This window comes from Pogona vitticeps, chromosome 3 (assembly GCF_051106095.1).
Source record: "Pogona vitticeps strain Pit_001003342236 chromosome 3, PviZW2.1, whole genome shotgun sequence".
Classification (NCBI taxonomy): domain Eukaryota; kingdom Metazoa; phylum Chordata; class Lepidosauria; order Squamata; family Agamidae; genus Pogona; species Pogona vitticeps.
In genome coordinates, this window is record NC_135785.1 from 229576591 (window position 1) to 229820383 (window position 243793).

The 243793-nt window shown below is 39.0% G+C and overlaps 2 protein-coding genes across 18 annotated transcripts; one reads left to right on the forward strand and one right to left on the reverse strand.

The window, feature by feature from the left end:
• The first annotated feature begins 54430 nt into the window (after positions 1-54430).
• Positions 54431-215403, forward strand: ABI3BP (ABI family member 3 binding protein). 15 transcript variants are annotated; one of them, XM_020785011.3, is made up of 49 exons: positions 54431-55004; positions 87677-87856; positions 102315-102383; positions 106127-106259; positions 108293-108474; positions 110432-110493; positions 115041-115092; positions 117786-117857; positions 119525-119617; positions 121048-121125; positions 122186-122260; positions 122910-122984; positions 125520-125591; positions 125866-125937; positions 136214-136291; positions 136746-136820; positions 137260-137334; positions 138264-138338; positions 138829-138900; positions 140180-140254; positions 143409-143486; positions 145590-145664; positions 147237-147305; positions 149423-149464; positions 149966-150037; positions 151236-151283; positions 151928-151996; positions 153767-153814; positions 155169-155243; positions 159359-159433; positions 160235-160309; positions 161948-162022; positions 162984-163055; positions 163481-163555; positions 165726-165797; positions 166348-166404; positions 167509-167574; positions 168662-168736; positions 173894-174001; positions 177495-177605; positions 183237-183368; positions 187911-187976; positions 189426-189638; positions 195580-195688; positions 205860-205939; positions 207509-207538; positions 210354-210515; positions 211440-211562; positions 213371-215403. In XM_020785011.3, exons 1-49 carry the CDS (start codon positions 54914-54916, stop codon positions 213484-213486), a joined length of 4224 nt encoding a protein of 1407 aa, XP_020640670.3. In that variant the 5' UTR covers positions 54431-54913; the 3' UTR covers positions 213487-215403. The 15 variants fall into 15 exon arrangements, with proteins under 15 accessions (XP_020640670.3, XP_072849965.2, XP_072849971.2 ...); XM_072993864.2 differs by having other exon boundaries at positions 143412-143486; XM_072993870.2 differs by lacking the exon at positions 162984-163055.
• Positions 215404-217939: 2536 nt separating this feature from the next.
• TFG (trafficking from ER to golgi regulator) lies at positions 217940-242755 on the reverse strand. Of its 3 annotated transcripts, XM_078389930.1 has the most exons (10): positions 242610-242710; positions 239476-239597; positions 239166-239281; positions 237881-238092; positions 230377-230460; positions 229786-229932; positions 227141-227302; positions 223020-223157; positions 221366-221458; positions 217940-218747 (listed from the first exon to the last, which is right to left on the reverse strand). In XM_078389930.1, exons 4-10 carry the CDS (start codon positions 238062-238064, stop codon positions 218368-218370), a joined length of 1188 nt encoding a protein of 395 aa, XP_078246056.1. In that variant the 5' UTR covers positions 238065-238092; positions 239166-239281; positions 239476-239597; positions 242610-242710; the 3' UTR covers positions 217940-218367. The 3 variants fall into 3 exon arrangements, with proteins under 3 accessions (XP_078246056.1, XP_020640639.1, XP_020640635.1); XM_020784980.3 differs by lacking the exon at positions 239476-239597 and having other exon boundaries at positions 217940-218744; positions 242610-242755; XM_020784976.3 differs by lacking the exon at positions 239476-239597 and having other exon boundaries at positions 242610-242755.
• Positions 242756-243793: the final 1038 nt, after the last annotated feature.

Genomic DNA, 243793 nt, shown 5'->3' on the forward strand with positions numbered 1-243793 from the left:
GGCACCGTACTAAGCATATGAGAAGTTCACTTGGATAATGCTTACTTTCTATCTTTGCTGAAAAAAACTTTAAGGTGAATTACATCACCTTAGTACATCATGAGTCTAGGATGGGAACTCATGGTTCTCCAGACGTTACTGAACTACAGCTTCCATGGAAGTACAGCAACATCTGCCGTCACATGTGCGACTATAACACAAGGCATTTGTGTATGTGCATGTAAATAATAAATCAGTTTACCAATCCATAGGAGCAGGCTCCCTCATTTTGCCCCCAACTCTATAGTCAGCCCTCTGCAGTTGGAAAACAGTTATTAGAAAAGACCGCACTGGACTAAATAGACCAACAATCTAATTTAGTACAATGGCTTTGTGAGTTCATTTGAGGTGGAACCTGAACTGGAAACCATTATGATTATGATCTTGTTCCCTGAACACAAAGACTGTGTGGATTGAACACTGTGGTTTTAGAGAACCATGAATACATTTAAAAAGAAGGGAGCCAAAATATACCCAGGCAACCATCTCCATAGTGTTGCCACTGATTCACAGGGATGTGAAGAATGCTTGCAAACATGGTATTGATTTTGGCTGTCTTGACCAGACAAGGAATTTCACAGTGGCTTAAGATTCCTGACCTCCTGTTGAGACTGAGACAAAGAGCTTTGTGTAACGAAAGCAAAACAAAACTAAATGTACTGTGGCACCTCAAAGACCCAAAGGCTTCAATGCTCAGCCTGAGGAAGGTTCCCGCAGGAGTCAGAAGCCAACCTGCTTTTGAGATATTAGTCGTCTCAAAATCCACTCATTTATGCATTTTGTACAAAGACTACAGGGCTTTTTTTCTTTTTTGTTAAATTTATTTCCATGTGAGTGTTTGTGGATTTCATCATGGTTTTGTTATTCATGACGAAACAGATTATCATGGTTATCGCTTTGAAAACAGCTACAAAGGGCTTTTGTTTCCTTTTTTTAATGCCCCAAATATTTTGGACAAAGTGCTTTACCTTTATAGAACAAAACATGAACACAGAGTCAGCATAGAAGGACTGGCTGATTAAGAGAAGGAAGGGAACAGCCCAGTTCAAGGCTTTAAACTTGTCCACAGTGTCAAGAACCAAAGTGCTTTTGCAGAAATTGCAACTGCAAAATAAAATAAAATAAATGACATTGCACTTGCAGAGATCATTACAGAGCACTAGAAACTTTGGCTTGGTTGGTGAGAAAAAGAATGATATGATTCCTCATTCTTGCCTGCAAGAATTCTCATCCCTTCTGAAAGCCTGAGAGGGACACCTGAACAAGTTAATGATAGCTGGTGGGTGAACTGCTTGAAGTTTGGATGGGATATCTCACACAATTGGGTCTCTAATTGAATAGCTATATGGTGTCTCTTCTTGTTTTGATCAATATCACAACTTAGCAGAGATGAGGAAATACATAACTAATATCAGCCGCTCAGAGTGGTACCGAGTTACCAGATGAGCGGGATACAAATCAAATAAATAAATAAATAAAATAAATAAATATCAACTTCATCTCATTATTTTCTATGAAAGAAGTTGAAACCACATAAATAGGGGGAAAATGCTGAAGGGCTGTTATAAACAGAAGGGTGGGGTGAGGTACTTAGAGCACGGAGAATAAGAAAAGAGGTTTGGTTGAGAGGATTGGGGTGTGTATGTGTGTGTGTGTTGTTGGTGTGTGTGTGTGTGTTTTATTTTTAAACATTTCTCTCCCCCACATGGGGAAGGGCACTTTATAAGGGAAGTAAACACCATATATTGAGGATAGTTTATATCTAGAGAATCTTCCTGTCACCAGCTTTTATAATGAGAGTGCCATAAGGGATAGGCATCATTGCAGATAGCAAAGCATTAAACAGCCTGTGATTGGGTTCTTTTCCTGAAGAGGGCGGACCAAGGGAATCGGCGGGAATAATAGCCGGAGTCGATGTAACAGTCAAAAACGGATTGGTTTTATTAACTTTAACATCAGATAACTCTGGACCGAATGGGTCCGGCAACTCTTCGTCTGTTAACAAGTTATACTTCTTGGGTTTAGTCCCAGGCGCCACATCTTTATGTTTCATTGTTTCCTCACCCCAAAACGAACGGTTGCGTTCGGGTTCGCGACCGACGCAGTCAGAACTGAGCAGGTAGTCCTGCAACAGGGATGGACCACGGTCGACCCCTCCAATCTGGGTAGGTAAGGGCTGACACCACCAGGGGTTGCCTTGTCCATCGTAGGGCGAAAAGCCATACCCCCTCCCGGTTTCCATCCCTCTTTGGACTCACGGACTCCCGCCTGACTCAACTCTTTAGGCAGAGGCAGCAAGCCGTCTTCTTTCATCAGGTTGGGAAAGTTCTTAACCAGAGTCGCGATTCTTTCCCTCTCTGCTCCTGTCTCTCTCGTTTGGGTGCCCTTTTCCTCCTTTTCTCTCTCTGTTCCCCTTTCTTCCTTCCCCTCCTTTATAACCTCATCCCCTCTCCACTCGCTTGACTCCTCCCCCCAGTCTCTCGTCCTCTCCGCTAGGAACACCTCTATGGCTTTATTGACGCCCCCTTCTTCCTCATCTAGTTTTATCAATTCTCCCACAGCGCATCCTCCGCCTCCTTCTTCTGTTGACCCTTGTGAGGACGGCTCACTTTCCTTCCTTCGCTCACACGCCCCCCCTGAGGAGTGGGCCGTCCTCTCTTCGGTTTGCTGTAGCATCTCTCCCTGTCGGGAAAAGTAATCCGCATTAGCATGGGCACTTCCCTTACGATATTTCACTGTGAAGGTAAATGGTTGTAAACTTAGGTACCACCTGGTCAACCTGGGATTCACGTCCTTCATCCTGTTTAACCATTGTAATGGGGCATGGTCTGTGATGAGCGTAAAGGGTGCTCCTAACAAGTAATACCTTAAAGCCTGTATAGCCCATTTAACCGCAAAAGCCTCCTTTTCAATAGTTGAATACTTCTGCTCTCTAGGGGTAAGTTTCTTACTTAAATACATTACTGGAAATTCTACCTCGTCCTTCTCTTGTGATAACACTGCTCCCACTCCTCGGTCTGAAGCATCAGTCTGAACTATGAAAGGCCTGGAAAAATCTGGAGCATATCTACTGGGTAATTCAGCTAGAATCTGTTTCAATTCCTCAAAAGCTTCGGTCTCCTTTTCTCCCCAATGAACTATTTTTGCCTTCTTCTTTCTGGTCAAATCGCTTAGAGGAGCCGCAATATGGGCAAAGTTGGGAACGAACTGCCTGTAATAACCTGCTAGCCCTAAAAATCTCTGTACTTCCTTTTTTGTCCTGGGCACGGGCCAAGCAGTCACTTGGTCGATTTTGTCTGACACCGGTTGTATTCTACCTTGTTTTACTTGAAACCCCAAGAATTTCACCCCTCTACGCGCCACTTTGCACTTGGTCGGATTAACTTTCAGATGAGCCTCCTGCAACACCTGTAGCACCTTCTCCAGATGCTCTAAATGCTCCTCCCAGCTTTTACTATATATGAGTATGTCATCAATATAAGCTCCGGCAAAATCTTTTACGGGGGCTAACACTTTATCCATCAGTCGTTGAAACGTCGCCGCTGCCCCATGCAACCCGAAGGGCATACGCGAGAATTGGTAAAGGCCCTTAGGTGTTACAAATGCTGTCTTTTCTTTATCTTCTGGCCTCAAGGGTATCTGCCAATATCCCTTGGTCAGGTCTAATGAGGTGAGGTACTCCGCCCCTCCCAACCGTTCTAGTAAGTCATCAATTCTTGGCATCGGGTAAGCATCGAATTTGGACACTTCATTTAACCTGCGATAATCGATGCACAGCCTGACACTCCCATCTGGTTTTGGTACCACTACCGGATAACTCCTCCAAGGGCTATAAGATGGTTCAATTACGCCCAGCTGCAGCATCTCTTCTATCTCTTTATTAATAGTTTCCCTCAGGTGTCTAGGCCAGCTCCTACTTCCTGATCTGACTATGACCTGTGGTTGCGTGTTGATTGCATGTTCGACTAACGTGGTGTTACCCGGTTTTCCTGAGAAAACTTCCTTGTATCGGTGTTCTATCTCTCTCATCTGCCTCTCTTGCTCCGCAGTTAACTCTTCTCCCAAATCTAATTCTACTCCTTGACGCAAAAAATCCTTCGTTTCCGGGCCAAATTCTTCGTCCTTTACTTCCCCCCATAACGCTTCTCTCTCCTTCCACTCCTTTAACAAATTTACATGAAAGATGCCTTTCTTTTTAACTTTGTCAGGCATCCAGATCTCATAATCCACTTCTCCTATCTTTCTCAACACCTTATAAGGCCCTTGCCAAGTGGCGAATAGCTTTGATGAAGCTGCTGGCATCAATAACAAAACCTTTTGTCCCGGTTCGAATTGTCTTGCTTTAACTTTGGCGTCATATCTCCGTTTCTGCCCTTCTTGGGCCTTTCCCAAATTTTCCCTCGCCAAGGAGGCTACTAACTTCAAATGTTCTCTCATCTCTATGACATGTTTAACGTTCGTTTGTACCTCATCTCTCCCACTCTCCCATTTCTCTTTGACCAAATCTAGTATACCTCTGGGGTTCCAACCATACATCATCTCGAAAGGCGTAAATCCCGTGGATGCCTGTGGAACTTCCCTCACTGCGAACATTAATGGCGCTACTAGCAGGTGCCACCTTTTCGGTTTCTCCATCACTAACTTCCTCAGCATCCCTTTAAGTGTTTTATTAAATCTCTCCACTAATCCATTAGTCTGAGGATGATAGACTGCTGTATGGAGGGGTTTTACTCCCAATAATCCCCACATTTCCTTCAAGGTTTGTCCCATGAAGTTGGTGCCTTGATCTGTCAAGATCTCCTTTGGAAAGCCCAGCCGGGTAAAGACTTGTAACAATTCCCGAGCTAACACCTTAGATGTTGTGGACCGCAAGGGCACCGCTTCTGGATACCTGGTAGCATAGTCTATAATAACCAGAATGTGTGTGTGGCCCCCCGCCGACTTGAGAAGGGGCCCTACAATGTCCACCCCTATTCTCTGGAAGGGCTGATCCACTAGGGGCATGGGTACTAAGGGAGCTCCTGGTCTGGGTTTGGCTTGAGTTTTCTGGCACTCTGGGCATGTCTGGCAATAACTTTCTATTTCTTTCCCCATTCCTGGCCACCAAAACCGTTGTTCAATCCTGGGTTTCATCTTATCATATGCTAGATGCCCCGCCATAGGAATATCATGGGCCAAATGTAAAATCGCCATACGCCATTTCTGTGGAACCACCAACCTCCTTTCCCCTTTTTCTGTCACATTATACAATAGCCCATTGTCCAAAATCATCCCCTCTTTTCCCCCAGCTACTTCGCCCACCTCACGCGCGGCTCGCAGGTGTTCTTGTAGCGTGGCGTCATCTTGTTGCAACATACGCATGTGGTCGCGTGTTGTCCCCTGCAAGAAATCATCTCCCACTTCAATTTTAACACAGTCTCCTTGCATCACTTCTTTACATTCGGCTAATGTTCTATCACCCACCCAGTCTCTTCCCAACAACATTTCTCTCGAAAGTCCTGGAACAATCCCCACTTTCATTTTCCGTTTCTCCTCTCCAACTTTAACTTCGGCCCACGTCGTCTTATAGGTCTTAGAGTCTCCGTGTATGCACTTCACTGTAAACCCTTCTTCCACCCCTTCTAATTTTATGTCCCGTACCAAGGTTCTGCCGCATCCTGTATCAATTAGCGCCTGTTTCTTCTCCCCATTCACCCATGCAACCACCTCCCAACCTACTTGTTTCCCAGATTTCTCTTGGGTATTATTCGATCCGCCTACCCAAGAGCAGTCTGTCCCAGGGCAATCCCGACGCACGTGGCCCGGGGTCCCGCAGCCGTAACACACAAGCCCCCCAAACACGCGGTCGTCCACTGTAACTGGGCGCACTGGCTTCGGCCCCATAGGTTCGAAGGGGCGCCCGCGAGGACGAGCTCCTCCTGGCGCGTCCATCCCTCTCTTCACTCCGCCGCCTTGTGTCTGCGTCCCCGCCTTCTCACGAGGTCTCCCGCGTTCCCCTGAGAAGGCGGGACCTTCTTTGATTGCTTCTTCTGAGGCGCAATAGTCTTCGATCAGCTTGATGGCTTCTTCCAACTGCTTCGGGTTATTCTTCTGCACCCACCCTTTCAGATTCCCGCTCAAAGTCGTCACCAAATGTTCCAACACAAACGCCTCCATGACTTGTTCTTTAGATTTGTCTTCTGGTTTAATCCATCTAGTCATGTTAGCTTTCATTCTTTGCACTAAGGTTCGTGGATGCACCCCAGGTTTCCACTTAAGCTCCCTGAACCTTTTCCTGTACGCTTCCTCCGTCAAATTAAGAGTCCTTAGAATCGCTGTCTTTACGGATTCGTATTGTGCGGCTTCTTGGGGGCTCAGGGTGTCTACCACTTCTTGCAATAGTCCCGTTAGGCAAGGTACCAATATTAAAGTCCATTGTTCTTTAGGCCACCCTGCAGCCACCGCTACGCGCTCAAATGTATGTAGATACGCCTCCGGATCATCGCTAGCACTCATTTTTTGTATCCTGATGGGGGCAGGGCCGGCCACTAGACCATTCTTTATAAACACATTGTTCTTTGGGGTTCTTCCATCGTCCATCCCCAGCTTCATCATGTGTCTGGTAACCAACATTTGCTGTTCCGTCAAACTTTCAATCATCTTCTCTTGCCTCTCTATGGTCTTCAACATCCTCGTCATTTCTTCCCTGCCTCCCCATTGGTCCGCCCCACGTTGGGCGCCACTGTGATTGGGTTCTTTTCCTGAAGAGGGCGGACCAAGGGAATCGGCGGGAATAATAGCCGGAGTCGATGTAACAGTCAAAAACGGATTGGTTTTATTAACTTTAACATCAGATAACTCTGGACCGAATGGGTCCGGCAACTCTTCGTCTGTTAACAAGTTATACTTCTTGGGTTTAGTCCCAGGCGCCACATCTTTATGTTTCATTGTTTCCTCACCCCAAAACGAACGGTTGCGTTCGGGTTCGCGACCGACGCAGTCAGAACTGAGCAGGTAGTCCTGCAACAGGGATGGACCACGGTCGACCCCTCCAATCTGGGTAGGTAAGGGCTGACACCACCAGGGGTTGCCTTGTCCATCGTAGGGCGAAAAGCCATACCCCCTCCCGGTTTCCATCCCTCTTTGGACTCACGGACTCCCGCCTGACTCAACTCTTTAGGCAGAGGCAGCAAGCCGTCTTCTTTCATCAGGTTGGGAAAGTTCTTAACCAGAGTCGCGATTCTTTCCCTCTCTGCTCCTGTCTCTCTCGTTTGGGTGCCCTTTTCCTCCTTTTCTCTCTCTGTTCCCCTTTCTTCCTTCCCCTCCTTTATAACCTCATCCCCTCTCCACTCGCTTGACTCCTCCCCCCAGTCTCTCGTCCTCTCCGCTAGGAACACCTCTATGGCTTTATTGACGCCCCCTTCTTCCTCATCTAGTTTTATCAATTCTCCCACAGCGCATCCTCCGCCTCCTTCTTCTGTTGACCCTTGTGAGGACGGCTCACTTTCCTTCCTTCGCTCACACAGCCATTAGCTCCTTCCGTTGACCTTCCCGTTTAAATTTAATTGGATTTTTATTGTTTCTTTCCCACAAGCATTTGAGGATTTCAGTTTCACAATGGTTACTAAAAACAAGTTTGTGATGGGACAGGCACATTTTTATTTGAACAAACCAACTTTGCATGAGGTAAATATTTGCCTTGAAAATATCTGTCTGCTTTCCAGCTGAGATGCAGAAACAGAATTAAGTGTGCATCAGCTTACCATAATTACATCTAGTAGGACAATACTGCTTTCCTGTTCTCCCAAATGTCTCCTAAAATGGGATATAACTTGAGACAGTAGCCCTGTTCAGAAACTGGTGAAATGCGTATACATAGAAAAATCAGAGCTTCCTATTAACTTCAGAAGGGTCATTTCCTCTCTCCACTAAGTAAAACCTTCAGCTATTCCTAGTTTAAAGCTTCTCAGGCAAATTAAAATGAATTCAGCCAAACCAGACCCCTGTATAAATACTGAAATGATCATTTATTTTTCTCCCCTTTCAGAATCTGTCACTAAATAGCCATTATCACACACTTGCAAAATCTTAACAAAAAACTTGAACAGCCAGTTCTATGCATAGCATGTCTCTGGAAATGTATAGCTTCCAAAATGACTCTAAACGAAGACCAATTACATTAAAAATTACAAACGTTGTTTTCAAATTTACAATAATAATACGAATAGTAATACTGACAAAGACAATACCAACAGAATGACTTTCCTAGTTACGTTCACCATGAGACAGAAAATACGTGCCATTCATGAATGAAAACTGAGCAGTAAGAACTGATTATGGAAAAACAGCATGTAGTTGATAGCATGTTGTAATGTTTGCATTTATTTACAGTTTAGCACAACTGAAAGGGCACCACTTACGATAACTCTCTGGAAGACAGGCTCAGTCCTGACGCTGCCTCTTTTCTCTGTGTTCCCAGTCTTTGACTGGTCTTAAAGGCTGCAGCCCTCAATGGCTCCCCTGCAAAGAAACGGACTCCATGGGAGGCTCAGGGCCTTTACTGTATTTCCAAAACAATTCAGTGATTGATGATATCCTCAGACTTACTTTCATAATTTACAGAACAAGATTCCGGTGTCTGTGTGAATAGAGGATTTTCTCAAATCGATACATCTCTAATTTCATGTTTTCCCCAGTTATGCAGTGGTGCAAAGGCAAGATTCACGAAGCTGCTGGAACTGGATTTTGTTAATGTCGAGGAAGAAGGGTACAGAAAGAAGCTGGGTGTCAGTTGGATCCACCACACAAGTTTGCAGAGGTATTCAATCCAGTCTTCACCCAAACTTGAATTTTGCTCACTGAAGTAGGGCTGCCACAATCTGCCGTTGGTGTTGAGTCTTCAAAACAGCCCCAAGCCAAACTAACTCCCTTTGGTGAGGGCTTGTACTGCTCACTGTTCACCACTGTGTAGGGCCCCCCTCATGTTCCTCCTGCTGATCCTTTACGCACCTCTTCCAATTTCTTTGTTGGTTCAGGGTAGGGGCTGGGTATCCTGCCACTCAGTATGGTCTCTAAGGGATTGATGGGGGGGCATAATCAATCATGGGTTGAAGTTTAGTGTGCCTCCACCATGCCTTGGCCATCTCTGCTTGGACCCCAACACCTGTCCAGAGATACTAGAGAGTTAACATGTCCCTCAAGTGCAAGCACCAAGTCCAGTGCTTCCTCCATCTTGTTAGAGATCATCATGTGTTCTGACCAATTATCTTTAATGAGCTAATATAAGTACAGAGTCAAAAACATGGAGTTAACTTGTGATAACTTTAGAAAAGGTTTATTGACTACAGACTTTAGTATTTCAGTAGCAAAGGTCAAAATATAGCATTTGAGTGAAAAACAAAGAAGGCATTTGTCTTAAATATTCCAGGTAAGTTTCTTTAGCTTTGAAGAATGTTTCTAAACTGGGTAAACCACCCCCTAAAGCTGGATGGCATGGATGCAAGTGTGGAAGCAATCAGATAGCATGTACTCAGGCAAATGCCGTCTTGGAAAAGGCCCTTCTTCAAGGAAGAAGGGACATAAGAGAGAGGAGGGGTAGGAAGTGACCAATGCACAGTAGTGCCCCAACAGCAGAGAAGAAATGAACGATTGGCAGAATCACCCTCTGCATACTGGAACACAATTGATCTGCATACTCCAACACACCTCTCCCTTGAAACCTGTAGGGGTAGACAGGTCCTCTCTTTCTTCCTCTTGCCACCTAGAACTTAGCATTGTCTGGTCAACTAAATTTGGTTCATCCACCCCAGCTTTTTTTACCTTGCCTGCAGCCCCCTTTCCATTTCTATGCACTCCTGTGCCCCAGGTGATGGAATTTCCATCAGGCCCATCAAGGGACACAGGACAATCAATGGTAGACGGCCTGCTAGGGGTGCTTGGATTGTTCCCCTCACATTTTCTCACAGAAAGAAGAAACATTATTGGATTTTCTTGTTTGTAAGAACAAAAGAAGTGAGAATTTACATCCACAGTTTCATCACATGCAAACCAGCACTGTCTCATCCGAAACGCCTAGTTTTTTACTATGGAGGGACAAGAAAAGTTGTTGTTTTTTTTTAAAAGAGAGAGACAAAGGGTGCTTGGCTGGCTTTTGTGGTGATTTATCAAAGCTTCATTCATGGGATTAGACACAGTCCCATTTGACAAAATGGGCTTCGGCAAGTTACCAAAGTGGAAGATTTGGCCAATGAGAATCAACATGAATAATTATTGCCATATGGAAAGGTGCTTTTATACCAATACTGTACTTTAACACAAGTGATGTTTATGTAGCATTCTGCTTACTGACTGTGATAACACTATGAGCAATAGGTTTGGCTGATCTGAAAGAATTCTTGTAGCAAGAAAAGGGCTAAACCCTTGGCCTTTCCAGGGAAGATTTTGTCTTGCTCCTGCTGCTAAAACAAAACAAGTAAGGCTTTAATCTTTCAACGCTAGCTGAATATGCTGTCATGTGCAATGCAAGTGAACAGCTGTTGGTGTATTGGGCTAGACACCCAAAACATTTGACTGTAAAGTTAGAACTTCATGGCTTGCTGCATGTGAGGCATTTCAGATTCTTGTTTTTTAAAAAAATATTTTACGTCATTTAGAAATCTTTTTCCAGAGTTCATACAGTAATTCTCTAGATTGTAGAGAAATACAAATTAAAGCCCAGACTGGTCCTTGCCAAGGAATGCATTTATTTATTGAACTAACTATACTCTTTGAAAAATGTTTAAAGTAGAGGTCCATAAAATAAGAATAGTAAAGAGTAAAAGATCTGTCACAGATCACAAAACAAAGCTAAAATAAAGCTAGCAACAGGAGAGAAACCATGTCCCCAACCTGTGTCTTCTCTGATGGATCCAACATTTATTGATGACAGCAACACAGAATATTGATTAAAGGTAAGTTTATTGATTGGAATAAGACAGTACAAGCACATCTTCACCTAAGGCAGTCTAGGTAAGTTCAGATAAGTTCCTTGTTCCCTGTTTGGAGGGGCCTTGCTTGAGCGCCTTCTTCCTTCCACCTCCATCCAAAGCTACAAACTTGGCAAAGAATCCACTCCCTTGTGTCCACTCTATGTTTGTTTCACCCTGGGGTACAAATGATGACCCACACCCAAGAGTAGAAAGCATCCCCTCTCCTGGGTCAGATGCCTACTGGAGCCTGTACTTGGCTTCTGTCCAGACTCTCTCTTCAGTCTTCTTTCTTGACAGACTCCTTCCCTCATTCCTATCCTCAGGCCCTGGGGTATGCAGAGAAGCCATGGCACTTGGCTTGCCAGTGCTTTGCTGACACTGCCTGCTCCTTGAGGCTCAGGAAGGGCCTCAGTATCACTGAGAGTGGCATTACAGTCAAGTGTAACACAGGGTCCCAGTGGCTGGGGGTGGACATCTCTCTCAGGCTCCTCCATCTGCCTTTCTCTCTTTTTCCTTTCAATTCTAGCTCTTTCTTTGTTTATGCCCTCACTCCCTTGCTTCTTTCTCTCCTCAGTTTGAGGGATTTTCTGGTGTTCTTTCCCTTCTTCATCTATCAATTTCCTCTCTAAGGATCATCTTTCCCTAAAGAAGAAGTTGATCATTTACTAGTCCATGGATTTTCTAATAACATTCACTCTCATCCTGGAGGATCTTTTTCTTCTTCCTCACCTTAACCTCACCTGCCTCTACCACTTCTTCACAGATTCCTTTTATACCCCTTCTCCACCTTCTACCTTCTTTCCCATCTGTTCTAATGGCTTTGAGTCTTCTGTATTTGTTTTTCTTTCCACTTTAGCCACCTCCTTCTTTCCCTTTTCTTCCTGGGCAGGTGCTGTCTTTCCTTTCTGTGGCAATGGACATCATTTGGCAGAAGAGATTTCTATCTATTCTGTCTTTTTACTCAAAGTTGCATAAGTGGTCACCAGTGAAATCCCACAGCAAACTCCCAATCCTGTGACAGGTAAGAACTTAGGGGGAGTTGATATAAAGTATTGTTTACTTGAACCAACCTCTCACTTTTCTCTCTCATACTATGCTGTCTATTTCGTCAGACAAATGCCATCCACAGTACTAAGGAATTCTATACACAACCTCCATGATTCTCTTTCTCATATCAAGACTATGAATCAGACTATTCCTTATTCTGCCATCATCACTGTTTACATCCTCAAGAAATTCACCTTAGAGACAATATGCCTCTTTTGCTGCCAATATATATAGCACATATTGTGAACAAATACTTCAGATGACCATGTCTCTAGGGATCAAGATAAAATCTCTGCCTTTTGCAGCACAGAGAGTCTCTTAATGCTGCAAATTCTTAATGTGAGACATCTCTGTTCTCTGATCCTGCTGCATGGTCAACTCAATTTCACTAGAAGTGCCCCTGGAAGGAAATATTACCTTCCTTTGTTCCTCAGTCTCTTCAGAGACTGAGGACCACTACACCATGGTGGATGGTCATATATTGATTCCAAATACTGCAGTTTCCAGTACTTACCTTCTGATAGATACAGTAGCCGTTTTCTTAGAAGTTGGTCTCCAATGCTTTAATTGATAACAAAGCTACTCTCACCAGAAACATCACAAAGAGGAAATGGTTCAAGGGCAAATAAAATCATTCCATGGCTCATCTTTATAAGACACATACAATAGCAAAGAAGGAGCCTAATCTCAGGTGTCTCACTCTCTTTGCCTCCTCGGTATTAACGTTCTTCTTCCTAAATAAGGTCAAGATCACCATCTAGCACTTCCACCTTTTCTCAGTTGTAGCAACAACATCATAAGTTCAAGTACATTTGATCTAGATTGGGCTCAACTAACCCCTCCCCCCCCCAAAAAAAACAGTCAGTGTTGCTTTATTACATTGGTAGAAGCCAAAAGCCATAACATTCATTCACTTCTAACCAGCAATTAACAAGTTGCTGCTGCAGTTCTCAGATGCTGGCATAGTATGTGCTCAAGAATCCCAGTGGGGACTCATGAACTGACAGCTGGAAGCAAGCAAATGCTATGCATTCTGCTTTCTGCTTGCCAAACAAAGCAGGAATCTGGCTTAGACTCTCTGGATAACATTGTTATTCCCAGTCTCCACAGGTGTCACCAGTCCCCCATCAACTATCTTACTATCACACCATCACCATCAAGCAGATCACACTTTCTTCATTATGTTTGTCATAAATAAAAACAGTACTGTTGTTCTGGAGATCTAGTAGGGACCAGTAAAGGAGATTAGACGAAGGTACTATCAAATATATTCAATTGCGTCTAAGTAGGTCACATGTGGTCTTGTTAAACAAAACTGTTAGTTTCCATTGTTCATATAAATTAGCACCTCTTCTTCACAGAGTAACCTGTATGTGCTGTGTTCCTGGTATTCATTAATATGCATGGATTGTAAAAGTAGAACTCGCGGTACAGACTGTTGAACAGAATGTAACAGCACAGGGGTTATATTTAGAAACTCTACATTTCAAGAAGTATAAACATCTAAGAAGTTGACAAAGTTGTTTATCCTTACATGTACTTTTAACTTTCCTCCATTAACCAAAGAATTAGCTGCTTATATTGCAACTATTAAAATGTCACTATGTATTTTCAGTGCATAAGAAGAAGGTAAATCTTAGGCAGTTTCAAGTTTTTCTAAAATGGGCAAGAATTTAGATCAGTGATAGTGAGCTGTTCCCTGCTCAATTTGGAATTGCTTCAGAATTCAAGCATTTCCTCAGCAAGCATTCAGTAAAAGCTCATTTGTTTCCAAGGGTTTGTCCCAATTCTCCTAATGTTGATTCACAGATGGGACTGGTGCTACTCTCATGCATACTATTGCCTTGCCGCATGATAATAGTAATTTCATTTTACTGCCCCTGCTCCAGAGTACCAGCCCATATGAAAACTCAGTCCCTTCTAAAAGAACACACAAAAAGACATACACACACCTGTGAAAAAGAAACAGTTCCATGCCTGGGTGGGGACAACAACTGTATATGTTCTTGTAAGAAACTGCCTAGTTTATATTCAACAATAACATTAGTCTTGATTTATTTTCTCCAAATCTCTTTATTATAATGATGAATGGAAAATGTTGAAGATAGGTAATCTCAGGGTATGAACAGGAAAGGTGATATTAGATGGAGCTGTGCAATTACACAGATAACTGTTTGATTCCATGGAACAGTACAGAAGCTCCTTGTCTCAGTATTTTTAGGTCCACTGTGTAGTGCTGGAGTTATTAAAGAAATTTAATTTACTAAGAAAGCAAACATGAATTTTTGATTCTTGAAAATATATAGAAGGAGATGCTAAGTAAATGTCATGAAAAATTATAGATTTGGAAAGAAGAATCAGTGGCTATTTGAGAAAATGGGTAGCAGATTTGGGGATTTTTCTTTCTTACAATAAGCCGGCTTAAGTCCCCTTATCAAGAAAATGGTAGCCTATAAATAAAACAAACAAACAAACAATAAATTTGCTTCTCTTCAAACTTGCTGCCTGGGTCTTCTCATTTTCCTTCCTTCCTTCCTTCCTTCCTTCTTCCCTCCCTCCCTCCCTCCCTCCCTCCCTCCTTCCTTCCTTCCTTCCTTCCTTCCTTCCTTCCTTCCTTCCTTCCTTCCTTCCTTCCTTCCTTCCTTTCGTTTAGGGTTTGTTGCTGTTGTGCTAGGGCACCTCAAAGATCAAAGGTGGAAGGGAAAAGCAATGTGTCAGTGAACAGCAAGGAGGACATTGTTAAGCAGCACTTCTTTGCAGCTTGTTAAGATAGCTCTGCTGCAGCCATGCCTCTGGCAGATCTGGACAGCCACAGCAGAGCTATCTTAACAAGCTCCAAACAAGGCTAATTGCCAATTTCCTTCTCCTGTGTAGTCAGCTAAATTGAGTTCAACCAGGGAAACCTAAGGTTCTAGGTATAGCATCACTATGGATCTATTTCCATTTTTACCATTGTATAGTCGCACTCTAAGTGGGTACACAACAAATAATCAGAAAACATATAAGTAACACATCCATTGAGGTAGGAAAAAGACAATAAATGAGGAAAGAGAAGAATGTATTCAACATTCAAATTGCAGCTTATTCGTCATCACCAAAACCACTGCTTTACTGGGCAGGTTTGTCCTGAAGTAACCAATGCAAGAGTTTTTCAGTTCTTACTAGCATCATCCCAGACTGAGTCATGCCTTGCTGTTAATCTTTGCCTTCAACAGTTAATCTGAATCCCTGTTTTCCTCCCCCCAACCCATGACATTCCTGCTAAGAAAATATACACACAAGGGTTATGGCAACATCAGTGTGAACTTACAAATGCTGGCTCCACAAATAATATGGAGGTGGCATTTTTGTACTGCTAGGAAGGAAGCAAACATGGCAACCGTTGGACTGCTATCCAGTTAGTATGGGAGGTGGAATCATTCCTGGGCCCCCAAAGGATTTTGAATCCAAGGATGGGCCTGCTGGCCAGCAAAGAAACTGGAAGGTTAATGCCAAAACCTTTTAAAGCCTTGGTGAAGAGTCATCCCAAAAAATTCTGAAGCAGTAACTCATGAGGTTTGGGCTTCACCGGCTAATATGCAAGATTTCATGCTCTAGAAGGCTGGCTCTCCCTCCCATTGAACCACAACTGCCCTTCTCTGCAAGAAAACTGTGGGGAGCTCCATTTGTTGTCAGGAGGAAGGGTGTTGGGGTGCTCTTTGAATGAAAGAAGTGTTTGATATATACAAAAAAGCATAACATGATACAACAGAGGTGAGGAAGGCATAAATATGAAGTAGGGAGGAAATGCACGGAATATCCAAATTGTGGCTTGTTGCTCATCACCAAACTTACTTACTTACTTACTTACTTACTTACTTACTTACTTACTTACTTACTTACTTACTTACTTACTTACTTACTTACTTACTTACTTACTTACTTACTTACTTATTTATCCCACCTTTCTCCTTAAAAGTACCCAAGGTGGCTTACATCATTTAAAAAAACAGTATTTAAAAGCTAAAAATAGTTAGTAAATACAGTAAAACAAATATTAGAACAGATTTAAAACAACAGAGCACAACAATCCATTTAAAACCCTTCTCACATTACTAGATTGTACTTGTCCTGGGAAAAATTATCTTGAAATTGCCCAATTCTGATAGGTGGTATCCCATTCTTAATCCTGCTTGTTTTAGAGACTCAAATCCTCCTTCCCCATCTCATGACATTCTTATAGATTTCAATAATATATGTAGCTTGAAAAGCTTTCCCAAAATCTATTGTATTGTGCTGGAACAGCATACTTGTCTGTTCCTGCCCTTTATATGTAATTTTAAATCTAACTACTGTATACAGGTCTACGTTTTCATTCTCTTTCATTTGTCTAAAATAATACTGGAGAGATGGCTTTCCAGATTAACTGAACTATCCATTATTTGAATGTCAAGTATTGACAATATACAACTGTGAGAGGCATTCTAAATGAGAAATCAGATTTTCTATTTCTTCCCCCCTTCCCCCTCTTTTCAGAATATTTTAAAGAACTGGATTAAACCCATTAGGATTGTACATCATTCAAAGCTCTTCTGTCTTCCAGGGATTAACATTGCAAATGAGAACATTAGAATTTTGCTGAGCGTTTGTAGATGTGCACAGACTTTGTTTTTTTGGAGGCAGGCCAATGCTAAATACAAGCCAAGTGTAATGTGAAGCCTCTTTGAATTCTTCATTAAACATGTTTTCCAGATGAAGATCAACAAATGAAAAGCAACAGTGCAACAGTGCTAAAATGATTAGACATATTCATGAAGAATCAAAATAATCATGGATATGGATACTTTAAGCATTTACTTCTTTTCTTCCTTCCCTTCTTCATTTCTCTGGCGCCTAGCTGCACCAGTTTTTGTATCCTTTCTGAGAAAGCAAGGAAGCAAGGAAGCAAGCAAGGAAGCATTTGAGAATGGCTGCTTTTGTGGTAGGTGTCTGCCCTAGTCACACAGCTCACTCTCTAATACTTCCACTGTTCACATTAGAAAAGGGCGCATAACAGTGCCTGTTATTGATAATGAGAAAAGAGAGAGAGGTGAGGAAGCCTTTGACTAAGAATCGGCTTTCTTGGTGGTGCCTCCCTCACTTTGAAATGGCCTCCCATCAAAGGTATGGCAGGTGAACTCCTTTGCCCCGCTACTCTGGAATAATGAGGCGAGACAAGTTTTATGGGAAAAATATGGGCCACACTTTATTAAATAACCATTATAGCCAACCATAAAAGAGGGGGCCTGAAGTAGTGCGGAATCAAGTTTTGCACTGGGGCCTCACCGGACCCCTTACCAAACAAATGGGCGAGTCCCAAGCCCTGAGGTCTCTCGGTTCTGAAAACAGTGAGACCCCAGCCAGCCCAAAGTTGACCACCTCTGGACCTCGAGCCATCTTCCCCGAAACGAGGGGGGAGCACGCTTAAGTAGGTGCTCCTTTCCCCTCCCATCCCAGGTCACATTTGCGAGGCTCTCCTGTCTCGCAATATCCTGGGAGGGAGGCAAAGAAGCTCCGCGCTGCCAAAGTGTGCTTGGTAGTGGAGCCAGTATTCTTGCTTGAAGAAGTCAGTTTAGAGGCTGATTCCGCACTTGCTTGAAGAAACCTTTAGAGACATTTTTCTTCTCAGGTAGCAGCTTGGCCCATGGTTTAATTCTATTTAGAGATAGGCATGAACCACTGATGGTTGGTTGTTTATGGTTTTGTATAAAACCACCCAGAGTAGTGGATTCTCACTAAGCGGGGTGGTGTAAAAATGTATTAAATAAATAAATAAATAAATAAATAAATAAATAAATAAATAAATAAATAAATAAATAAATAAATAAATGGATGTTGGCTTGCAAGGTGGGCAGAAATGTCTATAAACTGCAGCAGTAGCTGCTGTACTAGTAACACTAGCAGGAGAAGCAGAAACTTAAAAGAAGCAGGAGAATGTATGAGGTAGTGTCATACAGATTTAGAGATAGAGAATGGAGAAAGAGTGAAAAGTGAAGAAAAATACTGAGAAAGCGAAGGAGAATGGGTGTCAGGAGACAGGAAACCAAAAGAAATGGAATACAGAATAAAAGCAGGCGTTGTTCTTAATGTATGGGAGCAAAAGAGGGAGGAAATAGTTTATCTTCCCCCACAAGTGCTGCCCCAGATGCAAAACTACATTTTTTCACATAGAAGTAGAAATTCATTAGAAACTAGTGTTAACTCCTTTGGGGAAAATTCACACTACACTTAGTGGAGATCCTTGCAATCGGATGGACCAAACAATTATGCAAGATCATGCAAAGAAAATGGCCTTCTCCTCTTTTTTGAAGCACCTCCTGGGCACAAAACCTGTCCATTTTTAATGGCATGTCTTTTTGGTAGCATTCTGTGTTCCACAGGTCCATTGGTTATAAGGAAAAGTGTTGGCTGAAAAGGAGAGAGAGAGAGAGAGAAAGAGAGAGAGAGAGAGAGAGAGAGAGAGAGAGAGAGAGAGAGAGAGAGAGAGATTTTTTGCGATCAAACTGTGGCATTTCCCCAGTAAAAATTTTCCAGGTGCTTCAGAATGATAACATTAAACTATTCAAAATGTTCAAGGGGGAATGGAAATAAACATGTGCTTCAGTTAATTACAGTCTGTAAACTCCAATAATATTTCACTTGTGTCTTTCAATGTGCAGCTATATTCCTTTAGGGGGAAAAACTGCTGGAGAGTTTTTATGCATGGAAGAAACTGAAACACAGATGTTGAATGGAAATTGACCTGGTGTAGCTCAGATGATGAGCTAACCTGCCCCCAATCCCCACAATTGCCCATTCCAAGAAAATGCTTTCTCCCTCTTCTCTTTGTCCAGAGAGGTTCAGTGTTGTAAATCATAATTTTGTCAGGAGTATTGATTACTGCATGTACTTTGCCACTGGCATATCCTGTTGCTTGCCAGGACTCTATACTTGCCCTAATCATTGATCTATTGCAGTGATGCACAATTCACCTCTGTGATACTGGTGTTAACTTACTGTCTATCGAGATGGAGCATCTGCTTCATGATTTCCCTATTCAGAGGGAAATCATGAAGCAGACTTCTTCATGACTTCCCTCTGAATCATTGCAGCTCTACAGACCTAGACATAAAAGGCCTGAGAAGGAAAGAATTTAGAATCTTAATAACTATACATAAACCTTTAAGAGAAGAAATAGATATTACTGTTTTATTTAGAAAATAAACTATCACTATGGTATCAGAACTGGATTGGGGTGAGCTTGGAATCCTCTTTCACTTGTCTCCTGCTGAGCAAATCACTGGGAATACCTCCAAGTAAAACATGTGGGATAAGTCAACTCAGTATTTATGTCAAGGGTAAAAAAGAAATAAATCTCTAAATCCAAATAATGAGACTTCCACACTGGAAGGCCCCCAGTGTTTGCCAGAATATTTCTCCCTTACTTCATTGTAAGGTGGTACAACAGTTCAATTCTTCCATTAGTGGAATATCATGATGCTTGATGATTTGGCGTTGGGGGCAAAAGCCAAAGCCTGTTGGTTATGTCTCGGAGATGCAGAATATTTAGATATTAGTATTTTAGGTATTGGAATCTTTTAAATTCTGTGTTGAATCTTTCCCTTTGTTGGCAATCTTGGCGAAAGCATTTTAATCACATGTCCGTCATGCACACTCATTAGGTGTTCCATTGCAGTTGTGGGAGAATAGGAGTGGAAAGGAGATCTCACTGTGGCTTATTAGGTAATCAGCACCACTTGGAAAGTTCCTTGGACACACTGCTCTGGTTGGCACAGCTGGGGACAAATGAGTGGCAGGTCTAAGGAGGAATAGACTTGGGAGATGATGTTTCCTATCAGGTGTTTTCCTAGGATATTTAGTTGGAGTCTCCACCAGGCTCCTTTTTGCCTTCCAGAAGCTTTCCTGTCAGCCCTCTTTTGGTTCTTTGGGTTTGTTTGCAACACATGCATACTGGTCATCAGTTGAGTAAGTTAGGATGGAATTTTATGTTTTCTTACTGGGAGTGGTGCAGTTTTGCCTTCTTTACAGCAATGGACTTCTCTTTTTGTAAAAATAACTTGTATGATACGTTGACATTCTCTATTACTCCTTTACTTTTCTAACACTGATTCTTTTCTCCACATCTTGATACATGCTTGATCAGACAGCCAGTGCAGACATTGGTCCTGTTTCACAGAGGATAGAAGTCCTCTAATGGACATTTTTAAGGCTTTGGGGGTTGGTATACCTAACTCACACCCATGTGAATGGTACAAGTCTCACTGGGCCCATTATCTCTATTATTCCTGACATACTTCGGAGCTAGGATGTTGGCCAACAATAGGGTTGTTTCACTCCCTGATACGTGCCTATTGCCACAATGAAACTATGGAGTAAATAAAAGGATTGTAACCAGTTTCACCCAACATGTGATACGATACTTCAAAATTCAATGTAGCTTTTTCAAATCCCTTTTTGTTTTGCTTAAAGATAATTTAATATCTCTATAGTAGTTCTGTTTTGTTTTTTAATTACAGATATACAAGTGGAGAGACTGACTAAACAGGAAAAACGAGGGAAATATTATGGGTTTGAGGCACGCTGATTCACATTTCTTCCCTGTTGTGATCATATTGCCTGTTAATTATGTAATATGCCTCTTGATTCATTCTTCATTGTTTTTAAATATTGTCTTTTAATGATGTCAACCTCTGTTGTATACTAGAGATGAGGGTATTCATATTCATATACAAAAATCCCCATGCAGCTGGACTTAACAAGGGTCTGGCCGCTGAGGCCAGATTGTCCACTCATCGGTGGCAGCAGCCCCACTCATCCTTCCAATCACACCCAGAACTCCGCCCTCTTCCTCCCAGCTTGCCAGTCCAGGTAAGGGGAGGGAGGATGAGTCTCCCTGCATGGCTGCTGAGTGGCCAGCCGAACAGGAAGAGAATGGCACTCTGGGTGCAATTGGAAGGATGAATGGGGCTGCCGCCACTACCGGATGTGTGAGTGGATGATCCAGCCTCAGGGTCTGGACCCTCATTAAGTCCAGCTGCACAGGGATATTCATATTCATATACTGTACAAGTACCCCCTTCTCTGTTGTATACTTAAGGTTGAAAACAATTAGTATACAATAGAGATGGGGGTAAAGAGGTTTTCATCTTCTTTCATTGTTGAAAGCAGTCTTGGGTCCTTTTCAAGAGAAAGGCGGAGTAAAAATATTTTAAATAAATAAATAAATAAATAAATAAAATGAATGAATGAATGAATGAATGAATAAATAAACACATAAATAAATAAATAAATAAATATACTCGCGAAGGCTTTCATGGCCAGGATCTAATGGTTGTTCTGGGTTTTTCGGGCTCTTTGGCCGTGTTCTGAAGGTTGTTCTTCCTAACGTTTCGCCAGTCTCTGTGGCCAGCATCTTCAGAGGACAGCAACCTGTACTCTGGTGTAGTTGGCTTGGGAGTGCTCTGAAGATGCCGGCCACAGAGACTGGCGAAACGTCAGGAAGAACAACTTTCAGAACACGGCCAAAGAGCCCGAAAAACCCAGAACAACCATCAAATAAATAAATAAATAAAAACATTAAACTCCAGTTTTCATTAAATACGAATCAGCTAGGAATCCCACGACCCTAATCCATACTTTTCCCTCCCAGCCACAGACCCTTCTGCTTTTGAAAAAGTTTAATCCTTTTGATTTTGTTCAGATCTTGCGAACATATGCAGAAAGGAAAGACCAAAACACTTTCCACTGCACTTCTAGTTTCATGAGGGAGGAGGGGGAAGAGAGCATGCACTGACACTAACACACATCACCAGCACACACCGCTCTCCACAAAGCCTCTCTCCCAAGACACAGCAGCAGATAATTTCTAGGTATACTTCTAAGTAATACAGGCCAGGTGAGCGTCTCATACTCCTTCTCATGGATATACATGTGATTTGCCAGATGCATTCTTATCTGTTTTGAAACAAAAAAATGAGACTCTGAATTTAGTAAATGTAAACTGATGTTTTTAATTAAATAATACCACTCTCATATAAACTCCAGCACTGTAAAAGCTAGACTAATGTGGTCTGGCATTGTCATTTTCATCCTTTAAAAACACACATTTGAGACCAGTTATGCTATCACTGCTTTCCTAAATTTGCAGCACACAGCCCATATGCATCTGGATTTGGGACATGTATCCATGTGTTCCTGATATGATTTGTGCTGATTGGTGGTATTTTGCAGCAGCTCATATGCTATAAATCAAATGTGATCTATAAAGTATATTGAACTATAGCATGTTTATTACATTTTACACCAGCTATTTCATATTTGCTTCAGTTAACGTATTTATTGGCTGAATCAAAAATAGAATACAGCTGTGCAATATGTTTCATTGGCAAGATGCCAGTGTGGAGTAAATTGATAGAGTGACATGCCAGGACTCACTAGACCTGGGTTTGAATCCCCTATCAGCATCAGAAACTCATGGAAGTGCTGGCACTGGAAAACAACTTATTAAATATCATGCACACCTTTGAAACCCCATTAGAGTTGCCAAACGTTAGATGTGATTTAATGACAAAGAACAATATTGTCATCAGTATTACTGGAAAGTATATCACTGATAGCTAATGAACAGTCGCATTGATTGATGTTGCTATGTAGCATCAAGCTACTTCAGACTACAAATTTATTACCTCCAAAATGTTCTGTCATCAACAGTCCTGTTCAGTTCTTCAAAACTAAGAACCACAATTTCCTTTATTGAGTCAATGCATATTAGGCCTATTTCCCTACTACATTCCACTTTTCCTAGCACTACTATCTTTTCCAGAAAGTTTTGTCTTCTTGTATGTCCAAATTACAAAAACCTTGGTTTAATCATCTTGTGATCTCAGTGATACTACAGTTTGATATCAGTTTCTGTATATTATATTATAATTGGCTTATTGTGTGAAATAGGTAAAAGTAAAGGTTCCCTTTGACATTTAGTCCAGTCATGTCTGACTCTAGGGGGCGATACTCATCCCCATTTCCAAGCCATAGAGCCAGTGTTTGTCCCTAGACGGTTTCCGCGGTCATGTGGCCAGCGCGACTAGACACGGAACGCTGTTACCTTCCAATTTTTAAAATATGCTTTCGAACTGCTAGGTTGGCAGGAACTGGGACAAGCGACAGGAGCTCACTCCGTAGCACGGATTCGATGTTACGACTGCTGGTCTTTTGACCTTGCAGCACAGAGGCTTCTGCAGTTTAACCTGCAGTGCCACCATGTCTCAATTGTGTGAAATCCTGTACTTTAGATACTGAAGGTATATTAATAAGACAAGCTGAAAGCATTGTCAGCTATCAACATAGCTTCCTGGCATATGCCAGGAAAGAGACAAGGGAAGTTTAACCCAGTTTATTTTCATACAATGTTTTCGCAGACGTTTTCAAATCACTGACCATGGTAGTTTTCCGGATATACTAACCAGCTTGGGAATTGGAAGTGCTCTTGTATGATGATTTATTTCATTCCTATGTGATTACTGTATTTACTTCCAGAAGGTAGTTGTGGGGACAGTTGTTTGATGCTTTGGCATTTTGTCATGATTTTGCATAAGGTCTTGTTTTGTTCCCAAGTTTTTGATCATCTTCATGAAACCACTGAGTATTCAACTGAATATTTCAGATTATTCGCTAAAATCCTGTTCTGTAACTACACTGGTACTGCAAGAATGATGTCAACAGCCGTGGCAAATTGCCACTAATTAATGAATTATTACTTTGATTTCTCGTTCTGTGTGACTGTCTCATTGCATGCAAGTCTTGCAAAAAAAAAAAGAAAACTAAAGGAAAGAATCTTCAGTTAGAAACAATCTGCTGTTATCAGGGACATAATTCATGCTATGAGGGCATAGCTGTACGATAGGATTCTGACCTATGTGTTTTAAATGTCTGTATGGAAGTGCATATGTATGTGTGTGTTTTCAAATGTTATAAAGTGCTGTGGGAGTTTTATTGAAGGACAGGGTATAAATCCCCAATCAATTAATAGTACAGATGTACTGAATCATTTTTAATTGAACTTGTGTTCTGATGCTGCACAGTCCTATGCATGTATACTCAGAAGTAAAACCCACTGAGTTCAATTGAACTTTCTCACTTTTAAGCAGACACACATTGTGCTTTAAATGAACAGAGCTGTCAACTTCCTCAGTTTTATTGTCTAGAAATCAAAATATGTTATATCAATAATGCTCTTTAAAAAGACACTATCTTTACCTTGAAGGCATGCAGCATATGCTTACACATCCACAATCTGTTAGGCGTGTTGTTTAAAAGTAAGATTAACATGTTTGTTTTCCCCTACATTCACTGCCTCTTCCTCCTACAGGTGAATCTTAAGGCTTAGTCTCTCTCATGCAACAGATGTGTCGAGTTCTGAGGCACTGCAAAATGCAGAGCATGTTAGCCCTGTTTGGGTCTTTGTCTGAATGCCTGAGAGCTGACAATTGGGGTCGGAGGGGTCGTGCTGTGCAGGGGGAGGCCCTCTTCAGACTATCCCACTTTAGAAATACAGAGGCTTGAAGAAGAATCTGTCGTTGGGTGATGGGGATTGCTTACACATTCCTGCCTCTTCTACTCTTTTCTGTCCTTGTGCACTTATGCCAGGGATGTGCAACTCCAGTATGCCAGAGGAGAAAATGTTTGTCCCCAAGACCCACTATAGGCCACACCAGACATAGAAACGGGGGGGGGGGGGAGGGTGCTGTAAAAATAAATAGAATTAGATTCCTTTTCTAGTGTTGATGTTTCTGGGTGAGGCAGTTTTGGGATGTGGGGCCCTACACCCACAAATACAAGTTCCTCAATTACTAGAGGCCTCAGAAATGGCCTTGGGGACTGCACTTTGGCGACCCCTGGTCAGTGACTGGACGGGGCTGTTATCTTCAATATATTACTAATGGAACAGGATAATATTTCAGCACCTCTAGTCTCACCCAAAGAATCAGTGTGCAAGCACAAACACACAGCTGCCTTCCATATGTTATATTCCTTTATTCTGTGATTTCCTGGAAAAGCTACAGAGGCAGGTATCCTAGTTAAACTATACATTTCTCCCCCCCCCCTTTTTTTTTTTACTGCTTAAAACAGTATTTGCCGTGTTTAATTCTGCAGCTGACTCGACTGAATTTCTTACAAAATGCAGGTATGGATGTGGTCAGTCAGTTGCAGTCAGGTGACTTCTACCATTATTCTATAATGGCAAAAGGAATCTGTCTGTAATTGACTGACCACATCCATAAATTATCATAATATGAATTAGCAACTTGTTTTCAAGAAGGCACCGGCAAAGTCTTTCCCAAAACCACAGCAAGGACAAAAGAAGGGACAATGATTTTCTAAGGAAAGGCAGTGGGCTGCAGGGACTGTCCTTGAGCAATTTGACATTTTGACATACACATCTATAGTCATTTATCAAATATGTGTTAGTTCAGTGTTTCACATTATTATGACGTATAGGAAGAGAAGAAACCCTCATTTAGAGACAGACTTCTTTCACTGGTTTATTAAAATTATCAAACCTCAGTTTTCTGTGGAGCTTGAAAATGCTTTACAGTGCTGGAATGGGACCAATCAATATTTGCTTATTTATTTACATTTTTATTCTACCTTTCCTCCAGTGAGCTCAAGGTTACTTTTGTGTCTCACTTCCTCCTCACTTCATACTCACAACAACTTTGGAAACCTACTCATTCTGAGAGACATTGACTGCTCCAGGGTTACACACTGAGTTTCATGGATATGTGGGGAGTTGAGCCTAGTCCTCGTAAACTTCATCTCCAACCCCCTCAACCATGGCACCACACTGGTTCTTAGATAACGATTTTTAAAATAACACAAAAAAACAAGTACAAGCAACAGAAAATTTCCGCAGTCCATATTAAATGAGCCCAAAGTATTTCTTTAAAAGCCAGCTTTTGGCTGCACATTAGAAAGCTTTAGCTGACAGAACGCTGAGGCAAATAGTAGATTAAATGACTTGATTGCCTCAGATATCCAGAATGTTCTGAGGTAACTCTGGAACATGTGCATGCAAAAAGCTTCAGTTCTAGTAAGAAGGTCCATATCTTTTTGAAAAATGTGTGGTGAGGTGACTGACGTTAAAGAATAGCATCATTTGCAAGGAATTCATCCACTGAACACAAGGTCTGTTATGCTGGACTCCCCCAACTCCACTCCACCACCAGGACAGATGAAACATCAGTAATGGAAGAGAGCTGAAAAACATCAACTGAGTATACTGTATAGGATAGTGAGTATTATTAAAGTACATTTCTGTGAAAACTAGTTAAAAATGTGTTCTCTCTCTCTCTCTCTCTCTCTCTCTCTCTCTCTCTCTCTCTCTCTCTCTGTGTGTGTGTGTGTGTGTGTGTGTGTGTGTGTGTGTGTGTGTGTGTGTGTGTGTGTGTGTGTGTAAAACTAAATTGTTTCTGAATATTTACTAGGAACAACAACAGCAGAATTAAGGCAAACATTTTCCAAGAAGAGCTTGTAAAACCAAAACAATCTCCATCACACTTTCCCCCCTTAATGTTATATACAAGATTTTTGGCTGTCACAAATGATAATTCATTGGTATATCTGAGTATCAGCAACACATGCTCCTCAGCTAGCTTATTTTTAGTCCAGTGTTAAAAATTTCATTGAAGAAGGTGGAAAGGTTGATCAAGCTGGATAATCTTTGCAACATTTTGAAACCATTTTTTCCTCAACACATTGGTCTCTGTCCAAAGGAAGATAGCTGGCTTTAAATTCCGTTGAGACATATGGGAGTCATTAGTCAGAATACAATTGATATAAATCCTGTTAAATGTTAACAGGACTTTAAAAACTGACAGGTTTAGGGCTGTTTTGTTTGGGCATAATTATTTGCAGTAATAATTCTGGCTTAGTGGGGTGTTGTCATAGCAAGACCACGAATGTTGTGCTATATTTTGTTGTACTTACTGTTGCTGTTGTTATGTATCATCAGGTTGTTTCTGACTTATGGTGACCTGTGAATTAGTGAACTCCAGTTGTACTTATTAAGAAGGGGAAAACATTCTTCTCAAAGTAGGTGAGATCTCAGAGTCTAACATTTCGTTTTTCATTTTTGGCACTTGAGTTCTTGAAATGTATAGGAAAATTCATGACACTTATTCATGAGGAGTTCATAACTTGTTAAAATAGGGATTTTATTTTGTTTTTTATCCATCCCAGTTTATAGGATGAGATACATTTTCACTTTCCCACATCTTGAAGTGGGGAAGTAGAAATGTATCTTCCCAGTAATTGTTTTAAATTACTCTATGTGTATAAGCATGCACATTGTTAGTTTTCAGCTGGGATGATGTATTGCAGCAGTTCCCCAACCTTTTTGGAACAGCGGACCATTGTGGGGGGTGGGTGGGCTCTGTGTGCAGGGGGGCAGGGGCACCCCCACACTCGGGTGGGCGTGTCGTGTTCATGGGTGGGCGTGTCGTGTTCATGGGTGGGCATGTTGCACTTGTGCTCATGCCCACAAGTGTGACACACACACTGCCAGTGCGACACGCCCACTGTGTGTGCATGCGGTGGGGCAGAGACCTGTCTCCGCGGCCCAATACTGGGAAGCCCACAGACCGACACCAGGCTGTGGACCAGGGGTTGGGGACCCCTGATGTATTGGACATTATAGTCTTGGTGGAAACAGTATCAGAAGCAGTTGAAAAATCAGGCTCATTTTTATTGATTTTCCACTGTGAATCATTTAATTATTGTAACTAAAGCTTTGTTACTCTTCTGTACCTTTTCACACTTCTATAATATTATCTATACTGTAGAGGTAAATTTTGGATACCCAGAACCTACACCTGAGTAATTAGTCTTCATTTCTAAGAATATGAAGGGGGTGGGGTTCAACTGTCCTGCCACTCAGTGTTACTTCTGAGAAGAATGATGTGGGATGATATGAAACGATGGACTTTCCATGCTATGGAATGGTTTAATTGTGGAACAATCTTTGGAATGTTTTTAATCTTTTTGTTTTTTTTATTCCTGTGCATTTAACTCAGAAATGGATAGGGCTATGTACCTAAGTCATTCCCTTATATCCCAGTGAAGAACTGGGATATAAGGCTTACAAGTGCATTCTGCTCAGTATGTTTACGATAAAGCAAGGTTTGTGCCCATCAAAATGCTGACAAGCTTATTCAGCAGAATGTGCTTTCAAGCACCACTGCATACCTTTGCTGTAAGCACGAAAAGGGTCTGTTTGTCTTCTAGGTGGGGTGGGAATGTGGAGGGCATAACTCACCTGTATCGTCATATCACCACCATGCTCCAAGCGTTATCCAAATTAGTTCTGAAATGCATAGGATTGCAAGCCTACAGTTAAATCTATTGTCCTGTGAATAGACTCTTCTATTAAGGATCACATGGAACTTCATGTTAGATATACCACTCCTAACATGAAGGAGTGGTATATCTAACATGAAGTTCCATGTGATCCTTAAGGGATGGTGAAGGTTACACACCTTTTATCTCAACATAGAAAGAGGTGTGACAAAATATAGCCCTTCTGAACCAAGGTAAGACACTGTTCTTCAGTAATGCATTGCTTAAATGTACTTAGTGTACAAGGAAAGATGGTGATTAACAAAGTAAATGTAGATGTTATGGTCTCTGGTAATTCCTTAGCTCTGCTTCTCATGACTCTTGCCCTTTGACCTGTCATGTCCATGGATACTAGATGTAACTGCCTTTAGCTGAATTGGTGCCTGTGCTGCCTTGTCATGGCGAATGGGCTTGAGTAATTCAGAGAAACTATGGGCTATGCCATGCAGGGACACCCAAGACGGACAGGTCATAGTGAAGAGTTCTGACTAAATGCGATCCACCTGGAGCAGGAATTGGCAAGTCACTCCAGAATCTATGCCAAGAAAACCCCATGAACAGAAACAAAAGGCTAAAAGATATGATGCTGAAAGATGAGCCTCTCAGGTCGGAAGGTGCTCAACATGCTACTGAGGAAGAGAGGAGGACAAGTACAAGCAGCTGCAGAGCTAAGGAAGAGGTTGGGCCAAAACTGAAAGGACGCTCAGCTGTGGATGCACCTGGAAGTGAAAGGAAAGTGTGATGCTGCAAAGAAAAATACTGCATAGGAATCTGGAATGTGAGATCTATGAACCTTGGTAAGCTGGATGTGGTCAAACAGGAGTTGGCAAGAATAGACATTGACATCGAGGGCATCACTGAACTAAAATGGACGGGAATGGGCTAATTCTATTCAGACAGTTATCATATCTACTACTATGGGCAATAATCCCATAGAAAAAATGGAGTAGCCCTCATAGTCAACAAAATAGTAGGAAAAGCTGTACTGGGATACAATCTCAAAAATGATAGAAAGATTTCAATACAAATCCAAGGCAGACCTTTCAACATCACAGTAATCCAAGTTTATGCACCAACCACCAATACTGAAGAGGCTGAAATTGACCAATTTACAACACCTTCTAGAACTGACACCAAAGAAAGATGTTCTCATTCTAGGGGACTGGAATGCTAAGGAAAGGAGTCAATTGATAAAAGGAACAACAGGTAAGTTTGGTCTTGGAGTTCAAAACGAAGCAGGGCAAAGGCTAATAGAGTTTTGTCAAGAGAACAAGCTCGTCATCATAAACACTCTTTTCCAACAACACAAGAGGCGACTCTACACATGGACATCACCAGATGGGCAATACCGTTATCAGATTGATTACGTTCTCTGCAGCCAGAGAAGGAGAAGCTCTATACAGTCAGCAAAAACAAAACCTGGAGCTGATTGTGGCTCTGATGATCACCTTCTTATAGCAAAATTCAAGCTTAAACTGAAGACAGTAGGAAAAACCCCTGGGCTACTCAGGTATAATCTAAATCAAATCCTTTATGAATACACAGTGGGACTAGATTTGGTGGACAAAGTGCCTGAAGAACTATGGATGGAGGCATGTAACATTTTACAGGAGACAGCAACAAAAACCATGCCAAAGAAAAGGAAATGCAAGAAAGCAAAGTGGCTGTCCAATGAGGCCTTACAAATAGCAGAGAAGAAAAGGGAAACAAAATGCAAGGGAGATAGGGAAAGTTACAGAAAACTAAACATAGACTTCCAAAGAATAGCAAGGAGAGACAAGAGGGCCTTGTTAAATGAACAATGCAAAGAAATAGAGGAAATAACAAAAAATTAAAAACCAGAGATCTTTTCAAGAAAATTGGAGATATTAAAGGAACATTTTGTGCAAAGATGGACATAATAAAGGAGGAAAATGGAAGGGACCTCACAGAAGCAGAAGACATCAAGAAGAGGTGGCAGGAATACACAGAGGAATTATAACAGAAAGATCTGGATGTCCTGGACAACCCAGATAGTGTGCTTGCTGACCTTGAGCCAGACATCCTGGAGAGTGAAGTCAGGTGGGCTTTAGAAAGCATGGCTAACAACAAGGTCAGTGGAGGTGATGGCATTCCAGTTGAACTATTTAAAATCTTTAAAAAAGATGCTGTTAAGGTGCTACGCTCAATATGCCAGCAAGTTTGGAAAACTCAACAGTGGCCATCGGATTGGAAAAGATCAGTCTACATCCCAATCCTAAAGAAGGGCAGTGCCAAAGAATGCTCCAACTACCACACAATTGCACTCATTTCACACGCTAGCAGGTTATACTCAAAATCCTCCAAGGCAGGCTTCAGCAGTATGTGGACTGAGAACTCCCAGAAGCACAAGCTGGATTTTGAAGGGGCAGAGGAACTAGAGACCAAATTGCTAACTTGCACTGGATTATGGAGAAAGCCAGAGAGTTCCAGAAAAACATCTACTTCTGCTTCATTGACTACGCAAAAGCCTTTGAATGGGTGCACCACAACAAGCTATGGCAAGTTCTTAAAGAAATGGGAGTGCCTGACCACCTTATATATTTCCTGAAAAATCTTTATGTGGGACAGGAAGCAACAGTTAGAACTGGATATGGAACAACTGATTTATTTATTTATTTATTTATTTTATTTATATCCCGCCTATCTGGTCGTGTGAGGACCACTCTAGGCGGCTAACAACATAAGAATAGAACAATAAAATACATATAGCCATATTACTTAACAAAAATAAAAAGAAAGAAAAAAAATTATTAAACAAGATAGGAGAGCTATAGGGTAGGGAAAAATCGTCAGGAATTATCTGTTGGGAAGGCCTGCCTAAACATCCAAGTTTTTAATTGTTTCTTAAAAATACCCAGCGAGGGAGCCGCGCGAATCTCAGGGGGTAAGTCGTTCCAGAGACGAGGAGCCACCGCCGAGAAGGCCCGATTTCTAGTCTTTTCCTTCCGGGCCTCCCTCGGCGTTAGGCTCCTCAGTCTCACCTCCTGGCTCGCACGAGTGACACGGGTAGATCTTGGTGGGAGGAGGCGTTCCGCCAAGTATCGAGGTCCTAAACCGTTTAGGGCTTTATACGCAAGCATCAACACTTTGAAGTTGATGCGGAAACGGATGGGCAGCCAATGCAAAGCGGCCAGGGTGGGGGAGATATGTTGGTATCTTCTCACTCCACTGAGTAATCTGGCCGCCGCATTCTGCACCACCTGTAGTTTCCGCAGCAGTCCCAAAGGTAGCCCCACGTAGAGCGCATTACAGTGGTCTAATCTTGAGATTACGAGCGCATGCACCAAGGTGGTGAGGGCCCCAACATCAAGGTAGGATCGCAGCTGGGCTATCCGCCTAAGGTGGAAAAAGGCGGTGCGGACCACGGACGCCACCTGGGATTCCATAGTGAGCGCCGGGTCTAGATGGATCCCCAAGCTGCAGACCCCGTCCCTGGCGGGCAGGGTCACCCCCCCAAAAGTGAGGGAGTTTCCCAGATCCCCTATTGTGGGGGCGCCCACCCTTAGTACCTCCGTCTTGTCCGGGTTCAGCCTCAGCCCGTTCTCCTGCATCCATTCCAGTACGGTCTCCAGGCAGCGCTGGAGGGACAGAACGGCATCTCCTGCGGTAGGTGAAAAGGAGATGTAGAGCTGCGTGTCATCCGCATACTGATGGCACTGTGCTCCAGACCCCCTGATGACCCCACCCAGCGGCCTCATATAGATATTAAACAGCATTGGGGAGATGATCGACCCCTGTGGAACCCCACAATTGAGACTCCACGGGGCCGAGACACTCTCCCCAAGCTGTACTCTCTGGGGGCGGTCCTCCAAGAAGGAACGGAGCCAGGCCAGAGCCCGGCCTCCTATTCCTAACTCAGAGAGCCTCCCCAGGAGGATACCGTGGTCAATGGTATCAAAGGCCGCTGAGATATCGAGGAGGACCAGCAGAGACATTTTGCCCCTGTCGGCCTCCCTCAATAGGTCATCGCACAGGGCGACCAATGCCGTTTCTGTACCGTGGCGCGGCCTGAAGCCCGACTGGAACGGATCCAGGGCATCTGTTTCATCCAGGAGCGCCTGAAGCTGATCGGCCACCACCCTCTCGACTACCTTGCTTAAGAAGGAAACATTGGCGACGGGCCTATAGTTGCCAATTTCATCCGCCGCCAAGCTAGGTTTCTTTCTAATGGGCCTAATGAGTGTGTCCTTGAGGGCAGATGGAAATCTGCCCTCAAGGAAAGACCCATTAATTATTACAGTGGCCCATTCCGTTGTTGAAGGCCTGGCTGCCTTGATTAGCCAGGCCGGGCAAGGGTCCAAAGAGGAGGTGGTGGCACGGCAGCGGTCAAGTGCCCTGGCCACAGTATCGGGCGTGACAGGCTGAAAAGAGTCAAAGGTCACCGGGCAAGACGGAGCGCTGGACATCTCTGCTCGACTCACTGTATTCAAAAAAGGAGAGAGGTCCCGGCGGATGGCCTCCACTTTTGATTTAAAAAATGCTGCAAATTGGTCCGGTGAAAAACTAGGGGGAGGCCCGTCACTCGGGCCAATTCCGGATAGGTCGCGTACTATACGGAATAATTCCGCCTGCTGATTAGCAGCCTCGCTTATCCGGTTAGCGAGATATGTTCGACTAGCAGCCTTTACCTTCGCTAGGTAAAGGTTAGTAGCGACCTTGACAGCTATACAATTGAAATCCGTCGGTGCCTTTCTCCACTTGCGCTCTAGCCGTCTCCTGACCCGCTTCGATGTCCGGAGATCCTGGTTATACCAGGACGCCGGGCGATCTCTGCGGCGGAGAGGGCGTTCAGGAGCGATCGTGTCTACAGCACTAGTCGCAGCGGTAAACCAGCTGTCGACCAGAGCCTCGACAGGATTGGTAAAGTGAACTGTTCTCTCTGTCACAGAGGCAGCAAAAGTTTGACAGTTCAGTTTACACTGTGGGAGGAGACAATATGACATCACACCATCTCCCTGGAAAATAGAAGAGAATGAAAATTTAAGTGGTATCATCAATCTCTTCCATGAAACAGATTTGTTATCTCTAAAACATTTAGAATGTTTACCTACATACAGTCACCTGCATTCATTGTTTATTTTAAAATATGATACAAAAATACTAGGAAGAAATAAATTATCTCCCCAAAGTGGAAATAGGCTACAGCAACACATAAGTGACATAGAAAAATGCCCAATAGTGTTAACAGGAAAAAGAGAAATCAGATGTGAAGAAGAAACTGATCCAGATATGTAACAATTGCAATTATGTGTAACTGGTAAAACAGAGAAACAACCGGAATCCACAAAATATGTCTCCTGTAATTAATGCTAAACACAAATTATATAGCCAAGTTTAATAGATTCAATGATTACAATCCAAAACACAGCAAAATAAAGCTCCTTTGATTTCAGTTAGATTTAAGTACAGGTAACTGCATTGAGTTGTGAGCTATTTTTATCTCTTAACTCAATAATTTTATGAAGAAAAGAGACATGCCACTTGCCTATAACTGTGGATCTTTGAGTGGTCATATGTGAATTCACACACATGGGTACCTTGGGGCTTCTGCAGACAACCTCAAGAATATTCTAGCACCTTAACCCATCACCCTCAGCTTATATATCTCTCCACGCAACAGTTGCTCCTCAATTCCCTTTATCTGATGCCACAGCCAAAGTGGAGGTATCATGATAGATAGAGGAGAGTTTGGATGAGTTGTGTGAATTCACAGATGACAACTCAAAGAACCCTGAGTGTTCACTGGAAGGACAGATCCTGAAGCTGAGGCGCCAATACTCTGGCCATCTCATGAGAAGAGAAGACTCCCTGGAAAAGACCCTGATGTTGGGAAAGTGTGAAGGCAAGAGGAGAAGGGGACAACAGAGGACGAGATGGATGGACAGTGTCATTGAAGCTACCAACATGAATTTGACCCAACTCCGGGAGGCAGTGGAAGACAGGAGGGCCTGGCGTGCTCTGGTCCATGGGGGTCACGAAGAGTTGGACACGACTTAATGACTAAACAAGAACAACATTTCTTGGGAGGATAGTTCTATAGATCAGTGAAATTTTGCTGCCCATTTAAATTTACTCAAAAATATGCCTAGTTAAGCAAGATGTCAGTTTGGTCAGCCATACAAGGATCTATATTATATCTCTAGGAAAAGTAGTAAGATAATACTATCATTTTGGTATATCCTGTTTATGTAATAAATACAGATTTGTTTCCTGTTTTGATGAGACAGGACTCCTTGTCTTTTCTTTTGTTGGTGCTTCTTTTGATTGTGGTCAGCACCAAGTTTGAGAGGGGTCTGCCTTTAAGCCCATGACCATGTTTGTGAATCACACAATAAGTTTACCAAGAACATGAAAATGTTACTCTTTTTTTATTACAGTTCTCATATTCCCCACACCAGATTGTCCAGTGTCCATGTTGACAGATGACTGTGGGACCTGTAGCCTGAAAAAGTAACATTTCCAAGCTTTGAGCATACCAAGCAACTGATCAGGGACGGTGATTTATCCCCTGCCATGCACACACATTATGTAATTTTTTCTTGCTATCGCAGCAAGGCTGACAATGCTCAGAGCAAAATACAGAGTGAAACTGCAGTTAATCACTATTTTGGTTTTCTAAGGAGGCCTCAGGGCTCTACAAAGGCATTCTGGGGAAGCTAAAAATGGAAGGCAATGAAAGATGCTTTTTGATCCTTTGCGTCTGAGCACTGCTACCCAGCTATCTTAATGAAGGAAGATCATGTTGAAGTTTTTAAAACCTTACATGCTGACTGGAGACTGTGGCTATCAGACTGGGATGATTTTCAGTCTAGGCAGCAGTAACCAATTGTTCCCTCCTGCCTTTGAATCCAAAAAGAGCCCTGCCTCTCTCCTCTGTGTCTCTTTCCCTCTGTTTTGTCTGTTGGAAGTAGTCAGTAAGTCTGTTGAAGTCTGTTGCTGAAAATAGTCATGTTTGCCAGTTTGCTATTTGACCTGTTCACAACCGTAAGTAAAGAAAATGATTTTTATTCTTTCTTTTACAAATGTTACAGAAACATTTGCTGTAAGTGCCAGCTAATAAGAAAGGGGTGGTCTGCTCCGAATAATTTGAAGGTATTCTGCTATGCGAATCCCTGCACTTCTGTTGCACAGCTAGAGGACTTTGACCAAAAACACATAAAAAGAAAAAGGGAATCTCCCAGCTGGTGTCAATCCCAATGCTGTAGTGGTTCTGGGAAAATACAATACTTTTTCCAGGCAGCACATTCACTGATATTGTGATCACTATGTGGGAAGTAACTGAGTAAGCAGTATGGGCTAATATTGAATATGTGTATAAGAAGTGATACAACTTCCCTGAACAACATGAGTTTATTATTCTTTATTATTTATTATTATTCTGCTGAATTCCCCCTCTCTGTCCTCTTTCAATCTTTTGGAAATGGTGCACTTTCTTCTTGTGCAACTTATATAGCAACACACATGTATTGTTTTAAAACGGCCAAAAGTCACAAAAATATTGTGAAGAATTGCTTTAAGAAACATTTGGAAACTGTGCTTTGTCACTGTATGATACTGGCACAGGGATGTATAGCTAACTAGAACACAGATGCAAGATTGTCTGCATTATCAATATAGAAAAATAGCATGCTGTATTTACACAGAATAAGTGCTTTTGAGAGTCTTGACTTTTGAATAATGCGGCTAAAAAGTTTTTAATAAACATGCAGAAGCAGAATAAACTTTCAGACAGAGATGGAGAGTAGAAGATAGATCTTAGAAGTTGCTAGTCACAATCAGTAGTTATTGGGAGGCACTGAGTAATGTAGTTATTAATAATCAAGTCACTTTTTAGGTATAATAAGTAACATCTAAGTTACTTAGGTACAATAAGTTAGAGTGCCACCTGTCAAAGAAGCTTTAGCTGAAATTTCCTGCTTGAGCAGGGGACTGAACCCATTGACCCTTCAGGACTCTCCCACCTCTATAATCTACACCTCCATAATTCTATGATTCTAAGTTTGATGCTATTCTGTTCCATAACATTGCCAGATCTGACACTGAAAAACATAGAAACAAACATGACTGCTAATGGGAGATGCAGGCATGGGGGAACAACAGCTATTACCAGAGTGAAGATGGGAAGGCTATACAGTGCCCTGACCGTGAGATCCATCCATTCAAAGCCCAAAGAGAAATTATCCTTCTACAAACACAGCCATACAAATGAGGGTGATTCAAAACTGCACGTCAGTCATGTGATTTGGAACCACAGTATGTCTTCCCACAATCAGGGCCAACCATCAATGCTGCCCAGAAAGCTGCAAGAAGCAGTGGAGCTGAAACCCCCCCAGCTGGGAGGAGGCATCCTCAACAATCCCAGCTGAAGGATTTGGTTCCACAGCTTCTTGCAGCTTCCCAGGCAGCACCAAACAGCTGAGTTCACTTGGAAGGAGCTGCAGCAGGGAATCCAGCTGTGAGGAGGCCCCCTCTGCTGCCACCCTCAAAACAGGTGGCGAGCAGTGGGCGATCGGGCAGCAGGGGGCAGAGGGAATGGAGGGGGAAGAGGACGAGAGGGACAGGGCTAGAAAGGCGAAGAGGGGACACAAGGTGAGGGGGGAGGACATGAGGAGAAGTGACTGAGGGGGTGGGCGGGCGAACCAGCAATCAGATGGGTGGTGGTGAGGGAAGCTGTGCTTTTATTTTATTTTATTTTTAAATTCATGCTATCTGGTATTGCGCTATGTCAGAGAGCAGGATTTTTTTTAAAAAAAAGTGGCAGAGGCATTCACATATGTGGAATTGATTCTTTGGCATTCCAAATTGATTCCACATCCACTGCAAAATAAGTAGATTGCTTCCAGAGGAGCAGAAAAGTTCACTCCCCTGACACAGTAGAGCTCATGTGCACATGCCTCATGTGTATGCTAAAATTTGTATCGTATTTTTTTAAGGAGAATACAGTACAACAGCAGGTTTTTATTTGTCAGCAGGATCAGGCTCTAAGTTGAGTGAGACATCAAAAATATTCCAGGATGCAAGAAGGCTACCTACAGTAAATAGCTTTGCAAGTTTTTTTCCGTTGTCCCAGAGTTCTGTAAAATGGCTGGCAGACTGACTCTAAGGAGATATATATGTACCACATGAAGTCCTCAGCCTGAGCCTTCCCTGGACATGTATATGGTTGGAGAATCCACAGGAGATCTTGGTCTTTTATTGGAGGGTTGAGTTGTTGCTCACCTCCCCTTTGGCACCACCAAATTTCCCCTTTCCTCATTTCAAATCACTTATCACCTTTTAAACTCTTTTTCATTCTATGAATGCCAGTTTAGAATGTGAAATATCATGCCATTAACTTCAGTTTTCCTGTGTTAATGTCATTTACTTTACTTTGTAGAGGAGCATTTTATTTCTAAGAAATATTAACTGTTTTCTGCTAATTGGTACCAACAAAGCATATATTTCTAGAACCATGGAAAGCAGGGAGTTAAAAACACTGGAGATTTAATTGCTGTTTCAGATCTAGGAGAAATCTTTTTCAGTCTCTAGATACTTCTTTAGATCAAAAATAGAACTGCATAATTTTTGGAAACATTCACTATAAATTCTTCTGGAAAGTCCCTGTGTTACATTCTTTTCCCCCCTACTTCGCATAATTTTCAGAATACTATCAGAATTGTACAACAACCAAACATTGCTTTAAACTGCATGAACTGCTATTTGCCATAGACTGCATGTCATAATAACATGTCTGAATATTTTTGAAATAAATTACTACCTTTTAAAAAATTCACCAATTGCTGCCATCTGTGTGAGAGGAGCTGAACACTGGGGGGGGGGGAGTCTACAAATCTATTTCTATAATTAAGGATCATTTGCTATTTCCTTGGGGAGAAAGATTAGCAATATTTTTTTCCTTTCCATTTCCAAGTGTAGGTATTAAAACATACATCATGTTTTAAGATAATAATAAGCAAGGGCTCTGCATGAACCCTAGAGTTCCATGGATAAGCCACATGGCAGTGCATGCTGTCCAATTGCTCCTTATAGTGGGAGCAGCTTAGGAAAAAAGGATCTTTGATTTGTAATTTATTTCTTTTAAGATGCAATCCCAGCAAAGCACCACCTCTTTGATTTGTTTCCATCCTGTTCAGTTGACTGACTGAACCCAAAGGGTGCTCATCAATGGCTTCTCTTCATCCTGGAGAGTGGGGTGCCTCAGGGTTCTGTTCTGGGCCCTGTGCTATTCAACATATTTATCAATGACTTGGATGAAGGAATAGAGAGTATGCTGATTAAATTTGCAGATGATACCAAATTGGGAGGGGCTGCTAATTCCCCAGAGGACAGAATTAAAATTCAAAATGACCATGACAGATTAGAGTCCTGGGCCAAAACTAACAAAATGAATTTCAACAGGGAGAAATGTAAGGTCCTGCGCCTAGGCAGAAAAAATGAACTTCACAGATATAGGATGGGGGACACCAGGCTACACAATAGTACCTGTGAAAGGGATCTGGGAGTATTGGTAGACCACAAACTGAACATGAGTCAGCAGTGTGATACTGCCAAAAAAGCCAATGCAATTCTTGGTTGCATCAATAGGAGTATAGTGTCTAGATCAAGGGAAGTGATAGTGCCACTCTATTCTGCTTTCGTCAGACATCACCAGTTTTGGTGGTGTCCAGTTTTGGGCACCTCAATTCAAGAAGGATGTTGAGAATCTGGAACGTGTCCAGAGGAGGGCGACCAATATCGTCAAAGGTCTGGAAGCCATGGCTAGGGAGCTGGGAATGTTTAGCCTTTTAAAAAGAAGGTTAAGAGGAGACATGATAGCCATGTTTAAATATTTGAAGGGATGTCATGTCGAGGACGGGGCAGGTTTGTTTTCCATGGCACCAGACACTAAGACAAAGAGCAATGGTTTCAAACTGCAGGAAAAGACATTCCACCTGAATCTCAGGAAGAACTTCCTGACAGTCAGAGCTAGTCAGCATGGAATATGCTACCTCTGAGTGTAGTGGAGTCTCCTTCTTTGGCGGTTTTTAAGTAGAGGCTGGATGGCCATCTGTCGGGAGTGCTTTGATGGAGTTCCCACATGGCAGGGGTTCTACTCAATGGCCCCTGTGGTCTCTTCCAACTCTGTGTTTCTATGATTCTAAGTCAGATAATTTAGTGTAGAATAAATCCTCCTTGGCCCCTCTGTCCTGTGGTAAGTGAGAGAAAGAAGTTATAAAACTTGCTCATTACCTTAATAATAATTGTGTGCCATCAAGTCAGTTCTGATTTATGGTGACCCTCTTTTTTCAGGGTTTTCTAGGTAAGGAAGTACTCAGAAGTGGTTTACCATTCCCTTCTTCTGAGGTCATCATGGGAACTGTGCAGCTTGCCCAAGGCCATACAGGCTGGCATGCACAGTGGGGAATCGAACTCTTTATCTCTGGCTGCACTGCCATATACCTAACTCACTGAGATATCCAGACAGTTGTTCTTTAATTCACTCCCATGATGTTTATTTAGGATTGAAGACTATGTACAGTAGAGGCCAGTACATCAGTATTCATCTTTGCTTGCCAGGCATTCAGAATAGGCAGTTTGGTCACATTATTGGATGTATTCAAATGTATTTGTATGAGGTATGAGGTATAGTATTTTTAAAAACCATTAAATGGATCTTAAATGGGTGGATTTTCTCCCAGAATCATTGGGCCACAACTGTGCTACTACCTTATGTCTAATCTTTAAAAGCATACAAAAGAGTAGGGTACTGCTAAAAACTGACTTGAATTTTGATTAATTGAGAGTAATGCTATCAATTATCTACTAATCATCATGGTTATATGCTGTATCCTGTATTAGAGTCAGTTTGACTCTACAGTATATCGTTATTATTGAGCAACAAGACAAAGACAATGCTGTTGCACTTCATGTCCTGTAGGCATCCGGTTGACCTTGTGAGAACAGAAAGATGGACTTGATTGTTATTTGTTTGAACCATCATCATGACTCTTGCATAGTTATATTCTTACAATAACAGCCATGTATTCGTGAGCTGGGGGAAGACCTTGGCATAATGTGTTACCATTTTTGCCTTTATTTCAGAGCCTTGTCACATTTAGTTTTGTTGTCTGCCCTTGGCCAAGAATATATAACCATCATGCTTGAAAGACCTTCCAATGGATTGTGATTCTTGGATGCAAAGGACAATATTATAACTGCCAGATCTATAGGGGTGGTATTTTATTATATTAATATTTCATATATTTTTCCAGAGATTTATTAACATACTCATCATGTATATTAATTACCTTCCAAACAAGTCTACATTAGAATTCTAGCTCACCTGCTAAAAGTTAAGAATGGTGTAGGAAACATTTTAATATAAAACTTCATGTTATTTCATGTGATAACATTTTGATCCAAGCTCTTAAATATGTACAATGTAAAACAGTTGTGGCAATCTCTTGAGAAAAATATGTGGTCAGAAAAAACAGCAAAAGAGGTTTTGAGGCTGTATGCTGCATACCTTTGGAATAAGGTAATTTAAAGTCCCACCTTTGGATTAAAGTGTAAACTTTCTTCATGAAGAGAAGTAGTGTGTGTTGTGTACATATGCATGTATGTGTATACCTATGTACAATTGACCTTGCTGGAATATAGACATTGGGGATTTGCCTCTTTCTGTATGTAATCTTACCTTGGCTCTACTGTAATAAAGGGCTTTAAGCTGAAATGTCTGCTAAGGGCATTGCCTAAGCCACAGTAATTCACAATCAGGAAATCACATATAAATAATGTATTACTTATCCCTACACACATTTAATAGGTCTAAACATCTCAAAGGAAAACATGCATTTGTGGGGAAAAGAGTGAGTCCAATCTGACCCATAGGAGCCCACTGCAGAACAGAAACTTCCAGCGCTGTCCCAAATAACTTGCTGTTTATTTTTTCTTACCAGTCTGGAAGCTGGTTCAATGACTATTAACAAAACAAGTTTAATTAATTAATTAATTAATAATAAACATCATCATAATCTCAATTTTTGGCCACAGTCCAAATTTTGTATTTACATGGTTTCAGTAGCTTTGCAGCAACCTGTCCTGGTTCCTCAACAGGGTCTGCTGTTCCCTGTAGCCCATTTGTCGCTAGATGCCCAGGGGCTATAGCAACTGACGTGGTCATTGTTGACCTGGGCAACAAGCAATCCGGTATGGATTTCTGTTTAGCTCCTCTCATCATAATTGATGGTTGGTGGACACAGTTGGACTGGCTTCTCAGCTGAGACATGTTTGGCTTGGGAGACCCTTCTGCATAGCTGTCAACCTCAATGAAATGTGCAGGCCCCTCCACCTCAACAAAGCCTGTGCCTGTTGTTGTTGTTGTTGTTGTTGTTTGTTGTTGTTGTTGTTGTTGATGATGATGATGATGTTGATGTTGATGTTGTTAAATTCGTCTTCCTGTTTTTTTGTGGGTTTTTTTGCTTCTATAACCTCTTCACTATCATGTTTTTGATCTTGGTATATTTCATATGAAGTAATGTGTGTAATTTACTGTACGGTATCATATTTGAGCAGCATCTTCTCTGAAATGTATTTAGTTTAATCCTGTTAACCTAATCAGTAATCATATTAATTTTTTTTTAAAAGCCCTATTGACTCTGAAGTTCATAGACGTACCAGAATGCTAAGATATTTGCAGTGATAAACAAAGAGATAGAATATTAGCAGTACTAAATATATTAAAAAACATCAACGTGGTTTTATGCTGGGAAAGCAAATGACAAATCTGACTAGGAAAGTGCAAAATGGAATAAATGGAATATATAAACAAAAGGTTAAGGCAGGTATAATTTCATTAGATATTTTCAAGGCGTCTGATTCTGTGAAATGACCAGTACTAATAAATGATGGGATAACAGAACAGATGCCTCTACGCTGAGCTACTAGACAGGAATGCCCCCTTTCCCCTGTATTGTTCACTTTGTTGTAGAACTATTGGTGAATGCTATTAGGGAAGATAAAGAGATTCTAGGCATTGGTATAAAAGATAGTTTATTCACAAACAAAACTTTAATAACTTTATCAGATTTACCTGCCTGGAACCGTTTGTTAGCCAGCTTGAATCCTTTTTTAGGAGAAAGGTGGCATTCAAATATTTTAAATAAAACATATAAATAAATAATCAGGAAACTGTCTCTTGAAACTTAATGAAGTTAAATTTTCTCCCCCCTGAAAGACCATTTTGGGGTTGAAGGTGGAAAAACATTCAAGGGGCAAAGTTTACTGACTGCAGAATTCTTTTCCTGGTGATTACTGGCTTGGTGATGTTATGATTTTTATCTAGACTAGATTTTTAAGCTAGACTGGAGATTGTTGTGTTGTTACTTTGTGCTGTCAAGTTGTTTCTGATCTATGGTAATCCTCTGACTTCATGACTTCTGAAATGCCCTATCATTAACAGCCCCAGTTAGGTCTTGCAACTGAAGGCTTTGGCTTCCTTTATTAAATTAATCTGTTTCACGAAGACGAGTCCATTATTTCTGCTATGATTCTCACTGTTCCTCTCAATATTAATTCTGTTGTCTATATGATCTCATTTTTATCACCATGAATAGGCATATATTTTGTTCCTCCAACAGGACTTGGGTTTTTTTTTAGTAATGTTTCCACTTGCTTTCCTTCCTTCCTTCCTTCCTTCCTTCCTTCCTTCCTTCCTTCCTTCCTTCCTTCCTTCCTTCCTTCCTTCCTTCCTTCCTGGGCTTGTGTGATCACCTATACCAGTCTTTTGGGGCTATTGTTGGACATGTCCAGGTGACATCACTGATGACATACTGAGTGAGGCACAGTGCAGGAGGGAATCCTAATCCTTTTTGCTGGCCTTCTGCTCATATTGGTAAGCACAAGTGCAATTAAATTTCTAAATTGTCTTTAAAAACCTTTATCCCAGTTCAGGGCTATAGTAACAAACTGATACAACATGTATGCACATGTTTTGTCAGTTCAGTGCTATATCACGTATTGTTTTTTTAAGTAAAGGGACCTGAATGCCAACAAAAGAGTAGGTAGAAAGACAGTGGTGATGGTAGGAAAGGGTGTGAGAGAAGAGGTATGTGTGATGTGTGGACACTTAAAACACACCTTCCAGGGAAAAATATAAACATTTCTGGATGAACGCTAGCAGCAATTTAAATATCAGGGAGTAATATAGAGACGTTTGCATTAACCCAGGACAAACTTCTGTGGGGGTCACATGCTCACATTCAGTCTTCTACTTTCAATTTTTACTGGTCTTCTTGTCTGGAGGTTGTACTATATTTAACTGGTCAATGAACAATTAACTTACTAAATACAATTCAAAGTCCGAAATAAATAAATAAATAAATAAAAAAGCAGAAACAGATGAGGATATCTATTTTGCTTCCCATATATTTTTTTTTTAAATGTCAGTTATTTTTCTGTATTATTGAGGAATATATTAACTTTGGCAAATTCTTGTAAAGGCAATGCACTGAATGAAATCCTCTTCTTTACCCATCCCAAGAGTATAGTGACTCAGTATTCCTGCATGGCTGGGGGAACCACACCCATGTTTCCAGCTGTAGCATTCAGCAGGTCTTCTTTCCTGCACTAATGGACACTGATTATTTTATTGACGATCTCAAGAGACACTTGGTTTTTCTTTCAAATGTATTTTCCAAAGCAGCAAGATTCCAACGATATTAACCATCACTTTTTTTAAAAAAATTCAAGATCGACTCACTTAGCGACTCTTCGAAACCACTAAGCATTTATACCAGATAAGACTTGCATGCATTATTTTCATGTGGTTTTCCAGTAAATGTTTTTCCACCCTCAAATGTTTTAAATCTGTAAAATGGGAGGATTACCAGTTCTCAAGGTTCTTTTGTAGCAAATTATGTGTAGTTACTAGGTAATTAACATTCCTAGATTTAGGAATGCAGGTCAAACGAACTTACAGAATAAATATATGGTAGAACTGGGCATAATTTGCATGTTACTTAGATGTTGTTATATTAGATTGTTTGAAAAACATTCAGTGTGGGAATCATCATGTGCTGTCAAGTCAATTCTGACTTACGATGACCCTTTTTCAGGGTTTTCCAGTTAAAGAACCCTCAGAAGTGGTTTAGCATTTCCTTCTTTTGGGGGTGTCATGGGTCTGTGCAACTTGCCCAAGACCACACAGGCAGACTCTCCTCACAGGAGGCATAGTGGGAAGTAAAACTTCCAAACTGGCTCTGCAGCTAGATATAAAACCACTGAGCTATCCAGCCAGCTATAGCGCAGGAATAAGGTAGTTTAATTGCAGTGATAGAAGTAAAAAGAGTGGAACCCCCTGGAACTGAATTTTGAGATGCCAAGGATGGCTGAGTTGGATGAAATGTTGTTTTTCCACTTGTGGTGGGGTGACAATTCAATATTTAATCCAGGCCTCTCTGTTTGTCCACCTGTTTCGCCCTGTTTGCTGTTTGTTTTTAATAAACGTATTAAGCAATCATAAATTCTTAGAATTTCCATTCCACAGTATTTTTAAATCCAGCTCCTTTAAGGTTGCTTCCTAGAACATCTTGCTGTTTAGTTAGAGCGGTGAATGTCATGCAAGATAAGACAGGTACAAAAACTGGACAGAAAACTATAAAAAGTGTAGGTCTGATAAAACTAATCTGAAAAGAACGACTGTTTTTTTCCTTCATGTGCCACGATGAAAACTGATGTATTATAGTATATCAGGTATCTGGCATATGGAAAGATAACAGATAGTTCCTTATCTTCAAGCAATTATTTGCTTCTTGCAAAATTAAGAGCTGAATTAAGCTGTGGAATGATCAGATACTATGTACTCTACCAAGAGATTAGCATCTCAGAAGTTAAATTAAAAACATGCACCTTAGGCTTTATTACACTGATGTGCCAAGGAATTGTATAAGCATCCTGCAAAAAGTTCTGTTTTGTTTAGGAGATGTTAAAGGAAATGTTTTACACAGTATGTTGTGAGGCAGTGGAATTCATTGCAGAAGGAGGTCATGGCATGCTTTGTTAGATGGGCTGGATACTTTTAATTGTAATATTGGAGCCAAGATTCAACAAACATGTTTTGGAACATAAGAAAATTGCCACGTGGACAAAAGAACTAATATAGACATTTCTCTGATCTGTTTTATGCCTAAAGTAAGTGTCTCTAGCTATTTTTCAGGTAGTAGTTAGGCACAGTATTGTAGAATCATTTTTAAAAGCTGGGCAAAGCATGCTTTAGTATTTTTGATAAGGAGCCAAATAAGCAAAGGGAAAGGTCTCTTAATTTTGCCCTGTGCTTCAGTATAGAAGATATGAGTAGAAGACTTTTTTGTCTTTTACATTGCTATGATATTAGAAACAAAACTTTGTGGGAACACATTGTGTGTGCATCACAAGGAAAAGTGGGAAAGACCTACATATATACAGAATTCTAAAAAATTAAGGAAAAAATTAGTGAACAACAGCATTGTAAAAAAGGTAAATGATGGTGTCATGAGAATATACTGTAAAGGGAATAATATTAGGTAGACTAGTCCCCAAAAACAAGGGGTAGTAATCTTTTGGAATCATCAAGCCAAGAGTGTGAAAGAACATCAGGATCCAATGTTAAGGTACACAGGCAGTCATGGTGTAAAGTGATTCCAACTGGTATTAAAAACAGGATTCAGAATAAGATTTGGTTTATTTGAAATTATTTATCATAAATGCTTCATCCCTTTTTTAATGTTTAGTATCATATCTACTGCCCAGTACCTTTGATAATACCTCATTTCACAATATTTTTGACACTTCCTGGGTGGCTTTTAGGCTGCTTCCAGACAGAGTGAGTAGTCATACATCTACTGGTTTTAAAAAACAAACATGATGCAGCTCTTCTCTCTAGCCTTCAACCATTTTTTTCAGATAAAGAAAAAAGATGGAAGAAATCATGGGAAAATGTGGGAGGGTTTAAAATGGAAGATGATGCCACTGGGCGTCCTGTAAAATTCTGTGAATGAGTTCAGGTGATTGCACAATTAATGTTTTTTTCTGCCAGGACCCTTAGTGTTACCTAACTTTGAAAGAACAGAAGAAGACAATATATAATATCATTGGCCTGTTTTACATTGTTCTACTTATGTAAAACACTTACATTGTTCTGCACCACGAGACTAAGAGCCTCGTGACGCAGTGGTTAAACCGCTGTACTGCAGCCAAAACTGTGCTCACGACGACCTGGGGTTGAATCCCAGGTAGCCGGCTCAAGGTTGACTCAGCCTTCTATCCTTCCGAGGTTGGTAAAATGAGTACCCAGCTCACTTGGGGGAGGGGCAATGTGTAGCCTGCATAATTAACTTGTAAACCGTCCAGAGAGTGCTTGAAGCACTATGGGGTGGTATATAAGCAGCACACTTTGCTTTTGCTTTTTATTCCCTCCCCATTATTTTGTTTATTTGATTTATAGATCACTTATCTCCCCAAATTGGGACCCAGCATGACTTACAACAGAGCAAAAAACAGATACAGAAAACCAGAGTTAAAAAACACGCATAAAACAAATAATAATATTAAAACAGAATGGAATTCAAAGTGATTTTAAGAGCACATCAGGAAAAGCTCCCTCCTGAGCAGCCAGTTCCTTGCTGAACTAAAAAGGTCTTTGCCAGTTGGTAGGAGGGCAGTGAGGAGGGGCCACCATAGCCTTCCTTGTAAAGGCATTCCAGAGTCTTGTGACAGCAGCCAAAAAAGAGCTCTCTCATGTTCCTATAAAACAAGCTGCTGAGGATGGTGGGATGAAAAGAGGGCCTCCCCTCAAATATCTCAAAGTGTGGGCAGGCTATGTGTGAGACATGTTCCTTCAGCTTGCACTCAAGTTGTATAGTATTAATAGCTCATAATAACCAACACACTGAATTCTGCCCAGAAAGCAGGGGAAGCTGTTGCAACAATGTTCTTTATAAGTGGCCCCAGTGAACAATGTGGCCATGGCAGACTTCATAATGTATGTTGCACTTTTGTTAAATGTCCATCTGCCTGCCTTCTGTCTAGGATTTTCAGTACTGACCCTGCCTATCTTCAGCAAAGTAGCTGCATCATATATCTTCAGGTAATGCCATAATCTGTAATAGATTTGGTGCTTTCATTTCTCTCCTGCAACGCTTAGGTGTAATATATAAAATATATCTCCAGTCCATAGTCACATATGGTTTTGATTCCATTTCATAGCTTTAGGAAATCTGAATATGCCAGACACTTGAAAAGCAATGGGTTGTGTGAGGTATATTGCCAGATTATTAATTTGAACTCTTGGTTTGTCTCAAAGCTCCCAAATTTTTGATGTTTTAAAATCAGAACTTGCATACAAGGAAAAATATGGGGCTGGAATAATTTACATTGTTCTGTCCTAGCACAGCAGCACTATAAACACTGGCATCTGAAGAAAGGATCGAGTCTGCCACATTGTTCAACAATTTCCTCTTCTTACCTCAGCTGCAACCACAGCTTTAGGAATGCTTCAACAATCAGGAATATGTTCTTTGGAAGTGTTCATTCATGCAATATGTTCATTACAGTTCTGTTTTCTTTGAATTTAATAGTGCAGTTCTTGGCCGTTTAGGTTTACCAAGTTACAAATGTAAATAGATATTTTGGTGGGAAGTGCATTTAAATGTGAAAGAGAAAAAAGCCGTGTGGCCCTTATCCACAATATGAAGAGAAGGGTGGATGACCACCTTTATTAAATGTGTGTTTATAATATGTATTTAAAGATATTACATATTTTGAGAGGATTTTTTTAAATTCTCAGTTTAATGCTTGGGCTTATTTTTTTATCTATTATCCCAAAACATTTTAAAAGCCGATTATTGTTGAACCAAGATCTAGACTAGACATTAGAGATCCATGCTTGGATTGCTATCTCTTTATGTCTTCTTAAAAATTAGCCATGAAAGTGGAAATATAGCCATCTGGATCATGGTGCCATATAGCAAGAGCTTAATTCCTCTCTCATGTGCCTCCCCTTCTCTTCTCTTCTCTTCTCGTTACTACTTGCACCATTAGAGAAAATGTGTGTGCATATCTGGTTGTGCTGTGGTATGCTGATCATTTTAAAGAAATAATGTCTTTAGATGGTGGAAGCATGGAGAGTTGTTTTAAAAAGGCCTTCCCTAGTAACCATCAACAACCAGAATCTTTTCACTTTTTGTATATCGTTTGCAAAATTTGCTGAAACTGATTGCAGCTAATTGACAGAGCATGTTAATTAACTTCAATTAACTACATGAAGGTACACATATTTTACAGGAATATTAATAGGATTACAGTCAACATATTTTAAAGAAAAACTAATAAGCCTGAGCTCTACAGAAGTTCTGCTTCCGTTACTGCCAGATGTGGCCATGCAATTGCATGGAACAGGAAATAAAAATAACAATAATTCATAGATTCTATAGTGAACATTTTAAAGGATGCTGTTTGTTTTGCTGTACTATGCTTTATTTTGGTTTGGTAGTGGATCAGAGGCTTTTTATGTGGGGATGTTTTTCAACAGATCTTGTTACAGACTTACAGCAAAGATGAGTTCCAATAAATACGTCACAAATTATAGGAATCTCAAGCAATTTAATGTTTACTTAAACCTCAAAAAAAATCCAGCATATGAAATTTATAGCATACATGGAACAGAAACTACAGTCAATTCCTTTTTAGTGGGAAAGTGGCAGCCAGCTGATACGCGTCATGATCAGCAAACACAAAACAAAGAAAAGTATACAGTATTAGGAAACCTTCTGTGTCATTGGAATAGGCCAGTGTCACAGTTTGCATGCATAATAAAAACCATACAGTGGACCCTCGACTTAGAGATGGCTTGACTTACAGACTTTTCGAGTTACAGACTTCTCTGGCAGCAAAATTTAGGTTTGACTTGCAGCCAGAGAATCGACCTACAGACTAGAAAAAAACCAAAATGGAACCAAAATGGAACAAAAATGGCCAGTTACGGAATTAATTGGTTTTCAATGCATTGTAGGTCAATGGAGATTCGACCTACAGACTTTTCGACCTGCAGCCACCGTTCCAGTATGGATTAATTCCATAAGTAGAGGGTCCACTGTAATAGGTGAAACATTCAACACATTTTTAGAAGAGGCAGTCCTTTTGATTCTTAAAACATGTGATTTTTCTCACGTACATATCTTGCATTTGGCATGCATTGTTTTCTCAGTTGTAATTGGCAGGAAAACATGGACTTAATTTACAAGTTTTATTTTATTTGAGATGCATATTTCTGAAGAATTTCCATTAGGGATTAAAATGGGTTAATTGTTGAGAAATAACACAGTCTTTTTTTAAAAAAAATCTAATAAAATGTTGTATACGTGATTAAAATAATTATTTTAGTGGACTGTGTTTCCTGAGGAAAAACTTTAAGCAGTAGATTAACTGTGAGTTAATGCTTCTTAAGCCGAAGGACCTATTATCTTAAGAGAGAGGCTTAAAGGGCAATCCCTTTCATTTTGTTGGTGAGTATAGTTTCCTTTGCAAAGCCAACGATATGGGAAATGTTACTGAGTTAAGGTGTTACACTAATGTTGACTAGAGAGCCAATTGTTGAGTATTTGCTTTATGAATTTATTCAGTGCCTTTAAAAAGAAAATTATTTTACTTTAATTTGTTCAAAAATGATCCAAGAATCCAAGGTACAAATAGCAAGTTTGTTGCAATAACTTGAGGTATGGTACATTTGGGTGTCCATCTGTATCTAGCGCTTACTGTGGAAACACAGGTGGTGTCAGTGGTCCCCACTGCCTACTTCCATCTCAGGCAGATTGCCCAGCTGCGTCCCTATCTTGATGCTGGGTTGCTCACCATTCTGGTCCATGCGCTTGTACTCTCGAGATTAGACTACTGCAATGCACTCTACATGGGTCTGCCTTTGAGATTGATGCGGAAATTACAGATGGTGCAGAACGCAGCAGCCAGACTTCTCACAGGGGTGAGAAAACATCAGCATATCTCCCCCACTCTGGCTGCTCTGTATTGGCTGCCCGTCTGATTCCACATTGATTTTAAAGTATTAACAATGACATATAAAGCCCTAAATGGTTTAGGACCTCAATATCTGGTGGAATGCCTTCTGCCACCTAGATCTACCCGTATTACTCGTTCTAGCCAGGAGGGATGGCTGAGGGGCCTGACACCAAGGGAGGTCAAGAGAGAAAGAACAAGAAACTGTGCCTTCTCAGTGGTGGCCCCTTTTATCTGGAACAATCTGCCCCCAGAAATTTGCTTGGCTCCCTCGCTGGACGTTTTTAAGAGCAAGCTCAAGAGCTGGATCTTTAGGCAGGCCTTCCTTCCTGTCACTGCTTAGTTGACCTTGCCATCTTGTACCATATTATGTTGGTGTTGTTATTTTATATTGCTATTGTTTTATGAATTTGTTGAACTTGTTCTTAGTAGCCCAGAGTAGACTTTTAACTAGATAGGGATATAAATAAATAAATAAATAAATAAATAAATAAATAAATAAATAAATAAATAAATAAATAAATAAATAAATACATACATACATACATACATACATACATACATACATACATACATACATACATACATACATACATACATACATACATACATACATACAACAATGGTATCAGTCTCCATCTTGGGACCTTATTTTACCTCAAATTTTATTATTCCAATATCCTAATATCCCTCAACTAAAGATGGGCATGAACCTCTGTTTGAAGGTTCTCTTCCCCCCCCAGCCAGCTCCCCCACTCACCAGCCCGCTAGTGCTACTCTTCTCCTGCTCTTCACACAATCATCCTGTTCAGCAGAAGCTCATGCTTCCTTTCGCTGATTTCTTATTTCTTTCTTCTCCAGCAGCCACCCAGTCAGACAAGGAGGCTGGGCAGGGATTCTTGCAGTGCACCCTTTGAATAGGCAGCTGCTGGGGAAGGTGGAGGAGAAAAGCATGAGCTGTGGTGACTGGACAATCACTCAAAGAGAAGGAGAAGAGCAGTTGGTGAGTAGGGGACCTGGCCGGGGGGGGGGACACTTGACACCCATGGTGCCACACCAATGAACTGGCATGAGGTTTGTGCTCATCTCTTGTTGTTTAGTTATTAAGTCGTGTCTGACTCTTCATGACCCCATGGACTAGAGCACGCCAGGCCCTCCTGTCTTTCACTGCCTCCTGGAGTAGGGTCAAATTCATCTTGGTAGATTCCATGACACTGTCCAATCATCTCGCCCTCTGTCATCCCCTTCTCCTCTTGCTTTCACACTTTCCCAGCATCTCAGGGTCTTTTCCAGGGAGTCTTCTGTTCTCATGAGATGGCCAAAATTTTGGAGCCTCAGTTTCAGGATCTGCTGTCACCATCTTCAGTTTTCATGGAGCCCAAGAAAGTAAAATCTGTCACTGCCTCCATATCTTCCCATTCTATTTGCCAGGAGGTGATGGGACCAGTGGCCATGACCTTAGAGGTTTTTTTTATGTTGAGCTTTAGACCATTTTTGCGCTCTCCTCTTTAACCCTCCCAAGGGACGTGGTCGTGCTGCAAGGTCAGAAGACCAGACATCGTAAGATTGAATCCACGTGATGGAGTGAGCTTCCGTCACTTGTCCCAGCTAATGCCAACCTAGCAGTTCGAAAGCATGTAAAGTGCTGCCTCGCTTAACGATGTTAATTTGTTCTAATGAAATCACTGTAGAGCGAAAACATCATAAAGCGAAAATAAAAAACCCATTAAAACACATTAAAACTCGGTTAATGCCTTCCAATGGGCTAAAAACTCACTGTCCAGCAAAGATTCTCCATACGGCAGCTATTTTCGGTGTCTGTCTAGCGAGGAATCCGTCCTAGAAAACAGCAGGGGGGGGGCATTTTCTTCAGCCGGTGGCCATTTTGAAATCCAACGATCAGCTGTTCGCTGATCATCGTAATGCAAAAAATTGGTTCCCGAAGCAGGGAACCTATAATCGCACAGCGGATTTTGCCCATAGGAAGCATCGTTTTGCGATCGCAAACAAGGCATTGTTAAGCGGATTCATTGTTATATGGGGCAATCGTAAAGTGAGGCACGACTGTAAAAATGTGAATAAATAGGTACCACCACAGTGGGAAGGTAACAGATTTCCGTGTCTAGTCACACTGGCCATGTGACAACGGAAACTGTCTACAGACAAACCCTGGCTCTATGGCTTGGAAACGGGCATGAGCACCGCACCCTAGACTGGACTAAATGTCAAGGGGAACCTTTACCTTTACCATTATGTTTCACCCTCATTAAGAGGTTCTTTAATTCTTCCTCACTTTCTGCCATAAGAGTGGTATCATCTGCATATTGGAGATAGTTGATATTTCTTCCAGCAATCTTAATTCCAGTTTGGGATTCATCCAATCCTGCCTTTCGCATCATGTATTCTGCATATAAGTTAAATAAGCAGGGAGACAATATACAGTCGTACTGCTTTCCCAATGTTGAACCAATCAATTGTTCCATATCCAGTTCTAATTGTTGCTTCCTGTCCCACATAGAGATTTCTCAGGAAATAGATAAGGTGGTCACTCCCATTTCTTTAAGAACTTGCCATGCAGTGGACCCTCGACTTACAGACGGCTTGACTTACAGACTTTTCTAGTTACAGAATTCTCTGGCCACAGAATTTAGGTTCGACTTGAAGTCGGAGAATCAACCTACAGACCAGGAAAAAAAGTGGAACAAAAACGGCCGGTTATGGGATTAATCGGTTTTAAATGCATTGTAGGTCAATGGAGACTCGACCTACAGACTTTTCGACCTGCAGCCACCGTTCCAATGCGGATTACTTCTGTAAGTAGAGGTTCCACTGTACTTTGATGTGGTCCACACAGTCAAAGGCTTTTGCGTATTCAGTGAAGCAGAAGTAGATGTTTATCTGGAACTCTCTGGCTTTCTCCATAATCCAGTGCATGCCAGCAATTTGGTCTCTAGTTCTTCTGCCCCTTCATAATCCAGCTTGTACTTCTGGGAGTTCTCGATACCAATACTGCTGAAGCCTACCTTGTAGGATTTTGAGCATAACCTTGCTAGCATGTGAAATGAGTGCAATTGTACGGTAGTTAGAGAATTTGGAAGGGGCGGAGGAACTAGAGACCAAATTGCTAATATACGCTGGATTATGGAGAAAGCCAGAGAGTTCCAGAAAAACATCTACTTCTGCTTCATTGACTACGGAAAAGCGTTTGATGTGTGAACCACAGCAAACAAGATCAAGTCCTTAAAGAAATGGGAGTTTCTTTAAGGCTCTTTGTGATCCCATGGATCCCATGGACCAGAGCACGCCACTGCCTCCCGGAGTTGGGTCAAATTCATGTTGGTAGTTTCAATGACACTGTCCATCCATCTCGTCCTCTGTCGTCCCCTTCTCCTCTTGCCTTCACACTTTCCTAACATCAGGGTCTTTTCCAGGGAGTCTCCTCTTCTCATGAGATGGCCAGAATATTGGAGCCTCAGCTTCAGGATATGTCCTTCCAGTGAACACTCAGGGTTCTTTGAGTTGTCATCTGTGAATTCACACAACTCATCCAAACTCTCCTCTGTCTATCATGATACCTCCACTTTGGCTGTGGCATCAGCTAAAGGGAATTGAGGAGCAACTGTTGTGTGGAGAGATATATAAGCTAAGGGTGATGGGTTAAGGTGCTAGAATATTCTTGAGGTTGTCTGCAGAAGCCCCAAGGTACCCATGTGTGTGAATTTCCATATGACCACTCAAAGATCCACAGTTATAGGCAAGTGGCATGTCTCTTTTCTTCATAAAATTATTGAGTTAAGAGATAAAAATAGCTCACAACTCAATGCAGTTACCTGTACTTAAATCTAACTGAAATGAAAGGAGCTTTATTTTGCTGTGTTTTGGATTGTAATCATTGAATCTATTAAACTTGGCTATATAATTTGTGTTTAGCATTAATTACATGAGACATATTTTGTGGATACCGGTTGTTTCCCTGTTTTACCAGTTACACATAATTGCAATTGTTACATATTTGGATCAGTTTCTTCTTCACATCTGATTTCTCTTTTTCCTGTTAACACTATTGGGCATTTTTCTATGTCACTTATGTGTTGCTGTAGCCTATTTCCACTTTGGAGAGATAATTTATTTCTTCCTAGTATTTTTGTATCATATTTTAAAATAAACAATGAATGCAGGTGACTGTATGTAGGTAAACATTCTAAATGTTTTAGAGATAACAAATCTGTTTCATGGAAGAGATTGATGATACCACTTAAATTTTAATTCTCTTCTACTTTCCAGGGAGATGGTGTGATGTCATATTGTCTCCTCCCACAGTGTAAACTGAACTGTCAAACTTTTGCTGCCTCTGTGACAGAGAGAACAGTTCACTTTACTGCAGCTGCATTACCTTGCATGACACTCCTCAGCTTCTTTCACTGTGCATGTTTGAAAACATGATATCAAGGCTGATCTTTCTACTTTTCTTTGGAAATATTTCACTGCTCCTTGGAAATGCTCAGAAACTGCCAAGAGGCAAGTAGTCGTGACATTTTTATGCTTTTCTTTTTTGGGAAATGTTTGGATTAATGAAACATCCTTTCTTTCAGTATGTACCAGTTAATGGCATAAATGTAATGGGGCAAAGCACATATGAGAGATGAGCGGTTTAAAACATTGCATAAACAAAGAATTAAAATAGCCTTTTTGTTGCAGGATTCAAGTGAGATAATACATACTACAAATAAGGGGAAAGAATTTTACTGTTTCTTCAGCATTTACTTCTTATGCCAATGTGTGATTTATCCATTAGGAAATGTAGAGGAGTTTTCTCCAGTTTTTCAAATTACATTTTAATGCTTTAGGATACTATGCTTTTCTTGTTTACTCATCCAGATAGTTGATTAAAATCCATGTTTGCATGACTGTAAAACAACAAGGGCTCACAAACATTTCAGAGAATATACTTTTCTTTAGTGTGAGAAAAAGTGTGCAAAGTCTGGGGTACTTTCCTCTGTTACCTCCAGTCTTTCAATCTGATCTGTGATGTTCTGGCATTTATAAAGTTATCGCTTCAAAAAGTATAGCTGTAAGTTAAAATTAATTCCACAGTTTTGAATCAAGACAAGTAAGTGCTTTGCAGCACCCTGGCACTAAAGGAGTGCTTTACAACCATATGTGTGCTTCACATTCTACTGCTGACTTTGCTCAAGCGTTTTAAAAATACTTATTATGTTTTTTACATGCAAACTGTGTGTCCAGAGTGTTTCTAGCAGGCACCTTATAGAAATGCAGATTTTTTTTCTTTCAGTGTTAAGCTGCTTTAGAGGCATGCTAAGAACATGTCTCTGTGTCATAAGGAGGGTCACACAGACCCCCTTTTGAAGTGTTTTTCTCTCTTTTCCTATAATGTAAATTATGCTCCTCATCCTTTATAATGAAATATATAGAGCAGCTGTGTTGAGCATATTTTCCAGTATTTCTGTGAATTGTATTATTTTCAGATGGGACTGTATAGGCGGCTTGGGATTGGACAGGGACTCCTCCTATCATGGACCATAGGCTTTCTCCCATATTTCAGATTCACATAAATCCATGCACATAATCCAGCAGCTTTAAGTGTCATTACACTCTGTGTTTAAACTGTATAAATTGCCTGTTTTGGGCAACTCATAAATGGGAACAGCAGGGGTGCCTCACCTCAAGAATTTGTGGGGGTGATACCCCTTGTGCTGGTCATGAGCTTCCACTGATTTCTTTGCCTTGGAATATGGACCTTTTCCAAAGCACAAACTTTGCAGATGATTTTGTCTTTATTTTTGTGGTGCAATAGCCATAACTATCCTTTAAGGATAAAATGTTGGCAAGGATAAATGCTTTACATTTTATCCCTTAATCGCTAGGAATATTTCCTGAGCATTGTAAAGCAAAGCCACAAGCCTGCTTTTCAAATTATCTTGCAGCTCAAAAGCCTATGTATTGTCTTTCAATTGGTTTCATATTATTCTTCTATTTGCTTGAATAAACAAAAGCAATTATTTCAGTATACTGTATATTGTTGTAATATGAAAATATTTTATTGGGTTGGACATAGGGCACATTGTGTGTGTGTGTGTGTGCTGATTATGTGAACATATTCTGAATGACTATTGTCTAAAAGCACTGTAGTTTGATGAGAAGTGTGTTAGAAAGATATGGCTTTTTGATCCACTATCTTGTTGGATAGAAAGGTCAGTGAAATGCTTTAATAAATGTTATCTAATCCAATTCAGCATCACATAAAATGATTCCACAGGGACGAATTTCTATTAGATCCTTCTGCCAGATATATTTCTGAGACCAACAATTTCAGTGTTTGAACCTTCTAATTCTTATTATGTTCCTTGAATCCAGTACTCTGTTTTTCTCTCTAGGATGTGAAATCTTATTCCTGGCCTTATGTCATGAAAGTGGATTTCCTTTCCCTGGTATAAGTAAGGGAAGAAAAATTGCTTCCTCCAACTCTGGGAAAGAAAGCCAATAGGATTTTGGATGCCAATTACTCATGGAGCTGTTCATACAAATAAGCTATTCTTGAAGCATCACACATTAAGGCTTTGTATTTTTGAGGTGCTGCCACTTCCACAGGCACCTGACTGGATATCATGATGGGAAACATCTGTTTTCAATGTCAGTTTTGGAATTGTCAGCAGGGAAAATACTACTTTCTGTAGGAGTTCTTGGAAGGTTGATTTGATAGTTAGAGAAGTGCAGTGGAAAGAAAATTAATGAATACAGTCAAGTCATTATATGCAAAACAAATTATGGAAAAACAAATTTCATGACTGCAAAAGCAGGTGTGCAAAAGTTGGAACATTATTTTTGCATGTGAGTTATTTTGATAGCCTATTTTAGTACCATATTTATGGTTTGTGACATTATTTGTAATTGGAAGACATTTTGATTAGTCCCCCTTTTTTCCCAATTTCATTTTAAATGTAAGGACATTGTTAAAGCTTCTTTTGTTTTATCCTGTGTGCTGAAGTGTAAAATACTCCTATTAAATAAGTGATTTGTCATTTTGTGGAATTTAAGTATTATTTTATACATAGGATTTTCAACTGAACTTTTGTTTAATTAAATTGTTTATGGCTTTCTTGGGCACAAAGGCTCTATCAGTAGCCAGATAACATGATTCCTAAAGTGAATTCTTGGAGAATTTTGATTTTCCAGCATTAAGCAATTAGATGTGTTTTCAAGTGAAAAGTGGTTCTCACGTTAGTTACCTGTATGATCACCCATGGTATGCTGTCAGAATGGCAAACATGGCAGTGCATTCATGGGTACAATAGCACCTAGTTTTCATTCAACTGTGCCATTTTATACCCCTACCACTATTTTTTAAAATAACCATATCTTTCTTGTTTGTTTTCTCTTTTTTTCCTTGATTGTACTCATGTCTCAAAAAATACACACATGAAATCATGCTGATGTGCATACGTATTTCCCAATAGAAAACCTAATTTAGCACCATCAAAATTAACAGTTGGAATCCTGTTTGTCAAGACATCATCTGATATTATGCTGTCATGAACATGTCACGTGTTCCATCCCAGCAATTGCGTGATCGGTCGTGTAGTTCCCATTTGAACAAATTACATAATGTACTGGCAGAAGTGCTTCATGGATAGGACTTCTGCTGTGGTGGAATTGTAGCTGCAATATTGAGTTACACTTGCGTAGCTGCACAACAGGATTTCAGTCAATGGGAATGAATCAACTACATGAACATTTGAATGAGTATGAAAAAGAATGTAATGTTGTTTAGTCGTTTAGTCGTGTCCGACTCTTCGTGACCCCATGGACCAGAGCATGCCAGGCCTTCCTGTCTTCCACTGCCTCCCAGAGAATGAACCAAAGCAAAACAAGGTGTCTCAGAGTGTGAGAGGAGGGAGTGTATAACAGTGCTATCAACAAGCACCAGCCAACTATCACGAGTAATCAGGGCTATTTTTTAAAAATGCAGGTGGGGAGAAAATGGCACTTTCTCAGTGATAGCAGTTTGTAGGGTGAATACAGGGAAACTACAATTCCTTGCAACAAATGTGCTATGGGAAAAAATACATTTCCACTTCCATCCAAAACAGAAAAAGCACATGGCATTGGGCATCATCCACATCTTCTCCAGCATTTTTGTTCACTGGTGGTACTCGTGTCTCAAAAATGTACACATGAAATCACTCTACTGTGCATAAATATTTCTCTATGGCAATGCTAACCTTGGACCGTCAAAGTCGATGGCTGAAATCCTGTTCATCAAGTCATTATGTAACATTTGATGTATAGGCAAACTGCGCTTGCCATATCAGCCTCTCACCACATGTGTGAATGCCCTAATGCCCCATAGACACACAAACTATGTCTATGTTGCTGTGTTGATTGTGAAAACAGTTTGACTGCTCCTTAATTTCTCAGAAAGCACATGAGAGTACACAGATAAAAGAAAAAGCAAGTTCAGGGCTTGTTTACAGTAAAGTAATAGTTTAGAATATGTGTTGGTGTAAGTGAAATCAAGTTAAACCAACTTCAAGTCACATAGCAGTCACGTGGTGTTTGAATCACAGTTTGCATTCCCTTGGAACAAATGTTTAATCCAGTGTTTCTGAAGGAACACCCTTGACAGATGCATGCGCTCTCTCTCTCCAACCCAAGGCTGGAATTCAGAGAGGAAGGCATGTGTGTGTGTGTATGTTTGTATCCTCCATGTGAGTGTGCCTGGAGGAAGTACAATAGGAAACAGCCAAGCAAGCCAGTGTTATAAAAGCCTTTGCATGCACAGTGGTGCTTGGTGAATGCTGACATGCGCAAGGGAGCCTGGGAAGCAACAGGAGAGTGACACATACACCGCAAACACACAACAAAACACAGCTGGGATGAAGGAGGAGACACAGGCTAAAACTGGCTGGAGAGGGGGAAAGAAAGGTGGCATTTTGCCTGCCTGCTTACCTGCCTGATTTTGGGTTGTGCACACTGGCTCAATGAAGAGATGCCTCCTTGGGCTGAACTTGCCTTACCCGTTCCCCGACCTCCCACCCTAGAACTGGAAGAAGATTTGGGCGAGTGAGTGAGCAAGCTGCAGGGGGCTCCTGCAAGCTGCTTGGCAGCTGGGCTTCTCCCCCATCCCATGCTTTTAACACAACAACAGCAGGGGCAAGTGGCTATGAGAGTCAGCCAGAGGGAGGGCCATTTAAAAATTAACACAGACAGAGGTGTTCATATATGTACAATTGATTTAAATGAATTGATTCCACATCCACATTAAAATAAATGGACCTCTGGCAAGAAGTATAAAAACTTGCAGCCACTTCAAAAAACTAGAGTCCCCATCAAATTAATCCATGTGTATACATGTGTCATTTATTCACCCATTTTTACAGTGATTTAAGGCAGGCTAAACTTTATTTACTGAGCCCCCTTCGCTTGTCCCAGCTGCTGCCAACCTAGCAGTTCAAAAGGATGTAAAAATGCGAGTAGATAAATAGGTACCACAACAGTGGGAAGGTAATGGCATTGCATGTCTAAGTCGCACTGGCCATGTGACCACGGAAGATTGTCTTTGGACAAACACTAGCTCTATGGGTTGGAAACGGAGATGAGCACCGCCCCCTAGAGTCGGACACGACTGGACAAATTGTCAAGGGGAACCTTTACCTAAACTTTATTTCAATAGGGTTTTTAAAAGTAATGCAATTAACCCCTTAGCTGCTTCCTAGAAGTAATGGTAGATATGTCATAGTACGTTGCCTGAGAAATAAAGCAAAAAGCAAAGCGTGCTGCTTATATACCGCCCCATAGCACTTCAAGCACTCTCTGGGCAGTTTACAAGTTAATTATGCAGGCTACACATTAAAATAAGGTGGTTTCCATTAAAAAAACAAAATGGGCATAACAATCAGCAAAAGCTACAATGCCATCATTAGCATTACCTTTTCAGCTTTGTCAGTTTTGACTGAACTTTGGTTACTTGCAGATGAATGTGCGTGTGTGGTGCTCATAATGTCTGGATGTTTGAAACAGCAACAGAACTCTGTTCAAGTTCTGTGGCAGGCACGCAACTGTGCACATTGATCTTATAGCCTTCCTTATTGTGAAAGACTAAAATGTGTTTTTCATTCATCTTTTGGCTTTAGAACACATTTTTTAAAAATCAATGTAGAGATTACCAAAATATATAATTTAAACTAATTAAAAGTTCCCTTCCCCTCCTTTCAGGATCCAAGGCTCCCTAGGACTCCATTTTCCCCTGGGGAAGACTTTGGGAGCTTCAGGATAGCAGGGAGGGAGCCTTTCTCAAAGTTGCTGTGGGATTGGGAATGCTGGCAGTGATCTAACAGTGATTTTTTTTTTACTATTAAAAGTAAAGATGGGGTGTTTCCACACCCCATCCCAAGGTTCCCAAAGGCTTCCTCAGGGCAAAACAAATCCCTAGGAAGCCTTGGAACCTGAAAAGAAGCTTTCAATTTAAATTCTTCTGGTGCTGGTTTATGTGGTGTCACTTTATTTCAACAGGATTTTGCCCGTAGTGTTCAGTGTGGTTTACTCTGTATTAATCATTCCAGAGCGCAGCACATGTAATAATGCACTCAAGTTACAGGAAGCCAGATATTGGTTGAATATATCAGGAAAAATTTCCTCACTGTTCAAGTTCTATGACAATGGAACAAATTATCTCAGGAGGTGGTGACTTCAACACTGAAGGCATTCAAGAGAAAGTTGGAGAGTTATCTGTCAGATTTGGATCCCTGCACTGAGTAGGGAGTTGGGTTCAATAGTATTATTGACCTCTTCCAATTCCATGATTCTATGTTTCTATTTGACTTGAGCTATATGTAGCAATATAAACACTCAGTAACAAATGCAGCCTTTTACATGTTTCCCTATTACCTAATTAGTTTATATGACCACCAACAAATACACTATCCTTTCTGTTCCATTAAGGGTTTATTAAACATAGTGTGGAGTTTACCCCTTTGTAACATCAAGGAGAAATGACTATGGATTCCCTCTTTGCCTGTTTCTTCATCAGAGTCACCTTGACTTTTAGTGAACTGTGAAAATACCCACAGTTGCCCCTCTAAGTGAATGAAATCTTACAAACTATTATCTTGATCCTGAGATAAAACGATCTTCACTGTTCAATGTACATATCTTCAGAAATATATTATCAAAGAGACTATCATTGATAGTGTCATTACTTCATATAACAACAGCAACAAAAAGCCCAGTTACATTTGAACTTGAATGGCATGACATTATGTTCAGTGTTGAACGGGATGTGCCATTTGTTTAACACCTTGCAAAACGTAGGCAATAGTGCCGGCTGTGTTTATGTTCACCTGACTGCCAGCATTGCATTCATGACCACCAGTAATATATTCCTGAAAGTGCTATTCTCTCAGCATTCACACTTATCTCACCACTAGCAGTGCTGGTGCTATCATACTTGCCTCACGTTACTAGCTGATATTTCAAGTATAACTGAAAAAGAGCTGGGCAACTAATGCCACTTATCGTGGTGGGGTTATATGTTGATTTTCTTGATGACTGAAGGGGGAAACTGTACTGTTCCCAGAAAGCAAAAACTGTAAAATTGTTTTTCATTCCTTAAATGAAAAAGCATCTGCACAAACCAAATTAAAATTTCCTGCTAAAAACTGTACCACTGTTGAGAAGGGGGTGGATTGACCTGCTGTTCAGTTAGTGTGGAACCACGTGATACTTCCAGTCTAATCATTATATACTCCTTATGATTGGTTATTTAGCACCATACATTGGAAATGCCACATTAATATTCTCCTTTTCACTTTCTTTTAGAGCCCAACTACATTGATTTTTTTTTTTTAAAGGTGGGAAATATTACATAGAGATGGGGATGACACCATTTTGGCAAGTTGTCCTGCTTCGTGAGTCGTCAAAAGTTGACTCACAAAGCACGAAGTTGCCCCCATGAAGCAACAAATAAGGAAGTTATTCATCAATTCATGGGGGGGATTGAAAAACACCCCCACCCCCACTGCCACCGCCCCACCACCACCGACACCGACACCCTCTTACCGTAATCGCTGCCACCGAGGTCTTCATCTGGCCTCCACAAAGATGGTGGCTGCGGTTTCATTTAGGGTAGGGAATCCGCATCCACCATCTTTGCAAAGGACAGCCGGTCTCCCTTTTTACAAGCCATGACTGCAGAGACCAGATGGAGACCTGAGCAGCAGGGGCGATTACAGTAAGGGGGTGTCAGCAGGCGTGGGGGGCTAAGGTAGGGAGAGGAAGGTGGTGGGGGTAGACTGTGGGGGTTGGTGCCTGCCTATTCTCCTGCCGATCAGCTGATCGGTGGCTGGTAGGCAGAATTTTTTTAAAAAAAAAAAATTACAAAGGACGAATAAAAATGGGGAAATGGTCTATCTGTATTCGTCGGGACTTAAAATCTGACAAATACAGATCAACAAATATTTAACCAATTGCCTATTTTCGTCAAAAAAACTGATCCGTTTTAATATTCATCTCCATCTCTAATATTACATGTTTGAGTCAGGTTGATACACATTTTTTCCTGATGATCACATGATGCAACCAGAAATGCAAATAAACCCAGAGTCCCACAGCCCCAATTCATAGTTTTCTTTCACACCACAACCCCTTCTCCTTTTTACAAGTGGAATCCTTTCACTTTGGTTCAAAGAATGTGATCACTTTGAACAGATGGAAAAAAATGAAACACCAACCAGCACATGCACACAAACACACATACACGAGCAAAGCAGCCCTCTGGCAGAACATGTTCCACTCTCTTCTTGCCTCAGGAGAAAGGACTAGGAGGCATATCCACACAAGCAGCACCAGGACTCATCTCTCTCTGCAAAGTGTCTCTCCCAAGACTCTTCTTCTTTTTAAATAACTCTTCCTCAGCACAGCTTCTGTTTATTTATTTTTTTACAACTTAATTTGTTCTACTGCCATCAAGATAAGGTGAGGAAATGAGTGAATGAAGAAAGAACCAAGCACTTATTTCATCATAAGGCAACTATTTTGAACCATACCATCCACAGGTGCTTCAAATTAAACTGCAGATAGAAGGGATTTTTCTCCTCAGTCTGTGTGATCACTTAAATCAAAGAAAACCAAATGCCTTCACAGCGAGAGAATTTTTATTTCCCTTGCTGTGTAGACACACACTTTTTTCTGAATTCTACTGCTATCCCCCCTTTCTTCTTTGTGTCAGAAGTAGAAATGGGTACAGACTACTAGTCTAGTGGTCATGCTGGCTCATATTTCAGATGAATATGTTTTTGGCACTTCCCAGCCCTTCTCCCTCTTGTGGGCATCCTCTCAGAGGCAGCACCCAGAGGAAGATGGTAAGGAAGATGGTAGTCGGTGCCTACCAGAGGATGTGCGGCTAGGAAATGCTGTTTGTCCAAAGGATTTACCTGCACAAACTGCCAAAATGATGGTTCAGGCCCATCTCTAGTCAGAAACAAGGCCCATACTGTGCCACTCATTTTACACCCTTTCTTGCTCCTTTCTCTTTATGAGATACCTTTCATTTACCATTCAGTTTCTTGTATTTTTCTCGATAATGTTCTGTTTATATGCCCTGATTTTGTAGCCCCACCCCTCTTGAGTACTTTAGGAAAAAGGAACTGTATTGTTTATACTAAGCAGTACAGTACTGTACAAATATACAAGCTTTGCTCCATTTGGTTTTTGGTTAGCTGTACCAAGCTAGTAATGACTTGTTAGGCAGAATTGTGCGATAATTACAATGGGAAATAGTTTCCTCAGTACATAGCATTTTATTTAATTTTACCTAAATATTTATTTTATAGAAAGCTTATCTTCTGAATTAGAAATATGGTCTGCCATAAATAGGTTTGTAAAATAATACTTTGTTTTTTGTTGTTTTCTTAAGGCATCAATTCTGTTGTAAAGCCTTAAAACTCTCCTAGGTGGCAAAGCTATCAACAGCAATCCAGAAATGGTGCCAGACAAAAAGAGCAATCTGATTATGGGGCCAAAGTGCAACAGAAAAACGTTTGTTATTATATATTCTTCTATATACAAAAACATGACCATAAGCAATTGATATAAAAAGAAATGTTCAGGTTTCTCCACCGTGCTTCATATGCTTGTTAATCCTCAGGCTATTCTTACAAAGAAGCCACCTGGAACTCATGCAACATTAACTCACCTTGCTTAGAATGTGTCTTCTCTATGACAAAATGATCCAGCAAAATATATCAGATGACAGATTGAGCTTTATCTGACAAAAACAATTATGCATTCAAGGCCATATGAATTTGTCTCATATACCATTGTCTCATATACCAAGTTACATGTCTCAGCTTGGTAAATTTTGCAAAATAAACAGTACATAGCTACAAAGAGAGAGAGAGAGATCAGGTAACAGCGAGACTAAAAAAGTTGCATTGTAGAATACATTTTATGTATTGTAGTGCAGTGGTCTCCAACCTTGGGCTTCCAGATGTTATTGTACTACGATTCCCAGAAGCCTTCACCACCACCTCTGCTGGCTAGGATTTCTGGGAGGCGAAGTCTAAGAACATCTGGAGGCCCAAGGTTGGAGACCACTGTTGTAGTGCACAACAGACTTGTACATTTTATTCCTAGGCATTGTTCTTCAATGCTGGTAAAGAAAGTATGATGTCTTTATTTTTCTGGCATTTCATTATAAATTTATGGGTATTCCTTCCCTTTGTATTGTGGATGGATTGTGAAGAGGCCAGGATGCTATCTTAAAGTGCACTGAAAATTAGTCATGTTAGAACTGGAACTCAGGCAACAAAATGTAGGTCAACTTTTTCTTAACTTTCCCAAGTGAATATAACCAGCCAGCATTTTAGAATTAACAACAGATGACCAGCTATTTCATTATCTTTTCTTTCATGTTTTTCTTGTTGTTTCATATCCATTTTGAAGGGTAATGTGAAATAATATAAAAAAGTAAAATGTGCTGCTTATATGCCACCCCATAGCACTTAAAACATTTTCTGGACAGTTTACAAGTTGATTATGCAGGTATTCATGTGGGTACAAATACTGATGGAAATCTACATTAGACATAATTTTTGATCCTTCCATATCTTGTCTGTATAAATAACAAACATTTTTCATCGATGGCTGACATAGACTCTTCCACCTAATATATATGCATTCAGAATACAGTTTTATAAAAAGATATAAATACACAAAAACAACCATGTGCATAGATGGTTCTTCACAGAAGACTTCATTTGAGAATTCCGGAACAGTGGAATTCCTAAATGTGCAAAGTACCTTTTGAGCACACCTTTGCTGTACAAGTGTATTTATAATAAGGATGTATGTGATTCCTAACTCTGACTCACAGCATAATTAATTTTGGTTAAACTGAAGGAATCACATTAATGGTAAGATATGGTCATATAATTAAGAAGGAATTAGAAGATGGATTCCTTACTGAAATAATGGTATCCTATATTATCCAATTCAACATTTTTATTGGGGCATTCAGAGTGTGTTAGGAAATTTTCCTGACACATAGTCTTTCCTACTGTAAATGCTGTGGCAAAGTTGTTTCACTGTTGCAGACAAATGCAGTCCTTGTGCCAGTCTCCAAACTTGGAAGGCACACCTTCCTCTGACTTCTTGCCAGCCTCCTATTCATTACAAATCACTAGCTATTTGTGTGGTTAGCTTTAATCAATTCTACATTTATCATCTGTATTGCATTAGGTGACACTTGTCCTTAACCTCAACATGTGTTTTCCTTTATTTTTGTCAAACAATTCAAGCAATGGTAATTTATTATTGTATATTCTATGACAGCTGCATTGCTTTTGAGTTTCTTTCTTTTTGATTAAAATGTCCAGAGCTTATTTTTACATTTCACTTTCTTTTTTTTTCTTTTTTTGTTAAAAGTGTTTTAAGTTTATTTTTACATCTGTATAAAAAAAGTGGCTGTAAGCCAGATATTATCCTATCAAGCAATAGAATAACAATTGCTTTCTTAACATAAACCATATTGCTAACTTTTGGAGCATAGCAACTCAGACGAAAAATACAGAAGCTACCTTATATATCAAGCTTTGATATAAGGAGAGGCAAGTGCAGATGTATCTCAGTACTATCTACACCAGATGTAGGCAGTCCATGTCCATGAGCCACACATGGTTACTATTTATTTTTGCTTCTTTTGAGTGTCCAGTGATCTTATACCAATAATTTGCCACCAAAATTTGGTACGCTGTGATTTTGTACACTTTTTGAGGGTCAATGTATATTAATATTGAAATGTAGATAATGCTGAAGTCATTTTACACCCATTTTTATTGGAATATAAGCACTGTTATTCTGACCAAGGAATAAAGATAGTCCTGTAAGTTTTAGAGTAGTCACATGACAATGAAGGGATGATTTAACACCCTTTATGCACTTGCGGGTTAAACCATAGAAGCCTCTGTGCTGCAAGGTCAGAAGACCAGCCGTCGTAAGATCCACACGACGGAGTGAGCTCCTGTTGCTTTTCCCAGCTCCTGCCATCCTAGCAGTTCAAAAGCATGTAAAAATGTGAGTAGATAAATAGGTACCACCACGGTGGGAAGGTAATAGTGTTCCATGTCTAGTCACGCTGGCCACGTGACCATGGAAACTGTCTACAGACAAACGCTGGCTCTATGGCTTGGAAATGGGGATGAGCACCACACCCTAGAGTCGGACACGACTGGGGAACCTTTACCTTAACCTATGTGCACGATATATATTTATTGTAACTTGCTGGACAGAATTCTATTGCTGTTCACATAACATTTATTTAACCTGCCCTGCTAATTGCCGCTATTTAACCAGGTGCTGGAGTGCATCTTGGTTGCCTGGTCATATGCCCAATTGTGCAACCAAAATATGCCTCTGAATCTTATTGGTTAGCCCCAGTTAACTGCATCAAGTTACATAAACCTTAAACAAACACTGGTAGGATTCTCGCTGTCTTGTGACTGAATGCTGGACTTGTGAAATGACCAAGAGTAGGGGCAGGAATCTTTTCCAGAAAGTTTTCAGTATGTGAGTATTAAACTACCCACTCATGTACAATTATTTCAAAGTGCCCTAAGCTTACTTAGGTACAGTACTTAAAAGCACTGAAGAGTAATTCTAGATCAAACTAAAGGTTCATTTCATGTAGCATCCTACTTGTCACAGTGGCCAGCTCAGAACTTGAAGATTTTTTTAAGGGCAAAATTTGGATTTTGGTACAAATAAGAATTGTTGCAGCAAATCTGACATTAGAGAGGAAAGCAGAATTCTCCTCTGATGAGCGGACCTCAGGAGTCTGAGGAAATACTAGGAGGAAACATTCAGATTTCCTTAATGTTTACATGTATTTGTAAAGGAGAAAGTGGTCCTTGAATCGGTCTGGTAACAAACACGAAGTCACTTACAGACACGAATACCTTTCAGTGGCTCCACTTGCAATTACTTCCTGTCCTTGTTTTATATTGAAGATTTTTTCTTCATTTACACACTGGGGCACAACTACGCTAATGAACTGAAATGGAAGCTGTTTTGAGGCTTTTTTGAAATGATATAACATCACATAGTTTTTGTATTAGTATGTGCATCCTCATAGAAACGGCACCTTCCATCTCTTGTCTCTACAGTGTAAGTAGACGGGGAGCGGAAGTGTTTCCCAGCCTTCCACTTGGTGAAAGTTTCTCTCAGGCCAGGCAGTTTTGCTGGGAAGAGAGTGAGTTTCAACGATTGAATGTATTATCCCTGCAAGAATTCATTCTAGCCAGTAGATAGTTACGAAGACTGCAGGCTGAGCAAGCTAAAAAAACTCACCCTTGGGTCTTTAGACCAGTTTCTCAACTGCATCATGCCATCAAGGCAGGACCACCTTATAAGGTGAGTAGAAGTAGATGGCAGAGAAGGGAGGAGGCAGAGCAGATAGAACTTCTTGCCATTGATAGACTCATTGCAGTGTCACTCATACTACTTTAGTTGTTATAGGACAAACTTTTGCTCCTCTGCAGCCTCTTGATATCAAACTGTCAAGTCAGCTTTTGTAGCACTACTATTTATGTAAAACAGCAGAGATTATAAAAAGACAGCAAGTCAGTGCTGAAGCTGCTCTTAATATAAACATTTGGCACGGAATATGGAAAAAGGCAACTAGTCATCACTGAGCTTAGAAGAGGCCTCTTTTAAATTGTATTTAATGTATTATATTATTCACATTGTTGTTTCTACACAAAACTACACATTTTAAAAAATCAGATGAAATAGTGGTTAGTGCCCAAACACAAACAAGAAAAACTAAGAATTCTCAAAAATATTTTTCCCCTCAAACTTTTTTACATCTGTTTTGGCAAGGTTAATCTATTATTTCATTTTGAATAAATATAAAAGGAAACTAGCTAGAAGCAAGACCAACCCTAGCACATCTAATAATTTTGGCTTTCACTAGATAAAGATCTAAACATACATTCATCAGCAGTCTAAAAATTGGTTGCCCGTTGCCCGTGGGTGATATCAACATAACCTGCTATGAAATACTCACAAGCATTTGAAAATCAATGAGGGACAGGGTTGCAGATCTCAAGGTGCACCTGAAATCTCAGGTGGAGAGACAAATATGAGGCTGAGCAGTGCTGAAGGATGAGATAGGGCCAATCCACGCTAGCATATAGATTTGATAAATAGATTGCTGAAGGCACACTTTGAACTTAAAAAAAAACCTCACCTGGAAGTGTTTCTATTTAGAATGATCCATCCTTTAAAAGCTATCACACTCCTTTCTGGTGCAGCAGTAGGGCATGCAATCTTTTTGGCACACTCAGTTTAGCCAGGAGATAGCATCCTCCAGCAGCTGCAACATCTGAGGGAGAGTGTGAGAGATAAAGAGGAGGGAGGACAAGGGAAGGGAAGCAGAGAATGGGGAAGGAAGAAAATGGAATAACACTGACAGGAGAGAGTGATGCAAAAAAAATAACAATAATTCACTTCCCCTGACTCTCCACAGATTATCAAGGAAAGTGCTTAATTTACGGCTGACTGGGGTATATGGGGTTGTTTGCTATTCAGATGAGGGTGAACATGTCAAAATAACACATTGTTCTTCCCCCAGTCCCCAAATCTCAACAGATCCTTTGTAGCCTGACCCTTCCACACCCAAAAAGGGCTATCTGGACAGGCCCATACTCTGGTTTTGTTTGTTTATTTGTTTGTTTTTTGGTTCATTTCTTTGTGAAATTACTTTATACCCTGGGCAGAGCCCTGCCAGATGATGGCAGCGCTCTCTGATTGAAAGAGATGTGCGTGCATGTGTGTTGTTCTAAACAGCATTGATGAACTCTTGTGCTTGCACCAATCCCCTTTCTCCCGCAGTCCCTGCACCTCCATTCTGGCTTTTTTGTGTGCCAGCATTGGATCCATTGTCCCACTGGAGGAAACTTGCAAGAGGACTCCTTGCATTGTTGCTCATGAATCTTCTGATAGATCTGGGGGTCTGCCTCTTGAAGATCACATAGGTCCACACACTGGGCTTAGGATTTGCCCCTTCCTCCACTCATGGCACAGTGGTTAAACTGCTGTACTGCAGCCAAAACTGTGCTCATGACCCAGGGTTCAATCCCAGGCAGACAGCTCAAGGTTGACTCAGCCTTCTATCCTTCCGAGGTGAAATAAGTACCCAGCTCGCTTGGGAGGTCAATGTGTAGCCTGCATAATTAACTTGTAAACTGTCCAAAGAGTGCTTTAAGCACTATGGCGCACTATATAAGCAGCACACTTTGCTTTTGCTTTGCTCTGAGAAGATGGTTGAGTGCAGCTACTGTGAAGAAGGAAGCAAGGGAGGAAAAGGAAAAACTGTATTTTCAGTCTGACCTAATTAGGAACCTGTGGGCATAGAGACCAAGTTTACGTAATATTGTAAACTTAGAGCAAATCCTTGCCCTCTATGACCAAACAATTTTTACATTTATGTGTGCTTTATCTCTCCTTTATCTGAATTACAGAAAATTATCATCCCATGAAAAAGTCATGGCCTGGAGATTGTATTGTACTGTTTAAGCAAGCATGCATATCTTTTTTTGTATTTTTAGTCTGCTCAATAACAGGGCTGATTATATAATATTTTAAAAACAAAAATTACAATCAGCACACATGATAAAAACAAAAGCTGCATTAAAAATACAACTACTGAAACACTACGGGCACTTATAAAACCTAACTATCAGATCTATTTGTTTGTTTGTTTGTTTATTTATATATCATATTTCACCAAGTGCAGGACCTTACAGATTCAGCTAACACTATAATAAGTTATAACAGTAAAGCAGAATCAAATACACTACTATATTGAAAATAATTGTGAGACTGTCAGCATGAATAAAACTTTGATTGCCTCCAGGAAGTAGTTGGTAAGTGAAGTACATGTTAAACAAAATAGAAGCCACTAAGGTGCCCTGCATTGTCATTGGAAACTTCATTATTTTGTAAAAGAGTTGATGTTACCTTCATTATTTTATAATCCTTGGTTAGATTATTCAGTTTTACAGTGATACTTGATGATGAATAGTGTGACAGGTGGAGAAGAGAAAAACAGCTACTGCTGTGATCTTCCTTGTTTGAAAGTTATGTTGTGTTTACATGCAATATTTGTGCTATACATTTTTCCTAGCTCTAAAAACAGACAGTTGTGGGATGTGGAATGGTTCCACTACCTCCATCAAATGAATAAGAATCATTCTGTCAGGGACCTTATAGAAATGACAAAGCAGCTGCTTGTTTCTTTCAAGTTTCTGATTTCCAACAGAGATGTTCAGATCTGACATTAACGAGGAGTTGAGGGGCTGCTTGATTTGCTGAAATGTTTGCATGAGTGGGGCATTCACTTGAGTCATTGTTAATAACAATCTCCAGGGAATTTGACAGTTTCTTGACATGTTCCTTTCTTTCTTGAGCTTTATCCAATTACTGTACAGTATTTGGATTTGGATCCAATTATTTTGGTCATTTAGACCAAGAAAACTAACATCTGCCCAGCAAAACAGTTTTTTATTTCACTCAATGTATTTTGTTCAAAATGTGGAATCTTCATCTGGGCAACTATTTTTGATGTTAGGTTTTGGACGTAGTTGATTTTGCATCCATAGGGATGATCTTTTTCACTGATTTAATAAATTCTTCATAGGCCCTTGGGGCAAGGCAAATGCTGGATGTAATTCTATCCAGAGTTGTCCCTAGCTCCACTGTTATTTCTGCACCATCCTGTTCTGTAACAGCAGAAGGCAGTATCTGGAGGTCAGACTTGACAATAGTGCTTCCATACTGTGTATGAGGTCTTTCAGCTGCTAATTTAAAACTGGATTGGGGTTTCACTGATGGCTGTCTCTGTAACAATAGCCTCTCCCTGAAGAGATGATGATCGCAGGTCAGGGAGTCCCTCTGAGCACAAAATTACCACCTTTATTTCCTGAGGTAGGGCCATGATGGAATGAAAGGCACTGTAGTTTTTGATGGCTCAACATCAGATCCCTTTGGCATCTGAAGCGAAGTGAAATAGGGCTGTGTCTTTGCACCAACCCTTTTTGGGATCTTTTTTGCTGTCATGCTGAAGCATTCCTTTGGAACTGCAACTGAAGGTGTCTATCTCCGGACTAGATCAGACGGAAAGCTCTTTAATCTCTCTAGATTGAGAGCGAAGGCCAAAGTCCAGCTGAAATACATGCAGGACTTCCTCTTTGCCAATGATGCAGCCATTGTTGCCCACTCTACTGAAGACCTCCAACAACGCATGAATCATTTTAGCAAGGCCTGCCAAGACTTTGGACTAACAATCAGCCTGAAGAAAACACAAATCATGGGTGAGGGCGTGGACTCACCTCCCTCTATTACCATCTCCACACAAGAATTGGAAGTTGTTCATGACTTTGTGTACCTTGGCTCAACGATCTCTGACACTCTCTGCCTGGATGTCAAGCTGGATAAATGCATTGGCAAAGCAGCTACCATGTTCTCTAGACTCACAAAGAGAGTATGGCTTAATAAGAACCTGATGACATATACCAAGATCCAGGTCTATACAGCCTGTGTCCTGAGCATACTCCTGTACTGCAGTGAGTCCTGGACCTTTTGTGCTCGGCAGGAAAGGAAGCTGAAGACCTTCCATATGCGTTGCCTCCAACAGATTTTTGGCATCACCTGGTAGGACAAAGTTCCAAATAGAGTAGTCTTAGAACGAGCTGGAATTTTCAGCATGCATACATTACTGAAACAGCAACGTCTTCGTTGGCTTGGGCACGTCATGAGAATGGCTGATGGTCAGATTCCAAAGGATCTCCTGTATGGAGAATTAGTGCAGGGAAATTGCCCCAGAGGGAGACCACAGCTGCGATACAAGGATATCTGCAAGCGGGATCTGGAAGCCTTAGGAATAGACCTCAACAGATGGGAAACTCTGACATCTGAGCGTTCAGCCTGGAGGCAGGCGTTGCATCACAGCCTCTCCCAATTTGAAGAGACCCTTATCCAGCAGGCTGAGGCAAAGAGGAAGTCACAAAAGCAGCAAAGCCAGGGAGCTGGACAGGGGACAGATTGGATTTGTCTTCAGTGTGGAAGGGATTGTCACTCTTGAATTGGCCTCCTCAGCCACACTAGACGCTGTTCCAAGTCCTCCATACAGAGCATGTTACCATAGTCTTTTGAGACTGAATGATGCCTACTAGGTCCTTTACACCTCAGAAGTGCGTAGTAAGCTCCATAGATAAGTCTGAACCTTAAAAGTAACCTTGATTGCTTCCAAAGCAATAAAACATAGGCTATGTGTTTCCTTAGAATACATACAGGCCTTGTAAAGTAGGACAGTGGGACCTCTATTTACAGTAGCCACTATTAACCTTCTTTGATCCACACTGGATTTAGTTATAGTCCTGCTGTATCAAGAGACTAGTCCTCCGTGGAAGAATTATATTTGTTTTATTAAGAAAATAAAGTTTCATTAGGATACAGTTGTAGCTTTAAAGCTTAAGCATTAAGCATTTTCAGACAGTTACAAATGTTTAAATAAACTTACAATTTCTAATTAAAATAAAAACAGCTAAGTCTAGGTTAGAAGCTGGGCTATTTCCCCCCCTTCTTCTTTAAAAGAAAAGCAAACCTCTGTATCTCACATTTCACAGCATTCACCGTCCAACCTTTCCACATACACAAACCTTCTCATTTTACATCTCTTTAGGACCGCCTTCTTCATTAGACTTTCAAATTGTCAGCCAATTAAGTCCAAGTAGGCATAATTCAGAACACTCAGATCACCGCCCCAAATTCTCATGAACCAAGCTCCAGGTGTCTTATCTCCATCAATTTAGCGGTCTGTTGTTTTGTCTTCTTTTTCTGGACTGTCCAACCCTGTGAATTAGTCAAACAACTCTGCACAACAAGCCCCTGAAAAACATATCTTTTAAATTCATCTTACACAGAACCTAACAGACTACATTTTCATATAAGTACAACCCAGTTTCCTTCCATTTCTTTACAGTCTCTATGCATTTCATGAATACATATGATAGACATAGTATATCAGAATCATGTGTCTGGCAGAGTGGATAGTATTGATGTTCTCAAGCAGTTGTCAAGTATGGTATGTTAATAGATATTATCGTTAACTTTGGCCCTTCGTTATTGAAGGCCTCTTGTGGGCTGTTGTTAAAATCATATAGTCACTCATCCAACAGTGTTTCCAGAATTAACTGACAGAGTTGCTGTCATTGTCCACGGGATGCCCAAATATGTTCTCATTTCTCATACCCTTCCATGTTAATCAGTAGTTGGCATGGTTGGCATAAATGAAAACTTCTCATTAAAACACAGCCTTAATATTTTATTAAAGATACAGTACATGTATCTCTTTGACCATCCACTACACAGATTTTAGCTGCAAGATCAGTTGTGCTGTGTCATAATTCTTTTATTTGAAGATACACTGCATTAGGATATGGCACATAAGTGGCATCAATAGGTAGCAGCAGCTTTTATCAGCTTAGAATCATATTCCAGTTGCAGCCTTGTATGTTCAGAGGTAGCCTGCCATAAGTTATCCATACTCTAGTAATTTCTTGGTTTGATTACTGCAATATTCGTAAAGTGTGTGATATAGTATGATATTTCTATAGAAATCACTTGTGTAAAGGTGGCAAATAGGATACCAATACAGATAAATGTTGAGAGACTGGTGAAGGGTGTGGTTTTGTCTGTGAAAAGGAATTGGCTTAGAAAAATGGAGGGAAAAAGAGTAAAAAATGGTACTGTATGTTGTGAGGCAATTGAAAGGGGCAAATGTCTTATTCATGTGGATCATTTCTTCTGGTAAAATTACCAATTTCAACACTGATTTTTGTTGACCTCTGTCCTGCTAGCCACACATTGTAGTACACTTTTTGTGACTTTTGTTTTTGAAAGCAAGGTCTATTTTTAGTTTTGCTTTGTTCTGGGTCTGGATAGCTCAGTGAAAGCTGCCTCAGTGAGTTATGTATTGGACTGTGGTGCCAGAGGCTGGTAGTTCAGTTCCCCACTGTGCACCCTGGAAGAGCCAACCTAAGTTGCCTTGGGCAAACTCCACAGTCCCAGAGTGCCCCCAGGAGAAGGGAATGGTATACCACTTCTGAGAACCCTCTACCTAGAACACCCTGAAAAGAATTGACTTGACGGCACACAATTATTATTATTTGTTCTGGGGGCAGATTTTAGTGCTGTGGTACTTGCCAATGTTTGCTTATTTTTTTAATTTCTATCCCAGCAATCTACTCTGGGCGGCTTTCACAACAAAAAACAAACCCATCCTTTACCCCTACAATTCATCTAAACAGCTATAAAATCATACACTATTATTTGAAGTTGGTCCAGCAAGAGCTTTCAATTTAACAATGAAACAATAAAAATAAAACAAGTTGCATAAGAGAAACTATATCAGAGAAGTGGAATTATTTATTGAAACACGTCTGTAAAATGTCATAAAGAGAAATGCTTTCCTCTGACAGAAGAGAATTAGATTTTTAAAAGTAATCTTGGACATGAATGTCAGTGACTTTTTGTGATATAGTTGGTTGTTTCAAATTAATTGGGGAAAACAATATAAGCATGATTTACAATTTGCTGTATTACTGTAGGACCAAGTGACTGCAGTGGTGGCAAAGCACCGTCCATCAGTTTAGTTTATGGGTAGAGATGGGCATCTCATCAGGTTGGCCTATTGGACCCACAGGTGTTACCCATAACTAGAGAAGGGCACTTACCACCATTCAGCAGGTTGGTGTGGTTTGGCCAAATGTTGTGTGGGCAACCTGGATTCCCTGCCCTGCCTCCTCCTCTAAGTGGGCACTCACAGGAGCAGGAAAGGCACAGAATCTGGGGTGTCCATTCAACTTATTGTTCAATCCCACCATCTTTTCTCTTTGCCTTGTTATGTTAATGTTTATTGAAATTATTTTTATCTGTTTAATTTTGTATTGATTAATTTATATTTTGTCTTGTTATTGTATTATTTTGTTTCATACCCTGTTTTATGCTATGTAAACCACCCAGAGTGGCTTGGGTTGCCAGATGAGCGAGCAATCAATCAATCAATCAATCAATCAATCAATCAATCAATCAATCAATCAATCAATCAATCAATCAATCAATCAATCAATCAATCAATATGGGGAAATTATTCTCTCTCTGCCACTGAATGCCTTCTCTTCTTTGAGCAGCAGGTAGGCAGCATCAAGAATAATTCAAGAAATGAAAAGAGGGGAAATTGTGCATGAGGGGGAATAAAAATATAATCCTATTTTTTATTACCCAAGCACAGACAGGCTGCCTAGTGGCAGCAGCAATTATAATCTAAAGAAATTGGTGGAGGGAGAGAATACACCCAAACAAATGAAGAAAAAGGCAAAAAAGAAGAGTGGATTCAAGGTGGGGACACAGAGGCAGGCATACAGCACAATCCAAGAAGGAGGGCACTAGGAGCTCATACATCCAAAAAGCATGGTAGAAGCAAGGAACACTTCTTCTAGGCTTCCAACCAATCCCAGCCCTTTTACAAATTCAAAATTCCTCCTGGATGTTCTGACTGAATGTTGACAACAGCTCTTTGAATGCTATCTAATCATCTCTGGGGTAATTTGACAGACAAAGTGGTTAAATGGAAGATGGAAACACATTTTAAAAACCCTCTTTCATTAATACAAATCATTCATGTTTAAGAAACTCTATTTTGGTAACTGACAAAAGAACATGAAAACAGAAAATTGAGTTACTTTAGGTTTTTATTTCTTGTACATAACCATGAAAGCTCCATCCCTTTTAGAAATTCATCAGCAGGAATTAGAGACCTAAAATTCTTCAAAGGGCAAGTATTCAACATACCACCTTTAGAAGAAAGACTGGATAACTGACTCCTATCATCCCAATGGCTGATAGTTTTGTTTACTATGTAAAGACATATTTCATCCCTCACTAATGTTATTTTACCACTATTCTACACTGAAATGGAATATTTTGTATTCTTATGGCTTTGCTCCATCTGATTTTACTGAAGTGGTTGTGCAATTAATTCACAATTTCCTTCTGGTAATTCTGCCATCTTTAATGTTTTCAGTTTTCAGTATAGTTTTCTAGCTTGCAGAATTGTTATTTTAGAAACTCTGCAGATCCATATTTTAAAAAATTACAGAAGTAGATTTTAAAGAAAAACAGCCCCAATCAAAATACTGATCAAGGATTCCTAGTACATTACCAAGTGTGAGATCTTACACTGATTCCCACAGTTTACCACTTGTACCAATAGTGCTATTGTTACTTGGGAGACTCATAAACTGTAACTGCCAATTAAAATCATTCACATGATCCCAACCATCAGATCCCGGCTGTGAAAGCCTTCAAGAATACAAAATCATTCACAGCTTGATAGTCTTATTCCTGTGCTAACAAGCCATCACTTTGTCCACCTTGTACCCCCAGCTGGTTATGAAGCCACATAGGTATGAATATGCCAGTCATATAGTCTGACCCAATATCTGAGGAAGTAGACTTTATCCATGAAAATGCAAATTAAAATAGAATTATTCTTTAAGATGTCACCATGTATTTGTCTTTTGTTAATGTTGTTTTTGCCTTATATGTGTTGATGAATATGGATTACAAGAAGAAATCAAATGTTAATACAAAAAGAAAATAGTCAATTATCTTTATCTTACCTGCAGTTTATGTTAGCAGGGCTAGAGTTTCAGTACCTTGTGACTAATTTTTTTCTTATGACATAAGACAGATTCAGTTCTTCTTGCTGTTCGAATCATATGCTTTTCCAGCCAGCCCTTATATATTCTAGTGGAAATAGCATATGTAATTCATGTGTAAGTATATTCAGTTTACCAGGAAAACAGATTAAAGCTGGCAGTTTGATTCTCAGCCTGTATTATGGCCAAATCCACAGTCAGTGATCAGTCAGAGACTGTGGATTGATTCAGGGGTTCAGTGTTCACGCTCATGGCAACATGTTTTGCATTTCAGCACATAGCCCCTCCCTCTCTTTCTTTCCTTCTTCTAGTCCCATCTCTGCCAATACTTTTATATTCCCTGCCAGGTCTCTTGGTTTTGAAAGTGTACAGTGTTCCAGAAATACCACATACCACAGGGATGTTCTTTTTAAAAATCTGAGTTTCTGTTTTGTCCATAATTTAATTTTTTTCTCATCCACAGATGATCTAGCACTAAACTAGTCTACCAGTACTCATGATAAGATTATCAGCAGATGATAGGTTGGGATAGAACATGAGGGTAGGTGCTCCCACAGTCCTCCCCATCACATTCCAACCGCCCACCTCACTGAAACACCACCCACAATTACCCCCCCAATCTTTATAAGAACAAATCAACTGATCACACTGGAAGATGTTCATTCAAATTGTTCCAGACTGGGGGAAAAGTAGAAGCCCCCAGGGTGTGTGTGTGTGAAGGCGGGGGAAGATACATTGATAGCAAAAAGGGCCAGACCAATTTGAATCAGTCTTTATGTTGTGTGATCAGATAAAAATACTTCAAATTGACCCATACTGTAACCACAGCAAATCTCACAGCATCTGATTGTACCGTCACTGTTAAGTTAAACTTTTTTTGGTTGTTGCTTTTTTGAAACCACGGAGTCAACAAGAAAGCAATATATGGTTCAGATATTTGAAGATGTATTTATTTGCTAGTGAATTGCAACATGGAAGGATAAAGATAGAAAACTGTTTGTCTTTATTTGAGGAATAACATTATTTCATATGAACATTGTTATAATTCTCATGATAACTTATGAAACAATGCTTAGACGTAGAGCATAAGATCAAAGGGTTATTTCAGCCAATCCTAGTTATGATTATGTAACTAGTATGCTATCTGAATTCTCATAACTTACTATGTAAATCATGCTAAGTAAATAAAAGAGCTCTCAGGGCATTGCCTGTAGGCTCTGCTGGCTCGGACATCTGCTGTTGACTCCTCTGTTTTCTCTCTAAGGCAATTCGCCTCCCTTTGTTCCGCGATCACCCACACACCTATTGCAGAAATGTATTTATTGTTGAGTGTTCTGGGAACTTGTGTAAGTTCCAATAAAAATGCACAGTGGAAGGCCAGCTAACTTCAGCTAGAAGTTGACTAAGGAAGTTCCATTGTTTATCCACCCTTACCAAAGCCTAGCACTTTTGAAAAACAACACTCAGGAGGCTATCTTTAAATGTAAAAAGGTTTTGTATATTTAACTCACATGAATAGGCACTCAGTAGGTTTCAGGTTGATACAAAAGGAAAAACAGTAAAAGCAAAGGTTTCTTTTCTCAGCACACATGGCTAGGAGGATCTTTGGGGTTCAGAGATCCTGCTTGGAAGTCTAGCATCTTGCAAGGTGAAGAAGGATCTGGATTACAAAATGGTAAAAAGGGGAGGGACAAGGGGCCGAGCTTATTTAACCTGTGGAAACAACAAATCCCTCTGATTGGTTAGTATATACGTAAACAAACAGGCAAAAAACAAGTTAGTGTCTGATGCAGGCCCCTTCCTCCCACATCTTGAAATTAGCGTTTGGATTGCTGATTAGCCAACATTTATTTGGAAAAAGAGCAAGGCAACATTGCATATTACTCTGAAGGAAGACCTTTTCTCCATGCATGAAACCTCTGTTGAAAGAAACTGGCCCAGGAAACCCCAGCCACCATGGCTGCAAGAGCTTCTGTAGCAGGGAAAGCCTCCAAGAATGCCTTCTTCAGGTCAGGTTCATGGGTCAGCAACCCAAAGCATCACAACTGCTATTAAGCCCACCTGCTCCCTGGAAACTTTCAGATGTAAGCAGCCATTGTCATGCAATAATAACAAAACAATGTTTCTGTATATTAGCTCAGTGACTGTTGGATGGATCGGTGGACCTCCTAGTCAAAAGAAGCATAAAAACAAGGGAAGGAGAGGCTCTGCCATTCTTCTCCCTAGCCTTTTACACCCTTCATATATGTTGCAACTCCCTTGTTTTTTATTTACATTTGGCGCTGACGTTCAAAATAACAACTGGCAAATTAACTGTCTGTTAATTGGATAAGGGACTTTACAGAAAGGGAAGATGTATAGATAAAGATATATTGATGTTGCAAAAGATTAGAAGAACTTTTTCTTATAGTGCTACTTTTGGTACTTTTTGTGTGTGAATACGGAAAAACAAGTCGTATTGAAACTGCTGCCAAGATTGTCCTCGTTCCAGTAAACGTGCAACCTGTGCTTGTAGTCAGAACAGTTGAGAATTCTTAGACACTGTAACAGGCAATAAATTCTAATAAAAACAACCTCTTCATTTTGAATTCTAGCTACTGTACATGTTTCCAAGTATAAAATTTATGTCGTCTCTTGATCCCGAATCTTAACAAAGAGGATAAGAAGATTGATGAAAGAAACTGGATAAACACCATGTGTCAGTTGCCAAGAAATGAATTGATTATTGGAAAAGGAAGAGATCTGGTGATTTTTAGTGAAATGCCATAAAACCAGAAAAGATAAAGTAGCAAGAATGTACCATTTTTGCTTGCAGTCAGATCTAAATAGTTCATCATAAAGCTTTCTAAAGCAGTTTTTCAGTAGCAAACATCCTGCACCTTACATATGGAAATGTTTGCATTGTTATGTTTATCAGATATAAGTATGTTTATTACATTTTACCAGATTAACTAGATATTAACTAAAATATATTTAGATTGTTTATTTTCTTTAATTTTCTTCAGAGAAGAAAGTTGTGCATTATAATTTTTTGTGGTTGGGAATACTTGTGCAGTGTACAGTACAAAGAGCTAGTTCCGTATATGTGGTTCAAGATCCACAATATGCTTCTGGATTTTTCTTTGTTTCCTGTATAAGATGATGATTAGGTGGTTTAGTAGGGTTTTTTGAGAGAGTATGTTGCATAATCTTTCACTGTAGTTGGTGTAGTATGTGGATTATAAAGAGTTTTTCACTGCAAATCCTTTGGAGATGCAGTCTTGCTTTTTTTTCCCCATTGGCGAGGAAGATGATGTTTGTTTGTACTTGTGCAAGTTTCTTCACATTTATTTTATTTATTTATTTGTTTATTGCCCCATTAGTGCAGTGCGCTATTCTGGTAGTTTACAGCGATCATGAATAAAACACATAAAATCAAACTACAACACCCAAATATACAACTTGAAAATTAAAAACAGTTAGTATGTAAGACATGTGGTACCAATGGTAGATTTACCATCAAACAGCAGAGATGTACATTCAGGTGGGGCCAGTGCGGAAGACCTCCCTGAAATGCAGAGTTTTAAGTTGCTTTATAAAAGTTAACAAGGAGAGGGCTTCATCGGAAGTTGGTTCCATAAAATCAGTGCCACCATGAAGAAGGACTGACCTCTTGTGGATGGCTTTTGGGCTTCCTTTGGAGTGGCTACCTGGAGGAGCATAACCTGAAAGGATTTAATGCATTGGGTAGATGACATTGGGAAGAGATATTCTAACAGGTAATGTGGTCCCAAACCATGTATGGTTTTCTACATGAGCATCAATCTTTGAACCTGATCCAGGATGTAACAAGTAACCAGTGGAGGCAAGACAGGACTGGAGTGATGTGATCAAATATGCTCACCCTAGCTACCAGTCTGGCCATCACATTCTGGAACCACTGCAGTCTCTATGTCAGGTTGATGGATCTTCACTCTATTTGTCTAAATCTGGTGCCTTTCATAGTTGTAGTTTTAGAGGAGGTAGCCATGTTAGTCTGTACAAGTATATCAGGCAAGAAACAAAACAAAATAGAGGCATAAATATATAGAATTTAAAAATGAAGAAAAACACTGTGGCACCGTAAAGAATGTTATATTTTAATTTGAGCTTTGGTGTGTCAAGTTCACATCCTCAAAGTTAATCCAAATATTCCTAAATTAAACAAGTATTAAGAAGAGCCTAATCTGAATTTTACTTCTTTGAAACAATGGCTTATGGGATGAGTTCTAGGTATATCCATGTTTTTACTATATAGTGGCTAATATCTGATAGTCCCAACTAGATTCAACCCATTAACTCAATGATTGATTTACTATTCAGTAGTTGATCCAATGAGCATGGGACTAGTAGTAGGATAATTGGCACTGTATATTATTCAAAATTTGGGATTCTAAGTGGGTATCAAATTGATGACCGGAGTCCAAGGCCTGTATGGCGACATTTAATTCAGCTCTTTGAGCAGCAGCAGACTATAACCAAATAAGGATAGATGGAAAAAGAAGTAGAACCTTTCAGCTCCCATCACCACTTTACAGCTTTCGAAAGTAATTCCCACAAAGATGGTTTTTGCATGCTAAATTTCAGGGGGAACCATTTCAAACTTGTCAGCACTATTAATAAGCACTATTAATCCCTTAGCTGTTTGTTACCATTTATGTTGCTGCTATCACTACCAGACTGTATTTGGTGGTACAGACTGTACAAGATCAAGAACAAAGTAATGGAAAGTGCAACGAACTCCTAAAGTGTAGATAGGAAGACGCTTAGTGTGTGTTTTAATAATCAAATTACCAGAATCTGGTGTGCAATTTACTGGGCAAAAGTAAAGCATGCTGCTTATGTACTACCCCATAGTACTTAAAGCACTCTCTGGGTGGTTTACAACACTGGTTCTTAACCTTGGGTTACTCAGGAGTTTTGGACTGCAACTCCCAGAAGCCTTCACCACCAACTGTGCTGGCTGGGGTTTCTGGGAGTTGCAGTTCAAAAACATCCGAGTAACAAAGGTTAAGAACCACTGGTTTACAATTTAATTATGCAGGCTATACATTGCCCTTGCTCCCAGGGAGCTGGGTACTCAGTTTAGTGAGCTTGAAAAGATGAAAGGCTGAGTGAACCTTGAGCCGGCTACTTGGGATTGAACCTTGGTTGTGGGCTCCTTAAATATAGATTCTCCCTTTGAAATAATCAAACTTAAAAACTTACACCAAAGGCTCTTAAAACAGATATATTATTAGTTTGTGTCCAACACTTAACAACATCCCCCACTCTCTAGAAAACCAGAGAACTTGTTTGCTCCTGATGCGAGGAAATATTGTGTCAATCACCTAAGCATGTCTTGTTCCTCGGTGGGGGGCATCTCTCCCTAAAATTTTAAGATGAGACAACTTCCTGTCCTGGTTCACAAGTGATCTTTGCCACCATGTTGCCATTTCATTATATAAGAGTTCAACTGAATTGTCTAAGCTCTCTTGAGAACATTTATCTATTATCCTAAAAACAACAACAATACCACAGTGTTTCTAATACAGTGTAGGAAACTTTACATGCTGTTCATTTTATTCAACAGAGAAGGAAGATAGTGCATGCTGAGGAATGATTTATGCTGAGGCAAAATATTGTACAAAAGACTTAGTAAAGAGGAAGCTGTACTTTTTAGTAGAATGTACCTGGTAATCTGTTATCTGCCATCAGTGTAAGCACTGTTCTCTCACAGGATAGCAGATTTCACTGTAACCTGTCAGTGTTTAAGTCAGATATTGCATTACAGAGCAATAGAAGATGCCAGACAGTTGAGTTAAACCAAAAACCTTACTTCATTCAATTAAACAAATTGTGGTATTACATAGCTTGATATACAGTGTTATTTTCCCTTATCCCCAGCAGTGTAACAGATACTTTTAGAGACAAAGCAGAAGAGGAGAAATACAAAAAAGTACAAAGCCCCAAAGTAATGACTAAAGCATGAACATTAACATGCGAATTTCAGCAGCTATCATGGGAACTGTACAGATGTACTGATATTGCTATACCAATAATGCAGCTATCCCTTTGTTGATCTTTATTTCCTGGCTAGCTAGACACAGTCGGCTGTAGAAATGGGAAAGACAACATTCTACAGTAATTTCTTTGTGTATAGGCCAGCTCCATTAAAAGCAGTAGACATTTTTCCTATTAACCTCAATAAAATGTAGATTGAATTTTTGTTGTCTTTGTTACTTCAGCAATAATATTTTTCCTCTATTGGGTAAGCAGCAACCAACAATGTGAAAGAGGGGAGGGCAACAGCCCCCATGCTGTCCCCAAATTCAAATAGCTTGGATAGCCTTGGCGTCAGATCTCCTGGGTTGAAAATACTGCTGCTAAATGCCAAGTCAAGAAATGGGGACGCAGCAGTACTATAGGATTTGATCCTGGATGAGCATGCCAACCTCAGTTGTATCATCTAGACCTACTTGGGTGGATCTGCGATTGGTGTTAATCTCACTCAGCTTTGTCCACCAAGGAATCTCAGTATTGTATCATGCAAAATTGTTGTATCATACAAAATCAAGGAGGCAAAGTTTCAGTGATCTATCAAAATTCTGTCCCCTCTCATCAGATGTCATAGTCCCGAGTTTTCTGGATTTGAGTGTTTATATCCAAAAGTGGGTGCCAGTCCACCTTGGTGCTAAACAGTCTCCCATCCTGAGCTAGCCTAGTTGGTCTTGGGAATGGCATTGGAGTCCCCTCAACTTATTGTGCTGGGGGATTTTAATGTCCATGCTGAGGCAGCTTTGTCAAGAGTGACTCAGGACTTCAGCTCCTCCATGATGGCTATGGATTTATTCTAAGTGATATCTGGCCCCACTCATGTCACATGGCAGACTTTATACCTGGTTTTCTATACTGGTGTGTGTTTTCGTGATCTCATTGTGAGGGAACTTCATCTGGCTCTATTGTCATGGGCACATGATTACCTGGTGGGGTTTAGACTCACTGGATCTCAGATCTTCTGCAGGGTGGGACACTGATTAAGACAGTCTGCCCCAAGAGACAAGTCTTGGGGAGTTTCCTGTCACCTTAACAGGCAATTATTTTGAAGCCCTGGTTGAATTCTGGAATGGGAAATGACCAGGACCATTGACATCATCACTCCTAAGTGGTCTCTCCTGCAAAATGGAGCCAAAACTGGCTCCTTGCCTGTGATGAAACAAGTGGGAGAAAGACTAGAGTAATGATGGTGGAAAACTTGAAGTGGTTTCTGCTGAACATGGGCTAGTACCCACTGGAAGGCCTACTCCATGACAGTAGTACTGGTGAAGAAGTCATTCTTCTCAACCACTATTGCACCTGTGCAAGTCTTTCAAGTAGTCAAAACCTATTACATTCTGGGCCACAAGAAGAAATCACAGACCATTATAACCCATGGTGAAGAATTTGCACAATGCTTTGCTGGCTGGACAGTGTCTGCGAAGCAACGAACATGAACCTGACACAACTCCGGAAGGCAGTAGAAGACAGGAGGGCCTGGCGTGCTCTGGTCCATGGGGTCACGAAGAGTCGGACACGACTAAACGACTAAACACACAACACACACACTTGCTGGCAAAATTGGTCAAATCAATTCTGATTTGGATGCTATAGTTGATATAGGTCCTGTGAATGTAACTTTGGCCCCTGCTTGTCCTCGTTGAGTGAGTCTGCTTGTTACTTTTATTGTTGTCTACTCACTTATGTGCCCAGAAAGAGAGGCAAAGTGAACAAACACTGCGACTACTCCTACTCATGTTACAACTTGACTTGTTTAATGGGAACAAGAGAACATTAAGTCTACATGCACAGAGATATTTGTATTTGTATATGAATACAAATGCCCCATGGGACGTGGTGGCGCTGTGGGCTAAACCGCAGAAGACCAGCAGTCGTAAGATCAAATCCATGTGACAGAGTGAGCTCCCGTCACTTTGTCCCAGCTCCTGCCAACGTAGCAGTTCGAAAGCATGCAAATGCAAGTAGATAAATAGGTACCACTACGGTGGGAAGGTAAAACGGCGTTCCCTTGTCACGCTGGCGATGTGGCAACGGAAACTGTCTTCGGACAAGTGCTGGCTCTACGGCTTGAAAACGGGATGAGAACCGCCCCCTAGAGTCGGACACGACTGGACTAAAAATGTCAAGGGGAACCTTTACCTTACAAATGCCCCATCTCTAGTTAGATCTGTGAAGATTCTTAGTCATCCAGGTGAGATTATCTGGAGTTGAGTCATGGCAACTGGACTCTTTTCTTGTTACGTTGAAACATTTCGCTACTCATCCAAGTAGCTTCTTCCATCTGAGGAGAGTTGGTAGGAGACCCCTGATATAAATTCCATGTTGGTTTCACTTCCCCCTGGTCTGAAAAGGCTTATTAGATGGACAAAGGACAGGGGATGAATGAAAATCCCACTTCTGCAGTCCTTCACCCATTGTTATGCGTCATTAACAGTTGTTTCAACCTGATAAGAAAGAAGTCCAATTGCCATGACTGAACTTCTAGATAAGGAGTTGTATTAGTTGGCATTTTCTATTAGTAATTCATATACAGTACATTCCAATGCAATGGCAACAGCAACTTTTTAATTACAGAAATTTAATTGATAATATCAAATGTTGTTAATATATAGTCCTTAGTGCATACTGTGTACACATGCGTGCATTTTAAAATGAAAGCATATATACATAATGCTTTGTAATACATGACATAGATTGCATTACAAAGAGAAGTCCTGAATGCATGAGTGTACATTGGCTTGAAATCAGTGTCAGAATGATCTCAGTATCTGGCTTAAATTCTTCTGCCAATACATAACGTAAAGGCTGCAATCATGTGCCCTGGGAGCAAGCCCTGTACAACCTAATTGCACTTCTAAATAGACAAATACAGAATTCGGCTGCAGGAGGTAGATTGAATTACATGCCTGTTTCATGACAAAAGCATTGCTCAGAACAGCAATTCACTACATGTCATTTGGTAATAATAAGTTGGCTCCAACTTGCAGTGCATGAGACAGTGTAGCTTAATTCATTTGAATGTTTAAGTGCTAGGCAAGATGGGATAATGTTGCTGAAAATTGTAACACTGGCTCTGGATAGGATAATGTGTCAGAGTGATTGATATTCCAAACAGCATAACAGTGGCTGGATTACTCAAAGTTTGATGCTTTGAAGCCTTTGTTTAAGTAGTGAGAATATTGCCTACTGATGTTACCTGATCCTCTGCTGTATAATTTTTTGTATTTTTAATATGCAGGATTATTGGTTTTGCTGAGTACTGATATAACAGAAAATATGGGTGTGAAAAGTGTACACATAAAAATAAAGCAGTGTGTTTTAGGAGCATATCTAAAACTAGCATGCATAAGCTTCATGTCCATACGCCACTACCTTGCTGTTCTTATGTGCCATCAAGTTGCTTCTGATTTATGGCAACCCTGGGAATTAGTGACTTCCAAAAACTCTTGTTCTCAGTAGCCCTGCAAAGCTCTTGCAAATTCAAGGCTGTGGGTTCCTTTAGTGAGACAATCCATTCTTATTTGGTCTTCCTCTTTTTGTGCCTTCAACTGTTCCCAGCATTATTGCTGTTAAACAAGTGCATCAGATCCACGTTTAAAGATCCATCCTGTAATTCATCACCTATACAGTTTATTGTGTGAACCAGTTCTCATGCAACTGGACCCCTTCACCATTTTGCATGTATAATATAACTCTGAACTGTTTTTCGAAATACCGTTGGCTACCATTCATCTGTTGACTTGCCCTGCATATGTGCTGCTGAATGAGTATTTTATATTGATGCCAGAAGATTTGTGCTGTTTCTGTAGGTAACATGTCATTTTTTGTTTTTTGTCTCTGCAGCCAAAAGACAAAGCCTGAAAGTTCAGATCAACGTGACCGGTGATGCAGTGTGCATGAGATATATTCGACCAAGTCCAAGCACCAAACTGCAAGGGTTCATTTTGGGATATGGAAGCAGTTTCTTCTCTAACCAGTACATTTCTCTACCATCAGATGGAAAATCTTACATAACTGAACTTGGTAAGAAAATTTGCAAAACACACTTTTTTGAAATAGTTGCGGAATATGAAAAGACGTTTGTTGTGGCCTGGAATAGGGAGGAATGAGAGACTTAAAAGCAAAGGAAACACAAGATTTCAAAATTGGCTCATATTTCTATATGTTCTAAGTGGCTTGTTATTTCATTTCAGGTCCCTTTGTTTGTATGTTTCTAATTAGTAATTCTAGAATCATTTAATATGTAAATGAAAAAGGACAACTTGACACTAATGCAATTAAAATGTTGAACATGCTGTTCAAACTGTTCTGATATTATAAGGATTACGTATTAGTCAGTTATTTGTTGATCTGCCCTAAAGCTATGACATAGAATACTAATCCTTAGAGCAGAATCTATACTCTTGGAGGATACTATTGGATCATCATTAATTTTTTGCTGTTTTTCACAAAACTCAATCCTTTCAGGGATAGTCTCAATGTATAAGGATAATTCAAAATGATATTTCTTCTAGGTCGAGAAAAAAAGTGTAGTTCTTCCTTTAGCCACAAGGTAACAGCTCTGCCTCTGCCAAGTGTATTCTGTTTCTTCTAAAACAGAGCTGTGGACCTTCCAAACTCTAGCTCTCACCAGCCTCAGCCAACTCAATTAGTAGAGAGATGTGGTGCGAGATGTAGTTCAACAGCATCATGATATGGATCAGCTATTCATTATATACAAGAATTGTAGCTATGATTCAGATAGTAGGCACATATGACCAAAAGTGAACATATGTACAGTGAATGTGGCAGTTGGCATCATGTCTACCTCAGTGTCAACTTTGGAATGTTATCTACTAACATCTGCTTGGCCTTCCATTCTAGGTAGTGTCCTCTGAAATGCTACAAAAAGTTCATTTCTTGTTTAGGATTTCTTTTTAAAAGGTTTTTTCTTCTTCTTCTTCTCCTACTGGAAATCAGAAGTTTTTGTGGCCATCTCGGCTTTGGATATGGCAGTTCTTAAAAAATAATAGTGGCCAAATTACTTCAATTACTGGCAGGAAGAAATTGCCAGTGATTCAAGATTTCCTGCCTAGATTTCACTTGACCACAACTTACCCTCACATTGTGCAAGTTGTTTAGTTGCCACAATGATGTTACCAGCAGTGGCAGAATGTCAGCAATTAAAGAGTTTCTGCTTCTGCCCTGGGGCTCATTTGATTCTGCTGCAATGAAACTGATAGCAGGCAGGTTGTGAGCAATACAAGCAACCCACAACATGAGTTGCCAGCAATCCCTCTGACAATGATGTCATCAGACTTATTTGATGATGCAGGCATATTTTACTCAGTAGAATTTTGGCCACTGTGTTGCATCTCTAAGGTTCTTCAGCCAATAACAACTTCTTTTTGTATTTCTGTTCGCATTTATTTCACCTCTAATTATCAGATAACTTTTGTTTCTCTTTATGTGACCAAAATATTCTAGATTTCTAGGCAAATTTCTAGGCATTTGATGGAGCTCAGTTTCTCGTTGCAGGCAAAACAGTGAAAGTAGAGCTGTTTGAAACAGTTTTCATTAAATAAAATACGCTTACTAAGAGCAATTAACATATCTTTCTCTTACATGAAGCTAATCTATGTACAGGTTAAGCACTGTTGTACTGTATATCTAAATAATGGAGTTAATACATGTTAAATTGGTATGTATTTATATGCTGAGGATAAATTTTGTGAAGGCAGTTCAAAACCCATACATAAGATTAATAAAAATTATTGTGGTTATCAGGTGACGGGAAAGTTTATGATGTCATAATCTGGAATAACCTCAAAGAGAACAAAGACATACTTCAAGAAATACTTCAAGAAAATAGAGAAAACAGAATATAATTCAGATTTTCAGGACAATAAGAAAACAAGATTGTAAAATAATGAACAGACTTAGTGGAAATATTAAAAGGACAGTAGGCTAGCTCAATACTTGGAAGTTTATTTTATTTAACACATGGCATCCAAACAGCAGTATGCTTCTGGCTGGAGTTCACTTGGATGTGCTTGGATGTGTCCTCAGAAACAGGTATAACTGAGAAACATTGACTACACTGTCGTCAGACAAAACAGGCATTAGATGGGGAAGAGGATGTTTAATGAGTTTACTCCTGCACTATTGCAAAATACAATGATATTAATTAGTTAGTATATTAGGCATAGGAGTATAGGCAGGCTAAGAGAAATCTGATTTAAACAACCAGAGTAGATTTTTACTTTGGCTATCAGGATGGAAAGACTTGGGAATGGCGAAGGAGAAGAAAAAGTGGTAGTTATCCTTGCCTTGTTTAAAATAATCCCTTCATTATTTGACAACTTCATCATTGGAAGTACATGCCTCTTTACATGTCTCATTATAGGATTAAATCTAGCAAGCAGCATTGGCAGTCCTTCCTGGACCAGAAGAGCTTGTGAAGTCATGTCTGGCCTTTTTATAACCCTTATTCAGGTCATATATTGATTGTACTCAAGAGCTAACTACATAATGCTTCAATAGGTCATTTGACCAGGTCATGTGATGCTTATGGAAGTCAGTTTGTCATATGGCTGTGTCTGTGATAGCATTAATTAGTGACAAATAGATGGATGGAGTGCCTTCAGTAGGTATCATAATCTGACTCTGGCAAATATTTCTCTTATCGTGGATACATGGTTTCATTGGTCATATAGTTTTATATTGGCATATATTTACCTACATAAAAGCATATTTTATATTGGGAAGTATACAAAATTTAAAGAGACAGAAGTAAGTGTAGGCAGTAATTCTGCAGGTAAGAACCCTATAGTCATTATGTGTTTTCTGTTTCATCAATTTAAACATTATGTGATGATGATGATGATGATGATGATGATGATGATGATGATGATGATGATGATGATGATGATGATAAGGCCAGACCCTATCAAGGAGGCACAGTGGGGAGTCAAACTTCCAACTTCTGGCTCCAGAGCCAGATGCCTAAACCAGATTTCCAGCAGTTAAAAACACAGTTTGAATAAACACCAAATCAAGGAGTTAAACTTTTTCCTGAACAAGTAAATTCTAAATTCAAAAGACTGTACTATCATCACTACAAAGGTGGTGTCGATGAGAGGGATTTTTTTTTTTGGACCATGGGCCAAGCTGCCTGGAAGAAGAACTGCTTGCAAGAGATGACTTGCATCTAACAAGGACTGGGAAGAATGGGTTTGCCCACAGCATGAAGAAATTTATCAGGAGGGCTTTAAACTGAATTGGAAGGAGGAGGGAGATGCAAGCACAGAGTTAATGGGAGATGAAGCCTTACAGACAATAAGAGCAAAGGACCAAACTGATCAAAAGGGCAACAATAATAACATTAACAATAATAATCACAATAATAAACATAGCAACAATCATAAGCATAATATTCATAATATTCATAAAAATTTACAAAGACAAACAGGCCACAAATCACATACCCTCAGGTGTCTGTATACGAATACCAGGAGTATGGTAAACAAACAAGAAGAACTGGAAATTTTAATTCAGGAGGGTAAGTATGACTTGATAGGAATAACTGAAACTTGGTGGAATGACTCCCATGACTGGAATACAACAATTGAGGGATATAAACTGATCAAAAACAACAGAGAGAATAAAAAGGTAGGTAGAGTTGCAGTATATGTCAAAAATACACATTCCTGCACAGAAATGCAGCAGGAGGAGAGTGGCTGTCCCATCGAGAGCATCTGGATCAATCTAGTTGTGGCAAAAAACAAAAGGAACTTGGTAGTTGGAGTCTACTACTGACCACCCAATCAAAGAGAGGAAGTGGACAAAACTTTTGAAAAATAAATTGTAGGGTTTTCAAAGAGACACAACGTAGTAGTGATGGGAGATTTCAATTTATCCAGATATGTGTTGGGAGACAAATTCTGCCAATTATGGCCCCTCTAACAAATTCCTGGCTTGTGTGGCTGATAATTTTCTTCTACAAAAAAATGGAGAAAGAAACTAGAGGATTTGCTATCCTTGACTTGGTTCTGACCAACAAAGATGACTTGGTGGGGGAAGTGGCAATAAGGGGAACTCTAAGTGAGAATGACTATGTTCTTCTAGAATTCTTGATTACAAAGGAAATAAAAGCAGAGTGTAGCCACACACATCTCCTGGATTAAAAAAAATTAATAACCTCGGAACAAGAATAAGTAAGGTCCCATGGCAGGATATTGTAACAAGAAAAGGAGTCCGAGAAGAGTGGGAGCTGCTTAAAAAAGAAATTCTAAAGGGACAACTACAAACAATTCCAACAAGAAAAAATGGTGCGAGGCGGAAAAAAAGGCCAGTTTGGCTTCACAAAATGCTCAGGGAGGACCTAAAAACCAAAAAAGGGATATATAGGAAATGGAAAGAAGGTCGGGCCACCAAGGAAGGGTACAGACAAGTAGCAAAGAAATGCAGGGATTCGGAGGGCAAAAGCTCATTTCCTTTGAGAATGAGCTGAGGTTAGCTAGAGACACTAAAAGCAATAATAAAACAGCATTCTTCAGGTATGTGAGTAGCAAAAGACAGACAAAAGACATAGTGGCACAGCTCCACAATGGAGATGGAAAAATGATGACAGAGGACAGAGAAAAGGCAGAGGTGCTCAGTTCCTATTTTAGTTCCATCTTTTCCCATAAAACAGACTATGAACTTCCAAACAAATTGGAAGCAACTTAATAGAGGTGCGCAATTCCTATTTTAATTCCGTCTTTTCCCATAAAACAGACTATGAACTTCCAAACAAATTGGAAGTGTAAGAGGGGGGAACAGGGTTGCATCCGGAGATAGATAAACAAATAGTCAAGTCTTGGGCAAATTTTGTTTTTCCATCTACATAGCAATGTTATCCACCTTCTAGGCATGTCAGAAACCAGTGTTGTAAATATCAATGTACTCACAAAGCCCACAAATTGTTAAATTTCATAAACTGGAGGTTTGTTTTTTTTTTAAGAATTTTAATATATTTCAAACCTGTGATTCTGGACTCTTTTACAGGCCATAGTCTAGATAAAGTTTATTAAAGTGATTGATTTCAATAAATTTAAGATTACTTGACATTTGTGAAGTGTGTCCATAGCCTGTCTTCTATATTAAATTGTTTTTAAGTTATATGTAAAAATTTCTTTTCTTGGGAATATAGCATTTCAGATTCTAAAGCAAAAATTGAGGGAAAGTGCATCAGAAACATTCTTTAAAAGTGCTGTGATTAAATAAATTCAAGCTAATTTTCAAATTTAAAACAAGATATTTTAAAAATTACACTAGTAGTTTGAAATTAAGTTGTATAGACTCCTTAATCTATCTAGACACAACAAAGCAGCAGTTTATGATCTTCACAAAGTGTTTTGGTGTGTTAAGTGATTATATGGCCATGGTTCACTAAATTCAGAAGGCATGCATTTTTAAATAAATAGATTATATACTCCATGTCTTGAAAGTGTGTTTGAAGCCATAGCTGTACCTTGGACATTTTTAAGAGCTAGGATGCAGTGTTCAAAAACACTATAATCTATTAATGAGTTTTCTTTGCAAAGATTTATTGAAGCATGTGTTGAATTTGCTCAACATTGATGGTAATAGATGGCCTGCATTCTTATTATATGAAAATAATAATAATATGTTACTAATGTTATTTTATGATAACCAAAAGGGTTTACAAATTAAAGAGGTAAATTTCTTAGCAAAGTCTCGAAGGACTGGCTGTTTGAACAGAAGGAATACATACCACAAATCTTTATGTCCTAAAAATCTACCAATTTTAAAATTTAATTCTATATACATTCAAACAGTTGCTTAAGGCATATAACTATAGCTGAGAAATCTATGGATTATGTTCTTTGAGATTATCAAATTGTATGAAAGATCACTAATCCTCGAATCAACTGCTGGTATGCATGAGAACATCTACAAGGAAGTAATTGGTCCAAAGAATGCCTGCAAGACTGTTCATAGTTGGAGGAGGAGTTGGTTTCATGTTTTCAAATACCATCTGGCTGCTTTGGGCAACTTTAAATCTTTACGCTCCTGGTGGGGCCTCCAAAGGTTGGATATTCTAAGTGTATATGCTTAACACTGAATGTCTATTAATGCCACATTACCGTATGTTAAAATGACCAGAAATATTTTTTAATCTCACAGAACAGTTTCGGTTAATGCCTTTAGATAGATAGCAACCAATTAAATGTGATCTTTCAGTACCAAGCTAATCAGATCCATAAAACAAAAGTGAACTCTTCGCTGATAGAATCATAACTTATTAAAATAAGAAAACAAAGGGCTACATGCAACGGCTGAAATCCTGTTTCATAAGTTACTCTGCTCAAGCAACTTAATAGAATTTTTTTAAAAAATCAAATATCCCCTGGATGTTCCAAGGCTTGAATCCCTTTCATCATGGGGAAAGCATTGGGAGCTGCAGAATGGTGAGGGAAGTCTCCGATTTCCAAAAATTGCGACCTCTGAAATGATTTTCTTGGCATCTGTGATTTCTGGAAATTAACGATTCCCTCCCTGTCTTGTGGGTCCCAATGGCTTTCCTCCAGAAAAACGGGAGCCCTGTGACCTTTGGGATGGCTGGGAATCAAAATGTTTTTACTCCTGAAAAATTGACATCAGCTTTACACAGTGTGACTTATGGGAAAGTGTCTCAGCCATTGTTACATGGACAAACTTTCCAATATTTCCCTTTCCCCTGTAGCCTCCTGCATATATTTCACATTTGTTCCAGAAAGCCCCTGAACCCTTCCAAGCAGATGGTGATGGGGAAGCTGTACTTGCAACTGTGCCAGACAGAAAGAGGAGGAATTGGTTGTGCCAATAGTGTCATTTCCACTGGCAGAAGATACTGGTGGATACAATTCAATCCAACCTTTTAAAAAAGGAAAGGAAAAATATAACTAAAGCTTAGAACACAATTTTCATTAAAAAAAATCCAGAATACTTTGCCCGACTGCAGCTTGCAGGTACAGTGGAGACTTCTATAACATTCTATAAAATCTATCTTTGTAAATTAAAATGATATAATGAGAAAGACATTGTGAATGGTAAGTGTGAAACTTCTTGTGACAGAAAGAGAGAGACGGAGGGGGAGAGAGAGAGAGAGAGAGAGAGAGAGAGAGAGAGAGAGAGAGAGAGAAAGAAAGAAAGAAAGAAAGAAAGAAAGAAAGAAAGAAAGAAAGAAAGAAAGAAAGAAAGAAAAGAAAAGAAAATTATTCTAATAATCATTCTAATGGTAGGAAGTTAGAAAACCACAAAACAAACTTCCAAAGCCTATTGCTGTGTTCACACAATGGACAGCAACATGACTGAAATGGATGCCAATAGGAAAAAGCTGTGCTGATCTTTCCAATATAATTTAGTCACAAAGCAGATGTTGGTATTATAATGAAAAGTTGACATACTTGAAACAAGAGTTTTTAAAACACAGAATTACTGAAGACCTAAATGCTAGTACAAGACGTTATGTGCTAATAAAGCTTTATTTTGAAGACTTACAAGAGAACAGAAAAAAATCTATGCTGCTGAAAAATTTTACTGTTTAGCTGTAGAATTAGCAGTTAAACTCATTTACAGCTACCAAATAAATCTCACGAAAACAAGGGCAAGCATTTCACGTCTCTTGTACCCTGATCAAATTTTGTGAGTTTTCCTGTCTGTCACTAAAGGTAGCTGAAGAAGTATGGCAAAGAAAACTGTAATATCATTGCATTATTTTACCTGTTTTGTACTGCTAGACATTATAGGAGGAACAAAAGGGATGTGGCTGGCAAATCACTGAAGAAATGAAACTGTGCCTTGGCTTGTAAAGGCCCCAAATAGCCTGCCTTTGCTGGCTACCACCCAGCTCCTCCTGGTTCAGTCCTTCCTCCATGTTTCCATGTTCTTTGCACACTGCGTGACATGACTACTCTGGGTCAAACCCTCCACTGTATTGACTATTCCTGAAATGAAATAGATGATGAGCGCTAGTGAGGTCGGCAACACTGCATCCCAGTCAGAAAGTGTTATTCCACTGCCTGTATGCTCAAGAACCTTCTTGTTATACCAGACATTGACCAAGGGATGAAAACAGCACTAGCAATCCAACCAGTCTTATCCTTTGCATTCCATAATAGGCCCAGAGACTTTCTTCCTGGATTCAAACCCTTATGGCCTGTTATACACAGACCAGTTAATGACTCACCTGTTTCTTCAGAACGGATAATTGTATTTCAGAGTGATCCTGCAACTCTGCAGCGGTTTCATGCAAGAAAATGTAATCAGTTGGAGGACATGTTAAAATATTTGTACGATGTTTTCTGCCAAGTTTCAAAGTTGTTGGAGTTCAGTGAGTTTCCACATAGTATGCTGATGGAAAAGATGGTGATTAATGACAGCTTTGGACAAAATGTGAGCAGAAATTATTTTTCTTCCAGAGCTATTCTTTGAAACTAAATGCTGCCCAGTTAGGAAGTTTTACTTTGCAAAAATTAACAAGATTCTGTATTTCAGGGGCACTGTGCCATAACAAAGAAAAAGGGCTTTTTAAAATTCATATTTTGCCCAGAGTTACCAGAGATCTTATCTTCCTTGTGTGGATGATCATCCCAACAGTAAAAAAGTGATTTTTAAAAAACTAAGCATGACTCAGAGTGCCACATATAGCAGAGATTCCCTGACTGATTTATTTTTGGGTCTAAATCCTTAAGCTAAAACCAAAGGTCAGTTGCTGGAACGTGTTACACTACTATGTGTCATAGATAACACTTGAAGTCTCTTGGGTTCTTCTGTCGTTTCCTACTTCTGCAGCCCATCCCATAGCCTCTACTAGATGACCTCATGTAAGTCAGTTCACTTAATGTGTTAAATGATTTAGCACTCCACTTAAAAGATGAGCAATCCAAAAAATCTTCTTCAAGGGGACCCAGGTGGCTTCATGATATAAGAAACAGGAATGATCCTGCCCCTCTGCTCATAAGAACAAAACTAAAAGAGTATTATGTGGCACCTGGATCCTTGAGATCAAAAGCTATTTTAATAGCCTTAGTGGAATAACTAACATTTGAACTATTAAGAATAATCAAAGACCCAAGGAGCAAGTATTATCTTTATTAAAGAATAGATGGACAGAAGGCAATTAATAATATCCGGCTCAATTTATAGCTTCCCCAACCTACCTTTCTTTGTGACACCCTTATTACATTAGCGTAATCAAAGTCACGGAAGTGATCATATGCCTCAGTCCTCCCTCTTAATCAAATCCATACTTGAAAACTATGATCTCAAGATACTTAAAATCTTTGCTTTTCAGGAATACCAGCTACAGTATACTTTGGACTATTAAAAGTTAAGAACAGGTTTTAGAAATGGTCCAAATAGTGGAAAAGAAAGGCCATATAATTTTTCCATTTTCGATCTTTGCATTTCTAAGATCAGCCCTGAGCATTCCATATTAAGGTCACTGATTCTGAACAGTTGTCTAATTCGATAGGTTGCATGATAACAAGAGAGGCTGGGGGTCCCCAAACACCCATTAGTGTGATATATTAAAACAGTATTGGTGAGTCATGATTATTTCCTCTCTGTATAAACTTCACAAGTACTTGTTGCAAATAGTTTCCGGCATTTGGAGACATTCCCTTAGGGAGTGTGTGAAACAAATAGCTGTCATTTCAGGAGTGGAAAATTTGAATCTTTTCTACTTACACATCCTTATTGAAAGCAACAAAGTCCAAAACCAGGGAAATGGAAAAGCTCAATGAGAAGGAATTCAGTATTACTAGTTCTAACTATACCAGGGGATTTACTTCATTGCTTTAGTGGTGGTTAGGAAGCAAGCCACTAGGTCACTTACTCCAATCAAGAATGTTAGGTGCAACAATCCCAGACCAACAAGCCATGTATTTTGTCATTTGTTTTGCATCTTTTTTTTCAAAGTTTAGAATGTACAATGTCTTTTCCTTAGTGCGTGAAAAAGAAGGAAAGTTTCAAAATCTGCCTGTTACTGAAGGAAATGCATATGTCCAAAAATTAAAACAAAACAAAAAGTATGACCGCCTCACAACAACAACAAAAGTCAGAGGAGGAGCTTTGTCTTGGTGAAGCTAGCAGCTCTCGGGAATAGCTCCCAGGAAAAGCTAGAAGCACTTCGGTCTGGGACCCTCCCAGAAACAGGGGGGGCCATGGAAGAGTCAGGAGAGACCCTTCTGCAGCAGTTGGTGAGCTACAGAAGTTAGAAGATTGGGCAGCAACTCGATTTTTCTTTCTTCTGGAAATTCACACCAGCACAGACGAAGACAGGCGCCATTTTTGGCAACTAGCCAAAGACAGCTCCGTTCGCCGAGAATAAGAAAACAGAAGCACAGCGAAAGTATACATCAAAGTAAGTGGAAGCCCTTGTTCTATGAAAAACCTCATTAAATAAAGAACAAGTGATTGTGTGCACATTTATGACCAAATGAGATAAGGAGCGGCATTCCTAGCATACCAGCTTTTACTCAAGCTGAAGGTCGAGTCATTTCTAAAGGAACAGCCAGGCAGAAATAGCTCGTGTCTCCATTAAAGGAGGAAAAATAACTCTTGAAGAATCAACTGACAGGCTTTGAAAAAATAAATTCTGTTGTAAGGTGTTCACTTTGGACCCTTTTCCTCTTTGGATATATATTTTTAGACTGTGTGGGACTCTGCTTTCCGCGGATAATATATTTACCGGGATCCTGACTGCTGGACCTCCCTTTTCGGGGGAGGAGAAGGAAGCCTTTGGAAGTAAAAGGGAGAAGAACGGACTGTGAGCTGTGAACTGGGGGCTATGTGGTTTGAACTGAACTGGGATCTTGACAAATGACATTCTAATAATAGAGTCTTGCCGGGTGAAGGTTAAAACAAACTTGGAGAAGAGAAAAGAAGGGAAAAGAAGAAGTAACCGGTCTGAAAGTTATCAGCGACGTGGAAAAGGACTGGACTACAAAGACACTTGAGAGATTCATGTTTTAGATTCCATCTCTTACTTGAATGTACCTGCTATCTTATTGCTAATATTGTATAGTTGCAAGGTGAAATATTAGAAATATTGGATGTGTATTGGGGTAAAGGGGAGAGGGAATTTTAAGTGAAAATAGTGGAAACAGAAAATGGAACCTCCCCCTGAGAAAATTACAGATCGGTGGCTAGACTGGAAAACCTCTTTTCAGATGTCACTGTTGCAAACATTCATGCAGGTAAATCATTATATTGACCAGATGGAAGACGTGATTGGAGGCTATAGGGGAGGGAAGGTAGCGGAGGTTAAATTACACCAAAAAGAGATCTCAGAACCGGCTGTATTGATGAAGATATCAGATAATATACAAGAGATGGAGGGCCACCCAGTAAGCGATGTAGCGATAGCAGATAAGAAAATTGAGGTTGAAAAGCAAACTTTGAATGATATTGTTCCCCCTTTTAAAATATGGAAGAAAAAAGAGTCGCAGAAACAAAACAAGCACAGGGAGGAAAGGGGAGGGGAGAGCAGAATTTATATTATTTTGGGTCTGTTGAGTGTATTCTCAAGAAAAAAGGAGGGTGAAAGAGAGGATATATTTCACAATTGGCCTTGGTGTTCTGATGCTGTGGGAATAACATAGATTTAAGCTGTATTACACGTATAAATTGAAAGCTAAAGAGGTTAATACATAGACAAAATAGTCAAAAGAAGAAGAAGAAAAAGAAGAAGAAAGATGAACCTTTATTGGAACATGAATAGATTAGATGTTTATATACTTGATATGAAAGATTGAATGATATGCACTGGATGTTTTCTTATTCTCAAAACGCTTTTTCCATCCCCCCCCACTGCCCTTTGCCTTTTGTATTCCTTCCCCATTACCCAATAGTTTTGAAAATAAAATTTAAAAAACAACAACAACAACAAAAGTCCGTCTCCCCTGAGCATTTGTGTTAATCAGTTTATTATGATCAGCTCTTGGATGATGTTATCTGGTTTTCACTAGAAATGTTAAATGAACTTTCAGCCTCTTACCACATAAACATGTGTTCTGTCAGTTCACATCAAATTTACTAAGAATGTATTCGCATATGAATAAAAATATTGGTAAGGTTGGCTTCAGTTTACTTCACTTCATTGTTTTCCAACAAAGAACATGAAAAAACTGCAAGCTTGTTCTCAGTCAGTCTGCTCAGAGTACAATCCTAATTAGCCAAAATGATCTATGGCCAGATCAGCAGACACTGCCAGCTGAAGCTGTCCTTAATCCAAACCCTCCCACCCTAACAATTTAGGAAACTACTACGCTGTCCGTGGCCTAGTTTTATGTTAGCATTGTGGCTGGGTCCGTGTGCTGGAATGGGTTTAAATCTAAGATAATTCAGCTCTTTGCCCATATGCTCATTCTCCACTACCACCACCATCCTCTTTCTTTCTTTCTTTCTTTCTTTCTTTCTTTCTTTCTTTCTTTCTTTCTTTCTTTCTTTCTTTCTTTCTTTCTTTCTTTCTTTCTTTCTTTCTTTCTTTCTTTCTTTCTTTCTTTCTTTCTTTCTTTCTTTCTTTCTTTCTTTCTTTCTTTCTTTCTTTCTTTCTTTCCTTTCTTCTTTCTTTCTTTCTTTCTTTCTTTCTTTCTTTCTTTCTTTCTTCTTTCTTTCTTTCTTTCTTTCTTTCTTTCTTTCTTTCTTTCTTTCTTTCTTTCTTTCTTTCTTTCTTTCTTTCTTTCTTTCTTTCTTTCTTTCTTTCTTTCTTTCTTTCTTTCTTTCTTTCTTTCTTCTTTCTTTCTTTCTTTCTTTCTTTCTTTCTTTCTTTCTTTCTTTCTTTCTTTCTTTCTTTCTTTCTTTCTTTCTTTCTTTCTTTCTTTCTTTCTTTCTTTCGTTTCTTTCTTTCTTCTTTCTTTCTTCTTTTCTTTCTTTCTTTCCTTTCTTTCTTTCTTTCTTTCTTTCTTTCTTCTTTCTTTCTTTCTTTCTTTTTTCTTTCTTTCTTTTCTTTCTTTCTTTCTTTCTTTCTTTCTTTCTTTCTTTCTTTTCTTTCTTTCTTTCTTTCTTTCCTTTCTTTCTTTCTTTCTTTCTTTCTTTCTTTCTTTCTTCTTCTTTCTTCTTTTCTTTCTTTCTTTCTTTCTTTCTTTCTTTCTTTTCTTTCTTTTCTTTCTTTCTTTCTTTCTTTCTTTCTTTCTTTCTTTCTTTCTTTCTTTCTTTCTTTCTTCTTTCTTTCTTTCTTTCTTTCTTTCTTTCTTCTTTCTTTCTTTCTTTCTTTCTTTCTTTCTTTCTTTCTTTCTTTCTTTCTTTCTTTCTTTCTTTCTTTCTTTCTTTCTTTCTTCTTTCTTTCTTTCTTTCTTTCTTTCTTTTGGCTCTTCTGAACCAGCAGAGTGATTGTGTTGGAGATCCCTCTGCAGCCAGATCTCTGATACAGGCAGTTTTCCTTGTGCAAGAGCAATTCTGTTAGTAGAAGAGGCTGTGCTTATTACTAACTCTCAGCAGATAACACACCTTTTTGTTAGGATTGCCAGCCAACAGTTTATCCTGACCAAAATATGTACCAGTACGTTCGTAATAGCATTTTCCTGACAGTGATTGGAGTCACATTAGGTTTCCTCTCCCCACCATCATAGGTCATTAGCAACTATTATTGGCAGTGCTTCTGATTAGTTCCCCTCAGCCAACAGCCACAGAGCTGATTGGTGGCAACATTAGGCCTTCTCAGCCCAGGGCATTGTATAAAGGTTCGGAACATGGGGCCAGTATCCTATAGCCACTTTTTATATTGAGAAATGGTTATCTAGTGAAAATCAGGATCCTACTTTATGGCCTCAGTGCTATTTATCACAGTAATCCAATAGAAGATACAAATCCCTATATATCACAATAATCCATGCAGGACGTTACAAATCCTTATGTCAGTGAAGTATTTTTTTTTTTTTAACCTCCGGGATTCAGCAGTGAACTTTCTTCACAATTGTTTCTCTCTGTGTTTTTGTTAAAACAACAGATGTCCGTATTGCTCTTCCATTAGTTAAACTATTTATTTGTATCATATCCTCCACTCATATTGTATCCTCATTTTTGTGTCCTGTAAATATTGATTAAAAACGGCATGACTTTTTAGAATGGCTTGAATCTTGAAAAGTGTAATGAAGTACCACTTATGGAATACATATGGCTTCTTCCCATTGCGACTTTCTGGAGCCTCAGAAAGGGTCAGAGGATACGCTAAAATGGTATGAATGTGGGCATTAAGAGCTATAATAAGATCACCAGAATTCAGATGGAAGAGAAGCCTGCTTAGGGGAAGTGACTTTTTACTGACATGAGACACCTTTAGATCAGAGCCAATATGTTGATATGTTCTTGGTATGTTTTGAAAACATATTTCAATAATCAACATTTAATCATGCCTTGGACAACAATAAGATATAGTATACACTCTTGGTTTTAAAGGTTTTAAAGGTTTTCCTTGTTGAAATTTACAAATGTTCCTACTAATATTTTCCAGATGCTGAACCAAGGTACTTGATTTCTGTGAGGCCAGCACCTGCTACAAATTATAAGAAACCCTGCTCAGGTACTGTCACACTTTTAAACATTTGCCCAGAAACTGCTACAAACATTTTTCAGTTCAAATGACAGACCCTACATCTGGCTGGAAAAAAATGATAAATGATACAATTCAGCTCATTCTGTGAGTTCATAATGTCATAATCTTCCTTAAATGTTAAGACTTAAGCCACATAACTTGAAGATAGCATGCATTTTCCAGTGGTTATATATATTTGGTCCTTCACAAGAGTTTAGAGCCAATTAACTGATGTGATATCTTGAGACATCCCCAAACTTTTCTGATTGTTCAGCGAATAAAGTTTATGACAGCATGTTGCTTCTATTTATGGAGGAATTAAAAAGTCGTACTGGCAAGGGAAAGCCATTGTTACAGCATTGGAATAGCAGACAATAGGGAGGGAGCCAGGATTGAAAAGCTGTGGAAATTCCTAGCACACCTGGGAAGCTAAGGTCAGGTAACAAGGCTGTAAAAAATGTGGGATGATTTGTCCTTTGACCTTGGGTGTCAGTATTTGAAATTTTGTGTGTAGAGGGTGTTAAAGTACAGTTGAGGAGGTGCAGAAAAAATGCCCTGAAAGGTGCCCTGTTTAAAACTGAGGCTTGGAAATAGTTTACTACAGTCTTGCAAAACAATTTTTAGGTGTTCCAAAACAATTAGCTGGCTCTAGCTAAGCAGGATCAATGAATCATAAGAACCCTGGCAGTTGAATGTTATTTTTGTTACATCATGATGCGCGGATGTCTGATAGTTGGCTTTCTTTGTCATTTCAATGCATTTGCACTACAATATTGGGCTTTCTAAAAATTTAGGGTTTTAAATCTTTCATGCTGTAAGCCCCTAAAGCTACAAGCTTTGTGAAAGGTCTAGTTACAAGAAACATGTTATCCATAAAAAGGGCAACTTGACAGATATTAAATAACAAACTTCTGAAGTTATAGGCTGCACTGAAGCAATAGGGATTTCTATTTAAACCTCCCCACCCCACCCCCCGGATTTCTAAACTCTTAGATTTCCAAGCTTTTCAAGTAAGACTGTTTTAACTGATAAAGGGATGGTAAGGGTATAAAAAATAGCCAGAAAAGATAATTAAGGCAAGGAATAAAGGATGCCAGGAAAATGCCATTAGAGGTGGGGAAACTGTGCTTGATGAAAGTTAGATTTTTCATATATGCTGATATTATTTTATAATTGCTTATGCTCTAATATACTTTTTTATTTATGTAAGTTTGTTAAGGTATTTTTTCATATTTTGTAATGCGTTGCCTGCAAATTTGTTGTTTCATTTTAGGCATCATATTAGTTTAACTCATAGACTCCCATCCACTTGCATACAGCTATTCAATAAAACGAAGAAAAGTAAAGTTGGTGGGGGTTTTTTTTGTTTTTTTTTTTTTGGACATTCAGTTTCTTGATCTTGCATGGGGTGAATCTGTAGTAGGCATACTTCAGTCTCGAGAGACTATGGTAACATGCTCTATATGGAGGTCTGGAACAGCTTCTAGTGTGGCTGAGAAGGCCAGTTCGGGAGTGACAATCCCTTCCACACTGAAGACAAATACAATCTGTCTCCTGTCCAGCTCCCTGATTTTGCTGATTTCGGGACTGCCTTTTTGCCTCGGCCTGCTGAACAAGTGCCTCTTGAAATTGGAAGAGGCCATGCTGCACCACCTGCCTCTAGGCTGAATGCTCAGATGTCAACGTTTCCCATCTGTTGAGGTCCATTTCTAAAGCCTTCAGATCCCACTTGCAGATATCCTTGTATCACAGCTGTGGTCTCTCTCTGGGGAGATTTCCCTGCACAAATTCTCCATACAGGAGATCTTTTGGAATCCGACCATCAGCCATTCTCACGACATGCCCAAGCCAATGTAGACGTCGCTGTTTCAGTAAAGTATACATGCTAAAAATTCCAGCTCGTTCTAGGACTACTCTATTTGGAACTTTGTCCTGCCAGGTGATACCAAAAATGCATTGGAGACAATGCATATGGAAAGTGTTCAGCTTCTTCTCCTGCTGGGCACAAAGGGTCCAGGACTCACTGCAGTACAGGAGTGTGCTCAGGACACTGGCTTTATAGGCCTGGATCTTGGTATATGCCTTCAGCTTCTTATTAAGCCATACTGTCTTTGTGAGTCTAGAGAACATGGTAGCTGCTTTGCTAATGCATTTATCCAGCTTGACAGCTTAAGGACAGAGTGTCAGAGATCATTGAGCCAATAGGATGCATACATTAAAGGATATTCAGAAGAAGGGAAAATTATACAAGGTGCAGAATATTCTTCTGGGTCACACTGGATTTAAGCCCCTTTTAAACATATTTCAGTTGTGAAGAACGCAAGCTTCTGGGTTTTTCCCCCCTGAAGGTTTCTAAAACTCTATAGGAGCCATAGGGAGGTTCAGGCTTCAGGTTACCGTATTTGATCTAACGAGGGCCCCAAAATTTAGAAGGCAAAAAAATTGTTGCTAAAAGGATGCAGACCTATCCACTGCCTTTTGTTGCTGGAAGAGTGTGAACATGTTAGGTCCAAATATATATACCATCTTCAGTCATTCTTTTTCAGGCAGAGGGGAGCATAGTACAGCCTCTGTACTGAACCAGTGTGTTTGTTGCATGTGACCCAAGCTTTACCAATAGGACTATAAAGCCCCAGGCGGTGAAATACTTAGTTATGACACTGCCAGGAAGCCCAAAGTTAGGGTGTCTGAAAGTACGGGACTGTGAAAAAAGGACATTCAAGGAATGGTAGATAAAGATCAGAGGAAAAGAAGGAGAAGACAATTGAGGATGAGGGGAATTTAGATTTGTAGGGCTGGGACTTGCATAATATTGAGAGGAAGTGATATATATTTTGTCTGAAAAATTAGAAGAAGGAGGGTTGGAGATGTAATGATAGACAGGCACAGTACAAGTATTTTAGACTATCACCGATATTTGGAACATACAATTCATCAGTTTATTCTTTATTTATTTATTTGTTTGTTTGTTTGTTCATTTATTTAAGGCACTTAATACACTTTCTTTTCCCAAAGTGACTTACGATTGGTTTCTTTAAACATTTAAACATTCAAGAACTATCAATATCTACAATATAAGTTATATTTAAAAACAGGTGTATAAAGCGATTTCATGAAGCAATAAAATAATCCAGATGAAACCATTATATAGTGACACAGTTTAACACAGAAGGCAGTGATAATTTAAAAAAAGACCTCATCATGTATGCAAGGGTATATGAGAATAGAAAGGTATTTAAAGGTTCTTAAAGGGGAACAGGGATCAAGCCAACCATACTTCCTCATTTCTGTTCTTGTTTTGTTAATTTAAAAATGCCTGATATTCATTGGTTATAACTATTTATTAAAACCTCTGCTGAAAGTATGCTCAGGAAACTAAGAATTAATTTAGGATTGAATAGATACTGGTGAGTGCTATATAAGTAACCAAAAGAGGACATGAATATATAGACTTCAGAGGTAAAGAAAGATAAACTAGCAATATTCTATTGAAGTTGAAATTAACTGTGCAAGAGGCTTAGGATGAACCAATGAAGCTCCATAGCTATGTTACTGTGGTTTGCTTCACAGTAACCTCTATGCATTTTCAAGCAGAAAGGTAAATCAAAAGATTAATTGACTCTCTGAACCAAGGTGTATGGTTGGTGAGTCACATTTTGTACAAGCCACTGAAATTTATTTTCTAATATATCAAATTGTGCAAATCATTTTTATATGCCTTTGTTGTTCAGGTAAAACACAAAACTCCAAACCCCTCCAACTGGTCATAGGCACTTTAACTCCAACTTCTGTCTTCTTGTCCTGGGGAATCTTAGTCAACCCAAAGCATGATTGGACCACACTGAATAACTGTGCAAATGACAGGTAATATAAAAGATACATCTTGTGAAAATCATTGAATTCTTTGCTCTTTGGTATGGATTCTAACTTTTCCTTCTGGGGATGGAAGGATTTAGCATTTACAGAAGGAAAGTTAAGCTCGCAGAATGGCTGCTTCCTTAATGCAATGTTCCTTCCATGAGTTCCAATAGTGAGGAAAAGCTGGGCTCTGAGCCTTAAGAGGTGGGGAGGCGATGTGATGATGAATCCTAATAGTTTTGGCTAGAGTGATGTTAAAACCACTTGACCTTTGTAATATTCCTTTTCTTAAGTGCCAGAAATGCTGTTACTTTTGAGCAATATTTGACTATATTATGAAAATATTATGAAAACAAGCAACTGTCGTATTGATAGAACAGAAGTCATGAAAGGTGATACAATAAGGCCATTGATTTCTGCACAGAAATAACTGTAGCTTTGAACTTACTGTGAACTGAGCCTCACATTGGCAATACGGAGATAGCAACTACAACTGCATACAAAAAGGCTTTTCAAGTTTTCATATTTCTCCACCCTGTTTATATAAAGAGAAACTGTGGGAACAATTTCACTGAATTACTCAAGGGGAAGAAGAAATTCTTAAATAGTTTTCTCATAGGTAGGGCTCACCAATGGCCATGGTCACAGCACAGATTTGTTCTTTTGTTTTTTCATTAAGGATTTTTCTTTTTCTTGCCCTGCCATTTAAGATACAACAATAACTAGTTAAAGTTCTCTCCATTCCCTCATTACATTTCCTTTATAAATATATGGTATTCCCTATATCCTAGTATCCTTCCCTATATCCTAGTATCCTGTATACAGTGGGGTCTTGACTTAAGAACGGCTTGAGTTAAGAACATTTTGACTTAAGAACCACTCTCATAGGAAAATATTGACTTGACTTACATACTTAGATTTGAGTTAAGAACTGAAAAAACCCATGTGGGAGGCAGGGAAAGTGCAAAATTTGAACTTTCAGTTAACTGTTGGCCAGTGAAAAGGGTGCCTGTCTGCTTCCTCACTCCTCCCAGCGTTTAGAGAGTGGATTGGGAGACAGTCTTCAGACTGCCTGGACTGTATTTTCCCTGCCTTCCCTGAACCTTTCTTGACCTAAGAAAAAAAGAAACAAAATATCCCCCTCTAGTGGTCGAAGGCAGAATAGCAGCTTCCCATTAGTTTCTATGGACAGTAAGAGCAGATACGGATCAAATGGTTTTCAATGCATTCCTATGGGAAATGCAGATTTGACCTGAGAACTTTTTGACTTGAGAACCACCTTCCAATACGGATTAAGTTCTCAAGTCAAGACCCCACTGTATTCAGACTTGAAAATGAAACTAGTATCCAATTAAATTTAAACAATCTCCATAAATTAGTGATGGGGAACAAGTGGCCCACCTGGTGTTTCTTAGACTGAATTTTCCCTGTCTCGCCACAGGTTATGATGGCTAGGGTTAATTGGAGTTGCTGTACAACAACATGGAGAGTTAATCTGGATCAGGCACAGTACATAAAAAGTGGCCTTCTAATGTCCAGTTGTTCGAAATCAAACATTAACTTCTGAATTTTTCTTAAAATTCTTCATTACTTTTAAAAATCATGAATATCATTGTATAATCACGCCAATTAACTAGATAATATCGGGGAATTCTTGTGGACTGTAGACAAGGCCTTTAGTATCACAGAAAGAAAGAAAAAATGCCATTTCAGCTACTCATGATATTCACCTTCTAGTGACCCAAAGAGGCCTGCAGGTAAGAAAAAAATGAAATATTTTCATAGGGAATAAAAAGAAGATTGCTATAAGAGGTTTCATCCAGGTTTTTGCTTCAAGCAAAGAAGCACAAGACTATTTTACATTACATATAACCCAGTCTAGATGTGCTTATTTAGAAGTAGCTCCATTGGTGTGGATCTTACTCCCAAGTTAATTGTTATAAAATTACAGAGTCTTCCTTAAAAGATTAAAACCAAATTTAATTTAGAAGTTCTTTTTGTCTTCAATTAAGAGTATACCTTTGCTTTTTATTGACTAGATTCTATACAGTTCGGTATAGAGAGAAAGACAAGAACAAGAAGTGGGTTCTCCAGCTTTGCCCAACTACTGAAACAGTGGTGGACAATCTGAAGCCTAACACAATTTATGAATTTGGAGTGAAAGACAATACAGATAATGGGATCTGGAGCAAAATTTTCAGTCACAAAGTGGCTGTGCCTAGTAAGTAATTTACAGCAATTTCTAACTTGCATTGTTTAAGGAACCAAAGGAGACGTAATAGAATCATACAATTGTACAAGACTAGGACTGGAAGAGACTACAGGGGAAAATTGACTGTTTAAACAAGAAAGTCTTTCCTGGAAGCTGTCAACCAACTTCTGTTCAAATACCTCCAGTGCTGGGGAATCAACCACCCTATGAGTCAGTCCATTCCATGTTGAATCCAGTGGTCTTCAACAGTTTTCAAACCAAGAAGCCTTCAGCAATTTAGGACAAAGCTAGGTATGACACAACCATTGATAGGTCAAGTATGTTTATTTCAGTATTTTTGCCCTATTAGTACATTAAAAACTGACTATTTGAGGGAGAGCCTCTCCCTGTACAAACCTGTTCAATCACTAGGATCTGAGGGGGAGGCCCTCATCCATGTTCCACCATTGAAAACTGTTAATTACATGAAGACAAGAGGAAGGGATTTCTCAGCTGTAGTACCCTATGGAATGCCTTTCCTTTGAAGGTCTCAAAGGCACTGGCATTATTTCGGCAACAAGTCAAAACATGCTTGTTTATCAGAGCTGTTGGGGATCTTGGACTGTGTGGGTTTGAATGCAATGGTTTCAGTGTTTAAATTTTATGTGTTTTAAATTGTTTAATTTTAAATTTTTATAAAGATTTTATGAGTTTAATTGTTTTTTACAGCTCTGTAAACCCGTCCTGAGATCTTGTAATATAGGGTGGGCTATAAATATTATAGGTAAATACAATAATAAATGCATAAGTAATGCAGATTGGAGTCTTTCCCTTGTATAGAAAAGAACATAAGAACATAGGGAGGAGAAAAACAAAACTATTTCCCAAGGCTCACTTTGAAATTAGCCTGCGTGTGGACACACCATTTTAAAAGAAGTAAATCGTATACATTTTCCTATGTACACTCATTTACATGAAAAAAATTCCCTATAGTTGATTACATGAATGGACAGGTACATGCACAGGAGCTCCATCCGTGGGATCTTAGTTCTAAATTGTTGAAGGCCAGTAGATTTTAGATGGTTTTGTTTGCTTCCTTATTTCCTTTATTCATTACAACCAAACACACTATTAAGGCCTTTAATTAAAATGTTAATTTAAAACTTCTCATTTTCTTTCTTCCTGTTGATGATGAATAGCCTTTTAGTTGTCTCTTGCACTAGCATGCCCAGATCTCTGAATTAGCAGTGTGCCAAGTTCTCTTAATGGCTATTGCTGGTCAAGGAAAAACACTGATTTCTCTGCATTACATTTTTTTCTTTTACCTTTTTATAGCTAGCAATACTACCTCATCTACCCCTTGTCTTTTGTTCCTGTAGTAGTCTCTGTAACCCAGTGTTATCTGTATAACTAAGGTCCTGAAGGAGTATATTTATTTGACTAGTCACTTCATAAATCTGATTGATCATTATTATTTCATGTTATTTATGTCATACGAAGGTTTTTTAATTCTCTTTAATAAGAAAAAATGCTTGGCACATGCTGTGGAAAATACTCAAGTTTATATGGAATGTATCACTAACAAAAGGGAAAAATAAGACACCCAGATGCACATAGAACTGTGGAATGTAGCCTATTTTATATATTGAATGTTGACCTCAGACTTGCAGAGATTGTAATAAGGCAACAGTTCATTTAACATACGAATACCTAAGGTGAAATATAGCTGTGGGCCTAGTATCAGACATTTAAAGTAAACTACATACATTCTGAAGACAGGAGGGCCTGGCGTGTTCTGGTCCATGGGGTCATGAAGAGTCGAACACAACTTAACAACTAAACAACAACAACACATACGTTCTGAATAGTTTGATAGCTGACTGTGAGAAACATTACAATGTGATTTGAAGAGCTCATATGACAGTTCGAAGTTATTATTTTGCATATGTTGAAGAAAGAGTATAATTTTGTCATATTTTTCTATCAGGTAAAAACAAAGAAAATGGAGAACTCCAGAACAGCTATAAATTTCCTAAAGTTCAAACACAGGTATGACTATAAACTGCCAAAAAAAATATAATGAAGTATATATCAGCTAACCCATCCAGTGTGGTATATGTATTGGGTTTCTTTTGTGTGAAAAAATAAATAAAAGCAAGTAAGATATACAAACAATGTTGCTATGACCTGTCAAGCAAACTCAAAAGTGCTTCACTCTTTAAAATCAGAAGAGTTACCCAATGCATCATAATTTCAGAGAGAACTTCATGTAGTTGTCCTGTTTTCATTTTGAGATATAGGCTGAGATCCTGTTGCACAGCTCCTCGTGCACAATGCGGATGACAGCAGTAGCAAATCATTGCTGATTATAGGAGATTTTGGGATGCACATGACTCCTGCACATTGTGACAAAGCTGTGCACACCATAGAGGCACCATATTGAAGCCTTTAATGAGCAACAATTTGCTGCTGCTCCAGATACAGAACTGTGCAATAGGATTTCAAGCTCAGCTGTTCAAATGATACAAGGTACATTTTAGCATATATGAAATCTAATCAGAGAACAACTATATGGGGGAGGGTGAACTTTGTCAGTGTTTTATCTTAGTATATTTGATACAAAAAATATTATTCTCCCATTGAGAGGAGGCATTTGTTCAGCGTATGAACTACATTTCAGTCTGTTGGCTAAAGTAATGTTTTGGAGTTAGTTAGAAATTCAAATATCAATCCTATGTGGGTTTTCTTCTCTTCCACAATCATAACACAATACAAAAATAAATTATTCTTGCTATCTCTGCTTCTAAAGAAGTAAATCTGATTGCAGAGCAACACCAATTTCAAGTCAAGAGTAAAATTCACTTTGTAGTTTGTCTTTGTTATACCCTTTTGTAGTCAGAGTTATACCCTGAAATGCATACCTCAGCATGCAGGGGATAAATGTTTTTCCATACATAGACAACTGGATGATTGTGGCACATGCGAAAGGTCAGGGCGGGGTGGGGGGAAGGATCCTTTTGTCATAGTACATAGGAGGCAACCTGAAACCAGGAAAGCAAGTATTACTTATCCCAAGACAGAGTAGATAAGCTCCTAGGGTTGACAAGCAAGTTCAAGAATGTGTAGTCACAGAATACAAAGCCCCCAAATTCCTTGGACTCATGGCATTAACAACTTCAGTAGTTCCTCATGCTTGCTTGAAAATGCTTTCCGTTCAGGCCTGGTATTTGGTCTCCTTCAACATTCTGACAGAAAGCAACAAAAAGAGATTGTTTGTCATCAAGGAGCTTGTGGAGCATCTCCTGTGGTAGATGGATATGTCCAACCTGTCACTCGGGAGGCCATTCAAGCAACTCTGACTCCACATCCAGCTCACAACAGATGTGAGTCTTACAGGCTGGGGAGAGCATTGTTTGGCCAACTGATTCTGTGCACTGGTTCAGAACCACAAGTCAGTTACAGATAAACAAGTTGAAGATGCTAGCTTTCCAAGCATTCAAAAAGCTAACCAAGGGCAAGGTAGTGCAAGTGGCCACAGATAATATGACCACTACATATTACAATAAAAGGTAGGGAGGAACATATTTGATGTCATATCTATTCCCGACAATTCAATTATGGGAATATCTGCAGTGACACATTATCCCAGCATCTATTCATGTTGTAGAAGAAGAAAACCGAAAGGCTGATTTACTCAGCAGACAGAGGATCTTGACCCACAAAGTGGGAATTATCTCCAGAGGTGTTTAGTGACATTTGTGCTTGCTGGGGTTGTGATAAGTGGACTTGTTTGCAACCTGCAGCAACAGGAAATGCAAAAAAATCTTTTCACAAGCAGGCTATGGGAAGTGGTTACTGCCAGACATAGGAAAGATTTTACTTCCCTCCCATACCTCTGCTGCACACTGTCACAGTGAAATTACCTCAAGACAGGGCCAACACAATGTTAATAGCTCTATGGCGGTCATGCCGGCATTGGTGTGTGACCTTCAGACAAATGGCAATGGACATTTATCACCACCTAATGACTCCAGAGCTGATTACACAAGATGGCAGCATAGTTTGCCACAACTTGCCGGAGACCAACAGCCTGGAGAATTCACCTGATTTAAAAGAGCATTCTAAGTGAAACAAGAAAACCATCCACCAGGTGCAACTATAACTATAAATGGGGTAGGGTTTACTGATTTCATTACATCATTACAGAGATCCAACCTTCCATCTAACCTGCAAGTTGTCCTGTTTCTTGCTACATCTTAAAGGAAAATATCTCTCTCAGTCTACAAATAATAGACTTTCTCAAGCTAAAGCAGTGATTCAGTGACCAGCATCCAATTGTGCACTGATATGGGATCTTCTTCAAATATCAACATTCCTCCCACCCCCACATGCATCCTGAATACATGCTCTGGAGATCTGGGAAACTCTCTGTAATACTGTATGTTTGTGATACCATGGAGGGCTGAAGTGAAGAGGCAAAGGAAGAAATTTCAGATTCTCCTGGCACTGGGTATAGAAGACCATCACTAAGTCTTGAAATACACCACTGGATCTTAGCTGATATATTTAATGCAGCAACAACACAACCAACAATCATATGAATCCACTTGGAATCTTTTAAATGCATGGGAGGCATCTTATCATTGAGCTGTTAAGCTAGGACTTAAGCCACCAAGAGATTCTCCTTTCAATTAGAAGCATTTCTGCAGTAATTTCCTTTCATTTTTTTGCCCAAGGTTTAAGGAAATATCAGGGTCCTAATCCATCTAGTAAAGCCAGATGCTCACTCCAGATGCAGTGAGTGTGGTTAATTTGTAATAGAATACTTAAAGTTAAAGATATCTAATGTGGTGTGTATAGAGAGACAGACTAGGAGGAGGATACTGGATTTGAATACCCACTTGACCATGGAAACTCACAGGTGATTTGGGGGGGGGACTGATAGAACCACTATTTATATATCTCACTTACCTAGAAAGCTTATTAGGGTCACTATAAATTGGTTCTGACTTGAGAGTACAGAACATAACAATTAAAGCTTGCATAATAGAAGTGGTATACTGCTTGCAGGAGCATTTGTGTCCTAAAAAAAGGGAAATTAACCTTACTTTAATCAGTAAAGCTGTTAGTGTAAATTATGGTGCAACATAACATCAAGTCTGTGTGATGAACATGTTTGTCTCATTTTCAGTGTTCTGAACCTCAATTAGATCATCATTTTGTTATACCAAGCATTGTAGGCTTACTCAGTTGCACAACCTAATTTATAACTTCAGGGTAAATGAGGTACTGTAATTCTTAAAACTAAGGTGCTTAGGGCCAGCCTGGTATATGAAGCTGAGAATTGCCAAGTGTGGTCAGAGAGAAAGCTCCAAGCCATTTTGCACAAAGAACTTTGAAAGACAAATTTAATTATCAACTGAAATTACAGATGGAGTGGATTGGGGCTTTTTAAAGACCTACTTCTTTTAAATTGATTGGTTAACATAGAGCTTTATTTTCTATATATATTATATATATATATATGTTATTTTACCAGCATTTTGTTTTGGTGCTAGTGATTTTGTTTCATGAATTTTAATCACTGTCTAACCCATTAAAGAACCTATTGTTTGATATTATGGGTATCTGAAAGTCTTTTTGAATTTGAGAAAGGTTTATGAAAATCCAAATGTATTAGATCAGTGGTATTGCCTCTGGTTATATGCCTGTTCATCAGAAGTAATTTTTGTATAATTACTACAGGGCTAAGCAAATATCAGTCTTCCAGATGTTGTTGGACTATAGGTCCCAACAGCCAATGGTTAAAATGCTGGGGAAGATGCAGTCCAACAACATCTGGAAGATTGAACTTTACACACTCCTAAATTGGTGCAGGTGGCAGGATTACTCATATCCTGTATCAAGAACTTATCATTCTAACTCTATTGTAAATCAGAAGAACCTTGTAATTCTATTTAGTCTTGTACTGAAAATACAGAGTTAGTGGTACAGAGTTGCTAAATATAAAACCTTTATTCTGACACAAGATGTCTTTGGACTACAATTCCCAGAAATCCCAGCTAGCACAACTAGTGGTGAAGGCTTCTGGGAGTTTTAGTCCAAGAACATCTGGGAATTTAAGGTTGGAAACTGCTGCAGTAGAGGGAATGGGTTGATACCAAGTTCAGCAAAATGTTAAAGAAGATATAAGTGTAACAAAATAACTGAGTAGCAGAAATCCAGTAGTAAATTGCAATGAGATTAAGCCCATTGGATAATTTGGTGAGCCAACTTCTGCATAAGTTCCATTGAATCAATGGGCCTGCTCTGGTTGTGACTTATTATTGGCTTCCTGTTTAACCACTGCCTGTTTGGGGACAGAAAGCTGGTGGTGTCCAGTGCTTCACCTCTAAATCAAGAACATGCACAGTCTTAGCCATTGGTGGAATTTCTCTTTCCCTTTAGAAGCCTAATGGTAATTCAGAGAGAAGAAATCAGTGGGGCCATAGGAATCCAAAGGAATAAAAGATGGTTGTAAAAGGCACATTCAGTCACAAAAGAGTAATATCACAGGATGGATTCCTATTCTTATAGCATATTTTTCACCCTTTCAGTTTATACCAGGAGATTCCAAAGTTCTACATCCAGTTACAATAATCAAACAAGGTAATCTGTCTGACTTCTATTATTAATAATATTTATAGAATGGGAAGCATTTTTGTGCATGAAAAGAAAGTGTGTGCAGCTTCAAAGCTTTGCTTCTCTCACAGGTATGAAGATTAAAAAAACTAAATGTGGATGATCTCTTTATTGCACTACTAAATAATAAACATGGAGGAGCTTTAAAATCCAGCAGAATTCTTCATGAGCCTGAGCACTGCAGAGCCTGAGAAGGATAGGAGAGAAACAGAATAGTCCAAAAATTACCCTGACCAAATTTTTAAAATCTGGGGCTATGATTTCACTGCAAAAGTACCAACATGGTTTGCATCAGAATTTTTAAAACTAACTGGAATTTTAAAAACTGGCCAGGGTCTTTTCTGCTGCTAAAATCAAGTTATTCTGAGATGCATTGCACCAAGAGTCTCCCTTAGTGGCTGTATGCCAGCTCCTAGTATAGTCATACTCACTCCTACCCACAGCCTGTCAGAAGCAAAGGAGGAGATGGAAGAGACTAGCCCAGGGACACAGCCAAAGAAGTGCATGTAAGGCTTCATGATTGTCACCCATCTTTGTAGATCATTTCCCCAAATTACTTTCCTTGCACCAAAAGTATGGTGATCATGGCTCAGAGATGCCCATGACATGCACTCTACACCAGCAATAGGATGTGTGGGGAGGGCAGGTGGAAAAGCTTATCGGGACATCTCTCTTTTTTTTCTGAAGTGAAAAGTTAAATTTTATAACAGCTTATCATCTGGCTTAAATAGACTTGCATTGCCAATTTCACCCCAGTGAGGCTATTGACAGGGTTTTGGGGCAAGAATAAAGGAGAAGAGGAAGAGAAACCAACTAGGGATGGACATGAACTGTGCTTCTGCTGTTTGGCATGGTTTGGCAAATTGGGCCAACAGGTGTTGCGTGGGCATCCCAGATTCCGTTTCCCACTTCCTTCCATGAGTGCCCACTCAGAGGAAGAAGAGAGGCAGGAAAACTCAAGGCACTGCCTCTGAGTGGGTGCCTGCAAGAGGAGGTGAAGCGGGGAATCCAGGATGCTTGTGCAACACCTGTGCGCCTGATCTGCTGAGCTGTGCTGAAGCACCGAAGTACGGTTTGTGTCAATCTCTAAAATCGGCAAGAAGTTGCTAAAAGTATTTGTTAATTTAATAAAGTTAAGTGAGTCACCAGTGCAGCAGTGATCTGAAACAGTGCTAAGCCATATTAAAAAAAATGGGAACATTGTTGAGAGTAGAGACAACAGAGTTCACTTGAGGGGAATTATCCCACTGGAGTTATCACTCTGAATGTGGTCACATATCCCCACAGGACACCATCACAGCTCCTCCTCTGGGATGAGATAGGCAATCACACACTCCAGAAAAGGGGCAAAAATATGTAAAATTAATAGCCCCCTGCTCGCTATTCAGAAAGAAAGGAATGACCCTTGAAAACATGGGGCTTCCACACAATTTGTTCAGTCAGTGGAAAAAACATGAATTTTACACATGCCAAATCCAATGCAAAAAAGTTATAAAACAGTGTGGCCACACCCTGAGTTGACATAATGTCCCAAAATAGACTACAAGCTTGGCCATCATCTTTGCTCATTTCAGTATCACCACAAGGCAATTAATAAATATATCAGATAATTTTCGCTCAGTGATGGGCAACAAGAGGAGTATGTGGGGGCAGCTAACATCAAATCGTCTTGGTAAACAAGAATTTTTTGGAACAAACCCAGAAATTTATAAAGGAAATTGTGAGGGATTTTTATACTCAGCAAGATTTGAATACAATTAAGATTTCATTCCCCCCCCCCACTTGTACTTTTTGAAATTATCACATAGATTAATGAAATGCATTTTTGGCATTAAGATTTCAATATATGGAAGGGTGTTATAACCAGACACCGACATCACAGCATTTTTTTATATGTGATGCCTAAGTAGCATAGGACATACAATGTTACTTATTGCATTGCTTTTTATATTCCGAAACTAGAGTAAAGTTTATATCAAATTTTCTAAAGGATATACCATGTAAAAGCAACCATAATAAAGTCATCTGCCTGTTGCCTGATGTTATTAAAGCAGTAACAGATAAAATAGGAAGAGTTGCAGTAGCTGCCCAAAAGCTGAGGAAAAATTATGTGAATATGGCTAATTGAAAGGCCTTAATTTTTATGAAACTGTGTGTGCATTTTAATTTGTTTGTGCTTGATTTTTAATCCAGTACAGTTTTTTGTGAATATTATGTATCTGTATTTGTACTTTGAAATTTGATAGCATTATTTTGTCAAGCTAACACTCCACATGTGTATATATTTCTATTTGTATTTATGTTTCAACTGTAATGCTAGTGGTGGTTGCATGACCAAAGCAGTTAAATCAACAATAAAGAAGTGTGACATCCCTGGTGCTAAAACTTGAGGTATCAGCTTTCCTCTCAGGCAATGTAGGATGAATTGTCTTTCCTCATTTCTGTAGACAAAGGATTCCCAGTATTCTGGTACATTTTTCATTGCAGCGTGTCAAGTTTACCTCTGTGTGTTTATACTCCTAGAAAAAATGGATGCTTTAACATGTAGTGTGATTATGAGCTCAGAAGCAATTTCAAATGTACCTGCTCTCAGATACATATTTACATCATGATGACACACCTATGGATTTATAAAAGTTCAATTCTTACTATTTTCACAGTACTTCAAAATGCCACACATCGGAAACAGTCTAAAATGCCAGAGAAATCTCCTTTAGCAGGACCAATATTAGGTGACTGAAATGTTTTTTATTCCTGATCTTATAGACACGCTGTGGTTTACTCAACACTTGTCTTTTCTAGTTTTCTCTTTCCTTTGAATGGATATAACAATGCTTTGAGTCTTAATTTCTAGTATTGCATCTGAATATATACAGATGTGGAAAGGTATATTCTATAGATAAGAGTACGAAAAAATGTTAACTGCAATCTTGTTGGTAAAAACTGTAAACATTTTGATAATGACAATAATGATTATGACAATGATGAAACTGAGGATAGACTTGCAGTTTGAGACAATGACATTTCCAAAAAGCATACATGTTGGCTATAAATGTAAGCAAACCAGGCTTTGACCGTGGAAGACAGTTTTAAACTATACAGATATTTGAAGATGAAAATAAGGAGAGGAAACACCAATGGCTCAGTTAAAGGAGGGCCACATTTATTAAATATAACTCAGATTTCCAAAAGAGCTAAGTATGGGTTCCTAAGTCATGGGGCATACACAGCATGGCATGCCATCCTGGTCACAGGACTGGCATGGACCGCATCTCTTCCCAGCTCCACCAGTTAAGATATGGGGAGACTTCCCCATATCATATCTCGTTGTGGACCTTGAGTATGAATGAGTGAGGTGAGATAGTCCCAACACTAGTCTTTGTAAAGCCATGGAGCTCCATAGCTCTGAGTGCCAAACCTTGGGAATTATCAATCATCTAGCACCCATATTTTCCCATACATGAATTGTGCCACAAATCATCAACAAGCCTCTATTTAGATATGGTAGTTATACCCTCCTCAAGCCCATAGTACAGAACTCTGCCACTTTCAGAAATAGGCAGCTTACAGTCAACAAAGGTGAGCTGTATTCTCTGGCAGCCCAGATACCATATAGCAAAATGCTCATACATTCCCATTCTCACACCTAGCGAAGCACCCCATGATCAAATTACAACAAAAAGCCACATGAGCACAAGCCTATTGAGTGTATGGTTATCTGAAAGGTTCATGAGGAAAAGGCAGGAAACTGAGCTTGGCCCACATTTATAAGCCAAACCTAACACACACCAGTGCAGATGACTTACTAATGTCAATGAACCTACGTTATATCTGCCCACAAAGTTACCCTCCTCGTACCAAGACTATCTGAGGTAAAGCACCAAACTATCATAAGGAGAGAATTTTCTGTGATTGCAAGATGAAGCTAATTACTATTTCTGCCTTTGTTTGTTCCCTTCCAGCTACTAATGCTTCATATTAACCAGCACTTGGAAACATTGCTTTTAAAGTGAATACAGTATTTTAGTGTTCTTTTAATTAAAAGAAATTTGCTATCAATTACTTGTTTTAACTCTTAGAGAGACCTATTCTATTGCTTGTTATTTCCTTTTGATGAAATAATTTTAATTAAAAATACAAGAAAAGCCCCCCAATGCCCCCAAGACCCTCCAACATCCTCCTTGTTAACATAAAACATAATGTCCGTTACACAAAATTTGCACCATTGTTGCTACAGACTGAAATATGATGTCGTGATTCATTACAGAAAAAAGGAAATAATGAGTGACATCATTACTTTTAACAAGTTACTGTACTTCTAAGCTCTGATATTAATGTCTAATTATAACTTTTGAACTAAAAGCAATTCTCTGAATGAATCCTTTACTTTTATATGTAGTGCACCTAATAGTTCCAGATTTCAATGGAACTCAAAAGAAATTGCCATCATCTTTAACATTGGATGTACCTGAGAGACCTAAGAAGATACTTGGTAAGCACATAGGTTGATTACTCTTGAGATGTTGTAAACTTTCATTTAATGAGGAATTCAAAAATAACACATTTGGAAATGAAACCTAACTGACTGAAATTTATGTTTGTATGAGAGATCTTAAATTCTGTTTGCTAATGTTTAACTTCTTCATGGTTAAACATACATCTTCATAGTTAAACATTCATCTATCTGTCTTGTGTGAAGGATGCTCATGAATTATATATATCTTCTTAAGTACTGATAAGGGTTACCAGAGTACCAATGGAGTTATGGAGAGGTTTCAGATGTCTCTGTTTCTGAGTCTAGATGCCAGCAGGAGTGTGTGGAAGTGCCCCAATCCATTCATTACTTTTTTAAAAAAAGGCATTGGGGCTGCTCTTTCTGGGGAGATATTCCAACCTGCTTTGACCCAGGTCTGTGACATTATCTGCATTTCCAAATCTATTTTTTTTCTAAACTTATGAATGGAAGTAACATAGGTGGAGGGAGCTATGCAATACCCTAATTTTGTGACCTATTCATTCAAAGTCCATACAACAATCAACTTTCCAAATCTCTCTCTCTCTCTCTCTCACACACACACACACACACACACACACACACACACCAATGATAGTTTAGAAATATTTCAGTAAATTTAATAAACTAAGCTGCGTGAGAGAAGAGAGAAAAGTAAGATTATTTTAAAACATTAAAAGTGATTCTAAACTGCACTGCAAGGCCTACTCATTGCCCTACAGCTCTGTGAAATGTCTGGACGAACAGCTGCAAGAGACTATGCAGGGACCTTAGTCTGAGCTCTCACTGGTGTCCAGGGGAGATCTTGGACATTATTTGAAGGTTCAGCTGTCACTTGTCTTCTCCTTTGGTGGCAGCAGTTCAGTCTGATTTATTGCTTTGTCTTCAATTCAGACTGCTGGCCATATTTTTAACCCAACAAATGCCAAATTGAATATTAAGAATCTATTATACCATTGCTCCATGCCATGGAAGCGTGTGCAAAGAGCAGCTCTTTCCTTCACCCCTAGTTGCCCTGGAATCACACAAATAGCCCAGATTGGTTACATTTTTTTCACATTTGTTTAAAGAAAATATATTTGCCTAATTTTGAGATGTATACTTTAGTCGTATTTGGGCCTAAATCCACGCACTACAGAAGATTCATTGAATCAATTATTGACTTTCTATATAGTCGTTGATTCAACAGAGCTTCTCCAGCTGGAAATAGAATCTGGAGTTAGGCCGGGGGCATTTAATTTATAACTGGGGAAGGAGAAAAGAGAGTCATTGGTAGTTAGAACAACTCAGTTTCTTATTTACATCCCTTGCTACTTCTCATAGTCTTTCAACTGTATTGATCAAGTGTGTGTGTGTGTGCATGTGTTCCTTTTTCAGAACACTGAAATCCTATTTGTTCCTTTATATAGTTAAAAATGAAACACAAGAATGGCCAGCGGAATCCAAAACACCAGAATTGCAGGAAATTTCACCCCATTCCCAGCATGGTGATTATTTTTCTTTTCATTTCAATATAGTAATGTGACAAAGCAGAATATTATTTCTTCTACTCAAGCAGTTTGATCCCATTAAATTTTAAGAGGACACATTCAAAATGATATTTTGGTATGCTTAAAATGTTTCTGTATATAAAAATATCCTTTTAATATGAATTATGAGGGTGAAGAAGATTTCTGATTAGGAAATCCATATTTGAATTAATAAGGCCCATCAGTACTTTATTTATGGTCTTTATTTATGTTAGCCCTTCAATGTCATTTGCACTCCCTTCTTCTATGCTATTATACTTCCACATTATGTAGATACAGTAGTTATTACGAAACAGGTTTCATTACACAATAATCATGTTGATCTCTATGATTTCCAGTTATAAAAGTTTTCCGCCCTGGCTTGCCAGCTGTGTCCTAGTTTTTCATGAATTGCTGGCATACTCCCATGATCTATGCTGTTACAATGGTTTTTGGGCCCCAGTTCTAACCACATTTTTGCTATCAGGAATACTCTATTAAGATGAATCCCCATGGACTGTGGATTTTCAATCTGGGCTTTACCTAATGGAGGGAAATGCACTATTTGGATTTAACAGCTATTTTGGTTGTGATCCAGTTACACATACTTGTAATAGGGCCAAGTAGGTATGCATAGGATTGAATTGTTGGTAATTTCAATTTAGGGACCAACAGTTCTTTTCTCCACTAGACAATTAAACTACAACTGACTTGTTCTCTTATGTTAATCCCAACTGAGCAGCAGAATGCTTTCCACTTTGTTTCAGAGACAGCAGGATTGGCTATTGTTAGCTAGATCCTTGGTTAAATTTGAGGAGAAACTGCTTTTAAAAATAGCACAAGGTAATTTGTTTTTATAAAGAATTGTATACATTATTTCCCTATATTTACTTTCAAAGGCCCATTCATATTCAATTATATCTTTATATTCTTAAACCAGTTTCATTCTGTCACATAGAACTAATTTAATCCATATTATCTAACTATCACACTAAGATATTTTATATTAACGAATTCCACCATTCCCCCCAACTTGCAGCTAGCACTGAGCTAGATTGGAAAAGCAGTAAACCTACATCTGCCAGTGTCTCAGAAGAATCTGACAGCTTTACAGGTAATACATACTTCTCCTGTGCTTTAGTTTAACTTAGAATAATGAAGTTGGAAGGGGCCTATAATTTACACTGTTATCTTGAACTGGAAATAATATAGCATATTTGTTTCAGAATTCTTTTTTATAAAATACTTGCTTTCTCTTCATATAAAGAATATTCTACTTCAAAATGAAATATAGGTTAACTTTGGTCTATTCTTAATAACGGTATTCTGTGACTAGTATTGGTTAACAGTGTTTTCAGGACATTACTAAGAAACAATAGCTGCTGTATAGTCAAAACCTAGCAAAAATTCCTCTCTAGGTTTATCACTCGCACGTGATGAGGCTATTTTAAAATTCTACTGAAATATAATTCTAATGGTGCAGGATTATATGTGCATAGGATTTCTTCAGTTAATTAGCAGATCTTTTTTCAGTGATGAAAGTTTTAGAATTATAATTATGAAAATATGCTTGTTGGGAGAAACATCTAGTGTTTCATTGTTTATTATGAACTAAACTATTTCTTTAGTGAAATATATCATCATTTAGTCCTGAACTATTTCTTCATGTGTCCACAGTATAATGAATATCTAAAGAAAGGATATTATCTCTGTCTCTCTGTGTCTCTGTCTAACTGTCTCCCCACCTCCTTTTTTTTTAAAAGCTCACACTGAAAGTGAACTGGAATCTTCAAAACCTAGCATAACACCTTTGGCAGAACTGCCATATGACACATTGGGTAATATTTTTTTAATGATACTTCCATTGCAGATTTACAGCTACTGGAAATCATGGCTGAAGATGTATGGGTGCATGTGTGTAGTTAAATGCATTGTTTAATTATCTGGATGCCATAAGTGTGACATAGTACAGTAGATAAGCAAATATGCACTGCATGCAAGCAAATGTACAAACATTAATATATGGAGTTCTTCCACATAATCTTGGTCACTGGAGCTTCTGCAAATTACGCAGTGTCCGTTAGGCAGCCCTCACATTGACAAGTTTAGAGGTAAAGTAGTGGCAATGCTCATGAATTTTGCAGATGAGACCATACTGAGAGAAGTAGCTAATACTTTAGAAGACATGATCAGGATTTAAAATGATCTTTACAGGCCAGAGAACTGGATCAAAACAAGCCACATAGATTCCTACAGGTATAAATATAAAGATCTGCATTTAGACATGAAATATGACACGAGCAAATATAAGCTAAATATAAATATAAAGATATGGAGGAATGGTTGAGGGAGCTGGGATACAAAACCCATCTTCAGATATCTGAAGAGTTCTCACATGGAAAGTAACACAAGCTTATATCTTGCTGGTCCAGAAGGTAGAACCCAAACCAATGCATTCAAATTACAAGAAAGGAGATTCTGACTAAGTATTAGGAAGAACATCCCCATCATAACTGGGCAGTGTAACTGAAGTTTTTGGCCCATAATGGAAGCTACTGCTTTTGATGTGCAATCTTCAATTCCCCCTTCTTTTGTTCCTCTGTCTATCCTAAAGTACTTTCTAGATATTGCATTGTTTTTATCAGTTTTCAGGGCATAACTTATGGCTTTATTAATTGTTCCCACCCCATCAGGTGCAATGACTTCACAATGATCTGGGCCTAATCGAGTGCAGTTCAGGCCCAGTTGAATGGGACTTGTTAGTCACAACTGAAGTCCGCATTATTTCAATAGGTGTTCTCTGGATAGGATTACTGTAATAATATATTCAGCCTCCTTAGACAGCCCATTACAACCTTGGAATGTTTTATATACATTATTTCTGTATTTTAAATTCTATCTATAATGATCTATTGGCAGTGACTTTTTTCTAAGAATTATTTTGTGATCTAGTCTTAGCTTAAAAAGAAAAATCTTTGCAAAACTTTTCAAAACATTCTGTGGGGTCAGGCGTATATTGTTGTAGGATCTGAAAGCAAAGAAAGTGGTCATGTTAACCAAACTCGAGTTCTATTGTTTTTCATTGCAGTATATGTGACTAACAGTTGTTTAAAGCAGCACAATATTATCATGAGTTTTAAAAGAAATATTATGTTTCTTTTCTTGCTTTAAGTGGAGAGAAAGTGGACTCGCAGATTACCTCTTAAGAATGAATTGGCAAAAACTCAAAATGCACTGGCTGACTGCTTTTAATGATCGTATGAGCCTGGCAGTGGATTTACAGAAAGGATTCTATAAAGTTTACAGTATATTGTATGTGGCTTGTTCACAATAATCTAGCTTTTTGCTAGATTTTCTCTTATTTATACATTGTCATTTTATTATAAGTAAAATATTGTTTTACAAAAACCTTTCTATATTGTCAAAAGGCCCTCTGCTCAATTTCCTCTAATATGAGCATTGGGTCTTCCACAACTTTGGAAACCAAAGAGTGCTTCTTGAGCACCCAAAGCAAACCTCTTGATTTTCCTATGGAAAATATACAGTATGTAACTGTGCCTTTGAAGATACCACAAAGCAAGAATTAAACAGAATTCACTCTTGTTTCCCATGTATGGTCATTTCATTCAGCATCATTGGTCTTGTGATTTCAAGGCAGGGGGGTGATAATGTTTCTTTATAGGATTAAAGCGTAATGGCCATAGTCAAACGGACAAACTGCAACATGCTTAATCGCATTTGAAATCTTCTTAATCAGGAATAACTCAGTTGGACTGTGGCCAATGTGCCCTTCAGATTGCATGTACGCCTAGAAACTGACACAAGAGCCTATGAGTTGAAGAGTGAAATGTGGCTATTTGAATATCACAGCCTTGAGCTTCCCTTGCCTTTAGAACTGTGCAAATTAGCTTGCCTTGCAGTATGTAGAAGCTTCCTTTATTTTATTTGTTTGAGTATTTATTCTGACTTTTATTTCGTATTTATTTTCTATATGTAGACATATCTGGGCTTTATAGTTACATTTTTTAAAAGGAAAAAATATTTGACCTTTTAAAATAGATGATGCTTTTTCATAAATTTTATTGTCAGCACTACTTGGTAGTTTAGAGTGGGGAGATCTGGCTTCTTTATTCCATGCAAGCTTCTCTTCATTGACATTTGTCTACCTGCTTAGTACAGTAACTTCAGTGGTCTTTGATAGAATGGCTTAGCTACTTATACCAAGGGTGCTTATGTTTATTATAATTGTAATGCAGTGCCTATTACAATTTTGTGGACATTGAACAAAATTACTAATTATCTTTCTTTCAGAATTTAAGATATTTGTGTGCTTGGCTTTTCATCTTATCTTACATTTTTTTCCAAACTTTTAGCTCCACTTGAGTTTCCAGAATTTTCTAAAACAAAAATGCCTCCCTCACTCCAAATACTCACAGAAAAATTGGGTAATGGTGCTTATCTTAATTTTGTTTTTAATTTAAAATTTCTTGAAAATTGTATTTATTATTAGAGCATAATAATGATAGTAGCAAAGCCACACAGTGATGAAATGTTTAGTTCTTCTTTTCATAAGGTTCAAGTTACTTATTTAAAGCAGCTTTTGTTATTTATAAATTTATGTCTGAAATGGTCCAGTGGACCTTACCAATAGACTTCTTGAAAAATTAATTCTACAATAATAATCTCTATAAAGATCTGGCCATTTTTTTTTTACTATAGCTTCAATTGAAACACAGCCTGTTCCTACACAACCCCAAACAGCTGCTCCAAAATCCACATGGACAAAGCCAGGTAATTATTTTTCTTTTCCCCTAGAGCTGCATTTGAATAATGCAGTTTGACAATACACTGTGTTGTTACTCTGGACAAAGGACATTTTGCAACTGTAAACTGAACTCCTCTCTAGGGCACATGTATGTAAAGAAATAATATCCTAAAATTTACTGCAGAGACAGTTTCTCCCATTTTAATAAAAACTTTGTCATAATACTTTATACTGAGAAGCCACACCAGTTTTATCATATAGGGGAGAGATGATGTCAGCACTTTTCAATCTCTTCTTTTGTTATTATTGTCCTCCAAAGAGTCCTGAAGTATTATAGATAATTTACTTCATCTTAATAATAATCATCATCATCATGTTCCATCAAGTCAATTCTTATTTATGGCAACCCTTTTCAAGGTTTTCCGGGCAGAGAATATTTGGAAGGGGTTTATCATTCCCTTCTTCTGGGGACCGTTCAGCTTGCCCAAGGTCACATAGGCCAGCTCTACTTACAGGAGGCATAGTGGGGAATCAAACCCCCAAACTTTGGCTCCGCAGCTAGACATTTAAGCTACTAAGCTATCTAGCCAGCCAGCTTGCTTTCCTTTATTTTATCATAGCATCAAATAAATTGTGGAGAATGAAGCCAAGGCAACAAGTGCCCGCTTATGTCAACAAAAGACACAGTTCAGCATAATAAGAGTGCTACATACAGTGTTAAATGTGTGTTTCAAACTTTGTGTATTGCCTTCACTGTAATCCCCTCTGGTGTTTATGCTGCACATCTAATGAGAGCCCCAACCAGGGTAGAGATTGTGGTTGTGTAGGATCTAGTGTAGACAGAGATTACCTTTCCTTTCACAAATGAACCCATCCCCAGCTGCATTCATCCCATTGCTCTTCTATCCCACACTCCCCTTGATGCCAGTGAGTGCATCTCTTCATGGGATAAAGCTTAATAGTGAGTAATTCCCATTAGATTGGTGTTGCAGGCAGAGGGATATCAAACACCTTTCTCTGCAGCATCTACTTGCAGTGTAGATTCTTGACACTTTTCCTGCCAAACAAATGGTTAACTATGTCACCGAACAAAATGCGTACTGTCCGGCAAGAGAGGCTGTACTTGGTTAATTATTTCCTTCTGGCATATAGAAGTTACATCTTATTTTGATTACCTGTGTTAGTATATACAGAATTTTCAGGGCAAACTTTTGCTCATCGGATGAGTTTTAGTTAATTAGAAAATTAAAATGCTCTTTCTAATTTTATCTTCATTTGCTTCAAATTTGATTTAAGATACACAAATGCTTTAGGGAATATAAAGAGGAAGAGTCAACTGATTTTACTGTTTAATTGGCTTCTTAGTTGCTATTTCAAGTGCGTTTTCTAAAAAGAAACTTTATGGTAAATCTTCCCAGATTTCCTTTTCACTATTATTTTAACTCCATCAAAGGGAGACATTTCTTTTAATTTAGAAATATCTTGAGTATCCTCTTTCTGGTGAGTTTTTAGTTTCTTCAAAATACACCTTTGTTGATATGGTTATTATATTTTTAATTCTGATAGCTTTGAATCGATGTAAATAGAATTAATGCTAATTTTTTCAGCAAAGAAATCATACAAATTTTTCCATATAAATTTTCTAGGGTGACTGCAATGTGTCTGTTGGCAAGGAGCCATTTGCCAGGTTTGCCATAAGTACAAACCTGTTAATTCAGTTAGCATAAATTTACATATGTTATAGAAGGAGTGCCTTTTTATACAGTTCTGTATGAAAGAAATCATTTCACATGCTAGCAAGGTTATGCTCAAAATCCTCCAAGGTAGGCTTCAGCAGTATGTGGACCGAGAACTCCCAGAAGTACAAGCTGGATTCCAAAGAGGCAGAGGAACTAGAGACCAAATTGCTAACCTGCGCTGGATTATGGAGAAAGCCAGAGAGTTCCAGAAAAATATCTACTTCTGCTTCATTGACTATGCAAAAGCCTTTGACTGTGTGGACCACAGCAAACTATGGCAAGTTCTTAAAGAAATGGGAATGCCTGACCACCTTATCTATCTACTGAGAAACCTATATGTGGGACAGGAAGCAACAGTTAGAACTGGATATGGAACAACTGATTGGTTCAAAATTGGGAAAGGAGTACAACAAGGCTGTATATTGTCTCCCTGCTTATTTAACTTATATGCAGAATACATCATGCGGAAGGCTGGACTGGAGGAATCCCAAGCTGGAATTAAGATTGCTGGAAGAAATATCAACAACCTCCGATATGCAGATGATACCACTCTGATGGCAGAAAGTGAGGAGGAATTAAAGAACCTTGTAATGAGGGTGAAAGAGGAAAGTGGAAAAAACGGTCTGAAACTCAGCATCCAAAAAACTAAGATCATGGCCACTGGTCCCATCACCTCCTGGGAAATAGAAGGGGAAGATATGGAGGCAGTGTCAGATTTTATCTTCCTGGGCTCCATGATCACTGCAGATGGAGACAGCAGCCCCGAAATTAAAAGACGCCTGCTTCTTGGGAGGAAAGCGATGACAAATCTTGACAGCATCTTAAAAAGAAGAGACATCACCTTGCCAACGAAAGTCCGAATAGTCAAAGATATGGTTTTTCCTGTTGAGATGTATGGAAGTGAGAGCTGGACCATAAAGAAAGCAGACCGCCGAAGAATTGATGCCTTTGAATTGTGGTGCTGGAGGAGGCTCTTGAGAATCCCCTGGACTGCAAGGAGAACAAACCTATCAATTCTAAAGGAAATCAACCCTGAGTGCTCACTGGAAGGACAGATCCTGAAGCTGAGGCTCCAGTACTTTGGCCATCTCATGAGAAGAGAAGACTCCTTGGAAAAAACCTTGATGTTAGGAAAGTGTGACAGCAAGAGGAGAAGGGGACGACCGAGGATGAGATGGCTGGACAGTGTCTGTGAAGCAACCATCATGAATTTGACACAACTCCGGGAGGCAGTGGAAGATAGGAGGGCCTGGCGTGCTCCGTTCCATGGGGTCACGAAAAGTCGGACACGACTAAATGACTAAACGACGACGATGAAAGGAAACTAATTCTGTCTTCCATACATTTTTAGGATTTCTTCTAATCTTATTTTTTTTATTCATAAGCTTTTATCACTTTCTCCTCTAAATTGAAAATTAATATTAGAGGCAATCCTAGCATTATTTGAAAAAGAGAAGTAGTTTCCCTTTTTTGTTTTTGTTTTGTTTTTGAACTATACATGAATTATACTCATGTATACTATTATACTATTCCCAGGACACCCCGGTAATAACATATATAATTCCAAAAGTACTTACATCTTTTTTTTTTTTTTTTTTTTTTTTGACTTATATACCGCCCCATACCGCTACAAGCACTCTCTGGGCGGTTTACAAAGGTGATGATTTAATTACAGCATAAATATACATATGGATACCCTATGTTCTAATGTAACAATTTTATTCTTGGAAGTAAATTACATCATGTTCCCTTGACTGACATTGGTAACACTATGTATGGCACAGTGTCCTGCGCTTGCTGATTTCAAGTAATGACAGGCATGTATTCCTGCATAGCAAAGTCAAATGAAAACTTTTAAACAAATATTTAATTTAAAAAATGAGATATGCCAAGGTGGAAAAAAAATGGTGAGAAGCTATGCAAATGCTGGCATTAGAGCAGAAAGTGGTCATATTCCTAGCAAGAAAATGAAACCCACAGGATAGTGTTACACCAAGGACTTTTAACTAGAGGAATGAAAACAAAGAATGATAAAATCTCAGTTGCGGTTATAGGTTCAGCATGAAAGAATGATCCAAAAATATTGCATGGAAATATAGTGTTCAGTAGGAGGAACAGCATGAGCTTCAGGCAGTGTGTATCAGGGAGACTAAACAAGCAAATAGACATCAGTATTGTAATATTCGAGAAATTCAAAAACATGCCAGAAATGCATCATAGGTTCTCAGAAGGCATGGTCTAAATTTTCAGTTGGCTCTGTATTAAATACAGGCTGAGTCCAAGAAGGACCGCAGACTCAATTCGATAATTATAGCCTACTACTTAAAATGGTTCATTTTCTTTTTAATTCAATTATCTATGCAGAAATTTGCTATTTCTCTTTGTAGTTAATGGTGTATTCTGAATGAAAGGATTAAACTATTCTGGGGTTGTTGTTTGGTGGGCGTGTAACATTTGTGCTTTGATACAGAGCAGTAATTTCCAAACATTCTGCCTTCATTTATCTCAATTCACATAAGTCTGAGTGTGACAAACTAGCATTTTACCCAGAACTGTTGTGTATTGCAGAGAGAGCTTGGAAAAAATGTTTTTTTGTGCTGCAACTCTTAGAACCCTTCCATCAGCAGAGGCAGTATAATGCACACATTTCTATGGTTTTATACTCACAGGTATGCTTACTGATGCATATAATATCTAAAATCATACAAAGCTTTCATTGACTCACACTCTTTCATTGACTTCTTGGCACTTCTTTTGTCATAATATAACTGAGGATGAAATTAAGCATTTATTTAGAACTGCAGCATGTTGTCTTTTTCAAGGCCTTCAGTCCTCCGAACTTGATGTATAGTGAATGGCAGTGGCATAGGAGGTCTTTTACTGCAGATTGGCCCCTCATTATTAATAATTTGGAATAGACTCTTTTTATTTCAAATTTGACAGCCAGATTTCAGCAACAGAGTTCAATTCTTGATCATTTTTTAAAAAATTAAGCCACCTGTACAGGCTTACAGGCTTCAAAGTAAAAAGATAGTCTTCCTTTTGATTGTATGCAGATGTTTTTCCAGTTCCTTGGCAGGGCTTATTACAGTTACCACCAAAGGCCAAAAACAAACAAGTTCCCGGAACACAAACAAGTTACATATGCAAAGTGTGGGCTGCAAAATCAACTATCCCTGTTTCAGAGAACAACTCGTATCTTGAAGCTAAGAATAAGTTCACTCAAGGGCAGTGTGGGGAAATAGTATATTAGTGGAACAAATAAATAATGTTTAAAACAGGAAAGAAATTCTTAAAAGGGTGCTGTGTATGTACAGTGTGTATGTGCAGAAAAAATGAAAAGTAACAACTTTTGATTGTATTTAGTGATACAATTACAATTACCACCTATATCACAGATATGAGTTTTTTGTAATAAGCTTGTATTTAAGACCAGTTATAATATTTGAGGTTTGACAGGTTCACCTAATAAGGGATAGCAAGAATCACAGTTGATAAATCTCATAATAGTTCTATATAATCTGTGATTCCTATCGTCCTAGTTCTGATTTCCTACATAAGAGACATTTGGCATTCCTTTTTTAAAAAAGCAGAGGTTTTGAAAAATAAATGAACCAGTAGTTATGTGATAATGAATTGGAATCCTTATTCAGAATTCTTAAATATGCATGTTTTATTATCAGTTGTACCTAGCCTTCCTTTTTTCCCTAGAGAGCTCAATGTCTTCGGCATGAAATTCACAGGCTGACTTAAATTCAGGCACTGGTTCGTACCCAACAATGCTCTACCAACACTAGAATGTCATCTTTGGCACACTGTGTGTCCCCAGAGCTGCTCTAGAGACAACCTCCAAAGGAGATTTGGGTGGCGTGCAAGGGGAGAAAGAAAAGGGAAACTTTTGTTACACAAGTAGAAGTCTCCTCCTATAGTTTTAAATGTAACCAATTGTCCAATACTATATATAACTTTAGCAGGGTTTTTGAAATTAATCACTAAATTCAGTAATGATTTATTAATTTTAAACCACACAAACCTGCTGTATTTTGAAAATCTCTGAAAGTTCTTAGAATTTGGCATATTAGGGGTCCCTCAATGAGGAAAAATAATGGATCAGTTTGCCTGAAAGACCTTACCCATCTCTACTAACTGTATTCTACAAAACAGAGTTGATGCAGCATGCTAGGCTGCTCTCTAAAGTGTGAACAATGCCTTGGATAAGCCCTGCATTCCAGTCAGAGGCCTCTGCAATCAGAGATTTGAAACGTTACATTTTAGGACTACAGATCCTAGAATCTGCCAGATGGCATGGATCAAAAGAAGTGGCCAATTTGTCAAAAAAAGTTAATGCCATATAAACCTTATGAATTCTTTAGGTGTCACAAGAGTTTTTGTTATTTTTGTGTAGCAGACTAACATGGCTACCTGCTTAGAAAAAATATAATGAATGATAGTAGTCAATCATAAGCATATATAACTTCTTTTAAAAATGATATTGGAGAAGGGAACCAAATTAGATAGTCCGTTTTTGTTTGTTTTTTGAATACTTCAAAATATTGAATATATAGAGCTTCCTCAGAATATAGTGCAGCACTTATGCATAAGAGGCTATCCTAGAACTCCACTGGTGTGTGTGTGTGTTTTTGCTGCTGCCTTTTTCCATTTAGACGATGAGCCAAAAGGTTTCTGCATTCAGATAACTTGACCCAGCAGAGGAGGAGACTAAATGGAGGTACAGGAGAATGTAAACAGGGCCTGATTAGAAAGAAGAGTGATGAACTCACACCATTGGCTAGTCAGGCAATTGGCCATGACCGGATGCATAGCCATCTCAAACCCCAAAGGGAGAGAGATGAACCACTATGTAAAAAATGTAATCAGGGTACCTGAGGTCTCTTGAGTTGGAGTGGAAGTTTGAGGTCTGGGGCAAACTTCAGGCAGGCTTCAATGTGCTTCCTGGCATGGCACTAAGTGGCAAAGTGGTACAAGGGCCAGAATGTCCAATATCATGGTCTGCATCTCACCAAACATGTAAATTGTGTCTCATGAAAATCAGAATGGACCAGGTCTATTCTTGTTTTCATGAAATGCAGTCCACATACCTCATGAGACTGAGATATCAGGAATTCTGGTCATCATGTGATCTTGCCACCAAGTGCTGTGCCATCTCCCTTCTTGCTATGCCCTCCTCCCTTAAGAGTATTGCTTGCAACCTCACAGGCTGTCTGTAGTTTGTGTGACTGGAAAAGACTTTTCTGGGCTTGAGTGACTGACTGTCTAGCACTAACTGATCATTCCTTCCAGCTTTTGAATTCAAAGAACATGCTCTGCTGAGTGCTCTTTTCCCTTCTCTTTCATTGGATGGTGGCAGTTGCTTGTTTGCTTTTGATCTGTTTGTTTGTTTGTTTGGTTGGTTGGTTGGTTGGTTGCTAAGTATGTATGTAGTATAAAAAAGCAGTATACACAAGTTTGTAACCTGAAGCAATTGTAAGTAAATAATTTTTTTCATTCATTCTCTTACAAATGTCTCAGAGTGAGTTAGTGACACTTTAAATGCTGGTGACAACTTGTAGCTATTCTTCGCTATGGATCTCTGTACTTGTACTGTGTAGCAACAAGGAATTTTACCAGAAATTCAAAAAACTGCAACATAAGGAGCAGTTACTGTGGTGGGCAATATTGTGGCCACAGATCATAGAAATTTTTAGCATTCCCAAGGAAGTTCTTCTTGGAAGCCATTCTTCTAGCTAAAAGACCCTTTTAATGTTAGTGTCCAGAATCCAATTTCTATCACTGAGAAATTGTCATTTTAAAAAAAATTTAAACTGCCCTTTTAGTTAAATTCTCCAAACAGAGCTTCACTGACATTCCAGAATTTGTAAATTAATTTTAATATTCTCAGTCAATTGACTAATCATTTAAAATCCAGCCTAATCAAAACTCTTCAAAAATTTAACAACTCTGGTTATTGGTAGAGCTTACAAGGAGAAAAAAGCAAGTAGAACCCTCATAAAATAACATTTAACTTAAGAGAAAAAAAATCAACAGTGCGGTTGCTGTCACATCAATGTATTATTTTTAGTTTTTAGCAAAATCTGCTCATTCAAGTCCCACACCACCTGTTGAGATTGACATCTTGTATTCCAAATCATATATACCATTGTCATTCTAGGTTTACAGACTTCCAGCTATTTAACTCAGAGTAGTTTTACTGAATTGAGTAAAAAAGTAACAACCATTTAGCTGTCTGAAACAGATTCAATAGATCAAAACCTAGATTTAATACATTCAGTTAATTTCATTCTTACAGCTCTTCCATATGTTTTTATTTTATTTTATTTATATCCCGCCTACCTGGTCAATTATGACCACTTTAGGTGGCTTACAACATAAAATACACAGATAAAATATAAAAATAATTATTATGTAATAAACAATTTGACAAGATGGAAAATGAACAATAAGAGAAGAGAGGAAAGGAAAACATCAGGGATTAACTGGAGGGAAGGCCTGCCGAAACATCTACGTTTTAAGTTGATTTTTAAAGATACCCAGTAAGGGGGCTGCGCGAATCTTCGGAGGTAGGTTGTTCCAGAGGCGAGGAGCCATCACTGAGAAGGCCCAGTTTCTTGTTTTTTCCTTCCGGGCCTCCTTTGGCATCAGGCTCCTCAGCCTCACCTCCTGACTCACACGAGTGACACAGGTAGAACTTGGTGGGAGTAGGCGCTCTGCCAAGTATTGAGGTCCTAAACCGTTTAGGGCTTTGTACGTAAGCATCAACACTTTGAAGTCAGTGTGGAAACAAATGGGCAACCAGTGCAGCGTGGCCAGAATAGGAGAAATATGATGGAATTTTCTTGTTTATATGTCATAAGAAAATAAGAAAAGTCCCTGTAGGATCAGATCAAGTCCCGCGTTGTCTCCACAATGGTCTCCTGTTGCTTATGGAAACCAGTCAGCAGAACATGAGTGTAACAGCACCCTCTCGTCTCTTGTTTTCCTTAGCACTTAAGAGCATACGATCTCAGTCACTGGATGCAGTGTACAGCCATCATCACTAGTAGCTTTTCCTTGTCTTGCCCTCCATGTCGTGTGAAGAAAGTCTAGTAATTTGTACAGAATTTTGTTTTGCTCATGATATAGTGGTGAAATAAAATGAAAAGTTGTGTCAAAAATTTTTTTTGCTGTTAAGTTGGTTGTGTAGAGAGTATAAATCTAATGTTTAAAACAGTACAGGATATATAATTTTAAAAAAGAAAGAAAGTAAAAGCTTGGTTTTATTTTCAAAAAAAAAATAACTTGAATTTTCCACATGCTCTTCAGCCAAACATTATGGACATGATCCAGCTAATACTGAGCATTTTAAATCCACTGATACCATGAACATGCATATGCTTCTACTTTGTCCCTTCCATTATACTCCTCATCAGTTACCTTTTCTGTCCTTGTTTTGATCCTTATTCTGAGCCCACACCTTAAGTGTATATGAGCCCCTTGGCACAGTGTGTAAACTGCTGTATTGCAGCCAAAACTCTTCTCACAACCTGGTTTCAATCTCAGGTAGCCAGCTTGAGGTTCACTTAGCCTTCCATCCTTCTGAGGTCGGTAAATTGAGTGCACAGCATACAGGGGTGGGGGAATGTGTAGCCTGCATAATTAAATTTTAAACTGCCAAGAGAGTGCTTTAAGTGCTACAGGGCAGGATATAAACAGCAGTACACTTTACATATAAGTGTATTGCTGAAGTGTAAACTATACAATCTCTATTGGTTTCCTAATGTCTATTTCAGTGTGTAAGGTGTTTTTTGTTTGTTTGTTTGTTTTTTGGAGCAGAGACCTGCCTGTTTTTCTCTACATAGTTCTATAAAACACTGCGTAGCCATATGGTGGTGCTGGTGATCTTGATGATGATGATGAATATGATCCTTATAATAATAATCTTAGAGCTGAATAGTCCAGCCCCTGTCAAGGAGGCACAGTGGGCAACAGAACTCCCAACCAAACCATTGAACCATCCAGCACTTCATCATAATGATCATGATATTGTAGTTGTATTACTAACAGCAAAGTTAGCAGTCCGGTTTCATTTCTCCCACGTTAAAACCAATGAGACTCCAAAGTGTCATATTTGTTCTCTGTAATAAGCTAACTTGCAGTATTATCTATAATCTTGCTTGCTAATTCCTTATTTAATTTGTTATTCCATACCACTTTACTTGAATGAGAGAACTTTAGCAGAGTTGTTAGAACACCTAAAATCCTATGAATGGCAGTGATTCAGACAAGAAAACAATCCAGAGCTGTTACAGGCAGGAAGGAACTAAATACATGCCCATCCAGCATTTGTTCAAATCATATGTGATGAAGGAAATCTTTAATGGCATGAGACAGAAACAGATTACTTCATCTGTCACACCCTCTGAATGGGTAAACTGAAAACCGTGGCCTATAGCCAGGGAAACACTTCAGTGTTTGCTTCAGAAAAATAGTTTCCCTCATGTAAACACTTTATTTGAGGGTGGTTCTTTTTTATTTCTTATACTTGTCATTTTAACATTTCTTCTAGCAGTAACAAATGAACCCACTCTGGACTCTCTCACACCTAAATCACTTAAGCCTCTTGACTGGCCAAGGACAACACTGGGTAATGTTGTTTTTCACTGTGAATGGTTATGCAGTTTATGCTTCATCACAACCATTTTCATTCCATGTGAATTAATTTCTTGTGGAGTATAATCATCTTTTCAATACCACCATCGTTTTCAGTACTGACCATTGTTATACTTATATCACATCTCAAAGCTTATATAGAAACACAATTCCTATTTTTATTTTCAGTTATAATATTGCATGGATCTTTCTTGCATGGATCCGTCACTTTTCATCCACATTTCTTTATGAGAAATTACCACATCTATGAAATACTGCAGTCTGTTTAAGATAACATTGTTTATACCTCCATCACTTTCATCATCTGACTGGTCCATTCCATTTGGAACTCTTCCTTCGTCCTTGCAAGCTTGCTGCATGCACGATATGTTTAAAGATAATGGCTATGAAATTCAAGATTTTTAATATGACCATGATCATTTTTTCAGCTCCAGTTGAAACACTTCTTATTCCTTTTAAACGGAAGCCTTCTGCCACTCCAGAAGGATGGCAGGTGAAACCTGGTAATTAAATACTGAAATGTTTGTATACATGTGGCACAACCATATTTACACTTTTGATTATGAACAGGATGTTTGACTCTATAATATTTTCTTAATTAACATATTCACTTCATTTCTAGCTGTGTCTGTTTTCAGAATCTCAGGAACTAAAAAAATATTTTCCAGTGCATGTTGATTTTTTTTCCTGCAAAGGATCTGCAGGCTACCTTCTATGGTTGCAGCTTACGTAGTCATGATTAGATGGGTTGAGGGTGTGTCCCCCCTCTCTCTTTTCATTATTTTCACAAGAAAGAGATTCTTACATCAGCTTTCTGTACAAGGAATGGTGAAAATGTAAGCTGACACTTACCTGTTCCATTATGTTTTTTATAGAGCTGAAGCATTATTAAAGGAAGTATTTCCTTTCCTGCTCAGTGTTTGAATTCTTTTATCTTTCTAGCCACTAATCTACCAACTTCGAAGCAGACTACTTCTGTAACATCTAGGATTAATGAACAATTGAACATATCTCCAGGTAGTACATTTGCAAGTATCATAATTTGCCTCATTATTTCTAGATGGGCATTTCCCATTCTGGTTTAGAAACCATGGTGGAAACCAAATAGAAGCTTTCTGTCTCATAACTCAGAAGTTTTCTTGTATTTGTAAAGTGATCCCTTGAAATTTGTTATACTGTTCATGTTTATGTACCTTTCTTACCTTTAATACATTCATTTGACAAATTCAGATAAGAGAATATGTCATGGTGACTATGATTTGTGTACTTCTCCGTTCTTCCTTTGTGCACACATTATTTGGAACAAATTACAGTTTATGTTGAATATAAATATAGAGAACTAGTTCATCTTATTTTTAACATCAAAAGAAAAAATTACTGGACTTGGTTTATTATCAATAATATATAGACATTGTAAGTATTCAAATCACTTATGCATTAATTCTTACAACGAGAAGACTGACAGTCTTCAAGTAAGACATACACTGACTTTGGCTGTTGTGGGTTTTTTGAGCTCTTTAGGACAAAAGCTGTTCCCACAGCTATAAATACTCAACTATCCAACAAACAGCGAGCATGGACAGAGTTCCTACTCCAGTCCTCTGAAGATGCCGGCCACAAAGACTGGCAAAAGTCTGGAAGAACAACCTTCAGAACACGGCCAAAGAGCCCGAAAAACCCACAACAACCATGATATCCCGGCCATGAAAGCCTTCGAGAATACATACACTGACTTTCTTAAAGTATCTAATGAGTTATAGGAGGGAAAATGTTAAATGTGTTTGCTGTTTTGTGAGAGTTTAACATATTTATATTTACAGCTGATATAAATTTTTTTGTAAAATATTTTGCTTCACCATCCACTTGAGCTCCTATGATCCTAATTTTTTTAGGCAGAAGAAAAGACAGTAAAACCAAAAATCTATGATACATCCTGTGTCTTTCAGCTCCAGTGGAAACTCTATATGATCCTTCCACACCTAAATCTTCTGCCCGCCTCAAAATAACAGAAACTAAATATGGTAATTACCTTTAATACCATGGATTGCAAACATTATTAATATTTAAATTAGGGTTTTTGTTATCACATCCAACATGAAATAAGATTGTTTTTCTCGAGAAAACTTATTTTATTTTATGTTATTCTTTGATTGCTTGCATGTGTCTTGAATCTCTTTGAATATTATAAAAAATAATCATAAAATCTTACAATTAAAATATTTGTAATGATAAAGCTACAGGAAACCAATTTCGATATTCTTTCTCCTTGTAAGTAATCACGTACTGATCTGGGGAAATAGAAGAGAGAGCTCAATTTGAATGAATGAATACTTTATTACTGTCAAAGACCAGTAAAACCAAATCAATATAAGATACATATGATTATAGTTTCATAAAGTCAGTCTGAGTAATAAAATTCCAGTAAGACATGATAAAACAATATTTATCTATGTAGAAATGTCTAATTTCCACATGATTTATTGCTATGGTTTTTTTCTTTTTCATTGGCAGAGAAAGAACCTCAGTGGGAAACCATTACATCTAAAATTTATAAAACCACTGAATTCCCAAGAACAACATTGGGTAATGATTAATTAGCTACATAAGCCTATGGGAAGAAATTGTCATAGTTAAATATCTGCACTGATATCTTTATCAACTCTATCAGAAGCCAGTCTCTGGCAAATGTGTCATGTGACATCCAATGTGGAGAGTTGTGGTAGCTGTGGATAGGAGATGGAGTTGTACAGAATTGAATCAGACCATTCTGCCTGGCTACTGCCTGGTATCCAATTCAAAATACTAGAAGGACAGCCTAGATATTTTGTGTGCTATACAACAGAGTACAGTATCTCGTATTTTTTGCATGATTTGTAGTTTGATTTGCTTAGAAACAGAATTCTGGTAGAAGTAAAATCTTTGAAAAAAATTGCTGTATTTGCTATGCAACTTCTGGCGTACGTTCTCTTTACAGAACTATATCAAAGTGAAAACTGAGTATTACGAGTAAATATTTCTTGCCTCCATCTACCAATGAGTTGAACAAAGCACATTTTCTATAAAACAAAGCACGAAACAGCAAACATTAATTGCTTTTTGAAAAGCAAGATAGCAGTAAGCATAGTGACGAAAATATATATTGCAATATATATATATATATATATAGGAATTTAGGAATTAAGCTGTGTCTGAATATGTATATGTATATATGTCCCTCTGTGTGTGTGTGTACATGTGTGTGTATACGTGTATATATATACATATACATACATATACATATTCAGACACAGCTTAATTCCTAGATTCCTAGAATTTTGGAAATTATAATTTTCAAAATTATAATTTTATAATTATAATTTTTTTCATATATTTTTCATGTCTCAAAGAATCAAAAACAAAAGTTTACTTTTCTAAACAACAGTTATAAGAATCCCCAGCCACTACAGCCACTGACTTTGTGTGGAAGCAACTGTCCTTGAAATTGTGTCTGTTGCTTGAGTATTTCACTGCACTATCTCAGTCATCAGCCCTTCCATATCCTTGAACAAATTACACCTGAATGTTGCAAGTGCTGCAAAAATATTTTGTAATGTGCCTTTTTAAAGGAGTCAAGCATTAACAGAGATGTGTTCCACAGGACCTGTGTACATCAGCTGTGTAAGCTTTCTACTCACAATCCCAACACGGAATACTTTTATTCAGGCTTGGATTTAACTATGCAGAAAAACACTACTTTTGAAAGATTACCATTCATTTTTAGAGACTTATATCAGAGCATTTTTCAGAAAATTATGCTGTCTGTTTGTACCAACTAATGCTGTCTTAAACATATGAATGACATTTTCATTTGTATTCGTTTCAGCTCCCAGTAAAACAAAAAATCTTGTTCCTAAGCCCCAAATTCTTCCCCATCTGGAACAGCCAAAGACTGTACTGGGTAATTGCTATGTACTTTCCTATAACTATTTTGTTCCACAGTATGGCGTAAATTTTCACTTGGCTGATTTGGACAAACAGCTCATGAAAACAGAACATCTGTTATTCACATGTATTATTTTTCTTAGTATAATCATAAACAATATAATATCATACATAAGAAGTAACTTTTTGAAATCTTATGTCTTTCATTAAGGAGACATAAATATCTTATTAGATATTCTAAATATCTAATGAGATTTCACTATCATATCTATATTAATGTTTTTGCCCCTTTACACATTCAAATATGGCGCTGGGGTTGTCTCACTTTGGCTTTTGTTTTTAGATTGTGATTACAAAAGTTAGTCATATCTAGCAACAAATAGTAATGGCAATACATTTTTCAAAACTGTTCTGGAAGAACAAGGATTCAATATAAAATACCATTTCAGCTAGACTAGGGGTGCAATCAGATGGCTGCAAAGAATTGCTTTAACAGAAATGATCTCCTTTAAAGTGATATCTACTATTCGTTCCAGTCTGGTCACAAAAAATAGGACCCCTAAAGTTGTCTCCAAAAGGTCCAGGTTGGGCATGTATTGGGGTCAGACTGGAGTTCTTTGTCCCGTATGCCATGTGATTCCCAGGAAATAGATCACACCAGATTGCTTTGCAAGCAATCCGAATTGCAATCTGTTTCCCGGTGTGATCACATCCTTATGCAGATAAAAGATTTCTGACCACTGAATGTTGGATGATTTTTTTATATTTTTCCCACCTCACCCAACATCATTTCCAACGAAGTACACAGAATTATGTGATATGTTTGTCCTGGTTTTAATAATGTATCCCAAGTCTACTAAATTACCCATAAATTATTATGTTTTAGTAAGTTGGAAGCTGAACACTTTAAACCAACAATGGCCAATTGCATTAGCCTACAAGGCCAGACATGTAATAGGCAAGTAGTTAAGAGTACAGTATAGTCTCTCCAATAATATTCACCATGCAAATAGTTTGATTATCATCATCACCTCAGTTCAATAAATGATCAGATTATCTTCTAGACTATAAGTAGGCTTCTGTTGAGTTTAAAGTAGCACAAAATATAATTCCAGTGTAATATAGGAAGGTGTCTAATAGACCTTTGTCAAGAGCCAGGTACAATCAAAAGGGGCCCAATTGCCCATCCATGTGTAAATTAAATATGGAGAATGTGCTCTAAAATATTTGCTAGCACATTTTTTCCTGTTTTATAATGTCTATAACACATATATGTGAAAGGGGCATTGTGTCCTGCTCCAGTAAGGATAATATGTGTGAAGCATGCATCCACTGGTGGAATGGAGATTGCATATGCCATGAACATAGTTTTCCATCCAGTACTTTGGAGTCAGGACTTTAGAGGTTGTTCCTGACTGCTGACTTGGAATCCCCCAAGCTGAATGGATGTTTCACATGACCAACTTTTGAGAAGGATAGGGGACTGTGTGTGTGCATGTACCCACACATACACTCATGTGCAGCCCATTCTACTAGTGGACTGTTACTTGATTTGTGGTACAGCTGTGTTCGGTGACTTCACGGGTATATTTTGGTAAAGATTCATGAGAAGATTTAAATGAGAGACTACAGCTGTGACCTCTGCAATGAATATTGACATTTTATTAATTTTCATTCAAAAATACAGCGTGCAAAAGGTCAACGAACTCTACCCAGCCACAAGGACAGGTGATCACTACACACAAAAGACCAGCTAATGACACCCATCAACCACAGTGACAGATAATCTCTTCTCCTTATCACAACAATACACCCACAAAAAAGACACACTAATCACCCATCTATAGAAAAAGACAAAAGCCTATCTCACAGCCATAAATACTGCACTCCCAAGCCAACTACACCAGAGCACAGAGTGCTGTCCTCTGAAGATGCTGGCCACAGAGACTGGCAAAACGTTAGGAAGAACAACCTTCAGAACACGGCCAAAGAGCCCGAAAAACCCACAACATCTATTAGATCCCAGCCATGAAAGCCTTTGCGAATATAATGTTTACTGTCTTTAAATTTTTGTTCAATTGGAAAAAATAATTTCTATACTGTTAAGAAGGAAAACTGTGCATAAGCACAAGACACATTCCTTTTAAATCAATGCCACATGCCCTTTTTTGATTATGAGCAAAGTTTATGATATTTAATCCACAAATCAGTCTCTTAACTAAAATAACAGGTACCCTCTTGTATACCCAGCTGTAAATTTAGACAGGAAATGTTAGCTCGAACTTGCAAAAGGCTTTGGACATTTATGATGGTGACATCATTCCCTTGTGTACAGTTTCCTGTTTGACTTTAGCAATGAAAGGGTTTTAAATGTGCCAGATTGGCAGGGTGAATGTTTAGGAAAAGATGCTTTTGACTGATGTCCTTTCCTCAGATAGCTGTTATATGCTAAATATATCAAACCATACGTCCATTTAACTAACCTCAAACTTCATTTTCTCCATCTTAAGTACCGGTAGTATTCTGTAGAACTGTTCATTGTCTTTCCTCTATCAAAAAAAAAAGAAAAAAAGAAAAAAAGAAAGAAAGAAAGAAAAGCAAGAAAGCATTTTTGTACCATGGATTATCCTTAAAAATGAGTGTCTTTAAGGCATTTGTTTTCTTCTCTGGTACTTATAGTAGTAAAGCTTCTAGAGTCAGCCTGTATTATTTATATTATTCATAATGATGACACATTCATTGATGATAACATGGTAGTGTAAAGATGCTCTAAATTTTTTCAAGTGGAAGTCCTAGTAGGTAATTATCAATTCAGCTCTCAAAAATTTTGTCTGCAACAAGTCCTGCTATTTTATTCTATAATTGTTTTAATATCATAGCTCATTAACCGATCTGCACAGGCTAACATATGTCTGACTACCCTGTTTTATCCTCAGAGTAACCTAGAGATATGATATGCTGAAATGCATTGATATGACACAGCCCACTAAGCTACAACCATAACTGGGCAACTATTTGAACCTGGCTCTTAATTTTTATGATTAGGCAGATAGTCCAAAATGATTTGTTATTCTAACTGTATATACAATGCACACTTAAAATATTAGTTCTGAAATCTTATACACTCAATTTTCCTTTTATCTATCTGAAAATAATATTATTTACTCTAGCAGTTACTCACAGATTGATTCCAGTTCCTCCCACGACTAAGATTTCTTACATTACTGGCTATCCAGAGGCAACTATGGGTAATATCTTTTATTTCAGCTTTTTTGCACCATATCACATATCTTTTCATTTTAAAGGAATTTTTCTCCTTGTACCTGTGCATTTTATGTTACCATGTTCTGCATCAGAAGTTCACTAGAATTTTCAAATATAGAATTAGCATTATTTCTTCATTGTATGTTATTATTATTAGAATGTCATTCACATGTGCTGCTTGTTAATTTTGCAGTCATACAAGAAGTTGGCTTACCTTACTTATCCTTTATGATCTACTAATATCTTCAATTATTTTTATTTGTCTAATTTAATATTATTTAAATTCTGAGACTTTCAAACATGAGTAGACAACCTGTAGGATGGATGTTACAGATAGCATACACTCCAGATATTGTGCCATGTTGAGGTAGGAGCATGGGCCTATGTTTGGCAGAGCTAGGACTACAGTTCAACCTGTCTCTCCTTTTACCTGCTTCACAGCTCAGTAGGCTGCATGCAAAATCATGCCAAGGTACAGAAAAACTGTATCGTACACTAAACTTAAGACTATCTCTTGGAATACTTGTTTCAATATTTGGCTCCCTTTGCATTAAGGCCAGTTCTAGAATGGCATAATTCAAACCAAAGTATGGAAATGGCTGACACATCTTATTAGGTGATGTCTGAGTTTATTTCATCACTCTTAATTACAGTAGACACATCTAGTTAGCATTTGATTCCAACAGCCCCAGTTTTCTTCATACATTGTTCCAGCTGCCAAGGCCTCCTGCCTGTCAGTTTTTATAATACTTCCAATCACTGCCAGAAAAACTATTTAGTATATGAACTGTGAACATTTGTAAGCAAGATACATTAAATTGATTTTATTTTCAAAATAAATAACATTAGGGTACTGTCTGATTGTATTCGCATTTTCCCATTGCAGTCATAAGGAATCTTCAGGTTTTCATTTTAAATATTTAACAGACTCAAAACCACTGTGGAGAATGCTCCAGAAATCTTCGATAATTAAGTTAGAGTGATGATGGTTTGAATCAACTGGTTATTCAAACCAGATTGGCTGAAAAATTTCTGGGGCATGACGATTAAACAGATGATGCGCCTGAGAAAGTCTAAGTGGGCTCTGTAATATACTGAGTCCTGTCCCATGAAAATCGGTCATGCCAAATTCTTGAGTGTATTCTTTACATTAAGGAATCTGACTCAGGGAAAGGAAATTGTAGATCAAGGAAGGGCAAAGTGAAATCCTTCAGGAGTTTTTGGACAAAAGGTAGGCAATGCTGGGGAACATTTGAATTGTAGGTGTGGTTAGGAAACACAAGGGGCTGCATCTCCATTGCCTATCCATCCTTGCTTTTTTATTTTGCTGCAATAGCAGCCTGAGATATTTTGCTGCCTTAGAGCCCAAGTGGCACCCTTCTCCAATACCAGACTCTATCCAGACTTCAGTTGCTGACTTTAAATACCCTCCTCTCTCTGATATGGTCACTTCATAGCACTGCATGGAAGGGCTGCCCCTTCTTTATTAATAAAGCCACTTTCCTCATTCCTACCATTACATTTTCACGCTCTTTCTTCATCCTTAGCACACCTCTGTTAATATGAATTATTTCTATGTCTAATGTCCAAGCTGCAGGTGACAAGGGAAACAAATTAAATGTGTTTCCAGGCATGTTGTTTTCAGCCATATTTATAGCACACTTAAACTGAACAGCTGTGTTTGAACAACATGGTCTCAACTGGTTTCAGTAGCCCTGTCTCCGCTGAAAATTAGTACCTTGCTTTGATCAGGAAATTATAAGTTTCTTTTACTGAGCTAGAAAGCCATTAACTCATCCTTAACCCACTAAACCTGTCTCTTCTTTAACACTTATTTTGAATGATCTTTTTACAAAAATTTCCTAATAGTGCTCTGTAGTTAAATATCCCACACTTTTAATTTTGCCTCAGTATATTCCACCATCAATATTCATATTATATTATTTTCTGGTTTTGAGATTATTTAACAAGGCATTATTCCTATTTAACATTAAAGTGTGTGCATATGTGTGTGTGTATCTGTCTGTCTGTTGCTGTCAATAGAGTATGAATTAATTCTGCACTGGGTTTATTTTTTTCTTCTCCAGCTTCTTATGAACTGAGTTCTATTCCTTCTAAATATAAAGAATCTACCATTCCAGAAGTACCAGATAGCAAACCTGGTAGAGTAACTTATAAACATTATTTTAGTTATTTGTACTACAATATGAAACAATCCACTGATGTTTCATCAGTATAGTTTTAAAAAATTAAATGCCGAACTGTTTCAGTTTATGATATAAAAACTACTTATGTGCTTTATTTATTTATTTATTTATTTATTTATTTATTTATTTATTTATTTATTTATTTATTTATTTATTTATTTATTTATTTATTTATTTATTTATTTATTTTTATGAATAGCCAATTTAAATTATTCCAATCTAGTGGTCATCTGTTGAGATTCCGCTAGCTGTATGAAATTCCTGGGAATGCAACAGAGTGGCCTAGACATGAGACTGAGTAAATCACTAGGTGCTGCATCTCTTTTGGTTTTATTACTTAGCAATTAGTGATAGGCATGAAATTGTTGTGACCGTGGTATATGGAAAAGAGATACCGTATTTTTTGCTCCATAAGACGCACCTTTCCATAAGACACACCAATTTTTTAGGAGAAGAAAACAGGAAAATATAATCTGTTTTCTTCGCTCCATAAGACGCACAGACTTTCCACCTCCCTGTTTTGTGGGGGGAAAGTGCCTCTTATGATGCAAAAAATACGGTAATTTTTTTCCTTCCCACAATCATCTTAATGAAAATGACCACTTTGTATCATCCATTGCCATCAATTAGTGGGAAAATTCCTTCAGGAGCTATTAGTGTGATGGTCCTAAAGAAAACTGTTATCCATTCCTACAAATAAAAGAGGCCACAGAAAATGAGACAGTCATGTTACATATAATTTGGACCTCAGTTTATTTAAAAAGAGTGGCCAGCTACATCAGTGTATAAATTATATGCACAGAATGATATCTTCCATTGACGTGTGTTAGGATTTGAAGCCTGCTTATGTGGGATTATATAGTATATTGTATATATAGTATATAGTATTTAGTATATAGTATATAGTATATTGTATAGTGACAACTGGAAGGATAAAGGAGGACATAGAATAGGATGAAAAACATTGTGATTGAAACAAAGTGCTGAAAAGGAGTATTAAAAGGAATGGAATGAACTGCTCATAATGTCTCTCAATATCAGTTGCTGGGGATGAGGAATGGGAGAGTGCTCTTGGGCTCATGGTCTGCTTGCGGGCCTTCTGTAAGACTCTTGACTGGGTACTATTGGATGAAAATGATGGATTAAATAGGCTTTTGATCTGGTTCAGATGAAGTATTCTTAGTTTCAAGGGCTTGGACAGGTACATTGAGAGTTCAGTTTTGAGTTTTAAAGCAATTTGGCATACAGGATGGGAAGCTATGTCACAGTTTAAGAACAACATATTCGAAGTATACTGGGGTATGTGGAACTAATTTGATCTCCTAGTTTTTTAGTATTAGGCCTTAAGTGTAATCCAGAGGCAAAGGCCCACTGAAAATATAAACATGTTCCCAAGTAAATATGTGTAAACCCACATAGTCTTTAAGGGGAACAGAATTTGAGCTTTATTCAACAAGGATGTGTATAGACATGTCCTTCAAGTTAGAGATAATTGAATGATTTGCTGATATTTTTTTCCCTCCCCAGATTCCATTGAAGCAGATAATTTCTCTTTTAAACTATCCGTGGCACCAGAACACTCATTTACTAACACTGGTAATTACATTATTTTGTAAAGGGTTCTAATAAAGCCTTAAGCAGCATGGTCATTAGTCAGAATGTATTGGTGGTGGATGGAGAGGTATGATGGAAGAATATAATCAGCTGGCACTGTAGCCAAGAGAGTGAGAAGGCCTTACAGGTGGATACCTGTTAAAGACACCCAAGGGAGGGGGTCAACTTACACAGAACCAAACTTATTCACTGTTGATATATAGCTATGTTATTGATATGGGCCAATAACATAATTGCCCTACATAATTTTTGTTGCCCTTTCGCTATCCAACCACATTTATATTCTGCTCTCTTTCTAAGAAGATAAGACTATCATAAACATGTTACCCTGTTTTATCTTCATAACAACCTTAGCACATTAGACTGAAGCTAGTAACTTGACAAAGGATACCAACTAATGAATGAAAATGAATTTAAAATTTGAACCCATCATTCCATATTCAACTCCATATTAAAGTCCTGTATAGCCAATCTGGAAGGTACCTAAAAGCCATAAATGATAGCCCATCAGGAGTTTACTAAATCCTATCTGTTTACTTTCTAATCGGAAACTGAAAAAAGAAAATGAGTTATGTATCTGGTAGGCCTCAGTTCATCATGTTGCCTACATTCCATTTAGTCGGGCACAGATTATGTAAACATGTACAACTCCAAACTGGCTCATAGTTTATTGTTTTTCCACAGATTTAATGAACACATGTGAGAATTAGGAACAATTTTATTCATGCATGTATTTATTTATTTATTTATTTATTTTATTTATTCGATTTTTACCCCGCCCCTCTAGACAGCGTCTACTCGGGGCGGCTTACATAGGTTAAAACATAATTAAGACATTGTATAAATAACATTTAAAATGCAATTATTATAATTAATACTATTCAAGATGGCTAACCTCAAAAAAGAAAAAGAAAGAAAAGGTCTCTTAATTGACTGGAGGGAAGGCCTGTTTGAATAACCAGGTTTTTAATTGACTTTTGAAAACACCCAGCGAGGGTGCCAGCTGAATTTCAATAGGGAGAGTATTTCATAGCCGAGGGGCGACCGCCGAGAAGGCCTGGTTTCTAGTTTTCTCCTTCCGGCCCTCAAATCACTTTCTATGATTTTAACTGAATTTCAAGCAAAGCTTTGGCATGAATGCAAATATACGTCAACATGGGTTTAAAAAGATTGTATTGCTGTATAAAAGCTGGTATCTTGGTGGGCCAAAAATACAACTTTACTAAACAGAGCTGGGGGACCTGTGTCATGCAAGGAAAGAGAGTGTGTTTGAGCACATTAGCTTCATCATCTCTCTGCCCCAATTTTCAGCATCCTTCTGTATAGAGAGAGTAGCTAATGGATCTGGTCTGACTTTGTAACACCTGAAAAGCGGCTGTGTTCTTATATGTAACGTACCTCTGGTACAGCATGATCTTGAACATGCTTTAAAGTTACGGTAGTACACTTGCAGAGAAGTTGTAAAGGACATCTTGCTGACTGGCCTTCTTTTCTGGACTGCAAGTAATCTACAGTAGGCACTGAAGCAAGCATAAGCCTGAACTATGGGTTAATAGGTTAACTAACCATTTGAACATTTCTAGGTGCACTTAAAATTGTGAATGGGAAGTTTAAATGAATTACAAAGCTGATCAAATTCAAATCTGCAGTAGTTATCTCCCATGTAGATGAACTGTCACAATGAGGATGGAGAAGGCAATCGTCAGTAAATGTATTTCTTAAAAATAATTGTAACATTTTCCAGTGGCAAGGAAACATTTATATATCTTTTTTTTTTTTTGAAAAAATAAAATAAAGGCAGAAATTGTAAATCTACAGTGAAAACATATCGTAACAGTCAAAACAAGCAGCAGCAGTGTAAAGACTAGACCTCCATACAAATGTCTGCAGGCCTTCTTGCATAGATGGATCTTACAAAAGAACCTGGAGTAAATATAGTGAAAGAAGTCATATTTTATTGTAGTTACTAACTAGCATTAACATCTACCCTATTATAAAATATTGCTGTGCTTATTGTCTTTATGTTTGTCAGTTAATGCAGCTATGTTCAATCTGGAAAGTTTTTCTCTTTTTAATGGTTCCCTTTTTTTCTGGTGCAGTCCTGGAATCAGTTACACTTAGCAATGAACTTCCAATAGTAGGTAATTGGTGTTTTCTTAATGCACTGACCAATCTTGCCATTTTACTTTCTTGGCTCAGAAACCCATTTCCATTTTCTCCCTCTGCAAGATCATCTAACATCATCCATTTTTCCCATTAAAATTCATATTTTCTCTAGGTATGTTGATCATGTAGCATGGAAAATTTTTATTCATTTATTCCACAGTTTTTTTTCTTTCCTTGCACAGTGATTCTGTTTCCTTTGAAATGGCTCGAAATAGCTGCGTCACCCTACAATCAAGTCCTCAATGTTTCTGATTCACATTACTTTTTAAAGCTGGGCTCCAGAAATTGCCATGAATCACATAGTTTGTCAACACTAATCTCTTTTATATGTATTAAGACACTTCTTTCCTCTACAGTCTTTTTGTGTGTCTGCCTTTGTATACTTATTATCTACAGCATGATTTTCTTTCTTCAGCCAAATGTGACCTTATAAGAAAGGTTTTAATCATTTGAGACCATTTGTTTTTATCTTTCAGCTCCAAAACCCAAGCCTCATATTGTCAGCCCTAAAACTACTGTTACCCCTCAGGTGCTACATACAAAACCTGGTAATTTTCCTAAATTGTCATATTTTAATTTTAATTTTATTTGGCAGGATGTTGTAGTTTTTTAAAGGGAGAGAGACAATAAAATAGTACTGCCACATTTTTGCCCTCAGTAATGCAGCCTGATCACTTCCAATAAGGTTTAAGTACGTGTAATTGTGAAAAATATAAATGAATAATGGTTTATATTTGTTGATGCTGTAGCTGAAACAGGATGCAAATGTGGAGTGTCTCATTTGTTGAAGTTTTCTCTCCCCTGCAACTGCAATCACCCACTCCTATTTACACACACAAACTCATACATACATACTGCATCAAACACCAAATCTGGATAATTCCCTGACACTCAGGGAATTTTTAGTGGGACATAAGGGCTGCACATGGAAACAGGTCCACCTAAAAATGCCCATTTTGCAAACAGAATTGTGCTTGGAGTTTTTTGAATCCAAGACTATGTGTTTGTAACATGATATCAGTGGATGTTTATCTTCATAATTATGCACTAGTAGTAGTAGCAGCAAAGGTCTCTCTCTCTCTCTCTCTCTCTCTCTCTCTCTCTCTCTCACACACACACACACACACACACACACACACACACACATTTTGCATTAGTCAGACACAAACTTTCCTGGAGTTCAATAGAAATCATTATCATGTGCTCTTAAGTCAAATCTGACTTAACGGTGACCCTTTTCAGGGTTTTCTAGGTAGAGAGTATTCAGAAGTGGTTTATCATTCCCTTCCTCTGGAGAGGGGTTGTGCACTTTTCCCAAGGCCACCCAGGCTGACTCTGATCATAGGAGGCACAGTGGAGAATCGAACTCCCAGCCTCTGGTTCCACAACTAGATATCTAAACCACTGAGCTATCCAGCCAACCAGTCAATAGAAATAACATAACAAAAATAGACACAAACATTTTAAAGGCTTAAATGTTACTTTACTTTGAATATAAACCTTGAAACATTTTTCTGTATCACTAACAAAAATCAGTATTATTTATTTTTGGGCGGGGAATGATTTCCATTTGTATTCCATTATATTATTTATTTTGTATTTTTGTTGTCTGCTGTATTTTATTATTTGTTCTTACGTGGTTTTTATTCTTCCTCTACTTTGTCTAACTGGTTTCCATTCTTTTACAAGAACAGCAAGATATGCATCTTTAAAATAAAGTATATTTTTAATATTGTTTCTATACAGTCCTGAAACCTACTGCACTGAGAACTGAACCACCAAAGTTAGAAATTGGTAATGATGTTTTATAAACTTTAATTATATAAGTTTGTTCATTAGGCTTTTCATTCTATGTTACAATTATCCCAGATCACATTGGGCCACATAGAGACCCCCTTAATCCCAATGTGCCTCTCAGCACTTCCACACCGTAACCATGTTTTGGGAACTCCCAAGCACTCCCATGACCCCAGCTCTTCCCCAAGTTTTTTTAATGGCCACTAGAGGCCATAAAATGGCTTTTTCAGCACCTTCCCTATTTACATTGGAAAAAAAAGCTTGGGATGGAAGTCATGGGAGTGAAGTATAGTCCCCAACTCCAGATCTAGTGTCTGTTTCCAGGCCTCTGGAGCTTGCCCAATTCTGTCCTAGGAGATAACTACACTGGCTGAATCCATAGTCCCAAATAGAAGAGGGCCCTTAAATGAATGAGACTTGTTAACACTTTTGTAAATCCTGATGATTAAGTTGGTTTATTGTAGGCCATCAAAAGTACACTTTTTAAAAAAAATTCTTTTGATCCTCTTTCCCATAAGCTATAAAAGAAATTGATGATCACTTCTCATAAAGCAGACATAGGCTGTGTCTACCTTTAGTGCTTCTTGTGTCAGGATGATATTTTTGAACGACTTATGGTATGTTGTACATTTTATTTCCAGAAGAGAGACGCCCTGTGTCTTCTAGGCCTAAAACATGGTTTACCCCTGATGTACCACAGACCAAGCCTGGTAACTTTCTCCCTGTTTTCCTTGAATTAATTCATTATCTTTGTGCATATGTGAGGCAATATTCAGAGAAGTTTAGCATGCAAAATCTGTGGCTTATAATCCATATCTGTCTAATATGTTTTCATTGGTTTTTATATTTGCATTTCAGCTACTTAATACTGAACAGAACTTTTATTAGCTCACTCATTTATTATTACATCGTTGTTTATTGTTCATGCTGTTCAAGTTCATTGGGTTAAGGGACCTCTTTTTGTGGCATCTGCCATGTGAAAGTATCTCTGCACTAAGATTGTTCTGGATCCCAATATAAGGCTCTCTCATCATCAACTAAAGTCCTGTTTTACTGATCTGTATCAAATGAAGAGGTTGTTGCTAAGGAGCACTGATAATTGACAATTCTAGAACTAGTTGCAGGAAATATTTTGTTAGTAGCTTTTGATTGCTGGAAGTTGTTTCTTTCAATAAGCACTGATAGCTAGTAGCTTATAATGATGAGCGTAACATGATTTGCCTGCAGGCTCCCCAGTGTTAATATCTATATTCTAAATACAGTGGGGTCTCTACTTAAGAACTTAATCCGTATAGGAAGGTGGTTCTCAAGTTGAAAAGTTCTTATGTTGAATCTGCATTTCCCATAGGAATGCATTGAAAACCATTTAATCCATATCTGCTCTTTTCCGTCCATAGAAACTACAGTGGAACCTCTACTTAAGAACTTAATCCGTTTTGGAATGGTGTTCTTAAGTTGAAATGTTCTTAAGTTGAAGCAAAATTTCCCATAGGAATGGACTGAAAACCAATTAATCCGTTCTGGCTGTTTTTTTGTTATGTAGAGGTGCGTTCATACATTAACCAAAGCTGGTTAATACGTACTCTACCACTATGGGGAGAATTTTTTTTAACCTAAGATGACCTAAGGTTAAAAAAAGAGCAGGAAAGTTTTTTTTTCCCTGTTCTTATCTTGGATTTCAGTTCTCAAGTAGAAGCAAAATTTAGCAAACGGAGCTGTTCTTAAGTTGGATTGTTCTTAAGTAGGGACGTTCTTAAGTAGAGACCCCACTGTAACTGAGTGTTAATGAAAGCCGAATAAAATTGCAGTATTCACTCCTTGTAATTATATAAGTAGATCCCATAGTTGCTTCATCTGCACATACAACCCTCCTACTTTAAGACACAATACAGTTGTCTTGATACCAGGATGAAGAGGCCTTAGTTTCAATCCCCGCTCAGCCATGAAAACCCACTGGAGTTGTGGAACTGGTAAAGCCACTGCTTAAATATCTCCCTTAACTTGGAAGCCCAATTAGAGTCACAAAAGATGGTTCCAACCTGACAGCATATAACAACAATAATGGGTGTTTTAAACAATATTGTATAAGCTAGTGGCTCCCAAGCTTGGGTTCTCGAATGTTCTTGGGCTACAACTCCTAGAAATCCTGGCCAGCACAGCTAGTGGTGTAACTTCTGGGAGTTTTAGTCCAAGAACATTCGGGGACCCAAGCTTGGGAACCACTGATACAAGCAGAGTTTTACGCAGCAGCTTATATAGTACATATATAAGCTGCTGCATACAAATGTATACAAAGGATAAATTTGTAACATGGATCTCAACTTGATGTTGACCAAATAAAGTCCACTGGTAGTTGAATTGCAAACTTGTTGACTGCTAGTCACTAATATAGAAAATGGTTCTCCACTTTTTGTGTTGTAATGATTTATAAGACTGTTGCTTAATATTGGAATTTTTATTTGTTAATATTATTCATGCAGACATGGAAGTGGTTACCTTTAAAACTGAACAACTCAAACCAACAATAGGTAAAAGCTTATTAATAGTTCACTTACATTACTTTTCTTTTTAAATTACTAATAGCCAGAATTCTATCATTCTTATTTGTAGTTACCACAAATATTATTACTTGTAACTGTAAGTATTACATCACAGTATTATGATTTTTAGCTTGACTGTTATTATCTCTTCCATGGCATTACTAAAGTCACATTGCTCTGCTAGGTTTAAGAAATGCTTGCTGAAAGTCCACAATCTTCAAAACTCAGTTAACAAAAATTATAGAGCTGCATGAAGAGTGCACATTAACTAGAAATCACAATGTTGGAATCAGGGGCTTGGACTCAAATATGGTCTTTTGGTAGCAAATGGCCTCTTTTATTTGGAAAGAGTTGGTACCAACCCAGTAGGGGAATGTTGAATGAGCAAGGAACACCAAATCCACGTAAATTCTTCTAGTTCCAAAAATTTCTGCATCAGGCCTTGCACCAGCTCTTCTCAGGATTTTTTAAATGGCACATTAGAATACAGCCAGAGCCCAGCTTAGATGTGGTGCTAAACCATATTTACAGGAGACCCAACTTTCACTAGGACAACAATATCCAGGGAAAGGAGGTTTCACTTTTTTCCCCTTGCTGTGGTCCCAAAAACATTATGTACACTCAAACTACTACAGGTCACGACCATAGTAGGCAAGGAAAAAGTTAACCTTCCTCCTCTATGCACTATGATACTAGTGAAACCTAAGATCTCATATCTCAATGCTTTCTGTTTATATTGTTTAAACCACAAATATGGCTATTAATTGTGCCTTTAGCATCACATTCAACCTAATTCTGCCTTATTTTTCTTCACCTACAACAAAGCCTCAGTGCATTATAATGTTTTCCTATGTTATAATATTACTTAAAATCTAAATAACTGTAAAAATAGTCCAATTAGACCAAGTGCTTTAAATTGTTTTTTTTTTTAACAACCACCCGCAACCCTATGGAAAAAATGTCATTGAAATTGAGAGGAATCTCAAGAGCTGTTTATGATTCATAAGATGCTCATTCTAAGAAAAACTACAGAATTTCACTGGACTATTGAAAGCTATTTGCATGAGGAATTAGATGGTCTGATCATGTTGCTTTCTTCACAACTACCTCAATTGATTTTTCACAGCATTTCATACATTTCTTCACTTGTTATTTCATCAGTCTCTTTATACTTATATTTATTATATTAATCATCATTATGCATGCACATTGTTGATGTTATTGGTATGTTGTTATTTTTTCTAGTATTCACTGTAGAATGGATGCATACTTGTATTCTTTTCATTTGCCAGTACCAGGGCAGTTGTATCACATACAAAGACCTATGATTAATTTTTTTCAGCTCCTAAAGAAACACGTCAAGTGACTACTAGACCAAAAACATCTCCCAGCTCTGGTGTAAAACCAACCAAACATAGTAAGTTACTCATTATCTTGAATTTCTGTAGAATTATACTCAGTAGGGATGAACATGGTGAAATGTTTTCACATTTGTTTCATTTCTCTTGTGGAGCTGTGTGATGTGTCCCTGTCCCCAGGTTATTTCACTAGCCTGAGGCCCATAACAGGTTCCCTCCTTTACGCTGCCACCAGTTGATCTCTGTCAACAATGTTTAATTAGAAAGATTGAGGTCCATACTGAGTGTAAAGTTGAACAAAACAGGTTAATTGGTTACAGATCGCATAAACAGGGTCCTCATAGACTTTGAATTATTCAGTATTTTAGTAATAACTTGTTTCACTCTTAACTCTCTATAAGTTCCACACTCTTAACTGCCTCGCTTAACTCCTAACTCTACCACATTCTCTAACTCCCACAGACTAACTCACTTTTCACTTCAGACTCTCATCTCTCACTGTCTCTGACTCACTGACTAAACTCCTCTTCTCTGCCTCATCCCTCCCTCTAGTTTCACTGGCTCCGCCTCCCAACAGCTCCCATTGGTATATGCAAATATCCTCCTACATGAGCCAAAGCAGGGTGATTGCCACAGGCTATCTCTTTTGTTTTTGTATTTTTCATGTACTGGCCATTTATTTTCACAAAAGGGGAAGTCTATTGAGGGTAATTCATTTTGAGTTTCCATTTGTGTTTTCTGGCATCCGAGAAGGTCTATGGAAACCTTTAAAACTACTTCAAAAATGCAGAGACACAAAGCAACAGATGACCTGTCTGCTCCAAAAATAGACAAGAGTACAGCTACAAACAAAGACCACCTACAAAGTTCAATAGCACAATTACAAAGTCCACTCCACTGGTCCATATACCCTCACAGAAACAAACAAAACAGTCCCAAGAAACCCCACCAAAATGAATACTTTTAATAAAATAAATGCACAGTAAATAAATCAAATAGTATGTTTAAAATAATTAATCAAACGGGGAAAGGGTGAAAGGAGAGAATTCAAGATGGAAGCACAGTTGCAGGCAGGCAGAACAGGAGTTCAGAAGTGTACAGTAATCACACCTAGAAATGGGCATCAGTCAGTTCACAGTTTGTTGTTTGGTTCGTGCCGGGGAGGGCTACCTGTTCTTATTGCACCATTTTCATTGCCGCTGCTGTTTCCACCACTGCCATTACACTTCCCTTCCAAGAGTCAGGTGTGCTGCCTTTGTGCATGTGCCTGACCCCCAGCTTCCCTTTGTGGAACTGGCCACAGCTTCTGTGCATGTGCGCACTTATCAACTGGGCAGAGAGTGTGTGCACAGAGGCAGCAGGCTCAGCTCCTGGAAGGGAAGCCAACCCATTGTCTCTGATCATGGCAGTGGTGGCGGCAGCAGGACCAGGTAGGGAGGTGGGAAGGGGATGAAGCACCAATGGGAAAAAAGTTCAGCACTTCATTTTGTTTTGGTAAAACAGGATTTCCAAACTGGGCCGCAAACTGAATCACAAACCAGCCTATTCGTTGTTTTTTCTGGTTTGTGGTTCAGTTCATGCCCATCTCTAATCACACCCACAAGGAATGACTGAAGCAGAGAGCACTTCCAAGTGGGTTCCAGCCAATCAAGGCCACTTAACAAATTCAGAATTCCCACTCCCCCCCCCCCAGACATTGTGATGGGCAATAACAACTTGAGTGATGATATTGAATTAAAAAATTCACAGGCAATTTGACAGACAAAGGGTAAAAGAAAGGTTAAATAAAAGAGGAAATAATGAAAACACACACACACAAAGCAAAGTGTGCTGCTTATATATCACCCCATAGCACTTACAGCACTCTCTGGTAAGTTATAATTTAATTATGCAGTCTACACATTGCCGCTGCCCCCCAGCAAGCTGTGTGCTAAATTTACTGACTTCAGAAAGATGGAAGGCTGTGTCAATCTTGAGCTGGCTACCTGGGATTGAACCCACACTCTGAGCAAAGTTTTGGCTGCAGCATTACAGTTTAACCACTGTGTCACAAGGCCCATTTTTGTCTCCCTCCTTCATCAATACAAATAATTTGTGTTATGGAGACTCTTGTTCAGCACTCAACAGAAAAAAGAAAAAAGGAGCCTCTTTTTATTTAAAAAGGAAATGTCCATCAATAATGTTAGCATATAACATCTCCTCCACTAGGAATTGCATTAGGTATAGAAGCAACATAAAAAAGCAACTTAAAAAAATAATCTATTTATTGTAGGAATTTGCTAGCATAATGAAAAACCTTTTTATTTACAGATTTTACCAGACTCAACTAACAAATCAATATAAAACAAATATCACATAAACTTGATGAAAATGTATGCAGAGTATGTTGCAGATATAACTAGAACTATTCAGAACAGTCAGATGTAACTTTGCTTATTTTCTTATCTGTTGAGAATGAAGAAGGAATACGTCAGCCGAATATAAAATAAATGAATCACTGCTTAGCAACCACAACACTGTTTTCCCTTTCTAATCACGTTAGGCTAACAGAACACATCATTTCTCTTCTAATGCTTTGTGTAAAGGATACTTCCATATACGGTCTTCTTCTGTTGTTGCTCTGTATGCATAGCCATTTTCCACTTTGAAGAGTTGCTGTTGTTATGTAATGTCAAGGCATTTTCAACTTATGGCGACCCACATAGGGTTTTCAAGGTATGTGAGATATTTAAGGTACCAGCTACCAGTACGTCTCCATGTTGGAGCAGGGATTTGAACCCAGGTTTCCTGAGCCCCAGTCTGTCCCTACATCCACTACACTATAGTGATTCTCTTTCAAAAGGTCGTCTATGCTATATTGCCAGTTTTAATTTAACTTAAGTAACTTGAAACTTTTGACTATGGTCAAAATATCTTTAAAATGCACTAGTGTACAACCTGTTTCATACTGTCTGAAATTCTGTTTGTGTAAATTCTGTAGCATAAGGCTGATGATGTCACCAGCCAGGGTAAGCTTTCTGGAAATTAAATATTTGCTCTCTATCCTGAGGTGCCCACAGGTTCCTGACAATAAAAGGAATTACTCAGGACAAATGGTTGGGAGGAAAAATGTTTAATTTACAAAAAAATTGCCATGGCTAATAACATGGCTAATCCCCAGCTGCAGGAGTTACACAAATAGAATTGCAGCTATTTTTCTCTCTATTGGTATCACATTTGGTTTTGGCTGTCTTGTCTCTCTTAGTTTTCCAGTTACGTCTTTTAAGAAAGGATATTTTTATCTGTCATTAAACTTTTGTTTTTAGAACTTTGCTAAAAAAATAATTGTGAATACATGGGATTTCTTTCACTGAAACAATATTCATATCATAAATGGGATATTCTTGTCTGAATAAGCATCCCAAGGAGCAATATCACCAAATTTGGAGTCAGTAAGATGACTGCATTTTCCAAATCAATCAGTAGAGTGGAGTCCACCTGTTACTGAAAATATTCATTAATGTTCTCTTTTCCCATAGGGACAGTAGTCCATTTTCCCCCATTTGGATCTGAAGAGATAACATGGAAGAAGCAGTAGCTGTAGCATTCCACTATAGTTGTAGGGAAGGGCTTCAACATGCCATGTGGCTCCAGTGGCTGAAATCTTGTTGCCCTAATATACTGTATGCTGTGGGACAGGAAGCAAAATTCTTTAATTATTGAAAATTTCCCCCAGGATAACTTTACAGCCAGCAGTGATTTTTGGTAAATAAAGATTCCTGTCCTCCCATCCCATGCCTTATAAATTCCCAACAATGACAGGGATTACATGGGATCTCAGGAGTTTTGGAATAGAAGTCAGGAATGTTTAATTTTGTAAAAGATTATCACAGCTGCTTTTGATTTCATTAGCCTTATGTGGATTAAATGTACTGCAATAGGGTTATAGGCATTGGATGGAGAATTTCTATAGCAAGTTTCTGAACTTAAGGTGAAATTTGACAGTCTTTCATATTTCCACAGAACATTGGTTTGTGAGGGAAAGCTGAGTTCTGTCACATAAAATGGGGACAGAATTCCACTGTGACATATTTGCAAGACGTAGCAGAGGAATATGTTGGAATCTGAAAGGAACTCAAGTGTATTCTTGTTCCACTGACTGCTAGTTTTATATAATTTTGTTCTTTTGTTTCAGGTTCAAAAGGCAACCGCCGCATTGTATTCAAACCTAAAACATCACCTAGTCCGAAAATATTTCCAACAAAACCAGGTAAACATACCTCTACTTATTTTTAACATTAGGGAATATCTGTGGCCAAATCTGTGTCATTAGACTTTTAGATGGGTGTATGAAGTGGGCATGGATAGCACATCTTGGCCTAAGATAGTGGGCTGGATTTATATTTCGTAGTCTGTCAACTAGCTCATTTTCAAACGACTTGCATTTTTTCTTACGCTAAAAGGCTTGTGTGTTTTTAAATGAATGTCTTACTTTGATGTACAGTTCAGTTCTAGTATGTTTCCTGCAACAGAGAATGGCTTTGATAATTTCTTTGAGTATGTGCAATCACCATCACCATGTCTTTGATCATGGGCAGAATTCCTTTTCGTTATCACTGAGTAGTTACAAAGAGAGATACCCAATGTCCTGTAGTGGATAAAGTGATGGACTAGGACTCAGGAGGTCTGAGCTCAAATCTCCACTTAGCCACAGAACTCCTTAAATATTTCACTTACCCTGAAAGCCCTATCAGGATTGGTGTATGTCAGTTCTGACTTGATGGCGCACAACCACATCAATTGCAAAGTACTCTGAACCTGTGTGGGATTAATACTATTGGCTTTTACTTAGAGATGGGCATGAACTGCTGATTTGGCAGTTCACTGTGGTTCATTTGCCTGCCAAACAGCTGATCTGCAGTTTAGCACCCTGCCCCCTCCAGCAAGCACCCACTGTCATGTATATCAAAGTAATGTGTTCAGCTCTTTGGAACGATCTTGGCACACTGATGCAAAAGAGTTTCATTACTTTTCTCTAGTCTTCTCATGCTCTCTCCATTTTTTTCAACAGCAGTTATTCCATTCTCTCAAGAATCTTTCACTGCCACGATGCCTCATGCTCCTGAAAAGGCAAAGGCAACATTGGGTAATCATATTTACTCACAGTCATTCTTTTTCTCTTAATTCTTACAGGTGAAGACATTCCCAGGAGAAGCTCTAACAACTAACACCCCATTTTTCTTTTCATACTTAGCTGCCCCAATGCACTGATTGTTGATTCTTTTTAATCACTTGAAGAAATAATTAAACCAGCAGCATTTTCACATCACTCTCTATGAGTTTAACAAAGACAGCAAGATTAATTGTGTATCAACATTTTTATGAAAAATTGAGTTATTTCATTCCTTTAAAAAAATACCAAAGCTTGATGATGTTTAGTGTGTGTACAAAGGGTTGCATGTAAACTGTTTGTTTGTTTGTTTGTTTGTTTGTTTGTTTGTTTGTTTGTTTGTACCCCGCCTATCTGGTCATTGGAGGCTAAACATTGGCTTAATCTGATAGGATGTATTTTGTAGAAGTATTAAAAATAGGCTAGAATTTATAATTATTGGGGTTGTTTTTTTTAAAAAAACGATTATTAGCAACACTGTAAAGCAACATGCTCACAAGGCAAGGAGTAGGGAATCTACACATATAGATAGATCAAACAGTTTTGTGTAAAACATCTGACACAAAGCACCAAATTTATATAGAAAATTAACATGTGTAGTTGCAGAACTTTATTTGAAATTAGCAGTTACAATTTTCACTAGTAGTGAAACACACTGCTTTTAATGCTGAGGAGAAACATTTTTTCTTCACTTTTTTCCCACATGCAGCCTGGCTTGTTTATTCTGATGTGACTTTCTATAGGCATGGACCCATTTCATCAGCTGTCATCAGAACTACATACCTGATCTGGAGTACAGAGAAGAGACACATATAATTTAGGCATGATATACAAATATGTTTATCAAACTGATTTTCCTTTGCTTGAGCATAAAACATGTCATATTACAACATACTGAATTCTATAATATATAACTTTTTCTGCAAGGACAAGCAGGCTAGCAGGCTATTCTTGAACGTGTTAAATAAAAGTGGTACCTCTTAAATTTCAGTCAGGCTGAATGAGCATCTGGGAAAGTTCATGCAACCCATCTCAGCACAAATAAAAATAGCAGCCTGTGGAGAATTCTAGATGCATCAGCCTCTGGAAAAGTGGGTTTTATATGTGTAGGACTCCACCCAGATTGGCAATATTTGCTTAAAGTCGCAAGCAATTTGTGTTAATATTCAGTTGATTAATTTTGAGTAGTTAATATTGAGGGCCAAAAAGCTATTTCTTAAGTTAATCTTGATCAAGAAGGTTTCGTCATGTGAATAGACCCATATGCCTTTGAATTTACTTTAAAAAAGTGACTGTACTTAAGGCTTAATTGATATAATGTAGAGTAATCTTTCACTCATACAGCCATACAGCAATTCTTAACTTCATTTTATTATTTCTTTGTCTTTTGACTCTCCTGTCCCATAACTGGGAACACTAAATGAGAGAATATTTGCTGCTATGCTTGTTATTCAAAGCATGTATGGATTATGATAATAATAATGTCTGTGTTTCCTTTTCGACCTTCTCCATAGTAAGCTTCCACAGTTACTTTTACATATTTGCTTCTTTCAGACTGAAGGACAAATATGTTCTTGTGGGTTATAGTAATCCAGGCTTAAACTTTTATTTCAGCTTCAACAGTGAAACAATTCATTCCTAGTACATCAAAGCCATCTACTAGGCCAAGAATGGTAGAGACAAAACCTGGTAATTGACTCATTTCTGTAATTCTATATATTCATATAATTAGCCTTGCCAAACCTCACTTTCTATATTTTTAGAGCAAAATCCTCTTGGTTATGCTTGAGCAGCTATAGTCATGAGAGGAAAATTCGATATCCCCATACCTCATCCTCTGTGGAAACTATTGTATTTTTGCCAAATATAGCAAGAACTCCTAACCTGAATGTCAGGAGAGTTACTGTGATAGTTGGACATATAAAGATTTTGAATGACATAAGATTCTTCAACACTATGTAGATATTATGAAACTTTCCTTTTTTGTCATCAACTCCTAAATCCAGCACAGTTTATGTTGTAAAATCTGACAGGGTTGAAACATTTGCATGCACGAATAAGCTACTAATAAGTACAACGTTCTACATGTTAAAATTAATTTTATTCACACACTTATGACTGTGTTTCTGATTGTTGTGAAAGTTGCTGTAGCTTTAGAAATCTTCCCTGTCATCCTTTGTAAATTGTGTATAATGATAGTAAAAGTTACAGGAGAAATCTCACCATTTAACTTTCACAAACAAATAGTCCCATTTCTGTATTGAGCATTCAGAAAATAGGGATCTTATCCTAACTTTGTAAGATGTTAAATCCATCTTTGCATTTGCATGTATATACAGTATAATCTTAAATTTAGTTGTCAGAGATGGCCATGATATCAGCCAATACCAATGCATGACTGCATGCTTTTGAACCCTCTAGACATGGTCTAGAGGGGCGGGGTAAAAATCAAATAAATAAATAAATAAATAAATAAATTTTCCTTGGATTACATGAAAATCTTCCGAAAGGCTATCATTTTCCATAGATTGGAAGCTGCCCCTAGTCTTACCTATGTTATTGTGATTTTTATGTTACATCTTTTCTATGAATCTTATATTTCCTTTATTACAGCTTTGTAAAGATATTCACTTTTTCCTTCCAACAACAGTTCATGGAACAACATCACAACCACTTATAATCAAACCTACTCTGTCTTCTGAACAAATAAAGACAACTATGGGTAAACATGTCCTTTGTGATATGTAGAAGCTGTTTATTCTTTCGTCAGTGTCAAAAAATAAATAACCTGCATCATTATCAACATCCTCTTACTTTATTTACAGCTTCTCCTTCTCCTTACTTTTGGTCACCTCTCATATATCCATTTCAGAAGTGGTTTCTAAGTTGATCAAGACATCCCTAGTAACATCTTGATTTCTGTTTCTGCTCTCAGATGTCAATTTCTTCAAAGTCTGACCACTCTTTATTATCAGAAATGCTATATTATTGCACTGTTCTAAACTGCCAAGTTTTTTAAATCCACTATCAGATACACATGGAATCATTACTTTTACTTAATGTTTTTAATGGCATGTTCATACGAACTAAATATAGCATTAGTTTGTGATTCTTAAATACAATAACAATTTCATTCCTTTTTTCTAGTGCCAAAAGAGACATGGCTTATTCCTTCTAAACCCAAAACATCTGGCAAACTAGATGTCTCTCAGACTAAACCTGGTAATTGGATTCTTTGGAATATTGTAAAGATAGGATTTTAGTAGGGTTTGAAAAGTTTGTAATAGTACCATAGTTTTAGATTTACCTTCACATGTGATATCTTGAAATATTTCAATTGCTGTTTTTAAAAACAAAAACATAGACAGGCAGACAGTCAGACAGACAGACAGACACACACACACACCACTTACCTTGAAAGACCTATTAGGGTTGCTATAAGTCAGTTCCAACTTGACAGCACATAACAAACAGGATGTGATTTTGCCATTGATTAATAATTATTGCTTGTGGCAAAAGAAGGGTACATTTTCTCCTTCTACGCTTCTGAGTCTTCTCATCCTTTACATTCAAATGCACATTGTAATCTGACAGGGCCCTAATGAAAGGTGAAAAAAATGAGTGGGGCTTAGGGAAGAAATAGAACCTCTTCTCTCTTTTTTTTTTTGTTTTTTGTTTATTTGTTTGTTATCCCCTTGTAGTTCTGCTGAAGCTGAGGCTACGGTCACACCAGCAAATGTTTACAAGTTACTCCTCAGGAGTTTCAACCCTCTTTTTTAGTTCAGACAATGTACAGCCATTACTGATTCTTTTGTTCCCTCTCTGTCCTATCTCCATATAAAATCCAGTCTGTTGGGAGGCTATTACTATACTTGTTATGCGTTTCATTGCACAGTACAACCAACATTCCATAGAGTGTGCACCACAAACTCAATTCATTGCCTTTACATGTTTACATTCTTTTCATTGCCTTTACATCTTTACATTTGGAAAAAGCTAAATACCCATCTCTTCAGGCAAGCTTTTAACAATTATGACTGAATCCCTGAACCCCATTTTAGCAGATAATCTTAATCATTTTCATGTTTTAATCTTTTAATTTTATTTTAAATCATTTATTGTTTAATTTGTCTTTTAATATTTATCTTATTGTGTTTTTAATTGTGTGAATTTTAATGTTGTGAGCTGCTTTGGGTCCCTTGTTGGGAGAAATGTGGCATATAAATAAAATTTATAAAACAAACAATAAAAACCACTATATCTGGTGTGTGGTTCCTCCCTCCCCCCACCGGCTGTCATTCGACTCCCTTAAATTTAAAAAATGGGAATATCAGTGCTTTGGTATGCTTCTTTCAAAAGGTCTATGGGTTCTCCACTGTTGAGGGTAACGCAACATTGGAAACAGAAGAAAATGCCACAGATCAGTATGTGTCCAACAAGGACATTTTGCTGATTTACCTGCACAATTTTTTTAAAAGGGGGTCAGAGAAACACACACACAAAAAAGGAAGGGATATGCCCCGCTGCAGCGGTGTAGATGAACACACCTCATCTAGTTTAACTAAAAAATGCAGAACAATTTTAAAATGTATGAATCACTATCACAGGATATATGTCACTTGACCACAATGTGCCACTCTATAGGGAGCAGAAGATGTGAGAAAACGGGCATTTCTCTTGTGTGACCGTGGCCTCAGTTTGCTCAGTTTAGGAGACATGAACAGTAGCAGTTTCTAGAGATACTATACAGCTTGGGTCTCGAGTATGGGCTTACAGATGCTATGGCACCTACCACCTTGCCTATACTGATTTTAAAAATAAAAATAATGAGGGAGTCTTCCATGAAAGTACCTCGCTTGGAGCTGCCTGTCACCCATAATTCTGCCTTTAGTTTTTGAATCCTGAACACTTATAGATACGGTTACTTTCAGAACATCTTGCTCACAAATTGACTTTCTAGTTCCTGCTCTCATGCCATCAGGCAATGAAACCTGACAGATAGGAAGTTCTAGGTGGTGATGCTGTTGCTCAGGAGTATCAGCTCTGTAAAGATTAATCATGCCCTCACTGTAGTGGCTTTTAATGGGAAATTAAACACTAAACTCGTAATTGGTGACATGCTTCTTCAAACTGATTTTTTATTTAGAATGAATTGTTTTAAAATTATGTTCTTGTCACTGTTTCTGTTTGTTACTCAATTAAATGAACTCGTCTGATTTACTTGTGAGCAAATGATATGAATATATTAAATAGTTATAGTAATTAAATAAATAACATTTTAGTGAGAAGTACATTTTCTTTTGTGAAATGCTTTATTACTACTTGTCCTCATCTTCTGACTCAGACAAACATTGCTTATTCTCAACTGTGACACTTGTTTTATTCCCTATAGCACCATCTGCAACATACCCAGGATCAATTAACCTTCACATTCATGTTTTCAATGATCCCAAAGACAGTTTGGGTAATTTATTTCTTTATTTCTTTCCTTGTCATTGGCTAAAATTATCTTTTACCTGTTTGTCTTTGTTACAGGGTTTAAGATTGTAAAGGTGGATGGATGGATGGATGGATGGATGGATGGATGGATGGATGGATGGATGGATGGATGGATGGATGGATGGATGCATGCATGCATGCATGCATGCATGCATGCATGCATGCATGTTAACTTATGAATTTGCTTTCTTTATGTCATGACTGTGCTACAGTGTGTGCCTCTTGTTATGGTGTCCAGAGTATTTCTTTCTAGTTTCATCTAGGAACCTTCATTTCATTCCTAAACCCTGATTGCCATCAGGCATTGTTGTCTATCTGAGCTTGTAAATTCTGAATCTACTCCTAATTTCAAAGGTTCCATCTTCTGCGAAAGCATGATACTCTGTCAGATCCTAACATTGAACATTTTAACTTCTGGATTGCTTTGACAAAGGTGTACCTTTTGTTAGATCTTCACAACATTCCTTTGAAAGGAGAGGCAACATGCAATTAAGTTCAAATGTTTTTGTTTGTAGTTTCATCCAAGCCTCACAATGGAGTAACAACAACTGAAGGTCCGCACTTGGAAAATGGTAATTTGTTTTTGTTCCATATGAATAAATGAAATTTTTTGTATATTTGTTAAGCATCTTTTGGATTTAATTGTATTTGTATTAATGACCCAATAATGCATATACTATAAACCTCAAATGCTTTTAAATCATATAATGTAATAATTACAGTTTTTCTTGCTTTTCACATGCAGTCCTCTTTAAAAATGTGATTTTCCTGTAGTTATTGAATCTCTGATGTTTACTTTCTTTGCAGTTGTGCATTGAACATCTCCAATCTGCTGGCCATTGTTTCGCTTTCCATATTTGTTGGTGTGCTTTTGCTAGAATTGTGATAGGTTCAATCTCTACAGCTTGGAATAGAAACCCATCAATTAAAAAGAGAAGCAATATATTTCTTCACTTCGGGTGACTCTGCTAGGAGTCTGGACTTGTGACAAAATCTAGCGTCATGACAGTTTTCTTCTTAGGTTCCATGACATATTCATATTCCCTCACCATGGTGAAGTGTGCATCTCAAGGGGAAGCTCAAATGCCTATTACTCAGGAAATTTGTGCATGATAAATATACACTCTACCAATCAGATTACCCTGTGGCAACATCAACATCAACACTCTACCAGTCAGATATATATATTCCCTGGAAAAGACCCTGATGTTAGGAAAGTGTGAAGGCAGGAGGAGAAGGGGACGACAGAGGACGAGATGCTTGGACAGTGTCATCGAAGCTACCAACATGAATTTGACCCAGCTCCAGGAAGCAGTGGAGAACAGGGGGACTGGCATACTCTGGTCCATGGGGTCATGAAGAGTCGGACACAACTGAACGACTAAACAACAACAACAATAACATGTAGTGTCTGTAGAAACTCTTTAATGGTTAAACTCCTGTGATGTATAGTTTGGGGTACAAAAATTGTGATTTGGGTTTTATAAATGCTTTGTAAGCTTGCATAACCTTTTAATGCAGATCTTGGATAACACTCAAATTTATAGAGCTGATGGGTGTCTATTTTTCCTTCGGCTTGGACACAGGTTGGGGTAATTCGATCCTCTTTCATGCTGCATATTATCTTTACAATACTTTATATCTTTGGAAATTAAATTTTGGTTTCTTTCTAACAGCACTACCTAAAGTGTATGGTACTACTCTAAAACCTAAAACAACTGATAGATCATCGGCCAAGCTTGGTAAATACATTATTTTTATATGTTATTTTATGCTAGTTGATACTGATAGTTTGATATATTAATTATTATCACTTCTTAGTGTTTTATGTTTGATTTATTAACAGCTGTAAATTTGGTAGCATAGTATAATCCTAATTAGTCTGAAGTGAGATACATTTAGAAACAGTGTGGCCCTCCTCATTTCTTATATGTTTGTCTTTATTATTTGTTGATTGTTAGCCGCCTAGAGTGGTCCGAGCTGACTAGATAGGTGGGATATAAATAATAATAATAATAATAATAATAATAATAATAATAATAATAATAATAATAATAATAATAATAATAATAATAATAATAATAATAATAATAATAATAATAATAATAATAATAATTCTTAAAGGTCCTTCAACAGTATTTCCAGGACTTTACTAGTGCTAATGGATTAGAATTAGGATGGAACATCTGTTCCCACAACCCTCAGTGTGTCAAGCAAGAAGGTATAAATTGCCATGGTTTTCACTCTTCCCCTTGCCCCAAAAGTTATTTTTCTCCTGTGTCAGTACAGCGGGCACCTCTTTATGTACCTCCGAGGGCCTTGCATCCCATTCTGTACTTTGCTGATGTATTACAAAACAGCTAGTATAGCTGTTGTTCATGCACAATGTTAGAGGTTTTTATGACTTTGACTTGGCTTAAGTGCAAAAGACTGAAATGTAGTTTTGCTCTCCGTGTTTCCAAGATCCTCCAGAGACACTGGACTGGATCCAGATTTAGACACATGAAATGGAACAAGGAGAAGCTGACATTCCTGCCTCCTGCTCCAATAGTGGTCTCTCAAAAACACTATATGGATGGTCAGGGACAATGCCAAGTTGGGTATGCTGGGGGGGGGCGTTGACAGGGAAGGAAGAGCTCATGGAAATTAGGTGGAGGCCATTATTACAGAAAGAATCTTGGCCACATCACTTTGCAACTTTTTCTGTGTGAAGGTAGTCAGTGAAAGATTTTATGATAGCCTGTAACACACACACACACACACAAATAATTATTATTATATAACTGCTTTCTACTTCTAATGATCTTTGCAATTTGGAATTCTTTTCAGTTGTAAATAAAACCACACCGGCCCCTCCTAGAACAAGGACACAAGGAGGACTGACATGGGGTAAACTGCCTAGAGGTGAAGCTTATTATTCTTACCTGTTGAAATGTATTATGATTATTTTATTGGCAAAACTAAAAGAGATTTATATCTGTGGAGCCCATCCAGATAAAGCATTTGTTCCTCTCCCCTTTATGCTTTGGTACAGCTGCATGCCGAATGGGCATGGATTTTGCAGTGATTTCTCTCCACATTCCTAAAACCATTCTTTTCTTCTCTTTGCTTTACTTCAAGAAATCATCATTATTTAAAAGACTAGATTGGAAATATTTTAAAAACTTGAAACCGTTCCAAAATTATTTTGTGTACTAGATTTTTTAGTCACTTAGTAATATGGAAACATTCTAATTTGAGTCATTTTCAATGAGCATTTCAGTGACCTGAACCCTTTTAGAAATAGTTATCTATTAAATAATTATTTGGGAAACATAGATAAAACCCGTTGAACTCTTCTAAAATGATCTTCTGTGCTGGATTTCACATTTGTTTGTTTCTGGATTACTGCTAACACTGAAGGTTTAGAATCCAAGAAAAAAGGAAGTTTGAGGAGGTGGTTTTCAAAAATCTTGAAAGTCAGAGTTTTTGTCACTTTTTGTCATTGTTGGTACTGATTTGCGGCTTGTACTATTAGAACAGTAGGGAAAATATGAGCTGGAAAGATGGCTCCAGTTAAGTTAGGACCTTTACTTCTTCTGTACAGTCTGAAGTGCCATCTGAAGGTATGAAGTGAAGATAAATTGTTTAAAATATACATGAACAAAAGCATTAAAAATAAAATGAAGAAAAATGGAGTTTTAAATATCAAGTTGCCTCGGTTTTAGAATTTATTCCAAACTGTGTTAGGGAAGTTATTCCACCATCTGAAATGTATTACGTAAGTGTTTCTACTTAGTAATTTAGCCTCTATGTAATCTTCTTGCACTATGCTGGTGTTTATAACTAGCCTTTCCCAAATCAAAGGAAATGTTATCATAATATATTTTAAAGCTAACCAATCAAAAGCCACAGGAAAAAATCTTAAACGCTGATCAGAGAATTAGATCATTTAAAAATGGAGCAGTAATTAAGCCAAAAAGTAATTGGAGACAAATTAATTTGTTTTCATGTATTCTTTTAATATACTAACATAGGGTTTGGGCAACACTAAGTGGGTGATGGATACATGAAGATATCAATGCATATGCATGTCCCACCATTAATTCAGCAAGATGTGCTTGTGTTTAATACAAAGGTCTGCAAAGGACCCTCTAAGCATGCTTGCAGTACTGAATGCACTTACTGTGCCCCTATAATCAGGTGCTCTTCTTTATCATGGCTCCCAATCAGGGAAGCCCTCTAAGCATGTTAAGCTGAAGATGCTTACAGGCTCCTTCTCAGATTGTTGTTTTTAACACAAAGATCTTGCTGACCTCTCAGTAGAATAATGATGTAGGCAGTGGGACTTACATGTGTGTCCCTGTCCCCATTACTAATTCAGCCCTACACAGATTCAGACATAATACCTGAATAGTGTTTAAATACTCTTGACACAGACTTGGCCTGTGTCATCCACCTCACAAAGTTACTTTGAGAAAGAAATACAGTACTGTATTCTCCATAGACAACACCCACAGCCTGAGAAATTTACTTCTTTGGATGGTTATCCTAGAATCTCTCAGTCAGCCTGACTGTGAATGAACCTAGATCTGTTTATAAGATTGTGATCCATATTTCTAAGAATTCTTGGAACCTCTGCTACCACCAGGAACAAAAATCTCACGGCCTGAGGCTCACCTGTAGTATCTGCAGGTTAAGATTCTCAAGGTCAGAGATTAGGTTATGGTAATCATTGCAGCTGTCTTTGGCTGCATCCACAAGAGAACTGGCACATTACTACCTCAATAGTGTGTGTGTCTTACCTTGCATACCTAGAGTGGGGACAAGCTTATGGAATAAACAAAGTCTCATTGCAACATTTCAGAAGGAATACGTGTCAACTCTGTATACTGAAGAGTGTGAGATTGCCACAACTAATCAACCTTAGGTTGCTGAGGGTTGGAGTGTAAAAGCTTGGGCTTTGGAGCCTCTTTTCTTTCTTCCTCTCATTTCCTACTTGTCTCTTCTTGGATTCATTTGCTCATGGGCTCTGCCCTACATTACTCTGGTCCTGGATTGTTCTAAGCTCAGGCTGTTTGTAATATATTTTGTTTTATTTATTTATATTTAATTAATTAATTAATTAATTAATTAATTAATTAATTAATTAATTCATTCATTCATTCATTCATTCATTCATTCATTCATTCATTATTTCATTATTTCATTATTTCATTATTTATTTAATTTAATTTAATTTAATTTAATTTATATGCCGCCCACACTACCCAAAGGTCTCTGGGCAGCTTACAGCAGTAATGTTTTGCTATTTTATTTTTCTCTGAAGTTCTTTGGTCCAATTGTTCTCTCTCCTTCTGCTCTGTAATAAACCTACCTCCTCTGAGGTATAGAGGTCATTCTATATGACTCAGTTTGCTCCTGATATAAGTTTTTGCTCCAGACTAGGAACAGTGGAAATGATTGCCCCCTTTGCCATCTTTGATTCTTAAGTTTCCCCTATAAGGTCTGGGAGTTCCCATACTCCGATCCAGCAGAAGAGTGTTGGCATCAGGGTTGATTTTGCAAGGTGTGTTTTTTCTCCTGAAAACCATCTCCATAGAGTTGAGGCCTAGGAACTGAAGCGGAGAAGCCTTATCCAAGCTGTTGTAGTGGAATGTTTGGCGTTTATCATTTCCCTTGGAGGCCTTAGCTATGGCCACTGGTATTTTTTAGTCCAAGGTGGTCTGGCTGTTGCTTGAGAAATGTTCTTTTTGGCTTGCAATTGTTGCTGGGGGAGAAAGTTATCCCAGTACAAACATCCTTTCCTTGATCAATGCACAGTGCCAGCTCTGGGGTTCATTTCGTTCCAATGCCACCTGGTGCTGCTCACAATGCCAAGCCAGAGGCCTGGCCTGGGAAAAAATGATGTCTAGTTGGCTTCAGTTGTTTATTTATTAAGAACATTTATATTCTGCCCTACATTTTATGATCTCAGGACAGAGTATAGCAATAAAATCAATACAAAAGAAATTCCATTTTTAATATTTAAAAACATTAAAATTCTATGCATGCATTAAAATCTCTAACAGGGCCTACACAACCTACTACTTTAATCCCTGAAGGTCTTGATTAATAATTAGGTATTAACTTGCTGCCAAAATGAGGTTAGTGTTGGCACCAGTTGAGCCTCTAAGGAGAGCGCCTTCTATAGCTGGAGTGCTATAGCCGAGAAAGCCCTTGCCTGTATCTCCACATAGTGGATTGTTCTCCATAGCGGGACACAGAAGAACCACACACACCAGCAGGTCTTAGTGATCAGGTAGGTGTATATTGGGGGTGACATTTCCTTTTTGTATCTAGGTCCCAAGCCATTTAAGGTTTCCTAGGAACAAAGTGCTTTTACTAATCCTTCCTTTTGATGGTGCTCTAGGACTGTGGAACTTGCTCAAGGATGCACAGGTGATAGGGCACATAGTTCCACCAGCAACATCTGCTCCTGTTGATCTTGCTTGGCCTTTCTTCCAGAGAGCATAGTGAGGATTCAGACTCAAGCCCCTGGCTCCACAGCTACTATAGGTTCTTTCACCACTGAATTATATTAGTCATGCAAGGTTTAAAGATAGCAGGGCTAAAGGCAGACATAAATTGATGCCCTAGCAACTGCCCAAGAATGCTAACTGCTGATGCAGGGCATGTCCATGAAACCTTCTGGTTGTAACAATTTCAGTTTCAGTTTAGTGGCTGACATCACTTATTTGCTCTATATGTAGAATAGTTCACAGGAATGTTAATTTTAATATTTTCCATTTTTAAAAAAAAGCATAATAAATCAAGGCACAACAAATTAAACCGCAACTTGGTTTACTAAGTATAATAATTGTGTGACTGTTTCTGCATGAGTTTTGAGAAGTTTAGGAATACTGGAAGATAGCAAATTCTCTTCATGTCAGTTTTGCACACCGTCCTTTGACAAACTCTCATTTGGACTGACAATCTAATGTATGGATTTAGAAGGATGTGGTCGAGGGGTCAACAGTGACACAAAACCTATAAGAAGTGAACAGTAACTTAATCAATGTGTTGTATTTGAATAAGACTTTGTCTTGACGTGCTGCATGTTTATCTGGCTGCCTTGCTGGCATTAGTGATATTCCAGCTAGCTTCAAAATAAAACCATGAGTTTACCGCAAGTAAAGTGAAAACACAGCAACAAAAGCAGGAATATCTCTTTATCTATGAACTAGATCCAGAGAAGTGCTAGCAGAAGATAATGGGCAGAAAATTACTTTCCCACACTTCTTCCCCCAAAGGTCCCTTAAAAAGCTTATTCCAAGGTTGGCAGAGTCTACAGGAGCTGTGGAAGGAAAGGAGGGTTGCCAAATAGTGAGCGGAAGCACCTTGCTATAGTAGTTGGAACATTTGTCTATGACCAGAGACAGCAAGGTTCAGACCTCTACTCAGCCATGTACCTCGGCAAGTATCATTGGACCAATTTCCAGATGCTGCTTATAAGCTTTCTTTCTGTCTTAGGACACAAGGAATCAAAGCCTTCATCTCAAGAAGTATCTTGAGCTACAAGAAGGATAATCTATGGAATAAATAAATAACCAAAGATAGAGGGGTTCAGCTACTCAAACACAAGAATTTTAAGTACTGCACAATGTTTGTGTCAGCTAATGCTTTAAGCTTGTTTTAAAATAGCATGTTATAAGTTGTTTTTGCCAATATTTCTTTTGAGTCATGTCTGAAAATGTGATTAGTATTTTATATACTGAACCTTCAGTAATACACTTACATAAGTAGCCCTTTGTATATGTGGTGAATGAGTAAAGATTTGTATTTACATGGTACTGACTGTGTACAATTAGAAGGCTCTCCATCTTCACTAGACTTTTTACTTTTATTTTTTATTTATTTAATACATGTCTACACTGTGGGACTCTTTTAGAGACAAAATTTTGCAGCACGCCTCTGTAGTTTTGTCTACATTCAGCAGAGATCTATATGTCAGAGAACTTTCTCATTCATTCATTCATTCATTCATTCATTCATTCATTCATTCATTCATTCATTCATTCATTCATTCATTTCCTTTCACAGGTGACAAATTAACAGACCAGGATGCCACAAAGCTTCTTAGTACGAGTTCTAGTATAAGTTCCAACACCTCACTGCATTCCTCAGTTGCAAGAAAAAAACCAGATCCCGGTAAGAGTACTTTGTGATTAGTAGGGTAAATGGTACTACTTTTCCTAACAAATTGAATCACAGTAAACTGGGCCATTGGCCAAAATCTTATTGTGAAATGCTGTGTGCCATAAGGGAATCAATGCAAGGAATTTTTACCGTTTTCTGGTTGGCTGCTTCACAACAAGGCACGCCTGGTATGTCCAGACAAGCAACAGGCAGCCCAGGCAATCTCACACACACTAGTTGAGAGAGGTGTTTGGAGCATTTGATTACCAGCCGTCCTGAAGAAGTCTGGTAGATAGCTTGGATAGAATATTCCTCTTAATAGTTTACTTGGAGATCCAGTACTGGAAAATGGCATACATACTTTGTCCATTCCCTTGTGTGATAAATGCATTTGCAAAGTGAGACAGATCTAGCAGAAGCTTCCCAGTTGGGAAAGGGATTGGGTAGCCATTTCCTATGATCCTCCCCTGTTTCCTCAACAACTCCCAGCACAACCTCTGCTGAGAGTCTTCTGCTCTGCTCTCTCCACTGAACAAAAGCCTGTCTGCAATACAGTAGACCCTTTGGCTTGGATCCACCTATAGACTTGGGTGAGAAGAAGGCACTTGCTTATGCAACAGAGAGGATCAAAGTATGGCTGAACAGCCTTTCCTCTGATGCAACCTCCCTTGCTACCCTTACATTTGTTCTAAAGATCTCCTAACACCGAGGAATCACTTTTACAAAGGGGCACAGGGGGCTGCAGAGGGAACAAAGAGACAAGACAGCATGTCCCCATTCCACAAGGGTGATGCTGTTTATCAGTTCTAAGATCCCAAATGATTCTAATTTAGTAGACAATTTTGATTAATAAATTAACAGTTCAATTCTAAACTTCAAAACAAAGCAATCTCCATTCACTGGTAATGAGACTTGTTTTCTCGTATGCTTGTACATATTGAAGTCTTAATTATACTTTGTTTAATTGCATGATTGATAATTGTCTAGTTAATAAATTAGAGTTCTTCTCTTGAAAGGAATTTATGTTCAATATGACTTGAATATACTACTTACTGCTGCCATGGCATTTCCAGTTGCTAACTTTTCATTCATGTGCTATAATTTCTCTGAAGCTGTGCATGAACTTGTTATGTTGATGTATTTGAAAGTTTCTCTTATTGAATTCTATCTAACATTAAAGCTTGGAAGGAATGCATGAAAACAGCCTTATAAAATGATAAAAACAGTGGAATACATTTCATTCTTGTAAAGAATGGTAGAGTTAATTTACAGAAACATAAAAGGGCTGATTTTCTGAAATTATGATACCCCTTTAGCATAGGAACTATTATATTAATTATTAATTATGAAATTGTAGCAACAATCCATATGACTTTGAAAGATGAAAACTACATATTTAATTATCCTTCACTGCAATATCTGAAATCAGCATATGTCCAGCTGGTACTACCTCTAAAACGGTGCTGTCCATTATGTGCATTGTATTTTAAGACCCTTTTACTGCATGTCAAGGATATTAGTTGGATTAGTATGTACAGCTTATTTTCATTTAAAAAGACCCATATGCAGAAAGATAGAACTGGTATGGACTGCTGAGCATAGGATGCTGTTAAATTCAGGGGATGCAATCCTGTTTTTGTGGTACTGCATTTATGTAACTGGAAGATGTGCCCAACCAGATATGAGGTACTGTATGCAACTACTTTTTCACCCAAACCTTAGAAATTGTTCCTTTTTTAGAAAAACTGAAACTTCCAGAATCTTCTGGGACTCATCCCAGAGTGCAGGGCATGCAACAATGAGCTCAAGTTAAAGGAAGCCAGATTTCAGTTGAACATCAGGAAAAACTTCCTAACTATTAGAGCAGTACAACAGTGGAACCAGTTCCCTCAGGAGTTGGTGAGTGCTCCAACACTGGAGGCATTCAAGAAAAACTTAGATAATCACCTGGTAGATATGCATTGAGCAGGGGGTTGGACTTGATGGCCTTGTAGGTCCCTTCCAACTTCACTTGTGTATGATTCTATGACTCATGTTAGCAAGGGGAATCTGAGAGTCATAGTCTGAAAAATGAATTTTTCCAAACTCTGGTTTCATGTTAACCATTATTTTCACACTATGGGGCAACAGCCTTCTCCTTGTGCACAGAGCATTTGAAAATGGAGTTCTCCTTTCAGTAGCCAAAACATGGATATGTTAAATATTATTTGGCAGGGTGTCCTCAAGGATTTATTTCTGGAAGTGTTTGCTGTCATCTCATCATTCCTGAAACTGGTTACCCCTCTGATTGTGGTTTTAGGAGGGATCAGAGACATTGACTGAGCTCTTACAGCACAGTTATGCAAATAGCATAACTTTTGGAAGTGATTTGCCATAAGTTAAGTCTCAATCTCTGTTGCGTACTGAGTTGTGTAATTCAGCAGGCAACAGATAATGCCTACAGAGTTTTCTTAACTTATGGAATTCACATCTAAAAACTACAGTGGGGTCTTGACTTGATAACTTAATCCGTATTGGAAGGCGGTTCTCAAGTCAAAAAGTTTGCAGGTCAAATATGCATTTCCCATAGGAATGCATTGAAAACCATTTGATCCGTATCTGCTCTTTTCCGTCCATAGAAACTAATGGGAAGCTGCTATTCTGCCTTCGACCACTAGAGGGGGATATTTTGTTTCTTTTTTTCTTAGGTCAAGAAAGGTTTAGGGAAGGCAGGGAAAATACAGTCCAGGCAGTACAGTACCAGGCAGTCTGAAGACTGTCTCCCAATCCACTCTCTAAACGCTGGGAGGAGTGAGGAAGCAGACAGGCACCCTTTTCACTGGCCAACAGTTAACTGAAAGTTCAAATTTTGCACTTTCCCTGCCTCCCACATGGTTTTTTTTTCAGTTCGTAACTCAAATCTAAGTACGTAAGTCAAGTCAATATTTTCCTATGAGAGTGGTTCGTAAGTCAAAACGTTTGTAACTTGGGCCGTTCGTAAGTCAAGACCCCACTGTACACAAATTGGATAACTGTGGAATAGGATTTCAGCCATCCCTTATAGCAGTGATTGCTTAATGTTCTACTCCACAGATTCTTGCATCAGCTAAAATGGTTGTATCCCTAGAAGACAATGATCATTGATCCTATCTGGATCTAACTTCCTTACTAACACCATTTAATTAAAATTCTGATTCTCTGTTCTGTCACTGTAATATCATGTACAAAGACCATAAAGATTCTGAGCCAAACAAGAAGAATCCACTTCTGTGAATTAGCTTAGCTGCCTTGCTGTGCTGTTGCTTGCATGCTGGAAGCATGCATATTTTCATGCAAGAAATACAAACGCGCAAAATAACCCCTTTCAGCTCTTCCCTGTCTATGTTTTGTGTTCTTTTGCAGTTCTTACCGCTGAAGCTCATGCCTTAAACTTTTGCTTGAGAAGTGTAGCTATTAGCCATGTTTCTTTCTGATTGCGTGGTGTGCTGTTCCTCCGTTAACAGTGGTGTCTTGTAACGTTATACAGTAGCTACACCACCTGATTCTCCACGACCTCCCTTAGCTCCTGCCAGACCTACACAAATGCGAAGAAAACCTTTGCCACCAAACACCGTGACTGGTAAACCTGGACGTTCAGGTACATCAACTTCTCGGGAAGCATTGTTTTGTATTTTTGTTTTAGCATTCCAATTTATGGGCATAATCTAGATAGATCTCTTTAGCCATGCCCAAGTGTTTGCTTTCTTCCAATCTGACTTTTGTGGTTTGTATTTACAGGAAAATAAACTTAGGAGCTCTGTCAGCTTTGATTCAAATAGCATTGTAGAATGTCTCAGGCATCCAATTTTCCAAGTTGTAGCCATGATAGTCTGTGCAAGCATATCAGTTAAGAAACAAAAATAAAGAAAAAATAAAAAGGAGATGACATGTTGTGGCACCTTAAAGACTAACTGCTATATTTTAAAGTAAGCTTTTATGGATCAAGTCCTGCAACATAAGAATGCAACTGTATATCAATCATTTATACATGGTATCACAACCTGGTGGGGATGCATAGGACAAAGTAACAATAGGTGATTAATATAGTACATACAATGTATTCTTGAAGATCAAAGAACCCGAAAAACCCACAACAACCATAGTACATACAAGTTGCAAATTGTGTGAGGTCAGTGTGGTATTTCACACTTGGTAATGAGAAGACCTCTGATTGATTTTCAGTTCTTTCAAGTAGGTTTCTTTCCATTTGAAGCCTTGTTCTATAAAAATTGCCAGTAGTTTGTTGGTAGAAGATCCGGCTATGGATAACAACAGAATATAACAATACAATCACTGTAGGCATCCAAATGGTCCAGATTCTTTTCAACTAATTTGCATTATGATGCTTTGTAAATATTCTAGGAGATACTACCTGTTGGGAGTTATTTTCAGCCTCATATGCTGCATTCAATAGATTTGGCTGGGAGCGACCATTCTGGACTGGTGTGACTGTCAGTCAATCCAAAAGTAAACAACTGTTCCTTCCCTGCCTCTGATTTTGAAGAGAGCCATATCTCTCTGTCTTTTTCCTGCTCTTTTAGTCAGCTGGCAGATAAGAGTGTTACTATGCAGTTAGCATAGTAAGGGACGTGGTGGCGCTGTGGGCTAAACTGCAGAAGCCTGTGATGCAGGGTCAGAAGACCAGCAGTCGTAAGATCGAATCCATGCAACAGAGTGAGCTCCCATCGCTCATCCCAGGTCCCACCAACCTAGCGGTTCGAAAGCATGTAAATGCGAGTAGATAAATAGGGACCACCTCAGTGGGAAGGTAACAGTGTTCCGTGTCTAAGTCGCAGTGGCCATGTGACCACGGAAGATTGTCTCTGGACAAACACTGGCTGTATGGCTTGGAAACAGGGATGAGCACCGCGCCCTAGAGTCGAACACAACTGGACAAAAATTGTCAAGGGGAACCTTTACCTTACCTATGCAGTTAGCAGTTTAGTGCTGTTACAATGTAGACTACAGCAACCTTCTGGAAACAGGCTTTGGGTCTATTGAGACCTCTTCCTATAAGCAATCATTTTTGTGTACAGTATGCTGTTTTTGATGTGTAAGTAAACTGAATCTTTTATTTTCAACTGTCAGTAAATGGAACCTTTTATTCTTTCTCTTATCAATGTCTCAAAGCAAGACATTGTTATGTAAGTTAAGTGACAGACGTTGAGAGTTCAGGGTTGTTCTACTCTGCTGTGCAAGTCCCTTCACTTCTGCTGCACAGCTAGATGTGATTAGCCAAAACACAAAACTCTCCAACACCTTCAACATATTGAAACCATAATTCTCAGGTCACAATAGGTATAGATCACAAGTATGTCTGGAAAGAAAAAAACTGTATTGCACACATTGAGAGTTCTCTGCTTGACAATGAAAAAGAGAAGGCTTTGATGCATGTCTCTTAGATCTATTGGGCACAGTCTCTTACCTTTCCCAACAATTCATCCATCTTGGGCTGTTTTCCTGTCAACACTGATTTCTGTAGAAGTTGCTTAACTCTGATAATATCTTGGATAGCTAGAGGGAAGAAAAAATGAAAGAGATAGGGAATGTCATATCTGTATGGGGCAAGGCTGATCACATAAATCTTCACACTTGATTGCAATGCTGTCAGGTAGAAGAGAATTTGAATTACCTGGCAAAGAACACTGTAAGCTACCTCATCCATAAGGCTGCAGTATGGTAATGTTACACAAGAAAGCCAGCTCCCATCCAAATCAGCCTACAGATGAAAAGAAGATAGTAGCTATTCTGCAAAATTGGTATTAGATTAAAACAGGTCCCCAGATTTTCCCAGACTGTTTGAATTCTAAATACATTTCATATTAATTTAGCATACTAAATCCTCAATGTATGATATTTTTAAAAGTTCACTTTTCTTTTTCTTAATGTGGAAATCAGTCTGCATGCAACTTGAAGAAATGCAGTAGAGAAGTGGAAAAGAGAACATATGGGAATTTCTGACTTCCTTTAGGAGTGGAGATTTAAGGTCTCAATTTAGGAAGTACAAAGAGATGTTTTCCCCTTTGCAGATTCATAGATGGATTCCTCTTTCATAACAATTAACTTTTTTCTTGAACCAAGTAGAAATAATATTTCACATTTGCTGAACTATATGGAATGGTGCCCGATATAATTTAAAAAGATAAGACCAGTCAGATATTTTAATAAATCTGAATTGTTATTAACAAGATTTTTTTCAATATACTCCCTCTATACATTTTTAATCATGAAAGATGCCAATGAGCTTTTTACCAGAGACTTTATTATTTTGGATATAGAGACATGTACCTATTATATCAAACAGCAAGAAATCCCTTTCTGATTTGCCAAAAGACCCACTTAAATTAAATTCTCTCAACACTTCTTAAAGTTACAAGACAAAGAATACTATTTATAATTTGTATCCCATTGCTAATGAGTGGAAGAATCCAGCTTTTGATTCTCATCCTGTTCTGGCAATACTTCCTATTATTACTATTTTTTGGTGATACTATTATATTTCATGTAATATTTTTGTATTATATTTCATATAATACAAATACTATTATATTTATATTACTATTATATAATCCCCTTCATGGATTGCTGCCAGGTCGTCGCAAAGGGGCTTGAGTTATTCAGAGAAGCTATGGGCTATGCCGTGCAGGGACACCCAAGACGGGCAGGTCATAGTGACTTCTGACTAAACGCGATCCACCTGGAGCAGGAACTGGCAAACCACTCCAATATCTTTGCCAAGAAAACCCCATGAACAGAAACAAAAGGCTAAAAGATATTACGCTGGAAGATGAGCCCCTCAGGTCGGAAGGCGTCCAACATGCTTCTGAAGAAGAGCAGAGGACAAATATAAGTAGCTCCAGAGCTAATGAAGTGATTGGGCCAAAGCCAAAAGGACGCTCAGCTGCGGACACGCCTGGAAGTGAAAGGAAAGTCCAATGCTGAAAAAAAAAATACTGTATAAAAACCTGGAATGTAAGATCTATGAACCTTGGTAAGCTGGATGTGGTCAAACAGGTGATGGCAAGAATAAACATTGACATCCTGGGCGTCAGTGAACTAAAATGGACAGGAATGGGTGAATTCAACTCAGATGATTATCATGTCTACTATTTGTGGGCAAGAATCCCGTAGAAAGAATGGAGTAGCCCTCATAGTCAACAAAAGAGTGGGTAAAGCTGTAATGGGATACAATCTCAAAAACGATAGAATGATGTCAATACGAATCCAAGGCAGACCTTTCAACATCACAATAATCCAAGTTTATGCACCAACCTCCATTGCTGAGGAGACTGAAATTGAACAATTTTATGAAGATTTACAACACCTTCTAGAACTGACACCAAAGAAAGATGTTCTTCTCATTCTAGGGGACTGGAATGCCAAAGTAGGGAGTCAAGAGATAAAAGGAACAACAGGGAAGTTTGGCCTTGGAGTTCAAAATGAAGCAGGGCAAAGGCTAATAGAGTTTTGTCAAGAGAACAAGCTGGTCATCACAAACACTCTTTTCCATCGACACAAGAGGCAACTAACTCTACACCAGATGGGCAATACCATAATCAGATTGATTATATTCTCTATACAGTCAGCAAAAACAAGACCTGGAGCTAATTGTGGCTCTGATCATCAGCTTCTCATAGCAAAATTCAAGCTTAAACTGAAGAAAGTAGGAAAAACCACTGGGCTAGTCAGGTATAATCTAAACCAAATCCCTTATGAATACACAGTGGAAGAGCAGATTTAAGGAACTCGATTTGGTGGACAGCGTGCCTGAAGAACTATGGATGGAGGCTCGTAACATTGGAACAAAATGTTACAAAAACCATCCCAAAGAAAAGGAAATGCAAGAAAGCAAAGTGGCTGTCCAACGAGGCCTTACAAATAGAAGAGAAGAGAAGGGAAACCAAATGCAAGGGAGATAGGGAAGGTTACAGAAAATTAAATGCAGACTTCCAAAGAATACCAGAGAGAGACAAGAGGGCCTTCTTAAATAAACAGTGCAAATATATAGACGAAAATAATAGAAAGGGAAAAACCAGAGACCTGTTCAAGAAAATTGGAGATATTAAAGGAACCTTTTGTGCAAAGATGGAAATGATAAAGGACAAAAATGGTAGGGACCTAACAGAAGCAGAAGACATCAAGAAGAGGTAGCAAGAATACACAGAGGAATTATACCAGAAGATTTGGATGTCCCAGACAACCCAGATACTGTGGTTGCTGACCTTGATGACAGTGTCGTTGAAGCTACCAACATGACTTTGTCCCAACTCCAGGAGGCAGCGGAAGACAGGAGGGCCTGGCGTGCTCTGGTCCATGGGGTCACGAAGAGTCGGACACAACTTAATGATTAAACAACAACAACAACAAATTATATTTGAGATAATGCACCGCTTTTTGATAGCATATGGCAAGAAAAAGAAGATGGAAGCAAATGGAAACAGGGAAGGAATGCACATTTATTTCATATACGTGTACTTGGGCTGAGTTGCAGTACAGTATTACACCCAGAGTGTTCTGCCAAAAGTTTAATGGAAAGGCGGTTCTTGAGCAATACTTTGAAAAGGAAACAAACGTGGCATTTTACTGATGCTCTGGGAGTCAGTTCCAGGTATAAGGAAATTATATTTGCAGCAGAAGAAAGGGTTTTGAGATAGCCAGTTTAGACTGGTGAAGCTAAATAGATGCAGATTGTGGGCAGGAAGTTATTATAGCATAACAGTGGAAATACAACAGAGGCCAATCAAGTTTTCCTGGGACAAACAGGTATATATTTCAGAAATTTATTTACCTGTAACTATTTCATCCATGACATTAAAGCAGATAGAAATTCAAATGCACATAAAGAATAGCTATTCCTCTTAAACAATTAAATATGCATATGTCTACTTAGAAATGTGCATTCCAATGTGTTTTTTAAATGTACATCCATTTAATGCCTATGTTTTCTGATTATTTCCTTAGCTGAATCAGACTATGTTTATCTTTTATGTGACATGACTTAAGGAGAAAAGAAAATCAGATAATTGCATAGATGTGTTATAGAAATGTCTTGCTAAGGAAATTGTATGAAGTCTTAAATCGCTTCAACAATTTTTGCTCAAATAAGAATTCATCTCTGCCTATCTTTTCTAGAATTAATAAAGAATTTTATCTTGTCTGTGGCCTATAAAATGTTCTTTATAGAAGCAAGTCTATATTAAATCTGGAATTCTTTTTTTTCCCCTAATAGGAAACGTCTTGATGCCACGAGCCTCTTCTTTTTCCACAGCATCCTCCATAGCAAATCCTACTGGACCAACGAGTCTGTCAAAAACAAGATCACCAAAAAAGCCCCCCACAGCAGCATCTTCTCCCGATTACAGTAAGAATTTTAGTTGCACATTCTGGGTATTTTCCTTTAAAAAAATTGTCAAAGCAGCAGCCGAATCTATGATCCATTGAATCAGGAGCACTAATAATGGTGATAGCAGTATTGTTAATGTCTCAGCATTCCAAATACAAATGAAGCTGTTTTTGCACACTACTTGCACCAGCCTTTCAAATTCCTGACTGCACTTCATATTCCAGGTATAATCACATGGTTGACTGGATAGATCAAAAATCCCAAAGAAATGCAATAACATATATTAGCTGATGTCCTTAGGGGAAGTCCTTTTATGCTTGGACTTTCCAAGTACATTTTACACACATCTCTCACCAAAGACTTCCAAGTAGATGTGGCAATTGTGGGATAAAAAGAGAATACCTCTATGGATCAATAACTGGTTAAAAATCAGAAAGCAGTGAATAGAAATGAATTAACATTTCTAACAATGATGATGATGATGATGATGATGATGATGATGATGATGATGATGATGATGATGATGATGATGATGATGATGCGCTGCCAAATAAATTCTGACTTATGTTGACCCTTTACAGGGTTTTCTCAGTAGAGAGTACTCTGAAGTGGTTTACCACTCTCTGCTTCTGGGCTCATCCTGAGACTGTGCAGCTTGCCCAAGGCCACACAGGCTGACTCTTCTGGAATGCATATTGGGAAATTGAATGCCCAACCTCTGGCTTCACAGCCAGATGCCTATATTCAGCTAACAATGGATGGCTGTAAACAGTGGATTTCCTAAACATATGAATTCAATTTGACGCTTTTTCACTGGCTCATAACCTATTTTAAATTATAGCTTTAAAGCATGAATTACTATCTGTTTCGTTGTGTTACATTATACACTCATGCCAAATCAGTTGTACCAGTAGTTAAAGGTGACTGTGAGAGACATTTTCAAGGTCATATGTCATTGCTACTGTACTTTCAGGAAATCTATTGCTACCTGGAAATTAATTAGCAATTGCGGACATATTGTACAACAGAATGTAGATAAGACATTACACAAAGGTCTAATAGGAGTGGGAAAACAACATATGATGAATAAAGTGATACACTATAGCAGCTGCAAGAACTTGAGCGGGCGGAAAAACCCTTAGAAAGTACTGTATTGCACAAATAACACTGTACTATGTAATTTAATTATCATCAGGATGCAATAGGATAATCATCATTCCAATTACTATTTTTAGTAACATGATTCACTTTTGATGACATAGTTTTGAAACACTAAAATCAGTATCTACATCATAGTATTGACACATGCTTTTCATATTATGCCTCCTTTAATTGGTATGGCTATGTCTCCTGGTTGAAGCTCTAATTTGGTACATACAGTCTAATTTGAACAATATGTTCAAATGAAATGAGTGAATTGGCTGTTGTTGTGATGTGTTATTAGGTTTTTTCTGACTAATGGCAAATATGAGATAGATTCAATAGAGGAAATCATGGCCTTTAATGTGTAAGACCTGGGCTGTCAATGATAGGTCTTATTGGAAGTCTTTAATTCACAGGGTTGCCATAAGTCATCAACATTACAAGTATTTAATAATTCTGTGGCCATCATTTTTGTCTCCTTAATGTTCAACTATAATACTGCTTTTGCATTTTTTTTCTTTAAACTTCATCACATTTCAGGTCTCTGTGATTGTCTGCCATGGTGACATCTGCATATCTCAAATTAATAATATTTCTTTTTCCAACCTTCACTCCTCCCTACTTTCCATATGATATGGCATGTATATACAATGAATAGTCAGGGAGGTAAAATATGCTCTTGTCTGACCACCTTGCCAGTTGTAAACCATCCAGTTTCTCATATTCTTTCCTGAGAGAAGTGTCTTATCCAGAGTGTGGGTCAAACATCAGGACAATCAAATGCATTCTTCTTGAACCATATCTCTGTATTTATTCACAATTCTTCAGGTTCGCAGTCAATTGAGTATGATAATACTGTACTAAGCTGTTCTTTAAAATTTTTAAGGGTGTTATTTAAATTACACTTTGACATTATGATTTTTAGTGTTCTTCAGCTTTACTCTAATTTTTGATATTAACAATTAATTGTGTGTACCATAGTATGGTACATGGTGGCGCTGCGGGCTAAACCGCAGAAGCCTGTGCTGCAGGGTCAGAAGACCAGCAGTCGTAAGATCGAATCCACGCAACGGAGTGAGCTCCCATCGCTTTGTCCCAGCTCCTTGCCAACCTAGCAGTTCAAAAGCATGCAAATGCGACTAGATAAATAGGTACCACCTCGGTGGGAAGATAAAACGGCGTTCCCTAGTCATGCTGGCCACGTGACAACGGAAACTGTCTTCGGACAAGTGCTGGCTCTACGGCTAGAAAAACGGGATGAGCACCACCCCCTAGAGTCAGACACGATTGGACTAAGAATGTCAAGGGGAACCTTTAGCATTAACATAGTATGCACCCAGTGACATCCACTTGTATGACTCTGTTAGGTTGCCTGAAGCATATATTCAAAACAAATTGTTGGATTCACAGAATTTTATGAGTTGCTCTCCTGCTTCTAATCACTGGACAAATTCTCCAACAATGTTTGGTTCTGCTTTATTCCCTGCTTCTGAATCTGGTTGATATTTTCTGGTCAAACTTTACATTATAGTGCCTAATTGCTTGTGCTACATGCCTTCTTACCACTAGAGCCACATTTCTTCTGAATGTGTTGTTTTCAGAGTAAAACACTTCATAATTGTCTGGTTTTTACAAGTCCCATTCCAGTCCACTTTAGTTCACGCAGCCTGAATATTGCACTATTTGAACATTTTGTTTCTTGTTTGATTATTTTGAGCTTACGTTGATTCATATGTATCACATTCCATATTCCAGTTATCTGTGACATGCGATATCAGAATTTCCATTTGTGTCTGCATGTACTGGCAAGTAGACATATTTTCAGCTTTAATCCAGTTATTTCATTAGCAACAATACTATTCATACTTATCTTTTGCTTTTCCCTGTTAGCTGATTTTAGCCGTCAAACTGCACAGTCCCAGTGTAACCCTAGAAGAAGGGAATGGTAAACCACTTCTGAGTATTCTCTACCTGGAAAACTCTAAAAAGGGTTGCCATAAGTCAGAATTGACTTGGTGGTACATGATCATATTACCTGAATTCAGTGCCTTCTGACTTGGAAGTACTATCTTCCAGCATTATCTCTTGATTCATTTCGGATTGTTTCATCATAGGATTTTGAGAAGCATTCAGAAGTGATAAGGGCTAGCTTGTGTATCATGCCTTTATCTATAAAAGATCCTCCACCAGTGTCCCTTTCTACTACTGCTGCTGCCCTTCAAGAATTTCTCCACCTCCATCACCACTAGAAACTCATGTTCATAGGCTCATGCCAATTTAGGCAAGCGGAACCAGAGGGGCTGTGTGTCCCTTCCCCCATCTCCTCGGCTGGATTCCCCACTCGCCAGCCAGTGTGCATGCCTCTCCTCTTCCTCTTTGGCTATTTGACCAGTCTCTGGCAGAAGCATGGACTTTCCTGCCCCCCCTCCTTGGCTGATTGCTCACTCAGACAAGGAGGCAGGACAGGCAACCCTGTACTCCTGTGGGGACTGGTTGAACATCTGAAGAGGAGTGAGTGGGTCATTGGCCAGAGAGGTGTGGGAAGGGAACTTGTGGCATCTGTAAGGCCACACATCTGAACCAACACAAACCTTCGAGCTGAGGTTCATGCCTATCTCTGTCTTTGCCTATTACACTTTGGTTAACCCTTCTAGGAGTCTCACCTCCTGTCTGCATTGCTCTCAACTTCGTTGATGTTCTCAAACCTCCTTACCATGTTATGGAGTACATTCAAAAGAGAAATAAGCTGGCTAGCAAACAATAGATTTGAAATAGCTCTGTGGAGTGATTTAGTGATCTATAGTTAAAAGCAAGTGTAAGGAAAACCCATATACTTAATTTTTAAATAATAGAGTGCATTTCCTCAAGACATTTAAGAATTGAGTCATAAATTTATGATTTAATTCTTGCTTGCTTTAGTGGGATCTATATATCGAGTTCATTCAGAATGTGTTCCATTGCATTCTTTAATTTATTTACCAGCATAAATTCACTGGCGTTAGTTTTCTTGGCATGTTGGATAGCAAAATGTGTCTTTATATCTTTCGCAGGATATTAAAGTACATGACATGGCATGAAAAGAAGAACTGGCTTAGTTTTGTCTTCAAATTTTTAAGTGTTGCTAAGTACAAGGCCCAGTGGGCTCCCTGAGGGGACAAACAATGTTGAATGACTGTAATATCAAAGAAGCACCAAAAAACCCCTCCTTTTAGAAAGATTCTGTATATTATGCATGAAGTGTCTCCAACAGAAATAATGAGCTCAGTCATTTGGGTTACGATTATCTTTTTTTTTGGCAGTGCAAAGAGGCATTTATTTTCCATCACAGCCCAATTCCAAGCATGTACCAAGGAGAGGATTTGAGATTAAAATGAGAGAAGCAGAATTTAATTAAAAGTATTTTGTGCTTTTTCTTAGGTAGCCCGATGTTCAGCTCATTGCCTACTACAGAAACTGATATTGCAGGCACACCAAGGTATACAGGTATGTCTAAAAATCTATATTTATTTAGTACTGAGAAATTACTTAACGTATTGTAGAATCATGCCATTGTAGAGTTGGAAGAGATCCCTAGACTCATCTAGTTAAATTCCTTGCCAATGCACAAAGTCCCAGCCAAAACATCCCCAACAGATCGTTATCCTATCTCTTTTTTAAAAATCGCCAATGAAAGATATTCCAGCAACTTCCAAGATAGTCTGTTCCACTGCTAAATAGCTGTACCAGTTAGAAGATTCTCTTAATGTTTAGTTGAAATCTCCTTTCTTACAATTTGAATCCTCTGGTTTGGGTCCTATTCTCTAGAACTACAGAAAGTAAACTCACTTGATCTTCATTCTGCATGACAGCCCTTCACATATTTGAAGATGGCTAACAGTCTTCTGTTCTCCAGACTACAATATCCAGTTTCCTTGATAATTCCTTGTAAGGCTTGGTTTCCATATCCTCTTTTGTTTATTATTCACATTTTAAAAAGTGGGGGGGGGATTAAAACCCTGTGTTTTCTTCTCTGAGCTTACTGTCATTTTACCAGTTCTCTTCACTACCACTCTTGATGTTTATTATACAGTTTATTCATTCAAGGAGCTGTCTGATATATTGGTGCAGTTGCTAAGAAATACAGACCTTATTCTGTCTGAATTATGATATATTTTGAAAAATTACTGTTCAAACTTTTGATGTTCTATACTTTTAGATTGTTAAGTACTTTTCCATGCTAGCTGTCTATAGAAATTTTTTGGGAAAAGTAGTAGTTTGAAGCTTCAAATGAGACAGCAGCTTCACAGTGAACCATAAAAGAATCAGCAAAAGCAGGACCAGAGGAAGGAAGGACTGGCAGAGGTGGGACCAGAAGAAGGAAGGAAAGATAGAAGGAGGGCTGTGGGCTGGAATGCAATTTGTATCACATTCAATGTGGTCTATTACCAAACCAACTCGCAGTCCCTGTGTGAGCACTGATTGTGATTCCAAACATAATACAGTCTTTGAATCAAATCACTGCAAAGTCAAATCAGAATAACTTCCAATGTAGTCACACCCTCACATAACAGAATGCTTCCTCCCTACAAAAAATATATATTTTATTTTTAAATAATCTCCATGCAAGTGACACCACAAGACAACTGGTTCTGGATGAGACAATGCTTCTCCATAGGTAGAAGAATCTTTTCTCTTAATAACAATTGCTTTTAAAATAAGTAAAATGACGGGACAAGGGTGAGTAGAGTAGAATATGTTGGTTAAACACAGAATGCTTGAATTCAGCTTAGATATCAATGGAAGGAGCTTTAACTTAGCACCTCCTCTTTTACATGCTACTTTGCTGTTAGCATATTTTTTGGTGAGAGGCATTCCATGATGAGAACCATGTACTTTACCATATCATTTGGTCTTTGTAAAAATGAGGGCTAATTGCTGATATTGTTCTTCTAGGAGACCACGTTAAGTACATGCAAAAAGAAGACGATGTACCATGTTCCATCACAGATACTCTCCAATATTTTCCAACAGAGGAGGGGGACAGCACTGATACAGCTACTAGTCCCCCACGAAAGCCTCCTACAAATCTCACTGTGGTGACTGTTGAAGGCTGTCCATCTTTTGTCATCCTGGACTGGGAAAAACCACAAAACGAAACTGTAACAGGTTAGCTAGATTTTGATATCAGCTTGTAAAACTGAACCTCTTTCTTCTTCCCTGGAGTCTATTTTAGTTTTTTGAAAAATTAGAAGATTGACTGATGTCCTTTATGTCCCTTTATTTAAGATTGTTACTTTTTTTGGCTATCTGATTTCTAATCAAAGCAAGATTTAGCAGTGTTTAGATTATACACAAGAATAAACACTTGCAAGCCACGGATTCCTGTAATTTAATGTTGTTTCTTCTATGAACTTCAGAGATCAGAGGACTGACTTGTTTTCTCACGTGTATTCTGGAGCCTGTGATTTTTGCCAGCAATGTTGGTGCCTGCTACATTTAGTTGCTATATCCCTTTAGTTATTATTTTATTTGTCACGCTTCTTTCCACTATTTGGATGCCATAGTAAGGACTCTGAGACTTGTAGTTCTCGAGAAACTACGTCTCTCATAGTGCAACACACAGCAGTTTGTCTTCCAAGTTATAAGTTGTGGAATTTTTTGCAGTTTGCTATTCAGAGTGTTACTTTTTTCAATTTTAATACTGTTGACTGCAGGAAATGTCATTAGTTCTCACATGGTTTGGATCCCATACAATGACAGGAAAATAACTTGGCAGAAGCCTCCTCAAGTATGAGATATAATAATTAAAACCTGTTTTCATCTTCATAATAATTATAAGCTTGCAGCCTAGGCCAAACATACCCCTCTGGGCCTGAGAGAAATGTCACCTTACTCCCTGCTCAGATTCTCTTTACAGTATGCATTATAAGTATCACTTTCTTTTCAGCTGAATATATGATTTATATTGCCATTGCGGGGAAAAAATTTTCTGTCACATTCAGTCCTGAGTGCATTGGAAAGCTGTCCAAATAATTCAGAACAGGAAATCTCCCTTAAGGGGTCAAAAGGTAGATGATTCTCCATCTGTAAAACCAAGAAAACAGTACTAGCTTAATATCTACGGTTGGTAAAGGCATTTATTTTTATATTGTTGTGGTTTTTAAATCAAAATTTTAGTTGTAAATACAAAAGAAGAAGAAGAAGAAGAAGAAGAAGAAGAAGAAGAAGAAGAAGAAGAAGAAGAAGAAGAAGAAGAAGAAGAAGAAGAAGAAGAAGAAGAAGAAGAAGAAGAAGAAGAAGAAATATGCATAAGATATAATCATATATCAGGCATTTTTTAGATTAGGCATCCTTCAGTCTCAAAAGACTATGGTAACGTGCTCTGTATGGAGGACTTGGAACAGTGTCTAGTGTAGCTGAGAAGGCCAATTCAGAGTGACAATCCCTTCCACACTGAAGACAAATCCAATCTGTCCCCTGTCTAGCTCCCAGATTTTGATGCTTTTGTGACTTCCTCTTTGCCTCGGCCTGCTGGACAAGGGTCTCTTCAAAATGGGAGAGGCCATGATGCAACACCTGCCTCCAGGCTGAACGCTCAGATGTCAGGGTTTCCCATCTGTTGAGGTCCATTCCTAAGTCCTTCAGATCCTGCTTGCAGATGTCCTTGTATCACAGCTGTGGTCTCCCTTGGAGGTGATTTCCCTGCACAAATTCTCCATACAGGAGATCCTTTGGAATCTGACCATTGGCCATTCTCATGACATGCCCAAGGCAATGTAGACATCGCTGTTTCAGTAATGTATACATGCTAGAAATTCCAGCTCGTTCTAGGACTACTCTATTTGGAACTTTGTCCTGGCAGGTGATACCAAAAATCCATTGGAGGCAACACATATGGAAGGTGTTCAGCTTCCTCTCCTGCCCTGCACAAAGGGTTCAGGATTCACTGCAGTACAGGAGTGTGCTCAGGACACAGGCTCTATAGACCTGGATCTTGGTATATGCCATCAGCTTCTTATTAAGCCATACTCTCTTTGTGAGTCTAGAGAACATGGTAGCTGCTTTGCCAATGCATTTATCCAGCTCGACATCTAGGCAGAGAGTGTCAGAGATCGTTGAGCCGAGGTACACAAAGTCATGAACAACTTCCAATTCTTGTGTGGAGATGGTAATAGAGGGAGGTGAGTCCACGCTCCGGCCCATGACTTTTGTTTTCTTCAGGCTGATTGTTAGTCCAAAGTCTTGGCAGGGCTTGCTAAAATGATTCATGAGTTGTTGGAGGTCTTGAGCAGAGTGAGCAACAACAGCTGCATCATTGGCAAAGAGGAAGTCCCGCATGTATTTCAGCTGGACTTTGGTCTTTGCTCTCAATCTAGAGAGATTAAAGAGCTTTCCATCTGATCTAGTCCGGAGATAGACACCTTCTGTTGCAGGTCCAAAGGCATGCTTCAGCATGACAGCAAAAAAGATGCCAAAAAAGGGTTGGTGCGAGGACACAGCCCTGTTTCACTCCGCTTCGGATGTCAAAGGGATTTGATGTTGAGCTATCAAAAACTACAGTGCCCTTCATTCCCTCATGGAAGGACCTGATGATGTTAAGGAGTTGAGGTGGACATCCAATCTTGGGAAGGATTTTTAAAAGGCCATCCCTGCTAACCAAATCAAAGGCGTTTGTGAGATCTATGAAGGCCACAAAGAGTGGCTGTTGTTGTTCCCTGCATTTTTCCTGCAACTGTCTGAGGGAGAACACTATGTCAGTGGTGGATCTATTAGCTCGAAATCCACACTGTGATTCTGGATAGACTCTGTCTGCAAGCACCTGGAGCCTCTTCAGCACAACACGGGCAAACAGCTTCCCTACAATGCTAAGAAGAGAGATGCCACGGTAGTTATTGCAGTCGCCCCTGTCTCCTTTGTTCTTGTACAATGTGACGATGTTTGCATCCTTCATGTCCTGTGGTACTCCACCTTCCCTCCAGCAGATATGAAAGACTTCATACAGTTTGGTGGTCATTATCTCTTTACAGCACTTCAGCACTTCAACAGGAATGTTATCCTTTCCAGGCGCCTTGCTGGAAGCAAGGGAATCCAAGGCCGCTTTTATTTCTGCTAAGGTTGGTTCGCTGTCCAGCTCTCCCAAGACAGGCAGGCACTCAATATTATTTAATGCTTCTTCAGTTACTACATTCTCTCTGGAATATGGTTCAGAGTAGTGCTGCACCCAGCGCTCTATCTGCTGTGCTCGGTCCTGGATGATCACACCTGTAGCAGACTTCAAGGGAGCAGAATTCTTCTGTATTGGAGCTAAAGCCTTCTTGATACAGTCATACATTCCTTTGATGTTACCTGGGTCCACTGCCATCTGTATCTGAGAGCAGAGCTGAAGCCAATAATCATTGGAGCATCTCCTGGCAGCTTGTTGGACTTGTCTACAAGCAGCTCAAAGAGCTTGCAAGTTGTACTCGCTAGCACAGGCTTTGTATGCTGCTAGAGCTCTCCCCTTATCCTTGATGGCTGGCATCAACTCCTCTGAATGGGCTTCGAACCAGTCAGCCATCTTTTTGGTCTTCTTGCCAAAGGTGGACAAGGCAGTGTTATACACTGCGTTCTTGAAATGTTCCCATCATTCAGGTGCATTTACACTAACAGACCTGGAAGGGTTTCCTCAAGCGCTTGGGCAAATTCCTGCACTTTTCTTTGATTGCGAGTCTTGCTGATGTCAATACGTGGTCTTCCTTCCTTTTTCGTGTGATACAATCTCTTTGTTCGCAATTTTACTCTACTACACACCAGCACTCTGGTAACTGTGTGTGATTGTAATACTAGGACGGCTAGAACTTCTAGTGAAGATCAAATCGAGCTGATGCCAATGCTTGGATCTTGGATGTCTCCAGGAAACTCTGTGTTGAAGCTTCGTATTAAAGAATGTGTTGCTGACACAAAGACCATAATAACAGCAAAACTCCAGCCTACAGTATACAATAATATAAACTGAACTGTATATCCCCAGAATGCTAATTAGAATTGACATCTATAAAGTACACATTAGGTCATAGGTAAAGCATTAAGATTCTCCAGGCATCGAACAATGTGCATTTGTCAATCCAGCCTTGGACTTTAAATCTCTTTGCTGCAATAATGGCACACTGGATGCAGCTACTCTATCAATTAAGTTACATAATTTTAAAGTATATAAATATTTGCAGGTATCAAAGCTTTTTCTAATGCAAAATTGTTGTTGCTACATGCCATCAAGACATCTCAGACTTATAGTGACCCGATAAATGAGAAATCTCCATAATGTCCTGCCCTCAACAATGCTGCTCAGCTCTTGCAAACTCAAGGCTGTAACTTGAGCCTTTAGGCTTCTTCTGGCATATGAGGGGACTCTGTCTTGTGATAGCTTCTTTTTGATATTGACTTTCTTATATTGGAGCCAGTTAATTTTGCACATGCAAATTTGTAAATTTGCAAAACCTTTGTGTGGATCATGGTATGCCTCAGTACTTGGTTGTACAGATGAATAAACTCTATTGTGAACAAGAAGCTACCGTTAGGACAGTTTAGAGAGAGAGACAGAGAATGGTTTCCTGGAGGCAAAGGAGTGAGACAAGGGTGTATTTTATCTCCCTATCTGTTCAATCTGTAAGTGGGACATATCATATAGAAAGCCAGACTAGATCTAGATGAAGGAGGAGTGAAAACTGGTAAAAGAAACTTCAGAAATTTAAGTTATGCAGATGACACCCTCTTACTGGCAAAAAGCAGCAATTACTTGAAACAACTTCTGATGAAAGTGGAAGAAGAAAATACAAAAGCATCACTGCAATTGAACATTAAGAAGAAGAAAATCAGAATCAGCAGTAGTAGCAGTAGGAAATTTCAATTTACTACTGAGGTTGGTAAAATGAATGCCCAGCTCACTGGGGGCAAAGTGTTGTTTGCATAACTATGTTGTAAACTGCCCAGAGAGTTCTTTGACACTATGAGGCAGTGTATAGATTGAAACAACAACAACAACATCTGCAAGGTCACTCATTTGCCAAGTCTAGTTTAGAGATACTGAATATGGTCCTTCAGGTTTCATTTGATTTCTTACACTAATCAAACACTTCTTAGGAACAGATAAGTGTATAAACATAACTGTGAGCACATACTTCTGTATGAAGTGATTTTTTTTCATCAGCACCATATTCCCCATTTGTTCCCTCGATGACTTCAAAAACACTAGAAACCTGCAATTTTGTCACTGTGAAAATTTCACTTCAGTAATGAAAAGGCTTCATCCAGTGTTATCCATGTAGTTGCCACATATCCCTTCAAGACATGAAGGATAAAACATGGTCAGTGGCAAACTATTTTTAGCACTTAGCAAAAATTTTAAAATAAATGTCTACCATTTTTTTATTACTAAAGAATTATTTTCTAATACAGATACTGCTCTATGTTATAAAAATCAGAATCCCTTTCACATGTTCATCTGTAGAGCCCTATTATCTGAATAACTCTAGTATAAACATGGTATGAACTCAAACAGGAACATGGTGTAATTCATATCAATTTTAACAGGGAGAATTTCTTCTGACCTTTTTAAATGTCATGAAAACTAAACATAAGTAGTCCTTACTTCAGACATACTGCTACTGAGGATAGTTTTCCTTTTAAGCTAAAGGAAAAACTACTGCGAAAAGAGCCATGTGTGACTGATTTCACTAGTTCATGACCTACTAATCAGCCTTCCCCCACAAAGTTCTCGTCATAATCTTTGCCTGTTCCCTGTATTTCAAAAATAAAACTGTTTTTACTGTGCCTAGCAATATAATGATGAGATGGCTGGACAGTGTCTGCAAAGTAACCAACATGAATTTGACCCAACTCTGGGAGGCAGTGGAAGATAGGAGGGCCTGGCATGCTCTGGTCCATGGGGTCACAAAGAGTCGGACATGACTAAATGACGAGCAATATAATATTTTGACACGAACATCACTTAACCTAAAGTTTAATAAGAGCTTGATTGTGCAAAAAAGGGAGTGGGGGTTAGCGGATAATAAGCAAAGAGGGAAATGAACATGGGAGAATAACTGAATAAGTTTCCTTTTAATTTCAGAATATAAAGTTGTATCAACTGAAAATGGAGGCACAACAGGAAAGGACACGTCCATTATAACTACAAATCAAACCCATTCTACAGTGGAAAACCTGAAGCCTAACACAAGGTAATGCGTTTAGGAAATCCAGGAATCTTGCTGTAACACTGGCGATATATTCTCAAGCAGACTTACACTAAAATGATTCTACAGTTCTTTTTTCTAAAAATTAACTAAATCATTTCAGAATGAATGCAAGGTCATCTGTAAAGAGGATTCCATTGTATTAACATATGTGTATTACTGGCAGGCACTTTTGGGGCAGGGGTGGTCCTCAGATGATTCAACTTGGGAAAGGTCTTAAAAGTATCACTACCACAGTGTGGAGGCTGAGTACTTCGGGGATAGCAAGGAAAAGCAGAACCAGATATTATTCTTATCAGCTTGGGCATCCCCCCCCCCAAAAAAAAGCATGCAATGCAAAGTTCAATTGCATGAAGGTCTACTCAGGACTATACCTAGTGGTATAGCTTTAGGCATGGAAACCAGAGATCAGTTGCATTTGAATACCTGCTCAAAAATCCCACTGCAACAACTTCCCGGCCTTGGTTTCAATTAATACCTTCCCTAGCTGCAAATTATACAATAGTGTTCTAGGGTACGATCTGGAGCTCACTTCCGTGCAAGTGTTTCCCATGGTTTAAATAGTGTTTTTCATCCTATTACTGTTCGGAGATAACAACAAAATACATTAGGATGGTTGACTGGTAGTTGACTGACTGGGAATCTCTACAGGTAACAGCCAACTCATAAATAGAGATTGGCCTTTTATATTTATTAAAAGACCACAATTTATTTATTTTATTTATTTATTTATTGGACTTATATACCGCCCCATAGCGCTACAAGCACTCTCCGGGCGGTTTACAATTTTTAATTATACAGGCTACACATTGCCCCCCCCCCCAGCAAGCTGGGTACTCATTTTACTGACATCGGAAGGATGGAAGGCTGAGTCAACCTTGAGCCGGCTACCTGGGATTTGAACCCCAGATCGTGAGCACAGTTTTAGCTGCAGTACAGCGTTTTAACCACTGCACCACGAGGCTCTTTAATAAAATTCATGTTATTTTGGTGATGGCTAAAAGAGAACCTTTAAATCACAGATGATTAATGTTTAGAAAAGACACACACATGAATATTTATTTTGAGTTCCCTCTTTCTGAGAAATTTTTCATCAAATAGCATGAAAAGGGCTGTCAGCTACCAGCCAATAAGAATATCCAGGAGAGCTGGAATTTTAAATTTGCAAAATGGCCTAGAATCCAGTGAATAGTAGTAGCCTTTGCTTCAGTTGCCCCTTGTGGGGTTTCTTTGTGCTGGGTTCCTGGTGTCCTCCATTGTCAAATGCTTCCTGCTTGCCTGCCTGCCTGCCTGCCAATGGTGCCCCCACTTGGATCCTTTCCTTTCCTCTTGTTTTCTTTTTTCTTTCTTTTCTTTTCTTTTCTTCTTCTTTTTTGCCTTCTTGCCTTGATTTTTGGGTGGGGTTCCCCTCCCCCGTTTCTAGCTTCCCTGGGATTCTTTTTTGGATTTGTTTTTGTTTTTGTCCTTTCCTTTCTTGATTGTTTTTTGTTGCCACCTGGCCTTTCTCCAGCTGCCTGCTGAAATCAGAGAAGAGAAACTGGGTAGCATAGTGGTTTAGGATTTGTTGTGGAGCCAGAGGTTGGGAGTTCGATTCCCCACTGTGCCTTGTTGACAAGGGCTGGACATGATGGTCCGTAGGGTCCCTTCCAGCTCTGTAGTTTAAAGAAGAGAAGAGAAGGCATCAAGTGGTGTGGGGGAGAGAATCTCCTCATATTCTAGTATGGAGGACACTGCAGTGTGTAGTCTCACTGTCCATTAGGCTCTACATGGGGGCACTACATAAAGAATTGTGGCTCTCAGAAAGCACTGTGGCAACTGTCATATTTTTAAAACAAACAACTGTAAAGAAAGACTAAAAAAAACTGTTGCAGGACCACAGGTAAGTCCTTTTTTAGGAAGATGATATCTATGGATCTGCACATTGTGCAGGTGGTCTCAAGCTCCCAGAATTCTGCTCAAGGAATTCTTAGAGAATTCTGGGGTGTTGAGTAGAAAAACATGAAAGAGCACGTCCCTAGTTCATTCACATGTCATATCTTTTTGCTACTACCATTTTGCGCCTGCAGTCTTTAAAGTCTCTCTTTTTAAAAGTTCACAGAATCATGCATATCCACAGGAAACACAACACACCCCATTTCTCATATATTAATCTTTCTTTTAATATATGCAAATGACCAAGAGCTGGTTTAGAGCCAAACTGCGTGTTCAATAGAACAATTCTTTTTTTCCAAAGCAAAGTTAGTTGCTGAATAGAACAAGGATTTTTATGGGGAAATAACATTTGAAGGAAGTGATTACACCACAATCCTAATCTAAATCAGCCCCACCCCTTAAACATTGTTTAAATTTAAGAGATTTGATCACAGGCTTCCTTTGTAACATTTATTTTAGCCATCTGACCCTGCAAAGAAAGGCAGGGCCTGAAGACCTTAGCAGAAAGAACAATCAGTTACGTATTTTTTTCCAGTGGATAATTTTTAAGGCCTGACAAGGAACATGCAACAGATACACACTGGATTGTTGTTTGTTTTGGTTTTTAGTGTGTCTTCCCACAAAGGTTTCCTTTTAGATATTACAAATACCACTTATGTAAAAAATGACTCTGCATTTAACTAACAGAGTTTCTGAATTCTGAATGTCCCAACCCAGGATGGCAGTGGAACAGGCTGAGATACAGAGCTGACAAAAGAACCTGATCATCCCTTACATGGCGAGTGTGTCTGAAAAGCTCAAAAAGATTTATGGAAAACACCACATACCCGTGCATTTCAAACTCACAAATACACTAATGCAAAGATTCGTCCACCCGAAAGACCAGACATCAAAACACCACAGGAGCAATATAGTATATGTGGTCCAATGCAAAGAGGAGTGTTTTGAGTTCTACATGGGAAAAACCAAACAGTCACTAAACAGGAGAATGGCCCAGCACAGGAGGGGCAATGACTCAGGACTAGACATGGGGACAAATAAAAAATGGATTGCGATATTTGTTAGAAATCGCTGATTCATTAAATATTGGGTTCCAGAGACCCCAACGAATACGAAGCGATTAATATTTCCCCAATTTTATTCATCCCCCATATGGGGGGGGACCCATAAGGCACCCACCCACCCCCACAGCCTATCCCCGCCCCCTTCCTCTCCCTACCTTAGCCCCCTCCGCCTCCCCCACTGACCCCCTCCTCACTGTAATTGCCACCACACTGTGTAAAAAGGGAGACTGGTGGCTGCATCTTCATTTATGGCGGGGAAGCAGCAACTGCCATCTTTGCAAAGGGCAGCCAGTCCTCCTTTTTACATGCTGTGGCTGCGGAGGCCAGATGGAGACCTCGGCAGTGATGGTGGTGAGTATGGTGGGGGAGGAGTCAGTGGGTGTGGTGGGGGCATTGGTGGGGGTGGCGGCAGCATGGGGGCAGCACAGGGGGACGCAGGGTGCGGCGGGGGTCAGAGATTTTTTAGGAACCCCCCAAAAATGGACAAATAAATTCGTGCTTTATCGGTTAATGGGGACAGCTTCATGTTTTGTGAGTCGTCAACTTTTCACGACTCATGAAGCAGGACAACTTGCCAAAATGGTGAGTCATCTCCATCTCTATTCAGAACCAAAATCAGCAGTGTTCCTTCATTTGAAGGACAAAGGACACTCATTTGGTGACCAAGATGTACTCATTTTAGACTGAGAAGATTGATGGCTTGAGAGAGGGGTCAAGGAGGCCCTACATGTGCATATAGAAAATATCTCACTCAGAAGGGGTGGAGGTATTAGATACAATCTGTCTCCTATTTATTATGCTGCCCTTTCATCCATCCCCAGAAGGATTAGGGACACAAAAGAAAGATCACCGTTAACAACCATCAACAACCCATGACAATGGGTGGAGAAGGACTGCAGAAGTGGGATTATCCCTCACCCCAAGTCCTTTGTCCTTCTAATGAGCCTATTCAGACCAGGGGGAAGTGAAACCAACATGGAGGATATATCAGGAATCTCCTACCAACTCTCCTCAGACTGAAGAAGCTCGTTGGATGAATAGTGAAATGATTCAACCTAACAAGAAAGAAGTCCAGTTGTCATGACTCAACTTCCAGACATTAAGCTTTATTCATTAGGAGCAAATTGTATCTAAGAAGGTGCCCTGCAGGGAGACATGTTAGCCTCATAAATGAACTGTAGGGATGCAGGGAGAGTAATTGTGCTAAGGGTGATGGTATGACTTGAAAGCATAAATTTAAATGAAGTGGAAGACTAAAGACACTGGTGTAGAAATTAGTCTGATTCATCCACCTGAGGGTGGTGCTTTGAGGGATGTTTGTGTTGTCCATTAAATTTCTTACGCAGCAGCAATTTTTAAACTTGCTGACATTTTCTTGCCTTTTGATTATGTTGGATAACTGGATTGCTGGAAAATTCCAGGCATGTATTTAAAAAGCAGACCTGATGCAGGGGTTCCATTCTCTCATGTCTGATAATCAGAACTTTTCATTGGTTAATTTAATTTGTATTCCCTAGCTGAGGAGTGCTTTGGCTCTTGAACCTGGAGAGCTATCAAAAATAATGTTGGTAGTATTTCAGAGTGAGGAAAATGCAAGCAACCAGGAAAACACAAAACATGTATTCATAATGTGGTTCGCTTGGCATTCTTCAAATTATTAAATGTTGTTGGAGTGAATACAATTTGGCTGGATAGTTAGTCAAAACAACACTGCTTATATGGATCTTCACACTCAAATGCCTTGACCTTTCAACAGTTGCATTCATCTGAGGAGTTTGAAGCATTTTACATCAATAAATAAAATCTTCACAATGGAATGAAATGGCTGGATAACCTAAAATAAACTTGGACCATCAATAAATTGTACAGTGGGGTCTTGACTTAAGAACAGCTCAAGTTAAGAACATTTTGACTTAAGAACCACTCTCATAAGAAAATATTGACTTGACTTACATACTTAGATTTGAGTTAAGAACTGAAAAAAAAACCACGTGGGAGGCAGGGAAAGTGCAAAATGTGAACTTTCAGTTAACTGTTGGCCAGTGAAAAGGGTGCCTGTCTGCTTCCTCACTCCTCCCAGCGTTTAGAGAGTGGATTGGGAGACAGTCTTCGGACTGCCTGGTACTGTCCTGCCTGGACTGTATTTTCCCTGCCTCCCCTGAACCTTTCTTGACCTAAGAAAAAAACAAAATATCCCACTCTAGTGGTCGAAGGCGGAATAGCAGCTTCCCATTAGTTTCTATGGACGGAAAAGAGCAGATACGGATCAAATGGTTTTCAATGCATTCCTATGGGAAATGCAGATTTGACCTGAGAACTTTTTGACTTGAGAACCGCCTTCCAATACGGATTAAGTTCTCAAGTCAAGACCCCACTTTATTTATCCCCAACATGCCATGGTAGTTGTATACCTTGATGACAGTCCTGAACAGACCATAGCATGATTCTGTGTTGCAAAGGGCCTTTTTGCAATTTAATCTATTATGGATAATATTGACTTAACTATCAGGCATAGCATCACCCAGATGAAACAAGCAATACCCTTTTTGACATACTATGTTACCTCTGTGGATTCCCAAGCATGGCAGCAATCTTAGAACTCACCAGCTGGAACCATAGGTAACATTTCTTGATACTGCTAATGCTACCTCATTATTTTCAGTAAAGCTATGACGGCAATTGTCGCATGCAAGGGGTTTCATCACAGTGATTAATGAAGTTGGGCAGAGAACAGCAATTTACCATCAGAAATATGCAGCAATTCAAACGGATGAAATGGACACACCCTATTAACACAGTCTAGGCTTGTGTTTCATAACCAGCCACATTTTGCTTAAAACCCCATCCTGAAAGTTTTAGGGGGAAAACGCTCTGGATTAGTATTTCTTTATAGTAGAGCTGTGGAGTAAGAGACTGCAAGCCTGTGTGATGCACAACTAGGAGGTGAGAAATACCGTATTTTTCGCTCCATAAGACGCACCTTTCCATAAGACGCACCAAATTTTTAGGAGAAGAAAACAGGAAAAAATTATCTGCTTTCTTCTCCTAAAATTTGGTGAGCCTTATGGAGAGGTCCATCTTATGGAACACACCCTAGGGTCCTAGGGTGTGTTCCAGGACCCTTTGGAGCCTCCCCCTGCCTCCCTCGGGGGCGAGAGGGGGTGAAATCGCCACCTTCTGGGGCTCTTCTGAAGTTTCCCAAGCCTCAGAAGAGCCCCCAAAGGTGGTGATTTCATCCCCTCTGGCCCCCAGGGGAGGCAGGGTCAGTCTCCAAAGAGTCCTAGAACACACCCTAGGACCCTTTGGAGACTCACCCTGCCTCCCCCGGGCGACAGAGGGGGCAAAATAGGCAGCTTTCAGGATCTTTTCTGAGCCTTTCCAGGCTCAGAAAAGGTCCTGGAAGCTCCCGATTTTGCCCCCGCTGTCCCCATGGGGGTGGGTGGGGGGGGTGCCCCTGCCCCTTCATGCATGCGTGCAAGTGCACACATGTGCGCTTGCACGAGCACCCCCACTCCTTTGCACAAGCACGAGGGTTGTCCCGCCTTCCTTGCACACAGACCCGTCCTCCCCCAACCAGTCCATGGTGACAAAAAGGTTGGGGACGACTATTCTAGAGGATACAGAAGGATTTTCTGAGCAAACAGAACATAATAGAATTGGAGGGGATGTCATTTTTCTAATGCGCTGGGCATTGAAGAGCACATGGAGCCCACAGGATGTACCTGCCTATCCTTGAGTTAGATAATAGAGATATGTGCTTACAAATTATGTATTGCTGACAAATATCCAACATAAGTGTTGACCTGTGGTAACTATGTCATGTAAACATGACCAGAGCATACAACTTGTTTATCATGGTTTATTCTAGGACATATCCAAGCTTGTAAACAATTTATTTACCTGAATATGTAATGCCAGGGCATGGGGTAGAATATTGTTAAGTTTCATATGGTTCAGATAATCTGATCATATGGCAAGATTTTATTGTGTTCGTGGTAACATAACATTTTGATACTAGTTGGCTGAGCTACCATTGTATCCTGGAATGTTCTTAATATTTTTGCTGAGAGAATGGGCCATCAATAGACCAGCTTCTCTGGAAAACAGTAAAAGTTGAATTTGGTTGGGATAAGTTCTCACAGGATAAGCTAGATGGGCAAGGAGTATAAAGCATGTTGAGAAGTGCTATCAGCATGAAAGAATTGGAAGGGTCAGTTTGCTCCGGGGCAGAGGTAACTACAACAGGTACTATAGTAAGTGAGCTAAAGAAGTAGCCGCATTGGTATGCCACAATGTAAAATGATCTTAAGCAGCACAGTGGGAAAGGGGGACAAACTGTCACCAGAAGGAAGGGTGAGAGAAAAGAAACTTGTTAAACAGAAAGGCTTATGGAGGTCAAAATGGAAAGAACATGTGATGGAAGCATATAATTAACAAAAGGAGGTGCTAAAGGAAACTGCAAATGGATGCACTGAGATCCAGAGAAATCATGGTAGCAATAATAACTTGGTGAGCGGAGCCTGCCAAATGCAGAAATAATATGCAACTGGATTTTTCCAATACTGAATTATTCCAGTTTAAAGTGGAATATTTTGGTATGCACAAAAGAATGACAGATCATGGGTTTTGACTGGGCAGAAGTGCACAAAGCATTAGTCTTAAATGTATACTCCAGCCAAAGGCACCACTGCCTTTTCCTTTTTTAGTATTTTGCGAGAGAGGTCAGTAAAATATGAAAGACTGAACCTACCAAAATGTCTGAAATGTGCAACTATTAAAAGTTAGAGATCCCTATCTGATCATCAAAGAGAATGGGGGAGAAAAACAAGCATATAGGAAAGGGTTAACTTTTTTTTTTACCTTGAACTGGAATTGAGGCTAGACTTGAAGTCTGATTTAAAAAGCAAAGTGTCTCTCTAAGGCTATAGTTCTATACACACTTAATAGTAACCGCATGCTGTCAAGTTGATTTTGATGTACAGCAACACTTTCCAGGGTTTTCTAGGTAGAAAATAGTCATAAGTGATTTACCATTCCCTTCTTCTGGGGGCACCTTGGACTGTGCAGCTTGCCCAAGGCTACACAAACTGGCTCTTCTCCTAGTAGGGAATCAGACTCCCAACCTCTGACTCTATAGTCACATACCTAAACCACAGAGCTATGCAGACAGCTCCCCCTATATACACTTCTCTGATATTAAGTACCTTTGAACTTAATGTGACTTATTTCCTCCCCCCCCCCTTTGAATTCAGTGTGTTTGGTTTTCCAGTTCACATAGGCACCATTCCAAATTACTATTGCAGCACACAGTTTAAGATGGATGTTTCCCCAGAGATAATTTCAGCCTCACAATAGCAGGAGAAGTAGTACAACCCAACTAAACTGAAGCACTTTTGAGCTTTATGCATTTAGATTAACCCCTTATCATTACTTGAAAGTAATGGGATAGGGGTGTTTAACTTTAACTAGAGTATACCATGTGTGTCTTTGGAGTTCATCCTTGCAGGAGCCCACAGTACAAAGCTATATCACAAACAAAATGCAAATATTTTTGCTTTAAATAAGTGAATTGTTTTTGTTAATGGTTGTTGTGGGGTTTTAGGGCTGTTTGGCCATCTTCTGGAGGGTTTTCTTCGTAACGTTTCACCAGTCTCTGTGTCTGGCATCTTCAGAGAACAGGAGCTAGAACTCTGTCTGTGTTCTGGTGTAGTGTGTGGGATTGTTGAGTATTTGTAGCTGTGGGATCAAGTTTTTGTTCTTTTCTGATCCCACAGCTACAAATACTCAACAATCCCACACACTACACCAGAACACAGACAGAGTTCTAGCTCCTGTTCTCTGAAGATGCCAGACACAGAGACTCGTGAAACGTTAAGAAGAAAAACCTCCAGAAGATGGCCAAACAGCCCAAAAAAACACAACAACAACCTTCAAGAATACATTGTTTTTATAAATGTTTTGGGTTAGTGGCAACCTGTAGTCCTTTCTATAACCAGTGGATCCAACAATATCTTACCACCAACAATAAATTACAACCTGCTGTTCAAACAACAGGTAATGTTCTGCAACACGCCAATGTGATGTGTTTCTTTCTTCGTTAGGGAAGTACCGTGATAGGTACACCTTTTCTGCTTGAACTCTTAAACTGATATTTAACAGGCTTTTAAAATTCCTTTGTTACTTTTCTATGCATTTGCATTTTTGCACTGTCACATGATTTGGAAAATAGTACAGTGACTTCTGTTTGCCAGGATCCCATATGGGATAGCAATTTCCTATGGAAAAAGTCCACATTGTAATAAATAACATTCACTTAATTTGTACAAATCCATTTATTCTCATGTGTGGTGTGGGCTGAACTGTTAAACCAATCTGGTTCTTAGTTTACTCCATTACCTGAAGGCAAAAGCTATTCGGTGTGTGTTAATTAGTGGTTCTGTTTTTCTCCCGCATTCTCTTGGAAGTTAACTGCAAGACCATCTTGCTGTTCAGGGAGCTTCATAGACTGACCAAAACTAATGAAGTAGCAGTGGTTTCTGGACTTTGAACCTGCAAAATATGTGGACAAAACATTCTGAGAGTGGAAGAACCACCTTATTCCCAACAACTTTTTGACTCTTCCAACATTGGAGAGACAAAGACCACAGAGGGAGATTTCAATTCTCTCCAACTCTCCATCCTCAGTTGGGGAGAACTGAAAAATACTGTTGCTTCTAGAATGTTCTGTATATGGTTCACAGTGTTGGTATTAAACATTTAGTGCCTGTTAGAACTTTAGACAGCGTATCTCAAAAAGCATCTCTTCCCATAGGTACTTGACAAAACCTGTAACTCATCTTGAGAGGTTCTTTTATAGATGGCTTCCTGAAAAAAATTAGGCAGGTGGCAGCAAGACGGAGGGCCTTCACATTTATGGTGTGCCAGTTGTTGAATACCTCCTAAAGGAGACCATGTCAGAACTTTTATTTTCTTTCATGGTGTGTTTCTGCAGAATATCTGGAATCTAACACAGAATTATGTTTCCATGGGAGCATTTACCTAGCACTTTCTATTAAGTTCTTAAAACAGTCCTTTAAGGTACGTTGGTATTATGATTTATTGAGATGCTTGATATTCATAATTGGGTCAGAGAGCATTTTTTTTACTCATTTTCTTCCTAGTTATGAATTTGTTGTGATACCTAGCAACCCTCTTGGTGAAGGTCCGAGTAGTGAATCAAAGCCATTTAAAACTGAATCAGGTAAGAATTTCAATAATTAGGATCTGATTATTTTTATTTCTAATCTTATTGCTGTTGGGTTTTATTTTAGCATGCCATAAACCACTCAGTATAGTGTGACACACTAAATGGGGGCAGTATAGAAATTAAAAAATTATGTATGTATGTATGTATGTATGTATGTATGTATGTATGTATGGATGGATGGATGGATGGATGGATGGATGGATGGATGGATGGATGGATTTATTTATTTATTTATTTATTTATTTATTTATTTATTTACCCCACTTTTCTTCTTAAAAGGACCCAGTGCATATATAAATTATATAAATTAGACACGAGTCTCTTTAGCTCATTACAGTTCTTAACATTACCCGCATAGTGGAAAACAGAAAATGATTACATTCCGTCAAGTCAGTTCCAACTTATGGAGACTCCCTCCAAGGTTTTTCAGGTACCAATTACTCAGACGTGGTTTACCATTGGCTTCTTCTGGGGGCATTTGGGGACTGTGTAGGTGTCCAAGACCACACAGGCTGGATTTTCAACTCTATAGCACAGAGGTGAATGAAAGTCCTAACCTCTGGCTCCACAACCAGGTACTCTATCTCACTGAGCTATCCATCCAGCTAAAATAGCATTTAGAGATGTTCATTATGAGATCACAGGATCTTGCAATAGAACTTTTTGAAATGCAATATAAAAATGCTTTTAAAATGCAACAAGTCTTTCTTTTGTATAATATGAACCAGAATGATGCTGCTGCAGAATTCTTTAAAAGAAAAACCAGCAACTCCCCATTAAATTGTAAAATATTAAAGTTATATCATGTAAAATTGTAATCAAATTGCTGTAATTTCATTTCAGCTTGACTAGAACAGATGTTCTAGTTTTAAAAAGGAATAAACTGATACTATTGTGATTTGGACATGTAATGAGAAGACAAGATTCACTAGAAAAGGCAAGCATGCTAGGAAGAGTGAAAAGCAGTAGGAAAAGAAGAAGACTTAACATGAGATGGATTGACCTAGTAAAAGGAGCCATGGCTTTTAGTTTGCAAGCCCTGCACAGGGCTGTTAGAGATAGAAACTTTTAGAAGTCATTACTTCATAGAGGCACAATGAATTAAAAGCAGCTCATTGACAAACAATAGAATAGGGTGGACGTAAAGCAGTTAAAGTCCTTTGGATATACTTTGTTAATCTGCAGTAGAGCCGCAAAGATTTCTGACTCCCAGCTGCTTGACAACAGTGGCACAAAATGAATGAATACTAGTTGGTGCATCTTAAGGATCTGGTAAAAAACAAAGCAGATCACAAAAACCTGAAATCTTCCTATTCCTGTTCTAGCAGCACTAGAGAAATACTATTTTTAAAAACACTCCCTTCCATACTTTAATGTAGTCCTTGAGTAATTTATTTGTTAAATGTAGTTCCACAACAGTTTTGCCTAAAATGGAGGCACTTATAAATGTACAGATTCTAATTTACGTCAACTACAAAGAAAGAATCTTTTTCCCTAGTATACTTGAATGTGCTGTTATTTTGCAGTCTGACCCAGTGGTGTGTTTTCCTTTTTCCTCTGTAGCCGATCCCCGAGTAACTGAGCCAATTTCAAGTAAGTCCTGTATACCTATAACATACTCTGTTGAAAACATTTTTCTGAGATGAGATAATGTACTGCTATATGACAGAGTGGATTTGGAAGAGAAAGGCATTTTGCACATGATTTCACTTTTTCAGCCTATACCATTTGCAAAGAATTCTTGCCAGTCTAAATGTTTACCTGAGCATTGCCCAAACAACATGGTGTGGTACTCCAGTGGCACAAAACCAACAGCTTGAATTGTGCCAGGCACAGCTCGTATTTTCTCAGCCCTGTCATTAAATTAAAAGACAGGTTTGTGAAATGAATAGGTTGTTTCTCACTTAATAAGTGATTTAACAGAACACATGGCAGTGTTCTACCACTGTGCTGTAGAAAATACAGGATCAGGTTCTGCTTGAACTCTAAAAAATTTAGAGTGCAGTGAAAAAAAATGCCCTCAACTTACAGTATATTAAAGGAATCTTCATCCCTTACAAGGTCTCTAAAAACAAAACAATCAACAGATTTAAAAGGGAGTTAAATGTCTTCATTCAGGAGACTCAGTCTGAATACTGTGTAAATATACGTATTGTACTTTTCTTTGGCTTCTTACTATATTCATTTAATACAGCTTGGGGTAAAACTTTCTCCTCAGCATTTAATTTATAAAAATTAATTTATAATTTCTAGTCTGGCTTTCAGTTCTAAAAAGGCCCCCAAGCTGCTTATGTCATCAGTAAAACCATAAACACAATGAACAAAGAATGATGAAAAAGAAATCCAGCTAAAATAACAGGGCAAATGGGAACTTTTTAAAAGTTGAAACAATAAAGAAAACTTAGCAGGAAAGAAAAGCTTCCCTCCTGACACACACACACACACACACACACACACACACACACACACACACACACACACACACACACACACACACACACACACACACACACACACACACACGTGTAATAAAGGAGGGGCCAACGTTCTGTAGTCTAGTCCCCAAAGGTCCTTGTCTACTTCTAGGTTTCCTTCAATATATTGTTCTCACTATATTAGACCTCTTTAGGTTGAAACCTTTAAAAGTGTAAAAATTTCAATAAATGGACAAATCAATCCTCTGTCAGAATCAAAATAAGTTGACTATATTACATCTACTTTTTCCAGCCTGACTTAGATAACATCACCCCACATTTGTACCAAAGTACTGTGAACAGAATGTGGTGCAAACATTTCTCCATTGGTGCCCATTTTCAAAATTGCCTTGCTAATCCACTATATCCTTCCAGGGCTATCTAATTTACATGACTATCCCATATCATGACACATCTAAAGCATAATTTTCTCCCACATCAATTAAGATCATTGAAGAATCTTCCGCAGAAGCTGTTACCTTTAGAAGTGAGATGAGTAGCTACTTGAAGAAGGGTTTTTTTCTATGGTAGAACTCAAATTATGATACTTTCTTCCCAGCTGCTTTCTTGTGGCACCAACCTTTCACCTTCAAGCGCTAGTCACAGTCTCTCTATTTACCTCAAGCTTTTAATGAGGATTTGAATAGCGCTAAACTTAAACTTAAACCCATGCCCTTGCTTATAGCCTGGGAGGGAGAACTGCAGGAAGATTGCCCATCTGACAAAACTGTACTCACCTTGATGCTGTGAACTGCTACTTCTCCATCCCCCACCCAAAGGCTTAGAAACATATTTTGGGGCAGCAGAATGTGCGGGTGGCAAGCACTGCCAGACCTTGGCAGAAAGTATAAGGCTGAAAGTCCCAGACATCCTAGTAGGAAAAAGAGATCTATCAGTTCTACAAATCCTCTGTGGGGGGGAAGCTGTACCCAAATCCAGATGAATCCTCCGCAGCTTTTCTGTGCTCCAAAATAAGCTTTTGAGTCTTGGGGCTCAAGGGAAGGAAAGGGGGAATTACAAAAGTGGGTAATTTAGGAGGGACCATTGAGCATTTTTACTGTTCCATTAGCATGCCCTGCATAGTGCTTCCCAATCTTGGGTACCCAGATGTTTTTGGACTACAATTCCCAGAAATCCTGGCCAGGACACCTAGTGGTGAAGGCTTCTGGGAGTTTTAGTCCAAGAACATCTGGAGACCCAAGGCTGAGAACCACAGCCCTCATAGCCTGGCACCTTTTGCACCCTCCCGGTGTAGGATGCCTTTTAATGGCCTTTTATGCACTCCTTACCTACGTAGCAGTTTAAGAAATAGAACACTTATTTATTAATTAATTTGTTTATGACATAAAATTATATCATTTATTTATTATTTGTAAAAATCATGCTATTTATTTATTTATGAAATTAAAATGTCAGATGAAATATGTGTTTTATTTCTTAATTTGTTATTTTGTACTTGTGTTTTACTGCATTGGATCCATGATCTGCTGGCAGGCTGCCCCCAGCCAACATGTCCACTGCATGAAATGAATGTTGGACTAGATAGGCTTCTAGTTTTAACCCAACATGGGCCTTCCTATGTACTCCAGTCACAAAAGATGCCTCCTCTTGATTTTCAAAGATTACATACATGCAGGGATGGGAAAGAGGAAGAACATCTTCACTCAGTCATTCATGTTCCATTTTCAAGCTGGGGGAATGCCTGGAAAGTGGGCAAGAAACCCTTCTGTGCCAACCCAGTTTCACAACTTAATACGCTAAGTCTTAATTTTGTTTGTTTACTATTGTGAGTTGATGCAATTGTTTCACTGTCAAAATTGGGAGAGACGTTTTATAAACATATGTAAATCAATCATGTTAATAAGTTGTTTTTCATTTGATTACAGTGTTTATGCTGCTTTTTTTTCACCAACAAAATACTTGTTCTCTAACAGTGGGAAAAGATGCAATCTGGACTCAAATCAAATTTAACTCTGACACCTATTCTGAATGCAAAGGGAAGCAGTTTGTTAAGAGGACGTGGTACAAGAAGTTTGTTGGTGTGCAGCTGTGCAATTCTCTCCGATATAAAATCTACCTAAGCGATTCACTTACAGGTATGAAACTGAAGGCAATTACTTACAATGGAATCTCAGCAAGTATGCATCTGAGTGGATGATGTCCTGTGGCAATTCACATAATAGCTGATTATGTGAGTTGCACAGGGTATCATCCACTAAGAGCTTTATGGACCAGTACTGATGCACTGAAAATAGATTTTTAGCATGTCCTTATTGCAGAAAGCAGAGAGCAGTTATGTGGTACGACACTGAACATTGACAGGGAGTGTTGCTCAAGCCTGAGAATGACTTACACACCTACAATCAAAAAATCACTATCACAGAGCCAATTAAATCATATGCAGTCTCAGGATAGCATCCACATTCTTCAGCTCTCACCACCACTTACTTTTGGGTGCCAGACCTTGCACCGGTTATGGATTGGACACTCAGCTGGTTATGTAACAGATTTCCCAAAGAGAAGGCTATGAAAGAGGGGAAACACTGCGAGATTCACCTTATTTGAATGGCATTTTTCCATTTGGATTTTGGCCAGTGTGCTGTGACAGTATGTAACATGGAACATAACAGACTGAACTAGCCCCCTTTGCTTCACCCAGAATGCCACTGTAACATCCATCAGCAAATGCCAATCTCATATCAGAATACAAGTATGCAGTCTTATGGAAATGGATTATAGAGAATTTCTGTGTTACTTCATTAACATATGACAGGCAATTCTGCCTGATGATGCATCTGTCTACATAGCACATAAGACAAGCCACATTCATAGCTGGTAGCTATTTGGAATAGTGGGCAGTGAACAGGATGCACATTTGGTGGGCCTGTCGTGCATGCACTGGGAATGAACAGTCCTAGGAACATGCTGGTTTTTAAATGTATTCTACTAATATTTCTCTAATCTCTTTTAATGACATTTAAATTCTATGCATCCTTTAAATATGTTCTTGCTGTTTTCAGGTACATTTTATAATATTGGAGACCAGAGAGGACATGGAGAAGATCACTGTCAATTTGTGGACTCATATTTAGATGGAAGAACTGGGCAACAGCTTCCATCAGATCAGCTACCAACCAAGGATGGTACGTTCTAAATGGTTTTGGTGGGACCCAACACAACTCTCAAGCAAGAAGTTTAGCTAATTCCAGAAGGAACAATTTCTAGGAAAATACTGTTCTGCAAAATACTTTCTCCACCTTCCAAATGTAATAAGTTGACTTTCAGAGCAATTAGATTCTTGCTGTTTCAATAGTTAAGGCATACTTGTGAAAATGAAAGGTGTTAAATAATCAATCTTCACTTATTTCAGCCATAGCTATTACTTGTTCATAGGAATTGAGAGAAACAAGATATACATTTCATCCACTTGTGCTCATATGAATGAAATCAAATGATATTCATCGAATTTATAAGTCTAGCAGAGTTCTCTGGATGGTTTATAAACAAAACCAATGACAAATTTACATAAAATGCTACTTAAAAGTAGAACAAAGTATTTTAGAAAAAGCACTTTAAACCGGTAATAAAGTTTCACTAAAACATTTTAAAAAGAAGCAAAAATGTAAGGCATACAGCATAATAATAGTAATAATGTGCCATCACATTGATTCTGACTTATAGAGGCCCTTTCCAGGATTTGCTAGGTATACTCAGAAGTGGTTTACTATTCCCTTCTTTTGGGGACTTTCTGTGCAGCTTGCCTAAGGCTACAAAGGTTGGCTCTTCTCCAGGGAATCAAGCTTCTGACCTGTAGCTCTGCAGCCTGGTACCCAAGTGACTTCGACCCACTTCATCTTAGGACATCTACACATCTAAAATAATTCCAAGACACAACATAATAACATTTTTAAAGCGGTGAAGGATTAAGAGTTCTCACCTCATACAAAACAGATTGAGAGTGCAGTCCAGAGGTCCCTGGGTGTCTTTAGGCAGTATGATAGATTACATTTCCCTATATACCCACTATTCAAAGGCAGACAGGAAGAGCCATGTTCTGGCACTCCTCCCATTTGTGGACCATTGCCAATCCATTTTCAGTGCTTTTGGACACTATTGGTCTATCCAAGCCATATGAGCAGTAAGCAAAACTTCTATTTTGAAATGCTTACTAGTATTGGTTCAAGCTCAAATATCTACATATGTACTTGATTAGCCTCTCTTAATTCATATCTTAGTAAACACCCCCCGACCCCCAAAAAAGAATGAAGTTCCTTCAGGAACTTTTCTTATTTTACTCAGATTTAAAACCACTAGTACATTCAGCAGGGAACCACAACAAATCCCGTTTCCTTAATGATTGTATAGAACCAATGTAGTGTACTAGATAGTTTTGGACTCAGAAAACCTGGTTTCAAATCCCCACTTGGACATGGAAATTCACTGGAGAATGGCAAAATAGGAAAACCACTCCTTTAATGTCTCATGTACCTTAAAAATCCTAGTAGAGTAGCCATGATTTGTAAGCTAGTCAGTGGCACATAACAATGATTATGTATGATGTAGGTGTGCAGTCTGGAGTTTCAATGTATTCGCAAAGGCTTTCACAGCCAGAATCTAATGGTTGTTGTGGGTTTTTCGGGCTCTTTGGCCGTGTTCTGAAGGCTGTTCTTCCAACACTTCGCCAGTCTCTGTGGCCGGCATCTTCAGAGGACTGGAGTAGGAATTCTGGACAGAGTTCCTACTCCTGTCGTCTGAAGATGCCGGCCATAGAGACTGGCGAAACGTCAGGAAGAACAACCTTCAGAACACAGCCAAAGAGCCCAAAAAACCCACAACAACCAGTCTGGAGTCTGTTCGAATGTTACATTTTAAAGTACCAATATAAATACTTTCCTTATGTACCTAAAAGAATCTTGTGCTTCTTGGGCCTTTCTCTCTTTTTTTAAACCAGGCTTTTTTAGAGCTGTACGGCAAGAACCTGTAAACTTTGGAAGAATAGGAGCTGGAACACACATTAACTACGTTCACTGGTATGAGTGTGGAACCACAATACCTGGGAAATGGTAGAACAAGAAATGAACTGAATAAAGAAAGACAGCATCCAGCCATGACTATCACAGAGCTCATAGATGGAACTATATCATGTTATTTGTTGTGACACTTACCATACTGAAATGTAATGTACATTCAGTAGCATTGGCTGCCTAACTGTAGTTGTCCAGATCTACAGATTTGTTGTAGGAAGACGTAGGATATTTCATAGAAGGATATCTTGGGAAGCTGGCTCCCTATTAGTCTCTTATGGTACCATCTACGTATTCTAAAAGATGTAGTTTATTATTTATCATGGTTGTGACATTTTGAGACATCTTTATTGAAACATATACATATTCTGATTTTTTCTGATGTATACTGCCAAAGTTGCTGTTCTTGTTTATTTTCAAACACATTTAAATTATTATAAGGTTAGTGCCTAAATAACCTTTCTGCCACTTCATACACCCAGTCTGAAAATGTGCAATTCTCCAACATCATTTGAACAATCACTAAACCAGTAACACTAGACATGTCTGCACTCAAGACTGCATCAAATAAAACAATGACAAACTGAAATGTCAGGGAACCATGTTACTAACCCAAGACCAATAAGGATTCTACCATACAGACATTTGGTAAAACCTTGTCACCAGTCTGCCATGGCGAGATTTGTGATTGGTAGAAATTCTCCATCCCAATAGGGCTTTAAAATATAGCATTAAGAGCATTCTGGAACTGTTAAAAGGGTTACACAGACATTTTCCTGTCACATTTACTTTTGGGGCAAATGGAAGTTATATATCATTGTAGATTTTTGTCTCTCTTTAGTGATTTCCACTGTACTTTAATGCCTGCAGATGAATGCTGCTACAGCAAACAAGAAACAAATTATAAGCATATACCTTAACACCATCTATCTTTATGAAGAAAAACAGACTGCCATATTTTTATAACATGTCCCCGCTTCGCCCCCCACTTTTCTACCTAAAAATTAAGAAAACAGCTTTGAGTATTCAGCCTCTGGGCTCAGAATGCTCAGACATTAGGAGTCCCTGTTGAATCTGAGCCTAGAGGCTCCACCTCCAACTAGGTGTGTTCCAATTGGTTTGTTCAGCATCAGCTGACAGCAGTTCTATAAGGCTCATGATTGGAGGAAGCTAGCTGAAGAAGGCGTTTACAAAGGCAAGGTACGAGCCGTTTTCTTCTCTCCTCAGTTATCTCAGCTTACTTCTGTGTAAAAGACACCCCTCAATTTTAGTATAATGGTTTTAGGGGAAAGTAGCATCTTATACACGGAAAAACAAGGTACTCTGATTTGCATTTCCAAGTGCTAGGCACAGTTGCATTATGTCTCTTATGAAGGAGACATACATTAAGTACAGCTCCCCTCTTTAAAAATACACATCAGACATTCAATCCTTGTTTCCAGAAAAAGTTCAAAATACAGCATATCCACTCATAACTGACACATTCAACAGACTACCACAGCAAGAGTTAAGTCAGGTTTGCAGGTGTACCTTTGACAAACTAGTATGACCATGAAGTTTTATCTGAGTCAAGTGCACATTCATGCAGATTTTAATAAAATACATGTGGAATTATTGCCAAGCATACAAAAATGCATACTTTTTAGTGTATTTAAAGCCTCCAAGTTTTTTTATGTAAAACTGTAAGAGGAATGTGATCTGTTTTGTAGGTTGAAAACTTGATGACTATTTTTGAAAATGTCTGAGTCCTTCCCCTTTACACAAAAGTGCTATATTTGTATTGCTTCAACATGTAAACATTATATATAAAGAGATGTAGGATTTTGAAGGTGCTTATTCAATGTAAGAAAATATAAAGGAGGAACACAAGGAATATTTGCATTGGTTGTTTGTAAAAAAAAACTTCTAAGTACATTGCAGGTACACTGTACTCTTAATAAAAAGTATTTTAAATCATAAATAGTATTTGATCCATTGGTGTACAGCAAACTCACAAACAGAATTGCTAAAACTCAGTTACCAGATGTCCAGATCTGAAATTAATCTAGTTTGCTTGATGTGATCAGGTCTTCCACCAAATTCAGAATACCACATCTTAAATTATAAAGGTAGTGTCTTTAATGCGGACTGTGGTATTATTCTGATAGTGAGATCAGATTGTACAATAACTTTGAAACATGAGCCAAAATCTCATGTGTACTTAAACTCACTGGCCTCGTGAAATTGGTTGCAAACAAGGCTGCTGGCTTTACAACTATGTGTGAGATAGTGGGAGCACCAACTGTTTAAAGATGTACTTCCACATAGGTCCATAACACTTAAATTACAAACATGCTTCTTCAGAGGATATGTAGCCCCATTAAGTTAAGCTCTCCAAAGCAAAATTGAAAGTAGATGAATGCAAGAAATAGATTAGTACTACAGTGGTGCCTCGCTTAGTGGCGTTAATCCATTCCAGGAAAAACATTGCTAAGCGATTTTAAAAAGCCCATAGAAACGCATTAAAACATGTTTAATGCGTTCCTATGGGCTTAAAAACTGGCCTTATGCGAAGATCCTCCATAGGGGCAGCCATTTTTGGTGCCTCTAAAGCAGGCTTGTCCAACCTGCGGCCCGAGGGCCGCATGCGGCCCAGGTCAGCTCGTAATGTGGCCCAGTGCAATTTTTTATTTTTAAAGAAATTCCAAAGTTTCAAGTTACACTGCCGACGCTTGCAGCCAGAATGTGGCCGGGGCATGTCATAACAGTAGAGGGGGAGAGAGGGAAGGAAGGAAGGAGTGGGAGGGGAGAGGACAGGGGGGCTGCGTGACTGTATTGTGCCATCCCCGTCAATAGGTGGATCCCCTCCCGGCCGCATAAAGCCGCCGAAGTTGAAGCTGGCAGCCTCTGCTCTCTGAGATCGCAGCTGCTGGTAAGCAGGCTGCGGAGGACGGCTAGGGCTGCTCCCCATGCGGCCCAAACCAAATGTATGTGCGGCCCAAACCAAATTTTCAATTTCTAATGTGGCCCAGGGAAGGTGAAAGGTTGGACACCCCTGCTCTAAAGCGAGGCAAAACAGTGGGTGCCATTTTGGAACTGCCGATCAGCTGTGCAAAAAGGATCGCTTTGCCATGATCGCTTCCCGCGATCATCACAAAGCAATTTTTCCCCATAGGGGCCATCGCTAAGCGATCGCTCTGGCGATGGCCAAAAGCCCATCGCTAAGCGATTTCATATCTCAATGGAGCGATCGCTAAGCGAGGCACCACTGTACCACCTACACCAAAATAGTGGTATTCTTCAAAATATTCTGGATAAAATAGACAATACATGTTATTGACAAATTCATGAATACTATAGTGGCAAAGTGATCTTAAAATATTTTTGATCTATTTAGGGGTATTTTTAAATGACAAATTGCGATATTTTTCTTTTAAACTGACTTTCATTGAAAAAGGGTTAATGCATTCTGTATTTATACTTGCATTTCACAGAAGCCGTTTTGTACTCTGACCTTCTATGATCCCATTCTGACACAAGAATCCAGTTATTTAGTCTCAGCTCAGTAATGTTTCTAAACAATTTCCAATATATTGACTGGTGAACAGGTTCAGTAGCAGCTGTTTACTGTATTTGTGTAGTCTGATACATCTATGTATCGGCATCTCAGTTGCTTCTTCAACCACAATGCCCTGTATCAATACTAAGTCTCTATGCAGCTCTCCATTTCAAACTATGTACCGAGAGAGGAAACCAGGAGAAAAAAAGTTTCATTGCTGCTCTGTAAGAACCCCTCCATATGTAGGCTCTGTGCTGCATAGAAAGAACTGGGCTTCAAGAAATTCATTCGAAAACATTTTTGCACCTTATTCCCATTAATAGTCATGGCTCATTCAATTCAAGCTTACCTGCAAGTTTATCATGGTGCAAGAAATTATTGAAGATTTAGGAACACTTATTGCTAACTGAATATTAAATGATGCATCAGTCACTTGCAACAGTCTAACTTTCTATTTTTAGAGACTGGTCTCAGATACCTCCTATATACTTCTGAACTTCCTTTTTATTCCAATAGAGTAGATATATAATGTTCCACGTAATGTCAATGCAGGGCTATGCCTGCATGGATTGGGAAATTCTGCAGGTGCTGAACTGCATGAAATAACTACCCACTTCATTAGTATAATTTCAATTTGCTTTACACCACATAGCCACTATGTAGGAATAAGTATTAGGTCCACAGTGCTTCACCCACCCACCCCACCTTCATATTTCTTGGTCTACATTTGTGTCATCAAATATGCTGAATAAACACAATTGTGTTTAGTCACAATCAATAAACAAAATTATCACAATAAAACAGTAGATTGCACATAATAATTATTCTGTAACACTGTATGTTAACAGTGGCATTTTTAGTTGCTGCAATCATATTAATTGCTGTGACTCATTCATTCATGTATTAGGCTATGCTAAAGAAATGTAACAGTGCAGATAATAGGCATACTGTACAGCAATTAAATTGTTTGAATGTTTTATTCAATTTCAATGTGCATGTTACAATTTATACATATCTATTTTTAACAAGTGGACCTAATTTAGTACATCATTTCATTAATAAAAACAGGCCAAATAAGTCAGCTAGATTTTTATCCAGCAGTTTAATATGGCAAGCTAGAATGTCGTTACTTTACAAACATTTAGGTAGTGTTTCCAGAGGAACCAATATTAAACTAGAAAGCCAATACAATTTGAAGCAGGAAACAAGATTCATTTGGTCATCTATCCCAGCAAATTAAACAGCAACAGTGATACCATACAATATTCTGTCTTTCATTAGTTTTTGTATTTCAGTTAAAGAATCTTGGACTCTGCATGGATGGAATAGCTTGAGCAGCTGCTTGGATTTATTTACCTGGGGGTCATTTAACAGCAGATAGTTTTCTTATCGATAGCCAGGACCTGGCTGGGTATAACCTTGGGCAAAGGGAGGGCGGTTGCGAGCATAAGGATTGGGGCCACTTGGAGGGGGTGTCATAGTAGTTCCAGGTGGTGGAGTGAAGCCAGGTCTTGGTTGATAAGCAGCTGGCTGGCTTGGAGCCATTCCAGGCTGTGAAGCTGGGGGTACATTATAAGTAGCAGATTGGGAAGCTTGTGTTGTGTAGTTTTGTGCAGGATAGGTGCCTGCCTGGTACTGTTGGGGAGGCTGAGCTGGCAGCTGTTGTGCTTGGGCAGCAAAGCCAGGAGCTGGAGCCTGTGAAGGCTGCTGACTGTATGCCTGGAACTGCTGTGCTTGCTGAGCAGCAGTCTGCTGGGTGTAGCCTGCTAAGAAATGCAGAAAAAAAATGAAGACTAACACACTGAAGCGAACATAACAAATTCCTTGACACATGCATTAGCCTGATCATCCAGAATATGTCCTTTTAAGAATGCAAAAGCTAAGTAGCATACATTACAGAACCCCAAAAAGATTATCTGCCATTTCTGTAAACCCTAGCAAGCACCAAGTCCAGTACACAAAATGGAGAACATTCTCAACAGAGTTCTAAAAGGTGACTCACATGCTAGCCAGTTGCTAACTGAGAAGACTTGCCCATATGATTGAAGCACCATTTTCATGTTACTTGGCATCAGTCAAATGTAGAGATGGGCATGAACTGTTTATTTGAAGTTTCATGCCGGTTGTTTTTCTGCAAAACAGGTGTCTGGCCACTTCCCAGCCCCACCTCCTCCAGTGGGCCCCCACTCAGAGGCAGCACCTCAAGGAGGTGGGGCAGGAAAGCCAGAGTGCTGCCTTTGAGTGGGCAACCACTGGAAGAGGCAGGGCTGGGAAGCACCAAAAACTAGTTTAGCTTAAAAACAAACTGGCATGAACTGTCAAACCAGCAGTTCATGCCCATGTCTATTTGAAAGCTATGTGCTGGAGTTAGTTCACACATCAACTATAGAATAATCAAGTTAAAATTTGTACAAATCAATTCTGAATTTATACTGTTTAAAGTCTTGAGAAAGGGAGATTGCAAATTTCATTATATGAAATAATTATATGATTTTATAAAGTTTAAAAGAAGTTTTATGATTTATGGAATAATACAATGAAGTACTTTTAAAATGAAAGAAATAATACCACCACTAAATTTCATATCTGCCTTTTAAAGTCATGTGTATTCAACAACTGTTTTATTCACAGTCCAAAATACTTTAAATTCACATTTAAACACGAACACAGAAAATATCTCCAGACACGATTTTCACAAGGACAAAGATGACAACAGGAGTTTAAGTACTTTCCAATACTATGCTTTACTATTAGCCTAATTTATTAAAAATAGTTTTAAAAGAAAATTTCAGACTGGCAATTAAAAGACAAAAGAGCCCAGAACAAAAACTAATAACTCTGTTTATCTCTAACATGAAACACACCTGAAGCTACTTGCAATGAAACCTCTCCATTGACTGGAATCCTGTTAGCATTAAATACCAGATATATAACAATTATTAAAAAGCAGGACCCTAAGCATAGAAAGCAAGGGCTAAAAAATGGGAGTGGGGGCAAATTTTGAACTCACCTGGAATTTGGGGTCAACATATACTATGGAATCTCTAAAAGGCAGGAAAGCTACTGAAAATGCAATTCTGATTTGACTAAACTGAGCTATCCCAAACATACTGGACAAGATGGTGACCATAAGAACCAAGAACCACCTGCTGGTACAGGGATGGGGGAGAACCCTTCTAATTGGACCACCATCACCACCCAATTTGCACAAAATTAACTTCCATTTCAAGAGGGAACAACTATTGCTAATTGCTTGACTTACTAACTGCTAAGACTTGAACTGCATTTCCTTTTACATTTTAAAAAGCAGGCCTTAAAAAGTGTTGCGGTCGGGATAAATCTTACAGTCATTTATATTAATGACTGTGACAAATCAAAAATTAAGATGGTGCAAACAGTTCCAACATAAGTTTTCTTGAAAAGAAAGATTTCCTAACTTTCCTAGAATTCACACAATTTATTCAGGATTTTAGGAGTGCATTTGACCAATTTCACTATAGCTGAGGAGATCCAGATACTTTCAGAAAGGCCAGTTCAGAAAGGAAGCAAGCAAAAGTCACCCAGAGTGGTAGAATATATACCAGATGGGCAGGATATAAATCAAATCAAATCAAATCAAATCAAATCAAATAAATAAATAAATAAATAAAATGACATGACAAACGGCCATTTTCTTCTGATGCCCCTTTGTTTTAACAAACAAAGCAGCAGGCTTTGTAACAACGGATTTTAACTAGCTCATAACAAATGCACTATTTGGACAGCATGCTTACCCAGAAAGAGGATTGAAATACTACAGGAGGTCCAGGATTTCCATGACATTTCATATTTTTCCCTGCAACCTATGTTTGAGCTTATGGGTGGGTTTGAACATGAGTAATCTGGCGAGAAAAACCAGATTACTCATAAACTTGCATATGGGCTCAAATGTAGGTTGCAGTGAAAATGTGAAATGTCATATAAATCCTTCCCCTAAATCAATCACTTCCATAAGATATAGGGTCACTGAGGTGCACTTCAAAGCAGCAGTTATGTGACAGCCACTGTTCAGTAAAGCCAACCCAAGCTTTAGCAGAATGCTCTATTTTCCACAAATGTTTCAACTATATGGAAAACAGCAGTGCAGTCATCCCTGACCACAAGTGGTATTATTCCAATACCGTTTCGGATCACCTTATCTTGTGCAAAGGTAGCTGAAGAATTCCTGAAAAGCTGGTTATTGAGAAAAACCTTGAGAGCTTTTGCCCCCTGATAATATATCTCACTGCAGCCTGTGAAGAAAAGGATTTCAGAACTGAACTACAAAGATGTATCCAGGAAGAAACAACTGGATGATCACACTCAATACTACAGAGTAATTCCAAAGCACCCACCACTTGCTTACCTGGATACTGCATACCATATTGTTGCTGAGGCTGACCTGGTGGCTGCTGAGCAGGATACCCAGCCTGCTGTGGATACTGTTGATACATTTGGCCTACCAATTGAAAATAAAAGCTATTTAGAATTAAATTATTAAACCTACCTGTCTCATACACTATTTTCTTAAAGTCAGAATTTTGAAAATAATGAGATTTTTTAAAAATTCATTTATTTAGCTGAATATATTCCTGAATAAACATGTTTCACAGAAAGCTTTTCTCTCTTCCTCCCACATTCAGGAAAGATGCGTGCACTTAGCTGAATATAGATAGGTAGCTCATTTCAACATCAAAAAAACATGCTTTTTCTTGAGAGCCCATAACTAATTGGTAATCCAAATTAAGTCTCCTCCTAAACTTCCTGACTGTCAGCAGCCACCATCTTTCTACCATAGTAGATATCAAAGCATCTACTGAATGATATAGTAACTAATAAGTAATACAATATTCACTGAAGAAATGATGAGAGCTGCATACCTGGAGATGTGCAAAAACAGTAAACTCTATGGCTCTTAGCTTACCTAGGAAGCCATTCTCTTTTAGAGAATGGCTTCACAATGCAGAAACTCATTTTAGAGGCAGAAACTTATTTTAGAGTTGTAGAACATACAATGCCCAATTTATAAACAATCAATGCTCTGTGAAGTCAAGTGGTCATACCTACATAGTCTTGTATCAGTTTTCTGGGGCATTAATTCACAAGACATATCAGATGTTTCTACTTGTTAATAAAAGCTAACTCCAATTCAGACATTGCACTTTCAACATGAACAGAGAATGCTCTAGTCCTGCCCCATCACTCTTTCTGTCTATTGCTATGTGCAGAAGGAAAAAATGTGCAGAGGAAGAGCTCTAGTATCCATACACATTCTTCACATGACTTGGGATGCTGGAAAATCAGGATTCTAACACCCATGGAGAGTTTTATAGTTAGCAGCACTCTTCCACTTCTGATCAGCTGCCTCTTTCAATGAGAGGGTGACAAAACAAGGGTCAGAGAAGGAACGGTTAAAGCACTCCGTTCTTCACATAATATACCCAAATATCTAATACCTGAACAGATGTTGGGTGGTGTTTTTTTTTTTAAATAACAGTTCGCTATATTTCTTTTTAAATGTTGCAGGTCACTGCAGCTATCCTCAGAGAGCCTAGCTTGTGACTCAACACTACAGCACCATCTAGTGTTCAAAATGTTTGTCTATCAGAAGTCCTTCTAAAACTGATGTAGTGCATCTTATCAGTTTTTGATTACTGACCATTATGCTAAACTAACTCCAGAAAACTTTGCATTACTATTTACACAGTCAACATAAAAATGATACTATTCAAAGCAGAGCACAAGTAGAGCTTACAACATAACATTTGACAGAATAAAAAGACACAAGGGAGGGAAGAGACAAGACAGGGATAAATATGATAATGTGCAATTACATATAGTAAACATGGGCCCATTTGGGAAGAAAGATTAAGAGGCTAAGTCAAACAGAGGAAAAGGGTGGGCGGGTGAGCCTTGAAAGTTGATCCATGAAGGACAGGATGAAAAGATGTCATCATGTTAGAAGATGTGGGTGGGATAATACTATGTAATGCCAGCAAGACTGTATAAATATTGATCACCTTCCATTTGACCAGTTTGTGGCTGAGTTCCTCCATATGGTGGTTGCTGAGGTTGACCAGATGGATGAGCTGCAGAGGATGCAGATGCAATGCTATCGGGTGTGCCTGAACGTTCTTCTACAGGAGCACTGGGGGGTCCTGGAAAGAGAAGAGAAAATAATCTGTAATCAATGCACAAAAATTAATGGGTTTTACTAAAATAGGTTTTATCATGAATGCCTCTTGATTTCACTATTTAAAAGGCCTGATGTATATTCATCTACTAATTTGAAATTCAAAGTTTTTAATTTTCTTGAAAAATATGATAATTTCTAATACTAAAAAAGTGACAGCCAAAGAAAATGCTATATCAACTCATTTCATCTTGGAAAGTTTCTACACCATGGCAAAAGGTATCTAGAATATAATTTTGTTTATTCTATTGTATTTGCCATTTTAATTGATCCAGTGAGGGGTTTTAAATTTTTTTTCCAAAGTAAGGATACCCTTGGCTGTCCTACATCACCAGCCGCCGGGGAGTGAGTGCCATTGGAAGAGGCTTCGATCTGCCTGGTAAGGTGCTGCTTTTTGCTTTTTAGAAACTTCTGGGTGGGTTTTGCAGGGAGGGTTTCGGCTGAGGGGGATTATGTTTCTGTGCTGTGTTATTGTTTGTTTCTGGTGATTTTTAAATTTTTATTTTATTTTATTTTATTGCCGTCCCAGTGTGGGGATTGCTCGATGTTTACTTTTGGGTTTTGTTTTGGGGCGTGTTTTTTTTTTTTTTTTTTTTTGGCTGCCTTCGGGGCTTGCTCTGTTTATTTTTGGTTACTTTTTTTAAGCCCCAGCACCTTCCAATGAGGCTTTCTGTGTGATTTTTTTTGGTTTGGTTTTGTTTTGTTTGTTTGTTTGTTTGTTTTGAAATGCTAGAATGGATTAATCCCATTCCCATGCATTTCAATGGGAAATTATGCTTCGACTTACGAGCATTTCGACCTACAAACACCATTCTGGAACGGATTAAGTTCGTAAGTCGAGGCATCGCTGTATTGCAGTCTCAATGACCTGATATTACACATTATAGTTCACTGTCTTGCAGCTAAATTTTTTTAAAATGAAATTACATTTTCATTCTAGTATTGTACACATTTTCTGGTTTCTTGGCCTTTCAAACGTGTCACATCCCTTTGCAATCTGTTAATTTAAAAAAGACTACGGTATATTCTCAGATTTTAAGTAACTGGCAGATGTGTCCAGCCATATGCTGCATATCCTCTATGATGGATCACATTTTAAAAGCCAGCTGTTGTATTTCCCTTCTATACACAAAGACTGGGAAACTGTTCCCTGAAAATTTTTATAAAATTCTGACATAATCGGTACATGCCGATCCACTACAATAGTAAACACAGACGTTCAGGAAGCACATGTTGAACCAGAGAATATTAGTCCTCCAAGCATTTCAGCCAGCTGACAGGGAAAACAGGCTGAAGCCAGATTATGCTACTACTATAAAACAGTGGTTCCCAACTTTAGGTAACTCAGGGGTTCTTGGATTGCAACTCTCAGAAGTCTTAACCACTAGCTGTGCTTGCTGGGATTCCTGAACTACAGTGCAAGAACCCCTGGGTTACCCAAGGTTAGGAAACACTGCAATAAAAGATGGACTACTATATAAAACAAGCACACAAAACATATATTTTCATTCAAATCTTAGTCATGCAGAATCATTCATCTGATAATACCATCATAAAAATACAAGCCTTTTATGTGTTGCTCTGAAACTATTATGAACATTTTAAAAATGCAATAGAATCTCAGTTCATGTAGTATTTACTGACACCTTATAAGATGGGGTATCCCTACCACTCACTTCAACAGGCAAGAAAAACAGAAAATAAGGTTTGAGTTGGCAGCCCCAGAATGTGGGATGACAATCCTCTGCAAGTCATATTGTCTCCTGTCTTTGCTTCAATAAAGATAGGAGACAATTATGTCCTCTGTGCAATAAGACATAAGACATAAGAAATTTATTTGTCATTGCGCTCACAAGTGGGTGCAACGAAATGAGGTGCTCTTCCCCAAGGTAAAACTGGACAACACTACAAAAAAAAAAAGTTAAAATATACACAACTTTCACCATCCAAATATAGATACCCCGTTTTCTCTCAGCAATTAAAATTCCACCAAAAACCTATGGCCCCGCATTTAAACTCAATACTGCACTTGGGTAAAAACTGTTCTTGAATCTGCTTGTCCTTGCTTTCAATACCCTGAATCTCCTTCCTGATGGTAATAATTTAAAGAGCTGATGTCCCGGATGAGAGGAGTCTTTCAGTATGTTAGATATCTTCCTCTTACATCTGTTCTTATACAATTCTTCCAAAGAGGGGAGTGAACAGCCAATGATGTTTTGGGCCGTCTTAATCACCCTTTGAATTGCCTTTTTCTCTGCCACTGTGCAGCTCGTGAACCATACACAGAGACAGTAGGATAATATGCTCTCAATCGAACTCCGATAGAAGGTGATTAACAAACTCTCAGTCAATTGTTGCTTTCTAAGAATCCTTAGAAAATACAACCGTTGTTGTGCCTTCCTGATTAACGCAGCGGTGTTTGCACTCCAAGTCAGGTCATTTGTTATGATAGTCCCAAGAAACTTACATTCAACCACCTGTTCCACACCAACTCCATCTATATACAGTGGCTGAATGTCTGCTCTTTTTTTCCTATAGTCCACTATGAATTCCTTGGTTTTTTGGATGTTAAATAAAAGATTGTTTTTTTTTGCACCAGCGGGATACTGTAGCAATAAGAACTACACAATCCTGCACTGTCAGGCAATTTCATTCCTTTCCTCAGTAAATCAACTTCACTGCTTCTTTTTATTCTGTAGCTACAGAGGAGAAGGAGGCACAATGGCTCCAAACAAGCAGATGGGCTTACCAAGATCAGAGCAACACTGGCTTATGGAAGCTTTCCAGTGTCATCCAACCTATCAGGAGAAGTGGAAGGAATCACACTGGAGAAGATGCACGCCCTCCTTCTCCTTCCCCAAATCACAAATGGCCAACTCCTTCATCCAGAATTTCTAAACTGCCTAGGAAGTAAAGTATCTTTCCAATGTAGCTATGGCTAAAGTAGTAATGACCACTACAGTTTCAGCAGTTCAGAATGAGCAGCACCCCCTGTATTCTTCCTCAACTCAAATGTCTTTGAAGATGCAACAAGTGAAAAGACCTCTCACTACAACCTCCATTTTTCAAAGTCCAGACCATCCTGCTGTTCATCCTGTGGAGAAGGGCTCTTTTATGGCACACTAGATTTCTCGCAACCTCACCAAAAAAAACCCTCTAATTATTCGCTGCTAGGAAGCCAGTCGTAGTTAGGACATGTCCCATCATACATGATGCTCTCCTCCACTATATAAAACAGAAACATTGGTACTAAGTGTGAAATGACCATTTTATGTAGTGGAAGGAGGATATACAGTACCCTCAACATAGCAGTAAGATCTTTCAGTTCTGCTGCATGTGGGTGGGATGGACTGATTCAGCATGAAGCTGCTTTTATCAGCACTTTCAGTGTTAATTACCATGTTGAGCCTTCATAAGTTTATAGGAGAATTATTTACTAAATGCCTGCCTCTTTCTTCTCCTAGTATTTTGGTTTTTTGGGGGCAGCTTGAAAATGAATTGGCTTGCAGAGGCCTGCATTCCCATGCTGGAGATTCCCAGCTCAAACCTTTTGCAGTTCGCAATCTGTTGAAGCAAGAAGGAGGGACAGACCATTGAACAAGCTATCCTCCATCCACTGGGTAAAATGGATATCTTGCAGTATTTATTTATTTTATTTATTTATTACATTTATAGCCCACCCATCTAGACATATAGATTACTCTGGGCGGGTAACAACACATCATGTAACACTTTACAGTCTAAAATCATAACAATATATTACTAAGAAACACAATGATCCAAGATGGGAGAAAACACAAGAAACAAAAATTCAGACAGTGGATGGAGGGAATGTAGGTAACAACACTCCTACTTCACCGTGTTCACTGTATATGATTGTCATGATGCGTGGCCATTTCTAAAAGGCTCAACTTCCAACAAGAGTTCCGATAAAATATATATTCTTACCGGACACCTGATCATCTGCCAACCCAAATGCCGACATGACATTTTTGTTGATTTCATCTTGATTTTTTAATGGATCAAAAGCAGACATACTTGCTGCTATAACTTGAGAAGGTTTGCCAGAAGAGTCAGAAGCAGGCTTGTCTTCCCTGCCCTCAGCAACATCTGAAAAGCAGAAGGAATTTCTAAATGCATGGTTATGTCAGCACAACACATTCATTTTAGGGGCTAGCATGGCTCACCTGGCATCTTCAAAGCTATACCAGATGTTCTGGCATCTGTGGTTCCCAATCTTGGGTAATCCAGGTGGTTCTTGGCCTGCAATTCCCAGAAGCCTTCATCACCAGCTGTGATGGCCAGGGTTTGTGGGAATTGCAGTCCAGAAACACACCTGTATACCCAAGGTTGGGAACCACTGGGGGGGGGGGGAACTCACTGTATCTTGAAAATCTAGATTTACAGAATTTGAGTAGAATTCTTGGAATCCTAACATTTTACTACTTACTTTACTTTACATTAATTCTTCCACAAGAGGTAGAAATCAATATGTTACATCCACGATATAATAAACACTATTATGTGTTTTCATATGTATTTAACAACTTAAATCAAACAAATGGAGAATATCAAGCTTACCTACCTGACCTGCATCTAGCTGTTGAAATACACTTGATTTGCAATCAAGTTTTTTAAAGAGTCTCAACTTGTTACACAAAAATTACTATTTGGTTATTTATCAGTAATGATTTATAGAAAACGTTTAGCCCATAAAAATCAAATAATTCCCCAGCAGTCCAAACTTCTTTCAGGCAAAGTTTAAGGAAGCTTATTCAGCCCAAAGTTAATATCCTTTCAGTATCCAAATCCTGACAATATAATATGCTTTTGTAAAGCAACTTCTAGTTTTAGCTAGTACCATAGCTAGCTTTAACTAGTATTTTCCAATATTTTCCACATTAATCAATTAATCACCCACATCCTAAATTATGTCACATCCCCAACTTCAGACAAACATGGCATTGTACTACAACCTAAAACAATGTAACCACTGGGCAATTAAGAACATAGGGTGCTTCTGGATCAGACTGGACCTACCTAATCTATTAATCTGGTCCCATGTCAAACACCCAAATGCCTATGAAAATCTCCCAAGCAGGACACATGTCCAGAAATGCTCTCAAACTGGCTTTATTCTAAATTTTGTTTTAAAAAAAGGAGGAAAAAAAAGAAAAAAAGGTGCATGTTTAAATCACGGGCATGGACAGTATGGCCACAATCCAGATAACTTCTTTGCTTCTCATCTAAGCTTTCTGTTTTCTTCTAGAAAACAGAAATATTCCACATGTGTATTTTCCTCTCTGTTAGAAAGGACTGTTTCCCTCTTGAAGATAATAGGAAGGTCCTGCATGAACAAGAATTAGTGCACACATGTCATTGCAGCTGTTTAGCATACACCACCAGATCAATCAGCTAAAAATCCATCTGGCTTCAAAGATTCTATAACATACCATGTTTTATCACATCCTTTTTATTAATAAGAAAAGAAGTAAAGAATCATTCCTGACTACTCCACCGTAATATTTGGGCTAAGAAGAAGAGAGTATATGGTAAAATAAATGTTATTTCTACTTACAATATTATACTATAGTGGTGCCTCGCTTGACGATGTTAATTCGTTCCAGCAAAATCGCTGTAGAGCGAAAACATCGTCAAACGAAATAAAAAAGCCCATTGAAACACATTAAAACCCGGTTAATGCGTTCCAATGGGCTGAAAACTCACCGTCCAGCCAAGATCCTCCATAGGGGCGACCATTTTCCATGCCTGTGCAGCGAGGAATCCGTCCCTAAGCATAGCGGGGGGCCATTTTCTTCAGCCGGTGGCCATTTTGAAACCCGACGATCAGCTGTTTTTGATCGTTGTAAAGCGAAAATCGGTTCCCGAAGCAGGGAACCGATCATCGCTAAGCAAAATTCCCCTATTTAGACTATCGTTGCGATTGCAAAAACCTCATCGTAAAGTGATTTCCTCATTAAGTGAGGCAATCGTTAAGCGGGGCACAACTGTACTCAACATCAGAAACGCATTTAAAATGAAGATTTATACTCATAAGAATATTTACTGAACAACAACGTGTTCTCATGGTGGCTTTCAAAGGTTTTCTAGGTAGAACAAACTCAAAAGTGGTTCACGATTCCCTTCTTCTGGGGGGCATCATGGGACTGTGCAGCTTGCCCAAGGCCACACAGACCAGCTCTTCTGGGATACACAGTAGGGAATTGAACTCCTAACCACTAGATCCACAGCCAGATGCCTAAATCACTGAGAGATCCAGTCAGAATATTCTGCATGAGAAAATGTATGACCATGTATGTTTTTTAAATTCCATTTTTATTTATAAAGTTTTAGACTTTCATCCCAGTGGATTTAGTCGCTATGTAACCAAATATAGAACTTAGAGTAAACACATCCAAAAGGACTGCAGAAATGGCAAAAAACTTTATACAATTTTTTTAAAAAAAATTGGATCTCAACATTAGGAACTCATATGACTGGGAGGATATGTGTATTTCTCTACAGGATACACACAAACACAGAATGTAGCAAAAGTTCAAGCAATGGTTTAGCAGTAGCAGATGGCAACTTACCATTTTCAGGGAGGCTGGTAGAAAGCCCTGGCTCAGCAGGTGGCTCTAAGCAATCCAGCAAACGATTAACTTTGTTGCGAAGTTCTATCAGTTCTCTGCGGAGGTATTTTACCTGATTGGATTCTAGAGGTCTTGGCTGCCCATTAACTATAAAACAGATATTCAGTCAATGACTCTACATGACACAAATCCTGACAATAACTTGATGCACTACTCTTTAAGAATTCTGTGAAGATGTTCTGTAGATTTTACAGCTGGGACGGGAATCTACACCCTCCTAGATGTTATTTAATTCCCCATCAGCCACACAGAATGACTCTCTGGTGCAATAGTAGTTCCAGTCAAACATTTGGATGGTACCAGCTCCCCACTACACTGTCTTGAAGCTTATTCTAGCCAATTCTACACAATGACCACTCTGTGACCCTCTACACTTGAACTCACTTTTCCAGCGCAACAAGCAATTTGTGCTACTTGCATCCTCTGAATTGCTAAAGGAACTGTATTGAGGAAAAGTTTATCACCAAAGAAAGAGAAGAAGTAGTAATTGTACAATAATTGCTGAACGATTCCAAAAGCAATTATACTTACCAAACAATGTCAGTTTCAGTATTCTACTGCACTGAATTGCAAAAGAAAGGTCTGAGCTATCAAATATTGTTATAAGATCACCATCTGTTAATGAAGGAGAATCAAGAATTAGATGCAAACTCAATGATAAAAATTATTCAAGAGTCATTCTAACATAAATAATTAATAACATCAGTTCAAAACACATGTAACAGCATGTGACAATTCAAGGCTTATCATAATACAACCATGAGGACCAATTTTTCCTTGTACATTAAAAAAAACTGCATTAATTATCAAAGAACAGTGACTAGAGATGAAAATAACCTTCTTTCCTTCCCCAAAATTTAAAATTTACAGCCAGCATACACCATCCTGCAAATGGTGATGCAATTAATCATACAACCAGAAGACAAGGAGGCATTCTATAGTCAGCCAAACATTTCATAGCTCTTATAAAATCACATAACTAAAAATAATTATGGGCCATCTCTTTGAGCTCATAGGTTAAACAGGCATTTCAATGAAGAAGAGAAGTCAAATAGAATTAAATTAGGATCATATCCACCAAGATCCTTTTAAAGTATAATACTGTAGGTATCACCTACAGACTATTTACACCAAAGATGGGAAACATCTTGCCCACCAGATATCACTGGAAGGCAAGATGTCCAACCCACCTCTTCAAGGACTGTCAATAGTAAAGTATGGTGGGAGTTGTTGACCAATGAAATTTCTAGAGCCAGATGTTACTAATAACATTTCTGAAAAGAGTAAAATGTTACAAAATTAACCCAAAGCATTAGCAGATCAACTGCATAAAAAAACCCAAAGCATTTAATTGTTAACATGAATTAAAAAGAACGATAAGCACTACTTGCTGTGCCAGTCTCCAAGGCCACCTCCAGTTAGAACACAGGCTACATATAAAACCTACTAGTGGTTGCATCTCTAAAATAAATGTTCCTATTTCTCCTGTATGCTGGAGTCTGTGACCAAAAAATGTTAGCTCACCTATAGTGAGAGTGCCCCAAAGTGAAAGCATTTTGGAAAAGTGGATTGGTTTATTTCAAAAATAACTAATCAAAATATTGAGTTTTGTGGGGTTTTCTATTTATTATCCATCTTAATGAGTATTCAAGAACACCTGCTGCAAAAGCAAATGATATCCTGCCTAGCACTGGCAGCACAGCTAGAAATAGAAACAGGGTAGAGGACACTGGAGGAATCGACAACAGAGAATTGGTTTAAAAGAACATGGCAAAAACCATTGGTGGAAAGATTAGCATATGCTCTTAGACTATAAAAGGGGACCACTAAGCCAAACACTTTCCTTACAACATGGAATCCTTTTATCAAATACACAAAAGAATCCACAGGGGAACTCAAGCAAAAATGAAATATTGCAGGATACTTTATAAACGTAAAGATGTACTAAACTCCGAAGCAATAAGCTGGATTCCAGATATGTGCTGTACCTGTATGAATGTTTGTCCTTCTATCATAAAACTGCTTAATTTTGTACGCTGATTTTAAAAGGTGAATAATAAAGAAAGGAAAACATAAATGTTCAAACCCACTAGCTAACAATCCACGCCAACTACTGACTGCTATGGTGTCACAAGCTAATGTCTAATCAATACCTGAGGTTGTTTTCAGGGACATGTTATTCTTTTTTTTTTCCCTTTTGGACTCCAAATCCCAGAATTTGCCAGTACATCCCCAGGAAGAATTCCAGGTGCTCCAGCTCACAAAAAAAACCCTTTAGACACATTCATTTGAAGAAAGGCTGAGGTCTCTTCCTAGGTCTTATTTCCTGGCACAATACTTCTTGGAGATGGCATCCTATTGCCAATTATCAGGGCTTGAAAAATGCACTTATCAACTCATCTGTTGCTTGATGAGTCACAGCTCCCCCCCTCTAATCCTGCAGTCATCCCCTCCCCCCTCCCACTGCAAAAGGAAAACTGCCCTCTTCTCACAAGAAGAGAGTTTGAGCAGCACATAGAGATACAGCTCTGCAGGAGAATGTAGAGCAGTCCCATGCTGGAGAACATGGAAATTCCCTGCTCCCAATTTCAACTGAACGAGGACACATCCTGGGGTGGGAGGGAACCATGGCTCCTTAAGAGGCCGGACGCTTTTGCTTTCATTTTATTTTTGCTGGAAACATTCAAAAGAAAGGCATTCAAAATACAAGCTTCATGACCCCACAGGCATGCAGGTAATAAAGCAACCCGTGTCTGAGGTTATAAATCAATGATTCCCAATCTTGGGTCACCCAGGTGTCCTTGGACTGGTTCTTGTGCTGGCCAACTGCTGGTGAAGACCTCTGGGAATTGCAGTCCAAGAACACCTGAGGTAACCCTATATTGGGAATGAGCACAGCTGGTGGTGAAGGCTTCTGAGAATTACAGTTCAAGGCAGGAAATGGCAGGAAATTTGAATTCTCCTACCCTAGGCAAAGGAAAAGACAAAGAATTAAAAAAAACATTTTAAAGACATACAAGAGACGAAGCCAGCTCCCTACCTTCCCACCGCTGGAGAACTGCACTGAAATCAACTTATTAATTCATTTATTATTTAATTTAAAATGTTTATATATCTCCTCTCTTCCCTAAGAAAACATAGGCAAATACCGTGCACGTAATACAATTTATTTTGGGTTTGTACACATTGTTACGTAGAAATAAAAGTGAACAAGCGCCCAGTTTAAATTTGTTAACATAAATTGCAAGACTATAGTAGGTTCTTGCTGATTGGTGAAATTTTTGACTGACTGGTGAGACATTCTAAAAATTTTCAAGCCCTACCAATTATGCTATATAAAGGACACCTCCAGGAGAACTACAACCTCCAGAAAGAATTATAGCACTTTCCTCCTCAAAAAACGAATGGCACATCCCTAAGTTGTTTTTCTTGATTCTTTGGGATTTATTAGCCTAACCAGTGATTGTTTCAATCTGCTGCTCCTCTGCTTTAGCATACATACATAAAGACACAACATGGAGGAAGCCAAAGCATGCAATACTGTATGCAGGAGCAAATCTACATCCTTATTCAGGTGTTCCATTCCTGAAGAAGAGTAGTGAATTAAGCAAAAGAGGAAGTGGTCAAACTGCTGTACTGCAGCCAAAAGGTAAAGGTAAAGGTTCCCCTTGACATTTAGCCAAGGTTCCCCTTGACTCTAGGGGGCGGTGCTCATCCCCGTTTCCAAGCCATACAGCCAGCGTTTGTCCGAAGACAGTTTTCTGTTGTCAGATGGCCAGTGCGACTTAGACCCGGAACGCTGTTTCAAAACTCTACTCAAAACCTGGGGTTCAATCCCAGGTAGCTGGCTCAAGGTTGACTCTGCTTATTATCCTTCCATGGTCAGTAAAATGAGTACCCAGCTTGCTGGGGGAGGGGAGGCAATGTTTTTTTTCTGTTTAGTCGTTAAGTCATATCAGACTCTTCATGACCCCATGGACCAGCACGCCAAACCCTCCTGTCTTCCACTGCCTCCCAGAATTTGGTCAAATTCATGTCGGTAACTTCAGTGACACTGTCCAACCATCTCATCCTCTGTCATTCCCTTCTCTTGCCATCAAACTTTCCCAACATCAGGATCTTTTCCAGGGAGTCCTCTTCTCATGAGATGGGCAAAGTATTGAAGTCTCAGCTTCAGGATCTGTCCTTCCAATGATCATTCAGAGTTGATTTCCTTCAAAATGGATAGGTTTGTTCTCTTTGCACTCCAGGGGACTCTCAAGAGTATCCTCAAGCACCACAATTCAAAAGCATCAATTCTTTGGTGCTCAGACTTCTTTATGGTCCAGCTCTCACTTCCATACAGCGCTGCTGGAAAAATCATAGCTTTGACTATGCGGACCTTTGTCGGCAAGGTGATGTCTCTGCTTTTTAAGATGCTGTCTAGGTTTGTCATTGCTTTCCTCCCAAGAAGCAGGCATATTTTAATTTAGTGGCTGCTGTCACCATCTGCAGTGATCATGGAGCCCAAGAAGGTAAAATCTGTCACTCCCTCCATTATCTTCCCCTTCTATTTGCCAAGAGGTGATGGGACCAGTGGCCATGATCTTAGTTTTTTGATGCTGAGCTTCAGACCATTTTTGCACTCTCCTCTTTCACCCTCATTAAGAGGTTCTTTAATTCCTCCTCACTTTCTGCCATCAGTGGTATCACCTGCATATTGGAGGTTGTTGTGATTTCTTCTGGCAATCTTAATTCTGGCTGGGATTCATCCAGTCCTGCTTCTTGCATGATGTATTCTGCATAATAAGTTAAATAAGCAGGGAGACAATATACAGCCTTGTCATACTCCTTTCCCAATTTTGAACCAATCAGTTGTTCCATATCCAGTTCTAACTGTTGCTTCCAATCCCACGTATAGATTTCTCAGGAGATAGATAAAATGGTCAGGCACTCCCATTTCTTTAAGAACTTGCCATAGTTTGCTGTGGTCCACACAGTCAAAGGTTTTTACGTAGTCAATGAAGCAGAAGTAGATGTTTTTCTGGAACTCTCTGGCTTTCTCCATAATACAGCGCATGTTAGCAATTCGGTCTCGAGTTCCTCTGCCCCTTCAAAATCCAGCTTGTACTTCTGTGAGTTCTTGGTCCACATACTGCTGAAGCCTACCTTGGAGGATTTTGAGCATAACCTTGCTAGCATGTGAAATGAGTGCAATTGTACGGTATTTGGAGCATTCTTTGGCACTGCCCTTCTTTGGGGTTGGGATGTAGACTGATCTTTTCCAATCCTCTGGCCACTGCTGAGTTTTCCAAACTTGCTGGCATATTGAGTGTAGTACCATAACAGCATCGTCTTTTAAGATTTTAAACAGTTCAACTGGAATGCCATCACCTCCACCGGCCTTGCTGTTAGTCATGCTTTCTAAGGCCCACTTCACTTCACTCTCCAGGATGTCTTGCTCAAGGTCAGCAACTGCACTATCTGGGTTGTCCAGGACATCCAGATATTTCTGGCATAATTCTTCTGCTTCTGCAAGGTCCCCACCATTTTTGTCCTTTATTATGTCCATCTTTGCACAAAAGGTTCCTTTAATATCTCCAATTTTCTTGAACAGATCTCTGGTTTTTCCCTTTCTATTCTTTTCCTCTATATATTTGCACTGTTTATTTAAAAAGGCCCTCTTGTGTCTCTCTGCTATTCTTTGGAAGCCTGCATTCAATTTTCTGAAACTTTCCCTATCTCCCTTGCATTTTGTTTCCCTTCTCTTCTCCGCTATTTCTAAGGCCTCATTGGACAACCACTTTGCTTTCTTGCATTTCCTTTTCTTTGGAATGGTTTTTGTTGCTGCCTCCTATACAATTTAAGCAAAGCAAAGCGTGCTGCTTATATACCGCCCCATAATGCTTCAAGCACTCTCTGGATTGTTTACAAGTTAATTAGCGACCTGGGTACTCATTTTACCAACCTCAGAAGGATAGAAGGCTGAGTCAACCTTGAGCCGGCTACCTGGGATTGAACCCAAGTCGTGAGCACAGTTTTGGCTGCAGTACAGTGGTTTAACCACTGTGCTACGAACGAGGCTCTGCTCTACAATGTTACGAGCCTCCATCCATAGTTCCTCAGGCACTCTGTCCACCAAATCTAGTTCCTTAAATCTGTTCTTCACTTCCACTGTGTATTCATAAGGGATTTGGTTTAGATTATACCTGAGTATATAGTGTTTTTTCCTACTCTCTTCATTTTAAGCTTGAATTTTGCTATAAGAAGCTGATGATGTAGAAGTTCTGTAAGAAATAAACTGGCAGGAACCTAACCTCTAAAGCTTCCCCACACTCTACTGTATTGTGCCCAATGTCAAAATGTTGAAACTGTCCACTAGTGCCTTGTATCACCATCCATTTTAGAGTCCTTAAGGAATCCTTAACTATTTCCCGGCAGTACTAAATGAAATACAACACCTGAATGTTCATGATATTGTCCTTTGCCACCCCCAGCCAATAAATTTTGAAGCAAATAAGAAATTATAAGCAAGACAACGTTATGCACAACCTTGTCAGAAGTCAAACATGTATTTTAACTGCAAGATGACTAGTAATTTCAAGAAAAGTCAAGGTGAGAAACTTGCTAAGACAAAAATTGCTTAAGAAATTGGTGCTAACATGCTCTTCAGTTTTATACTGGGACCGACGCAAATGTGAAATGCACTCTGCCTTTAATTAGGCTGCAAAGACAGCCAAAAAATTGTCCTGTTTCTTATTCCAGACAACCCAATCAGGCAAAACAAAAAGACTTATCAGAAAGAAGGGTAGGTACAATTATGGATTATATTTCACACAAGGGAGAAAATCCTAAAATTGAGTTTGAGAATCCACTAGAGAAAAAAAAACTATGCTGAGATAGCAAGTGTTACTATATGATTGCTGAAAACTGCTGTTTAGGAATTTCTTCTCAAACTGAAGCTCATAAAAACTATATTTACATAGGCCTGAAACAATGGCTGAAATCCTTTTGGTTAACACAGTAAGTCTCAGTAGAGTTAGGCCCATTGAACTGGGTGAGTCAGCTGCTCCTTCAATTTCACTGATTCTAAAACTGCAACTACAACAGATCCATTTGAATCAATGGAACTTATGGAGGAGCTGAATCACCAAATCTTCATTGATTCAATGAGTCTGCTCTAGTACAACTTACCACACTAAGCAATAGGATTTGAGCCACAGACTTGATGGCACATAACTATCATTATATTATGTAAACTGGTATCCCTTGGATCTACAAGTGAGGTATCTGCAGTGGCACAAGTACATTCAATTTTATCCTAATTCTATGCATCCCCCAGTACATAACATTGCAAGAGGCTTCAATATTGTTGAAGTGACTGCATTTCAATAAATAGCTCCATACCTTCCTGTATTAAATTTTGCCAATATGCAACTTTAAAGTGTTCCTTGCATCTATCTTTCTCCTAAGAAAGAACAACACTTTGGCTTTATACCTGTTGTTCAGCAAAGCCCTGGTTGCCATGCAAATCTTATGTGCTGCTTCTCGTCTAACTCTCTTGTCAACCCGCATAAACTTCACATTTTGAGTAATGGCCTCCTTTGAATATATAAGCCTTACTAAAGAATCACTGACAATTACTTCAACCCAGCGAGGAATGAAACGTTCAAGGTTAAGGCTGTGACAGGACTACACCATTACATATCAATTTTCCCCAATCTAGTGTCCTTCAAAGGGGATAAAACAGAAATCCTCGAATCTCCATCCATCTCTGGGCAGGTTACAGAGGATGTGACTTTCAGTCTGACCTATCTAAAAGTCGGAAAGATGGGGAAGGCTTTCCTATTGCAATTCTATCACACTTTTCAAACTACTTTAGCATGCTTGCAATTCCTGAAATGTTACAGTTCTTGCAGAACACTAGCACCCTGGAAAACTGGCTTTCCAAGGTGTACTGCTCTGCCTAGTTAAAAAAAACAACAAAGTTCCATAAGTAGAGGAGCTGAATAATCCCAAGAACAGTTCTGCACTGTTAGGTAAAATACAATCCTACCTTCATCTTTGTATTTAATTGTAACTTCATCATTGCTCAGAAGCTTTCCCCGGAAAACTCTCTGCATCATCAGCACTAACTCATCATAGGTGATATCCTCATTGTGAATAGGAATTCTTCTAATATCATCACCTAACTGAGCTTTAATTATAAGCTTCCCACTCAAGTCCAGTTGGCCATTCATGGTTTAACTCTGTCCTTCTCCTAGAGCTCTGAGGAAGAAACAAAGGAAAAATTATATTGTCACTAACTATGAAACAATAAAGAGTATTGGTTTACCAATAAACAAACCAATTATATTAGGAATAAAGAAGAAAAACAAATAACATGTTATTGAATTGAAAGGCATTACTAAGTGTAGCAAACAGCCCTGACCTCACCTGCCCGTTACTGCAGAACAGACGCAGGAGCCAATGAGAGAACGGAAGGCGGAGCCAGGGAGGAAGAGGAAAAAGAAAAAAAGACCAGTGGAGAGATACTTGAGGGAGATTGTGTGTTGCTTGAAAGAAATGAAGTGTGAGTTAGAGAACTAAGCATGGAGATCGAAACAGAGGGTTGAAAGAGTTAAGAAAAAGTATTCTAATAGATTCATTATAAGTGATTTGCATCCTGCAATTTATTCTACATGTCCTTACTAATTATAAATGTTAAATAAATGATTTGGGTTTTGGCATCACACATGTCCTGGCATTGACATGATATTAAAACTAATATCTGGTGGCAGCGAGGAGAAAGGAAGGGCAAGAACCTTGTGAAGATCAGGGGAATAGGAACTTCAAAGGTGATTGCGACACTAAGAATGAAGGTGTACAAGTATTATGCACCCCAAAAAACTTTTAAAATGATTAACAGTTCCAAAATTCTCTAGACAGGCATGTAGTGGCGTAAAATAAAAATGACAGTCTACCAGACCAGCTACTTCTGAAAGATAAAAATCTGTAAACAGTGTTATGTCCAGTTGTACAATAAATTCTGTATCACTTAGACATGCTATATATTGCATGAGAGATGATATGCTTGTGTTTTTAAACTGTATTAGGATAGCCCACTATTGATTATTCTCCTTGCTCTCTAACTTTGTTTTCCAAGGGGAATTCACAAACCAAATCAGAGTTTCAGTTATTTCAAGAGAAAAGTAAACTGCTATTTTGCACTATCACAGCTGCATACTTTGAAATGCACTCTTCAGCATGAAGAGTCTGACAGTATTAAGAAGCAGATCTTGACTATCCATTTTAGACAAAGCAGCACCACTGTGAACTTTAGAATTTCAAAATGAATTTACCTTTCTTGCAAAGTTTATTGTATAGCAGGCAGATTATTCTTTTATTTTCAGCTGGTGGTCAGAGGTCCCGCCATGCAGTGCCACTTACCAAATATAAATACTGCAGCGTGTGGAATCTGCATCAGAAAGCAAATACAGGTTAAATTAGTTTCAATCTCTTACAGGTCTTTGTTAACAAGCATACACATATATATGACCACATATTAAAATGTGTGAAAAAAAATCCCAAATGATATTCTGCAGTATTGAACAATAAAATTTAACAGTGCAGCATTTTCACAATGCAGAGAATATACATATTAGGACATACTGTATTAGGCATTCAGTTCAGAAGGCATGAGGTAGTCCGCAGAACTCAAAACAGTCTGGGGGGGGGGCTGCATGTGCCCCATGGACCACACTTTGCACATCCTTGTTCTAATATTGTGTTAGCTATAAAATGATAGCAATGTGTGTTAGCGTTTAAGCTCCCACCAGTTTCTGTTTTTGCTACAACAGACTAACACATCTACTCCTTTGAAACTGTTGGTTAATGTGAGAAAAATAAATGAACAGTATTAGCCAAATTAAAATCAAAATCTATAAACAAAACTGATACAATAACAGATTCCATCTTATACTACACTGCCTCAGAGAAACCAGATGCAGTCTGCCCTCTAGATCTCTCTCTATTTATTTAAAATATTTTATCCCGCTTTTTTGCTTTAAAAGGACCCATGGTGGCTCACATCATTAAAAAGACAATACAGTGGATTCTTGACTTACAGTCGCCTCCTCTTACGAACTTTTCGAGATCCGTACTTCTCCGGCCGCAAATTTTCACTTTGACTTGCGGCCGGACAATCGACCTACGGACCAGAAGAGGGAGGCGGGGAAAGCGCCAAATTCAAATCCGCGGATCTGCCTCTGGATACCTTTGGAGGCACTATTGGCAATGGGGGGACCTCCGAGATGCCTCCTATGGGGGCGGAGAAGCCCTGGAAGGCATCCGGAGATCCCCCCCTGCCACCGCTGGGAGCGGCGCCGCGCCGGGTGATCTCAGCCATGCTCGGCTCCCAGCAGCAGCGGCGGCGGCAGGGGGGGTGGGGACTTTGGATGCCTTCCAGGGCTTCTCCGCATGGAAGGCATCTGAAGTTCCCCCTCCCGCCACCGCTGCTGGGAGCCAAGCAGTGCCGGGAGATCCCGGCCACGCTCAGACTCCTGGACTTCCCCCGCCGTGCGGGGGAAGTCCAGGAGTCCGAGCATGGCCGGCATCGCCTGGCACAGCTCGGCTCCCAGCAGTGGCGGACCTCTGGATGCCTTCCCCACCGACCCAGGCTTTCCTGGGCAGTAGACTGGGCCTACCGGGGGAAGCCATCTCCTGGTAGACCTGGACCACTCTGGAAATGCCTGCGTCAGCGGGGAGCTCCCGAGAGGCCTCTGGCAGCGGCGCTGAAGCCCTCGGAGTCCTCCAACAGTGGAGATGGCAGCGGCGGCAGCGGAGCTCCGAGAGGCCTCTGGCAGCAGCGCCGAAGCCCTCCGAGTCCTTCAGCAGTGGCGGTGGCGGCGGGCGACCCTGGAAGGTTTCGAAAAGGTAAGGTTAAAAATTTTTACATTTATTTTAATTTTGTGTGTGCGTGGGGGGGGTGTTTCTTGGGCGGGTTCCAAATTAATTGGTTTTCAATGCATTCCTATTTCGACCTATGGACCCCGTTCCAATACGGATTAATTCCGTAGGACAAGACCCCACTGTATTCAAAAGCTAAAAACAGTAAGTATACAAATATTTAAAAATAATCCAACTATTATATGAAAAGCAATAAATAAAATTAATTTTAATTTATTTATTTATTTATTTATTTATTTATTCATTCATTCATTCATTCATTCATTCATTCATTTTTTCAATTTATATCCCACCCATCTGGTCTGAACAACCACTCTGGGTTGTCAATACTAGTTAATTTCATACTTGTGAAATCAGCAGATTTAAGAGTTACAAGTATCTCACCAACTGACTGTTGGCGGCAGTTATCTTGTGTACCTATCAAAAATAGATTACCTGTACAGCAGTCTCAAAGACTATGCCTGAAAATAATACCTTGAAATTATTTCTTAAGGTACTTATCCTGTAAAATTCATTTGTTACTTTGGGAGCTATGACATCATTTTACAAAAGGGATGTTCTTTACCACTCTGCATAGTGAAGAGTTCAATATAAACAAACACAAAGCAACATCTTGAAAGTTAAAAAGCCTACCATTTCTTATCTTTCCAATTTTTATTGTGATTTGTAGTTCTTAGTAAAACGTATTAAGTTTGATTTAATCACGGAACAGTGTGATGTTAACATAAATAAGGTCATTAGATCAATTTTTGAGACCACAACCCATATCAGAAGTACCTGGTGAAATGGGTTCTGATCTAGATTTACTTCTACACTTCATCACAAGTGTAACCTACATTCTACAGAGAACGACTTTGAAATGAGGAAGTGCTGTCTCACACCCACCCGCCTGCTCCTCCTTTAGGATGTTTCACTTGGGCAAATGACTAAATAGTACCATCAGCAGAGTGTATTTTAAAAATCTAGCCTATTCCGCTAGTAAAGATTTCGTGGTGGAGAAAAAGGGGGGGGGCTTCCAGCTTTTTGAACATTTTGGCTGGGAAAATACAATTTCCCACATCACCTTCTTTTATATAAATTATACACCGATTATGCCCGACTTCATGCAGAACCCCAGCCTCCCTGGTGACCTTGGACGAAGAACTCCCCTAACAGAACACCGACAGAAATTACGAGGAGGACACCTTGTTGAAGTCACTTCCAGAGCGGCGTCATTTTTACCCGTTTCATAAGGAGGGCCACTGACAGGACCATCTTACAGCTACGTCCCATTTTATAATCTCAAATACGGGTTAGAGGGTTGGGAAATAATAAAGAGAAAAGAAGCCGTAAGGGTTTGTTTTTGTTTTGTTGTCAAGAAAGGAAGCACGGCTTTTCCAGAGAGGCCTGACTCCAGGAGAGCTTCTGATATCTCTCTTTTTTTTTTAAAGGTTCCTTTAAACGCCCACGAAGATGCTCCGAGGCTTCTAATGCGACCGGCGAAGACGGCCACCCGGAAGAAGCGGCGTTCTGTGAGGCAAAGGCCACCAGAAGGGTCGTCAGCAGCACCAGCAGAGGAGAGCGGGGGACCGGCGAACCGTTCCCCACCCCTCCCCTCACGAGCTGACTGAAAGGGGTGCGGCCTTGGCCTCCGCCACAGGCCTCCGGCTCCCCTCACAGCCCCGGCCGGGCAGCCCTCTCCCTGCCGGCTCGGCCTCTTCCATTCATACCAAGGCGACGGCTCTCCCGTCCCACTTAAAACTCTTAACTCTTCCACCCTACCGAGGCTTCGGCACCACCCTACGGATCCATTTCTCCTACCCCCCCCGCCAGAAGCCACCTTCTCCCACACCACTCACTGCCGCTGCTGTTATTGTCGCCGCTGCCGCCGCCGCTGTACGTGGCAAAACGAGGCCGCCCAAGCTGTTCCTGCCACTCAGGCTGCCGGGCCGCCGCCGCCGCGCAGGCGCCCTCCACCCTCGAGCGAACTAACGACAGCGATCCCCGCCCTCCAAGAGGAAACCCGCAGTGAGCATGCGCGGAGGCGAGATGCTTTTTTTTCCCCCCACGCCCGGTTAGGTACGCGACGTTGGCGAGTTCCTGCTCTTGGGGGCGGGGAATGGATCAACCTTCCGCACATGCTCAGGAAAGGCGTGGTCGAGTCTCGCCCTTCTTTGTAGTGTAATAATGATCTGTTGTTATTGGCTGCAATTCAGGAGTAAGTCAGCTGTTGGAGTAGGCCCATTGAATCGGTGGGGGTTTAGTGAGTCAGCAGCTACATAAATGCAATTTACAAATGCAAGAGTAGGCGATACGTTTAAAGACCACTACAAAAATGATCATACAATACACGAAGTGTTTTTTTCCCCCGTGGTCTGTAACGGTATCGCCTACTCTTGCATTTGTATTTTGTACTGACCATACCGTTCCCTTTTAACGGGACCCCTCTGGTAGTGACTTACTGCTGAATTTCAGTCATTATGTGATTCAGCTCACTTAATAGCAACCCTAACAGGGTTTTTGAAGTATGTAGGTGGAGCAGGTTACTGTTGGTGTCCCTTATTGAGTTCCCTGGCAATTTGAGCCCACCCTTACTGGATTGTGGTCTAGCAGCCTATCTGCTGTACAGTACAATCAGATACAGAGTGAAATTGTAGAAGGCCTGTCAGGCTGGCAATTTATTTATTTATTTTAAATAAAGGGGAAGTAATATCTGGCTGCAAGGGGAAATAGTGATGGGTATTTCTGCTATTAAGGGACGGCAGTCTTTGCCAACCTGGTGCCATAGAAAATGGGGCACTATAGCTTCTGATCTGGGGTTGGATGGGGCTGTTCTGGGAGTTCAATTCTGAAACCTCTGGAAGAGATCAACTTAGTGAAGGATGGAGTAGAATTTTTTCAAATCACAACATTCCTAGAGCAAAAAAAGGTAAAGGTTCCCCTTGACAATTTTTTTTGTCCAGTCGTGTTCGACTCTAGGGAGCGGTGCTCATCCCCGTTTCCAAGACATAGAGCCAGCGTTTGTCCGAAGACAATCTTCCAT

What these genes read in the sequence shown, in the direction of transcription:
- ABI3BP (XM_020785011.3), top strand. Translation starts at nt 54,914, where the DNA reads ATGTTTGAAAACATGATATCAAGGCTGATCTTTCTACTTTTCTTTGGA. An exon ending in TTTAGCAGGACCAATATTAG is followed by an intron (nt 117,858 to 119,524) that starts GTGACTGAAATG and finishes TTTTATATGTAG; the next exon opens with TGCACCTAATAGTTCCAGAT. An exon ending in ACAATTGAACATATCTCCAG is followed by an intron (nt 137,335 to 138,263) that starts GTAGTACATTTG and finishes TGTGTCTTTCAG; the next exon opens with CTCCAGTGGAAACTCTATAT.
- TFG (XM_020784976.3), bottom strand. Translation starts at nt 238,064, where the DNA reads ATGAATGGCCAACTGGACTTGAGTGGGAAGCTTATAATTAAAGCTCAG. An exon ending in ACAAACTGGTCAAATGGAAG is followed by an intron (nt 221,459 to 223,019) that starts GTGATCAATATT and finishes TTCAATTGGTAG; the next exon opens with GCCAAATGTATCAACAGTAT. An exon ending in ATATGGTATGCAGTATCCAG is followed by an intron (nt 218,748 to 221,365) that starts GTAAGCAAGTGG and finishes TGCATTTCTTAG; the next exon opens with CAGGCTACACCCAGCAGACT.